At 38.0% G+C, this 238891-nt stretch overlaps 6 protein-coding genes across 6 annotated transcripts; 4 read left to right on the forward strand and 2 right to left on the reverse strand.

The window, feature by feature from the left end:
* Positions 1–27523: 27523 nt before the first annotated feature.
* LOC136246794 (protein mesh-like) lies at positions 27524–148700 on the forward strand. Its single transcript, XM_066038352.1, has 11 exons — positions 27524–27831; positions 28775–29065; positions 44457–44763; positions 56601–56900; positions 77495–78110; positions 104985–105223; positions 131814–132392; positions 132983–133234; positions 139124–139216; positions 141020–141121; positions 147644–148700. The coding sequence occupies exons 1-11, from the start codon at positions 27550–27552 to the stop codon at positions 148498–148500; spliced, it is 3918 nt and encodes a 1305-aa protein (XP_065894424.1). The 5' UTR covers positions 27524–27549; the 3' UTR covers positions 148501–148700.
* LOC136246314 (uncharacterized) lies at positions 115163–117490 on the reverse strand. The gene is made up of 5 exons (XM_066037711.1): positions 117189–117490; positions 116951–117137; positions 116676–116903; positions 116408–116619; positions 115163–115518 (listed from the first exon to the last, which is right to left on the reverse strand). The coding sequence occupies exons 1-4, from the start codon at positions 117488–117490 to the stop codon at positions 116611–116613; spliced, it is 726 nt and encodes a 241-aa protein (XP_065893783.1). The 3' UTR covers positions 115163–115518; positions 116408–116610.
* Positions 148701–158587: 9887 nt separating the features above from the next.
* Positions 158588–208260, forward strand: LOC136246795 (protein mesh-like). Its single transcript, XM_066038353.1, has 11 exons — positions 158588–158903; positions 178145–178435; positions 178962–179250; positions 191053–191337; positions 193952–194582; positions 196175–196413; positions 197331–197909; positions 198311–198562; positions 204172–204264; positions 204552–204653; positions 207223–208260. The coding sequence occupies exons 1-11, from the start codon at positions 158622–158624 to the stop codon at positions 208080–208082; spliced, it is 3903 nt and encodes a 1300-aa protein (XP_065894425.1). The 5' UTR covers positions 158588–158621; the 3' UTR covers positions 208083–208260.
* LOC136246800 (uncharacterized) lies at positions 163877–166783 on the forward strand. Its single transcript, XM_066038359.1, has 2 exons — positions 163877–165897; positions 165952–166783. The coding sequence occupies exons 1-2, from the start codon at positions 165655–165657 to the stop codon at positions 166684–166686; spliced, it is 978 nt and encodes a 325-aa protein (XP_065894431.1). The 5' UTR covers positions 163877–165654; the 3' UTR covers positions 166687–166783.
* A 5300-nt stretch (positions 208261–213560) lies between the features above and the next one.
* Positions 213561–234096, reverse strand: LOC136246802 (putative phosphatidylglycerol/phosphatidylinositol transfer protein DDB_G0278295). The gene is made up of 5 exons (XM_066038361.1): positions 233869–234096; positions 230833–230922; positions 224920–225033; positions 218030–218079; positions 213561–213808 (listed from the first exon to the last, which is right to left on the reverse strand). The coding sequence occupies exons 1-5, from the start codon at positions 233972–233974 to the stop codon at positions 213725–213727; spliced, it is 444 nt and encodes a 147-aa protein (XP_065894433.1). The 5' UTR covers positions 233975–234096; the 3' UTR covers positions 213561–213724.
* A 164-nt stretch (positions 234097–234260) lies between these two features.
* On the forward strand, positions 234261–235204 carry LOC136246803 (uncharacterized). Its single transcript, XM_066038362.1, has one exon. It carries the CDS (start codon positions 234482–234484, stop codon positions 235037–235039), a length of 558 nt encoding a protein of 185 aa, XP_065894434.1. The 5' UTR covers positions 234261–234481; the 3' UTR covers positions 235040–235204.
* The last annotated feature ends 3687 nt before the right edge of the window (positions 235205–238891 follow it).

A 238891-nucleotide genomic window follows, 5' to 3' on the forward strand; every position in this document is an offset into this window, starting at 1 on the left:
TGCAACAAGGTGGGACACTTTTCCAGAGTATGTCGGGCTAAGAAAGCCACACTACCCCAACCCCCACCACCAGTCTCTGCTAAATCTGTACAGACAACATGGACTGAGGACCATCAGCAGCATAGGCTAGATACCATCACACAGATTGCTGCCACTGAACCAGCACCCACCATTGAAGTTTGTATCTGCTCTGCCAATGGTTCATGTGATACACTAGCCCTACCAGACTCAGGTGCTGACATTTCAGCAGCCGGACCACAGCTTCTACAGTTGCTTAAGGAACACCCCCTTAACCTATTACCGTCAGAGATCATCCCCCGTACAGCAGATGGCCATAGCATGCAGCCAATGGGCAAAATACCTATAACATTTCACCTACAGGGAAGGCAGCACAAGGAAGACATGCACATTTATTCACAAGTATCAGGGGTCATCATGTCCTGGAAGGCAGCTAGAAGCCTCAGCATATTACCCTCACAGTACCCCCAACCAACACCAATCTTTGCACCCTCCATGACACCTAGTAATGACATCAAGACTGTCAACGCAACACCCAGTATAGCAGAAGTTGGTGCAATGATCAATAAATACCCCACAGTGTTTGATGGCCAGATCAGAACCATGCAGGGCGAAGAGTTCCATATCTGTCTATCAGCAAATGCCAAACCCTTTTGTGTACACACACCTCGCACAATACCGTTTGCTTATCGCGACAAATTAAAAGCTGAGCTAGACCTCCTGGAGTCACAGAACGTAATCGTTCCAATCACTGAGGCCACAACATGGTGTGCACCGATTGTGGTCACACCGAAGAAGCATTCGCAGAACATTCGCATGTGTGTGGACCTATCACATCTCAACCGCTTCGTTATCCGAGAAAGATACCAATCTCTCACCCCTACCCAAGCTGTGGCTGACATTGCCACCAGTGACGCAAAGGTATTCACTGTTCTTGACGCACTTAAGGGCTACCATCAATGCCCATTAGATGCAGACAGCCAAGAACTGACCACATTCATAACACCATTCGGTAGATATAAATACCTACGAGCCCCCTATGGCATCTCCTCAATTTCTGAGCATTACAACCGGAGAATGACTGAAGCCTTCAGTGGGTTGTCAGGGTTCAGACGCATTGTTGATGATTTTGTAATCTATGATAACAATGTCACAGACCATGTTAAGCATGTGGAGCAATTCTTGCAGCGGTGTGTGGAGAACAACATTGCACTGAACATGGAGAAGTGCCAGTTCTTTAAAGCTCAAGTCACCTTTGCAGGCTTTCAGCTATCATCACATGGATACAAAGTAGACCCATCTATCACAGAAACAATTACCAAGTACCCTACACCTACAACCAGGTCCGACTTGCGCTCCTTCATGGATCTAGTCAACCAACTGTCAATGAGCACCCACACTCTGGCATCACTGTTGACGCCTCTCAGACCACTGCTCAGTACAAAAAATGAATTCTTATGGTCTAGTCATCATCAGGAAGCCTTCACAAACATCAAGACATCCCTGACTACCTCACCACTGCTGTCTTTCTTTGACATGACCAAACCGACAAGGTTAAGTACGGATGCCAGTAGACAAGGCCTTGGATTTATTCTACAACAGAAGACTGGAGATGAATGGAACCTGGTCCAAGCAGGATCTCGATTCTTATCTGACGCAGAAACACGATACGCAGTGATTGAGTTGGAAATGCTTGCTGTCTGTTGGGCAGTCACCAAGTGTAGAGTATTCTTAGCAGGCCTACAGCATTTTCTTATAACAACAGATCATAACCCACTGATCCCAATCCTTAATACACGTCGCCTGGATGAGGTAGAGAACCCTAGGTTGCAACGCCTTAAGTCTCGCTTGATGGGATACCACTTTACCACACAATGGACTAAAGGTAGCAGTCACTGTGCTCCTGATGCGTTGTCCCGCAACCCTGTTAGCAACCCTCTTGTTGAAGACTCATTAGCAGAGTATGATATCCAACACAACCCTGAATTATCAACAGCCGAGATTAGAGCTCTGTCAAGCTCAGAGCCTCTCACCACCACATGCTTACAAGAACTACAAGACAATGCAGCCAATGACCCAGAATATCAACAGCTGAGAGAGATGATTCTCAAAGGATTTCCAGATCACCGACAACAGCTTCCAGAGTCCTGCAGACGATTCTGGAATGTACGAGAACATCTTAGCATAGATGGTGGCTTTATTGTCCACGGGTGCCGTTTGTTAATCCCCACCACTATGAGACAGCAAGTACTATCTGACCTTCATGAATCACACCAGGGGGCAGTTCGTACTAAACAGCGTGCACGGTTAACTGTCTACTGGCCAGGAATCGATAATGATATCGATAACATTATTTTATCTTGCCAGTTGTGCCAAGATCACCTACCCTCTCATCCCAAAGAGCCACTGATGCAGAAACCACAGCCACTTCGTCCTTTTCAGGAAATTGCAGTTGATTATTGTAGCTATGGTGGGCGCCAATTCTTGATCCTTGTAGACTGTCACACGGATTGGCCAGAGATTATTCCAATGGGTCATAACTCTACTACACACTACCTTATCACAGCATTAAGGCAAACATTTTGTCGCACATCAGTACCTGACATTCTATGGTCCGATGGGGGTCCACAATTTACAGCCCATGCATTCAGAAACTTTGCAACGCACTGGGGTTTCACACACAACACCTCGTCACCACGGTACCCACAGAGTAACGGCAAGATAGAAGCCACAGTAAAATCAATGAAGAAGATTCTGGCAGCCTCATGGGATCATCGTCACCTCAATGAAGACCGATTGTGTCGTGCCCTTCTCCAACACCGTAATACACCTTCACGTAAAGATGGAACCTCTCCAGCCCAGAAATTGTTTGGACATCCCATACAGGACAGTATACCAGCACACCGCCGATCGTTTGCACCAGAGGGCAGAAGAGCACTCAAGAAGCTGAACAACAAGCCACTGAGACGCTAGCCCAATCTAAGGAATTTTACAACACCCATGCTCATTCACTTCCTGACATTCAAGTTGGTTCTAAGGTAGCTTTACAAAACCAACAAACAAAGCTGTGGGACATATATGGAATAGTTGTCAGTGTTGGACCTAATCGCAGGTACTTTGTCAAGACGCAAAGTGGAAGAATCCTTGTCCGTAATCGCCGCTTCCTCAGACGCCGTACACCAGCTTCACTTCAACCACCCTCCCTGTCACATGATAGAAGAACAAATGCTCCACATTCCTCCCCACCAACATCTCCAAGACCACCATCACAACCTCCAGCTGAGATACGACGCTCTGTGCGTCCCCACAGACCACCTGCAAGGCTTATTGAAGACCCCAGCTGGCCTGATTGATATCAGCATTGGTGCTCGCCTGTGCCACCAATGCTTGGGGGGAGGTGTAGGAACAGTAAACTGTAACACTTACTTTACATGCATACATACTTGTAACATTAAGTAATTCTATTAATGTGTGTACGTTATTATGTGATGACGTGATAAAGAGAGTTGACCTCGTGTTTCCTACATCTATAAAGTTATTTTTAGAAGTCAGACTTAATTAAATGTGTAGTGTTTATCCACCCCAAAAACACCTTCGCTGTAAAAAAAGGCGCGCCCAAGAAACTACAAGTACCTGGAACCCAATGTAAAAAAACAAAAAGAAAACAGCTCAGCTGAAGTGAAAAGTAACTGGTAACTTAAAGAGCTGATATCTGAAGCGGCCAAGAATACAATTACTAAAGTTTAATCCATGCAAGAACACCTTGGCTATAAAACAGGTGTGCACATGAAAGTAACTGGCAACTGAAATGGCTGATATCTGAAGTGGCCAAGAATGAATGGTCATATACAACTAATTCAAAAATTTAACACTGAACCTTTATAATTCAGCTGTGTTCTATATTCACTCTTGCTGCATCGTAAAGTAATTTCTTTTAACTCTAATTGGCTGGTAATTTGGCCGCCTTTTTTAATAGTCAGTGTAATAGAGCAAATAAAGGCAGCCAAATTACCAGCCAATTAGAGTTAAAAGAAATTACTTTACGATGCAGCAAGAGTGAATATAGAACACAGCTGAATTATAAAGGTTCAGTGTTAAATTTTTGAATTAGTTGTATATGACCATTCATTCTTGGCCGCTTCAGATATCAGCCATTTCAGTTGCCAGTTTCTTTCATGTACACACCTGTTTAATAGCCAAGGTGTTCTTGCATGGATTAAACTTTAGTAATTGTATTCTTGGCTGCTTCAGATATCAGCTCTATAAGTTACCAGTTACTTTTCACTTCAGCTGAGCTGTTTTCTTTTTGTTTTTTTACATTGGGTTCCAGGTACTTGTAGTTTCTTGGGCACGCCTTTTTTACAGCGAAGGTGTTTTTGGGGTGGATATCACTCATTTTTGTCAGTGATAGACTCTACATTTGGTTTAAAAGGTAATTTTTTTTGGAAATGAGCAATTAACATTAATGCAGAATATTATCTTGGAGAATCAGTAAAATCCATATATAATAATGATTGTTTCATAACACCGTAAATTTGGAAGTATGAATTTACGGTGTAGTATGACTGTTCTATTAGAGTAAATCTATCTTTACTGCCTGCATGTGACGAATATATCTCATATCTGTGCATGTTAAATGCTTCAGACACCTAATTAAACTTGCAAGTGACCAATTAGTTCACAGTTGCTACACAGCTATAAATACATTTGTAATTGTTATCACCATAATCATTTATCATGTTATAACCATTTTTTAATATTTTGGTCACAACTTCAGGATTAGAGCAGCAGAGGAAGGAATAGAGGACTCAACCATCAAGACTTGTATATGGGAGATAGAACAGTATTGCGATGGACAATGCCGGTACTAACCCCTCAAGGGTGTTGCAGTGCAGTATAGATGCAAGACCAGAGCCTCAATCGTCACCTTTTGACTGTGATCACAACTTCAGGATTGGAGCAGCAGAGAAAGGAATGGAGGACTCAATCATCAAGACTCGGGGAGATGGAATAGTATTTCCAAGGATAATGCCAGCACTAACCCCTCAAGGTTGTCACAGTACAGTATCGATACAACCACTCCAACCAGTGCATAAGACCAGAGCCTCGATCATCACCTTTTGACTGAAATTTTTATACTTGAAGCAATTAAAACAAAAAAGTTGTAGTACGTATACTTTCCTGAGGGAGCATGCCCCCAGAGTCCCAGACTCCCTTGCCTGTTCAGCAGAATAATAGGATTGAGCCTTACTACCACTTCCACCTTTATTCTTGGTTCAGATCTACATATCGGCAACATAATACAGTAGCTGTAGATAATGCCCCTAGGCAGAGCTATAGGGGTGGGAATTTTTCCCTACTATCACACTATCATAGTAGTTCTTCTCGCAGTTCTTTGCCTGGCCATAATCAACTGCTGTCAAAACATAAGTGTCGTCCCCCAGACCCTTCCTCAAGCATGCTTATCACACAAAAATAACTTAGTTTAGCAGTGCACAAACAATTATTGACAGCTTATACTATATTAAAGTACACTTACCGCATTGTTGAACAATGTATACCACCAGAATCCACCGGATTGACAACTAACACGTGATCTATTTAGGGGAAATCTCGTGGAAAGTCCCTAATTACCTTAAGCGGACACTCGTGATACGTGGTTTTAAATTGAATGGTTTAAGAATGTAACTAGATGGTGAGGCGTACTTTAATCGGCTAGACTTTAATGAGAAACTCGAGCCCCTCGTGAGAAACTACATCGCTTGAGCAACGCTTGAAGAAGTAAGAGTCAAGAATACTGATCGAGGTACTCTATGATATATGCCGGTCTTGAATGCTAACGAAACCTCGGTCTTGATTTTCCATGTAAGAATCTTAGAAAGAATTCGCTGCAAGCATTTGCTACAGTCAAGCTGTGGCGCCATAGTGGATAGAATCATAATATTGTCAGCAGATGCCGGAATCGATCACTGACAAATCAGAAAAGGATCAATGATTTTGACTCTGCATAGCCGGTTAGAAATATTTATGGGTGCCCAAGCACCCATGCTTCCTACGCCCCTGTATAGTTCCCTAGCCTTAGCCAGCTATTCATAATTAAAATTTCATTACAAAGTGTATCACTGTATATACCACCCACATAGTTAAGTAGTAAGCTAATACATACTTCACCATCTGGTTGGTACAGAGCATTCGTGACCTCTTATCATTGTGATGGCTCCTGTTATCTAGTTTATGATAATGGTGATAGTGAGCAGTCTGTGGATCTTCACACTGTGGAATGGTGCTATGCAGGCAGATATCGCAAAGTTTATCGCTCTGATAAACCTAATACCCAACCATCAACCTCTACTAGTGCAGCTGCTGCTCTACCTAAGATTTGTTATTCATCAATGCATAGAGCAAAGGGTTTTGCTGATGACTTGACTGTCATCTCCAAAGATGTCAAGTCTCATCAACAAGCTTTATCATCACTTGTCCTAAAGGCAATAGACATATGTTTTGAATTTCAACCTCCAAAGTGTATTTCCCTTTACTTTAATGGTCATCGTATGCTTTCCTCTACTGTATTTTCAATGGCGGCTGGGAATACCATTAATATCTGTAATGTGGATTGTACTAAGTTTCTGGGTCGCACTATTGGTGTTTCTCCAACTATTGCTCGATCGGTAGCTTCTGCTAACATGAAGCAACAAATTTTACAATTTTTACAATCCATCGATAAGTGTTCTGTTCGGGGAGAATATAAGATATGGATTTTAAAAAACTTTGTGTCTTCTGTTCTACATTTTCATTTAGCTGTTGAGAGGCTTACCGTGTCTTCTATTATTTCAGCACAGTCATCAGTATTGAAATTTGTGAAAAATTGGTTGAACCTCCCCAGAAATTGTACTCCTGGAACTGTTTTCCACCCAGATGTGTTGGATCTCCCCTTTTTACCACACCTGAAGCAATCAGCCAAACTTTCATACATTCTGGCTATTGAACGGTCAGTTGATCCACTGATTATAGAGCTGCGACATTCTATTTTAGCTAACAGATCCGATATCTCTTCCACTGTCCTTGACTGTTTATCTGCTGCTAAGGCTTCAGTTGCCAACATTCACTCTACAACTTTCAAGAACCATGCTCGCCACAACTTACGTTCTGCTCACATTGAATATTGGAAATCAAAACTGGAACCATTAACTGTTCAAAATAAATTTTTAGATATTGTAACTCTGGAGCAAGCTTGCCCTCTGTGGAAGAGATTGATGTATGGCCTCCCTGAAAAACAGCTGTCCTTCCTGCTACGTGCTGGTTGTGACACTCTACCAACCCCTATGAACCTGGCCAGATGGAACATCATTACTGATCCTAGATGTGCTCTTTGTCAAGCTCCTCAACCCACAACAAACCATATTTTGACTGGCTGTCCTGCTGCTCTAGATCAAGGCAGGTATACCTGGAGACATGATTCAGTTTTACAGGTCCTTGTTCATGGGCTCCAACAGCATTTACCTGAAACATTCAAACTTTACGCTGACCTTCCAGGTTATCTAGCTAGTTCCAGCCCCCCTAGTACCATCCCAACCAATCTTTCCTCCACCCTCAGCAGGCCTGACTTGGTATTGGTTTCTAATGATTCCATTTGTTTGTTCGAATTGACAGTACCAACTAATACCCAGCAACATCTTCTTGCTGCTAGAGCTAGAAAGGAAGATCGATATAGCTCCTTGCAATATGACCTCCAGCTTTCTGGGTTAACTGTCAATCTTGTTCCCATTGAAATTGGTTGTTTAGGCCACTTTTTGTCAGAAACAATTGCTCAAATGGCTACTGCTTGTGAAGTGCCAAAGAAAACCATAAGATCCTTGTTTGAGCAGGCAGCTCGCATTGCTGTGTCCTGTTCTTACAGAATTTTTAATTCTAGAGCCTCCCCAGGCTGGGATCTTTTAGACCACCTTAGGTAAACTTTAAGTATTACATATATGTAGATATAGTTTTTTTTTTTTTTTTGTGTGTATTGTAATTTAATTTACCTTTAGTTAATGTAAGTCTTGCCGGGCTCCTGTACTGATCCATCAGCACATGGTACCCCTGTGTCTAGGCCCCTGTATGCTTGTAATGTATATTTTGTCTTAATCATTAAGACGTTTATTCCCATATCAAATCAACACAGAAAACAAATTCTTGATATTGCAAGTCACCAATCTAAATACTACCATGGTACTGTGACATGTGACTAATCAGGAAGCTGGCACGCCATCCCAGGGGCGTCAAAGTGAAAGTGGTAAGGCTCAGTCTGGGGACATGCTCCCAGGAAATTTTTAAAATTGCACATTTATAGATGCCATTTGGAGGCACTCTTTGGTTGTAGTACTGTGTGCAAGTGTTCAAAGGAAACTGACCAAAAAACATCTCCATAATACTGTTTAACTCCTAACCTTATCATTTGAGTCTATTAATAAACAGTAAGAAGTGTTTCCAAAGCAGCTACAAAGAGAAACAAAGCCAAAGCTAGTATACGGTAATTATTTTTAGAGGCGCTTAATACGGACAAAGTCAACATGAAGCTGTTCTGAGTTGCAAAGTATTACAAGTTAACTACTTTTAGTTAGGCTTCATCAAGTAAATTTTTTTATTTCACTAAGCCAAAAAGTGGTGAGGCTCTGGCCTCACTGGTCGCACCTACTCTGACGCCCTTGTGCCATCCTAGTGTGTTATTAACAGGATGAACAGTTATGTGATTTTAACTTATAATAGCTCTGTGCTACATACATCTACAAAATGAGACTACTTTTAATGCAAAAATATCCTCAACCTTCAAAGTTTACATAGTCCAATCACCCCAGGATATAAACCTTCAAAAATCAGGTACTTTGCTTCCTTGCCTATTCATAAATTAACAACAAAATTTAAGACAAATGTATGAGCTGATTGTGCTGAAATTTTGCACACATAAGAAAGATTCAAAGGTGAATCTCAATTAGTTTTATAAACACTTGCAGAGTTATTATAACTGTTCACATAAAAAACACAGATGTGTTGTCATGTACTGTTAATGTGAACAGATTGAAATTTGGTATGTGAATATGCTAAACATCGTAACTTAAACCTTTTGTTGTTTGAAAGAAATCACATAGTAACAGCCATAAAGCTATAACACAAAAACTAAGATTTGGTAATGTGCTTGTTTCTAAACTGCTCAAAAGGACAAACTTGAAAATACATATATATATACATATATATATATATATAATATGTGAATAGTCTACCTATCACACCTCAATTATTCTGTGGTTACACATCAATAAGAGTAATAGTTACAGAGTTATAATGCAAAAGTCAAACATGCCTTGTATAAAAATGTGTAATCAAAAATTCAAGATACTTTAATAGAGCAGTCACCCTATTAGTATGTTCATAAAAAAATCACAATAATCAAAATTAATGTATATATAACAAATAGTTATTTTCTTAATTACGACAGGTAAGAGCAAGCCACAAGTCTGGCTACTGACTATAACCTGGCTTTGGAGCTGGTAAATACAAAAGGAATTGATATTTACACTAAAATGACCAAGCTGAGACAAACCTCCAAAAGAAAGTCATCATGACTTGAGTGGCAGCCAAGATATAGCTGTGATAATGTTGAAAATCCAATCATTTTTAATACAAATGATTGCCAGTAACATCATTGCACCCATTTTTGGCCACCATCTTTGATTTTAAAACTCTTGTCATTCTGACTTTGTAGTGGGTTAAGCAACTTGGCTGGTGATAAAACAGCTAAAATACTCTAATAAAACATTCAGATGACAGTTTTATATTACTATTATCATGCATCAATCACTGTTTTCCCCAAAATCTATGTAGTACACTACAAAAACATTATAGCTTCTTCTACACTATCAAGACACACAGTAGTGTGTATGAATGTGTGTGTGTGTGCGTCCGTGTGTACATGTGTGTGTGTGCACATGTGCGGTCAAGGAAAGCTGGTACAGATGCATGACAGAAAAGATTCATTTTCACACATCACTATATACAACTCAATCATTCCATGCAGTTTTTCAGTGGAAATTGACTAAGGATGGGACAAATTAAAGTTGAGCATCAATCTAACATGATACATGGCTACAAATTTTCTTTCACGCCTATGCATGCTTTTCTTTCAAACTAGGATGACAGTAAGACCATACTTACATAGCATACCTGTCCATTATAATTGCATGCACAAACAGTTAGCAAGTTACAAACCAGTACTGAAATCTAAATAATATACTTTGTAATTAGCTATAAGGTACAAAATCAAAATGGAAATAAAAGATCATAGAGTTATAATCTTAATAAAACACTCTTATAAAACAGTCACTATAAATTATTGCTCAGATTATGGAGGGTTTGGTAAATTTTAACCCTTAAACTTGAAAAATACTTTGGGGAATGCAAGTTTACACAATAAGGGTATACATGGTGACATTAAGTAGCCTAAAACTACATATTGATTGAAAGTCTATTCACTGGGCTCCTTGGAGAAGGTTAAATGACACTGTAACTACAGTGGTTAACTTGGTATAAAAGAGTATGTCTCCATAATTCTTGCCATGACGTGTTAAATTTTTATTGTGGCTTTACTCACGTGACCTGATAGAAAAGTTAGTGGTGAAGCAAACAGAACTTGTTGTAAGGTGATAGGAGCAACCACCATCAAGTTATGGAACTTTTTATAAATGTATGCAAACAGTTTGCGTATTTCCTTACTGAAAAGTTATTTACACAACTAGTTTTGGCATCACCATTTACTATTAGGGTAAAACCTTAGGGATCCTTGTTAGATCTTTATTAGCAAGTTTTTAAATTATTCTTTGCGACATTGTATTTGGGCAGTATGGTATATAAAAAGATACAACAATTTTAACTCCAATAATACTTACACGTTTCATTTTTGTTGTCACTGTTCTTTCTGTACAAACAACTCACATGCTATCCCCTTTTTACTCTATAGGTAACTAAGTAGTATATTTTACTTAGGTAGTTAGTATTTGTAATTAGTTACTGGCAGTTCATGCCTTTAGCTATCAGCCACCCTATTCTAATCACTAATCATCATTGTCAGTCTTGTAATCAACTATATTTGTACATGTACAGTGTGGTTGTAAAACTAATTATACTAATGATAATACGAAATGCGGTTAAAATTACATCATTAATAATGAATGAATAAATAAATAATAAAAAACTCAGATATCAGTTGTAGGTGATAGACAGTTGAAATGCTCTGCTTTTATCCTAATCTTACTGTGGTCTGCTAATACTTCCCTTATATGTATGTGCCAGTCAATTCCTCTAGAATTGTATTACTGTGCATCTTTTCTACCTGTGTTGGCCATGCACTGTTTGTACATGCCCCATTAGTGGGTTGTCCCGTTGGTGATTGTACTTGGTTGTATTTGCCCCAGGTTTAGTAAATAAATAAATAATAATTGGATTATGCCAGGATGGTAATGAGAAAATCGAAAGCTGTATTATCACTGTAAGGTAGTTACATTTAGTGCCTGTATGAAATAGAGATGACACACCTCTGACACGTTGTGAATACACATTTACCAACCAAAAACTACAGAGCAAGCCTCAGGAGTATCTATTTAAGTTGAAAGGTGCTGTGTCTTTCTCTCATGCAAACAAAAATACTCAGGGCTTGGTAGAAAATGTTTGTGCAAGAAAATATATAATGTTGAATTTCAAGCCAGCATATACAGGCTGTAAGTAGAATAACATAAATAGCAGAGTCATAATGCAATATCAAAATTCATAGGTCTGCTTGTTAAAGAATGTAGAACCAAAAAACATTTGCCTCAGTATTTGCTTAGGATTCTGGACAAGACAAGCATATGCATTATTAGCATTGACACACTAATATCACAATGTGAGGGTGGATCAGTGAAACACAGTACTAGCCTCCATATGTTTTGCTTTCTTTCCTACTTAATTTTTTAGAATGAGTTGACAATGTTTCTATGCCATTTATAGCTCCTAAGACAATATGGGCTCAGCTACCATAATTAATTGCCTTGCTTTAAGCTTTCACTCGCATTGCAATTGTCCTTGCGCCTCTAAATAGTATAAAACATTGTCAACTCATTGTAACTATAACTTTATAATGATTACTAAGTGCTGTAGATACTTGAACATTCACAAAACACTAAAATACAACAGGTTAAAATTTTCTCTTGTGGATTTATCAAATACTCAAATTATCATCATAAGTGCCATCACACTAGAGAGATCAGTTCTGTTTTAACAGTTTATAAAGTTTATGAAAGCAAAGTCACCAATTTCCAACTAATTAAATGCAAGAATGGCTGTTCTATTAGAGTACAATCAGTAGGTGTTTGTTCTATTAAACTTATTTTGTTTTTCATACTATTTCAGAATTATAATTATGGACCTCAATCCAGGCATGTAAACTAAATGGCAGGAAACTTCATGTCCTAGGGAGGACCAAACTACCTACAGTATATGTTAAAATTGTATTCTTGCTTAATAACACACGCTATAGCTATAGTGATGTGTCAAATCACCTTAATTCCTTAGCCACATAACAACTCTATCAGGCAAAGTGAATACAAAATTTCTTGGTAGAGCGGTAACACATCTAATCCAAAACAGCCCAGCTGTGAAAAAATTGCAGCCTTCCAAAAAGAGAATGGCATGAAAAGATGTAATATCAATAGCTTAAGGTTGTATTATACTGTCACTTAATTTGTGACATTTAAGATTAATTGGCATAATCACTGCAGCCATTTCTTGGCCACCACCTTTGATATCACATCTTTTTCATGCTAGCCTATTTTTAGAAGGCCACACCCTTTTCACAGCTTGGCTGTTTTGGATTAGATATCATTAATTTTCTCTTCGTGTGTATAGGCTATGATGACTACTCTATAAAGGGATCTCAAAACACACTTGGTAAATATCATGTATGGTTGGATTTCATGTTGTAAATCATTGACATTTAGCTCCATTACATCACTGAAGGTATGGTTACGCATTCAAGAAAACTGATTCAACTAGTTTCCAAAAGCGATTTAACCAGTAGACATTTAAAACAAAATGCAGCAATGCCAACTGCTCTAATAGGCTGATTTAGTACTAGCTCTAATAGAGCACACACTTTTTATGAGCACTTTTAATACAACACACATAGAATGTTCTAGAATTTCCATAGATATACCCAGTCGCATTAGCCTTCCTTGGTCACATGACATACTATTATGTATCCTAGTGTCTTTGGATATACAGTTCACATACAGTATACTAACACATACAATAGCAATGCACATTAGAAACTCTGCATCATGAAACCAGAAAATTCCATACATACCATTCATAAATAATTAGAACACAACACTAATACTGTTGGACTACCAGCTGTTGAGTATCCTAATAACTAATACCAACAAGTTGCAGCTACGTAGAATGTTCACGGTCCCTTAGTACACAATTTTAATTATACACTAGTTCATACCATACCATTGCTATGATGTGGTGGATCCTTGATTTGGGAACCCTGAAATCCATCATAAATTCCTTAGCATTTCAAGTAGCTATAGCATGTATATTTCCTTTGACCTTTGGAAACATTTATTAATGTGAGCAATGATCATTTAGTATCATTACTCATTAGTGCATGCCACATGATTTTTTTCCGGGGCTAGATGGACTACCCTTGCCACCACCCCCAGCACTAGGTGTTAACGTGCCGGACAGCTGGAAATGCCAGCAATCAAACAAGGCCGCCGGACTCCAAGCGACCCTCGGAGTAGGCTAGATCAATATTAGTAGTTGATGGAAGGCCAAATGAAGAGCGATGACCCCTCAAACACATTACTGCAGATCTTAACAATGAAAAGTAAAGCCTACATTGCAGCCAGAATAAGCATTTGCTGTAATTAATGCTGCGCTTCTCAGCCAACATTGAAGCAAGCTTCCTAAAAACTGTTGTAGCAGTGGGCCCCATGCCACTAGTAGCAGCAAGCACCAATGGTGAAAAGCAAGCTCTCTCAACCTCTCTAACACGCTCATCATATGCCCGTCTTTTTTCACGTTCATGAAGCTGGTAACATCTGGGCAATTGGGAGCGAAAATAAGAGCGCCACATGCCACTTGATGGTCCCTGAAACAGAAATCAAACACTGTAAAAAAATGAAGTGTGTCTGACACACCAAAATGTTGCAATATACTGTACACACCAACTCGTCAAGTAGGTGTGTATGTTGCAATATTTTGGACCTAGGTGCGTCAGACACACTTCATTTTTTTTAGTGAATAACTACAATATTGGTCTACCATCTTAAAACTGGACCAACTAGGCATTTTTTTTTTGACCAACTAGGCATTATTTCTTCAGGGTTGCTCCTCCCTAAGGGGCTCAGGAAACCCTTTTGGGTTCTCACACATGTAGCTGAACATCAAGTCGATATGCAGAATCATGAAAGAGGGTACTCTAGCAGTTTCTCACCGGCAATAATTGATGCGGCTATCCGGCAAAATACTCTAATAAAACAGTCAGGCAACATAGTGATCACAGTATTAAAGAAAAGAGCTAAACTAGGAAGGAAGCATTCTTGCGCAGATCTCGGCGCAGATCTCGGCGCAGATCCACATAAAAACTAGTAGCTAAAGCTATTGTGTCTATGCATAAATAGAATTTTTTCCGGATAGGCGACAATTTATCAGCACAAACTACAACCCAATAGCACTTAAATTTCATGCAATAACAATGCGTGTGTACTAGCCCGTAGCTAGCTGCTTTTCAATCTCGCCCAGGTTTACACCCCGTATCAGTTAGGACATCCTGCCGTTTACGAGTTTATCACGTGATACTGTGATTAGTAACGAAGTCTGCAGAACGCGAGGGAGAAGTCAACCACGTATTTCAAAGAGCCTAGACGACATTCTCTTGAGAAAACTTCCTCAGTTGACGCGGATTCAGTCAGACCGTATACGTAATTGATGAGCAGTTGAACGGCTTAGCTTTAGCGTGAGTGAGTGATTTAAACTGTACATTTGAATCTCGATTTGAATTAAATATCAAGCACTCTTATAATCTGAATTGTTAACCAAAACTGTATGTCGATGTCGTACGGGTACTAGTGGTAAACCATGATAGCAAACTCTAAGTGCCTGGTCTATTAAGGCAAACTGTCTGCAAATTAAAACTCATGTCAGCTCATGTTATTTGTATTACTTGACTGAGTAGGGGGCTATGGCCTTCCATGTTCAGCTTAAATTTGTATCATGAACAGTAGCTATGTAGTACTACCGTGAATACTGCATATATGGACCTTATCCGCAATGACATCATAATTGACAAAATGGCGATGTTTAGTGTGGGAACTTCTTATGTAATCACTAAAATGAGCTTTGTTTGCGAATTTCACGACATGAAACTATTGGATAATAAAGGTAAAAGGCTAGTTAGCATGATGTGGCGATGCAAAATAGTCCCACCCGACGAAACCAGACTTAAGCTTGCTATTGACGCAAAACCACGTGCATTTGTCTTGTAATTAAGTATGTATGCCTCACCTTGCCCCTTTCTGCAGTATGTAAACGTTAACATAGCGAACCACCATCTTTCCCTATAGCTTCTGTGCAAAAGTGCTCACACTATCGGCCGCCATTTTGTAATTTGACGTCATTGCAGATAAGCTGATTCAAGGTTAGGGTAGGGAATATATAATCTATGGTTAGGGCCTCTCATATTTTTATCCCCTACCTTGAAGTTCAAGTTGGATATATGTCATGCGTAAAGTACCGTATTTCCTTGTTTAAAAGCCACATTCAATCAAACGCCCTCGATTATAAGCCAGACCTTAGGAAAATAAATGCCTGGTCTCAAATAGATGCCCGGGCTATTACTTCAGGCTACTGTATGGCTTTAATTGTTCCCTGGTTGCTGCTGTTGCTGCTTCTTCATACTTGAGTTTAGAACCTTCTGAGGGATGAAGGTACTATGAGTAATCATGTGAGTAGTCTGGGAAAGTCCACCTGCATGCAGATATACTATTTTACAATCATTTAAGCGTTGGTTACATTGTTTGTATAGTTAATATACCATATCTATGCTTACCATTACAGTAATCCTGTTCTACCACCACCATCCAAATTTGATTAAACACCAGGCATTGGTTGGGCCAATCCAAAACAAATGCCTGGTCTCAAATAAGGCCCTATTCATGTACAGGCTGGGTCAAAAATGCTGGAAAGGAAATAAAGGCCCAGGCTTTTACACGAGGAAATACGGTATGTAGTTAGTAATGCACTGTAATAGAGAGAATACATAGCATGAAGCATGTGATTGAGAATGGGGTGAAGCTGAAGGTAAACTTTAGCAGCTATTCAATTACTACTGGTCCTTAGCTATAATGTATGATACATGCTGGAATCTGGACTCACAAGCCTGTATTGCATTAGGACATTACAGTAAGTATCATTGCCTGCCAACACCCAGACCAGATTCCAATCCAGTGATTATTTTTCTTCCAGAGTGTGTGGTTCTATGTCCCTACTGAATATTCACCAAGAGTTGTTAATTGATACTTCAAGCAGAATAGCCCACCACCTATATAGCTGTAAATTATCCCTGTGGACAAGTGTGAATACCACAACATACTGTATATACTTCAAAGCTTTGTGTTTTGTATACCCTGTTGACATAGCCATACTAACAGGAATGATTTGTGGAAGAAAAGTTTTGCAGATTTCATGATTTTACATGCATTTGCAAATATTTTCTTGCAAGATTTTTCCTATAATTAATACTTAGCCTGAAAAAGTTGTACCTTTAGCAGGCTAATGAATCTTCTTCAACCTTCCTCGTACAATTCATGCCTTAGTTTATGCACCATTTTTATACCGAGTGTGCATAGCTACTCACCTCGCAACTAGCTACAGTGTAGGTGTAATATGTTATTGATGTATGCGTAGTCTTGTATCTGGTAATCGACACGTGACCTCCCTCTCTCGTCCGTGTGCTTGAGTTGTAAGAGTGATCTTTTGTTGTAGTTGTTCTTGAGTTATTACATTGGTGCCGAAACCCGGGACAATGGCTACAGGAACTACGATCTGTTTACCATAGCCTTTGGAAGATGGAAACGCTAAGTCATGGTTTGGGCAATTCGATGTGTGCACCGCAGCCAATGAGTGGGACGCGGCCAAGAAACTAGCGAGACTGCCTACGTTACTCAGGGGATGTGCTTGGGCCATTTATGAGTCTTTGGGAGAGACTGACAACGCGTCATATGATGCTCTCAAGAAGGCCATAATCAGCAGACTAAATCCTGACACTGATGAGGATCATCTTGCAGCCCGTGAGCAGCTAACACACAGATGTCTTCAAGAAGGAATCGGAAGCCTAGATGAACTCGCTCGAGATATAGAAACGCTGTTAGATCGATCATCCCCTGGACACTAGTGACTCAGAGCGGAGATTCCATTTAATGAGTGCCCTACCTGAGAAAGTCGCTCTTCAGTTGAAGTTGTTACCCAAGGGAACATATGCACGGACAATTGCTAAGGCTAGAGAAGTCATCCTGATATATCAGAAGGTAGACACAAACAAAACTCACCCTGTAAGCCATGTGAAAGAAGTTGAAGAGTCAAGCCGACTAGACAAAATGGAGGAAACCCTGAAAGTGATGACAGAGCAGTTGGCAGCATTAAGTGTCAACAAGGCAAGCCCCCGCACCAAACGTTGTTTCAAGTGTGGAAAAGTGGGCCACATAGCCAACAACTGTCGTTCAAGGAGTGAGCTGATCTGCTATAATTGTGGAAAAAGGGGACATACTGTAGCTATCAGAATTGTTGGAGTCAGGGAAATGGCAGGGGGGGTGTCCTGAACCATCAAGCAGGGGGCACTCCCTAGATTTAAATAATGCTCGACCCGTTGCACATGTTCCTACACTTGCACACAACAATTACACTGCTTTTACACATGGACACTTGAACAGCAACCCACTCACAATATTGTTAGATTCAGGAGCATCATGCTCAGTCCTCAGCAAAGATCACTTGCCACCACCAAACGTCAAGCCAATTTCCCGCACCAAATTAGTGAATGCTGATGGAAGGAACATCACACCCTGTGGCATAACTAATGTAACTGTGACTCTGGGACCATTTTCTACTGAACATTCCTTCATTGTTTTTGATCACATGTCTGTACCAGCCATACTGGGATGTGACTTTCTGAGAAAACATGGATTTGTGCTCAACTTCAAATCCAGTATATTCCACAGAGCAGATTCTCCACATCAAGCACTGCCATTAGGACTGACAGAGCTGAAATCATGTGGTGCAGTTACCATTGATGACGACTGCCCCCAGGCCATTCCTGTAAAGTGCGCTGATAAGAATTGTATTCAGTTTGAGATGCCCACAGATGTTCACCTGAACTGGAAACAGTCATACAAGAATTTGAGGAGCTATTCTCAAAACAGCTGGAACAAACAAATGTGACAAGGCATGTCATAGATACTGCAGAGGCAATGCCAATCAAAGTTCCACCTCGACAGAACCCCTTTCACTATGCGGAATGGGTACACGCCCAGCTAGAAGACATGGCCAAGGAAGGAATTATTCACCCAAGCACATGCCCATGGTGTGCCCCAGCAGTATATGTGCCTAAGAACTCTGGGGAGGTAAGAATATGTGTGGATTTTGTAAAACTCAACCAGGTGACTAAGAAGGACTCCTATCCAGTGCCACAACCAGCGGGCCCTCAATGACGACTGGCTGGGAAGAAAGCGTTCTCCAAATTGGACCTGTGGAGTCCCTACTGGCAATTCCCAATGGACAAACAATCAATTGAGAAGACAGTCTTTTGTCCTGGACCAGGCTATGGTCTCTGGGAGTTCACTGTTATGCCGTATGGGCTGACTGGGGCCACACAGACATGTCAGAGTGCCTTGGATCACACTCTAAAAACATGTAAGGATTGTGTTGACAATTATGTTGACAACCTCATAGTGTTTTCAGATGACATGACATCACACATCAGTGATCTTCGCCAAGTGTTGCAGAAATTGAAGGCAGCAGGTTTCACACTGCATGGATCAAAGTGTTTTTTTGGCAATGTAAAAGCTGTACATTTGGGTTTTGAGTACTCTTCTACAGGTGTGACACCCTCCCTAGAGAAGACAAAGGTTGTACGAGATTGGCCAACACCTTCCTGCAGCAAGGATGTGAGATATTTTCTTGGCCTGATGAATTTTTCAGGAGATTCATTCCCCACTTTGCTGATGTAGCTCACCCATTGACTTCCTTGACAAGCAAGACTACCCAGTTTGTTTGGGAATCTGAGCAACAGGCTGCATTTATAGCCTTGAAGCAAGCCTTACTGACACAGCCATTGCTAGACTACCCAAAAAGAGATGACCAGTTTGTGCTAGCCACAGATGCTTCTGAGATTGGCCTAGGAACAATCTTGTCCACTCAACAAGGCACTGTTGTTGAATATGCCAGCCGCACCCTCGATAAGGCTGAAGGGAACTACTCAACAACCAAGAAAGAATGCTTGGCCATTGTTTGGGCTGTCCACAAATTTCGTCATTATCTAATTGGAGCACATTTTTTACTGGAGACTGATCACAAATCTCTTTAATGGCTGGAAACCACTAAGAAGGCAAGCAAATCATGTTCTCAGCGGTTGGAATGATGGTCACTAGAGTTATGTGCCTTTCAATTTTCCATAGTACACCGACCATGCGACCTTTTAGATGCACTGTCAAGGCATCCCCTACAAGTTGTGAACGTAGAAAGCTCTTTAGACCATGTTGCCATTGCCCAGGTCCAGAGATCAGATCCGGTTTTGTCCCAATTAGTTAGCCAACTGGAGGCCAATCAACCACCACAAGTTGCTGGCAACTGGAGAAAGTTCCCTCTTCGTCGGTACCTTCAATTGTGGCAACAATTGTTTCTCCAAGATTCAGTCCTCTACCGCAAGATGAAACATCACTCAGCTGCAGAAGAAAAGTTGCTTATTGTGGCTCCTGCCACTCTCCACAAGAACGATGCTGCTGGCCATCAAGGAACTAACAAGATCCTAGCCAGACTATTGGACTTCACATATTGGGTTGGAATTGCCAAAAATGCAAGGCGCTATTGCACCAACTGTATAACTTGTCAGATGGTGAAGGCCCCAGCAAGACCACCAGCTCCCCTACAACCGATTGTGACTAACAGACCCTGGGAATTAGTAGCGGTGGACATCCTCAAAGTCCCCATGTCAAGTAGAGGAAATCAGTATTTGCTTGTGGCACAAGATACTCCAAGCGGCCCACTACCTGATCAAAAAGCAACTACCATTGTCACAACACTTCAAGATCAAATTTTCACCATGGTTGGACCTCCTCAAAGATTACACTCGGACCAGGGGAGAAACTTTGAGAGCCACATCCTGTCTGAGTTATGCAAGGCATTTGGGGTAGAGAAATCCCGTACAACACCCTACCATCCAATGGGAGATGGACTAGTTGAGAGGATGAATCGCTCCTTGCTTAACTTATTGAGAACACTGATGGAGAGGCAATTCAACTGGAAGACCATTTGCAGCTTCTTCTCTTTGCATACCGAACCTCTCAGCATTCAACAACAAGACTGTCACCTTATGAAGTGTTATTTGGACGAAATCTTCCCCTGCTCCAGTTACCCTTACCACCCACCTCAGTATTCCCTGATCCAGGGGATTACAGCTGTCAACTTCAGCGGAAGCTCATGGAGATGTGGGAAATGGTAGGGGCCCATACAACCAAATCTGCAGAAGCACAGCAGAGCAACTACACTGGACAGAAGAAAATGACATTCGCAGTAGGACAAAGAGTGTTCCTACAAGAGGAAAGCTGGATCCCCACTGGACTGGTCCATGGAACATCATCAGTATCAAAGGACCTCTCACATTAGAATTACAGATGGGATCCACAAAGCGCATAGTACATGTGAACCAAGTGAGACCAATGTTAACTGGTGAAGCTGACAATTCCTCCCCTTGTGAGAACTGGTCACCTCCTTTATTTACACTATGAGAATCCAGTCCCAACCCAAGACAATCAGACCACTCATAATAATGAGCCAGTTTCACATTCTCAATACAATGGAAATTCACTCCAAACCCATTGCACAGTGACTAGAAGTAGACAAGTTGTTAGACCTCCAGACTATTATAGAGTATCAGGAAACTTTTAACATTGTTGCACACATACCCAATTTGTAAGTACTGCTCATACTTTAGTTCGAAGGGGGAGGTGTGTAATTATGTTATTGATGTATGCGTAATCTTGTACCTAGTGATCGACACATGACCTCCCTCTCTCGTCCATGTGCTTGAGTTGTGTGATTTTTTGTTGTAGTTGTTCTTGAGTTATTACATAGGTAAACTATGTAATAAACTGAAGTTTTGCATCTTGAACAGAGATGCAAAACTTCATCGACAGTAGCTAGGTAAGTGACAGTGGGGGAAAAAACCATTGCTAGCTACTACAGCCAGGCGAATCAATGTGCATGGGCTAGTGTTACTAGCATAGGCGTGTCTTTAATTCCTCCCACAGTCTGCTCATACGTTAATAAAAACAAGTAAAAGGAAAAAACACATTAAACTTCTTCTCAATCACAAAATCAGTGATCTACGCAACATGTCAGAGTCAAGCATTTCCCACTCTATAACTAACTGGTTGTAGGTGCGCACCCATTTCCTAAATTACTTCATGCATATAATAATCTCACAAATGAGGAATTAGTAGATCATCTGCAAATAGTTTATTCTGCAAGTCATTCCTATTACACAGTATGTCCATAAATGGCTTACTGCATTGTGGAAATATGCTGAGTTTGCACAATTAGCAAAACATCAACCAGATGTAAAGTTTAATTGTCTCCAGTGTTTTCTTCTTTAGTATTCACATTGCTGATAATCCCCACTTTAACTTGATCATTTGTTTCATGGGCAAAGCATTAATAGATCTGTATGTTTAAAAATCCAGTAAAAGATCAGTTGAAATTAAGGGGTTGGTCATGTGTCATAGTTACAATAGTGTTTGATTGCACGTCCAGTGCTTGAGATTTGTGTGTGTGTTTTTTTTTTGTTTAGTTTTTTTTGTTTTTTTACGTAGTGGAAGCAATGGGTTGTGTTTGGGGTGACCTGACAAAAGGCTTGTAAGAATTTTAGGATGTAATGTAGACTTATTCAACACCTCAAAATATACTTCTATCAATCTGAGGTATCATTGTTTAGCTAAGACCAGCCTCAATCCTCTGGTACTGCATGAGTTTAATGGAAAATTTTCAATCAAATTACTGACATCAAGACTCTTCAACATGTTTCCTTCCATAACAGGGCTTGACCCACCCATCAACAATATGGTAAGGTTGTTCCCTAAAATGCTCTGGTACACTTGATTTTTGGTTGGTTGACCAAAAAATCGAAGTACACAATAATCACGTGCTTGAAAGTAGCCAATGAAAACTGGTCGCATTTAGTTTAAATAATTAATTCTTCTTGCTCTACCTGTGGCAATAATTTTTGTTGGCTATTTTCATGCATGTGACATTTTGTACAGTATGTTTGGACTTGTATCATGGACATGGAGGAAAGGGAAAAGGTGTCATGGTTAGTGGCATGTCCTTATGTGATAATCCATATCCAAACCTGTGCATTGGTTGGTAAAGAGAGTGTTCCACTTAATAAATATCCTCATGTACTGTACATATGAAGGTCTTGTTAACAACCTGTATAGTGAGCCCGTGAAGCACTTTATGTTTCTCAAGTCCAGTTGATCAGGTTTTTTTTTCTTTTGTTCCCAAGCTAGAAACATAAATTTTTGATCCATGAAAAATATTAGCTTCTTAAAGTTGTGTATTTTACAAGGATGCATGTATAGCAAAATTAGAGGCTGGTACTTCTTAGAGGTGGGGGGCATGGTCCCTGCACTTAGTTGTTCTTCATTGGATCAGTCATAAAATATATTGTATTATTGTATTAATGCTTTACAGTGACCAGCACTGAAGGTCTGCAGCAACATGTGCTGCAGCCTTAGGATTACCTAACCTAATTTCAAGGACTTAGACTTAGTGACTTATAGCTGAAAAGGTGTAACAGAAAAGGGGCCAAAGTAAGGAAAAAAGGATAGCTATAATGATCAACACCTTGGTATAATGGTATTGCCCAAAGCCACAGAAGCTGTTTTAGTTAGATGCAGCATGCTGACATGTCACATTTTCATTCAGTGGCTTGCATACACCCTGAAATTGGTTAGGCTAGGCGTATAAGTTTACATAAATCTTTTTAAAATCAACAAATGTACATATACATCTTGTACTATACATATTTCTACATAGTATCCAGATGGCTCACACAGTAAGTTATAAAAATATTTAGTTAAGTACACATTCTTGGTTACACACCTTGGTCCACCAAACAGATGTTATCAATTCTAGTCATAACATTCTTACCAAAATATTTTTTTATAGTTATAGTTAGACTCACAAGGTTTCTACACAAATCAGAAAGACCTTAGGGACAATGTGGACAATGTGGACAATGGAGACAACTGTTGTACCTGTATTTCCAGAAATTAAATACCATGCAGTCACATCGTCTAAATCACATAAACTTCTTCTCGTGTAAAGGTGATAATGCAGATCCTGCCAGGCCTAAAGCTTACAGTATTGACAGCGTTATAGTAGTGCTCCAAACAACCCACCTATCAACATTTATCTTATATCACAGAGAGTAGGCTCACATTAAGACTATTAATTTTTGATCACTACTATACTGGACAGGTTACCAATTAATATGTTCCTCAGGTTTCTCTTAGATAATAAAAATCTTTAAGCCTTAAGACATTAAAAAGTATTAAACAGGGAAGGAAACCTTAATAAAACAACCAAGTTCTGTACAGATGATAACACCCTAGGGTGGTGGTACTAAGGTACAATCAGTCAGCAGTAAGCTATTGTGGCCAAATATTGTATGCTTTTGTGAATGTACTATCATGATAACCATTTACTAGTACTTATTGCTATACAGTAGAATGGTTCTGTACCAGATAATGGTACCAGTGTCACTTATTGGGAAAAAGCACATCAATCTTAACATTATTGACTCTCTAGTAGTGAGTTGGGAATACGATTTGACTGTTCAATTAGGACACCTTCCTACATTGCAAAAGAGGTGTTCAAAATATATGGATTTTAAACATAATTTCTAAGTATTCTGCCTGCTGTGTTTATCGTGGCTCTACTGTTACATTATGCTTGCATGATCATGTGGGATTCTTGCAGATCTGACACACTTAAATATTTTTTCAGAGACTTTTAGATATAATGTATACATATTAGAGGTGTGCGATTATCTAGATATATCCGATTATCGAGATATCATAAAACTTATCGAGATAAAGGTGACAGGGGTGTAGATAATACTAAACTTCTGTAAATTACTTGTATACCAAAAATTACCTGATGGTGCAGACACTTCCTGGGGGTTCCAACTCTCCTACTACATGTACTTGGAAGCATTGTTAAAACTAACATTTTAAACTTTTTTATACTCTTCAGATTGCAATTTGCTCACTTAACTGGTTAAAATATTGACAGTCAACTACAACAAATAATTTTTTTCAATTATCAAGGTATGTTAGTTGATAGAGATAAGTTTAAATAAATAGTGAGATATGTCTAAATTTGTCATCACACACCTCTAATACATATAAACTGGCTTGGTAAATCAACTAAAATTTAGTACAACATTGTCCATCACTATTCATACGTTCACTGGAACAATCCTACAGTAGCAGAACACAGCAATAGTATGTCATTTGGTACATTTTTACCAGCCAGCAATGTGTTTTGTAACTTGATGAAACCTGAGAATGTATTGAGAATTAGCTAAGCAACTTTTTTGTGGTTGTTACATGCAAATATATTCCCATGAGATAGCCAATTTGTAGCAAGCCAATAAAATGCTACACCTGAGATGCAAGCAAACCTATCATACAGTAAGTGTTCACATAATTAAATTCTCACTGCTTCTTAAACTGGTAATAATTTTTATTATGTGTAGGTGGTTACCCTAGTCACCGTGTGATTTTATGGCTTTTAATACATATTAAACTTGCAGTATGAAGCTGCTAACTTATTAAAGCAGTGTCAAGAATTTAATAAAATCATGTTACTCATCATGAATTTTTGGTGCCAAGCATTGCTTTTTGTTTGTTTGTTTTTTGAAGAATATCACTGCTTGTAGGCCACCCAAAGGTACATGTAGTAGTCGTTCACTATACTCAGTAGCCGGATCAGTCATATCTCCATCATGCTTTGTCCCATAGCACTAACTAGCTGTTGTTAGACTCAGCACATTACTAATGATGATTTCGTAGGTATACGAAAGAAGAGAGGAGGTTGGTCACACGTCATAGGCACAAAAGGTAGTTTTATCACTACACTAATACCAAAATAGACTACACGAGAAAGTACTTACAGTACACAAACTAACATCGAAAAATTATTACTCCTGGTGCCTTTCTTTCAGCCATTCAACACTTTGCGTGACTGTTCTACCTAGCAAATGCTATAGGATGCATACATCTCATGAATGCGACAAAATACTTCATAATCAAGATACCGATTTTAGATGCCACGTTTGCTGTACAGTCACACATACTGTAGCAGTAATACTAACTTTGTTTGACAGAGTTTTCCTTTAATACACAGTCTAGTGGCACATTCCTCCATTCTTGAAAAATAATTTTGTGCTTACTTACAACATGAATATCATAATTTCACAAGCAAATTCACAGTGTGAACTCTGAATCCACAAAAGAGAACTTCATATTAGGAATCAGGTTTTTAAAATGCATACATGCTGCATATATGTTACTAATTTAATGTAATATGTATTATTTTGTATTATTCTGTAATTATTCATTCATTGTTAACCCTTGGTATGCCAAGGATTACTGTAGTTATCTTGTGCTGCTCTGTGCAAATTTGTCTGCTAATTAAAACTTTCACTGCAGCGTTCTTCATTCATAGATTTTTTTTTTTAAGCAAGGTGCCATTAGGCTTCTCTTGATGAGTTTAACAAATGAAACATGTGGATTGTTCTCTTGACCTTCCTCACTTCTTGCTCACTTCTTGATGAACTCTCAATGTACAAAAGTGATAACAATAAATTCTTTTCAACCATAGTAGTGCATTACATCCAGCTGATTCGGACAAGGAATCGACAGATTTGTCAAAACCAGGGATGAGATTTCAAAATGTTCAAAATTTCAAGTGAGATTTCAAGATTTGCATAAGATCTTAATTATCATTAACCTTGTCCAGATTTTACCAGCGATCTACAACTTTTCAGGTTTCTTGCAGATTCCTCAGATTTAGACCGAAGTTTCTTGGCTCTTTAAAAGTTAACAAGCCTTCACGTATCATGGGCACGTAATCGGTAATCCTATATGGTTAAAGTAGAGTGTACTATACAGTTACACTGTAAAGGCTAGTGCCTGATGGGACTAAGGTCCATGTGTTGTCACGCAAAGAGTATGCCTACTTGTTTTATGCAAATTGTGTTGTGGGTAGCTTAGCATTTTCCCCACCAACCTTAAACAGACACAGTCATGTTTAGTGGAGTATAACAATATACCACTGTATTTCTGTAAAATGCATGCAATTACACTTACTATATTAAACTTTTCACCTCCAACTTTAGTTGAGATACTCTAGTAAAACATTCAAACAACACTAAGGCATGCTGCGAAAAATTCTTGTTTCATATTTATGTGAATGCTATTATATTAAGCCATTTTGATGAATCAGCAGCTTTGTGCTAGAAGAGTATATTAATGTTAATCACTTGTCATTCATTTAACTTAGCAGTTAGGACATTTACTTTATTTGAATTTACAGTACATTCTGAGTCATGTAAGTGAAACCCATCCAGCCACATTGCTATTTGACAAGGAGAAACCACCCGGCAGACTCCTATAAGCATTCAAACATATATTGGATGGCTGCAGGATCGAGATTTCCCATGGAGTTTTCTTTTTCTGTACCTTTTCAGACACATTTAATATACAGTAACATCTTTAGATGTCCTACAGACCTTCAGCATTGTGCTGTAAACCTTGCTAAATAAAAAAATAAATGAATTTTGTGAATGGGAAACTAGTAGTTTGAAAAAACACTTGAATTCCATTCCATTTCCAGTGTTTATCATTCCTCAGTACCACTTGTTCATCATATGTTCAGTAACAAAGAGCTGTGTAACAAAGAGTTTAGTATTCATTAGCAGTGGGGGATATCTGTGGAGCCAAGAGTATTCCATTGAAATTGAATATGTCTGGTATGTGAATATTGTGAGCTATATATGGCTTATGGGTTACTGTATATAGGACAAAGAACATGAATTTAAACAAGTGTACTCAACTTCTGTATATAATAATAATTTTATGGCACACATTTTCAGTTGCAGTGTTACAGTACCTACCCAAGATGATTTGTGTTATAGTGGTACTGCTGCTGGTACATTCAGTCAGTAGTATTCCTATTGGTGACTTCCTTCCCTTCAATGGTCCTAATGTCTGCTTGTTCGATACTGTTACAATGTTGGTCCATAAGAGTAATACAATTGGATCAGATGGACTACCTATTGATGAAGTCAACAGAAGAGATTGTGAAGAGTTCAGACTCAGTCCTAATGATGATGGTAGCTCCCCTAACATCAGTATTGGATTTACATTTCCATTTTTTGCCAGGCGATTTAGAAATCTCTATGTAAGTACTGCATACAGGTAACTGTACTACATGTAATAATATCCATGCTTGTATTCATTGCTGTTTCGTGTGTTTAAAATTAACACATGCAGACTACAGTACCATTCTTAAGTACACGATCCTCTCAGCTAGAACTCGCATAGCACAAGTATACTTTTTAAAATAAATATACAGTATGTGAACTGATAAATGGCCATACAGCTCCCTTGTAGAAACATGGATTATAAAGTATGCAAGGAATAAAGTCAGCTTCGTACAAGCCCATTTATAGTAGATTTAAGCCAAACACGCCTGTAGCGGTTCCTGTTTCTGGGATAACCAGATCTAGCTGTTTTTGATTTTTAACTGGCATGCATGGGTTTACATGTACACACACACACAGAGACACCTGATTTTCTTTTAAAACCAATTTCAGGCACATCATGGTCATAACACAGTACAGTAATTGCTTATATAGCTGGTAGAAAGTTTGCAAGAGAAAAATTAATTGAGGATAAAATGTTATAAGATTTTGAACTGTCATGGAAAATTGTACTTTTGTCCCCTCTAACTTCTTAGAATGTACAAGCTAAAACTAACTTCTCAAATCCAATGGTTGACAGATGTAGTGTAATAGCAGGTACATACTCAGTTCTATAATATGTTACATGTATTTCATGTGCAACATTTTTGAATAATGTGCGCATGGATGTATAATAGTACATATAGAGGATTGTGGAATCTTTGCAATACAGTAAGTCACCAGAAACGTGACCTATCAAAGTTGTGGTGATACATTTCAAAGTTGATGGATCGTGTTTTTCGTTTGGCGCTTTACAGTTTTGTTGCAAACATTCCGCAAACCTCTGTACCTCTGATGGCTTTCCAATAGCATTTGTGGTTCATATATTACAATGTGGTATTTTTTTTCAAATCACATGCATATACATATTGCTACATTTAGGTCAACACAAATGGAGTGATATCATTCATTCAGCCAGTCCCTCAATTTAGCCCAGATCCATTTCCAATAGATAAGAAGTATTTGATTTCCCCATACTGGGCAGATGTCGACATTAGGGGCATTGGAGATGTGTACTTCAAGGAAACAACTAATTCATCATTGTTGGCCCAAGCTAATGATATAATACAAAGTGCTACTACTCCATCTAGAGGACTGTCAAGATTTAAGCCTCGATGGATGTTGATTGCCACCTGGTACAATGTTGGATATTTTAGTACTCACACTGATATGGTAAACAATCAATTCATGATTTGCTGTGATCATAATAATAAATATAGTACATGTCCGCTGTAATTAGTCTGCACAATATACATGATGTCATGCAATACCCATGGTGGATTAATTTGCTTGACTTTAGAGTGAATAGTTGTTCAGGGCTGAGCAAATTTAGGGGGTCAGAAACTCAGGGGAGGGCTCCTGACCTCCAAAGTTTTAGTAGGCATATCAATTATATATCATGAAAATCTCATCCAGTGTTTATTTATCTTTCTGTAGCTATACATATGTCACTAATCTCATGAAATCACCTTTATGGAATAGTACTAGTCCATATCATCATACAGTATGATAGTAACTGTATAGTAGGGACCACAAAGCAGTAGGTGTGGCCCACAAAATAAAATCACCCAAAAACCAGCCTCAGTTTTCTCTGACGATGATGAGGCAGTATTGGTGAGGTAAAACTAAGCCCAAACAAGCTTTCAGATCGACCCGAAACGCTTTCAACAAGTTGCTACGGAATTTAAATTTTTCTTTTATTCAATGGAATTTTCTACTGACTGAGTAAGTAAGTAAGTAACTGACGGATGCCTTCAGACAAGCATAACTCGATAACGGCTAAAGCTACGGGCTTGATTTTTTCACTGTTCGACGTCGCTTCGGCCCGACAGGTGCCTTTTGGCATACCACAGTACGTACAATGCATTCTCCATGGACTTACCAGTGTTCTCCTTTGTATCCCATTCATCTTTACTGACAAGGAAAGGTGTCGATTTGGCGTGAGCATGTGATGGCTTCCATTCGAAATGGAAATCGTCCGTATTCTTCTTAGTGGCTAGTCTGATTGCAAGGCGCTTTTCAAGCATTTCTTGATTCGTATTGCTATGTAATGGGTTGAACATAGCCGACAGCGAAGCGTAATGGATACTTCACTTTTCAGACGATAATTAATAAAATTGGGGCGCGGCACCATTTCTTTTGGTATGCGTAGATTATAGAGGTTCTTCCGGAAAAGTTCTTGATTTGTATTGCTGTGTAACGAGTTGAACATACGTACGTAGCTGACAACGAAGCGTAATAGATACTTCAGTTTTCAGACAATTATTGATATAGCTGGGGGGCGCGGTGCCATTTCAGATGTGGTATGCATGGGTTCACCAGTCCTAATAAAATTATTTACAAAAAAAAGTCAACAAACAAGTACACGAAAAAATTTGGAATTTTCAACTAGAGTAGGGACCATAGCACATCAATAAAAAGTACTGAAACAAGTTTGAGTAGTCCATGATATTAAATCACAGTAAAACAATAAGAAGTGTTGTATCCCTACTGTGCATTTCTGTTATCTTGAGCACAGTAGGGATATAACACTTCTTATTGTTTTACAGTGATTTAATATCATCAAGAGTTAATAATAAGAGAGGAGAGTGTCTAATGCTGTATAGGCCTGTAATAGATGATTGCGCAGAAGTTAAACGGCTTCCTTTCCGTGTAACGTACAGGCTTCTAGTATTTGTTCGTTTCCTTACCGCAATTAGTTTAGCCGCACCGTGATGAATCCTCGAGAATATTCGAAGACTGAACTAAAGACTGAGCTGTATGTACAGGGAACAGTGCTCCTTCAATTGAAGAATGCTCAAAGGTAGGGTAACATGGCGACGCAGTGAAAATTCGAAGCGATACTCCGCCTTTGGTTCAGTGTTTATTGGTTTCTCAGACGCTCTCCCCCAGAGTTATCTTCGAGGTTAACAGCCACACTTCTTTACGCAACAGAGCGATGCTCTTCGTGGTGAACTTGAACATCGAATTGAACGCACGCCCTTGTGTCTGGGATAGCCTTTGTGGTTAAATGCGAAAATATACTAGCCAGTCTGTCGTTACGCGGAAAAGAAGTCGTTTAACTTCTGCGCAATCATCTGTTACAGGACTATACGGCGTTAGACACTCTCCTCTCTATATTATTAACTCTTGATATCATGGACTACTCCAGCTTGTTTCAGTACTTTTTATCGATGTGCTATGGTCCCTACTCTACAGTAGGGGCCATTAAAAAGTTTACACTCTGTTTGATTTTAACAATAGTTAAAACAATAGTGAAACATTGTCGATTTTAACAAAACACTTATGTAATTTACCATAACAGTCTGTATTTGCTAATAATGATTTGAACTATTTAACTCTTACAACTGTTAAAACAATAGTTTTAACAATTTGTATTGTTAAAACAATAATTTTAACAAATCCTATTGTTAAAACAATTAGTTAAAACAATATTTTTAACAATCTGTATTGTTAAACCAATCATTTTAACAAATCATATTGTTAAAACAATAATTTTAACAATTCATGATGTGTTATTTACTGCATATCTGTGGCTTTGTTAAAAAGATAGTTCCATTAAACTAATTGTTCTTTTATAACCATTCAAATGGTTTAACTACTGTTAAAACCAAACAAAGCGTAAACTTTTTAATGGCCCCTACTGTAATTGAAAATTCCACGTTTTTTCGTGTACTTGTATATAATACAGCATTAAATATAACAAAACACAGGTGGCCGGATATAGGATTTTACAAAAATCGCCAAAACTCGAATTTTAGTCTCACTGCCTGACAGCCTGACCGCAGTCGCAAGGCAAGAGGACAAACAAAGCAGTACACGGCCACCATTTTATGCCACAATAACAATCTCACCAGTGGGATGTGCCTTTTGGGGTTCTGACGAGTATAGTCCCTCTGTGCCTTGTCTTTTCTTTTATCTTCAATCAGATTACTTGTTTTCTTGTTCAACCAACAAATCCATATCGATGTGTTAATTTTCCGTATCAACACTTTCTTTCAGCAGCATATTTAGAATTATTAGTGAACCAGAATTATTTCAGAGCTGCATTTCAGAAGTGTTTCAGTTTCCGACGCTACTATAAAAGAGGTACACTACAGTAGCTAGATATCTGCAACTTTGCGATTGGGATCCCGTTCGCGATTAGTTCATGACCACGTACGCCCATCAAATATATATATGTATATAGGTGGACTAATAGTGACAGAGTACGGAGACTACATGCACCTCTAAACAATCTAGCTATTTACTTATCAGTAAACAAGATGACCTCACCCCGGCAGCCCTCATTGGTCTAGCTAGCTGCATACCCCTTGGCTGATTCAAGATATATTCTAATACAACAGTCACTCTAATGTCTTTGAGTAGGCTGTAGGACCAGGTGTCCTACTGGCCTTCAGCACTTGTGCTGTAAAGTATTAATAAATAAACTAGTGTCTATTTGGTTCTACTTGGGGTACTTAGAGATAATGAGTTACTCTCTAGAATTCCTATGGATATAATTACATGAAAAATAACAAGGAGAAAACATCCTGACCACCTGTAAACGTTCGAGCATAAATCGGATGGCTGCAGGTTCGAGGCTACCTAGGTCCAGTCATGGATTTTTTCTCCAACTTTTCAAACACACCTTAAGTAGCTAATATCTTTGAGCAGGCTGTAGGACCAGGTGTCCTACTGGCCTTCAGCACTTGTGCTGTAAAGCATTAATAAATAAAATAAAATACAACAGTCATGTAAGATATTCTAATCTAATCCAAAACAGCCAAGCTGTAAAAAAAGAGTGCGGCCCTGAGAAAGGCGATGGTGAAAAAAGATGTGAAATCCAAGGTGGTGGCCAAGAAATGGCTGTGATGGTAGGTTAATGGTAAAAAATTTAATAACAATTCAGGTGAATTTGGTGCTGCTTGGTCTTGGCACAAAATTCACCTGAATTGTCGTTATTAAAATTTTTACCATTAATGTACCATCACAGCCATTTCTTGGCCACCACCTTGGTCTTGGCACAAAATTCACCTGAATTGTCGTTATTAAAATTTTTACCATTAATGTACCATCACAGCCATTTCTTGGCCACCACCTTGGATTTCACATCTTTTTTCACCATAGCCTTTTTGAGGGCCGCATTTTTCACTTCTTTTTGTATTTGTATACCCAAAGCTGGCCTATGGGGCTTTTTTAACATATCTTTTTTTTTTTCCACAGGAAGGAGAAAACATGAAGCAGATGAATATTTTAAATATTTTTGATTTTATCAATAAATGTACAAATTATATATATATATAATGCATATTTATTACAGAACTCTACATGGTGGTTTCTTTGTAACTGACCTTTCTACAGAGTAATTTGTTTGTAGCTGAACTCTCTACAGGTGATTTGTTTGCAGCTGAACTCTCTACATGATGGTTTCTGTGTAGCTGAACTCTGTACAGGGTAATTTCTTCTAGCTGATTCCTCTACAGGGCGATTTGCTTGTAGCTGAACTCTCTACATGGTGGTTTCTTTGTAGCTGAATTCTCTACAAGGTGAGTTCTTCTAGCTGAACTACATAGTTGAACTCCCTACAAGGTAGCTTCTTCTAGCTGATCTCTGTACAGGGTGAATTGTTTGTAGCTTATCTCTATACAGGTTACTAGTTTCTAGCTGATCTTTTGAATTCTTTTCAGGGTGACTGCTCTATTAGAGTATCTCGATCTCGCACTTGCTACACCAAGTTTGATTTCGTGTTATAACTCCGTGGCTTCAAGTCTGATTCTTCTACACCATTGAAGATCCTTTCTAAGATGATTACTCCATCTGTACAGCGAATTTCAAAGTATTATCCCAAGCGGTTTTTCTGGTGGGCGTGGAAAGTAGTTGTTTTTTATTAGTTAATCTCGATTGCATAATTGTTACACACTGTTGGTTTTTTCATTGTATCTTCCTGGTTTTTAGCTCGATTTCTTTCAAACCACAAAAGGTTTTAGGTTCAATAGTTAACCTATTCACCCACCGATATTCAGCTTCTTCCTCTAAGCGGTTTACCCTGTAGGCGTGACAACATATTGGTGTTATTTTTCGTGAATAATCGCTAATAACTCTTTGCCTGTTTGACATATTCCAGCCAAAGTTGATACAGAGATGTGCCTTTATACCCCCCTTCTGTGTGCCAACTTTCAAGGCAATCGGATATTGCGTTCGCGTTTTATAGTGGTTTTTGTAAGTGTGCGAAAAGAGGAAGAAAAATAAGAAGAAAAACAAAGAAAACAAAAAACAAAGAAACTAAGCCAATTTTTGAAGTTGCATATCTCGGGAACGCTTGATGCGATTTCGCTCAAGTTTGGAATGTGGAGTACTGAAGTTGGAGGGAGTGTCCACAGCAAAACTTGTCTTGTTTCATGAAGGCAGCACAGAGCTACGCAGGTGCAAAAATTGCGTTTTCGTTCTTCCTGTCAATATATTCACGGGTGTTGCACGCCGGCTTCTTGGGCCGCACAACGCACTACCGTGTGTCTTGATAGAACAGTCACAAGTTACACTGTAGCTAGCTGTGCTACAGCAAAAAATAAACTACAGTAGTATTTTAAAGAATTTTATGAATGATGCATGCTATTACAGCGTAGAAAATCCCTACTTTGGCATTGAATAAAATAGTTATCATTAATGTTTCAAAGTAGGGACTTCCCATCGAGCTACAGGTGTATGCTGTAATAGCATGCATCATTCATCTCTTGTTTCACTACTTTTATTGCATAATGATACAGTCCATTTACTGCTCATGAAGGTTGCTAAATCACTTAGTCACCTGACATGCACCTACACATGTTCACGTAGTCAGCAATTTTGTATATGATAAATATTATAACACGAAAGGCACACTAGAGTACTTGATAATACTGTAATAGTCCTCTTTTCCATATTCTGCAAATATTTCTGGACAAATAGTTGTAGCTCTAGCCGTTACTCTGGTTAGCGGTTGAATAATTATTTTTTGTGGGAGCTGTAAGGACTTCAGGAAGAAACCGCTCTGCTGTTCTGCATTGCTCTTTTACCCCACATTCATGCCCTGGCTATGAAGATACACACTTTAAACCATAGTCTAATTAAGTTAGACAATGCGACCAGTGGGAACTAAGTGATTTAGTAACCCCTCGGGCCCTTAGTAACACCTTCACTGCACTCGGGATGCTACAGCCTAGGGCCATTGGGGTTACTAAATTCCTTGGTTCCTTTGGTATTCGTATCTAACTATTGTTTATTCTAGCTGACTACCAGTCGTTCATTGAACAAAATCATTGTTATAACATGACAAAGTAGAGATTTTCCCACCAAGCTTTGCTGTAGTACCATCATTCATCTCTTGTTCTACTACTTTTTATTGCTTGGATGTCTACTTCATTTTAAAATTAATATGCTAGTGTATACTAACAATATTGCATCATTTGTTCACCACATTAGCCTTCTAAAATTTGCAGACAGTGCTAAGTGTTTTTAAACACATTATCACTGAACTAGATTAGTCTCCCTTACAAAAAGAGATTACTGCTTTGGTTACCTGGTCTGATTACACTATTATGAAAAGGGAACTGTATACCTATCTTTCAAATATAAGGACTGCCACTTCATACAGTGCGTTTGGCAGTGTTGTCTCTCGTCTTCTGGCTAAGAGTTCAAACATTGTCATGCAAAGTCTTGCAGCTTGTTTTTAAAGAAAAAATATCAGAACCTCTCCCTTAAAAACAATTAAGCCATCCATGTGTAGGTGCAAGGATGATTTTCAATATGCATTTGACTAATATGTTTTGCATCATACCATTACTGTATAGGCAGAAAGTTTGACAGAAAATTTAATTTTGCAGTTGGCAAATTTTCACTGAAATCATTAAATTTAATTCCGTAAAGAGATCAAAAGCACAGAGAAATCCAAGGGAAGACCTTTAAACCTATACAGCTTATTCTGACAAATATCTAACTTTAGAAGATACACTAGCTACTGAGCATGGTCCCACAGCTACAGCCAGACATTTTAGGATTTTTGCTGGCCAGGGGCACCTGCAAGGTGTTCTACAGTACTGTCCAAATGCAACGTTGCGAACCGCAAATGCACATGACAAATTTTTTTTTGCTTGCAAAAGGGGCATGGCAGCCATTTTGTTTGGGAGTCTTCATCTCTCAACTGGAAGGATAAAGACTTGCAAGCAATATGGCTGCCACACCTCTTTTTTGAGCAAGTTTTTAATCACGCACAATTAATGATCATGACGTTGCATTTGCGCAGTAACCATAAGTGAATCTCCTAGTGATGCATCCCAGATAGCTACTGAGCTACATTTGTACTCGTGGTAACCTCAACCTTGGATACAGCTACACCTGTATGATATTCGCTCGAAGCTATCACTCGAGTTGCTATGACTGTTGCTTGGGATTTCGTGACACCATGTGAATTTCTCAAATGATAGGTTCAGATAGTGTTACTTTTTCACTGCTAGAAGTTGCTTCAGCCCAACAGGTGCCTTTTGGCATACCACAGTATGTACAATGTACATACCATGGACTACTTTTTGCATCTCATTTCTTTTCTTTTGCTGACAAGTCAATTCGCAGTAGTGCATTATCACTTTTACTGTATCACTCACATTTATTATAAAGACATGTCCACTCTTTAATTTGCAGTGACTAAATTTCTTGCAGAGGTGCTTCTTTTACTGTTCTTCATTTGCAGTACTGGGTAACAGGCTGAACATAATAGAAAATGGAGGATAATGGCCACTTAACGTTTAGTAATTGGTATCTAAACCAAAACAGCCAAGCTGTAAAAAAAGAGTGCAGCCCCCAAAAAGGCCAGGGTGAAAAATGATGTGAAATCCAAGGTGGCGGCCAAGAAATGGCTGTGATGGTAGGTTAATGGCAAAAAATTTAATAACGACAATTCAGCTGAATTTGCATTGCCTCTTCCACGTTTCACTAGGATTCGGCACCAAATTCACCTGAAATGTTGTTATTAAATTTTTTGCCATTAACCTACCATCACAGCCATTTCTTTGCCGCCACCTTGGATTTCACATCTTTTTTCACCCTGGCCTTTTTGGGGGCCACACTCTTTTTTACAGCTTGGCTGTTTTGGTTTAGATATCATTTCTTTTTGTATTGCAAGCCACAAAGAGGGCCATCAACTGGCTTTGGGGCTTCTTTTTAACTTGTTTTTTTTTCTTCACTGCAGGAATTGTGGAACAAAAGCCAGAAGCAATTATGTGTATACCTTTTTGTCTGATTAAATATTTCTATATTTTACACTGAATAATATCACATATGTACTAAGGTGATTTCTTACATAACTGAACCGTAGCTGAAACTCTCATTGTTTGTATATTTGAACTCTTTTCAGGGCGACTTGTTTCAGGCTGAACTCTCTACATGGTGATTTGTTTCTAGCACATATTTCTACAAGGCGATTTGTTTGTAGCTGATCTCTCTATAGGGTAACTTGTTTCCAGCTGATCCTTCTACAGGGTGATTTGTTTGTAGCTGATCTCTCTACAGGGTGACTTGTTTCTAGCTGAACTCTCTACTGGGTGATTGAACTCTCTACAGGGTGCTTTCTTAGTAGCTGAACTCTCTACAAGTTAACTTCTTCCAGCTGATCTCTCTACAGGTCTAGCTGATCTCTCTACAGGATGACTTGTTTCTAGCTGATCTCTCTACAGGGTGATCTGTTCATAGCTTAACTCTCTACAGGGTGATTTGTTTGCAGCTGAACTCTCTACATGGTGTTTTGTTGTAGCTGAACTCTTTACAAGGTAACTTCTTCTAGCTGACCTCTCTACAGGGTGACTTGTTTCTAGCTGAACTTTCTGGGGTGATCTGTTTGTAGCTGAACTCTATACAGGGTAATTTGTTTGCAGCTGAATTCCCTACAGAGTGGTAGCTGAACCCTCTACAAGATGACGTCTTCTAGCTGACCTCTCTACATGGTGACTTGTTTCTAGCTGCATGATCTCTCTACTGGGTAACATGTTTGTACATGTAGCTGAACTCTCTACAAGATTATCCTTCTAGCTGATCTCTCTACAGGATGACTTGTTTCTAGCTGAACTCCCTACAGGGTGATTTGTTTGCAGCTAAACTCTCTACATGGTCGTTTCTTGGTGGCTGAACTCTCTACAAGGTAACTACTTCTAACTAATCTCTCTACAGGGTGACTTGTTTCTAGTTGAACTCTCTACAGGGTGATTTATTTGCACCTGATCTCTCTACATGGTGGTTTCTTTGTAGCTGAACTCTCTTCAAGGTGATTTGTTTGCAGCTGAACTCTTTGCATGATGGTTTCTTTGTAGCAGAACTCTCTACAAGGTAACTTCTTCTAGCTGATCTCTCTACAAGGTGACTTGTTTCTAACTGATCTCTCTATAGGGTGACTTTTTCTAGCTGAAATCTCTGCAGGGTGATTTAGCTGAACTCTCTACATGGTGGTTTCTTTGCAGCTGAACTCTCTACAAGGTGTTGTGTTTGCAGCTGAACTCTCTACATGACAGTTTCTTTGCAGCTGAACTCTCTACAAGGTAATTTCTTCTAGCTGATCTCTCTACAGGGTGACTTGCTTCTATCTGATCTCTCTACATGGTGATTTGTTTGTAGCTGGACTCTCTACATGGTGGTTTCTTGTAGCAGAACTCTCTACAAGGTAACCTCTTCTAGCTGATCTCTCTACAGGGTGACTTGCTTCTATCTGATCTCTCTACATGGTGATTTGTTTGTAGCTAGACTCTCTACATGGTGGTTTCTTTGTAGCTGAACTCTCTACAAGGTAACCTCTTATAGCTAATCTACAGGGTGACTTGTTTCCAGCTGAACTCTCTACAGGGTGATCTGTTCATAGCTGAACTCTCTACTTGTGATTTGTTTGCAGCTGAACTCTATACTTGGTGGCTTCTTTGTAGCTGAACTCACAACAAGGCACTTTCTTCTAGCTCATCTCTCTAAAGGGTGATTTTTTTTGTAGCTGAACTATCTGCAGGGTGATTTGTTTGTACCTGAACTCTCTACAAGGTGATGTCTTCTAGCTGATATCTCTACAGCATGACTTGTTTCTAGCTGATTTCTCTACAGGGTGACATGTTTCTAGCTGAACTCTCTACAGTGTAATCTGTTAAGTTTGTAGCTGAGCTCTCTGTTGTTTCTAGCTTATCTCTCTATGGAGTTATAACTTGTTTGTATAGCTGAACTCTTTACAGGGTGGTTTTTTGATTGGTTGCTGAACTCTCTACGTGGTGACTTGTTTGTACTGTAGAATGACTTGTTTGTAGCTGAACTCTCTACACAGTAACTTACTTGTAACTGAACATAGTATGAAGTAACTTGTTTGTAGCTGCAGAGCAACTTGTTGTAGCTGAACACTCTACAGGGTGACTTGTTTATAGCTGAACTCTGTTCTGAGTGATATATTTGTAGCTAACTCTCTACGGGGTGACTTGTTGTAGCTGAATTATTTCTAAGATTAACTGTTTGTATCTAAACTCCCTACAGAATAATATGCAATGTAGTATAATTCTATTACCGTACGCAAGGAAATTTTGACGTCAAAAAATTTGACGAATCGGCTTAATTCGTCAAATTTAAATTCTTCAAATGTTTATAAGCGCCCTTAAAAGTACAGGTTTTGCCTACAATTTCTTGATTTTCGTCAACATTTTATTCATCAAATCTGCTGAAGTCTGAATTCGTCAAAGTTTTTTGACGTCAAAATTTCCTTGCATACGGTATGGAGTAAATTATAAACGTAGCTGAATGCTATATTAGGGTGACTGTTCTATTAGAGTATCTCGATCTCGCATATGCTATACGTAGTTGGCTTTCGAATCATAACTCAATGGTTTGCAATCCAATTCTTCTGTACTACTGCAAGGACTTTCTATGATGATTATTCCAGCTACACACCGATTTTCAGCTCATTACTCTAAGCGGTTTGCCTGGTAGGCATGAAAACTAATAGTTTTTTATTCATAAAATCGATCGCGTAATTGTGACACAGGCTGGATTTTGTGTCATATCTCCATGGCCTTTAGCTGGATTCCTTGCAAACCACAAAAAGGCACTCCTACGATAGTTACTCCATCTACATAGCAATTTTCAGCTCATTCCTTCAAGCGGTTCACACTGTGGGCATGACAGACCTTCGACCTTATTTTACGCAAATAATCGGTCATAACTCCGTGAATGTTCTTCGGATTCCTACCAAATGTGGTACTGAAATCCGCTGTAATGAGCCCTTTTAAGTGTGCCAAATTTCAGCCCGATTGGAGCACACATTTGTGTTTTATGGCGAATTTTGCAAAGTGTGCAAAAAGAAGTAGAAGTAGAGATTTCCAACTAAATTAAATAATTAGCATTCCATGCATTCATTAGTATGACAAATATTGTGCTATTTTTCAGGGTCATTTTAGTGCAAACCCCACCTCAATTGGTGGTTCCTATCAAAAGATATAAGCAAAAGAAGTTGACAGTGTGATGATTTTTGTGTACAGTATTTTCAATGCTTTTTACATGTATTGCATGGCACCAAACACAATATTCAAAGTATCATAATCTAGATAGGAAACTAATAATGACATGAAATTTTCACCATATAACTATTTTATGGAGAACAGCATATGAGCTAGGTAAAAACCTCTCAAGTATGACCACTTCTTTGTAGACTGACCACTCAGAATATTACATGAATACAGCAAGTGACTCACAAATAAAATTGTGTGTATTGTGTAATACTAAGTATACACAAGTACCTAATGCATTTTCAAGGATAACTAACTAGAAAAATCAGTAATATTATATAACATGATAAGTAATGGCATCACAAGTCACAATTAACAAATACTTCAGAAACATGATGATCAGATAACAAAATGTAAGACAAATATTTTTATTAAAATAGGTTTGTTTGGACACTGTTCAGCTTTGTTTGTCACATTGTAAGCACTACGTATAATAATTATTATATGACACAATGACATCACTATACTACAAAGAGAAATTATAAACAGTTTCTGACCAAAATAGTTTATAAACAGTTTTTGATCCATTTTATAGTATCACTGAAGCTACTATAAAATGGATCAAAATAGCAGTAAGTACACCAAAATATACCATCAGGTACAGGGGTAAGTGTGAAGCCATGTAAGGTTGGTATCACATGCCAGTCTCCACTTTTGAAAAGATTATGGTCAACCTTGAACCTTATATTGTAATTCCGCGCAAGACAACAAAGTGCTCACCTTCAAACTATACTTGCATCGATGCAGAGGGATGCCTTGAAGCCCAGGGTGATTGTAATGCTGAATTCTGAGCAGTGTTAGATGGCGATTTACCTTTACAAGGGCTATATTTTCGTCGTAATCCAACGTCAATCATCCTCCAATAAAAAAAACACGATGAAATCGAAATCAGCATATACGGTTTGCCCAGGAACACTTTCTTCGTCCTCATCTGCCACAGATTCACGTGGAAACTTTGGCTATCACCGGTGCCGTATTCTTCCAATTAGAATTACATACGCAATTATTTGTATGGATTCCTATGGGGACTTTTATTTCTCAAACTTTGATTTGACATATTTCAATAAATACCGCATGGATTTTAATCCAGTAAAGTGTATTACGAAGTACGAAGCACTGACTACCATTAACTGGAACAGCAGCTTTTGAAACATTTATTGAAGGTGTGTAATTTAAGTAGCAAAAATATGTGTGAAAAATAGATTGGTTGGAAATCGCTAGAAGAAAAAAACGAAGAAAGAAAACAAAACGTTCATATCTCGGAGATGGCTTGGGTGATTTTCTTCAAATTTTGTATGTAGACTCCCCTACCGCACGGGCACTTCTGCAGGAAATTTAATTGCAATCAGATAAGGGATCACGGAGCTACAAAGGTGTGAAAATCACGTTTACTTTCTTCCTGTTAATATACTAACGGTGTGGCGCGCCAGCTTCTTGGGCCGCATGACACACTACTGTGTGTCTTGATATAGTTGAGGCAAATATTCAGACTCATAATTAATCTTATGAGAAGTCTAGTACCTTTCTTTCTTTTGATGCAGTATGTATGTGTTCACCAGTCATAATTATGTTACAAAGCAAGAGTAAACAAACAAAAGAAAAACAGTGGAATTTTATGGGGATCATAGAATAAAAAGTAGTGAAACAAGGGAGTTCACCTAAACCTACAAATATACTTGTGGCAATTTTACACAGCATAATTCATACAAGTTTAAGGAAAAATTAGAAATTTTAAGTTCGATTAGGGATCATAGAAAAAAAAGTAGGGAAACAAGGAGGTCGCCTACACCTGCAGATATGCTAGTGAACATTTAATCCCTAATTCAGTCTTGGTCTTGGGTATAGACTGGATTGGAGATTAAAAGTTCGCTAGTATATCTGCAGGTGTAGGTGACCTCCCTTGTTTCTCTACTTTTTTTTTTTTTATGATCCCTAGTTGAACTTAAAATTTCTAATTTTTCCTTAAACTTGTTTGTTTACTTTTTTTGAAACATTATTATGACTGGTGAACCCATGCACATCGAATCAAAAGAAAGGATGGTGCCAGAATTAATGTTGTCGTCTGAACACGCGTCCCAGCTATCAAAAGCTGCTTCGAAAGTGCAGTGGCCATTACACTTCGCTTTTACAGCACTACAGACAAAAAACAGTGGATGAAGTGCCTCTGCAATAATCCAGTCACCACAAAAATACGATTCGTGCACCCCCAACTATCAATTACTGCCTCTAAAGTGCAGTGGCCATAACGCTTTGCTTTCAGCTATGTTCAGCGCGTTACACAGCATTACAAATGAAGAACAGTGTTAGAATCATCTCTGCAATCAGTCCAGTCACCATGGAAAATATAGATGATTCCCATTTACAAAACATACTTTAGGGAAGCCATGCATCTCGCTACCTCAAATCGACACCTTGGGCTGTCAGCAAAAAGAAATGTGACACAAAGAAGGGCAAAAGTAAGTCCATGATGCATGCATTGTACATACTGCGGTATGCCAAAAGGCACGTCTTGCGACAAAGCAACATCGAACAGTGAAAAAATCAAGCCCATAACCTTAGCCATTATCAAGTTACACTTGCCTGAAGGCATCAGGCAGGCAGTCAGTCAGTAGAAAATCCCATTGAATAAATTTTTTTTAATTTTGTAACAATGTATTGGAAACCTTTAGGATTGTACTGAAGGCACTTTTGTACCTAACCAATACTACCAAGGTGCCAGGATGGAGTTGTGAAGCTGGTTTTTGGGTGAATTTTTTGGCTAGGAAAACCCTAATCTCTGTGATCTCTAATATATAGTACTACTGTACTGTATGATACAAATACTTCCTATATTTATTCTGTCACTGTTTTGGTGTTGAACTAATTTTACCTATGCTCAAACAAAATCAGACCACAAGCTCCAATACTGAATAGCATTGGAGTAATTTATAGGTTTGTGGTCCATTTTCTCTCAATAGAGGGACTTGTTTTAATTAGTTGTTTCAATACTGACTAAACATGGAGTTCGTATAGGTAGTATTGGAACACTATTCTTGTTGTGTTATTTGTACCACTATAAACTATGCTTTTTGAAAATTGCTTTGTTCTTTTAATAACGCAATGGTATGTTACACCAGCTTCTTTGGCCACACAACACTACCAAATATGTGTCTTGGCTCTGTTTAAACACTGATACCTGGCTGAATGAAAACCAGGTTGTTTACTCACATTTCTACATGTAAATTCCGCTTCTCTGTTATCTATGGTAACAAAAGAGTGGACAGCCAAAATTTCAGCCTTTAATGATGAATAATCTTGAGAGTTATTTTATTGATTATACTGTAACTCACAAGGTGAAGACAGGACTTTTGCTCAACATGAACTGGCAAACTTAATGAATCCATCAAGGTATAGTGCTTTCCTTGTACTCCTTCACGTGGACAAAGAAGGTCATTCCAACAAAGAAATGATGACTGTAAACTTTATTTCCACTGCATCATAAATAGGCACCCATAACTTGTATATCTTTTGCTGTACAAACATGGAATAAAGATTTTACTCTCCATGAACAGGAAAATCTGATGGTGTATAGGTTTTATATTGTCTTAGTGTATACTGAAATAACTGAATCAATTAAAATTTGCCCACATTTATGTGTAGCTTTTATATTTTACCCAGTGTATTTATTTTTTTATAGCAAATAGAATTTAACAAAAACAGCTAGTTTTCATTCAGCTGATCACATTTAGTGATTGGTATAGCATCAAGAGGCTTTTAGCAATGACTGAATACATCAAACTATCATAACCTCGAAGAATGAAATGTGAATCTTTCTTTGTGGACTCTTCATCCTTGTCTAAATTACCAGTTAATATTACAGTAGGATATTGAATATCTGAATCTCAATTCTTAATCACTAGAAGTGAACAACCATGTGTGTTATATTAGAGTAATTGAGCAAACACAGTAAAGACCCTCCTGTAATTATACTACATTGTTGTGTTTTCTGCAGGTTATTTCTCTGCCTGTAATAATATTTTGTTACTACTTTCCAGGCCAACACATTTCAAGCTCTACTTGTTACTGATGGAAGACACTCATTTGTTGTTTTCAATTACCTTGATGATGGTATCAGCTGGACTCGTGGAGATGCTAGTCAAGTAGATGCTCAAGTTGGATTTAATTTTGGGGGAGAGGACCCAGAATCATATGTGTTTCCTACCTCGAGGACTGCAGCTATTGCTGATATTGAAGAAGACCATAGATTTAACACTGGTAGTCCTGGTCAATATGTGTATCGAGTTGATAGTGCAACAATAAAGAATATCACTACAAATGGATCTGGATGTGATGAACTTCCTAGTAAGTGTACTATGTATACATATACTTCATCATACAGTAGTACTATACAATGGGCCATAAAGGTTTGCACCTTTCCACAATTAATATTGACAAGAAACCACTTACTTACTTACTTACTTTGCACCACAGGACTATTTTATAAACACAGTTTTACATATTTGTTGACATAAAGTCACATAGTATTTATTATGTCAGAAATTTTATTACTTCTCCAATTTAATCAAATTCTCAAGATATAATGGTTGGCACTTATCGAGATATAGGTTTTACTATTATCGGACAGCTATAATTTGAAATCTGTTGCATTAAGTTTAAACTTTAACCTACTAGATGATGCACAACGTACTTATATGTACAATGGAGTTAACAGGAAAGTGTTTGATTCATTGGCTATACCTGTGACAAAAGCCAAATAAAACATTTACTTCTGCAATCAAAAAAGTTACTGATGGTGTTGATGAGAATGTGACAAAGTTTTTCTCAGAGTGACTTGACATTTAGGTTTGTAGTAGATCAAAGTCCCATGTCACTCATACTACATCCTATGTTGGCTATGCACTTGAAACCCTTAATATGATGGCCCGAAACAAACTGGACCAAACATACCATCATATGTGACCCACTGAACTAAAACTGGCTGTTTTCCTTGAATTCCATTTTATTGCTTCTCTGTTATCTTCTAGATGAATAAAAATTTGAAAATTTTGGTAGGGTGAATAGGGATGGCTTAAAAAGCCATGAAACAAGAAGGGATCGTTGGGGTGGTAATGTAAACCACAAATCCCTATTTTGACTCTCTGCAATAAATCTTCAATTACACAAGTACACAGAAAAATTTGGAATTTTCTACTAGAGTAGGGACCATAGCACATCAAATAAAAAGTACTGAAACACACTGGAGTAGTGCACGATATTAAATCACAGTAAAACAATAAGAAGTGTTATGTACCAGCTTTCTCACAAGCCAATAAAATGTGGTGTGATGCAGAAATATCTGTTTAAGACTTTATTGGAGTATACATAAAAATGTTTGTGGGTGCCTAATTATCTGGATTGCACAATAGAAACTTAAGTTATGTACCACCACAGGCAGAACATATCAATGAACATAGGAGGTGGAAGGGTACTACAGTTGGGGGTGCCCAAGATTTATAGTGGTAGTAGTAGCACACCAAGCATTCTAATTCTAGGAGGATCTGGGGGTATGCCCCCCAGGAATATTTTGAAAATTAGGTGTCAGGAGATTAAATTTGGAGGCATTTTCGGTGGCTTTAGCTGTTAATCGAATACTAGTACTTTTTAATAATACATGCATGACTGTTGTATTAGGGTGACTGCTCTATTGGAATGACTGCTCTATTAGAGTATTTTGATCGTGATTGACAAGTTTGTGGAAGTTCACATAACGACTATTGCATAATACAGCTTTGAGTCCCCAGCACCCCCTCTTCCGCCACCTATGATGAATACATGCACATGTTGTTGTAGGGTAGGTAAATGTACACTTTTGTTTGCTTAAAACTATAATGCAAATATCGGACCAACTATCGGTTATCGGCTTCTTTTGGTGGTAGTTGGATATTGGCACACCTCTATATTAGAGTATCTCAAGTCAGCAGCCAGGGGTATGCCACTATTATATTTTTGTTGTGCTAGTATTATGAATACAGCTAGGTCAATAATAATGGGGTGTGTCATTGTGATAGATTGTTAAAGAGATGTGGGCTCAGCCAGTGCTTGATCGTTATTAATCAACCAAGATCGCACTGATTAATTAACAGGCATGGCATTGAATCTATTGTGAAATTACATGTATCTACCGAGCCAAGATTACATAATAAAAAAGGGAGGGAGAGTGTCTAACTAGGACACTTTCAGCCAAAATCACTGCGAAGTAGCTTTACCTTACTCAACACCTATCAGCAGCACTCAACACCTATCAACAGATCTCTATCATCAGTAAAAGTGTTAATTTGTTCAAAGATCATTGTCTATTCAATAATAAACAGTGATTTTGTACAGACTGCATTGGCAGTTAGACACTCTCCCTCCCTATTTTTATTATGTGCTCTTGACTAAGCATAAGTATATAAATAAGTTCGCAGTGTCTAACCATGCTGCTCAAGGAATTTTTTGATAGGGAAAATTAATGCCTCAATATGACTTCATTACAACAAAAAAGAAGACAATGATCCTGATTGAAGATAAAAGGAAAGACAAGGCGCAGAGGTCACAAACTCGTTGGAACCTCAAAAGGCACATCCTACTAGTGAGTTTGTTGTTGTAGCGTAAAATGGTGGAAGGACTGCCACTTCATACAGCATGTTCAGCACAGTTATCTCTCCCTTCTGACTAATTATATATACATTGTCATACAAAGTCTTGCAGCTTGTTTAAAAAAAAAAAAAAATCAGAACCTCTCCCCTAAAAACAATTAAATCATCCATGTATAGGCGCTAGAATGATTTTTTGATATTTCTTTGACTAATATGTTTTTCATACGGTACTGCCCAAGCACAACGTCGCACGTGCAATTTTGCTCAAGATTTAAGAAATCGCTAATTAATGTGCGTGGCAACTGTTTCGCTCATGATTCTTGTGAGCAAAACAGCTGCCACGCTGTCTCACAGCGAAACCGTTGCCATGCCCCTTAATTAGCGATTTTTAAAATCTCGAGCAAAATTGCACATGCAAGCAAGTGCAACATTGCGCTTGGGCAGTACCATATCATTACTGTACAAGTACACAAAAACATTTGGAATTTTCAACTAGAGTAGGGACCATACATAGCACATCAATAAAAAGTACTGAAACAAGCTGGATTAGTGCATGATATTAAATCACAGTACAACAACAAGAAGTGTTATATCCATACTGTGTTGTGCTATGGTCCCTACTCTAGTTGAAAATTCCAATTTTTTTGCTGTTAACTTTTTTGTGTGAATAATATTATTGTGACTGGTGAACCCACGCATACTGCAAAAGAAATGGCACCACATGTCCCAGCGCTAAACCAAAACAGCCAAGCTGTAAAAAAAAAGTGCAGCCCCCAAAAAGGCCCAAATTCACCTGAATTGTCGTAATTAAAATTTTTGCCGTTAACTCACCATCACAGCCATTTCTTGGCCACCACCTTGGATTTCACATCATTTTTCACCTTGGCCTTTTTGTGGGCCGCACTCTTTTTTTACAGTTTGGCTGTTTTGGTTTAAATATTGCTTCTTTTGTATTGCAAGCCACAAAGCTGGCCATATGGCTTTGATGCTTCCTTTCAACTTGTTTTTTTCTTTACTGCAGGAATTGTGGAACACAGGAAGTAATTGTGTGTATAGCTTTTGTCTGATGAAATGTTTGTATATTTAACATTGAATGATAATTATCACATACTGTAATTAATAAGGTGACTTCTTACATAACTGAACTGTGGCTGAAACTATCATTGTTTGTAGCTGAACCCTTTTCATGGTGATTTGTTTCTAGCTGAACTCTCTACAGGATGATTTGTTTGCAGCTGAACTCTCTACATGGTGGTTTCTTTGTAGCTGAACTCTCTACAAGGTGACTTGTTCTAGCTGAACTCTCTACAGGGTGATTTGTTTGCAACTGAACTCTCTACAATATGGTTTGTTTCTAGCTGATCTCTCTACAGGGTGACTTGTTTCTAGCTGATCTCTCTACAGGGTGACTTGTTTCTAGCTGATCTCTCTACACGATGATTTGTTTCTAGCTGAACTCTCTATAGGGTTATCTGTTTGTAATTGAACTCTCTACAGGATGGTTTCTTTGTAGCTGATCTCTCTACAGGATGGTTTCTTTGTAGCTGATCTCTCTACAGGGTGACTTGTTTCTAGCTGATCTCTGGATGACTTGTTTCTAGCTGATCTGTCTACACGGTGACTTGTTTCTAGCTGAACACTTTATAGGGTTATCTGTTTGTAATTGAACTCTCTACAGGATGGTTTCTTTGTAACTGATCTCTATGGGGTGACTTGTTTCTAGCTGATCTCTCTACAGGGTTAACTTATTTCTGGGTGAACTCTCTACGTGGTGGTTTCTTTGTAGCTGAACTCTCTACAAGGTGATTTCTTCTAGCTGATCTCTCTACAGCAGGGCCGTCCACAGGAGGGGGAGGGGACTGGGGCCTTTTTCCCTGGGCCCCAGCCTGAAAGGGGCCCCAGGAAGCCCCACGAAGGGCCCCTTGATACCTGTTTAAAAGATCAATATACTCTAATAGAGCAGTCAGATCTAGATACTCTAATAGAGCAGTGAAGTATTCTTCAGAGGAGCAGTGTAACAAGCTTATAAATAAGGAGATATGGTTCGTGAGGGGTAGCTATTGTCATTGTCAGCATGTAATGACCTTTTTTTTTGGTCTTCAACTTACAGCCTGGGTGAAGTTGTGATTCAGAATGGAAACCTCCTTACCCCTGGGGCCCCACTTTAACTCTTTGCCCTGGGACCCTGAATTTCTCTGGGCGGCCCTGCTCTACAGGGTGATCTGGTCGTCTCTACAGGGTGATTTGTTTGTAGCTGAACTCTTTATATGATGGTTTCTTTGTAGCTGAACTCTCTACAAGGTAACTTCTTTTAGCTGATCTCTCTACAGGGTGACTTGTATGTAGCTGAACTATCTGATAGCAGGGTGATTTGTTTGTAGTTGAACCTCTACGAGGTGATTCTTCTAGCTGATCTCTCTACAGGATGACTTTTTCTAGCTGAACTGTGATCTGTTCATAGCTAAACTCTCTACAGGGTGATTTGTTTGCAGCTGAACTCTCTACATGGTGGTTTCTTTGTAACTGAACTCTCTATAAGGTGATGTCTTGTAGCCGATCTCTCTACTGGATGACTTGTTTCTAGCTGATCTCTCTATAGAGTTATAACTTTCTCTGTAGAGTTATAACATGTTTGTATAGCTGAACTCTTTACAGAGTGGTTTTTTGATTGGTTGCTGAACTCTCCAGCTACACGGTGACTTATTTGTACTACAGAGTGACTTGTTTGTAGCTGAACTCTCTACAGAGTAACTTACTTGTAGCTGAACATTGTATAAAGTAACTTGTTTGTAGCTGATCTACAGTAGATGAACTCTCTACTGGGTAGCTTTTTTGTAGCTGAACCCTCTATGTAGTAACTTGTTTGTAGCTGAATTCTCTAGAGTGACTTGTTGTAGCTGAACTCTCTACAGGGTGACTTGTTTATAGCTGAATTCTCTTCAGTGTGACTTATAATGTACTGAATCTCTACAGCAACATATTTGTAGCTGAACTCCAGCTACAAGGAAACCATCCTGTAGAGAGTTCAGCTACAAACAAGTTACCCTACAGTGAGATCAGTTTGAAACAAGAGATTTCAGCTACAAACAAATCACCCTGTAGAGAGTTCAGCAATGAACAGATCACCCTGTAGAGAGTTCAGCTATACAAGTACAAGGAGAAAACATCCTGACCACCTGGTAGACTCTTGTAAGCGTTCGAACGTAAATCGGATGGCTGCAGGTTCGAGGCTACCTAGGTCCAGTCATGGATTTTTCTCCTTTCTCCAACTTTTCAAACACATCTTAAGTAGCTAAAGTCTTTGAGCAGGCTGTAGGACCAGGTGTCCTACAGACCTTCAGCACTTGTGCTGTAAAGCATTGATAAATAAAAAAAATAAATAAATAAAATAAAAGTCACCCTGTAGAGAGATCAACTAGAAGAAGTCACCGTCTAGAGAGATCAGCTTCTACAGGATGACTTGCTTGTAGCTGAATTGTCTATAAGATTAATTGTTTGTAGCTGAACTCCCTACAGAATAACTTGCAATGTAATATAATTCTATAATGGCATAAGTTACAGTATAAATGTAGCTGAGTGCTCTATTAGGGTGACTGTTCTATTAGAGTATCTCGATCTCGCATTTGCTACACGTAGTTGGCTTTGGAATCATAACTCAGTGGTTTGTAATCCAATTCTTCTGTACTGCTGCAAGGACTTTCTATTATAATTATTCCAGCTACACACCGATTTTCAGCTCATTGCTCTAAGCAGTTTTCCTGGTAGGCGTGAAAACTAAGTTATTTATTCATAAAAATCGATCACGTAATTGTGACATAGGTAGGGTTTTGTGTCATATCTCGATGACCTTTAACTGGATTCCTTTCAAACCACGGAAAGGCACTCCTACGATAGTTACTCCATCTACATAGAAATTTCAGCTCATTCCTTCAAGCGGTTTACCCTATGGACGTGACAGACCTTCGACCTTATTTTACGTAAATAATCGGTCATAACTCCGTGAATGTTCATCGGATTCCTACCAAACTTGGTACTGAGATTCGCCTTAACAAGCCCTTTAAGTGTGCCAAATTTCAGCCCGATTAGAGTACGCATTCATGTTTTATGGTGGATTTTGCGAAGTGTGCAAAAGGAAGAAGAAAAAATGAAGAAAAAAACTCCCAAACTTTGGCCGATCATATCTCGGAAATGGCTGGAGCGCTTTTTTTTTCAAATTTGGAATGTGGGCTCCCCTACCTAGCTGACACTTCTGTAGCAACTTTGGTTTCAATCAGACAAGGAATCACAGAGCTACAAAGGTGTGAAAATTGCGTTTACTTTCTTCCTGTTAATATACTCACAGTGTGGCGTGCCGGCTTCTTGGGCCGCACGACACACTACCGTATGTTTTGATTATTGTTTGAAAAGTGAAGTATCCATTACGCTTCGTTGTCAGCTATGTTCAACCCATTCGTTACACAGCAGTACGAATCAAGAAATGCACCTCTACAAATCAATCAAAGTAACCACTATGAAAAATACAGATGATTTCCATTGCAAAGGGAAGCCAACACATACTACCACCAAATCAACACCTTTCACTGTTAGCAAAGATAAGTGGGACACAAAGGAGAACACTGATAAGTCCATGAACAATGTGGTGTACGTACTGTGGTAAGCCAAAAGGCACCTCTTGGGCCAAAGCGACATCAAATAGTGAAAGAATCAAGCCCGTAACCTTAGTTGTTATTGAGTTATGCTTGTCTGAAGGCATCAGTCAGTCAGTCAGTCAGTAGAAAATTCTGTTTGAGGTCGATCTGAAGACTTGCTTGGGCTTAATTTTACCTAACCAATGCTGCCTCATCGCCAGGGAACGGTGAGGCTGGTATTTGGGTGATGTTTTTTCATGGACCACACCCACTCCTTTGTGGTCCCTACTATACAGTACTATCGTACTGTATGATAAGCAGAAAGTTTGCAGGCAATTAAACAAGTACATGAATTTGTGCACTGCCTAGCCTTGCAACTGTGGTCAGGCTGTTGGGCAGTCTAGAATCCAAATTTTAGCAATTTTTAAAAATTCTATATCCAACCACCTTTAAGGGGTCATCCATAATTTTCAGCATTTTCGCAAGCATACAGAGCGTACGCTGGGGGGGAGGGGGTAAATCCAATGCGTACGCTTTTTAATAATGTTGATATTAGTAGCGCTATATAAAAATAATTCTAAATAATTTAGCATGCGCATACAATTTCAGTATCAAGATGGCGAAATGTGAGTTGCAGCTCGAGGCAAGGCAGTTTCTTCTTGAACTCGCTAGGCATCCAGATAGTGTACACAAGTCACCAACTAATCATTACCAGCATTTCGTGAACGCCTTTGTTGTGACGAACAATATGAAAATGAAGAGGGCAGATGCTGTGAAGCGCGCAAGTAGAATGGAAGGAGCGAGTTGTTTACAGCAAAGAGCACTATGTGGCAGCACTGAAAAAAGCTGTGCAACACTTGAAGTGGAGCAGGACAAGGCGTATTGATTCATTTTTCAAGGTACAATATATAAACAGGCTATAAAACCACGTAGCTAGCTATGCATTAGGTATGCAGGTAGCCATGACTAGGCCATGTTAGGTAATAGCCAGAATCGCTTTCAGTAAAAAACTGTTTTCACTGTACTAAAAGCACGTAGCTGTATAGTACTAAATGGCTAGATTGATAGGTTTAACACTATTTCATACATGCAGGATTGTAGCTTGCCAGATAGCCGGTTTAATTTATAGAAGTAGTGTTTACAAATAGGTGACTTGCACAATGTATTGAACGACAGCTACCTATAACTTGTTTTCTTTGCAGACAAGCACAGTGAATGAAGAAACTGTAGCAGTAGAAGACGACGTCAGTAGTGGTGCTGAAGCTCATGATAATGTACAAAGTGTTGTAACTCAGCAAGTTAGTACAGGTGTTTCAAGCTGTAGTACTGATGATAATTTGATGCATTATATTGAAGACAGCCAACAGATAGCCATTTCTGTGATGTGCACATTTCCGTTATGCTTTTACCAGTGAAGCTGACAAGGAGCGCTACACATGCCTGATACACAGTGGAACTAGGTCACAAGAGGAATCAGAATCTACTTCACAGTCAAAGAAGTCCAAAGTTGAGATAAAATGTCTTGTTTATGGTGAAATTTATCCCACCAAATACCAGCTTCAGAAACACCAGACTGAGCAAAATTACAAAATGGGAAGGGGAAGACCTAAAAAGAAATAAGTATATGACTGTCACACAAATTCACACATGTAAATAACTTCTTGTGTGATTGATCTGTCTGCATTTCCTACAGCAACAATAACTCTTAAAAACAATTTCATATGTGACATACACACATACATACATACATACAACAATTCATGATCGATATCAACATTTTTAATAGTATGCTTTTAGGTGGGGGGGAGGGGGTTATGGAAAAGAGTACTCTCTGTACTCTTGTGAAAATGCTGAAAATTATGGATGACCCCTAAGTGTTTTCTTGTTTTTAATGCTGTATTTGATGTGAGATGGGCTAATATTAGTATATGTAATAGGATGGATGGCTGTGGTATTCGGGATTAATAGTGCGAGCATTGTAAACGGGAAGGAGTAAAATAGTGCGAGGCGAAGCCGAGCATTATTTCCTTCCACTTTACAATGCGAGAACTATTAATCCCGAATACCACAGCCATCCGTCCTATTGCAAATTAATCCGACAACCATAGCAACTGTTGCTAGGCAACAGAAATCCAAAAATAACCACTGTAATAGACCAATCACACTTAGCAACTGTTGCCTAGCAACCATTGTTTATGGTCTCAAGATGCCATTCACCTTAGCAACGGTTACCTAGCAATCATTACTAAGCAACCATATTGTTGCTATGCCATGGGGCATCTATTACTATGGTAACACTAGATGTCAAGTCGGACATTTACTTCTAATAGGAACACACCACAATATTTTATCCAATCAAATTAGTATTACAGATTTTTGTCAAGCAACCTTGACAAAAAAGTGTAATATTTCAATATAATACGTCAAGCTGCTATTGAGAGTATTATATTGTAACACATTCAGTTGTTGGATTATTCTATAAAGGTGATTTTCGTCCTGTAAGATGTCTCTAGGATGATTTTTGAAGGCAACATTTTAGGTGGCTCGCATCATTTTATGGGCGATCCCTACTTAAACTACCATACTGTTTGATAACATTTGTGCATGACTGCTGTATTAGTATGACTGCTTTATTACAGCATCATGTCATCAGTCTTAGTATTATCACCATTGTAATGATCCCTACTATGTAGCTTGTAACTATCATAATTTTTCTCACACTTGTCTGTTAACTTTTTTTGGTACATGACTCCTATAGCACCACATTAAGCAATACTAAGCTATATATTAAAAATTATAAATTTAAAAATGAAGTAGGAATCTAAGCGATAAAAAGTAGTGAAACACAAGATGAACAATGGTAGCTATTACAGTATAGCTCAGTGGGAAATCCCTACTTTGGCATTGAACACAAAATAATTCTTATACCTGCCAAAGTAGGAATTTCCCACTGAGCTATACTGTAATAGCTACCATTGTTCATCTCTTGTTTCACTACTTTTTATTGCTTAGATTCCTACTTCATTTTTAAATTTATATACTAGTTTGTTTAGTTTTTTGATTAAGCATACAGCTAGCTATAAACATGTGACTGTTCTATTAGGGTGACTGCTGTATTAGAGTATCTCGAGTCAGCCTGCAAAGATGTGTGCTTGCCCCAAAAAGGGGTGTGGTCATTGTGTTTTCGATCAATTCATAGTATTAGACTAGAGAATCTCGAATCCAAGCTCAAATCAGCCTACCAACTTGAAGGTGTGTGGTACAAATACAGCTAACATAAAAGGGACGTGGTCATCATGGTCTCAGTTGATAGATTGATAATACGTAGAATAAAGAATGGGGCATGAACTTTGTGACCCACATATCATGGAGTACCGGTACCTCCGTACAGTAGCGTAGTCTAAGCACCTTAAGTAATTTTGTGGCATCTATTGTGCTGCTTAAAGAAAGTGTTGATATGGAAAATTAACGCCATCATATGGTTTTGTTGGATGAAGAAGAAGACAAGTAACCTGACTGAAGATAAAAGAAAAGACAAGGCGCACTCGTCAGAATCCCAAAAGGCACATCCTACTGGTGAGTTTGTTGTTGTGGTGTAAAATGATGACCGTGTGCTGCTTCATTTGGGCTCTAGGCTTACGACTGTGGTCAGTGAGTGAGTGAGTGAGTGAGGCAGTGAGACGAAATTTCGAGTTTTGACGATTTTTTAAAATTCTATATCCGGCCGCCAGTAAGCATTTTCTTGTTTTTAATGCTACATTTGATGCTAGATGAACTAATATTATTCCGTAAAAGTGATTTTCATCGGTTTTTAAAAGGCGATATTTTTGGTGGTGCGCGTCATTTCGGGGGGATTCCTACTTAAAAATACCGTACTGTTTGATAATTGTAAAGAGTGACCTTTAACGTACAGTAGCTTAACTCTCTACAGAGTCACTTGTTTGTAGTGTAGCTAACTCTCTACAGGATGAGTTTTAATAGTAGCCAAATGCTCTAATAGAGTGACTGCAATTTTAGAGTATCTTGATCACCCAATAACCGGTTACATGTAGTTGGTTTTCTCAATGGTTTTTCATCTGATTTCTTCTAAGCCATTGAAAGGCTCTTCTACAATGATTTATCTAGTTATATTACTATTTCTAGCTCATTTCTTTTAGCACTTTCTGGTTGTTGTTTTTTTAAATTTATGAAACGAGATCACTTGCCTTTTACACGTGGTTGGCATTTTATAACTCTGTGGCCATCATTGCAATTTCATTTAAGACCACAAATGGTTTGCACTACAATAGTTACTTCATGTACAGACCAATTTTCAAATTACTTCAAGCAGTTTTACCTTGAAGGCATGACAGCAAATTGCTTTTACACTTTTAAAAAATTGTGCATAACTCCCTTGTTCTTTACCTGATCTGTACGAAAATTGAACTGTAAATGTGCTGCATTATACTCTTACTGACCTTCAAATTTGAAGTACATTGACCAACCAGACATGTGAGTGTATTGTCATTTTTTCTGAAGTTGAAAAGAAAGGGAAGAATAAGAAAAATATGGATAATATAAAATGAACTTTGAAAGTGCATAACTATATCAGTAATAGCTTGGCAGATTGGACTCAAATTTGGAATAGAAGGTGCCCTACCCCAAGGGAGTGTCACAGCAAAAGTGGTGCTTTCTTGGTTCTTGTGAAATACACACTTGTTGTATGCTTACTTGGCTGCACAACACACTGTCATGTGTCTTGATAAATTTGTAGATACCCCCGTATTTGTGTGCACAGCCAAAAGCCAGTATATGTAAACATTGGGTGATTTTTCTCAAATTATTATGTGCATTGCAGACTTTACAGCTGAAGTTGCCTTGTTAATCTTATGTGGTATAGAAGTTGCTATATATATTGTAAGTGTTGCATAATTGTAGTTTACCACCTACACAGTACTATTGGACCCTGATACCCCATCAATCATCAATGGTGGAGTAATGACATTGAGTGGACCAAGTTTTAACAAAAGTACTGAACATGATGATGTCGTGTGTGTGTTTTATGATGAAGATGGTGATGTGACTGAGTTTACTAAGATGATGAGTGGAGCAACACAACGCATAACTACATCTATTAAAGGCATCATAGTAAATTGTAAAGCTATTTGTCCAATGCCTTTGTTTAGGAAACTAGGTCAACACAGGTTAAACGTTACAGTAAAAAACAGAAGTTTTTTTGGTGAATTTGAAGTAGGTAAGTCAAGTGTAAAGGTTTTATTTTTGTTTCCCTGATGTGAAAGGTCTCAATTCTATCTAATCCAAAACAACCAAGCTGCAAAAAAAGAGTGCAGCCCTGAGAAAGGCTATGGTGAAAAAGATGTGAAATCCAAGGTGGCGGCCAAGAAATGGCTGTGATGGTAGGTTAATGGTAAAATTTTAATAACGACAAATCAGGTGAATTTGGTGCTGCTTGGTCTTGGCACAAAATTCACCATTATTACAATTTTACCATTAACCTACCATCACAGCCATTTCTTGGCTACCACCTTGGATTTCACATCTTTTTCACCATAGCCTTTCTCAGGGCCACACTCATTTTTTTGCAGCTTGGCTGTTTTGGGTTAGATTTCACTTCTTTTTGTATTTGTGTACTCCAAATCCGGCCTATGGCCGGCTTTGGGGCTTTTTTAACCTATCTTTTTTTCTTTACCACAGGAGGAAGAAAAAGATGAAGAACATTTTAACTATTTCTGAAAATGTACAAATTATATATAATACATATATTTTTGTTATATATCAATTATTCCCTACGGATAACTTGTTTGCAACTGATCTCTCTTCTGGGTGACTTGAAATGTATCCGATCTCTATACAGGGTAACTTGTTTACACAGTAACTGAACTCTCTACATGGTGGCTTCTTTGTAGCTGAACTCTCTACATGTTGGTTTCTTTGTAGCTGAATTCTCTTCTGGGTGATTTGTTTGCAGCTGAACTCTCTACATGGTGGTTTCTTTGTAGCTGAACTCTCTACAAGGTGACTTCTTCTAGCTGAACTCCCTATAGGGTGATCCTTTCGTAGCTGAATTCTCTACAGGGTAATTTGTTTGCAGTTGAACTCTCTACATGATGGTTTCTTTGTAGCTGAACTAACTTCTTCTAGTTGATCTCTCTACAGAGTAATTTGTTTGCAGCTGATCTCATTACATGATGGTTTCTTTGTAGCTGAACTCTCTACAAGGTAACTTCTTCTAGCTGATCTCTCTACAGGGTGACTTTTTGTAGCTGAACTATCTGCAAGGTGATTTGTTTGTAGTTAAACTCTCTACAAGGTGATCCTTCTAGCTGATTTCTCTACAGGATGAATTGTCTCTAGCTGATCTCTGGATGACTTGTTTCTAGCTGATCTCTCTACAGGGTTATCTGTTTGTAATTGAACTCTCTACAGGGTGATTTGTTTGTAGCTGAACTCTTTACAAGATGATTTGTTTCTAGCTGATCTCTCTATAGGGTAACTTGTTTGTAGCTGAACTCTCTACAGGATGGTTTCTATGTAGCTGATCTCTCTACAGGGTGACTTGTTTCTGGCTGATCTCTTTGCAGGGTGATTTGTTTGTAGCTGAACTCTCTACAGAGTGATTGTTTGCAGCTGAACTCTTTACATGATGGTTTCTTTGTAGCTGAATTCTCTACAAGGTGACCTCTTCTATCTGATCTCTCTACAGGGTGATTTGTTTGTAGCTGAACTCTCTACAGGTGATTTGTTTGCAGCTGAACTCTCAACATGGTGGTTTCTTTGTAGCTGAACTCTCTACAAGGTAACTTCTTCTAGCTGATCTCTCTACAGGGTGACTTGTTTGTAGTTGATCTCTCTACAGTACACTTAAGTACACTACGTAATGTTTATCAATTCACGTGGATTTGTCCTCCCCTCCAGGACAGATGGTCTGCATGCATCACTCTCTAGTTGAGTTTTGGATAATTATTGCAGCAAAGCTGTGTAGCTACATTCACCCAGCTTAGATTCTTTCTTTCATTATCATTTATTCTTTTTTCTATGTATCCATTTTTTTATAAGTCAGCCTTTGACAGGTTAGGGAATTAAGGGTAGGACGTTACTATACTAGCTGACAGGGCACAAGTGTTCTGTCACAAATCCTATAATTACGTATTGCACCTAAAACACTGATTATTACTATATATATTAATTGACAAGTTACCTTAGCATTTAATGTAGATAGCGCTTGTGGCTGAACATGTAAAGTCCTTTTAACAAGTTAAACATTATTTAATCATGTACATTTCTCATGTGCAATGGAAACTTGTGGGATTCAAGAGAACACTTGTGTCAATATTGTTAGCCATAGGAGGAATCCTCATCAGGCAGGACAGACCTGGTAACTGATACACCTATGTAGATTTTGAATGAATCAAACTCTTAAAATCACATGATTCATTTAACACCATCAAAATGTTGCTGCCATTTTTTCATAGTGGGTACTGAACTCTTCCATCTGATACTGCCCAAAGAAAGCCTCCAAAAACCCTCTCCATGTTTAATTTCTTTGTTATGACATTATCCCTTTAGTGTATTCACCATGAAAGATTTGTAGTGATAAAATCAGTTGACAAATATGAATAGTTTGTGGCTTAGAGTCCACAGATACACTTGTCCTTGAAATGGCATCACCAGTGAGTCACTTGAGAATTGATTTGAGGTGCTGGTTGATCCAAGACTCTGGAGTAACCTACCAGTTGGATGGTGATGTCTTAATGTAAGCTTGAACTATGCCGTTGACCAAGTAATTTGATAGTGACATCACTGATACCCTGCTGATCAGCAGTAGTTGCAGCCCTAGATCTAAAACTGTAGCTTTAAAACTTTTTCCATCCTCCCTGATGGTGTGAAGGACCTTTCCTAACTCGCTATCACAGATTGCTACTGGGTGTTGAACAACCCACACTTTTATCCCTATCCAAAGGGGTCTGTCTTGGATTGTTCCAAGTAGATATGGAGCTGTTAGGTTTTGCAAGACTGTCTAGTGAATATATCAGAAGACTCGCTTGCTCCCCTACAGCGAGGACATGGAATCACTGTTAAAGTACCAGATCCTGAGTAGGTACTAGGTGGGGTCATACTCGAAGGCAGTAGGTATCACTTGAGTGCAGAAAAGTTGTTAATACATTGCTAAACTGACTGACAGGATGCAAGCATTCACAGCCAAAATCAATACTTATAGTGCCTTTTATTGTGCCTAAAATATTACTCTACACATGACCTTATATTAGCGTTTACTCTAGACAGTGCCTGTAGTTTAATGCATGAACTACAGTTTAATGGAGAGCAAGGCAGTGTTAATGTAACACCACAAATCTATACTTTGAAATTTGAACATCAGCCTTGTCAGCTATGAAAGTGCAAAATGTATTATAGCTATGTTACCTTTGACTTGTGAAACACATGAAACTTTCAGTGCCAAAAGTAGTAGTGTAACAACATCATAATGTACACGCTGCTATTAGTCAAGTAAAGCAGGAAAACAGGCTACTGCATTGGCTCCATATATGTAACTGAATTTTGGAAAATCACTGTGGGTGCATTGTTGATTCACAGAAAAACATTTTAATATTTTAAAGCACTGTAACTCACCAGCCCTGGCAGCTACACTTACGGATTTTTCACCAAAGATGGAGCAATTCATAACCTGTAAGAGCGTCTGGTAGTCAAGGTAGTCCTAGTAGAGTTTCCCATCATTTAGATACATGGGACAGGCTGGGGCAGGCAAGAGATAGACTACAAAATGGACGAGGATGGTAATCAAAGGAACCGGACCACAAAACAGCCTGTCAGAAGCCAGCTGCAAACAAATTGCCCTGTAGAGAATTCAGCTACAAACAAATCACCCTGTAGAAAGATCAGCTAGAAGAAGTTACCTTGTAGAGAGTTCAGCTACAAACAAATCACCCTGTAGAGAGTTCAGCTACAAACAAATCACCCTGTAGAGAGTTCAGCTACAAACAAGTCACCCTGTAGAGAGTTCAGCTAGAAGAAGTTACACTGTAGAGAGTTCAGCTACAAAGAAACTACCATGTAGAGAGTTCAGCTGCAAACAAATTTCCCTGTAGAGAATTCAGCTACAAACAAATCACCCTGTAGAAAGATCAGCTAGAAGAAGTTACCTTGTAGAGAGTTCAGCTACAAAAAAATCACCCTGTAGAGAGTTCAGCTGGAAACAAGTCACCCTGTAGAGAGATCAGCTAGAAACAAGTCACCCTGTAGAGAGTTCAGCTAGAAGAAGTTACATTGTAGAGAGTTCAGCTACAAAGAAACTACCATGTAGAGAGTTCAGCTGCAAACAAATCACCCTGTAGAGAATTCAGCTACAAACAGATCACCCTGTAGAAAGATCAGCTAGAAGAAGTTACCTTGTAGAGAGTTCAGCTACAAACAAATCACCCTGTAGAGAGTTCAGCTAGAAACAAGTCACCCTGTAGAGAGATCAGCTAGAAACAAGCCACCCATAGAGAGTTCAGCTAGAATAAGTTTCATTGTAGAGAGTTCAGCAGTTTAGCTGCAAACAAATTGCCCTGTAGAGAATTCAGCTACAAACTAATCACCCTGTAGAAAGATCAGCTAGAAGAAGTTACCTTGTAGAGAGTTCAGCTAGAAACAAGTCACCCTGTAGAGAGATCAGCTAGAAACAAGTCACCCTGTAGAGAGTTCAGCTAGAAGAAGTTACATTGTAGAGAGTTCAGCTACAAAGAAACTACCATGTAGAGAGCTCAGCTGCAAACAAATCACCCTGTAGAGAATTCAGCTACAAACAAATCACCCTGTAGAAAGATCAGCTAGAAGACGTTACCTTGTAGAGAGTTCAGCTACAAACAAATCACCCTGTAGAGAGTTCAGCTACAAACAAATCACCCTGTAGAGAGTTCAGCTACAAACAAGTCACCCTGTAGAGAGTTCAGCTAGAAGAAGTTACACTGTAGAGAGTTCAGCTACAAAGAAACTACCATGTAGAGAGTTCAGCTACAAACAAATCACCCTGTAGAGAATTCAGCTACAAACAAATCACCCTGTAGAAAGATCAGCTAGAAGAAGTTACCTTGTAGAGAGTTCAGCTACAAACAAATCACCCTGTAGAGAGTTCAGCTAGAAACAAGTCACCCTGTAGAGAGATCAGCTAGAAACAAGCCACCCATAGAGAGTTCAGCTAGAATAAGTTACATTGTAGAGAGTTCAGCAGTTTAGCTGCAAACAAATTGCCCTGTAGAGAATTCAGCTACAAACTAATCACCCTGTAGAAAGATCAGCTAGAAGAAGTTACCTTGTAGAGAGTTCAGCTACAAACAAATCTCCCTGTAGAGAGTTCAGCTACAAACAAATCACCCTGTAGAGAGTTCAGCTACAAACAAGTCACCCTGTAGAGAGTTCAGCTAGAAGAAGTTACACTGTAGAGAGTTCAGCTACAAAGAAACTACCATGTAGAGAGTTCAGCTGCAAACAAATTTCCCTGTAGAGAATTCAGCTACAAACAAATCACCCTGTAGAAATATCAGCTAGAAGAAGTTACCTTGTAGAGAGTTCAGCTAGGAAATAGGCTGAAATTTCACAAAACAGTGATACATCACACATTCAGCTCCCTGCTATTCCATCCAGAATGTTTGAACCCCTCTACAGCATGTACCTGGTTTTCATAGACCTGTACAGATGTCTGGCGTGGTTATACAGTCCACCAGAAACCACTCTACCAAAAGCAGCCCCAACAAGTTGAAGGCAAGTTTGATGTGGAAATTTTTAGCATGATAGTGCAGCAACTTCATAATGGTGTTATCTCAAGTTTAAACCTTGCATCCATATGATGGATTTTGCAAAATCCAGTCACATATTACTGGTGTATGGGGCTGAGTATATGTAATTGTGAATCTTAGTGGCAGAGGAAGTAGTTGATGTGAGGGGAGCAGACTAGATTATAGAATCTTTGATGGGAGGGGTCTCGGGGGTGCATCCCCCCAGAAGCTGTATTTTTAGGTTTTACAATGTCTCAAAGTTCACCAGATTTAACTTATAGGTAATATAGGTATAATTTGATCAAATAAATCACCAACTTTCTACTCAAAAAGTACAGCATTTATATTTTTAGACTACATTTACATTTAGGAACATGTTTTATGAGCTCTATTAGGGTATTTGAGCATTCTCTTAACTTTAAACTACTTGAGTAGAAAGTTGGTGATTTAGTTGATCAAATTATGCCTATAAATAAATTTCACGGTTTTCAGCCTCACTCCAAAAAGAATAATTTTGTTGAGATATCATTCCAGGGGAGGGGAGAGGACTTCAGCTTCCTGGTTCCCACCCTCCCTTATTTTGGTGAAGCAAGCAGTATTACTGCACCCAATTTCCCCCAAATTAAAGATTCTGTAACCACTGGGTGTATCCACAATGCATGTGCAATTATATAAAGTAAAACAAGCGCACAATGTGTAGCAATTACATATTCCTCAGCAATAACTACTGTAGTATACTGTCACTATAACTATGGAGTTGCAACCAAAGTGCTCGACAGCATGCAGCAATGCATCTATAACACTGTCACCTTCGGTAGCAGCGACTGCACGGCATGCAGTGAGACGAAATACTGGCATACACAATGGCAGCAACTATACAACCTGAGCAACTGTATGGCACACAGCAAACACATACCTAACACTGTGGCATACACAATGGCAGCAACTGTACAACATGGGCAATGGCACGTGGCAACACAGAACCCTGGCATACAAAATGGCAGCAGCTGTACAACTACAGAATACGGCAACACATAACACTACATGGCATACACAGTGGTGGCGGCAACACATAACACTGTGGCATACACAGTGGCAGTAACTGTATGACATGTGACAACCCAGAACATTGGCATACACAATGGCAGAAACTGTACAACATGCAGCACTGTGGCTGGAACTGTACAACATGAAGCAACTGCATGGCATGCGGCAACACAATGGTGGTGACACATAACATTGTGGCATATGCAGTAGCAGCAGCTGTATGGCACACGACACTGGTATATAAAATGGCAGTGACTGTACAACGTGAAGAAAACTGTATGGCATGTCGCAATGCAGAAAACTGGAATATACTATTGCAGCAACTGTACGGCATGTGGCCACTCATGGCATACACAGTGGCAGCAACTGGGCAACATGGGCAACTGTACAGCACGTGGCAACACAGAACACTAGCACACAAAATGGCAACAACTGTACAACATGAAGCGACTGTACAGCATGCATTAGCACTTAACACTGTGGCATACACAGGAGCAGAGACTGTACACAACTGTATGGCACGTGGTAACACAGAACACTGGCATACAAAATGACATCAACTGTACAACATGAAGCAACTCCATGGCAAGCTGCAACATATAACACTGTGGCATACACAGTGGCAGCAACTGAACGGCACGTGGCAACACAGAATACAAAATGGCATCAACTGTACAACATGAAGCAGCTGCACAGCAACACATAACACTGTGGCATACACAGTGGCAGCAACTGTACGGCATGTGGCAACACAGAACACTGGCATACAAAATGGCATCAACTGCACAACATGAAGCAACTACACGGCATGCGACAACACATAACTCTGTGGCATACACAGTGGCAGCAACTGTACAACATGGGCAACTGTACGGCACGTGGCAACACAGAACATTGGTATACACAATGGCAGCAACTGTGCAGCATGATCAACTGTATGGCATGCGGCAACAATTAACACTGTGGCATACACAGTGGCAGCAGCAACACATAACACTGTGACATACACAGTGGCAGCAACTGTACAACATGGGCAACTGTACGGCACATGGCAACACAGAACATTGGCATACAAAATGGCATCAACTGTACAACATGAAGCAACTGCATGGCATGCGGCAACACATAACACTGTGGCATACACGGTGGCAGCAACTGTACAGCATGGGCAACTGTATGGTACGTGGCAACACAGAACACTGGCATACACAATGGCATCAACTGTGCAACAGGAGCAACTGTATGGCATGTGGCAACACTCAACACTGTGGCATACACAGTGGCAGCAACTGTACAGAATGTGGCAACACAGAACAACGGTATACACAATGGCATCAACTGTACAACATGAAGCAACTGCACGGCATGCGGCAACACATAATACTGTGGCATACACAGTGGCAGCAACTGTATGGCACGTGGCAATACAGAACACTGGCATACACGATGGTAGCAACTGTGCAACATGAGCAACTGTACAGCATGCAGCAACACACAACACTGTGGCATACATAGCAGGCTTGGAGTCAAGTACATTGGTACTTGTACTTAAGTATACTTAAGTACACATTCTTGGGTACTTGTACTTGTACTTCAGTACTTTTGTTTCTTAGCTATTGTACTTGTACTTGTACTTAAGTTCAAAGTGATGTACTTGTTAGTACTTGAAGTACTTATAAGTACATTAAAGTACTTTGAAGTACACACATGACTTGACACATGCAGGATTTCAACAAGTCACCATATAAAATGTAGCAGCAAGAGTTCATAATATTATAATATTACGAACTCTTGGTAGCAGCTTAATTAGCATAGAGAATGTGTATATTGCCATCATTGCATTTTGTGAAACTGACTCAGCAGTTTGCATCCCTATAAATGTTCAGCCTTAGTCTCTCAGCAGTCAGAGTGGTTTGGTTTTTAATGAACTATGGCAGGAATTGTAGCCAAAAAAGTAAAGAAACAGAAGACTCCTGCTGTACTTAAATTAAGATGATGAAGTTCCAGAAGTATTACCAGATGGCAATTTCAAGCCAAAATGGCGATTTTTATCCATTTTCAGCAATGCTAGCCAAATATGTTCTTGGAGTACCATCATCCTCAGCTCCTGTAGAGAGGTTATTTAGCATTGCTGGCAAGGTGTTTACTACAGAGAGATGTCAGCTCACTGATAAAAGATTTGAACAGTTAAGATGAAATCATGCACACACATCACAATGAAGGTTTTACTACATATATACAACATAGCTTCAACTGTCAAATGTACTTATACTTGTACTTAAGTACCTGTACTTTAAAAAGTACTTGTATTGTACTTAAGTACTTCTTGTAGATAAGATGCTGTACTTGTACTTGTGAAGGTTTCAAAGTACTTGTTCTTAAGTATTTTGAAATGTACTTGACCCCAAGCCTGTCATAGTGGCAGCAACTGTATAACATGGGCTACTGTACGGCACGTGGGAACACAGAACACTGGCATACAAAATGGCGTCAACTGTGTAACATGAAGCAACTTCATGGCATGCAGCAACGCATAACCACTGTGGCATCCACAGTGGTAGCAACTCACTGTACAACATGGGCAACTGTACAGCACGTGGCAACACAGAACACTGGCATACACAATGGTAGCAATTGTGCAACATGAGCAACTGTACAGCATGCGGCAACACATAACACTGTGGCATACATAGTGGCAGCAACTGTACACCATGGGCAACTGTATAGCATGTGACAACACAGAACACTGGCATACAAAATGGCAGCAACTGTTCAATATGAAGCAACTGTTCAATATGAAGCAACTGTTCAATATGAAGCAACTGTTCAATATGAAGCAACTGTACAGCATACGGCAACACGTAACACTGTGGCATACATAGTGACAACAACTGTACAACATGGGCAACTGTACAGCACATGGCAACACAGAACACTGGCATACAAAATGGCAGCAACTGTTCAATATGAAGCAACTGTACAGCATGAGCCACTGTACAGCATGTTAATGCTGGCATTTACAGTGGTGGCAACTGAACCACATGAAGCAACTCTATGGCATGTGGCAACACAACACTGTGAAGTATACAGTGGCAGGAATGAAACAACATGAAGTAACTGTGGCAACACAGATTACTGCAGAGTACGGGCGTATGCAGTGGCAGTGACTGCAATGCATACAACATGAAGTGACATGCAATAAACCAATACATACAAGCGGCAGTATAATGTAATAAGGAATGTAAAACAACATTGGGAGAGAATGTAGTTACAAAATAACTCAATGGAATTGCAAGCAGTTACATGCCTATAGTAACATGGCAGTAGTAAGACGATAGCGACATGGCAGTAGTAAGACTATAGCAGCAATAACAGCAAGGCAGCAGTAACACGTTAAAAGTAGCCTGACAGCTATGACAACATGGTATGGAGTACATCGAAGGACTATACTTACCTTGCGGTATCTCAGAATATTGGTGTCTTAATTCCAACAACATATTAAACAAGCAATGGCAGCAGCAACCTATAGAAACAGCACTGTGACATGCATAATGGTACTGAGGTACAAGAAGCATGCAAAAAACAGTACAAAATGTAATACAAACAATGGTGGCAATATGTTAAACAAGCAGTTAACATATCTGTGGCAGTGTTATGAATAGAACAGCGATGACGACAACACTATAAGATGCAACATAAACAGTGGCAGCAACATAAGTATTTGGCAGCACCAACATGCGTGTAAAGACAGCACTGTGATAATTATGCATAGTGGCACTGTACTTCAAAAAACAGTACAATGATAATATCACAGCATATTAAACAAAGCAACAGAACTATGGCATGCATATATAGTGGTACTGCAGTATAAGCAGTGGCACCATGCAATAACTGCAGTAAAACCATGATGGCAACATACAAACAAAGCAATTAGAGCACTAGCAACTGCAAAATACATGCAAACAAGCCATGACAAATGACAATGGTAACTATGTGCAACCAACAATAACAGCAGCACCAGCTATGTATGGCATACAGCACATGAAATGGTGGTCTGACCGCATGATGTTAGATGCTGGCAATCTAGTTCTAGTGATGCAGTTGCAGAGGAGCTTTGATGGAGGCAGAAACACGACTACCTCTGGAAGGCTTGGGTGATGGCTAATGATAGGGTGTAGTCAACAGCACTAGTCTGTTGTGGAGGACAATTAACAATTGGCTGAAAGGTGTGGTTGCTGGCAATAGACTGTAGGGGAGTGGCAATGGTCAACTGAAGGAGGGTGTTTAACACAATCGATGACTGCAGAGAAGTGATGATGATTGTTGTCACATGCTATAGCATGTTGACAGTGTCTAGACAAGGGCTAGTGGAGCAAGCAGTCTGCTGATTGGTATGGTGGTATACAAGAATTAGGCTACTAGCAGTGATAGCTGGCCTGAATCCAGAGTTGATGATAGCAACACAATCATTGAGTTGGCCGAGTTGGTGGGTGACGAAGTGGCTTGCAATACTATGATTCAACTCTGCATACGAGCTGGAGCAGGCAATGTATAGAGAGCTGACACATGTGTGATAGTGAGTCAGATGAAACTTGGCTCTGCCATACGGTATTGCAACATAGAGGCAGCGAACCTTTTTACAGTATTGACGAGGGTAGTGACAATCAGCCTACAGTTAAGTGAGATGCTGGGTCAAGTACTGGGCTGTGTTGATGGGTTCACCTGTAGACGGTCCACAGGCAGTTTTCAGCAATGTAACTGGCCAGGGTTGGAATCACTAGGAAGCATGAGATCAAATGCAGCAAGTGTAGTAGTGATGCAGAGAACTTGCTATAAGCAGAATTGCATCGAAATACTGTTGTGAGTCTCAACATGATACACAGGACTAGGTGATACACAAGGTACTAGCTGATATACAAGGCTTGCGGATGGCAAAGTGCTAGCTGATACATACATAGGACTTGCTGATACACAAAGCTTGCTGATACAAGTGCTAGCTGATACATAGGACTTGCTGCTACACAAAGCTTGCTAATGCAAAGTGCTAGATGATACAAAGTGCTAGCTGATACATAGGATCTAATCCAAGCTGTAAAAAAAGTGAGCGGCCCTCAGAAAGGCTATGGTGAAAAAAGATGTGAAATCCAAGGTGGCGGCCAAGAAATGGCTGTGATGGTAGGTTAATGGTAAAAATTTTAATAATGACAATTCAGGTAAATTTTGTGAAGCGGCACAAAAATTCACCTGAATTGCCGTTATTAAAATTTTTACCATTAACCTACCATCACAGCCATTTCTTGGCCGCCACCTTAGATTTCACATCTTTTTTCACCATAGCCTTTCTGAGGGCCGCACACTTTTTTTACAGCTTGGCTGTTTTGGATTAGATTTCATTTCTTTTTGTATTTGTATACACCAAAGCCGGCCTATGGCCAGCTTTGGGACTATTTTAACCTATGTTTTTTTTTCTTTACTACAGGAAGAAGAAAAGATGAAGTAGATGTACTTTAAATATTTTATCAGTAAATGTACATATTATATATATAATACATATGTGACCGGATTTGCGAAAAGGGGTCTTCCACACACATCCAATTTGCCAACTTTGACAATTGATAACTTCAGATTGGAAAGAGCTATTGCCTTGAAATTTGGGCAGTGGTGATTTCTTTGCAGCTGAACTCTCTACATGATGGTTTCTTTGTAGCTGAACTCTTTACAAGGTAATTTCTTCTAGCTGATCTCTCTACAGGGAGATTTTTTCGTAGCTGAACTATTTACAAGGTAACTTCTTCTAGCTGATCTCTCTACAGGGTGATTTGTTCGTAGCTGAATTCTGTACAGGTAATTTGTTTGCAGCTGAGCTCTTTACAAAATGATTTCTTTGTAGCTGAACTCTCTACAAAGTAACTTCTTCTAACTGATCTTTCTACAGGGTGATTTGTTTGTAGCTGAACTATCTACAAGGTAATTTCTTCTAGCTGATCTCTCTACAGGGTGATTTGTTTGTAGCTGAATTCTGTACAGGTGATTTGTTTGCAGCTGAGCTCTTTACAGAATGGTTTCTTTGTAGCTGAACTCTCTAAAAGGTAACTTCTTCTAACTGATCTTTCTACAGGGCAATTTGTTTCTGGCAGAATTTTCTACAGGGTGATTTCTTTGCAGCTGAACTCTCTACATGATGGTTTCTTTGTATCTGAACTCTCTACAAGGTAATTGCTTCCAGCTGATCTCTCTACAGGGAGATTTGTTTGTAGCTAAATTCTTTACAGGTGATTTGTTTGCAGCTGAGCTCTTTACAGAATGGTTTCTTTGTAGCTGAACTCTCTACAAGGTAATTTCTTCTAGCTGATCTCTCTACAGGGAGATTTGTTTGTAGCTGAACTATCTACAAGGTAACTTCTTCTAGCTGATCTCTCTACAGGATGATTTATTCGTAGCTGAATTCTGTACAGGTGATTTGTTTGCAGCTGAGCTCTTTACAGAATGGTTTCTTTGTAGCTGAACTCTCTACAAGGTAACTTTTCTAGCTGATGTCTCTACAAGGTGGCTAGTTTGTAGCTGAACTCTCTACATGGTGGTTTCTTTGTAACTGAACTTTCTACAGGGTGACTTCTTCTAGCTGATCTTTCAATAGGGTGATTTGTTTGTAGCTTCACTCTCTACAAGGTAACTTCTTCTAGATGATCTCTCTACAGGGAGATTTGTTTGTAGCTGAACTTTCTAAATGATGGTTTCTTTGTAGCTGAACTCTCTACAAGTTAACTTCTTCTAGCTGATCTCTCTCTGCAGGGTGATTTGTTTGTAGCTGAATTCTGTACAGGTGATTTGTTTGCAGCTGAGCTCTTTACAGAATGGTTTCTTTGTAGCTGAACTCTCTACAAGGTAACTTCTTCTAACTGATCTTTCTACGGGGCAATTTGTTTCTGGCAGAATTTTCTACAGGGTGATTTCTTTGCAGCTGAACTCTCTACATGGTGGTTTCTTTGTAGCTGAACTCTCTACAAGGTAATTTCTTCTAGCTGATCTCTCTACAGGGAGATTTGTTTGTAGCTGAACTATCTACAAGGTAACTTCTTCTAGCTGATCTCTCTACAGGGCGATTTGTTCATAGCTGAATTCTGTACAGGTGATTTGTTTGCAGCTGAGCTCTTTACAAAATGGTTTCTTTGTAGCTGAACTCTCTACAAGGTAACTTCTTCTAACTGATCTTTCTACAGGGCAATTTGTTCGTGGCAGAATTTTATACAGGGTGATTTCTTTGCAGCTGAACTCTCTACATCGTGGTTTCTTTGTAGCTGAACTCTCTACAAGGTAACTTCTTCTAGCTAATCTCTCTACAGGGAGATTTGTTTGTAGCTGAACTCTCTACATGATGGTTTCTTTGTAGCTGAACTCTCTGCAAGGTAACTTCTTCTATTGATCTCTCCACAGGGCGATTTGTTTGTAGCTGAACTCTCTACATGGTGGTTTCTTTGTAGCTGAACTCTACAAGGTGATTTTTTCTAGCTGAACTATCTCTTTCCATAGTTGCATGAACTCCCTACAAGGTAACTTATTCTAGCTGATCTCTCTACAGGGTGACTTGTGTGTAGCTGATCTCTATACAGGTTTCTTATTTCTAGCTGATCTCTTGAATTCTCTTCAGGGTGACTGCTCTATTAGGATGACTGCTCTATTAGAGTATCTCGATCTCGCACTTGCTGCACCAAGTTGGATTTCGTGTTATAACTCCGTGGCTTTAAGTCTGATTCTTCTACACCATTGATGAGCCTTTCTAAGATGATTACTCCATCTGTACAACGATTTTCAAAGCATTACCCCCAAGCGGTTTATCTGGTAGGCGTGGCAAGCATTCATTTTTTTATTAGCTGATCTCGATTGCATAATTGTTACACACTGTTGGTTTTTTCGTTGTATCTTCCTGGTTTTTAGCTCGATTTCTTTCAAACCACAAAAGGTTTGAGGTTCAATAGTTAACGGGAAGCAATAAAACCCGGAATACGGAATAACGGAACAGCGGAATAACGGAATAAGCGAAAATTACATTCTTAATATTTTACTACTATATATACAGTCTGTAGCATTTATACAATACTCACCTCGTAGCAATTCCACAGAGAATCAGTAAGGCGATCCTCAGGGCGATCTTTAAATAGAACTAGCACAAAACTAACCGCTCTAGAATAATCTAACTAAGCTAAAATACTTTCTAATACACTTTACTACAAAATCGCTACAACACTATAAGTTCTTTCTGCTATAGCTACTTATACCAGCCATCACACACGAGTAACTGCCCGAATTTATTAGAATCAAGCTGCACAAAGTGATGTCAGCTAAATACAGCACTTAACCTTTTGAATTTACATTAAGCTTGTTTGGCGATGGATAACTAACAGGTTAGAGTAGATTATTTCAGAGAAGATTTCTTTTTCTTCCCATCATGGACATCTCATCAATAATCACATATCTAACTTCCAAAAATGACTGCTGAATGGTTTGAAGGGCCTGTCCTTGTAATTCCTTAAAATCACCTTTGGTTGGCAAATTGAATAAAGAATGTAAAGTGTGTCCATCTATTGTATACGAAGCAACTCCTGTCGGCAAACCAATGCAGCCGAGGCAAGGTATGCACCAACAGAGCTGGAGGTTGCTGCACTTGTCTATGCCATTGAGCATTTTGAAGTGTATTTGTTGGGAAGTCATGCCACTGTATATACTGATCATCAAGCCTTGGTCACGGCATTTCTCTCACACATGAAGAATCAGACAAAAGATTTGCTGGCCAGACGGTATCTTAGAATCTCAATCAAGACACACGGTAGTGTGTCGTGCGGCCCAAGAAGCCGGCGCGTAACACCCATGAGTATATTGACAGGAAGAAAGAAAACGCAATTTTCGCACCTCCGTAGCTTTGTGCTTCCTTGATGAAACAAGACGATTTTTGCTGTGGACATGCCCTCCAACTGCAGCACTCCACATTCCAAATTTGAGCGAAATCGCTTCGCGCTTTCCCGAGATATGTGACTTCAAAAATTGGCTCAGTTTCTTCGTTTTTTTTTTTCTTCTTCTTATTTTTCTTTTTCTTGTCGCACACTTACAAAAACTGCTATAAAACTAGAATGCCATATCCAATTGCCTTGAAATTTGGCACACAGAAGGGGGATATAAAGGCGCATCTCGGTACCAAATTTGGCTGGAATACGATAAACAGGCAAAGAGTTATGAGCGATTATTCACAAAAAATAACACCAATATGTTGTTACGCCTACAGGGTAAACCGCGTACGGGAAGAAGCTGAATATCGGTGGGTGAATAGGTTAACTATGGGAAGCAATAAAACCCGGAATAACGGAACAGCGGAATAACGGAATAAGCGAAAATTACATTCTTAATATTTTACTACTATATATACAGTCTATAGCATTTATACAATACTCACCTCGTAGCAATTCCACAGAGAATCACTAAGGCGATCCTCAGGGCGATCTTTAAATAGAACTAGCACAAAACTAACCACTCTAGAATAATCTAACTAAGCTAAAATACTTTCTAATACACTTTACTACAAAATCGCTACAACACTATAAGTTCTTTCTGCTATAGCTACTTATACCAGCCATCACACACGAGTAACTGCCCGAATTTATTACTGATACAAGTGCTAGCTGATACACAGGACTTGCTGATATACAAGACATGGTGATACAGCACCCTGAAACATTCCAATTACTGCAACTAGCTACTGATCATGAGGCAGACTGATCATGAGGTAGACTGAACATTAGGTGCCAATACAAGTAGACTGACAGGTGCTACAAGTTGTGGCTTATGATAGTGTGAAAACTGCTATCCCATAGCATGCAAAGAGGTGATGCAATGCTTTGTTAGTACATTCCAGATGGGTTGGGCCTGTTTGCATGTGATTGCATCATGCACTCCCATAGTGCCTATTCTGTTAACTTCAATTTACAAGTAAATTTGTATTACAAACCTCTGTCAAACTACACCAGTACAATGTAGGCTAAGCCATTGATAATAACAGTCTTGTCTATACAATTTAGTTAATAGTTGAAGATTATTATGATTATTGGCCATAATCTTCCTAACAGCAAACGAACAGTGTTTACAAACAAAAACTACGCCTAGCTTGTACACTATCCAATGGCTACTATACTTTATGTAGCTGTTTCTAACCCATGTGTGCGGCTATTTCTTTTTACCCAGCCAGACAATCAATGCTTGTTTTGCCAGCAGCAGCCGGAAGGGAAGAGGAGTTACAGCCAACTGGCTAACCTACGAGCCAAAGACGAAATTCTTCATTCTTATGTAGCTAGAAATATTCATTTAATATTCTGTATTATACTAACATCAGTATGAGAAAGTTCCTTTTACATAGCTCAGTAGTGGCTCTGCCATAACACTTCACAAAACAAATAACTCTCACCGTTTAAATCCCCATGGTCACACCCATTAGATGATTTGGCAGCTTGGGCTTAGACTCACACTTTAACAGCCACAGGAGGCGCTCTCGATGAATCTAAATTATAGGAATGTACATACGTATACAAAAAAGATATAGCTATATGATTGCTAACCTGACCGTCACACTGTTGAATCCTGTTTTTCATCGATTTATTAGTTAGCTCCCAGCCTTCCTTCAATGCTCCGCAAATAGATAAGCCTATAAACTAGTGTTGTACGATATAAACTATTTGTATATTACCTATCATGATTATTGCATACATTTTTTATCATGATACGATAAATTATCATGATATATAAATCAGCATAAAGTCATAGTAATAAATTGCAAATGTAACACTTATGCATATATAAAAAGTACCAATATAGCACCACCTAACCTACTGGAAGTCTCTATTAAAGAAAAAAAAGTTTTACAATACAGTCTTAAACATCATTTTCTAGTAAACTTTGTGTAAAAGTACCACAGCATTATGTGTCACGATAACATCACGATATAAAATAGTCTATTTTTTAATCACAATATAGAAATTTATCACAATACATGATATTATTGATACATTGTACATCACTACTAAAAACTCACAAAAACCAGATCACAGATGCAATGCAAACGTACTACTAAGAGAACTCAACACAAATGCAGAGCAACTCAATGCAAACGCAATGAGAACTTTTTTGACCATTACTGCATCAACTGAAGGATTCATGAAGCTTGTCTTTTCTACCAAGATGAAGTATTATGTAGCAAACCCGCAATAAAGCACAAAGATTCCGGTTATCCCAGAAACACAATCTCTGTGAGTGTGCCTGTTTTAGTGTAAAGGCATATTACTATAAATGTGTGATAGAAATGGTAGCACATTGGAATTTTATAGTGTCATATCGGACAATCTGGTTGTAGCAGTGAAAGAGATAAGTCTTTTAAATTTCAAACAAATTTTTTGGACATCAAAATTGTCAAGCCACAATCCTTGCATCATATTACAGTGTCTTAGGTCACAGAAATAGCAATAGCAATATTCATGCAGCACCCTCAGTGCAATAGCAGCAGCAGCAATACTCATGCAACACATGCAGCACCCTCAGTGCAACAGCAGCAGCAGCAGCAATACTCATGCAGCACATGCAGCACCCTCAGTGCAATAGCAGCAGCAGCAGCAGCAGCAATACTGCACTTACTTGATTAAACGCCGCCCTTTAATAGTTGCAGCATTTGAGTGGTCCCACAATTGATTGTGAAAATAATGGCTTAAACATTGCTCACGAGAAGCGAGTGGTAGTCGAGTTTGAATAGTCACCGCATTGATTTTTTGGAACTAAGGTAATAAACGCCGTTGCATTTAATCAAGTAAATACAGTATTCATGCAGGAGCACCCTCAGTGCATTGGCAGCAGCAGTAGCAATATTCATGCAGTAGCAATATTCATGCAGCAGCACCCTCAGTGCAATCGTAGTAGCAATAACATTCATGCAGCAGTACTCTCTTAAGTGAATCATGCAACATACTTTGCATAGCGTAAAAGTACAATAGCCTCATATACTTGCAATAGCTCGCGAGCAACCAGCCATCAAACATACAAAGTTATAAGCCTTACGTATAGCATGCTACCGGAGAAAGCTTGTCCAGTAAATACTTGCCCATTGGTTGTGGTCCCATCCTCATCCCTCAGCTGCCACCAAACTATATGGAGGAGTGTACAAACACAGTGTAATTAGAGCACGTAAGGTTTTTTTGTGTTTTTTTTGCCGGCGCTACATTTATACGGCAGTATTCTCAGCCAATTATGCGACAGCAGCATATCATGCAGCGGCACTCTCATTATGCAACAGCACTCTCAGCCAAACATGTAACAGCAGCATATCATGCAATGTATCACTCTCAATCATGGAATGGCAGCATATCATGCAGCAGCACTCTCATTATGCAACAGGAGCAATGCAGCACTCTCAATCATGCAATGGCAGCATATCATGCAGCAGCATTCTCAATGCGATAGCATTAAGCTATTACAAGTTTTTTATTTTGCTTTTGCCAGCGATATATGCTTGATAACACCATCTGTGACCCTTAGCCGTAATCTAGCCAGTGCCTATATGTATCCAGCATAAGTAGTGCCTAGTGTCAGTGACCTAATAGAAGCTGAATAGTAGGAGCACTTACAGCTGGCAAATCATCGATGTAACACATTATTATTAAAGCACAATAACATTCATGTGGCATCATCATGCAGCAGTGCCTTATGTGATAGCAGCATGTAGCACTAGCACTTAACTAAGGCATGAGCAACAGTAGTGGCATACGTAGCATATAAAATAAACACAGCAATACTTCATGCAAATCAAGGCACATGTTAGCTGTGCATATATAAACATGCTAATGGTGAAAGCTTATTACACCCTGATAACAATTAAACAACTCAAACAAACAAGCGTAACAGCTGACAACACTTGGAACAGAGGTTTATGACAAACTTGTACAGACAAGCCCGGAAGCTAATGACACAATGTTAAAGGACAAGCTTGAAAGCTAACGACAAGACTAAGCCAGTACAGCAATTCATCGCAGCGTCACTTTAATTATGCTAAACTTCTTATAGAACGTGTGTGAGAACTCGGCTAGTATCCCTCGATAGCAGTTTGTCTTATTGTAATGGTGCGATCAGTTTCGTTCAATTTAGTGCGCCGCATGCAACACATGTCACACAAAGAGCAAGCTCACCGGTTATAATGAACCTCCAGCGATGACGACCTTGTTTCTTGTTTACCATCTCGCTCGTTTCCGTAGGCTGGAAGGACTGCTACGGAGTGAAAGAGATAAGTCTTTTAAATTTCAAACAAATTTTTTGGACATCAAAATTGTCAAGCCACAATCCTTGCATCATATTACAGTGTCTTGAGCTATATTAAAACTCAGTGTTATAGCTATTGCACTAGCCTGGTTTTCTACACCAAGGTGATCAATCACCTTCAAAGCATTCAATAGCTTGAACAAAGCTACAGTTTGTGATAATATTGCAAAATTGAGTTCATCCCAGTGTAATATGTCTCTAAAAATCAAATAGGTTGCTTCTTTGATGCTCTAGAAGGTCCTAAATAAGAGAAATACTTTGGTTGTATATACGTAGTTGTGAGTTCACTGAGTTACCACATGCTTATAAATCTCTTTAAATATATTGTGTCCAAAGGTCATCTTTATATAATAAGGTCAAATATGACACAGCAAAAATAGTGTTCCAATACTACATATTCTAACCCCGTATTTATTCAGTATTGGAACAACTAATTTAAAAAACTCCCTATAACGAGACAAAACGAACCTCAAATCTATAAATGACTCTAATGTTATTCAATATTTGGGGCTGTGGTCTATTTTTGCTTGAGGCTAGGTAGAATTTTTGGACTATTAGTTCCAACACTTAAACATAGACGGAATAAATACAGTCAGTATTTGTGCATGAATTATGCTGTGTGAAGACTTAACATGAAATACATTTATCTTAATTTATTTTGTTTCAGTTCCAGCTGTGTTTAAGACACCAGATGTACATATTTATGATGGTGATGGAGAACTAGAATTTGCTGTAATTGACAATGAAAAGACATATATGGCTAGATGGAACTCTGCACAAATAAAGAAGGATCAGTTCAAAGAAAATGGAACCATTACTTTTACACTTGAAAACTGGGTGTTTTTTTTGGGTAAGCGATGGCAAAAGCGTGGAGGTAAACAAACACTGTTTAGCATTGTACACACTGACTATGACAATGGAAATGTTACATTTCAGCAAAAAGCTAATAAACCAAGGAAATTTCAGTTTGACATTTCAGTCATAGTTCTGGTAAAACGTACAAAGAATCTCAACATTACGTATACTTCTTCAATTTTGTCATTTGCTCTAAAGCTGTTTGGTCAATTTACTAGAGAATCTGCATTATTGGAATACTGTAGTTTATGGTTTGCAGAAAGCAGTGAAATTATAGAGCGCAATGCTCTTCAGACTTGTCCATGTACCGTGGAGGCTGTTAGATTTGATCCTGATTTTATCTCTGATCCTACATGTTCATCAACTAGTAGTAAATGTCATGAGAATGTTAATGCTACTCACTGCTATTTGAAGAGTATCACTACAATGTAAGTGAGAGCCTGACATGATTTTTAAGCAATATATTTTTATTGTGTGCCTACAGATGTACTCCTGGTTTCCTAATATTGTCCAAAAATGTGTGCCCATTGCAAGTATGCATCACTACTGGACAAATTGTCCATGAAGAATATTCCATAAAATTTTTGTTTGACCCATGAAGGTGTAAGTTTCATAAGTACCTACTCTACTCAATGAAATTGCGTTAGAAAATTTAAGGTAAAATTCACATAAAACATTCATCATGCCCCATTACTTTTCTGTTTCAGTGACCATGAAATTACCATTAATGAAGTGGAAATCAAGACACACAGTAGTGTGTCGTGCAGCCCAAGAAGCCGGCGCGCCACACCGTGAGTATATTAACAGGAAGAAAGAAAACGTGATTTTCACACCTTACTAGCTCCGTGATCCCTTATCCAATTAAAACCAAAGACATTCCAGCTAGGTAGGGTAGTCCACATTCCCACATTTGAAGAAAATCGCTCCAGCCATTTCCAAGATACGAGTGGCCAAAGTTTAGGTTTTTTTCTGCTTCTTCCTTTCGCACACTTCGCAAAATCCACAAATGCATACTCCAATTGGGCTGAAATTTGGTATACTTAAAGGGCTCATTAAGGCAAATCTCAGTACCAACTGTGGTAGGAATCCGATGAACATTCACGGAGTTATGACTGATTATTTGCATAAAATAAGGTCGAAGTCTGTCACGCCCACAGGGTAAACCCCTTGAAAAAATGAGCTAAAAATTGCTATGTAGATGAAGTAACTATCGTAGGAGTGCCTTTTTGTGATTTGAAAAGAATCGAGATAAAGACCATCGAGATGTGACACAAAACCCAACCTGTATCACAATTATGTGGTCGATTTTTATGAATAACAAAAACTATTAGTTTTCACACCTACCAGGAAAACCACTTAGAGCAGTGAGCTGAAAATTGGTATATAGCTGGAGTAATTATCATAAAAAGTCCTTGCAGTAGTACAGAAGAATCGGAGTATGAACCACTGAGTTATGATTAAAAAGCCAACTATGTGTAGCAAATGCGAGATCGAGATACTCTAATAGAACAGTCACCCTAATAGAGCATTCAGCTACGTTATATATAACTTACTCCATTATAGAATTATATTGCATTGCAAGTTATTCTATAGGGAGTTCAGCTACAAACAGTTAATCTTATAGACAATTCAGTTACAAGCAAGTCACCCTGTAGAGAATTCAACTACAGATATGTCACTGTAGAGATTCAGAACATTATGTAACAATGAAGAGAATTCAGCTATACAGTTCACCTACAACAAGTCACTCTGTAGAGAATTCAGCTACAAACAAGTCACTGTGTATACAATGTTTAGCTACAAGTAAGTCACTCTGTAGAGAATTCAGCTACAAACAAGTCACTCTGTAGTACAAACAAGTCACCGTGTAGGGAGTTCAGCAGCCAATCAAAAAACCACCCTATAAAGAATTCAGCTATATAAACAAGTTATAACTCTATAGAGAGATCAGCTAGAAACAAAAGAGAGCTCAGCTACAAACTTAACAGATCACACTGTAGAGAGTTCAACTAGAAACAAGTCACCCTGTAGAGATCAGCCAGAAACAAGTCATCCAGTAGAGAGATCAGCTGGAAGACATCACCTTGTAGAGAGTTCAGGTATAAACAAATCACCCTGCAGATAGTTCAGCTACAAACAAATCACCCTGTAGAGAGATCAGCTAGAAACGAGTCAACCTGTAGAGAAATCAGCTACCTTGTAGAGAGTTCAGCTACAAACAAACCATCATGTAGAGTGTTCAGCTGCACAAATCACGCTGTAGAGAGTTCAGCTATGAAAAGTTCACCCTGTAGATAGTTCAGCTAGAAGAAGTCACCTTGTAGAGAATTTAGCTACAAAGGAACCACCATGTGGATAGTTCAGCTGCAAACAAATCACCTGTAGAGAGTTTGGCCAGACACAAGTCACCTTGTAGTGAGATTAGATAGAAACTAGTCACCCTGTAGAGACATCAGCTACAAAGAAACCATCCTGTAGAGAGTTCAATTACAAACAGATAACCCTATAGAGAGTTCAGCTAGTAACAAGTCACCCTGTAGAGAGATCAGCTAGAAGAAGTTGTCTTGTAGATAGTTCAGCTGCAAACAAATCACCCTGTAGAGAGATCAGCTAGAAGGATTACAATTCAGCTGCAAACAAATCACCCTGCAGATAGTTCAGCTACAAACAAGTCACCCTGTAGAGAGATCAGCTAGAAGAAGTTATCTTGTAGAAAGTTAAGCTACAAAGAAACCACCATGTAGATAGTTCAGCTGCAAACAAATCACCCTGTAGAGAGTTCAGTTACGAACAGATCACCCTGTAGAGTTCAGCTAGAACCAAGTCATCCTGTAGAGAAACCAGCTAGAAGAAATCGCTTGTATGTAGAGTTCAGCTACAAAAAATCACTCTGTAGAGAGCTCAGCTACAAAGAAACCACCATGTAGAGAGTTCAGCTACAAAGAAACCACCATTTCAAGAGTTCAGCTGCAAACAAATCATCTGTAGATAGTTCAGCAAGAAACAAGTTCATCCTGTAGAGAGATCAGCTAGAAACAAGTCACCTGTACTCAGATCAGCTACAAAGAAACCATCCTGTAGAGAGTTCAGCTGCAAACAAATCACCCTGTAGAGAGTTCAGCTAGAAACAAATCATCCTGTAGAGAGTTCAGCTAGAAACATATCACCCTGAAAAGAGTTCAGCTACAAACAATGAGAGTTTCAGCTACAGTTCAGTTATGTAAGAAGTCACCTTATTAAATAGAGTATGTGATAATCATTCAGTGTTAAATATACAAACGAGTACATGAAAAAATTTGGAATTTTCAACTAGAGTAGGGACCATAGCACATCGATAAAAAGTACTGAAACAAGTCATGATATTAGATCACCGTAAAACAATAAGAGGTGTTATATCCCTACTGTGCATTTCCATTATGGTATCTTGAGCACAGTAGGGATATAACACTTTTTATTGTTTTATGGTGATTTAATATCCTGGACTACTCCAACTTGTTTCAGTACTTTTTATCAATGTGCTATGGTCCCTGCTCTAGTTGAAAATACCAAATTTTTCATGTACTTGTTTGTGAACTTTTTTTTGTAAATAATTTTATTATGACTGGTGACCCCACGCATACCGCATCTGAAATGGCACCGCGCACCCCAGCTATATCAGTTATCGTCTGAAAAGTGAATTATCCATTATGCTTCATGTCAGCTATGTTCAACCCGTTACACAGCATTTCGAATCAAAAACTGTTCAAAAAGCACCTCTACCAAAAGAAAGAAATCGTGCCGCGCTCCCCAATTATATTAATTATCGTCTGAAAAGTGAAATATCCATTACTTTTCGCTGTAGGCTATCTTCAACCCGTTACACAGCAGTACGAATCAAGAACTGTTTGAAAAGCACCTCTGCAATCAAAATAGCCACTATGAAAAATACGGGCAATTTCCGTTACGAAGGGAAAGCATCACGTGCTACTGCCAAATCGACACCTATCACTGTCAGCAAAGATGATTGGGACACAATGGAGGACACTGGTAAGTCCTTGAAGAATGTATTGTACGTACTGCGGTATGCCAAAAGGCACCTATCAGGCCGAACCGACGTCGAGCAGTGAAAAAATCAAACCCATAGCCTTAGCCGTTATCGAGTTACGCTTGTCTGAAGGCATCAGTCAGTTACTTAGTCAGTAGAAAATTCCTTCGAATAAATTTTTTTTGTAAATTCCGTAGCAACTTGTTGAAAACGTTTCAGGTTGATCTGAAAGCTTTTTTGGGCTTAGTTTTACCCAACCAATACAGCCTCATCGTCGTCAGGGAAAATTGAGGCTGGTTTTTGGGTGATATTATTTCATTGGCCATGCCTACTCCTTTGTGGTCCCTACTATACAGTTACTATCATACTGTATGATACTTAATCAGACAAAAGCTATACACAAAATTACTTCCTTTGTTCCACAATTCCTGCAGTAAAGGGAAAAAAAACAAATAAAAGGAAGCACCAAAGCCAGTTTATGGCCGGCTTTGTGGCTTGCAATACAAAAAGAACTGATATCTAAACCAAAACAACCAAGCTGTAAAAAGAGTGCGGCCCCCAAAAAGTCAGGGTGAAAAAAGATGTGAAATCCAAAGTGGCGGCTAAGAAATGGCTGTGATGGTACGTAGGTTGATGGCAAAAGAATTTAATTATGACAATTCAGGTGAATTTGGTGCCAAATACTAGGGAGGAGGCAATGCTAATTCACCTGAATTGTCGTAATTATAATTTTTGCCATTAACCTACCATCACAGCCATTTCTTGGCCGCCACCTTGGATTTTACATCTTTTTTCACCCTGGCCTTTTTGGAAGCCGCACTCCTTTTTTTTTGCAGCTTGGCTGTTTTGATTTAGATAAAACTATAATATGTGTTTTCATCAGATTTTAGATTACCATTTTATCATGGAAATTGCTACTGCCATTTTTTTTTGGTTGTCTGTCCATAAAAACTTCCTGCATAGAATAGAATAGAGTTAAAAATTCATGAAATCTTCATGGGCAGTTTGTCCAATAGTACATGCATGCATGCATTTCTAAAAGTGTGCAATGCTAGAAATAATGGTCGGACATAATGTGTGACGATACGTTAAGTATGCAATAGAATATTTGCTGAAACATAATGTATATATCAGAAGTGTTTGGAGGTTTATAAACTTTGAAATGTTTCTAATCAGATCTGTGAAAACCTGGCAGAATAGTGCAAGCCTAAATTTTCACTATAAGCTATTGATTGCAATGCATAAAATATTTCTGTAATTTAAAAAATCCATAAAATTTATAAACACTTTGTTCTTTAAAGATCTAATGATAAAAAACTGGATATCATCTTATCCGCATACTCAAGAGGAGTTCGAACATCCTTGTTTCGTTTCAGTAGATCAAAGGATACATAAGTTTGAGAATTTGTTTACGTCATGTCAAAGTGATCGTATACAATCAATCTTTCGTAACTAGTTTTGTCTCTGTATGTAGTGAAGAAAGGTGATAGAAGGAAAAACTTGCCCAGTAATGGACTTCCCTATTCATGGCAAGCATGATGGTGCAAGTTGCAACTCAGTACTTTATTGTGTTCGTCAGTTACAGTCATTTTGTAAGTGCCTGTAATTTATTTTCCCAATACTTGTTGAGGCTGTAACTCCAAAAGTTGTTGGCATACAAGGCTGAAACTTGGCCAGAGTATGCACTTGGTTAAGGAGATTGTAAATATTCAATAATAAAGAATTTGAAAAATGCACTGTTATGCAATTTTTTGCAGATCTGGTCTATTATTGTTTTTGGTAAACATTTCAGGCAAACCAGTGAGCCTGTTATGCTTGTAGACTAATTTGGATGAAAATTTGGCAAGCCCAGGACTTCACTGGAGTGTGCAAATCACTCAGTTAGCAAAGGCAGTACTATCGATTACTGATCTGTTGCAACTGAGAAATTGTTATTCTTCTCAGCATTACAGTACACATTTTCAAGCAGTTATATTGCACCCAATTTCCACAAAGTTAAGCTGGGCTTAATTTCTTATAAAGTTTCTTGATACAAAGAGATGATTAGTGTGTATTTTTAATTATTGCTCTATGTTGTTGGGTTAAAATGATGCTGTTAGCATTTGCTGTGTGTATGGCACAACAACACACACAATAGCAGTATAAAAAAGACAGCACTGTATGACAGCAATACAAACAAGGTAGTATCATATAAATAGTTAAAGGCACAGCAGCAACATATATGAGTACGTATACGTAAAACCTCTGTGTGAAGTGGTAGTAACAGACAAACAGGCAGTGACACAGCAACAAACAGAGACAACACTTTGGCAATCATCACATCACTTGTGGCGATATGGCATACATAGTCATAGTGGCCCTGCAAAACAAGCTTCAGAAACAGCAACAGAACAAAATGCAACACAAAAATGACAACAACCTATATGCTAACATTAGTGGCAGCAATACACTGGCACTGCAGTACAAGCAGCAGCAATAGCAACAGTACACAAAAAGTGACATGTACGTGAAGTAAAGCAGCAATATACATATAGGTATGACGGCAGCAATAACTAGCACAAGTAATAGCAGCAGTAACAAAATATAAGCAATGGCAACAGTAGCAATATATACCACAAGCAGTATGTCATACAATACATGAAATAGTATACTGACCTTTTTATGTTGATGGGAGCATGCTTAATTGCTGTGGGGGTTCCACAGTGTTTGCTGGGTGGGCGAGCAGTGAATGAATTGACTGAAGCAAGTTGGTGGGTAGTGTATATAAATAGAGCTGAGCGATAGTGGAAATCGATCAATTATCATGATAGCTATTAACAATCATGATCTTGATAGTATATCATCATGCTATCGCAATTACTTATCCGTGTCTGCGCTTAGTCAAATGGATAACAAAAGCAAACACGATAGCGTTGAAATTCAGGAAACTATAAAAGACTAGTAACTTGAATGTGGACAACAAAGATAGCAACTGTAATACTGACACATAACAATAACAATTTTTAGTGGAGTGTTAGAAACGCAGATATGTGGTGTGACATAATTGGAGTATTTATTTGTTGTATACATGTAGGTGAGTGTTTTTAATAACTGCTAGTAACTATGGTGATGTTATTGTTATCATGATATAAAATTACTATCAAATCTAGGGCTGGGACAAATATTGAAATTTACCTTCGAATATTCACTAATGAAATGTTTGAACATTTGAAGCTTCAGTGTTACCTTTCAAGTTACAGGTTTTCTTGCATTTATGCACATCCTTAAGTTTTACCTTCTAAACCTATTTAATAAGTTTGTAAGCATTTTGGGAAGTGCATAGCAGCAGTACTGAATGACACGATTGGCCGATTGCAAATGGGCGTGTCTGCTATACTGCAATCATGCATAGGTAAACACCAAGTAATGGCTAAAGTATGCTTTCCATGCATTATCTATCACTTTATAAAGTGTTTAAAGGCTGCAACTATGGTAGCAAGCTGAACTGTGATGGTTTAAAAGTGGGCGTGGCACGCAAAGATCAATTGCAAAGAGACAAACATTGATCATGCAAGAGAAATAAGCAGCTGCAATAAAGATAACGACATGTATTTGTAATTCTTTTGTAGACTATGAGTGCATTATGGAGCTTCGAAGGATACTTTTATGATTCGAAGTTTACTTAACCTTCGAACACACGAAGCATTCGAAGCTTCGTCCCAGCCCTAATCTAATCGTACTAGTGATAGTTGTGTTATCGCTCAGCTCTATATATAAGGTTGGCATGCATCACTACTCCATCACCCCATTCCCTTAATCAGCCAAGCAGGAATACCTACTGCAGATGCAGTAGTGGCAGCACCAATTCTAAAACTGTGGCTGGCATACAAATGCAGTTCATAAGTCATAACCAACAGTTTGGAGGAGGCTGCGTAATGGACATGTCACATGCTCTTGAGATAAATGGTTGAAGCGACCACCAGAGTACAACAGGCCACTCCTGTTTGTGAACTTTCAGCAAACAAGTTCATTGCTCTCACTAGACATGTGTCTGACATGCAACTTACACCAGTGTCAATCACATTACTTCTAAGACAAATCAAGACTGATATCCATTTCAACATGGATACTGTAAATTGTTGGATGTTAATTTTCTTTCCCTGAGGAATCCATAGAATGCTAATGTAGAAGCAGACCAGAGGAACCTCTTCTCAACAATTGTGCAATCATTATTGTCATGTAGTTGAGTTTTTAGTATCTTTAATAAGTTGATTGTGATGGGAAGACGCATGTCTCCTTGATCCCTTTTGCACAGTAGTTGCAGGAGAGGGTTGCCGGTTAGATCACGGTGCCCACGTTCCAGATGTTCTAAGTGTATTCCACGAAGATAGACTTGATAGTTTTGTGTAGGACATGCTGTGCTGATGATGTACAAAAGTAATGCAGTCTGAGAGGAGAACTATGCAGAGAAGGGGAAAATATTGTATCTATTGCATAACAGGAGATATGATCAAATGCCTGCTTTGTATGTACGTCGACTAGATGGTGTGACACCTAAGGATTTGTATTGAAGGAACATTGTGCTCAGGACTGCGTCAGCCATGCAGGGACGAGGTCTGGTGGATTGGCTGCATGTGGTGCCATCTGCGTGAAATCTCACATCTTACAGTATTCTTTGGCATAGCTGTGCAGGTATTGGTGGTGTACCATCACTGACTAGTTGGTAGGCTTGTGGTGTGGTGGTCAAGTAGCTTATTGGGTAGGTAAGTGGCACTATAGCAGGTGTTAAGGTTGGTGGCAAAACAAATGGCAGCACTGGTACAGTAGCAGTTAGTGGTGTGGTTGTTTGCTTGTGAAAAGACAGCTGGGAGGTAGGTAGTTGCTGTAGCAGCATTCTCCAACAATAGGGTATGGTGGGAAATCATCATCAGTGGTTGCTGAAAGGTGTGGACGATCATCAGAATTGCATATACGTGGTGCTCAAGGAGTAATGACAGTCAGCTGAGGGGCATGGTTGACAGATTGCTGTAGAGTTGTACTGACAATCATTGTCACCAGTTGGCAGTATTGACAATTATTGTCACCAGCTGCAGGAGGTTGACGATGGTACTCAGCTTCTGTACACGAACATTGATGGCGGAGGCAGGTGATAGATTACCACTCAGTAGAGAAATGTTGGTTACTGAAGTGGTGTTGTGCAGGAATTGCACCATTATGGAGGATAGCTGGACCTGCAGTTTGGGAGTGATGATAGCAGAGTAGGTGCAGTTAGATTGGAGGATGATGGAGTAGCTTGCAATATCATTAGAATTATGCCCTGAGTAGATACTGGAACATACCACTGGGTAGCTGATGCAGGCATGTAGGTGGCAAACATGGGCATAACAGTAGCTGACATTGTGTAAAGTATTTGCTGGGTCATTATGAATGGTATCGTAAAGGTAATGAGCCAGGACGGTTTTGGTGCCAGTAGTGACAAGGTGACATGATGATCAGTGGAGTCAGAGAACTTTGGGTGAGTTGCTGGATCAAGTACCATATAGCAGAAAATTTTGGCGAATTTGGCAAGTATGCATGGAATCGCCAAAATTTTACTCACCATTTTTCTAAACACTGAAAGTGTAGTAAGCGCTGTTCTTCATCAGTGGGTGAATATTGTTACAGCGGTGAGTGGTTAGTCTTCCGCAAGTATCCCATTGAATACAATATGGTTTTAGACTAGGTAATAGCTCAGGCAGATGGGCAATTCAGCTCCCCATGCACATGCCTTACCATGCACGTTCTAGTCTTAATTACTGACTTAGTGAACTCAGTAGTGCATGTTGTTTTTGTTATAGCTAGCTATTTACATAAGAGCGCGTAGATTCGAAACTGCAGTACTTCGTCCATAGACATCACAAAGCTTCTTCTCCAACGCTGTCAGATTAAAATTGCATGGGCAAAGTAATGTGATGCATTCACCAAAATATTATTCGCCAATTTCTGTCAATGATCAATTCGCCAAAATTTTCCGCTATACGATACTGCGCTACATTTATAGCTCCAGGAGCAGACAACAAGCAGAAAGTCTTTGGCATTGTAAGTAGCATTAAAAACACAATACTAGAGCAGTAATAAATTGGAGCAGTAGACTTGGCTAACTAAGGATTCTCGGTGAGGGCTGCTATCCCATGGCGCACAGTAAATGGTGCAATACCCCATTTAGTACATTCCAGTTAGTGTTTGCTCTTGTATGTAGCCGTATAAACTCTCCAAGTACCCAATTCTGTTAACTTACATTTACTAGGTAAATTTGTATTTCAGACACTTATGTAATAGCATATGTAACCAGATCTGCGAAAACCCAACACAATCACACATGCTTAAATTTACAGTGTAAAGCATTGAATGCAATGGGTGAAACATTTGCGTATTATTGAAACACAATTTGTAATTTTTTTTAAAAGCTTTGTTATTTGTGAAGAAAGGGCCTAACAATAACAACCTGGATATCATCTTATTTGCCTATTCAAGAGGAGCTCAAAATTCTTTGTATCATTGTAATAGACACAAGAATACGCGGTGTTTGTTTACATCATGTCAAAACAATAGTATGTGATCAATATTTCTTTACTAATTTCGACTTTGTATGTAGTGAAGAAAGGTAATACAAGGAAAAACTTATCTAGTAATCGATTCTCCTACTCATAATGAACACAATGGTGCAAATTTCAACTCCATGTGCCATTCTGCTTGTAAGTTACAACCGTTTCAGTAAATGCCTGTAATTTATTGTCATATTAACCTACCATCACAGCCATTTCTTGACTGCCACCTTGGATTTCACATCTTTTTTCACCATAGCCTTTTTGGGGCCCGCACTCTTTTTTTACAGCTTGGCTGTTTTGGATTAGATACCTAATAATTACCGTAAAAGCAGAAAATTTGACAGGAAAAGTATTTGGCGAATTGAACAAGATGTATATTTGACGAATTTAAATTTGACGATTCGTCTTACTACAGGGGCCCACGCTAATTACTCTAACACAAGGGCCCGCGCTAATTATGTACACATGCACTAACTATCGTACTTTATTGCAAGAATTTTAGTGATTGCATCACATGAAAGCACTAGCGATAGTCACAGAAGCTCGAGCAATGCCTTTGAGTATTATAGCTGCATTCGAGGTTACCACGAGTACAAAACTATCTGGGATGCATCCATAGGTGAAGTAGTCAATTGTAGTCATGAAACGGATAATCTTCATGATGACAATGCTGTAAGTGTAGTGCGCAGAGGTGTAATTGTTGGTCATGTTCTGCGTCACTTATCATGAGGATTTTCATTGTTTCTTGAGCTGGGTGGTAGCATATCTGCTTCAGTGATATCAACCAGAAGATATTCAAGGGACCTTCCACAAGGAGGGTTGGAAATCCCATGCTTATACTTGCTGTAAGGACCTACTGGAGAAATCAAGAACATTAGAAAGTTTAAAACCACATGTGAAAATAACTACAAAATGATCAAGCTTGCTGTTTCGAAAGTGTTGAAGCTGAAGTCAGTGCAGCCGTTAAGCAGGAACCTGACACACCAGTTAGTTGCAACCCTTCAAGAAGAAATTTGTGATGCAAAAAACTCTCCTGCTGAAGGTGACGTTAACAGTGCAGCTGCTACTGGGAGTACTGTCAAACCTACCAATACATGTGTCACATATACGATAAAAATTGAGATGTTCACCTCAGTGATGAAGGTACACTAAATTCTACAACTGCACCAACTATTGTTGTTGGAGACTCAGATGTTTCCAATTCTGACAAACAGACTGAAAACTGGGTTTGTCTTGACAGAGTTATCCTGAATTTAAATGATAAAGCCATTTTACTTGGTGGCCATTGTTTAACAGACAAACATTTGCACAGGCACTTTTGAAGAAACAGTTCCCATCTATTAATGGGCTCAAATCAACTCTTGTTGCAGAGCGACATGGTAAGGTTTTACCTTCAAATGGGCTACAAATTTTACTGGTTTGGTAACTACTGGATATTGTTGTCAACTATGCAATGCTCCGATGACAGTGTGAAAGTCTATGATTCAGCTTTTCATAGCCATCCTAAGGAAGTTCTTTTGTCAATAGTAAAAGCTTTAGTTACAGATGAGAAGACACTAAAAGTATCAATCATGGACACAGAAATGCAGCCAACACCTAACAACTGTGGTATATTTGCTATTGCAATGATGGTTACCATTGCTTATGGTGATGAGCCATGCTATAGTAATTACCAACACTCAGTGATGCACAACCACCTGTCACAATGCTTTGAAGATAAACTTCTGGTTCCCTTCAGTTCCTCACCATCAATGAAGGACAAAGCAGAAAGGATGGTTAATTCACTGGTGAACGGCACCAGCTGCCATCGCATGATTACTGTTATATGGACCGCGCCCTGATTAGCCACACCGTCTCCTTTCTTGCTAAATAACTTCAAAATTATGCACCACAGACCATCAAAATTTGGTATAGGCATTGGGTAAGCAATATTCTACAATAGTAGGCTTTGGATTTTCACGATTTGGGTTTGATGGAGTTGTTAGCCAATGTTGTAGCCCACAGGTGTACGTATTCACTACTTTCCATGTTTTTATCAGTGAAAAGGAAAGAGTAGAATTGTTCTACAAGGTGAGAAATGGTTGGAACCAAAGTGATATAGCACTAGGTTATTCACTGGCCAAGTTATTTTAAAAATCGGGTTAAAGCTTGAGAGTTTTATAGATGAAAAATGAAGGCGTGTTATTTCACAAAACTTTGTATGCTAAACTAAAACATCACAGGCTATCACAACAGCTTTTTAGACGTAGATTAAGTTGTACACTAGCAAAGTTTTGGGCCACCCTAAAATAGCTCATTAAGCATGTGGGTTGAAACAAATTGTTTTGTGCAGCTGGACTTAATCGGTTCAGCGCCATCTTAAATCTAGTTGTTTGCTGTCTTTTAAATACATCAAATATTGCCAAGGCAGGCTGGATTGTGGTAGCTTCAGTGCATCTCATTTTGATTTAAGAAAAGGAATCACAATTTTATTCAAATATTGAATCATTGACACTTCATTTGACCAGTGGTTTGAAGTATGTGACACATCCCAACCCTCAGGAAACTCAACTGCCGGGTGACATCTATTGGTTTTGTCCTCATGCAAAATCTGTGGGTGCATAAAGCACCCTGTCAAAGTAGCAGCCAGAACAACAATTATTTGTTGTTTATTGTCTGATCCCTTGATAACTACATTCTTGCTACCCTGCTTTCCATCGTCCAGTCATCAACTGGCAGCAAATGGATGCCTTTGTGGTCCCAGTTGAAAATCAGATCATCTGGTATACCATTCATAATTATTTCTGCACAAATATCATTCAAGAAACCTTCTTTGAGGTAGATGAATTCACTTGGAACCACTTTACCTACGTTGCTGCTCTTTCGCCTCACAAAGTTCATTCTAAACAGAAGAGATTTAGCCCAGGATTTCTTCACCTTGAAGGGCCCCCCTTGTACTTTCAAATATCCAGGACATCACCTAGGTATAATGGCTTCAGCAGCAACCATGACCACCCACATATTGATTGAAGAACTAACAAACCTCAGGAACTTAATTGTATTCCTGTACTGCATGATCAACTTCTTCTTGGAATAAAAGTGTTCGACCCTGACGTTTCGTGGGTAGCTTTTTAATCGGTTTCGTATTTCCAGCCTTTATACACTCTTTTAGCTCACGCAAATACTTCTTTTTGAAACACCTTGCAGATGCCTCTGGCACGAAAAATCTGAAAATTTGGAGAAATGCTTGGATGCAGCTGTTGGACCATGCTCAATAGCATATCTTCCAATGTCTGCCCTATCTTCATCAGAGTAAGTTGCGTACGATACATGTCTTCCCCTACATTTCTCCGAGTTTTCAATCTCAAGCTTGATTTTTTTATTTGCGGATTCAATATCGTCAACGGTCAAGTGTTCATTGGCCTGTAATTTAGATGGCAACTCGTCATTATTCTCTGTCTTCTTGAAGTACTTCAAAAGAGCCATGAGTTCAGATGCACGCGCTTCAGAGCAAACATAATATCTGACGTCATTTAAAAGTTACATAACTGTCCGGATATTTGGCGGATTTAAATTTGATGATTCACCAACCGCCAAACTTAATTTCCAGTCAAATTTTCTGCTTTTACGGTATACTATTCCAATATTTGTATATTTGTATGCACAGTAAATGTAAATAGAATGTGACCGGATCTGCGAAAACCTGACACCATTGCACATTTTTCAAATTCCAGTTTATTAACTGTTTATAATCTACTTAACCAAATGCATGCTCTGGCAAAATGTCAGCCTCATATGCCAATTTACAGCCCTATACAAAGTAGCAACAACAGAAACATTGATTTGTACAGCAAGTAGAGGTAAAAATTTTAATAACGGCAATTCAGGTGAAATAGTGCCTAGACTAAGTGGAACCAATTTCACCTGAATTGTCATTATTAAAAATTTTTACCTACCATCACAGCCATTTCTTGGCCGCCACCTTGGATTTAACATCTTTTTTCACCCTGGCTTTTTTGGGGGCCGTACTCTTTTTTTTACAGCTTGGCTGTTTTGGATTAGATATCACTTCTTTTTGTATTTGTATACCCAAAGCTGGCCGCAGGATTTTATTACATGCAAATTCTTCCCTATAGGATAGCTTATTTCTAGTTGATCTCCCTACAGGGTAACTTGTTTGTAGCTGAACTCTGTAAAGGGTGACTTGTTTCTAGCTTATCTCTCTACAGGGTTACTTTGGCTGATCTCTCTACAGGGTGATTAGCTTTTGCAGCTGAACTCTCTACAGGTTACTGGTTTCTGGCTGATCTCTCTACAGAGTAACTTGTTTGCAGTTGAACTCTCTACAGGATGATTTCTTTGTAGCTGAACTCTCTACAAGAGTGACTTGTTTCTAGCTGAACTCTCTACAGGGTGACTTGTTCATGCTGAACTCTCTACAAGATGACTTGTTGTTTCTATCTGAACTCTCTACAGAGTGGTTTCTTTGTAGCTGAACTCTCTACAGGGTTACTTCTTCTAGCTGATCTCTCTACAGGGTGACTTTTCTAGCTGAACTCTCTACAGGGTGATCTGTTTGTAGCTAAAATGTCTACAGGGTGGTTTCTTTGTAGCTGAGCTCTCTACAAGGTGCTGATCTCTCTACAAGGTGACTTGTTTCTAGCTGAACTCTCTTCAGGGTGACTGCTCTATTAGAGTGACTGCTCTATTAGAGTATCTCCATCTCACACCTTGCTATGCGGAGTTGGATTTCGTGTTATAACTCTGTGGCTTTAACTCTGATTCTTCTCAACTATTGAAGGACCTTTCTGAGGTGATTAATCCATCTGTACACTTTCAAATCATTCCACTGAGCAGCTTGTCTGGTAGGCGTGGCAAGTATTCGTTTTTTATTAGCTTATCTCAATCGCATAATTGTTACACACTGTTGGTTTTTCGTTGTATCTTCGTGGTCTTTAACTCTATTTCTTTCAAATCACAAAAGATTTGAGGTTTAATAGTTAACCTATCCACGTACCGATTTTCAGCTTCTTCCCATAAGCGGTTTACCCTGTAGGCGTGACAACATATTAATGTTATTTTTTGTGAATAATCACTAATAACTCCTTGACTGCTTATCCAAACTTGGTACCAAGATGTGCCTTTATATCCCTTGTCTGTATGCCAAATTTCAAGGAATCAGATATTGTGTTCACGTTTTATGGCAGTTTTTGTAAGTGCACGAAAAGATAAAGAAAAAGAAGGAAAAATAACAAAGAAACTAAACCAATGTTTAAAGTCTCATATCTCAGGAATGCTTGAAGTGATTTTGCTGACATTTCATATATGGCGTACTGACGTTGGTGGGCGTGTCCACAGCAACAATGGTCTTGTTTCGTAAAGACAGCACAGAGCTACGAATGTGTGAAAATCACATTTTCTTCTGTCAATATACTCACGGTGTAGCACGCTGGCTTCGTGGCCGCACGACACACTACCATGTGTCTTGATTCGCTCTTTAACCCTTAAACTTGTACGCTGATATTTATCTTCGATATATCTTTGTTTATTACAAAACTTGAATGCATGCAATTATTATTACTAATGGATGAATGTGTAATAGCTATTAAACTGGCAGTGTATGAAGCTTGTCTAACTACATTAGTCCAAAAACCACCTATCACTGGAAAGTATGTTCATTGGACTACTTAGACAAAGATGTATAATCGGTGTAACAGCATTCATTCACTTGTTATGATGTACTGAAGATCAATGTATAGTTTCCCCTACCTCGTGAACACATGGTCTAGTAGCCATTTTTATAAGTGTCTGACTCATAATGAACTTCATATGCTGTGATTCTTCAATGAATGGCGAAGTTAGTAGTGTTTATTTCAGCTTAATACAGTGAACTGGGAGGGAGTTGTGATTGATTTTCTGAATGTATGTATTGGCATGCATGTTTTAATTGTGTACATGTTATTTCTTGGTGAGTTTTGGCTCCTATACTTTAATCAAAGGATAAATCCCTAGGTATCATTTTATTCCTTATTACATCACGAATATATGGCGCAAATTGCGTAGCTGTAAAGTTATTGGTCAGATAGTGACAGCATTTTGTTTGAGGCCTTGCATAAATCGTAAATGCCAGTGTTTGCATTTTCAATGCATTGTTATTTACGTGCAGGTTTAAGAGTTAACATACTGTATACAGCTAAAAAAATCCTTATCACTACATCTTTGTTTGTTCTATTAAAATTCAAGCCCAGAAGAGCCTATCACTATACTCACGGAACATAAAGTTGATTTCATCATAGTGGGTAGCTGAAAATGGCTGGTTAATTATACTAGTTAGTATTAGTGCTGGGCGATATAACCGATACACGGCATATCACTATATAAATATTTGTGTCGCAATACAATAGTTAGAGCACACATGATCCACCCACTACACGTGAGTTTTCTACAAGATGGCGTCGCCAGGCCTCGTGCCTCACCCGCGAGGAAAAAGCACCATATGGACCCATTTCAGTTTCAAATCAAAGGAAGATGGATCGATAGCAGGTTGGAAAAAGGTTATTTGTCATGAGTGTGGTAGTGCAATTGGGCATTCCGGGAACACTTCTAATTTAACGTATCATTTGAAAAGGCGCCATCCAGACTTATTTACAGCATTCAAGGAGAAGCAGCGGACTAGTGAGCAGAATGCTGAGGACAGTAGTTCAAATCCCTCCGAGTCAAGGCAAAAAAAGATTTGCAGTTAATGCAAACTTCTATTCCACTTCCTCAAAACAGTAAGCGCCAGAAGGAATTAGTGTGTGCTCTCACAGAATAGAGGACTTGCACGTGTGACAACACTGGCTAGCAACATTTGTCAGATGGCCATGTTTTGGGACAACTTTCCATGGCACATGTTGGGTCAGAGCAAAGGTAATAGCATTTATTCACTACGTCACCCTGCAAGTCCTCTATTTGTGTGTCTAGATATGCAGCCAGTAAGTGTTGTAGAGGGAATTGGGTTTTGCAAACTATTACATACTTTAGAGCCACGATTTCAAGTACCTAGTAGAAATCACCAATCAAGCACAGAAATCCCCCACTGGTATAACCAAGAAGTAAAATCTCTGAAGTCTGAGTTATTCAAGTGAACCAGTTTTAGCATCACAACAGATATTTTGTCAACGTCACATCAGGATCATTCCTACCTATCACTTACCTGTCATTTTGCTAGTAGGGACTTTAATTCAATTCAAAATGCTTAAAGGCTGTTGAAGTTCCAGTTGGCCATGATGCAGAATCATAGACAACAGTGATACAGGAAGGGTTTGATAGATGGCAGATTGGGGATAGGGTATTGTTTGCTACCACTGATAATGGAGGCAATATAAAGAATGCTTGTGTGGATCACTTGGAAATACTACACATTCTTTGTATTGGACACACATTAAAACTGGGAATTTTAAAATGTTTTGATGTTAGGAGAGTATCAACAGCATTGGCTCGTTGCCATGCTTTTTTCATTGGTCCTACAAAATAACATATGCATTAAGTGAAAAACAACAACAATTAAAAATTAAGCTGCACAAATTAATACAGGACTGTGTAACAGGGTGGGGTAGCACATTGTCCATGATTGAGAGGATGTTGGAACAAAGAGTAGCGGTTTGTGCAGTACTTATTGAAAATAGAAGTGATCGTACTCTGATACCTATAGCAGATGAATTCACCATTTTAGAAGAACTATCCAGTTTTTTAATCCTATTAAAAAGGCTACTGAGTTATTGAGTGGTAGTAAATATGCCACAGTTTCCTGCATGTTTCCAGTGCTACAGCAGCTGTTGCTCAATTCCCTCAAAACGAAGGAGGAGGATTTCCCTGCATTAAAAAGCATTAAAGAGAGTATAGCTCAGAATCTTTCAACTCAATACCGAGAACATGCACTTAAAAGTATGCTTAAGATGACAGCATTTTCCTACTTGACAGAAAGTGAGAAGACCGCAGTTATTTTAAATACTCGAGAAGAACTTGCTGATTTGATTGAAAAATGTATGACTATATCTGACCCTCCAACTGCAGATTTAGTTGTTAACCTAGATGAAGACCCTCCACCACCCAAGAAGAAAAGGCATGTTTCAGCCCTGCTTGGTGAGCTCTTCAATAGTTTTAGTGAGGCGTCTTCAACCAGGACTGCAGAAGTAACATCTCATATAGATGTTCAACAGTATACTGTAGAAGAACAGCTTGATTTGAACCTTTCACAGCTTGTCAGAAGGTTGTATTGCAATACAGCTACCAGTTGTCCATCAGAGAGATTTTTCAGTGCGGCTGGAAATTTGGTAACGGAAAAACGAAATTGCTTGCTACCGGAGAATGTTGACAGAATGGTTTTTCTCTGTGAAAATTTAAATGAAGAACCACTGCTATTAAATGAAGAAGATGAAGGTAGTGAAGATGAATTTATTGGTGAAGCTGAAAACTGATATGTGATGGTACAAACACCAGCTATTCATTGAATAAACTTGTAAGCAAATAATTATTGTTTACAATCCTTTAACTGTACAAGTACACGAAAAAATTTGGAATTTTCAACTAGAGTAGGGACGACAGTACATTGATAAAAAGTACTGAAACAAGTGCATAGGGGTAGTGAACAATACTAAAATACAGTTAAATAATAAGACGTGTTATATCCCTACTGTGCATTTCCATTATGACATCTTAAGCACAGTAGGGATATAACACGTCTTATTATTTAACTGTATTTTAGTATTGTTCACTACCCCTATGCACTTGTTTCAGTACTTTTTATCAATGTACTGTCGTCCCTACTCTAGTTGAAAATTCCAAATTTTTTCGTGTACTTGTTTGTTAACTTTTTTATAAATAATATTATTATAGCTGGTGACCCCACGCATACCGCATCTGAAAAGGCACCGCGTGCCCCAGCTATATCAATTATCGTGTGAAAAGTGAAGTTACCATTACACTTCGTTGTCAGCTATGTTCAACCCATCACACAGCATTTTAATCAAGAACTTGTTGAAAGCATTTCGGGTCGATCTGAAAGCTTGTTTGGGTTTAGTTTTACCTCACCAATACTGCCTCATCGTTGTAAGGGAAAATTGAGGCTAATGTTTGGGTGATATTATTTTGTGGGCCACGCCTACTCCTTTGTGGTCCCTACTATACAGTTTACTATCGTACTGTATGATAAGCCCTACTCTACCTTTTACACATTCGTTGGCTATAACTTTGTTAACAATGATGTTACCAAATAAGCTATACTTTCTTTGTACCTGTCATAGGTTAGCTATACAGTACACATTGATCATTGTAGTGGGAATATGGTGGAACACAATAAGTAATTGTTGCACATACACTGTAAGGACGATGCTGCTGGAGCGACTGACAACTGACAAGGAATTGTGACAAAACATAATATGCAGGGTTTCTATGAGATTATGCACTAAATACATTATTATTCATGCATTGAATTAGAAGTTTTGTATATGCATTTTACACTTAATAGTGTTAACAGCTTTAGATAGTTATTTGACTATTCCAATCATGTATGTATGTGGTTTTGCTGACTTGTGTAGACAATAGTAAGCACATGCAAGGATACATAAAGAAGTGTTAATACTGTAATAGCGAAGAATATGTTAGTCGCAAAGAAATGCATTTAGAAACGGAAGCAGTTAAACCTAGCTGCTAAACAACAAACACACTAATACTAAAGAAGATGTCTTACGCGTGTATCTTGTCGACGACATACGATAGGTCCTGTATAAACCAAACGTCAAATCACAAACGTATTCTAAAAGTTTGGTGCGATAACACGTGTATTCACAATGATTATGGAAGCCCTATTGATATGGAAGCCCTACTGATGAGCAATGGCCACGATAAAGAAGGATCAAAGGAAAATCAGTAAGGAATAGTGCATACATTGTAGGATATTTAAAATACTAAAAGTTTCATCTCCATGAAATTCGAAGCATTTCCACCAAAGAAGTAAGGCTGTAGCTGTAGCCAATTTTCCGCTACGCTTGACTGAACGCATCAGGCAGGCAGCGAGGCAGTGAGGCAGTAGAAAATTCGCGAAAATATATATTTTTTTAATTTCGTAGCACCTAATCGAAAATGCTTCTGGTCGTTCTGAAGGCATGTTTGGGCTTGGTTATACCTGACCGTGAAGGGTTTGCAAAGATGATTTTGGCTTGATTTATCTTCGTAAACCACGCCCACATCTTCGTCGTCCCTACCATACAGTACTATCGTACTGTATGATAAAGTTATACACTATTATTCAGATAATGTTTACAATGTAACCACGTGTCATTGTGTTGTGATGTTTGTACAATGTAGTTATTGATCAAATTTACAAATCTCATCTGAAAAAAAAACAAAAAAAACAAGAACATACATTTTAAGCATTAGGTTTTAATATCATGACATATATTCATATCATGAATAAATTTTGCCATGACATAACAAAAACCTATATTGCCCAGCACTAGTTAGTATTCCTTCATAACTAGTCATGACCGCTTCATTGTAGTATCATGATACAGTATCATAATACAGTATCATAACAAACGGTTTATTGATGGTGATATGTGATACAAAAAATGTACTATATTTTCCCAGGGAGAAATGATGTGCAAGACTTACAAGCAAGATTCTTGAATGAAAAATGTCCTTTTTCTTGCAAGTCTTACACATTCTTGCAAGCAATGCAAGTGTAGCTCGTAAGTAACATCTTGCACTGTAGTTCTTGTAGTATCTTGCACTGCAAGATTCATGCACGGAATTGCACAGAAAATGTATCTTCACTGTTGTGATAGTTACTTTTTAAAAGTAACTCATTACTTATTACTATTACTTGCTACTAAAACTATTTAGTTTCAGTTACATATACCCATAAAATAAAGTAACTAGTGACCACAGCCTTAAGGCTGCTCTGTACAGTTCGTAATAAATATTTAGTAATAAAATTACTAAATATTCAAGCTGTTACAGTAACTTCATTACTTAGGTAACGTGTTACATTTGTAAGTAAATTAACTTGGGTTATATTACTAGCTTTTATAGCATATTTCATTAGGTACTTAGTTACCACCAAAATAATATTACGTAACTTGTTACATAAGTAATGTGTTACCCCCAACACTGCTTGCAAGTCATTTCTCCCTTGGATACAGAACCCTATTGTGAACCACAGTAGTGGTTCATAATAGAGATCACCTATGTTTTTTTCCAAAATCCTAATAGAACACTCAACTAAACACCACTTTAGAAACCATTTCCAACCTCAAAAGAAGCCATAGAAGTTAATTTGGAAGAAGTTTAGGTCCACTAGCAAAGATGAAGTCGAAAGGGCTTACTTTTTTAAAGAACTGAAATCTGCCATTGCGAGCCATTTTGTTCATCTTATTAATAATTTAAAAAAATTAAAATATGGGCAGAGGAGGTCGGCAGCGATTAAGCGCCTTTAGAAATCAATTACACAATAGTCGGTATTCTGGGATGAAATAAAATGTGTGGAGTATGTAACAAAGTGTGGCATCATTGTTTTGTACACAAGAATATACATACCCGGTTAGTGCTAAAAGATACGTGTCAAAGAGACTTATATAATTTCCCTTGAAATCTAGGGGTTTTACAAAGCAAACTACATTACCTTGATGCTTACAAGAAGTGCAATCCGTATATCAAACAACCCCTTGTCACCCTTACCATTTGCTGGTTTTTGTATTGCGAATATTGAAGCTCACATGAAATTTCAAGCCAAAATATGCAATTAAGGTTATAATTTAAAGTAGCACTTAAATCGCTGCCGACCTCCTCTGAAATATGGGAATAGGGATCACTGAAAAAAGTAAAGAAACAAGACTCAAACAAGCCAGCATGTTAAACACGCGGAGATCTCTATTTGGACTCAATGGATATGGTAGTAACTAAGGAAAAAAACAGTAGTTTCTCCATAAATTAGGGGCAGATAAGTATTGAGAATGCTTCTGTATAAATGTTTATTTGAGTCCAAATAGAGATCTCTGTATGTTTAACATGCTGGCTTGTTTGACTCTTGTTTCTTTACTTTTTTCAGTGATCTCTATTCCCATGTTTTAATTTTTTTTACACTAGTTTGTTTATTTTTATGAATATGAATACCTAACATGATAATTAGAGGTGCAGGTGGTGCTTGATATCAAGTCAGTCGTCATGTACATTAGTAGTTAGCTAACACTATCAGTGTTATCAAACACCAAGATATTGTTTCCTTACTATTGAATGTATACTTTGTACCACACAGCTTTGATATATCCAACTACGTATAAGCAACATATAGGATGCTGAAGGTAGCAGTAGTATGGCTTCAGTTAGGTGATCACAAGAAGTTAAGTACACAGTGGTACACAACATTGCTGCTCATAACATACTGTGGTTAATAAAATGTAGATAATGATAAGGTTTCCAAATGAACATGTTAATGTGAATAAATTGGATACTTATCAACACATATTAACACATTGGTTACCCTTGCAGAGGCTAAGTCAGAAGATCAATGGCAAAGTGAACCTAAAAGAAACAAATTTGCTTGAAAGTGGATGTTAACATTGCAATTTGCATTTAAAAATAGGTCATGGACATGAAGAAAGACATAGGAAGGAAAGTTATGTAGTTTTTATCCCCTATACTCACATTTTGCTCTTGCCCAGTGAGAAAAAAAGTAATAGATGAACAAAATGGCAAATTTCAGTTCTATAAAAAAAGTACTTTTATCAAAGCCTTTTGACTTCATCTTTGCTAGTGGGCCTAAACTTCTTCCAAATCAACTTCTAAGGTTTCTTTTGATGTTGGAGAAGGTTTCTAAGGTGGTGTTTAGTTGAGTGTTCTATTAGGATTTTGGAAAATAACATAGGCGATTTCTATTATGAACCACTACCGTGGTTCATGATTTTTTTTTCCCACAATATGTGAGTACTTTTTGGGGATAAAACTACATAACTTAACTTCCTATGTCTTTCTTCATGTCAATGACCTATTTTTAAATGCATATTGCAATGTTAACATCCACTTTCAAGCAAATATGCTTCTTTTAAGTTCACTTTTCCATTGATCTTCTGACTTAGTCTCTGTAAGGGTAACCAACGTGTTAATATGTGTTGATAAGTATCCAATTTATTCACATTAACATGTTCATTAGGAAACCTTATCACTACCTACATTTTATTAACCATGGTATATTAAGAGCAGTAATCTTGCTGTGTACCACTGGGTACTTGGATTATTGTGATCACCTAACTTAAGCAATACTACTGCTACCCACAGCATGCTATATGTTGCCTATAGTTGGATATATCAAAGCTGTATAGTACAAAGTATACATTCAATAGTAAGGAAATAATACATTGGTGTTTGATAACACTGATAGTATTAGCTATACACATGATGACTGACTTGATATCAAGCACCGCCAGCACCTCTAATTATCATGTTAGGTATCCATATTTATAAAAAGTAAACAAACTACACTGTAGTGTAAAATAATTTAAAAAATTAAAACATGGGAATAGAGATCGTTGAAAAAAGTGAAGAAACAAGAGTCAAACAAGCCAGCATGTTAAGTACACACAGATCTCTATTTGGACTCAAATAAACATTTATACAGAAGCATTCTCAATACTTATCTGCCTCTAATTTATGAAGAAACTACTGTTTTCCTTAGTTTCTGCCATATCCATTGAGTCCAAATAGAGATCGCTGTGTGCTTAACATGCTGGCTTGTTTAACCCTTGTTTCTTTACTTTTTTCAGCAATCTCTATTCCCATGTTTTTAATTTTTTAAAATTATTTTTACACTAGTTATATATAGATGTGTATTAGTGTAAAAGGATAAATATTCTCAGTATTATACATGTTTATTCGCATGAAAATGTTGACTATTATTATGACTAGGATAAAGCACTTATGGACAAGCTAAAAATTGGTATGTAATAGTTGTAACACGGGTATGAGGGCTTTGCCTGATATGTATGCCCGACTGCCCAAGGACCGCAGGCCCAAGGGCAGAGGGCATACATATCAGGCAAAGCCTGAATGCCCCGTGTTACAGCTAATATGTAACACTTATTAGGCTGATAGCCTGTACAGGGCAATCAATCACCCAAACCAATACGAGTGCTACCACTGGATGTATTATATATGCATACCTAAAATTTTTGATTATGGGTCAGCAGCTAGTACATTCTGGTTACGTTCGGGTATGATAAACAGACTTATCCTAGAGATTTCACGGAAAATTTCTGTTACGCAAGTTTAATGTTTTAATCAGTGCTATTGAATTGTTTATGGAAAAACTGCACAGTTCACTAAAGGCCTAGACAGGTAAGCATGCTTGTAGAGTGGTTACTCTGTGCAGAGTGGTAGCTTTGTGATGGGGGCGTGTCCATATTCGAAAACATGTGGAAACAATCGATGAATAAGCTATAGCACTAGTTTTCACCTTAGCCCAATGTTTTTCAACTCGTAGGATGGCGAGGATAACAAAACACTCTCCATCTGAGTAGTTTTCATAGCGAAGTCCAAGTTGTGCATCCTAATCACATGAGTGTTAATCGATCCCCACAATCGATTTCAGCCTCAACATCTATATAATCACTGCCCAGTTATAGACTGGCTACATTTCATATGTAGCCTGGGCGGCTCCTTTGATCTGAGGTGCAAAAGATTACATGTACATACATTAACCATCATAGCAACAGTGCCGTTTGGGAAAAATTGGGATAACAGCTACGAGTGGCAAGGCAAAAACCAAAGAAGTATAAAATCATGGCAATGAGATACTCTAATAAAACAGTCACTACTGGGTAAAATAGTACACAAAAATGTTGGAAGCATTTGAACCCAGCAACCTTCATATCTAGTACCCATATCCAAATTAATCACAAGCCACTGCAGTTATAGCTGTTCACTTAATGTCTACCTTATAAATGAGAATTCTGATTTAAAGTTATGAAATTAAAGTAGCAACCATAAAATAGATGCAATGAAGTTAATGTAATAAATTGTATTAAATGCCAGTGCGTAGGAGTGTCAAAGCGCCATGCTGGGTTATAACTACCATGCAGCTAGACAGAGCGGCACTGCTACTGTGTGATATAGTAGTTATCACCCTGTTGCGGAGCCACTCTGTCTCTTTCGTGACTTCATAATAACCATGAATGGTATTATTTACCAATGGAACAAAGAGCCAAATAAGGAAATATTGATACAAAGCACACCAGTACAGCACTTAAACCAGGTGTATCCATTCACTGGACTGGACTACTGGACTGGACTACTGGACTGGACTGCTGGACTGGACTACTGGACTGGACTACTAGACTGGACTACTGGACTGGACTACTAGACTAGACTTTAAACAGACTGTAGGACCATCTTTAAACAGACTGTAGGACCAGATATCTTACAGACCTTCAGCATATGCGCAGTAACGCCTAATTTAAAAAAAATTTGACTACAGTTAGCTGTATGTGCCTCATTTTTATGCAAGACAAGATATGGAGAGGAGAGCCCTAGCTTCAAGTGTGGTGTACTACTGTATGAAGTCACTTTTAGCAATTGAAAAAGGTGTTTGTGGTTGAAAAAAATGTCTTTGAGCAAATTTTATGTGAGTCCAGTAGTCCAGTCCAGTAATCCAGTCCAGTAGTCCAGTCCAGTGAATGGATACACCCACTTAAATCTGCTAAATCTTACAAGAAAACTGTTAATCCTTTACACAGTAACACTACAATTACCAATACGATAGTTTAACAAATGTCAAGAACAGTCTGTGCCGATTTTCACTCCAGCAATCACTCCCTACAGTCACTATGGTGAAGAACTAACTTCTTTCAATAACCTCTAGCTTCATCATTCTATCTCAGACTACGGTAGCTACTTATGGTCTTTTCTCTTGCACGCCATACGACACCACCATACCAATTTCTGACAAAGTACCTGGAACTACTGCTCTGTAACATCGCCCTTCACTACAGTTTATAGGATCTCTGTTGTAGCTACGAAGTTGAATCTCCACACAATTCGGACGAAATCTTGAGCACAGTGACAGGAACTCAAACCGGAACTTAATTTACTATTCGTAAATTCTGCGCACTGGGATATAAAATAGTTATATCCCGTATACTCAGATGATATCATTGTTATTACACTCATCCTCGGCTCCGCCTCAGACTCGTGTAACTATAACATAATGCAAAGCTACTATAAAATTATAAATAAAGATACTAAAAAGACACTAAGACAATCTTAATAATTATCATCATGTTAACTTCTGCAGTATGGTGAATTCTTGGTTATCCAAGCCTCAGCGGTTGTAAATTATGTGAAATAAACTACTGATATCACAAGTAAACAATGTTATACATATCAGATTATATTTGTATAACCATATTGTGATGTGACATGCATACCATTGAGACTACAGAAATGAAACAAAAATTTTGGAACTCTCAAGCTGGCAAATAAAATGGTGTATAGGCTTAATTTATTTGAGACTGGCTTCCTTGAATCAAAACTTGCATTTTTTCTTGGTAGCATGCATGACTTTTCACCAATATTTTAAAATAAATATTTTGTATTTCCCAAAATGTACACATGCTTTTGTGTGAACTAAGCAGCTGTTCACTGAGATGGTCACATTATGTGTTAATTTTCTCAGCATGACTGGCATTTAATTTTGCTAACAGGAGTTTAGGACAACAATGTTGTTATGATGCTGAAGGAAAATATATCACCACCAACACACCAGCAGGATCAGCTGATTTTTATTTTCCCACACAGCTTTATTTACAACATCAATCATCAGATTATTTTCCATACAAGACGTGCTGTATTGATACTAATGATCCTGAATTCTGTGAAAAATATTATGGAAAAAGACCAAAAGACAATGGCACTGGCTGCACACCTGCACCACCTAACAGAGGTACAGTAAGCTTGCACTTGCTTAATATGTGCACACGCATGTATATCATGATGTATACTAATGTAGCATTTGCAAGACATTCTGTTGTATCCTACCATCCATACGTTGCATGCATATCATATGCTTCAGAATTGTCACCCAATTTTGGAAAACCATCCTTTTGGGCACATGTAAAATTTGTAGGAAAACTGAATTGAAAATTTCAACAATATTAATTTTTTTTAATTAATTTTTTTGCACATATGGATAAAGCAACTATTAAACCTTCTTGCTGTGAAATTTCACGACCAAATGCTTCTTTCTGCTAGGAGATATGGATGATTTTATCAGACCATGTAGCGATTTCACTATGTGTGAGATACCAATTAACTTACAAGTGGGATGATTTGTTCAGGTGCTAGAATGGTTAAAACTAAGTCTTAGACAATGATACATGGCATTTAATTGAAGAAAAGGACCAGGAACACTTGATTTAACTATCAGAAGTCTCTTTATAATATTTTTAGACAGTAGGAATGGAATTATTTGTGAATAAAGTGATTTGTCACATTTGTCACACTTAATCACTCACAGAATTCTGCTTTACTTTGTTTGAAACTAGTGGACTGGTACAACATTATTAGCTGTGTTTACTTTGGGCAGAGCTTGTGGCCAACACTAAATTATTTACCTTAATAAAAATGAAGTAGGACTCTGACAATAAAAGGTAATGAACAAACTATATGAATGATGCTAGCATTACACTAGGTACCTCTATAGGGAAAATCTCAACATCAGCATGTAACCATCATCTGTGCAATGCCAAAGTAGCACACATAGCTATGTAATGCAATGCTACCATCATTGTTTTTCACTGCTTTTTATTGCTTGAACTTTAGAAAGCCATGCAAGGCTATGTACATTATGGGAATAGTTAGCTATCCTCATGAATAAGATAGTCCCAAAGCACTGTTATGGTGTACTTCATGGTCTTGTAAATTGTAAATTGAGGCCTTGTGATGTTCACATCAATTTATTAAACTTAGGTACTTATTCTAATTCATTTTTAAATTAATGGTTAATAATTTTTTTGGTATAGCATATTTTTTGATATATGTGTGGCCAAGAAAACTGGTGCACCACACCGTGAGTATATTTGCAGGGAGAAACAAAACGTGATTTTCATGCCTACTTAGCTCCGTACTCCCTTCTTGAATTTTTCTACTGCAAATGTCCTACACCTTCAGGACCCCACTTACCAAATTTGAGCAAAATTGTTTAATGCAATCGTGAAATATAAGCCTTCAATTCGGCTTAATTTCTTTGTTTTTTTTTGTTTAGGGGCTCGGGGGCTTAGACACTTTACAAAAACTACTGTAAAATGCAAATGTGTAGCTCAATTGTCTTGAGCTTTGGTACACTTTAAGAATACATTGCAGCACAATCATATGCCACGTTTGGTGTGAATCTGATTAATATCCATAGAACTATGGATGGTTATTTGCATTAAAAAAGGCCAAATTGTTGTCACGCCTACAGGGTAAACCACGTATGGGAATAACTATAAAATCAGTATGCATATACCGTATGGAGGGAAACTTTGGCGCCATTAAAATTTGGCAAATGACCATGAATTCGCCAAATTTTCCCCATCCATATATTTTGCTGGTTAAGAAAATAGGAAACCAAGCCTTGGACTAGTCATATTGAATTTATTTGGTTAATAATCAATGCATTAACATTTAAAGGGACACGCCCCCAAAAGTACATAAAATGCTTAAAATGGCGTAAAAACACAGTGATTTTCGTGTATTTTCAAAGCACCCACAACGTTATGTAGTGGTACCCACAAAAAATGGTCTGCTAATTACTCACATATCTCTAAGGAATACTCCACCTTATTTTCATGGCTGTAGCTGTAACGGATACGTGGGCCCAGCACAATTTTTGAACCTGATTTGTCATTTTGCCCAATGCGTAATGTATTGTGGGATTCACCTGTTACCAAGACTATGGGAATTCACCTTAAACTAATTAGTTTAAACACAAAAAACGGTCTGGAACATTGTGTACATGAATAATACTTCTGTAATTTGAGGAAATTGTACAAAGAGTTGTTGCCCTAGTGTGGGCCATTCAGTCTAAAGACAAAAGTTAAAGAGAGCCACTTCAAGAATAGTGCCACATGAGTAACTTAGTTTATAATGGCTTTGTTCTAGTTTCTGTAGGCCTATATAAACAGACACCATGTTTCCCAAGCCAACTTTTAGTGAGTTTCTCATGCATTTTTGACCTTACCGTGTCTGTAGATATGCGGAATTCCACTAAATTCAGTAAATTTTATTAGGTTCGCAATCCCAATGGCTATTTTCAATATGTTAATTTTCTACTCGACCAAGGGCTACTGGGCCAGGCATCACGCAAGAGCCAAGCCTGCCTCAACTACCTCACTAGGTAGCTAGCTGCTGTACACGTGGTATCCTCAAACCTCACTTCGAAATGGGCGTAACAATTTGCAAATACGTAGCAAGTCCTACCATAATAAGTACGGTATTCACTATTCCAGAGGATGTAAATCTATTGCCTTTTAGTTGATAGCTGACTCCAGGCACCGAAGAGGCATGGCACTCCCAGTTCTCACTTCAGACACAGCACTGAGAGCGATTAGTAATGCACAGCAATTAGTAATCTAATTAATTAAATAGGGCGTGCACTTTGCTAACAGTTCGCCAAATTTTATTTCGCCAACAGTGATATTTTGCTTGATTCGCCAAATTTTTCCTCCTCCAAAGTTTCCCTCCGCATGGTAGATTAACCATCATAACTAACCTTTTGAAAAGAAATCGCATTGACAGCTACAGAGTTACAAGGCGAAAACCAAACAACTGTAAATCACAGGGTCGAAATTAATGTTGTGAATTGGTATGGAAAAACCGGTTATTAACCAGTATTGTCTAGGTCAAGCCAATTATTGGCTAAGAAGCCTTTAAACTGGTTTTGCCCACCCACTTGGTAAACCATAAATTACTCCTGCTGATAGGTGTTAACATCATAACATAACCTCAAAGCATGTGTGAATATGTGATTGTAATAACTGTTATTGTGAGGCAGGATGTTGATGGTCACTTTGGTACCACTGTAAGGCTTCCAACAAGCATGTTTAGTGCCAATATGTCTGCTAGTTTACAATCAGACAATAACCGGTCAATATCCGATCATTCACCTCCCGATGACGGTTTTAGTATACTCTGCAGGTTCACAGCAGTAGTCAAAATACTCTAATAGAACAGTCATCACAGGGTAAAAAAAGTGCATAAAAAATGAAAAAATTCCTGACCAGCGTTCAAACTAGGGACTTCCATACTGAACACCCAAATCCTTAACCACTGAGCCGCTGCTATCACGGCTGATCATCTCACTTTATTAATGAAATTACTAGCTAAAATCTACTCAATAGTCAAGTTCATAATAATCTACCAATGGAAAATCTAGATTGTTCTAGAACATTCTACAAAAATTATGAAAGTATATAGCCATGTCATGCGGCCAAGTACAGCCAGTGTGGGCAGGTGACATAATCATTTTACGGAACCAAAAAACATCGTTTTCATGCATCCGTTGCAGCCTCTTTACAGGTGAGACCCGGCCTTCAATATGCAACAGCTAATAATGAGGATCAAGCTCATGTAGACATTTATGCTTCAGGATTCTGGGGATATAAGCAAACATCTGAAGGCATTTTTATGTCAAAGTGTTGGCTTGTTGGGGCAATTACTTTTTAAAAGTAACTAGTTACATATTACATATTACTTGCAACTGACCTATTTAGTTACAGTTACATATACTTTATTATTACATATTACTTTGTGTCCACAGCCTTAAGCTGTCACGTGTGAAACTACCACCTTATCACGTGACATGATTGCGTTGTTGGACAATGTGCAAATCTTGGTTATAAGTAAGAAGCTGGTGGATAAGCTTCATTCAGTAGATTTTGTTTCTTTGTTGTTGCTAGGTGTTACTCAGTGAAATCAGTTCTAACGAGATTAGTAACGTCATTACTTGTGGTAATAATATTACATAACATTAGACTCATTACGGTACAGTTTGTATAAGCCCTTACTACTTCCTGGGGTTTTGGTGACACTACAAACTTACTAAGTAATAGAATGAGCAAACTTCATAAAACTTGCAGGTTTTCAGGGTAGGCACTGCATAAATTACTGTGGTCCTTAAAGGGTTAATTAATTAATGTTATAGTAACACATAGCTATACCTCTTGCCATACAAAACCCCATGCTGGTGTTTAAACATCATCATTAATTTTAAATGCATGTCTTATAATAATTATGACCTTTAAGGTAATGTATGATCCTTTAAGCAGATCTAAATCTAGGATTAGTCACTGCTCCTCAGTGTAAACTTCGGTATCTGCATGGTGCCAGTAATATCATTTTTCAGATGCACAGTAGTACCTGCCCAATCATGCAATTAGTTTATTTTGTACAGCAGTAATGTGATAAATGTGAACGAAGTGTCATACAGATTAAGTGTGAAAGAAGCTTTTACCTACTATGAAATTAAGCAACCTTTGTACCAGTGCTGAAAAACTGTGAGCATAAGAGTATGTGGATAAAAATCAGATAGAACAAAAAGGTCCCAAAAGTAAAAAAACAATAAAAGCAATGGCCTAAGCTGGGATTGAACCCAGGTTGATTATAATCACTTAGGTGTGCAAATCACCACAGTTGTTTATCTGGTTTTTGATAGGAATGTAGCTCAGCTTTTCAGTGATCCTTCCCTACACCAGTGCCTTCATCGCCCTATAAAGGACAAACAAAATCATGCATTGATTTGCTACAATGCTTGAGTTGCCAGATGATGGGCATTTAATTTTGCTAAAATCCTGCATCAATACGTGCTTTGCATGCCAAGGTACTATGAGTTAAAAGTTGAGTTTTTAAAAGGTGTGCACAGTGGTCCTGTTTAAAAAGAAAAAAAAGTTGCTAACGCATGGATTCAAACCCCATAACCTCCTACACGCTAGTCAGGGATTCTACCACTTGAACAGTTTGTGCTGTGGTTTACAAAGGAATGTTGCTGAAGTTTTCTCTACATCTTGAACTTCTATGCACTGTAGAGAACAAATGGAAGCACGCATGAGCCATCTTAAAATAGCCGGATGATGAGTGCTTGATTATCAGCACTGATTGTGTTAATTATTGCTGAGTTTGGTGAGCAAGCAGCATGACGGACGGACAGATGGTCAGACGACTTTTCAACCTTACATAGATTACTATAGCCATTTCTTGGCATGATTTCACAACCTTTTTCGCCCAAGCTTTTAAAAGCCACATCAATTTTTCACAGCTTAGCTGTTTTTGTGTGGATGATTATATTTAATCAAAAACAGCCAAACTGTAAAAAAAAGGTGCAGCCTCCAAAAAGCCAGAGTGAAAAAAGATGTGAAATCAAAGGTGGCAGCCAAGGAATGGCTGTGATGGTAGGTTAATGACAAAAATTTTAATAACGACAATTCAGGTGAAGTAACACCAAATTCACCTGGATTGTCATTATTAAATTTTTTACCATTAACCTACTGCCACCTTTGATTTCACATCTTTTTCACCCTGGCTTTTTGGAGGCTGCACCCTTTTTTACAGCTTGGCTGTTTTTGATTATATATCACTTCTCTTTGTAATTTCATACCTAAAGCCAGCCTATGGCCAGCTTTAGGTTTTTTTTAACTTGTCTTTTTCTATACCACAGATCTAGAGAGAAGATTATTATGAAGAAGATTTTAATGATTTGTTTAGCTACATGTACTTTAGGCAATAATTTTTAATTTTGTTGATTGATCATAAAAATAAGTCACACAGGTTAAACTACATGTATTTGCAGCTACAGGGAAATGTGTATGTAGTTCTTTTCTACAGGGAGCCTCATAATGTAACTGTACTCTTTGACTACATGGTGAATAGTTTGTAGTTGAACTTACCACATGGTGGGTTATTTCTAGCTGAAACACTCTACAAAATGTAGCTGAGATTGCTCCAGTTTCCAGCTGATCTATCTACAGAGTGACTTGTTTCTAACTGATCTCTCTACAGGGTGACTTGTTTCCAGCTGAACTCTGCACAGGGTGACTTGTTTCTAGTTGATCTTTCTACAGGGTGACTTGTTTCTAGCTACACTCTCTACAGTGTGACTTGAAATGTAGTTGAACACCCTACTGGGTGACTTGATCCAGCCAGGGTGATTTGTTTCTGGCTGATCTTTCTACAGGGTTATTTGTTTCTAGCTGATCTCTCTACAGGGCTGCTTGTTTCTACTGAGCTCTCTACAGGGTGATTTGAAAAATAGTTGAACTCTTTGCAGGTAACAGGGTAACTTGCCTAACTGATCTCTCTACAGGGGGATTTGTTTCTAACTGAATGAATACTGTGCAGGGTGATGTATTTCTAGTTGATCTTTCTACTGAAAGATTTGTTCATAGCTGGATTCTCCATTGGGTGACTTTGAAAGTAGTTGGACTCTTACGGGGGTGACTTGATCATGCTGACCTCCCACAGCCTCACTCTACAGGGTACCTTGTTTCCAGCAGATCTCTCTATAGAGTGATTTTTCTAGTAGATCTCTCTACAGCGTGATTTTTTCTAGCTGATCTGATTTATTTCTAGCTGAACACCCAGAGAAAAGCCTATGAAAATGAGATGGAAACCATGAAATTTCATGGACACTGCCTATGAAAATTTGACAATTCATAGCCGCTGCAATCATGAAATTTTCTTGTGTCATGAAGCATTTCATGGCATGGATATTACAATGAAATATCAATGAAATGACTTTCATGGCACTTAATGGGAATTATTTTACTGTTCATGGATAATCTATAGGTGTTTCATGGCACTGGTCTCTGGTAGTGCTGCATGGTACAAACTTCATTCTATGTCATCTTTCTACAAGGGGACTTGTTTCTGACTAATCTTTCAACAGTGTGGTTTGTTTCAAGCTGATCTTTCTACAGGGTGATTTGTTTCTAGCTGATCTCTCTACAGAGTGATTGAAATGTAGCTAATCTCACTGAAGGGTGACTTGTTTCTAGCTGATCTTTCTACAAGTGATTTATTTCTAGCTGGTTTCTCTACGAGTGACTTCTTACTGGTTGAACTCTCTATAGGCTGACTTGTTTCTACCAGATCTCTCTACAGGGTGATTTGTTTCGAGCTGATCTCTGTACAGGGTGATTTGAAATGTAGCTTATGTCTTTACAAGGCTATACTTGTTTCTAGCTGTCTCCTATACAGGGTGACTTCAAATGTAGCTGTTGAACCCTTTGTAGGATAACTTGTTTCTAGCTGATCTCTCTACTGAAAGAGTTTGTTTGTAGCTGAACTCTCTACAGGGGTTGCTTATTTCTAGCTGAATCACTCTACGAAATGTAGCTGAATTCTCTCTAGGTGGTTTGTTTTTAGCTGATCTCTCTACGGGTGACTTGTTTCCAGCTGAACTGTCTGCAGGGTAACTTATTTCTAGCTGATCTCTCTACAGAATGATTTGTTTCTAGCTGATCTCTACAAGGTGAATTGTTTCTAGCTAATTTCTCTACAAAGTGACTTGTTTCTACCAGATCTCTCTACAGGGTGATTTGTGTTGAGCTGATCTCTCTACAGGATGATTTGAAATGTAGCTTATCTCTTTACAAGGTTACTTGACTCTCTACAGAGTGACTTCAAATGGATTTGAACTCTTTGCAGGGTAATTTGCTTCTAGATGATCTTTCTACTGAAATAGTTTGTTTGTAGCTGAACTCTCCACATGGTTGCTTATTTCTAGCTGAAACACTCTATGAAATGTAGCTGAATTCTGTATAGGGTGACTTGTTTCTAGCTGATCTCTCTATGGGTGGCTTGTTTGCAGCTGAACTCTCTACAGGGTGACTTGTTTTTAGCTGATCTTTCTACAGGGTGATATGTTTTTAGCTGATCTCTACTGAGCTCTTTATGGGGTGACTTGAAGCGTAGCTGAACTCTCACCACTTAGAAATGATAAGCGCCTCTGAAAAAGTGTCTTAAGCTGACTGCATTTTATAGGCCACTGCCTGCTCCACAATAAGCATACTAGTCTATTATGCCGCCTAGCTACTAGAATAGTTTAAGAACATTGTGTAAATGCACCAAGACGTACAGTAGGGGACTTTAAAAAATTTACATATGGTTCAAAAAGAACTATTGTAATACTATTGGTACTACTATTAGCAAGAGTATATAATAAAGAGAAGAGTGTCTAACTTCCATATGTGCTATCAAAAATGAGCACATAAAGACCTTTGGCTTCCTTTGATGGTGTTGATAATCCATGGTTCACACATGCTGGCCCACGGGATTCACAAATTACAAAGTACACATGTGAACAATAAAAATTGCGTCAAGGTCCAGGAGTGTCAAAACTCGAAAGGAGGTGAAGTCTAACATGGACAATTCTGATGAAACTAGCAAGCTCTCTGTCAAACGGACTCATAAGCAAACGAAGTGTAATGACGGCACTAGCTATAGCAAGCTCCCTGCCAAATGGACTCCAAGTAAGCAGAGGAACTTTAGTGATGGTACTAAGCAAATCAGCAAGCTCCCTGCCAAACGTACTAGGAAGGAGACAAAGTGTGGCGACTCTGAACGATTGACCAGCAAGCGTAGCAAGCAGGCACATAAGAATGCAAGACTGCCAACGGATGCCGATGAGCAATCAACCAGCCAGCCTTCTACACATAAACAGACTCGGAAAGTGCTGAATAAGAAAGAGAGGCAAGGACTGTGCAACTTTTTGAACTCAGTTGATGTTTCTGTTTTGATTGATGCTGCACGTTGCAAGCTGGACGAGTTGTCTTTACCAGAGATCCTTCGAGAGTTTGTTCTTGGATTGTTTAAAAATAGACAGCTTCTTCAAGGTATTTTAGTACACCACAGAAAAAGATTTGTGGAATTATTTACTGAATGCCAAAAAGGAGTAGATTCATTTTTACGTTTCCAGCTACAGTGGCACCATCGTTGCAGTTCGTTTCTCTTAGGCAAAGAATATTCTTTGTCAGAAATTAATTTTTGCAAGTCCGCTGAAGCTTCAGTGGCCACTGTAAGAGAAGAATGGTTGAATTTTTGTGAAGATCATCACATACCAATCAATGACAGCAAGAAAGTGATGATACCTATATCTTCGGCTGTATATGAGCTTCTGTTGGAAAGGAGTGGTGATTTTCAGAATGACCTTAAGGGTAGCAGTTCTAGCAGGGAATTGATGCAACAGCCTGCCAATTCAGTTGATGGCGATGATGTCTACTTGCGTTTTGGAGGTACAGCACTCTGTGACATGCTGCATCAACATTACAAGCAAATCAATAGTTGTGCCGAAACACAGAGACATGTTCTGTCCCAAGATATAACCATACTCCAAGCTATAAATATGAAAGATAAATCTAAGTTACCTCAGTACCTTATGTACCGTGATAAAGGCTATATGTACTTCCCAGGTATGACTTTTATTCCATTTTTACAGAGCTTGGATGAAGTGGTTAAAAGTGTAATAAACAATGACACAGTACAAGATGACGACCAGATCATAAAGGTGATTTTGTATCTCAATTTGCAGTTATTGTGTATTGTATTGTCTCATTTCAGGTATATAGTACATGAAAAGGTAAAAGAAGAAGAATGCCTTAAAGAATCTTTTTTACAAACTTTAGCTGGGAGATTACCAATTGCAAATTTTCACACATTTGATGAAGAAGCAATGAACACTGTATATAACGTCCTGGTGTGCAAACTCTGTAACACTCGGATTCAAGAGGTGGTGTCAACAGTAAAACAACAAATGGCATCTAAGAAAGGCCTAGCCTCTACAACAGATGTTAATTTACGGCCACTTTTGTTTGTAAACCACACCAAACTTGAGACTAAGTTTACACTAAATAATAGACTTTCATTATCACATGTCATTACAATTATGAGACAATAAATCTTTTGTGTTGTGCTTATTGTAAGTTTTTATTTGCAGTGGGAGCTCAGTTATGTTGAGATTCTGATCTCGATACCCTTTCCCACTATGGTGTGTGGTGACAGTCTGCTTGACAAAATGAGCAGCTCTGGCTGTGCAATAATTGACCGAATCCAACTTTCCCCCAGTGTTATGCTTGTACTGGCTGAACAGGCTTTCCACAGCTGATCCAGATAGTCGCACAGGTGCAATGAAGTAAGTTGGATACGTCTCGAAAAACCACTTACTAAAAGCTCTAAAGCCGTAAACATCAACCCTTAAGAGATCCCATGCTGTAGAAAAAAAAACAAATATACAGGATAGTTAGTACACACAAACAGAATAACCAGAATTGTTGAACGTTCACATTTTGCCTTGTATTTCACAGCTTGACTGACAAATTATTTAATGCCCTATATAAGATATGCCTACATCCTTGCCTACATGCATAAAATTGATTTCTAAAGTCTGTCTACGTTACCAGGGACGGATCCAGGAGTTGGCAAGGGGAGAAGCACAAATATTTAATAGCTGGAATGGTTATTTTTTGAGGTACTTAGTATATAAAATTGGAGGAGGGTTGTATTTGTCAAATGTTTCATCCTGGGTCCGCCATTGATTTAAAAATGTATGCTTACTTTGCCAAGATAGAAACAACTTTTGTGTACTAGATGTGTGAAGAAACTTTGGATCTGTGTACATAAGAAAGGTTCTAAAAGATAATTTGATTACAAAAAAGGGCATACCTTTCTGGAGAATAGAATTGAGCCAGTTAGTAAAGTATAAAAATCTTCTATCTATGTTCTTGATTACATCAGAATCCATGTTTCTCATGCAATCATGGCTTAAGAATCAAATAGCCTATTGCAAGCCTCTAGATACTCGAGAGTCTCTGATGTTACTCCAGCAGAGCTTATGATAACGTTCGGACACCGGACAAAATCCGGTCAAATTGCATAGATGTCTGACCATAATGCAATTTGTCCAGACACTGTGTCCCATCAAAGCACAAGGAAGGAGCCTAAAGGCTGAGCTGGCATGCATCAACAATAACAGTCACTTGGTTGCCAGGAGATAGTATACATTCTTACAACCCAAAAGAGTGACCACAAATGTACCAATGCCAACCCTTTAGTTTACTGTAACCACATAACAGCTGCAGTAAGGCATGTGACATCTTACCACTTAATGTTCATTTGTTATGCTATAGTGGACATATTGGGCATTCATCTTCCACATGTCCAGTTAATTTTGGAAATTGTCCGGCAAATTCTGGTTTGCCAGGACATTGTGGCAGGACAACAGAGAAGTCTTATCATAAGCTCTGCTCCAGCATCTACTGGTGTAGGTTCCTGGTTAGCATACCGGTGGAGCTCTCCTAAAACTTACTCTTGCTGTTGAAAAAAATGATGTGTTAAAATTAAACTTATGTATTTAATGCTAAACATACTTGCATGATTTTTGCAGGGTGAACATTCAACTTGGTCCAGGCATCACGCAGAATGTGAGTCTCCCTTAGCCTTGGAACCATTCTAGCTAAACCTTGCTTTGCCCACTCCAGCTCTCTTTGATATAAATCATCAATAGCCTTCCACCAAAATGCACATTTATCTACTCGTTGAAATTGTTTTGAACCATCTGTCTTCAACAAGAACAGTGCATTGATCATGTTCTTTAACTGCAATTTAATAAGCATGTAAGCACACTCAAATGTAAACAGTATACCTGATGTGACGGACAAATGAGCCAATAAATTCGGTGAGGAGGGTTGAATGGATTGGTCATCCATGGCTGTACGGCAAACTTGTCTTCACCATCAGTACCAGAATAAGCACCACGATGACTATGGCAGGCTTTGATGGTAGGAATGTTGGATGAGCCCCAGTCGCACACCAAAATGCTGGTTTTCAATCTGTGGCATTAAAACAGTTTTACTGTTTCCAGCGCACAAGCCAACACAAACTTGCTATCAACAGAAGATGCACATGTGAAATATGGCCCTCTGATATCAGAACTGCTCATCAAATCTTGCCATAAAAATTGCAACACATATGATGTTTGTTTGCTGCCCTCAGAATTTTGCAATAGCAAATAAATATCATTTAGTGATGCAAGATCTGTTGGTGTCATGGCCAATCCCATTAGCTGGTTATTCCAAGAGTTCCACATAAGCTGACAAGCAACTTTAACTTCATCGAATATCAGTGCTCCATCTCCTCTCGGTTCCTGTTTCCCTGACAATCTGCACTGTTCCTTCAATACCATGTAGCGAGACACCTGATCAGCTATACAAGCTGAACTGACCCCAGGTGAATGAAAGAAAGTGCCTGAGTAAGACTGTAGTGTTCACTTGGCTGGCAAACTCAACATATTGAAATCTTTCGGTGCCTTGTAGGCAGCAGGACTACGACAGTATATTGCCAAGGCTACAGAAATTGATATACTGTAACAACATACACTTGACAATCAATACATACACTTACCCATTCTGATTGTAATCATGCTCCATCGATTACCTCGTCCACCATTGCCTATAAAAAGAAGATGACACCATGTTATAACACTTTAAAGCTATCTTACAGTTGGTTGCCTGATCACAAGAAAACTCCTTCTGCTGCCAATTTAAATCTGTAGCCCCGATATCCTTCAGTATGCATCCAACGTTATGCTTATCTCCTTCTTCATATAGCTTTTGCAACTCCTCCTCTCCCATCTTCTTCACCAAAGCACACATCTCATAATTCTGCTCATCATCTAAAACAATCTCATGTTCTTCATATCGTGCCAGCTTTCTGATGTTATTAGTTCTCTCATACTGAGCTAACTTTCTTCACTTTACTTGGCTAGCTGGGCTCATGTATGACATCCTGGCTCGGGACGATGGACACTGTCTTTTTACGTTCCTTGTTGGCGTTTCTGCTTCTGTATTCCTCTTCTGATACTTCAAATCTGTCACAAACCACTTGCATGGGTAGCACTTCACTTCTTTTGACGATTTCTCTGCTGCTGTAGCATTGTGGGCAGGCTGAAATAGAAGCTTGAAATTCACCGAATCAATCCGTTTAAACAGAAATTCTGTAAGCCACACACTCTTAATATGGAAGTGGATCACATCAAAGAACTCTGTCATGTATTGCTCTTACTGAATTCCTGGGCAAAACTTGTACTGAGACTTTTCACTAATCACCTTGCACAAATTTGTGATATCCTTAGTAGACTCAAAATTTTCACGCTTCCATAGCCTCATCAGTACATGTACAGTGTAGAACTTGTAATGTACTATGACTTGAATTCGTGGCGTGATTCCCAGAGGGGGGTGATCAAATACTTCATGTGGAGTAATCATCAAAACTGGCAGTTGCACACCATCAATCGAAACATGTGACATCACAAAAGAAAATTCCACTAACAATGACTTGCGTTGTCCTGGATGACTTTCAGAAACTCTGCTTGGCACTCTGTCGATACAGTCGATAAGTCGTAGTTTCCAGAGCTGGTGTCGTTCGAATCTGAACCAGACATTTCCACGAAGTGGCTTACATCGCTAGTTTCATCAGTAAGTTTACATGCTGAAACTTCCTCCTGTTCTATACAACCGGCCATAGACCACACAGTTGAAGGATGACTGCTCACTCGTGTCGGCGTTTCCATCCATAGACTGCAGGTTCAGTTGTCTCTCAACATGCTAAATGTCTAAATTAACACAGTGGCTTTTTACATAAATATACTAGTAAAACCGGAAAGTCCTTACGTGCTCATTTTTGATAGCGCATATGGAAGTTAGACACTCTCCTCTTTATTATATACTCTTGCTATTAGTAATTACCATTAGTTTTTACAATTGCCTTAGTAATTACAATAGTAATTATGATTGCTTGTGTTGTGTTGTATGTTTTGTTAATTGACTGCTACATGACAGCTGCAAAGTTACAAATTTCACTGCCCATGCTGTTATCAAGCTTGGTGCCAGCTGGTAGTTACACATTTAATTTGTTCTTGCCCCTCTGTGTGTGGTTGTGCATGCAACTGGCAACTAGACTTGTTTTGTTTTAAACATGTAAACATATTGTAAACATAATAGTAATTACGATGTGTTTGGTTTTTACCATTAAAATGGTCGTAAAACTATTACATTACAATGGTCTTTACAAAACCAAATGTAAACTTTTTAAAGTCACCTACTGTATGAAGAACTGCTGGAACTTGCTTAGCTCGGCTTAGCTAGTAATTGCTTGCCTGCTGCACAATGAGCATGCTGGTCTATAATGTCACCTAGCTACTAAAGTTTAGAAACATTATGCAAACAAATATTCTGGGGAAATAGAGAGTGACCTATAATTAATGCAGTCAGCTTCAGACACTTTTTCAGCGGCACTTATAATTTCAAAGTGGTGATAACATCATGTGAGACACCGTGACGGAAGAAAAAGTGGATTGGCCATGCAAGACTAGTTGCAGAGGTACCTAGTACAAGTATAGCGTGTTGTGAAGTGTATAAAATTCCAAAAATAGTTGGATTCCTGCGGGTCCCAGGTCCACCTATCCTTTCTAAACTACTCTTGTAGCTAGGTGACATAATAGACTAGTATGCTCATTGTGCAGCAGGCAAGTGGCCTATAAATGCAGTCACTTTTTCAGAGCAGCTTACAATTTCTAATTGGCGTGTAAACATTGTGCAAGATGCCATGACGGGGAAAAAGTGGATTGGTCACTTGCAGAGGTATCTAGTACAAGTATAGAATATTGTGACGTGTATAAAATTCCAAGAAGAGTTGGATCCCCAAGTCCCCTGGTCCTGGGTCCACTGTTTTTACCTTCCCGTTTAGATGTATTGTGCAAATGCACCATGATGTATGAAGTCTGATTATTGAGCTATTGGAACTTGCCTAGCTTGGACTGCTCAAATGTAACGTCATACTCGCTCGCACTGCTCGAATGCAAGTGATTAAAAACTCACTAATTAAAGAGTGTGGCACCTGTTTCCTTCGCAAGTATTCATCCTGTTTCGTATGGGATGAATACTCACGAAGGAAACGGGTGCCACGCCTTTTAATTAGCGAGTTTTTTTAATCACTCCCAATCGAGCAGCTTGAGCGAGTGCGATGTTACATTTGAGCAGTACTGTAGTAATTGCTATTTCCCCAGAATATTATTTGTTTGCACAATGTTTCTAAGTATATAGCTAGGTGACATAATAGAATAGTTTGCTCATTGTGCAGCAGGCTAGTGGTATATAAATACAGTCAGCTCATAGATAGACTGCAGTATATCTATGGTCAGCTTCAGACACTTTTCAGAGGTGTTTATAATTTCTAACTGGTGTAGATAAACATCGTGTGAGACACCATGACGGGGAAAAAGTGGATTGGCCATGCAAGACTACTTGCAGAGGTAACTAGTACAAGTATAAAATATTGTGAAGTGTATAAAATTCCAAGAAGAGTTGGATCCCCGTGGGTCCCTGGTCCCCGGGTCCACTGTTTTTACCTACCCGGTTACAGTGATTTAGGTGTTCAGCGATTCATGCTGTGATTGCCCACTTACCCCACCCAGCCATTTTAAACTCCAACCTTCTGTGTTTAACAACCAACTTGGCATTCCAGGATGGAGGGGCACAGTAAGACTGTTTGAAGAATAGCCATAATTTTTTTTTTAATTTTAAGGCTTTACAGCACAAGTGCTGAAGGTCTGTAGGACACCTAGTCCTACAGCCTGTTTAAAGTTGTTACAAAAAGTGTGTTTGAAAAGGTGGAGAAAGGCGAAAAAAATACATGACTGGACCTGGGCAGCCTCAAACTTGCAGCCATCTGATTAACACTCGAACGCTTACATAATGCTGACTGGCATAGCCATCTCTCAAGTGCAGTCAATCAAATGCAGAGACCACAGAAACACCCTAACCTTTTTACTTGAGAGATTTTGTATGCTCCTAGGCTTGCCCAATTTTCCAAATTAGCCTATAAAGTGTTGTTGTTCACTGGCTTGCCTGAGATGTTAAGTGGTACTTAAAACTTGCATACCTAATTTTGAGGTAGTTTTGGCCAAACATCACAAAGCAAACAAAAATGTTTCAATCTCAAATCAGGACTTTATTTATAAACAGTAATATACCTATTAGTCTCCTAAAATGCGGTTTGCCAAAACTAAACTCTTAATAAAGACAACCAAGAGTATGTCGTATTTAGGTTTTAACGTATGCCTCTGTATGAACTATTAACGATAGAGAGATTCCCCAACCACACCACAACGTTACTCACCATAAAATTCCTGATAAAATAGTACCTAGCATTGATGCAGTTGGGAAAAGTGCCTTTCATCACACTACTTGGAAAATAGCCTTCTCGCCATGGCTATACACTGCTTCAATAATCAAGGCATATCTTCACCTTATGTACTGTAACTGGATCTGTGAAAACCTGACATAATCATGCATTTTTCAAATTCTTGATTAATAAATATTTATAATCTACTTAGCCAAGTGGCTCTTGCAAAGTTTCTGCCTCATATGCCAATAAACAAAGTGACAATAACAGAAGAATCAATTTGTATAGCAAGTATAGGGAAATTAAATTATATGCATTAACTAAAACAGTTGTAACTTACAAAGTCAATGACACGAAGCTAACTAAACTTGTACCATCCTGTTCACCATGTGTAGGGGATTTGATTGCTGGGTAAGTTTTTCCTTGTATCACCTTTCTTCACAGGAAAATTTAGTGAAGAAAGATCAATTGTGTACTATCGTTTTGACCATGCATAAACACCCATAACTTATATACTCTTTTATGTATTCTTTTACCAAAACAAAGATGTTTTAATCCTCTTGAGTAGACGAATAAGAAGATATCTAGGTTTTATCATTAGACTAAGAATAAAGGATTCAAATCATTTATGGAATTATTGTAATCAATTCTTTATACTACTCTAAGTGTTGGGCTTGCACAGTGGTGTTGGGTTTTTGCAGATCCAGTAACATATTTAGTCCTAGTGCCTTAAGCTAAGCGACATCATGTTCTACTGAATCTAGTTGTATACATCTGATTGGATACTCGTATCAAGTCCCAACAAATTCTGGTAACAAAGACGTCCACCATTGTGTTGTGTGAAACTTTAACATATTATTATACAGTACGGTAGCACTGTGTATTAGGGATCATGGAGATTTGGGTTTTCCTAGCCAAAAACAACTAGCTTCACAACTCCATCCTAGCACCTTGGCAGTATTGGTTAGGTATAACTAAGCCCAAAAGTGCCTTCAGTACATTCCTAAAGGCTTCCAATAAATTGTTACAAAACTTTTTAAAAAATTATCCAATGGAATTTTCTACTGACTGCCTGCCCTGCCTGCCCTGCCTGCCCTGCCTGCCCTGCCTGCCCTGCCTGCCCTGCCTGCCCTGCCTGCCCTGCCTGCCTGATACCTTCAAGCAAGTGTAATTCGATAATGGCTAAGGCTATGGGCTTGATTTTTTCAATGTTTGACATTGCTTCATCCCGAGACATGCCTTATGGCATACCGTAGTACGTACAATGCACACATCATGGACTTACTTTTGTCCTCCATTGTTTCCCATTTCTTTTTGCTGACAGCCCAAGGTGTCAATTCGCAGTAGCATGATGCATAGTTTCCCTACAGTACGTTTGTAAACAGCAATCATCCATATTTTCCGTGGTGACTGGACTGTTGCAGTGACGATTCTAACACTGTTCTTCGTTTGTAATGGTGTGTAACGGACTGAACATAGCTGAAAGTGAAGTGTAATGGCCGCTGCACTTTTGAGGCAGTAATTGATAGTTTGTTGTTTTTTTTATAGTTGCGGTGCGTGAATCATATTTTTATGGTGACTGGATTGTTGCAGAGGCACTTCTTCTACTGTTTTTCGTCTGTACCACTGTGTAACGGACTGAACATAGCTGAAAGCAAAGCACAATGGCCACTGCACTTTCAAAGCAGTATTTGATAGCTGGGGTGCATGTTTAGATGAAAACATCAATTCTGGCGCCATCCTTTCTTTTGATACAGTATACATGGGTTTACCAGTCATAAGGGTGTTGCAAAAAAGTAAGCAAACAGGTTTAAGGAAAATTAGGAATTTTAAGTTTCATTGGGGATCATAGAAAAAAAGTAGGGAAACAAGGGAGGCTGCAGATAAACTAGTAAACATTTAATCCCTAATTCACTCTTGGATATAGACTGAATTAGGGATTAAATGTTCACTAGTATATCTGCAGGTGTAGGCGACCTCCCTTGTTTCCCTACTTCATTTTCTATGATCCCTAATCAAACTTAAAATTCCTAATTTTTGTTAAAGTACATGAAATAAGGTTTGTTTCATGTATAAGAATAATCTATTCTACCGTGACAGAAGGCTGAAGCTCTGCCTATAATGGGCACTTATACATTATTCCATATTCAAATTAATATTTATGTAACACTTTCATTATGTATCCCAGCTAGCTGGGCTACATATGAAATGTAGACCAGGCTACAACTGGGCAGTGATTATATAGATGTTGAGGCCGAAATCGATTGTGAGGATCGATTAATACTCACATGATTAGGATGAACGACTCAGATTTTGCCATGAAAACTACTCAGATGGAGAGCGTTTTGTTATCCTCACCAGCCTATGAGTTGAATAACATTGAGCTAAGGTGAGAAATAGTGCTATAGCTTATTCACCAATCATCTCAGTATGTTTTCTATTGTGGACACACCCCCATCACAAAGCTACCACTGTGCACAGAGTAACCACTCTACAAGTAAGCTTACCTATCTAGGCCTTTAGTAAACCCCATACTTTTTCCATAAACGATTCAATAGCACTGATTAAAACATTAAACTCACGTAACTGAATTCTCCATTATATCTCTAGGATATGTCCGTTCATCATAACCGAAAGTAACCAGAATGTACTAGCTGCTGACCCATAATCGAAAATTTTAGGTATGCACATGGGTCATTCCATGTCAAATCAACCAGGAATTTAGGGACACCTCTCAGATTTTGACGAAACTTGGTGTGTTTGTAGTACATGTGGTGCTTATCACTCGTGCAAATTTTTAGCTCCATACACTGCATAGTTTCTGATTTACAACCTCAAATATTTTGAATATTTCATGAAAAATTGGTTCATCTGTAGATACAAAATCAATCGTAACTTCACACTGTGTAAATATTTTTAAACACAATTTCAATTATGGAAGACTGTTGATTGACCTTTCCAGTGATTCCTAAGTTAGGAGATATCTACTTAATTATGGTTTGAAAGTACTTTACTGAAAACTTTAATCCTTTATATTTCAAAAAATGCTTCTTGAAATTCTTCGAATTTTTTATGAATAATGATTCAGTCATTATCTACGCTTAACGAAATTTTTGTGGTGGGACCACAATGGGCTCAACAGATATTGTTGTATGCAGTGGAATTTTGTAGTCTACTATTGCTGTATGGGAGTATATACCTCCAATAGCCACTCACAACAAGGCCATAACAAATTTGTCTTACAGAGTGGAGGTGTTTAGGTACAGTGCAACCTGTATTAGTGACCACCTGTATTGAAAAACCACCTATCTGCAGTTTATCTAATTGGATATTAATGTGCAGCACCAAAGCATTAACCCTTTCTAGCAAATCCAAAAATGGTCCTTATTAGATAGGTGGACTTTAAATGAGATCACCATGCTTCCATAAACACATGAATGTTGTACCATCCCTTTGAAAATACTTTATTAAGTCAAATCCCACCATAGTGCACTTACATACTTAGCCCCACTCCACACTATTCAAATTACAGTACGTACATGGCTGCATAGGTACAACAGACCTCCTCGAAAAGGATACACGGACACTTTATATGTTCATGATCTCATTTTATAATTCTACATACAATTGGACCCAAGACAAGTCTGTGGTTTCTCAAAAAAAAACACTTTATCTTGGTCCAAGGAATATACACTGTATACAGTAGATGCATTACTTGTACCAAGAGGTTTTTATATTATGAAGCACCTCAATGTGTGATTTATAGTACTGTTATTACTAAATGGTTTTTCAAAGTATTTTGCATTCACGCTTTGAAGACCAGTACAGGCAGATGTTAAATACAGATGAAAAAGTGGTCACCTCCTGCATGAGTATGTACATGAATTTATGACTTGATCTTCAAAGTGGTTATGAATGTAAAGTAACTTAGTAATTGAAGGGGTCAGTGGGAAAAGGGGACATGTGCCATTTTAAAATTTCCACCTTCTAAGAATTAGAACTGCCTGATTTAGCCATGTGAACAATCTTGTCACTAAGTAAACAACAGAATTTAAAAGTTCATGGCAGTATCAAATTAGTTTTTAGCAAATATCACAATAATTCAATTATGTCCCTAAAGTCTATTTAATGCCCACTATGTGATCACCTAAATTTTCAAATGGCACTTGTCCCCTTTTGCTGCTGACCCCTTCAATTAGTTTCACACATTGAGGTGCAAATAATGCATGTACAGTATATGGTAAAACCCCTCCATTCCTAGAACCATAATAATAAAGTGCTCATATCACAGAAGCCACAGAAGTATCTTGGTCTATATATATTATTGTAACACTAGAGTGGGATTATAAACAGGCGTCCTGGTTATCAAGGTGTCCCAGTATTCTTTTTGAGGAGTTCTGTTGTACACGTACCTATGCAGCCACATACGCAACTTAAATAGGGCTAAGTCCGCCACAGTGGGATTCAACTTAATAAAGAAGGTATTTCTAAAGAGATGATGTAACATTCACATGTGGACACATATATGGTGGTTATATCTGTAATTTAAAGTCCACCTGTCTAATATAAGGACCATTTTGGATTTGCTAGAAAAAGTTGATGCTTTGGTGCTATACATTACTATCCAATTAAAGAACTACAGCACATAGATGCTCTTTCAATACAGGTGGTCACTAATACAGGTTGCACTGTACCTAGACACCTTCACTCTATAAGACAAACTTGGCATAGCCTTGTTGTGAGTGGTTGTTGGAGGTGTACACTTCCATACAGCAATAATAGACTCCAAAATTCCACTGCATAATTCATTATATCTCTTGAGCCCATTGTGGTCCCACCACAAAAATTTCATCAAACATAGATAATGACCCAAATCATTATTCATAAAAAAAAATTCAAGAATTTCAAGAAGCATTTTTTGAAATATAAAGGATTAAAGTTTTCAATAAAGTACTTTCAAAGCATAATTACAGTAGGGGACAAAATAAAGTTTACATTCCGTTTTTAAAAAAACGATGGTAATGTTGTAAAGTTTTCATCGTTATAATGACTGTGCAATCATAAAACGATTGTACAAAAATGATTACATAAGCGTCTATACGATTACATAACCGTTTATATGATTACATAACCGTTTATACGATTACATAACCGTTTAGACGATTACATAATCGTTTAGACGATTACATAATCTTTTAGACAATGACGCGATCGTTTAAACGATTACGCAACGAAGTTGAAGGGCGGCAACATGCACTGTATACTTGTGCACAAAGCAGGTGGTTACGATAGTGCAGGCTGTCATGGAAAGCGAAAGGCCAGTGGGTGTTCGACGGGCACTGGCACTCATTAACGAACAAACCGGTAAGCTATTACTCGTTAGTGGTTTGTGGGATATAGTGGTTTGTGGGATATACCCGTAACCATAAAGCAATTAATCAAATAATTTTTTACCGCCCAGACACAAACCTCAAACCACTAGCCCATTTACCAGTAATTTGTTTATTATGCAACCCTTTTTACAGAACACTACAGTCATTATGTTGTGTATTGGCCAGAAGGCAGCGTTTCTTCAATTAACGCTTCCAAAGTGCAGCCTGACGAAGTGGCCATAGGCCAGGAGTGCCAATTAACAATGGGGAAAACAAGAAGCACAATGGCATTGTGATGGCCAGAGGTAAAGAAATCATACAAATGTTATACAATTTTATAGTTTCAATGTATATTTTAGGCACACAAGCTGAAATGGACAAGTTAGAAGACCAGTTTGTCACTGGTGACTGGGTTTTGTCACTGGTGACTGGGTTCCACCAACTGTAGTAGAAGAAACTTCAACACCAACAGCACCTAAAAGAAAGACAAAGAAACGTAAACAGAAGACGGACAGCAATGAAGCAGAAAAAGAGAAAACAACATGTAAACGGAAGGCAAACAACAATGAAGAAAAGGCTAAAACAAAGAAAAAGAAAAATAGTGGTGAGTTACAATAATCCTACATATACATCAATAATGAATAAATTACAGGTACAATTTTATTTGTCACACCAACATCTGAAGTGGGTTCTGTTGAGACAACAGCTACTACCTGTAGTATCTCTCTGGTGACATCTTCCAGTTCATCCATTGTGCAGACAGAAGTCCTACCTCCCAGTTTGGCAGCTACCACACCTGAACCTTTGCCAGTAGTGATACCTCCCAGCTTGGCAGTGACCACAGCTGTTACTTTACCATTGCCCCACAGTTCTACAGTGACAACACCTCATTGTTTGGCAGTGAATATGCCTCCTAACTTGACAGTGACAATGCCTCCTAACACAGCAGTGACAACAGTTCCTAGTTCGGCAATGATGACAGCTGCCAGATTGGCAATGACAGCACCTGTTACTTTACCGTTAGTCATGCCTCACAGTTCTACATTGATGACATCCATCAGTTCTAGTTGGGCAGCGATGACACCTGTCACTTTGACACCTCCCACTTTGCCAATTGTGACATCTACAGTGGTGACACCATCAGCAAGTTTAAGGAGCTTCCCTTACACCTGTATGTACCACCTTCAACATCAACAACAACAACTAACCCAGATCTCTTTAGCTCGTTGCAATCAGAAGTTGAAGAAATGACATCACCGCAGGCTGACAGGATCCTGGATCAATTACACTGCATGTATGGTGGTACCTGGGACCTATATGATCAGCTGGCATTCTGTGATTCAGGTATTTATCTTTTACATCGAAGAGTTGTGATCACTGTTATATATCACAGGTTCTGAGAATGATATGCCCTGTAGAACAAACAGCAACAGTAACGATAGCAACAATCAAAATAGTTACATCAGCAGCAACAGCATTGATGGTAACAACATTATTGAAACTATGGAATTTCTAGTTTATTCTATAAAAACACTAATGGAGAATCAAACAACAATCATTCACCTACTCAAAGCCATGGAAAACACTCAAAATGGTAACTAGTGTTGTGATCTTATAGTTGTTATTATTTTTAAACAGAAATCCAATCTGAATCAACATCAAGCAGATACATCAATGAATCAACAAGCAGTGTTACACATCAACGAAGAAGACCAACACATCAACATACACTGACATATCAACGAACACCATCAACACGCCAACTAACAGTATCACTCATTGACCAACAAACATCATCACTCACCGACCAACAAACATCAACAAATCAGCAGGCTTCATCATCGAATCAACAATTAGCAGCAAACCTACAGGCATCATCAGCAACTTCATTATTGGCTTCTTGCATTGAAATACCAATATCCGGTAATGCCCACAAATATGGTATGGTTTCATTGAGTGAAATAAATCGCAATTCATTAGTGGGTCCAGACATCATTGTAGCCAAGTACAAGCGATATCACAAAGAAAGCAAGGTGTCAACGTTAGCTCAACGACTGGCTCAGAAGTCATACTTCGGGGGTGATGTGCTGGTTAGATGTACTCCACTTGGTAGTACGCTATACCCTGCTCTTCCAATTGTAGAGCTGAATGAATTAAAGAGAAAAATATTTCAGCTCTTTCCAGAATACTGGCTGAATCCATTAAAATTTGAAAGCACCTGGACTGAATGTGCTAAGTCTATCGGCCAACGCTGAAAGCGGCTAAGAAATCAGAATCCATAGTCAATAAATTATTTATACAAGCTAACTATTCTTTACATACTCTCATATTACTGTATTACATACATAGTGACTATAGTGAAAATTATATGCAACTTACTATTTGATGATGTGAAAATGTACCGAGTCATTATCATTCACCAGTTCCTTTATCTCGAGCTTTGATGTTGAACCAGGCAAGTACTTTTTAAAAGCCATGCGGTAGTGAAAAATATTTCTTCATATTAATTGGATTGCTTCACGTGAGCTCTTCTAGAATATTCGATCCTTTAGCGTGTGTGCTCATCTCAGTGTAGCAAAGACGCTTGTTTTGACTGACAACACAAGTAAATGTGGCTTCAGGAATGGGTGTTATAAGGGAGTTCCTTAGTGATTATCAAAATAAAACCGGGGTAAGTTTCCATGATTACAATCATTGTCCGCTAAGCTGCTGTGATTGCGATCGCTTGTGTTCCTGTAGTGTGATAGAGCGACATTATGGGCTGGATAGAGGTTAATATAATAGGACTTTCAGTATAATAGCAAAATCGAATTAGAGATAAACCATAGTTAGCTTTCCTCTGTAAATTAGATTCAGTTTTACAAGTATGATAAAATTAAACATGTACGTAGTAACAATAAAATATTATACAGATTGTATTTTCAGTTAGTATCCAGTAGCAGCTCCATTTAATTGTACATGTATAACTTTTGGTAATACTTTTTTAAATGATTGATGTATTTTAAAGACTTGTCGACAGTCACGCTGTCCCAGAATTCTTTAATCCCATCTATTAGTTCTTGCTTTGTTCTAGGTTTTTTGACAGAACGGATGTAATTTTTCAACTCGTGCCAGAGATTTTCGATGGGATTGCAGTCGGTCGACTCAGCAGGCGTTCGCTACCAGGTTACTTTTGATCTTTCAGAAATCGCTGCGCCTCATTAGATGTGTGCTTCGGATCATTGTCAGCCATTAAACGATGTCCATCAGGGTAAACTTTCTGAAGAAAAGGGATCAAAGTCACTTCCAGGATTTTGACTTAGAAAGAGCCATCCATTGTACCTTCAAAAATACATATCCCAGTCTTCCCACGTTTGCTGATCCCTGCCCAGATGTGAACTTTCACAGGATGTTTAGCTCTGAAATGACAATTACATACATTTACATTTTAAACAATTTATTGCATTTATTATTATTAAATAATGAATTAGTGAATATTTATCTAGGTGAATAATTACCTAGGTTTTAACCGTGGTGCTTCCCCTTTTCTTCGGCAGCAAAAACGCTTGTGTGTCTCCAGTTGTACGGAGCACTCGTCAGTCCACACAACGTTGTCAAAGTTATCATTTCGATGTTGCTGTGCCCACTCCAGACGTTTCAACTTGTTTGGTTCGCATATTAATTGGCAGTAGGCACTACCCCTGAAGGTCCACCCAAGTGCCGTACGACAATGAAAAATAGTTCTTCTGGAAAGTTGGTGGCCCATTCCTGTTAACAGAGCGTGTAACTGGATGGCTGTCGTCTCGTCGTCCTCCATCATCTGTTCATCGACTATCCTCTGTATTTCGCGTGTTATCTTCGAAGGTCTTCCAGAACCAGAGTTTCTTGCAATGGATCCTGTTGTTATAAACTTCTTGATAAATTTTGCTATCCCAATTCGTGAGGTTGTGACAGTTCCTTCGTCTTTCAGCAGCTTCGGTATTGTTGGAGGTAGATACCCTTGCTGGTAATAGTATAAAATTCGCCGTCTCTCGTACCAAGAATAAACCATATTTCAGTAGCGCAGACAATCGAACAAACAACAACTGTTACAGTCTTTTACATATCTACTGCATTATACTTATATAGCTACTGTAGCAAACGTAAAAACACTTAATAAGTTTTATACGTGAATTAGCTATGCACCCCAATTGTTATTACTATGCAACCATTTTTTAAAAGAGAAAAAACGTTTGTTTTGTAAAAACGGGACAAGTATAAAATGACACCTTGACAAACGTTTTTACTAGAGCAAATGTAAACTTTATTTTGTCCCCTACTGTAAGTAGATATCCCATAATTTAGGGATCACTGGAAAGGTCAATCAACAGTCTTCCATCAGTAAAAATTGTGTTTAAAAATATTTACACAGTGCGAAGTTACGATTGATTTTGTATCTACAGATTAACCAAGTTTTCATGAAATATTCAAAATATTTGAGGTCATAAATCAGAAACTATGCGGTGTATGGGGCTAAAAATTTGCACGAGTGATAAGCACCACAGGTACTACAAACACACTAAGCTTCGCCAAAATCTGAGAGGTGACCCTAAATTCCTGGTTGATTTGACATGGAATGACCGATATATAATACATCCAATGGCTGCACTCGTATTGGCTTGGGTGATTGATCACCCTGTACAGTCCATCAGCCTAGCAAGTGTTACATATTAGCTGTAAGATAGGGCATTCAGGCTTTGCCTGATATGTATGCCCTCTGCCCTCGGCCTTGCACCCCTTGGGCAGTCGGGCATACGTATCAGGCAAAGCCCTTATACCCGTGTTACAACTATTACATGTACAATAATTATTTAGAGTAAGGAAAATTTGGCTATGTGTGTGCATGCATCATAAACGTTGCTTCATTTGTCTGTTTGTCTGTCTCACTAGAGTTATGCACTATTGTTTTATTGATGAAACAACTTTTTTCTGCAGGTAATGGTGGTGGTAGAGGGGATCCACACTTTATTACACTGGATGGAGTACAGTATACTTTTAATGGATTGGGAGAATACACTTTACTTGATGCACATAATGGAGATTTTGTGATCAATATTCTAACTAAACAAGCTGAAGAAACAGGTGGTAGCCTTATTCCAGCCACCTCTATTTCAGTAATCGCGATGAAGATGAGAAATAGACCAGTAATACAAGCCCAATTAGATGAAATATTTGGAATAAAATTACTGGTTGAGTCAAACATGACTGAAACTGGTTATAGAGAACTAGAATTTGAATTTGTTCCAGTCAGGAACTTTGATGGTGGACATGTAGAAGTTGAGGAAGAATTCTCTAGAAATTTTATGCTTGAAAATGGTGTAGTAATAGTTATAAAAGCATCCAATGATATTTTATCATTTCAACTGTCTATTCCTCATTCATTTCGTGATAACACTAAAGGATTGTTAGGTGTATGGAATGGTAATCAAAGTGATGATTTCCTTAGACCAGATGGAACTACCTTTTCTATTGATTCATCAGAAGAAGAAATTTTTGATAATTTTGGAGAAAAATGTGTGTTAATTTATTCATGTTTACATTGCATACTCACAATACTATTACATTTCCAAAAAGTATTTCCTGAATTGGTGTTGATTTTTCCTCATATATTAATTATACAACTAACATAGAGAAGCACGATTTTGGTAACTATATATGTTATTTATGACATAATCTCAACCACACTATTATTCATAGTACTCAGTGTAGGTTGTTTTGTAACTTCAATTCTTTTTGGATGTTAACTGATTGGTTATAAAAATAATTAATCCAGGCGTCAGGAAGTGTACACCTGTGTGTTAAGTTAGTCTTTGCTCGCAATATAGCTATTGACTGTGCCATTTTGTCAAGACTACGGTGATATTTATTTTTTAAGCAACCTGCTGTTCCTATACAGCACATACTTAACACTTTCACCCATGAACCAAGATGAAGTGGCCTAATTAGATAATTAACAACTATGCTTTCCAAAGAGCAGATTGAATGTTACCAAAAGATCAAGTCATTGCTGATCTGGCATTTTTGTGCTTAGTTTTATGTTCCAGTGAAGGTTTGATTCCTAATTGATTCATATGTAATTATTTAACAATTTTCCCACTTAATAGGGGGTGTTGATGAGAGCAACTCACTAATAATTATTGAAGAAGGCTATACAAGACCAGTTAAAGATGAAAGCTTCAAGCCACTCTTTATGACCCCAGTAGTTGATGAAACTACACAAATGATGATAGATGCAACATGTGGAAATAACTCTAGGTGTGCTTTTGACATAGCAGTGACAGGCATTGTGGAAGTAGGCAGAACGACTTTAATAGAGATAGAAGAACAAATGACTATCATCAACCAATCACTACCAAGTATGCAATGAGTATTATTATTTTGTGTTATCGAAAAAAAAATGAATTGATTTATATAGCTTTGTTGCAAACTTCTTACCTAGTGATTATTACCATCCAGGTATATATATATATATATATATATATATATCTAATCCAAAACAGCCAAGCTGTAAAAAAAGTGTGCGGCCCTCAGAAAGGTTATGGTGAAAAAAGATGTGAAATCCAAGGTGGCGGCCAAGAAATGGCTGTGATGGTAGGTTAATGGTAAAAATTTTAATAACGACAATTCAGGTGAATTTTTGTGCCGCTTCACAAAATTTACCTAAATTGTCATTATTAAAATTTTTACCATTAACCTACCATCACAGCCATTTCTTGGCCGCCACCTTGGATTTCACATCTTTTTTCACCATAACCTTTCTGAGGGCCGCACACTTTTTTTACAGCTTGGCTGTTTTGGATTAGATTTCATTTCTTTTTGTATTTGTATACCCCAAAGCCGGCCTATGGCCAGCTTTGGGACTTTTTTAACCTATGTTTTTTTCTTTACTACAGGAAGAAGAAAAGATGAAGTAGATGTACTTTAAATATTTTATCAGTAAATGTACAAATTATATATACTGTATAATACATATGTGACCGGATTTGCGAAAAGGGGTCTTCCACACACATCCAAATTGCCAACTTTGACAATTGATAACGTCAGATTGGAAAGAGCTATTGCCTTGAATTTTGGACAGTGGTCAGCACCACTATAGCTGAATACGTGGTGAAATTTTCAGGTTAATATGTTACTTGAACACCGAGTTATGGTCTCCAACGGTTACGGAATTGGATGTGTGTGGAAGACCCCTTTTCGCAAATCCGGTCACATAATATTATATTGATTACAGAAATCTCCATGGTGGTTTCTTTGTAACTGAACACTCTACAAGGTGACTTCTTCTAATTGCTCTCTCTACAGGGTGAATTGTTTGTAGCTGAACGATCTACAACGTAACTTCTTCTAGCTGATCTCTCTACAGGGTGATGTGTTTGTAGCTGAATTCTGTATAGGTGATTTGTTTGCAGCTGAGCTCTTTACAGAATGGTTTCTTTGTAGCTGAACTCTCTAAAAGGTAACTTCTTCTAACTGATCTTTCTACAGGGCAATTTGTTTCTGGCAGAATTTTCTACAGGGTGATTTCTTTGCAGCTGAACTCTCTACATGGTGGTTTCTTTGTAGCTGAACTCTCTACGAGGTAATTTCTTCTAGCTGATCTCTCTACAGGGAGATTTGTTTGTAGCTGAACTATCTACAAGGTAACTTCTTATAGCTGATCTCTCTACAGGGTGATTTGTTCGTAGTTGAATTCTGTACAGGTGATTTGTTTGCAGCTGAGCTCTTTACAAAATGGTTTCTTTGTAGCTGAACTTTCTCCAAGGTAACTTCTTCTAACTGATCTTTCTACAGGGTGATTTGTTTGTAGCTGAACTATCTACAAGGTAATTTCTTTTAGCTGATCTCTCTACAGGGTGATTTGTTTTTAGCTGAATTCTGTACAAGTGATTTGTTTGCAGCTGAGCTCTTTACAGAATGGTTTCTTTGCAGCTGAACTCTCTACAGGGTGATTTGTTTGTAGCTGAAATCCCTACAAGGTAACTTCTTCTAGCTGATCTTTCTACAGGGCGATTTGTTTGTAGCTGAGTTCTCTACAGGGTGTTTGTTTGCAGCTGAATTCTCTACATGGTGGTTTCTTTATAGCTGAACTCTCTACAAGGTGACTTCTTCTAGCTGATCTCTCTACAGGGTGATTTGTTTGTAGCTGAACTCTCTACAGGTGATTTGTTTGTAGCTGAACTCTCTACAAGGCGATACTTCTAGGTGATCTCTCTACAGGATTCCTTGTTTCTAACTGAACTCTCAACAGGGTGATCTGTTCATAGCTGAACTTTCTACTGGGTGATTTGTTTGCAGCTGAACTCTCTACAAGGCGATACTTCTAGGTGATCTCTCTACAGGATTCCTTGTTTCTAACTGAACTCTCAACAGGGTGATCTGTTCATAGCTGAACTTTCTACTGGGTGATTTGTTTGCAGCTGAACTCTCTAAATGGTGGTTTCTTTGTAGCTGAACTCTCTACAACGTGACTTCTTCTAGCTGAACTCTCTACAAGGTGACTTGTTTCTAGCTGATCTCTCTACAGGGTGACTTGTTTCTAGCTGAACTCTCTACAGGTGATTTGTTTGCAGCTGAACTCTCTACATGGGAGTTTCATTGTAGCTGAACTCTCTACAGGGTGACTTGTTTCTAGCTGAACTCTCTATAGGTGATTTGTTTGCTGCTGAACTCTCTACATGGTGGTTTCTTTGTAGCTGAACTCTCTACAAGGTAACTTCTTCTAGCCGATCTTTCTACAGGGTGATTGAGTTTTTTGCAGCTGAACTCTTTACATGGTGGTTGATTGTAGCTGAACTCTCTAAAAGGTGACTTCTTCTAGCTGAACTCTCTACAGGATGATTTGTTTGCAGCTGAACTCTCTACGTGGTAGTTTCTTTGTAGCTGAACTCTCTACAATGTGACTTCTTCTAGCTGAACTCTCTACAGGGTGACTTGTTTTTAGCTGATCTCTCTACAGGGTGACTTGTTTCTAGCTGAACTCTCTACAGGTGATTTGTTTGCAGCTGAACTCTCTACATGGTGGTTTCTTTGTAGCTGAACTCTCTACAAGGTTAGCTGATCTTTCTACAGGGTGATTTGTTTGTAGCTGAATTCTCTACAGGGTGATTTATTTGCAGCTTAACTCTCTACAAGGTGACTTCTTCTAGCTGAACTCTCAACAGAGTGATTGATTTTTTTTGCAGCTGAACTCTCTACATGGTGGTTTCTTTGTAACTGAACTCTCTACCGGGTGATTTGTTTGTAGCTGAACTCTCTACAGGGTGATTTGTTTGTAGCTGAACTCTCTACAGGGTGATCTGTTCATAGCTGAACTCCCTATAAGGTAACTTCTTCTAGCTAATCTTTCTACTGGGCGATTTGTTTGTAGCTGAGTTCTCTACAGGGTGATTTGTTTGCAGCTGAACTCTACATGGTAGTTTCTTTGTAGCTCTACAATGTGACTTCTTCTAGCTGAACTCTCTACAAGGTGACTTGTTTCTAGCTGATCTCTCTACAGGGTGACTTGTTTCTAGCTGAACTCTCTACAGGTGATTTGTTTGCAGCTGAACTCTCTACATGGTTTATTTCTTTGTAACTGAACTCCCTGCAAGGTGACTTCTTCTAGCTGATCTCTCTACAGGGAGATTTGTTTGTAGCTTAACTCTCTACAGGTGATTTGTTTGCAGCTGAACTCTCTACATGATGGTTTCTTTGTAGCTGAACTCTCTACAAGGTAATTTCTTCTAGCTGATCTCTCTACAGGCCGATTTGTTTGTAGCTGAACTCTCTACGTGATGGTTTCTTTGTAGCTGAACTCTCTACAAGGTGATTTCTTCTATAGCTGATCTTTCTACAGGCTGATTTGTTTGTAGTTGAACTCTCTACATGATAGTTTCTTTGTAGCTGAACTCTCTACAAGGTGATTTCTTCTATAGCTGATCTTTCTACAGGGTGATTTGTTTGTACCTGAACTATCTACATGATGGTTTCTTTGTAGCTGAACTCTCTACAAGGTAACTTCTTCTAGCTGATCTCTCTACAGGACAATTTGTTTGTACCTGAACTCTCACATGATTGCTTCTTTGAAGCTGAACTCTCTACAAGGTGATTTCTTCTAGCTGATCTTTCTACAGGGTGATTTGTTTGTAGCAGAACTCTCTACAAGGAAACTTCTTCTAGCTGATCTCTCTACAGGGAGATTTGTTTGTAGCTGAACTCTCTATACATGATTTGTTTGCGGCTGAATTCTCTACATGATGGTTTCTTTGTAGCTGAACTCTCTACAAGGTAACTTCTTCTAGCTGATCTCTTTACAGGGTGAATTGTTTGTAGCTGAACGATCTACAAGGTACCTTCTTCTAACTGATCTCTCTACAGGGTGATTTGTCTGTAGCTGAACTCTCTACAAGGAAACCTCTTTAACTGAGCTCTGTACAGGGTGAATTGTTTGTAGCTGAACTATCTACAAGGTAACTTCTTCTAGCTGATCTCTCTACAGGATGATTTGTTTGTAGCTGAACTATCTACAAGGTAACTTCTTCTAGCTGATCTCTCTACAGGGTGATTTGTTTGTAGCTGAGCTCTTTACAGAATGGTTTCTTTGTAGCTGAACTCTCTACAAGGTAACTTCTTCTAGCTGATGTATCTACAGGGTCACTATTTTGTAGCTGAATTCTCTACATGGTGGTTTCTTTGTAACTGAACTATCTATAAGGTGACATCTTCTAGCTGATCTTTCAACAGGGTGATTTGTTTGTAACTGAACTCTCTACAAGAAAACTTCTTCTAAATGATGTCTGAACAGGGTGAATTGTTTGTAGCTGAACTCTCTACAGGGTGATTTGTTTGTAACTGATCTCTATACAGGTTACTTATTTCTAACTGATCTCTTGAATTCTGTTCAGCGTGACTGCTCTATTAGGATGACTGCTCTATTAGAGTATCTCGATCTCGCATTTTCTACACCAAGTTGGATTTCGTGTTATAACTCCGTGGCTTTAAGTCTGATTTTTCTACACCATTGAAGAGCCTTTCTAAGATGATAACTCCATCTGTACAGCGATTTTCAAAGCATTACCCCAAGTGGTTTATCTGGTAGGCGTGGCAAGCATAATAATAATAATAATAATAATAAAAATTAGCTAATCTCGATTGCGTAATTGTTACACACTGTTGATTTTTTCGCTGTATCTTCCTGGTTTTTAGCTCGATTTCTTTCAAACCACAAAAGGTTTGAGGTTCAATAGTAAACCTATTCACCCACCGATTTTCAGCTTCTTCCCATACGCGGTTTACCCTGTAGGCGTGACAACATATTGGTGTTATTTTTCGTGCATAATCGCTCATAACTCTTTGCCTGTTTATGGTATTCCAGCCAAAGTTGGTACAGAGATGCGCCTTTATACCCCCCTTCTGTGTGCCAAATTTCAAGGCAATCGGATAACGCGTTCGCGTTTTATAGCAGTTTTTGTAAGTGTGCGAAAAGAGGAAGAAAAATAAGAAGAAGAAGAAAAAAAAACCGAAGAAACTAAGCCAATTCTTGAAGTCGCATATCTCAGGAATGCCTGAAGCGATTTCGCTCAAATTTGGAATGTGGAGTACTGAAGTTGGAGGGAATGTACACAGCAAAATTTGTCTTGTTTCATCAAGGCAGCACAGAGCTACGGAGGTGCGAAAATTGCGTTTTCTTTCTTCCTGTCAATATACTCACGGGGTTGTGCGCCGGCTTCTTGGGCCGCACGACACACTACCGTGTGTCTTGATGGCCACAGTAAACACAATGTTTTCTCCACTGAAATGAACTACAGCTGTAGTTGTTAACAATGTTAAAAATAACAGTTTACTGTACAATGGAATCTCTCTTATAAACCAGTAGCTGGGTTGGATCGATTAATTAGCTTGACAGTGTGGATTGTAATAGCACATTGTAATCTAGTCCTACTTTTTGTGAGCAATTTCAACTGATGGGATTATGTGTTACTGTCTATAGGCATATGTGGAATCTTGCCTATTTATCAGTAGGTATATTGTAGTTTGGAAAGCATGCACGAATCAATGTCCTTTGCTGTCTGCAGGCTTACGTGCAAAGCCACGCCCACACATGCTGCATTTTATTATTGTACTAATCTAGTCTTGTAGTTATTTTTTTATACAGCAATTGTAAAGACAGCTTAATTACAAAAACTTTATAGCACGTGTCTAACTACTTTGCACCCCTACTGTGTTTATGCTGTGAAGTGCGTGTAATGTGGTTTGGTAATATTTAGTTGTCTGTGATCCACCCTGCCAAAATAATGCACCCTGTGTTGCCAATGATACCTGCAATTGCAATACTGGATTTACTGGCAATTTGTGTGAAAGTGAGTTACTGATATGTATAATGAAATAGTGTGGTATTACTACATACCGTAGAGTTGGGTTGTTAAGCACATGTGCCTATTAACCGCATATTACTTGAAGTGCATACACATTTCTTGTCATTTACCATGGCTGATAAGCGCACATGCAAGGCTCAACACACGACAAAGCTATACACAGGAAGAAAAGCTGGAAGTAATGAAAATTTAATCTCTTCTCAAGTGCTTACATCTCCCTTGAGATCTCCCTTCACTATGTATACAGCAAATCAGCCTTCTAGATTATGATATTCTTGTTCATTATGAAGGATTTCACCTAGAGATGAAGTCAAATATTCTTATAAATTGGCATTGTGACCACAAACTACACTATTACACTGTAGTGATTCCATATTAAACATTAATTAGGCGCATGCACCTAACAGCTATATAGTATGATTTTTACCAACATTTTCTCTGAAAATTAAAAGCGCATGAACATAACAACACAACTCTACAGTATGTATAAATTTCATGCATTAATGTAATAGGAAATGGTACATATTTAATTAATATGTGTATTAGCATTTTAGAAGCACATGTACATACAAATGATAAAATGTGACCCAGTCTGGGAAAACAGGGCTTATCGCCTATTTAAAAGTATCGAGAAATGCCAGTTTTAAGTATTTAGTGTGTTGTAGCTCACCAATGGTTGAAGCTATGTGTACCACATTTCACACATTTTACACCAATTCCTTACCTTCCACAGCATCCACTGTGCAAGTAGCCAACAACTAAGTTTTCTGCCATTTTAGATAGTTTTTAAACCGAGTTTGACTGTATAAGGCAAGCTGCAAAATGGGTGGGAGGCAGGGGGCCTGGAAGGCAGGCAAGATGGTATTCAAAAATTGAAAAGGAAGGTATAGGGATAAATTAGGCCAAGTTTTGGGCCACTGAGGTCTCAAAATTGGCTAAAATAAAAGGAAATTCACAGCAGAGATAGTTATTCATCACCACAGAGCTGTACAGCCACATAAAGATATCCCCAGGCTGATCAGAGCTCCATTAGGGCCCCACACCGCATGTACGGATTGCCACTGGGCTTGGGAAAAGCAGCCAGCAAAACCAAACCACTCAAGTCTAGCTGATATTGATTGTGGAATTAGATAGTTTATTCATGTAGCTCTGTGTCCTGAGTGAAAAATCAAATCTACTGACATGGGCGATAAGACCGGTTTTCTCAGACTGGGTCACAAATATTAATTAGTCCCCCTAGCTATGTAGCTACTAACTCATATTTAGTTTTACCCAATAAACTATGAAAGAAATTTCAGTGACATTTTATCAAGGATTTGGTTTGTAGAACCATTTTTTGACTATTACTATGTAACTAATGGCAAATTTCTATGCACACTTGGGCACTGCTTCTGCATTAAAGGTTCAGACTATGTGTTTGGTTTAACGTTGTAACAGTAAATTAATTTGAAAATATTTGGTGAATTGAGCAATATATTTAGTAGATTTACATTTGACAATATCAGTGAAATTTTCCAACTGCCAAGTTTAATCCCCTATCAAAATATTCTGTTTTTATGGTAGGACCATTTTTGGTCATGCAGTGCTCAGAATGTAAAATTACACAGCATACATTATGTCACAAAGAAACTTCTGTCCTCAAAAGTAACAGGCTAAATGTTTCTACACATCATTTATCCTCAAAAAAATGATTTATGTAGTTAAGCACTTTTCTTTTTCTGTTTACCACTTGTACTCATAACAGTACTGTATCTGTACCAGAGTGTGTAACTAATTTTTCCGTAACAGGTGAGATAATACAATGTGATACACCATGTGAGAATGGTGGTACTTGCACTAGATTGGAACGGTGTTCTTGCCTTACAGGATACTTTGGCCAGTATTGCACTAGTAAGTTAAGTGGTTAAACTTATGAGCATGATTACATATGTACACGTACAAATGTACATATCTGGATTGTTTTAAAATCAATATTGGCACTGTTGTTATAAATTTCCATAATGGGTCTTAAGAGTGTGATTGGTTAGTAATACCTGCTTGCCATATACACCCTGTATGTTACGTATGTTTGAGTTGCAGTGTATAGTGATAGATTGCTGGGTATTGGTTAAGGTAAGCCTTATATACTGCATAGCAGGTTATTTTTTGAAGCAGAAAATTCTGCAGAAGAAATGAGATCAGAATTTCTAGATTTCGAGAGAGAAAATACAGAAATTCATGTCATGAAGATATGCATGTTATGTGTGCTTGTTAGATGATGGAATAATCCCCATCTCTATGCACTGGAGGGAAGACTGTGGGTCTCTGCTAGAATTGCATCAGATGGTATCAAAACCCTACAATGGAAGTTCTGGATTAGCTGTTTAATTTCAAAATCCAAGCAATAAAAAATAATGAAACAAGATATGTTACACACTGAACAAAAACCTAACAAGTTTGCATAATTCTGTTTTTTGAGAAATATACAGTGGGTAAAAATGCATACTACAAAAAAATTTACACGTGTTTTAAGTACTTCAGTAAATAGTAAAACAAGGCTCAACTCAAGATAACTAAGTGACCAATGGATCTGTTAAGAATATCTTTGTTTCATTTCAGTGCCGTGAAGAAACTGTGAGTTATGAGTGTTTGTTTGCATTGCGGTAAAATATTACATAAACATCGCCATTTCTAAGTTTAAACAGCCTTTTTTTCTGAAATGCATGGGAGTATGTAGGGAAAAACCCATACCTTGCCGAATACCCCAATTCATTTTGAAGACAGTGAGCCAAGTCCCATCTCCATAGCTTCTTTCCCTCATGAGTTATGATTGATTAAACAAGCACCTGTAATTTTTTTAGTATCTGTACAAATCGATTGTTTTGTACTTCCTGCTGTCTATCACTATAACTCCACCACTATTCACCAGATAAGGCTGAAACTTTGACAGCCCATTGGTTTTTTCCCTCTGGATAACAAAGAAGTTATAAAAAGAAGTTTGATAAAAATGCTAACTAGTCGGGTTTTTGCTCAGCGGGTTGCTTATATTAACGATAGTATTACAACATAGCTCTGTGGGAGAATCCCTACTTTGGTGACTATGTTGTAACACCATCTCTTGTTTCTCTAGTTTTTATTGCTTGGATCCCAACCTTATTTATAAATTGATTATTCTATTTTTGTTATAACACAAAGCTATGATATATATCACTCTAGCATGGGCATTCAAAGGTACCACTTTAACCAAGATAACAACGTGTGTGCTCATGACTTTGAAACCCAACTAGTTCAACAGTATGATACATTTTGACTCCTTATATTGAGGGACACAGAGTCTTTAATTATGGGTTTGGGTTTGCGGGCTAGGCTAGGCTCAGTGTAGTTGCTAAGTTTTGATTGGTTATCAGTTGTTAAATGATGAATGATCAGTAAAATAATCAGTTGGGCAATGCATGGATGCCTATTTCTACTACCACTTGTCAGCCTATTTCTGGCCTTTGCAAAAGTAAGGGTCTGGTGAAATACACTTCTACCGCTCAAATTCTGCAGTAGCCAATAATCAAATTCCTTTTGAAATGATAAGGTATCTGTATTTCACTAAACCCTTACTTTTTGCAAAGGGACAGGCAGCACCAAACTAATGTTAGCCATTGAGTAGACCACGGAGCAACACAAAGAGGACAAATAGATTTATATAGGTGAGTAGCCTTCTATAGTCCTAGCTATTTAATTTATATACTGTCCCAATAGCAAAGCTTAGTAGGTTCAATGTAGTACAAAATGCTAAACCAAAACAATCGGATCCCACAATCACTTTTTTTCTGGTGCTGTGTTTAAAGCGTAATGACATGTGAGTAACATTCTAATGGATATTAGCCCACACTATTAACACCACTATTGATCATCAGATACTAATGAATTATTAAAGGAAAGGAACAAGGTGAGTGCTCTGTAGTTCTTTCACCTATCAGGTGAGTATGCCTAGAGCAATATTTTTTTACTTATACCTCTGGTTTTACTGATATATACACTTATCCCTAGGGCCTGCAGCCCTTGTACTTTGAGTGTACATATCGACAAAATCCCTCACAGCCATTAAATACACATGTGACTGTTACATTAAAATATTGATTAGTTGATTGCTTTATTAGTGAGCCTCAGATTACTGATTTATGTAATATTTTTTAGGGGCATGGTCTTTCTATTCCTTCTTTTCGCTGTGCTACATACCAGTAGGAAGTATGGTCATTATGATCGATCAAATAAGTATGGCTAGATCATCATACAGTACGATAGTTACTGTGTAGTAGGGACGGTGAATGTGTGGATGTGGTCTACGAAGAAAAATCTACCAAAAATCATCTTCAGAAATCCTTCACGGCTTGTTCACAGTATTGGTCAGGTATAAACAAGCCCAAATGTGTCTTCAGAATGGCCCAAAACATTTCCGACAAGGTGCTACGAAAAAAAAATTTTTTTTAAGCGAATTTTCTACTGCCTCTCTGCCTGCCTGATGCATTCAGTAAGCATAGCGGAAACTGGCTACAGCCACAGCCTTGCTTCTTTGACGGAAACACTTCAAATTTTGTGACAAAAAAACCTTTCACAATATTAAATACCTACAATGTATGCACTACTGTCTTACTGTTTTATCTTTGATCGTGGCCATCGCTCATGGGTATGGCTTCCATCAAAGCACACACACCACAGCGCACCAACATATTGAAATAAACTTGTAGCATAATTGTAGCGAGCACGTGATTTTAATGTTGGGGATACACCACAGGATATGTTGCTGCCTGTTCAACATCGTTGTGAAACTACACGCGTAAGGATTAGAGTGTTTGCTTTGGCTCGAAGGTGGTTTCTTTTCCAAGTTTAAAAACTGGGTGTATATAGCGCCTCTCTACAGACTTTATGGGTAGATTTCCCAGAGCACTTTTCAGGCTTACTACAACTGAAAAACACTATAGTAGGCCTCATAGGCTCATGTATCTCGTCGTCTAGAAAGTGGGCATGACCCGTACTTATGCGAACTAAAAGTAAGAGCAGCCCTGAGACTTTGTTGAGAGAATTAGTGGAAAATGATATTGTAGACACACTATAAAACAGTTGAAAAGATACTTCTGTGGGTAATGTGTTGTTTAAAGCAGTTTGTTAAAAATACACATCCTTAGGAACGTTTAGCTGCGTATTTCAGAAATTGCAGGTTATTCATGAGTTACTAAATACAGTTATTCAATAAACTTTACAAAAAAAGTACACCAACCCAACAGGGGTGGATCCAGACTTAAAAAGGGGGGTTCCACTTTGGAATTGCAACTTCAGCCTAGCTGTAAGTTGAAGACAAAAAAAAAAGTTATCACCTGCTAACAATAGCTACCCCTCACCATAGGTGCCCTCACCAACTATATTTCCTGATTTATAACCAGATACATAGCTTGCTACACTGCTCTTCAAGACTACTGTGACTGCTCTATTAGAGTATCTTGATTTGACCGCTCTATTAGAGTATCTCGAGTAAGAAAAACTTTCAAAAGGGGGTTTCATGGAACCCTTTGAGCCCCCACTGGATCCACCGCTGAACAAGTGTACGAAAAATTAGGAATTTTCCATATGAGTAGGAACTGCAGCAATAAAAAGCACTGAAACAAGCTGCTGAGACAAAACACAACTGAATGATTGCATTTTAATCCCTACTTTAGCCTGCTATGGTGTATGGCTAAAATAGAGATTAAAATGCAATCATTCAGTTGTGTTTTGTCTCAGCGGCTTGTTTCAGTGCTTTTTATTGCTGCAGTCCCACTCATATGGAAAATTCCTAAATTTTTCTTACACTTGTTAATAGACATGTTGCAGTGTTCAAACATTATTGCCACTGCTAGATCATAGGGACATGGCCAGTTCTAATATGCAACTACAAGTACTGCATCTACTAGCTAGTAAATAGGGGTGTGGTCACTGTGATCAACTGCTACAAATACAGTACCACTATATTACTAATGCTCAATGGTTATTTCGTTATTAATCCAGCTAGATTATTAAGGGTATGGTTAAGCCTATCTAGCAGCTACAGAGGGTTTAGAAAACCTGGACTGGACCAGACCGGAAGGGACCAGACCAAAAGTCAAGTAAGCCAATTCACACAATAGCTATAACATACAATTCATGCTATAGCTATAATATACACTCCTCACCTTGTCCCCACTCTACCAAGAACACAATTCAATAGCTACAATGGCTCAGACTGCAACAGCGATCTCGCACGAAACTTCAGCCATGCTAAATTAGCTATTTTCTAATACATTTCACTACATAATCGCTACTATAACAAAGCTACAAGCTTACAACCTCTTTCTGTTGTACTCAACTGTTACACATACGAGTAACCACCCGAATTTATTAGAATTGTGATATATTAAGTGAAAGGAACTAAGATAACAGCAAACCTTCGAACTTATTTTGGTGGTGATGAATGAGTAATGGAGTATTTGTAGCTAGCTACATGTCAAGGTAAGCTTTAAATAGAACAAAAGCTTACTATATATTCCAGAAATATCTAGCTAGCTACCCTGGGCATATAGCTATGTGTCAAACTAGCTTACCTTACTTAGTTTAGCCAGTCATCCATGACCACTCCTTTAAATAAGTTCGAATGTATACCTTTCACTTTGTATATCACGATTCTAATAAATTTGGGCTGTTACTCATGTCTGAAACATTTGAGTACAACAGAAAGAGCTTGTAGCTTTGTAGCGATTGTGTAGTGAAATGTAGTAGAAAGTAGTTTAGCTTAGTTAGGTTGTTTTATCGTGGATAAAGTTTTGTGCAAGATCACTGTTGTAGACTAAGCCATCGTAGCTATTGAATTGTGTTCTTGGTAGAGTGGGCACAAGGTGAGGAGTGCATGTTAAGCCACTATTGTGTGAATTGTATGTTATAGCTATTGCGTGAATTGGCTTACTTGAAGAATTGACTTTTGGTCCAGTCAGGTCTGACTCCAGTCTGATCCAGATTTTCTCATGTGAAGAAATTTACTACATGGCATGGACATAATTTGGCTTAATCACGGAACACTGTAATTTTTGCAAACCAACCTGCAGAACTAATTCACAGTGCTTTTGTTCATTGTAACACTAATGTAGTGAAGGTTAATGGCTGTCAAGACATCAAAACAGCTCAGAGCGTTCCCTTCCAAATATCCTCCATTCAATTCGTCATAGAAAAAGTAAGTGATTTTCAACCTTAAATGATGCACTTAAAGTTCCTCTGATTTCCTTCTGTTATAGCTCATCTTAATCGCTATTCACTACTCTTTCCAACTCTGGTTCAGAATCTGAGGTATCTATCACGTGTCGCGGGTTATTGTGCCTTTTATTGCATGCCCCGAAACGCCCAATACAAAATGTATGGGGAAATTTGCTGCACCCAGTCGGTTTAGGCCATTTTGACGCACCTAAATTTCCATGAATTGGACTTCTTTTAGCATTATTGTATTCACAGAGAGTTGCTCTACACGTATCAAATTCAGAAGGTTACTAAACAGACTCAAGGTAAGTGGTACACGATAATTAATCTAAATTTTTAGTGGTTTTTAATCGAAATGTATTGGACATGCCTGTTCCAGCTGGCATTTTTGCCGTGGATAAAAGTATAGCAAATGTCCGCAAACCTCTTGATATGTAAACCCCCGCAGCTATGCTAGGTATCTGCTGAGTGTCCAATGGCTATGTCTCTTACAGTAGAATAATCACTTCAAACAATTTTGTGGTTTTAAAATACCCTCCTCAAAGAGAGTATATGATAAAATGAAAAGCAAAGTGCAAAGAGCAAAATTCATTGGTACCCCAAATCACATGCCACATATCAGTTAATATTGTGAAATATAATGGTGGTGGTACATTGCATCATTTTGCTTGTGACTATGGTCACACAGGTAAGACCAAACAAAACAGGGTTTTGTTAATCTCTTAAAATTCAATATTTGGCCTTGTGTTATAGTGTTTAATAACAGATTTCACATTAGAAATGCCTCCAAAAGGCACTTTTTCTTGAGCATGATGCTTTTTAGTCGCAACATTTAGTTGTTTAATAGTGCTATTCAGCTTTACACAGGTTTTAATTTATTACCACTTATTCCCTAGAATCAACTGTTTTCTTCAAATGCTTTGAAAAAATTGTATGTCCCCAGTAAAAAAATATCTTGCAAGAATCTTGCAATGCAATTTTAACTTGCACAATTTTGCAAGATCTTTGAAACCTTGTAAGATATTTTCCTGGGCCAGTCTGTTGTGTATGGTTCTGTCACCAGCCAAAATGTTTTCCAAGTTTCAAAATATTCATGTAGTTCTTGAACCTGTTTGTTAATATTGCGTGGAAGTATTTGGCATTGCATTTTGATATGTTTTTATTGTTTTTGTATTTATTAATTAGTCTACAATCCTTGTGTGGGAAGTCCATGTGAGCAGGAGTGTATAATTGGCCGTGATGGTTACACCTGTCAGTGTAGTGATGGGTACTTCTTAGCAGCTGATAACATCAGCTGTGTTAAGTGTGCTGAAGCAAAGACAAGAGGAGGAGTTGATCCTACCTGGCATGTTGCCCTGTGTGATGCTAACACTAATGAAATGATGTGTAGTGGAACTGCAATCAATGACCAATGGATATTGACATCTGCTGGGTGTGTTTGCAATGGCCTTGATAGGCAAAGCCTTTCTATCAGATTTGGTAAAAACAGAACTTGTTTCCATAGAGAACGTCGTGAAGTGCGATTGTCTGCCTCAGAAATTTACTGTTACTCAAATTACAAAGCTGCTAAACTTTCCTTGGACTTTGCTCTAATCAAACTTCAGTCAGCAATTCCTGTTAGGAATGTTAAGCGATCACCTCCACTTTGTTTAAGTAGGCAGGTAAGGAGCACTGTTCTGCCTGGTCAAAAAGTGCTGATTTATGGATGGGGAAGAGTAGGTGAAGAAGTACCAGAAGATGCAGTACTTCAGTCATCAGGGATGGTCACTATTGCTAATCTAAGTGAATGTATGACTGAATTTAATTCGGATGGAATTAAAGGTACTCCAGAAAGAATGATTTGTACTATGGCTAACACAACTTCAGCTTGTAGTGGAAATTATGGGTCAGCTGTTATTACCAATACAAAGAATAAACTGTTCCTGACTGCAGTTGTTAGTAAGAGTACCAAATCATGTGGTACTGACCGGTCATTCCTCATCCATTCAAAAACCCGAAATCTTAATTTCATTAAATGGATCAATAACATTACTGTATTTTGAATTTTACTGCTTTGCACTAACTGTCATATACTTCTTACACTTTTAATATGTGATTTTTTGCTATGACTGCTACACAACCCTTTATTAATGTGGACTAACTATGATATGCAATGTTGATTTACATTTTGTGTGAATAGTTTTGTAATTCAGCATTACTACTTCATTTGAAAGTTTAAAGACTTGTGTGCTATTCAATTAAATTGTTAATAAACCAAACTGGTTTAATAATCATTTGAATACAAGAAGAAATGTACTGAAATTGTGTATAACGTATACATAAACTATATTGTCACATCAAGTACAGTTCACCTATCAAAATTTAAAAAATGCGTGGGTATAAAATTTGCATAGCTATATATATATATATATATATATATGTGTGTGTGTGTGAGGTAAAAATAGTGCATGAAACAGACGAAAAACAATATTTAGTACTAATGCGTTGCTAAATGTACAAATTACAATTCTTGCAGTTCTTACTATCAATATTAAACCTGTTGGGCTGCAACTTTGTCTACATAACACACTTTAGTTTATTACTCTACATAATATAGTTCTTTAAAATAATGTTTCACCAGTTAGTAAATCAGTCAGTCAGTCAATAGAAACTTAAGACTTTTAGAACTAGTTCAGAATACTTTTGAGAGCATGCTACTCAACAAACATCATGATTTTTTTTTGATGAGTAGTAAAAATTTTTGATAATCCTTACTAGTGTACAAGTTTAATGAAAAATTAAGAATTTAGGTTCAATTAGGGTTCATAGGGAGAAAAAAAAGTAGGGAAACAAGGAAGGTCGCCTACACCTGCAGATACACACTAGTAGTAGAGATTAAGTGTCCGCTAGTATACTCTGTGGGTGTAGGTGACCCCCCCCTTGTTTCCCTATCATCCCTAATCAAGCTTAAAATTCTTATTTTTTTTCCTTACAATTGTTTGTTTACTTTTTGTAACGTAATTAATCCATGCATACCATATCAAAAGAACGGATGGTGATGTCTTCAACTGAATGCGCACCCCAAATATCAATATTATTACTGACTTGAAAGTGAAGTTGACATTACCCTTTTGCTTTCAGCTATGTTCAGCCTGTTTCACAGCATTACAAAGATCAGTAGAAGTGTTTTTGTGATCAATTCAGTCACCACAGAAAATACGGATAATTCCCATTTACACATGTACTTAGGGAAGCCATCGAATTGACACTTTGGGAAGCCATCGAATTGACACTTTGGGCTGTCAGCAGAATGAAATTGGAACCAAAGGAGGACAAAAATGAGTCCATGATGCATGCATTGTGCATACTGTGGTATGCCAAAATGCATCCGTCAGGCTAAAGTGATGTCAAACAGTGAAAAAATCAAGCCCATAGCCTTAGCCATTATCAAGTTGTTTGAAAGCATCAGGCTAGTCAGTCAGTAGAAAATTCCATAGAATAAAAGTATTGCTTTTAAAAATTTTATAGCAACTTATTGGAAGCATTTTAGGGTTGAAGGTACTTTTGGGCTTGGTTATACCTAACCAATACTGCCACGACACCGGGATGGCTGGTTTTATGGTGATTTTTTTGGCCAGAAAAATCCAAACCTATATGATCCCTAATATACAGCACTACCATAATTATTGTATGATGACTTGTCTTATTCTGGCCCAGCCTTTGCTTGACCATGTAATACAATATTAGTGATTAAATAAGAGGAATTGCTAAAATTACAGTGTTGATATCATACGCAACAAACTAATTGTCACATATGATTAAAAATGGGTACTATATAACAGTTTTCTGCCCAAATATAACACTCAACCAGCATTGTTTACTTCACGACAGCTTGAAAGTACAGGTGTACTGATTAATCATAATCAAAACCAAAAATGTGACCCCAAATACTTCCAACAAGTTTCTATTGTATTTTAAAATTTTCAACTTAAATGAACCAAACAGTATGGTAGCAACTGTATTATTAGGGTTGCACTTCTTGCAAAAAAATATTGGCCAGAATTCAGCCTCACAATACCTTCATGGTGTCTTGGCAGTATTGGTTGGGCATACCTAAGCCCAAAAGCACTTTCAATACAACCTGAAATGCTCCCAATAGGTTGCTACGAAATTTTGTTTGGAAAAATTTTCTACTGACTGACAGTTATTTTCTCTCTCCCTTACTTGCTTACTTATTTACTTAGGCCATACCTACTTGAAAATTTGTGAAATCAACCCAGATTATTTTAATTAAAAAATAATAGAGATCATGTGAAATTTAATTTCTAATACCATTACTTGTGCCACTACCCATTCAAAAGTCCTTATACCAGCAGTGAAGTGAAATTAATCCCTAATTTCAGTGAAAAGTTTCAATTGCAATTTCATTGGCTTGAGTATCATGCAGTACGATGGTAACTGTACAGTTGGGACAACAAAGGAGTAGGCGTGGCCCACAAAATAATATCACCCAAAAACCAGCCTCAGTTTTCCCTGATGATAATGAGGCAGTATTTGTTAGGTAAAACTAAGCCCACACAAGCTTTCAGATCGACCCGAAACGCTTTCAATAAGTTCTACAGAATTTTAAAAAATGTTATTTGACAGAATTTTCTACTGACTGAGTAAGTGACTGACTGACTGATACCTTCAGACAAGCATAACTCGATAATGGCTAAGGCTACAGGCTTGATTTTTTCACTGTTCAACGTTGCTTCGGCCCAACAGGTGCCTTTTGGCATACCACAGTACGTACAATACATTCTTCATGGACTTATCAGTGTCCTCAATTGTGTCCCATTCATCTTTGCTGACAGTGAAAGGTGTCGATTTGGCGGTAGCACATGACATGATGGCTTCCCTTCATAAGGGAAATTGTCCGTATTTTTCATAGTGACTATTTTGATTGCAGAGGTGGTTTCAAACAGTTCTTGATTCGTACTGCTGTGTAATGGGTTGAACATAGCCAACAGCAAAGCGTAATGGATACTTCACTTTTCAGACAATAATTAATATAATTAGGGCGCACGGCACTATTTCTTTCTTTTGGTATGCGTGGATTGTAGAGGTGCTTTTCAAACAGTACTTAATTTGAAATGCTGTGTAATGGGTTGAACATAGCTGACAATGAAGCATAATGGATACTTTTCAGATGATAATTGATATAGCTGAGGCACACGGTGCCATTTCAGATGTGGTATGCATGGTTCACCAGTCATATAAAAAATATTTACAAAAATGTTAACAAACAAGTACACAAAAAAATTTGAAATTTTCAACTAGAGTAGGGACCATAGCACATCAATAAAAAGTACTGAAACAAGTTGGAGTAGTCCATGATATTAAATCACCGTAAAACCATAAGAATTGTTATATCCCTACTGTGCATTTCCATTATGGTATCTTGAGCACAGTAGGGATATAGCACTTCTTATTGTTTTACGGTGATTTTAATATCATGGACTACTCCAACTTGTTCAGTACTTTTTATTGATGTGCTATGGTCCCTACTCTAGCCGAAAATTTCAATTTTTTATGTACCTGCGTCTTATGATGTAATGCTGTTGCTTGGCAATAGTTGCTATGGCCCAAAATGCTTATTACCTTAGAAACGGTCTCCATGGCAATGTGATCATGTTGATGGTTGTCTAGAAATGGTTGCTATGGGCTATTGATTTTCCATTTGACCCATAGCAACTGCACCCTTACAACTGTTGCTTGGCAACCAAGGAACAAGTATGGTATTGACTTAGATTAGCATGGGTATCAACAAAATTTGAGATAAATACAACTCTTGTTGCATTGGAAATGGAAATTTCTCTCAGTTATCCATTGTAAAATTCTAGCATGGTATTTATTCCAAATTTCACTGCTACCCTTGCTATTACTAGTACTAATTGTTACAAAATGATACTCTAATAATAGATCAGTCAGTTGCTGTAATTTTAATCCTATAAAGTTAAAATTCTAGCAAATATAATTATTTTTAACATCCATCTAGGCCAGTGCCCCACCCCCTTGACAAAGGTAATCTGTGCTATGCCAACTTTAGTCTTTAGCATGCTATGAATGTAGCTACTAGTTACTTTTATATCCCTTCAATGTGACTTGCAATTTGACATGCCTACAGACAGTGCAGTATGTGACCGGATCTGCAAAAACCCGTCACAATCATGCATTTTTCAAATTCCTGTTTATCAAATATTTATAATCTACTTAGCCAAGTGTACCCTCTGGCAAAGTTTCAGTCTCATATGCCAATAACTTTAGGAGTTACAGCCCTACAAAGTAGCAACAACAGAAAAATCGATTTGTACAGCAAGTATAAGGAAAATAAATTACAGGCGCCTTAAAAAACGATTGTAACTTACCAATGAAGTGGGTCATGGATCTACAATTTTCACCAACTTGTTCGCCATGAACAGGGGAATCAATTACTGGGTAATTTTTTCCTTTACTCACCCTTCTTCACTGCATACAAAGGCGGAATTTGTGAAGAAAAATTGGTCACGTACAATTGCTTTGATGTGACATCATCATCAAACGCTCTTATAACTTTCATACCCTTGGGTCTACTGCAATGCAACAAAGAGTTTCCAACTCCTCTTGAGCAGGCGAATAAGATGATATCCAGGGTTTTATTGTTAGTCCCTTCCTTCACTACGAAAGAGGTGTTCAAAACATTTGCAGAATTTTTTCAATAATATCCAAATATCTCACCCAACGTATTCAATGCTTTATACTGTAAATTTAGGCTTGCACGATTGTGTCGGGTTTTCACAGATCTGGTCACATATGTTGTTAGTTTTTTTTTATCTCAACCATTTATCTTGTAACAAGATCCAAGCAACAATTTTTCAAATAGGTATGGACTTACCCAGCCGTAATCAAGTTGTTCTTGTCTAAAGGCATCAGTACTATGTACATGCTTGATTTTTTCACTGTTTCACGTTGCTTCAGCCTAACAGATGCTTTGTGGCATACCGCAGTACATACAATGCATGCATCATGGACTTACCTTTGTCCCCCTTGTGTCCCATTTCTCTTCACTGACAGCTCAAGGTGTCAGTATATCATGTGATGGCTTTCCTATACATTTGGAATGGGAATTGTCCATACTAGTAACTGGATTTATTGTGGAGGTGCTTCTTGAAATGGTAATGTTGTGTAACAGTAGGGGCCGTTACTGTGTACGATTAGTATTGTTAAAACAATAATTTTATCAAGTCCCATTGTTAAAACAATTACTTAAAGAAATAGTATTAAAGATTAGTGTTGTTTAATCATTCATGATGTGCTACTTACTGCATATCTTTGGCTTTGTTAAAAGGATAACTAATTGTACTTTTATTACAATTTGAATGGTCTAACTCAAACAGAGTGTAAACTTTTTAATGTCCCCTACTGTGGCTGAATACAAAATCCCTTACTATGAATTCTTGGTAATGGCCACTTAGCGCCTTTCAGTAATTGCTTGTATTGAGATGAAAATGATAAGTCGCCTGGCACCATTCTTACTTTTTATGTGGTATGCTCATATTCACCAGCCATGAACAAGAGTATGGTAAATTAGGAATTTTAAGTTCATTAATGATCATAGAAAAATAATTTGGAGGTTACCTACACCTGAAGATCATACTAGTAGACATTTAATCCCTAATTCAGTCTATAAACTATGGGGTTAAATGTTCACTAGTATATCTTCAGGTGTAGGCGGGTACCCTTGTTTCACTACTTTTTATTCTATGACCCCTAATCGACTTTCCTACTGCACTTGTATTTTCTACTGACTAACTAACTGATGCCTTCAGCCAAGCAAAACTCGATTATGGGAAATGCTAAGAGTTTGATTTCTTCATTGTTCACCATCACTTAGACCCTAGATGTCTACAACACAGCAGCTACAATGGATTTATCACGATAGTAACCTTTGCGTCCCATTTCTTTCTTTGCTACCACATGGGTGTTGTTCTCAGGTACAGGGAATTTCACATTTCTTGCAATTTTGTGCAAAATGCGTAGTGTGGTTGCACATGTATGTTGGTTACATTTCACTATTCTCAAAGTGAAATAACCTATGCAAAGATTTTTTTCAGCAGTCTGAAGTACAATTTTGGGTATCCACCACCATTCTGGTACCAGATAAATTGCTTATAAAAAACATGCATGCATATGCATTCACACTATGCATTTCATACAAAATTTCCACTGAATGCAGAGGCTGTTCAGATATTATTCACTGTGTAACTGGCAGAACATAGCCGAAAATGTATAGTAGAATAGGCACTTCACTTTTGTAATTAATAGTCAACATGCATCCATATGTGAAATTTGGTTTATAATGTGACTGGTGCCATTCTGTTCTTTGATGTGGTATTCATAGGTTCACCAGTCACAATTATGTTGTATGAAAGTAAAAAAGTACAAGAACTTTAAATTTTAGTAGGAGAAATGAAGAAAGGGAAATTGCTTGTACCTACAACTATGCTACGAGACTTTAATCCCTACTTTAGTCATTGACTAACATGTTGATTGATGGGTAGCACATCAATGTGTAGAATTATCAAAATAATATGTGTGATCACATAATTTATACTAATTGTTAGCTGGATAGAGTACTATAGTCATCTCATGCTAGTGTTATGAAATAAATGAATTGTTTTCCAAAATCAGGTCACAAATTATGAACAACTAATTAAGTATAACTCCTGGTAGTCTTAGAACCATTACTTACTTTTTTAAAATTATTTAGTGCTAATAATAGAGTTAATCTTGTAGTAATTCAGTAAAGTATGTATCCATAGACTGAATTATGTATATTGGATACATACACTAATTTTGTGTTCTTTTCTAAGCTGACTGCTTTGTATGTTTTGTAGTCATATTGGATAGGGGAAGTACAAAGAAGTGGGAGGAATTTAAGGTTGCAAAGCTCAATGCTAAACCCTTACTACTGGGTATTCCCATGGCAGGTACTGAGCCATGTAGTCTACAAGCCATTTATATGCACAGCAACACTACAAGGTGCATAGGACTTGATACAAGCCAACATAAGGCTTTTCAAATACTTTTTTGTACCTGCTATAATTATGTTAAATTAGATAATCTAGAGCCTCCCTTAATTTGCATACATGCATTACTAGTTTGATCTGTTTTATTATATTCAGCAAACATGAATGTGTGTGTTTCTATAGCTTTAGCCCATCCAGATAAGTAATTCTGCCTGGAGATAACCATCACTGGCTTGTTCATTTTGAACTCCCACCTTTCCACCCCAATGGAGTATGTACATCCTTTGTAATTTATACCTCAACTCTTTATTTCCTCATATACACCTACAGTCATGAAAAATACAAGTATAGTGAATCCTCTGTTGCCTCCCATGTTAACCCAGGGTTACTAGTTATTGTGTTGGAACTAAGTCATTGGTATACCAGGATGCCAATTTAGACCTAAAGTAAATTATTGTGAAGTTCTAAACATGCATGTACACTGAAGACAGAATTATGCACTTGGTAGATTTGCAGCAGTACATATCAGTTCCCTTACTATTCCAGTTGCCAACACACTCTTTGTCACCAATGAGCGTCAGTTTCAATCCATGGATAATATTAAGTGTTATTTTCATGCTGAAAATTTTATAGTAAACTAAGCTATCTTTTGTTATGTTTTACTGACCAATATGGTGTTTTATAAGGGGTGTTGATTATCACATAGTGAGTCTTATTGGCACAGCACAGACAGCATCACATTATACAAAATTTTGTTATTTTGCTATTTTGTATAACGTGATGCCATTCGTTTGCTGTGCCAATAAGACTCACTATGTAGTGAGGTAGTACATCACTCATTACCAAACCCTATGTTGATCATAGTACTTAGCTTGTAACATGGGGGGGGCTTGCTGATAGTTCCAATTTTAGGGGATGATTTTGAGAGAAGTTGTTTATCACAAAACCTGGGTAATCCCATGCAGATACTCACAGAGTTGCACTGTACATACAAGCCAATAAAGTGTTCCCACAATATAATTGATGCATATGGTTTCTCAAATTTATTGCCATAAATGGTGAAGTGTGATGAAAAGTTCAGCCAATTATCCAGTAGCTGTTGTATGCTTTCTGCGCGATTTTCTAATCTGCTTTCAGTGTTAGCTAATTCACCAAACTTAATGTGTGTATGTACTTACAGTAGCTACCATATATATCATACATGTATGATGATAATGAAATACCATTATAATCTATCTCATACAATAACCTACACATGGTTACATGTTGTGTACAGTTGTGTAAATATGGTTATTTTAGGGTATGAGAGTATTGTAGAGTATTTTTAGGAAAACAATCCTTGCCATGGGTATTCCTGTGCAGTTGTAGCTCCAAACCGTTAACAACACTACAAAGTATACAGAAGCAATAATTTTTTTTTTCATTTTATAACCATTGTCTAGTTTGTTTCTTATAAAACCTCTGGTTCGAGCAACGATCACTTGTGACTTTGTACGTAGGTCCCACAGTATCTCATACAACTACAAACACTGCAGTGAAACCTGTTATTCTAGTTGTTTCTAGGCCAAAATTTCCTGACCTGTTAAGGAAGTTTGGAGATTTTTATTGTATTAAACCTGAATAGACGGGTTTCACAAACAAGAAGTTGGTAAAACCATAGAGGACACTATAATTTTACAAAAATGATACCGGCATAGAATCATCATCAAATATCTACAGTTTTATATGTATATCTTAAACTGTACAGTTAATCTTGTATTGTCAACACACCTCAATGGCGGATCCAAGATGGGGCATTTGGGGCAAATTCCCCTCCCCCCCCCCCCCCACTGACCTAGTGGAGGAGCCAGCCATAGCTACTTCTAAATACTAAGGCCAAGATCAGTTTATAATACTCATGAAAATATAATACTATTTTGCTAGCACTTATTACAAATTCACCTGAAACCAAAGTCAAACTAGCTGTGAAATTGTCAGCCAGCTCCTTCATGCATATTAAGCGCCTCTAAAAATAATTATTGTGTTGCTGCCATTCAGAGCCTTTGACTTCACAAGCATCTGGCAAAAATCAACAGTGAGACACTACTAAGATGTGATTTACTTGCTGCTTCAAAAATGCAGCAACAAGAGAAACTGTTCTCCCCAACCACCTACCAACTAAGCCCTTCCCCTTGCCAACTCCTGGATCCACCCCTGCACCTATAACTCAAGAGTCAAACTTACATTTTGCAACTGCAGCTGATGTTCCTAGATGATGCATGCATGTTCACCCAACATTTAGGTGAATATAACTCATTGATTACATATAATTTATTATTCTGTGAGTCAACAAACATTTTTTTGACCATTAAGTAAAGAGTAGATCTCCCCTATAGATAATACGAGTACAAAGAGCAGATCCAAGGGTGTGACAGAGAGATGAATAGTCGAAAACATGGTAATGTAATCTACGTTGTTAGCTACTTGCAACACAGAACATTTCACACAATTGTGCAGAAAGGGGAGCCTTTTGCAAATCTGTTCTTAAATTTTTTTTGCTTAGCATTTAATCTTGTATTTTTTCATGCAATCAAGCATGCAGTTGTAGAATCAAGATTCTGACTCCTGTGTTTACTGGGTTTTAGCCTTCTTATGAGTCCCAAGTTAGATAACAAATTTCCGGTGTGCTAAGTTTTAGTATGTAGTGTTTAGACCATCATTAATGGTAGTTGAATCATCCATGCATACATGTACTTAGCAATTTCAAGCCAGCTATCTCTCAGTCTGTCAAGTTCTGCTAGTAGATTATTATTCATACCTCTACCAGTAGTAAAGCAACACAAATTGATAATTCACCAGAGTAGCTGACTTGTGAATGTAAGTTGATAGTGGTCCATAAAGGTCGGTACTACAGTAACATTTTCATTAGTTTTTAGAAGATCTAGAAGTTTGTGGGGATAATTTTAAAAATTAATGGTTTGTGGTGTGTTTAGTGTACTTACCCTAGCTGCTCTTATATGGTTTTAAGTTTATTAGGACAAGCTATATTAATTTGAACAAGTACACACCAAACTGGCTCCCACTGCTATGCAAGCTTCTATTTAAAGAATAATTTTATAGCACACACTATCAGTTGCTGAGGTGCAGTACCAAAGATGAAGTACCAGCTAGTAGTATTCTTGCTGGCACATTCAGTCTGTGCCATTCCACTCCAGGATTTCTTTCCTTTCAATGGACCTAATGTTTGTTTGTATGACACTACTACAGAAATGGTTCATACTAGTAATGTGTTGGATTCTAATGGAGTATCTATTGAGGAGCTTGATAGATCACAATGTGATGAGTTTAGACTCAGTCCTAATGATGATGGCAGTTCTCCAAATATCAGTATTGGATTTACCTTTCCATTTTTTGCCAAACGTTTCAAAAATGTCTTTGTAAGTAGAGTTCCTAATGTAATTATAGTAAAATGTAATTGGTATCACAATGTTTGTTTAATGATATCACTCCAGCAAGAATGACTACTTTCTAGGAGTGCAATTAAATACAAGGTGCATGTATGTTCCTGTAGATGAACACTGTGGCTTGTTAATATGTTTGTATATCATCATAAAGTCATATTACTGAAAATCCTTGATGTGTATATGGAGACTGCAAATCATAGCTATATTCATTCAATGAAAATTTCCTTTTATGCTTTGCTAAAATTTAAAGATTCAATTGTAAGGTGTAATGCTATTTTCTTACCATGAAATCTAGACTGTACATATGCTGCAGTGCTAACTACATGATTTGCTGCTCAACCTGGCACACTAGTACTGATGCACATCACCTATATATATGCTTATTAAAGAACTATTTGGCATAATCCATTTCTTTGCTAGCAGTACTATGTAGTCTGGCACTACCTGTTGCTTGCTATTAAAGGTGAAGATGTGTTAGATGTTTCAAGACAGAATTAAAGGAGACAACAATTCCAGACAGTTGGTCTGGCTTTGTGCTGTAAACTGGCTTCCCTGTTTGCATAGTAGGTGATTAGTGGTTCTATTGATAATATTTTATTATTTTGGATGTGCTATAATAACTATGTATGTACTGTTACTTGCATATGTACAGTACTAAGACTGAAATGGATAGCAACTTTACTGTCCTGATATTCTGAACACAATTGTTTTGGATAAAATGGATTGCCATTGTAGGCAAGGAATAATCAGGGGTGTTTCAGTAGTGCCATTCTCCCTGCCGACATGCATTACAAGTATGAGGAATTTTAAGTTTGAATAGGGATCATAGACTTATATAAACAGTAACACGTACACCTCAACCTCCCTTATTTTTAAGTCTATGATCTCTAATCAAATATAGTTCCTAATTTTTTATTCTACTTGTTTACTATTATTTTTTTATAAAATAATTATGACTGGCGAACCGCATCAAACAAAAGAATGGCACCAGAATTTTCCTCTGAATGTTCACCCCAACTGAAAATGTCTAACACTGGACAATCAAGCTTGTGCCCTTAGTGGTTACTGACTTACACCTGTTTGAAGGCATCAGGCAAGCAGGCAGTTAGTCAATCAATAGAAAATAGTTTTTAAATCCCATAGCAACCTATCAGAAGCATTTTTGGCCATTCTGAAGACACTTGGGCTGAGTCTACCTAACCAATACAGTAGAACCTCGATAATCCAAACTAATTGGGGGAGAAGGGTGCTTGGATAATCGAAAGTACGTAAGATCGAATATCCATACATTTATATACTGAGCTTTGCTCAACTACTCTAATAAAGCATACACTTTTTGACAAAATACCCTAATTGAGCAGTCGATTTGTTGTTCGGATAATCGAGAGTTCGGTTAATCGGTGTTCGGATAATCGAGGTTCCACTGTACTACCAAGGCACCATGAAGGTGTTGTGAGGTTGATTTCTGGCCATTTTTTGTGACAAAGTGCAAACCTCAGATACAGTACCACTGTATTGTCAGCAAATAAAAATTCAACTACGTAGCACATCAAGCCACACAATCAATATTGTATTATGTAGCCAAGTACAGCCAGTTTGGGCACATGACAGACAAGTGTATATATTATAGGAACCCATTTTCACACATGTACATCCAAATATGCCTGAACAGAAATTAACCATTTTCGTTGTGGAAACTCCCCAAGGATAGGGAAATTCCTGTTTCAAATTAGAGCTGAATCTGTCTATAGCAATCACTCAGATATGCACTTTTACAGTTCTATGTATTTTTCATGTTCTTTTTGCAACACTTAGAAAAAACGCTATAACTTGTGCATGTGTAGTCTCTACATTTGGAGAGTCTAAATGTAGCATATTTACGGTCAAATTTTCGTACACATCAAACAAAGACAAAGATTTTTTTTTTAATATTTGAAAATGCAAAAGCAATTTTTGTCACAACCACAGGGTAAACTGCTTGAAGGAGTAACTTGAAAATTGGTCTGTACATGGAGTAACCATCGTAGTGCAAACTTTTGTGGTTTAAAAGAAATCACAATAACAATCATGGAATAATATCAAAAATGTCAACGATGTATGACAAACATGCATAGTTAATAATGAAAAGCATTAGTTTTCCATGCCTAACAGACAAATGGAATTAGCTGAAAAAAGTATACAGGTAGACTAATTGTTTAGAAAGGCCTTTCAATAAGAGTGCATAATATTGTTATTGTTATTAGAGCTTTACAGTGACCAGCACTGAAGGTCTGACAGCAACATGTGCTGTCAGACCTTCATGTGCAGACCTTCATGTGCTGTCAGACCTTCAATATATATTATGAACTAGGAATCAGGTCAGAGTTATACTATAAAAGCCAACTAAGTGTAGCAAGTGTACAATAGAGAAAGCTATCATACACTACGATAGTAGTGTATAGTAGGGACTACAAAGGAGTAGGCGTGGCCCACAAAATAAATACAGCCTCAATTTTCCCTGACGATAATGAGGCAGTATTGACTAAGCCCAAACTGGCAAGCTTTCAGATCGACCCGAAACGCTTTTGACAAGTTGCTATGGGTTTTATTATTATTATTATTACTAGGACCGCGTCACATACAACCAAGTACATACACCAATGTTGCAACCTACCCATTGGGCAAGTATAAACAGTGCCATAGGCAGCACTCAGAGTAGTGTGCATGTACCGGTGGAAATGATACATATGCATACGTACACAGGCAAGGGAGTTTAACTGGCATCAGAAAACTACAATACTAAAATACAACCTACACAAAAACCAAGTTAAGTTAGATATATTGAAAGTAACTATATATTGTAGGTGTGACGTGTCTCTGAAGATGACTCAGCAGTGAAGTGAGGCTATGCAGAATAAGGGATATGGTGAAGGCACAATTAGCAATTGATCCCAATCAAGCCAATATGGCACAACAGACTCTGTTGTAACTAGAGGCCACTGGTGATGTACCAGTATATCAGCGGTGTGGCATTGGCACAGTGATTACAGTCTATAATATTATGCACACAGCCATGCACAACATACAGGAGATAATTACACATTGTTGTATATGCAGCACTGCATCGGCTTCTTGTTTAGCTATTACAGACTCACAGTAGAGTAGTAGTTAAGCCGAGTGGACAATAATTCCAGCCGCTCGCAAGCCGGATGAAGATGTATAATACAACTACTGGTACAAGTATTACATTACTCATTACCTTGTTGTTCCAGCTGGTTGTTTATGAACGTATCAGCTAGTATCCCAACTGGTCATCAGCTGGTTGCTCACTGCATGATACCTGGAGCGCATATCCTGCACACAAAATACAGTTACAAAAATTTAAACATACTTGTAATGTTGTTGTTTACCAGTAAAGTGGTGCCTGGCCTCTCCGCGGACGTTTACTAATCTTCTCCTTCGAGCAATCTGTAATTAAACAAGGGCGTGGTGCCGGGCGTTATATAGAATTACACGTATGGTAAAGTCATCAGCACAAACAGGCGTAACTATTATACGGTTGTGCCTTCATTCACAGGCGAATCTATCCCCGCTTAGTTCATGTCTCTAGGCCTCGTAATTTTCTCAAACATTTATTTATTTGTTCATTCATTATTAATGACGTAATTTTACCGCATTTCTATTATTCTTAGTACTTGGTTGTATAATTATTCTAGGACCGCGTCACATACAACCAAGTACATACACCAACGTGATAGCCCCCTGGTGAGGCTATTAGGTGGTGAAGGCACGATCCCCAAATCAACTCAATATGTCACAGTAGTGACAGATACAACACAATAGTGGCATCATAACTAAAGGCCACCAGTAGCTAAAGTGCTAGTACATCATTGGTATGGTAATGGCACAGTGATGTGTACACAGTATATGCATACAAAACCTACAGGAGATGCACAATACTGTAGGAGTATACAAGCCAGGTGAACCAGATAAAGGAAGACAGCCAAGCCAGCCAGAGCCTAGTAAGCTAGGTAAAGGCAAAATGTACAATAATACAAGAAAACATTTAAAACATACCACGCTCTTACAAAACATTAGTACAAACAGACAACCAAACCAACCATAGCCTAGCAAGCCAGAAAAAATATAGTAAAATACAAGACATATGTACATTACAATACAAACAAACATACCTGTCCTTGTGCAGCTGGCATGTCACAGTCAAACCTATAGAGGATATGTGCTAACTTTATGACCGAAAACATTCTAATGAAAACGTGATGTTTTCTTACGTCACGACGGTGAACGAATGTATTGTAGGTATGCATAGAAAGTGCAAATCACCAAAACTAGACCAGTTATGTGAGTTTCTCCAGAGCGATAGATTCCTTTATGTGTATAACAGAGTAACTGGCAGGAGAAGCCCCATCCGTAGTTTATGTGGCAAGTTAGAGTCCGAGCCGCATTTGCTACCTGTACTTTTGTATGGGATTCACGATAGTCGTTCACCGTCAAAAATTCTTGGGCACGCCGCAAATCTTGTTATATTGATCATTTTTCGTTCAAATTAGTAATAGCGCATATCCTCTATTCATCAGGTGTCCTGCAGCCATAGATACACGGAGCACATCCACTGGCAGCTGGCATGGCGACTTGAGACTTAGTGTGCCAACTGGCAACACTTTCAAGCACAATTGAACAGTAGTTCGCTTGTCTAAATAGCCATTTGAATCTGCTCGATTAGTAGTGGGTATATCACGTGCTGTTTTGATCGGCATTAAATAGAATTGTCGTACGTTTCTATCACATCCACGGAAACATTCACCCATTATACGATTATCTCATCATACAACATGGATTCTATTCCCGGTGAGTGCGAAGCCTTAGGCCTTGTAGTTTTCTCAAACATTTATTATTTATTTATTTCATTCATTATTAATGACGTAATTTTAACCACGTTTCGTATTATTCTTGGTACTTGGTTGTATAACTAGGACCTTTTATTATTATTATTCTAGGACCGTGTCACATACAACCAAGTACATACACCAACATTGCAACCTACCCATTGGGCAAGTATAAACAGTGCCATAGACAGCACTCAGAGCAGTGTGCGTGTACCGGTGGAAATGATACATATGCATACGTACACAGGCAAGGGAGTTTAACTGGCATCAGAAAACTACAATACTAAAACACAACGTACACAAAAACCAAGCTATATTGAAAGTAGCTATATATTGTAGGTGTGATGTGTCTCTGAAGATGACTCAGCAGTGAAGTGAGGCTATGCAGAACAAGGGACATGGTGAAGGCACAATTAACAATTGATCCCAATCAAGCCAATTATGGCACAACAGACTCTGTTGAAACCAGAGGTCACAGGTGATGTGCCAGTATATCAGCGGTGTGGCATTGGCACAGTGATCACAGTCTATAATATTATGCATACAGCCATGCACAACATACAGGAGATAGTTACACATTGTTGTATATACTGCATCGGCTTCTTGTTTAGCTATTATACAGACTCACAGTAGAGTAGTAGATAAGTCCAGTGGAAAATAATTCCAGCTTCTAGCAAGCCAGATGAAGGATGAAGATGTATAATACAACTACCACCGGTACAAGTATTACATTACTCATTACCTTGTTGTTCCAGCTGGTTGTTTATGAGCAGTGCATCAGCTGGTATCCCAACTGGTCATCAGCTGGTTGTTCACTGCATGACACCTGGAGCGCATATCCTGCACACAAAATACACAATCACAAACATTTAAACATACTTGTCATGTTGTTGTTTACCAGTAAAGTGGCACCTGGCCTCTCCATGGCTTCGAGCAATCTGTAATTAAACAAGGGTGTGGTGCTGGGCGTTATATAGAATTACACGTACGGTAAAGTCGTCAGCACGAACAGGCGTACTTATTATACGGTTGTGCCTTCATTCACAGGCGAATCTATCCCCGCTTAGTTCATGTCTCTAGGCCTCGTAGTTTTCTCAAACATTTATTTATTACTAGCATTGTTACCTGCCCTACGTGCAGGTATTATAATAAAAAAATTAATGTAATAGTATAAAATAATTACAAAGACAGCATATTATGATTGCCTTTCTGGGTCATTGAAATTTACGGAGCAAATCACCATCTATTATAATGTAGAACTAAACACAATGCAGCTATATATTCAGTCATAATGTATTGCAACATTTTGGAGCATCAATCATAAAATTGTGCATCGGTAGTGCAAAATAAAGTTGCTGGGAATGATATTTGTACTATGCATAAACTATTTTTGGAGAACCCAGACAAATAAACACTTGCACAATGGAGAGTACTTAAATATCCATAGCACGTGTACCCCTTTTGTTGAAGCAGATAAATTAAATAGTGTGATCTGTGTATCTCCAAAACATGTTTACAAAGAGGATTATTCCAGTAAATTCCAATAGGTCTCCAGCATAGCTAGTTGGATAGTATATATTTGTACTATGCATAAACTATTTTTGGAGAACCCAGACAAATAAACACTTGCACAATGGAGAACAGTGAAAATATTCATAGCATGTGTACCCCTTTTGTCCAAGCAGATTAATTAAATAGTGTGAGCTGCGTATCTCCAAAACATGTTTACAAAGAGGATTATTCCAGTAAATTTCAATAGGTCTCCAGCATAGCTAGTTGGATAGTATAAATAAGCTGCAAATAAATACTTTTCACTCACTTGAGTTTTGTAACTTGAAATGAATCTGAACACGGAAGAAATGGATGTTAGTGGTATCGGTGGCGTGTTGGGAGATATTTCATCTATGAAGAGAGGCAAGAGTGCATCATATTTTGATGGCGAGATAAGCGATGAGCAAAAGAAAATAAGATTGTATGGGTTTGACAGCTCAGTCCGAAAACGGTTATTTGAAGAAACTGGAAAAGCGGTTGTCTTGGGAAATTGTGAAGTCAAGAAAGCTCGCCATGGCAATGAATATGAGGTAAATGTTTAGTAGGATTTAATACAGTTTAGTTAAATTTTTTGCATGTTATAGGTGTTAGTGAGCAAGAAAACTACAATAGAGAAATCTCCTCGAAAGTATGATGTACAGAAAATTGATGATGATTGTAACACTGCATTAAGCGATCTATCTGATATTCCAGAATACACAAAGGTTACTTGTGAAGGCAAGGTGATTGAAGTAGATAATGTTGTTGAAACAGCAAATGGAATAAAGCTACAGAGTGTTACGATTGCAGATAGATCTGGTACAGCTAGAATTGTCTTGTGGGGAGATGATGTAAATATGCTGTCTTCATCCAAATGCTACAAATTTGAAAAGGTCATTGTCAAGGAATTCCGTGGTGAGACGCAGTTGTCTGTGTCTAAGAGCAAAATAGATGAAATAGATGACATTGCAGTAAATATAAGAGAGCAAGAGAAGGTGCATACCATTGATGAAGCAAAAGTACTTGGTGTACAATTATTTGAAGTGTACAAAGCTGGTCTGAACTGCCGCAGCAAACTGCCACATGGAATTGAAGGAGAATTTGATACTTGTAGCAGATGTGGTATGCTGCAATGCACGGATGAATGCAAAACAGAAGCGACTGCACAAATGATGATTAGATCTGAAAGTTCCAGCAGTGTTGTTACCCTAAAAGCATTTGGAAGAAGCTTACAGGAAATAGCTGGAGAAGAAGTTTCCAGTCCACTTGCACTTTTAAAAGCTACACCTTTCAGTGCAACTCACCAGCATGGAGTGATCCAATCAGTCACCAGAGTGTAGCTTTTGTAGCATGCAACTGCATATGTGATTAAATACTTTATTGACTTGTTAACGCTGTACTAATGATGTGCTTTAAAAATCACTATTAATAATTCAATAAGTTTGAGGTTAAATGTACTATTTCATGACATCGAATAGCATGCTGTCACTGAGGCCTGCAGCTGAGTTGGATAACCACATTTGTTTGTAGCATTGGTACCTGCCCTATGTGCAGGACCATCTCCACATTAAACATTTTAATGCCACAAAGAGGGACTAAGCATTAAACACCAGCACTGCTAATGTAGCTATGTAGGGTACGTGGTGATGTCACATTTTTTAAAGAGCATGAGGTTTTCTTATGTCATTAATGATGCAAAACACTAAAGTTTATTGTTTGTGGTTTTGACAGGAATGTAGTTTAATTATTCAGTGCATCTTCCCTACCAGTGACTTCAACGTGCTGTATAGAACAAACGAAACCTTTGCTGCTTTACATGAGAACTAATGCAACAATAATTAATATATTGGGAACCAAGCATAAATATTAGTGTCCTATATTTGCTGTGTAGCATGTATGTCGATAGTGCTTTAAAGTACATGATTCTTATGCAGTACATAATAATTTATAGTGAAGCATGCATGCAAGGCTAGCTAATTAGTTAAACTGCATGTGAGCTAAGGCAATTGTATACAGTATACCCTACATTACATACAGGTTGTGTACACACGGTACGGTTTCAGTTTCTACATTTTGATGTTTACCTTACCGACTGTCACAAAGAGAAATGAACTTGAGCATAATTTAAAGTCAACACAATTTGCAGTTATAGTTACTGCATGGCAAGCAAAAGTTCAGAACTTGTCCTATGCACTTTCAGTTCTGATGTTGCAGTGACACATATACCTCTTGCTATACAAAAACCCAGTTTTGAAACACCTGCAGTGTAATTGACCAATAAGGTAATGTATGAATCTTTAGAGTGAAAGCATGTAAGCAGGATAGTGAAACAGTTGTGCCAGGTCAGATGCAGTTCCTCGGTGTAAACTATGGATCTGCATGGTTCCAGTATTATCATTTTTCAGATGCACAGTAGTATTTGTTCAATCATGCAAGCTGCCTATTACTACAGCAGTATTGAGGTAAGTCTGAACAAACAGTTTTTCATGTCAGTGCACACCTATGTGCTTAAAACAAAGATGTAGATATTCTGGATACTGGTGAAAGAAGCTTTTACGTACTCTAATACAACACACTGGACCAACACACAGATGGACAAATATGTTGGCAATTAGTCTGCCCTGTCCCAAAAGTGCTATAAGAGTCCCTATTATGTGAGGTAATTCAGTGCCAGTGCTGAAAAATTGATCATAAGAGTTTGTAGATGAAGACTTGCATGGAACAGATAGAGCAAAAAGGTGCATCAAAAAGGTCCCAAAAGTGAAAAAAAAAGTTATGACCTAGGCGGGGATTGAACCCTGGCTGGTTATAATAACTTGGGGTTAAGGGAGGTGCACAAATAGCCACAGTTGTTTATCAGTGGTTTTGACAGGAATGTAACTCAACTTTTCAGTGATCCTTCCCTACACCAGTGCCTTCATCGCCCTATAAAGAGCGAACAAAAGCACGTATTGATTTGCTACAACAACACTCGAGTTGCCAGATGATGGGCGTTTAATTTCGCTGAAGTCCCGCCTCGATACGTGCTTTGCATGCCAAGATATGATGAGCTAAAAGCCGTGTTTTAAAAGGTGTTCACAAAAAGGTACTAAGTAGAAAGAAAAAAATCTGTCAACACGTGGATTTGAACCCACGACCTCTTGCACGCTAGTCAGGCGTTCTACCACCTGAACAGTATGTGCTGTGGTTTTCAAAGGAATGTTGCTCAAGTTTTCTCTACACCTTGGCCTTCTACGCGCTGTAGAGACCGAACGGAAGCACGCGTGAACTCGTGATAACAATCTTAGAGTAGGCGGATGATGAGCGCTTCATTATCAGCACAGACTATGTCGATTCGCGCCAAGTCTGGTGAGTAAGCAGCGTGACCGTCAGACAGACAGACAGACAGACAGACATTTTCAGCTTTATATATATAGATAGATATAGATAGATTTATTCATTCATTATCAATAACATAATTTTAACCGCATTTCTCTTAGTACTTGGTTATATAACTAGGACCGTGTCACATACAACCAAGTACATACACTAACACGACAACCCCCTAGTGATGTGTACAAAACATAAAGGAGAGAGAGCTATACATTATTACAGTATTGCATGCAGCAATACATTATTAGCAACATCACCGAAGATAAAAGTTACTCAGCTATGCAGCCACTATGCAACACAGTATCAACATCAACTAGAGGTCACCGGTAGCTAAATACGATTCATCAATGGTGTGACAATGGCACAGTAATGGGTACACACTATATGCATAAACAACCTACAGGAGATGCATAATACTGTAGGAATATGCAAGCCAGGTGAACTAGATAAAGGAAGACAGCCAAGCCAGCCAGAGCCTAGTAAGCTAGGTAAAGGCAAAATGTACAAGAATACAAGAAAACATTTAAAACATACCACGCTCTTTACAATACATTACTACAAACAGACAACCAAACCAACCAGAGCCTAGCAAGCCAGAAAAAATATAAAATACAAGACATATGTACATTACAATACAAACAAACATACCTGTCCTTGTGCAGCTGGCATGTCAAACCTATTCAGGTGTCCTGCAGCCATCGATACACGGAGCGCATCCACTGGCAGCTGGCATGGCGACTTGAGACTTAGTGTGCCAGCTGGCAACACTTTCAAACACAATTGAACAGTAGTTCGCTCGCCATTTGAATCTGCTTGATTGGTAGTGGGTATATCACGTGCTGTTTTGATCGGCATTAAGTAGAATTGTCGTACGTTTCTATCACCTCCACGGAAACATTCACTCATTATATGATTTTCTGTTTATACAACATGGATTCTATTCTCGTTGAGTGCGAAGCCCTAGGCCTTGTAGTTTTCTCAAACATTATTTATTTATTCATTCATTATATTAATGACATAATTTTAACGGCATTTCATATTATTCTTAGTACTTGCACTACTGGAGATTTTGTCCATGAAAATCATAATGAAAAAAAAATGTTCACCCTGTCAAAAGTGAAGTTTTCATTGGGTGGCACCAATGAAATTTTATTTTCATAGCATTTTCATAGGGAAATTTAATGAAAAACCAATGAAAAATTACCACTGAAACTTCCATGAAAATCAGTTTCACAGAGTTTTCAGTGGTAATTTTTCATTGGATTTTCATTAAATTTTCCGATGAAAATGCTATGAAACTAAAATTTCATTGGTTCCACCCAATGAAAACTTCACTTTTCACAGGGTGAACATTATTTTTCATTGGATTTTCATGGACAAAATCTCCAGTAGTGTTGGTTGTATAATAATTATCTAATCAAAAACAGCCAAGCTGTAAAAAAAGGTGTGGCCCCCAAAAAGGCCATGGTGAAAAAAGATGTGAAATCCAAGGTGGCGGCCAAGAACTGCAAAGCCGGCCAATGGCTGGCTTTGGAGGGTTTTTTAACCCATGTGTTTTTTCTTTACCACAGGAAGAAGAAAAGAACTTAAAGAAGATTTTTAATACTTCAATTATTTTTGATTTTATTAGTAATTATACAAATTATATACATATATTTATTACATGCCCATTATTCCCCACAGGATATTATTTTGCAGCTGATCTCTCTACTGGGTGACTTGAAATGTAGCTGAACTATCTATAAGGTGACCTCTTCTAGCTGATCTCTCTACAGGGTGATTTGTTTCTAGATGAACTCTCTACAGGTGATTTGTTTGCAGCTAAACTCTCTACATGGTGGTTTCTTTGTAGCTGAACTCTCTACACGATGGTTTCTTTGTAGCTGAACTCTCTACAAGGTGACTTCTTCTAGCTGAACTCTCTACAGAGTGATTTGTTTGCAGCTTAACTCTCAGAGTCTACATGATGGTTTCTTTGTAGCTGAACTCTCTACAAGGTGACTTCTTCTAGCTGAACTCTCTACAGGGTGATCTTTTTGTAGCTGAACACTCTACAGGGTGATTTGTTTGCAGCTGAACTCTCTACATGATGGTTTCGTTGTAGCTGAACTCTCTACAAGGCTACTTCTTCTAGCTGATCTCTCTACAGGGTGATTTGTTTCTAGCTGAACTCTCTATAGGTGATTTGTTTGCAGCTAATCTCTCTACATGGTGGTTTCTTTGTAGCTGAACTCTCTACATGATGGTTTCTTTGTAGCTGAACTCTCTACAAGGTGATTTGTTTGCAGCTGAACTCTCTACATGATGGTTTCTTTGTAGCTGGATTCTCTACAAGGTAACCTCTTCTAGCTGATCTCTCTACAGGGTGATCTTTTTGTAGCTGAACGCTCTACAGGGTGATTTGTTTGCAGCTGAACTCTCTACATGATGGTTTCTTTGTAGCTGAACTCTCTACAAGGTGACCTCTTTTAGCTGATCTCTCTACAGGGTGATCTTTTTGTAGCTGAACTCTCTACAGGGTGATTTGTTTGCATCTGAACTCTCTACAGGATGGTTTCTTTGTAGCTGAACTCTCTACAAGGTGACCTCTTCTAGCTGATCTCTCTACAGGGTGATTTGTTTCTAGCTGAACTCTCTACAGGTTATTTGTTTGCAGCTAAACTCTCTACATGCTGGTTTCGTTGTAGCTGAACTCTCTACAAGGTGACTTCTTCTAGCTGATCTCTCTACAGGGTGATTTGTTTCTAGATGAACTCTTTATAGGTGATTTGTTTGCAGCTAATCTCTCTACATGGTGGTTTCTTTGTACCTGAACTCTTTATATGATGGTTTCTTTGTAGCTGAACTCTCTACAAGGTGACCTCTTTTAGCTGATCTCTCTACAGGGTGATCTTTTTGTAGCTGAACTCTCTACAGGGTGATTTGTTTGCAGTTGAACTCTTTCATGATGGTTTCTTTGTAGCTGAATTCTCTACAAGGTGACCTCTTCTAGCTGATCTCTCTACAGGGTGATTTGTTTCTAGCTGAACTCTCTACAGGTTATTTGTTTGCAGCTAAACTCTCTACATGGTGGTTTCATTGTAGCTGAACTCTCTACAAGGTGACTTCTTCTAGCTGATCTCTCTACAGGGTTATTTGTTTCTAGCTGAACTCTTTATAGGTGATTTGTTTGCAGCTAATCTCTCTACATGATGGTTTCTTTGTAGCTGAACTCTCTACAAGGTGATTTGTTTGCAGCTGAACTCTCTACATGATGGTTCCTTTGTAGCTGAACTCTCTACAAGGTGACCTCTTCTAGCTGATCCCTCTACAGGGTGATTTGTTTCTAGCTGTATGAACTCTCTACAGGCGATACGTTTGCAGCTGAACTGTCTACATGGTGGTTTCTTTGTACCTGAACTCTCTACAAGGTGACTTGTTTCTAGCTGATCCCTCTACAAGGTGACTTCCTTGAGCTGATCTCTCTACAGGTTGATTTGTTTGTAGCTGAACTCTCTACAGGGTGAGTTGTTTGCAGCTGAACTCTCTACAGGGTGATTCGTTTGTAGCTGAACTCTCTACAGGATGGTTTCTTTGTTACTGAACTTTCTACAAGGCAACTTTTTCTAGCCGATCTCTCTACAAGGTGACTTCCTCTAGCTGATCTCTCTATAGGGTGACTTGTATCTAGCTGAACTATCTACAGGATGATCTGTTCATAGTTGAACTCTCTACAGGTTAATTTGTTTGTAGCTGAAACCTCTTGTTTCTCACTGTAGCATAACTTCTTTGTAGCTGAACTCTCTACAGAGTGATTTTTTTTGTAGCTGAACTGTATATAGGATGATTTGTTTGTACCTGAACTTTCTACAGGGTGATTTGTTTATAGCTGAATGCTCTGCAGGGTGATTTGTTTGTAGTTGATCTCTCTACAGGGTTTCTTTGCAGCTGAGTTCTCTACAGGGTGACTTCTTCTAGCTGAACTCTCTCTTGTTTCTAGCTGATCTCTCTACAGATTAACTTGTTTGTATAGCTGAACTCTTTACAGAGTAGTATTTTGGTTGCTGAACTCTCTACACGGTGACTTGTTTGTAGCAAAATTCTTTACAGAGTGACTTGGTAGCTGAATTCTCTACAAAGTGACTTATTTGTAGCTGAATTCTCTACAGAGTGACTTACTTGTAGCTGAACACTGTATAAACTATAAAGTGACTTGTCTGTAGCTGAACTCTCTTCAGGGTTACTTGTTTGCAGGTGATCTCTATAGGGTAACTTGTTTGTATAGATGAACTCCTTACAGGATAGTTTCTTTGTAGCTGACCTCTCTCCACAGTGACTTGTTTGTAGCTGAATTCTCTAGAGAGTGTAGCCGAACTCTCTACAGGGTGCATGACTTGTTTATAGCTGAACTCTCTTCAGTGTGACTTGCAATGTTATGAATCACTACAGCGATATATTTGTAGCTGAACTCTCTATAGGGTCACTTGCTTCTTGCTGAACTGTCTATAAGATTAACTGTTTGCAGCTGAACTCCTTACAGAATATGGTAATAGAATTCTATAATAGAGTAAATAATTAGCTGAATGCTCTATTAGGGTGACTGTTCTATTAGAGTACCTCGATCTCGCATTTGCTACACGGAGTTGGCTTTCGAATCATAACTCAGTGCTTTGTAATCCAATTCTTCTATACTACTGCAAGGACTTTCTATGAAGTTTATTCCAGCTATACACCGATTTTCAGATCATTGCTCTAAGCGGTTTGCCTAGTAGGCGTGAAAACTAATACTTTTTTATTCCTAAAAATTGATCGCGTAATTGTGACACAGGTTGGGTTTTGTGTCATATCTCCATGGTCTTTATCTCGATTCCTTTCAAACCACCAAAAGGTACTCCTACGATGGTTACTCCATCTACATAGCAATTTTCAACTCATTCCATGAAGCGGTTTACCCTGTAGGCGTGACAACAAATCGATCTTGTTTTATGCGAATAATCGGTCATATCTCCTGAATCATTCACCGGATTTGCACCAAATTTGATGCTAGGATTCGCCTTTGTACTCCCCTTCTGTGTGCCAAATTTCAAGGCGATCGGAGTACGCGTTTGCGTTTTATAGCAATTTTTGCAAGTGTGCGAAAAGACGAAGAAGAAGGAAAAAAAACGAAACTTTGGCCACTCGTATCTCGGAAATGGCTTTTTTTTTTTTTTTTTTTTTTTTTTTTAATGTTATTTAGACAGGGAGACAGCATCAGAATGATTTCCTTCAAATTTGGAATGGAGACTCCCCTAGCTGGCGGGCAACTCTGCAGCAAATTTGGTTCCAATCGGATGAGGTATCACCGAGATACAAATGTGTGAAAATGACGTTTTCTTTCTTCCTGTCAATATACTCACGGTGTGGCGCGCCGGCTTCTTGGGCCGCACGACGACACACTATCGTGTGTTTTGATTTAACAGAATTTTTTTTCCCCGGGCTTGATGGACTGTCCTTGCCAACCACCCCCAGTATGTGCTGGTCAACTGAATAAAGGGCCAACAAGGAGACAAGGCCCAAGCATTATTAAGTTAAGTGGGACTCCACTCTTACAAGATCCATTGGCGGTGGAGTCCTACTAAGGACGCCAATGGATGAATGTGCTCCGCAAATGCACTGAATCGCAGAGCGTAGCAGTGAGAAGCAGAGGCAACAACAAGGCCAATCCAGAACAATAGAATATTCATCTCCCCACTTGGTGGATAAATGATGAGCCAGACGTTTATAGAAAACACTAGCTTCATGAGCAAACCCTCCGGTGGCAGAGAGAGAACCATCAATGATGATGAAAATAATGCATACATATAATAGAGTAACTGAAAGTGTAGTGTGTTCTCGGACAAACACAACCGAGGGGTCCGACACTTCTGAAAGAGCGTACGAAATTTCCAGATTTCTACCTTGATTTCTGATTTCCAGGTAAGACCATAAGGTGGGCGTAAGCGTGGCAATTAGGAGGGAAATTACAACAAAACATACAAGACAACAACAAACAAAATAACAGCGAATAAACAAATAGTCCTATATGTTTCTACCGACCACTCAGCTAGTCTCATCCTCGCAGACCCATTCTCCGGGGTGGTGCTTATCGATTGAAGATTATAAGCGCCCCCTCCGAAAGGGGCGCTGATAATCTCTAATCGATAAGTGCCACCCCGGAGAACGGGTCTGCGAGGACGAGACTACCACTCAGCACAGTTCCTTGCTAGGAAAACAATTTAACGGGATTTTCTTCTGACTGACTGACTGACTGATGCCTTCAGACAAGCGTAGCTCAATACTGATGGCTAAGGATATGGGCTTGATTTTTTCACTGTTCCACATCGCTTCGGCCCGAGAGGTGCCTTTTAGCATACCGCAGTATGTACAATGTATTCTTCATGGACTTACCAGTGTCCTCCTTTGTGTCCCATTCATCATTGCTGACAGCAAGAATTTTTTTATTTTTTAAATAATTTTTTTTCCTTTTTTTTTTTATTCCGGCCCTAATGGCACTCCCATCCAGGCCATCCTCCCCAATCTCTAGCTAGAAGTTAAACCTAATTTAATTTATAAAAGACGAAAAGCAGCTAAACCTACAGAGCCTACACAAACCTACAAAAACACCGCATGGACCGCCAGCATCACAGACCTACAAAAACACCGCAAGAAGTGTCGATTTGGTTTTTTTTATTAATAAAAAATTGGTAGTAGCACGTGATGGCTTCTCTTCATAACGGAAATCGTTCATATTTTTGATACTGGTTACTTCAATTGCAGAGGTGCTTTTCGAACAGTTTTTGATTCATACTGCTGTGTAACGGGTTGAACATAGCCGACAACAAAGCGTAATGGATACTTCAATTTTCAGACGATATAGCTGGGGCGCACAGAGCCATTTCAGATGTGGCCGGGTATGGCGTCAGTTCACCAGTCGTAATAATGTACAAAAAAAAATTAATAAACAAGTACACAGAAAATTTTGGAATTTTCAACTAGAGTAGGGACCATAGCACATCGATAAAACAAGCTGGAATAGTGCACGATATTAAATCACAGTAAAAAACAATAAGAAGTGTTATATCCCTGCTGTGGCCATCTGTGTACTTGATTGATTTGATCGATTTATTATTTTATACTCACAAAAATCGGCACAATGCCGTTCCTCCTTGTTGGAGTGATACAAAAACAACAACTAACTAAGCATACAAGAATATACAAGATAAACACAAAGCAAGACAATAGCATACATTACACCACCCACACATACAAGTACACAAATAACACTGAATTACATAGTTGACAAAAAATGGCTTTTTGCGCAGCCATGAAAATCTCTAAATGGATGAAGTTCTTTAATATCAGATGGCAAGGAATTCCACAAATGAGTGGCTTTGTATCAAAAAAATCTTTGCATAAATGTTAAATTACACCTGATCATGTTGGCAAAATAAGGAGCAGTCCTGGCGTTGTAATTAGTCATATTACCAAACTGAATTGGAGGGAGAAGTGGAATCCCCTTGTGGAGTGGTACTGATGAAACATAGCTAGTACAGAGTTAAAGTTGATAAGGTAAGGAAACTTTAACCAATGTAAACAATTGTAATATTCCATACTATGGTCGTATTTGTGTAGACAATAAATTAAACGAACAGCACGATTTTGTAACCACTGTATTCTAGTCACATGGCATTGAAGCAAGAGGGGGCCCCACACAGGCAAAGCATAATACAAATAAGATGGTACCAGTGAGTTCATTAAAAGCTTGATGAAGTTCTTTCTTGTAGCAATTTACTAGGTGGATATAATACTTGTATTTAGCACTATCATTATCCATCACCTTTATACTGTATATGTTAAAAATTATAAATTTAAATATGAAGTAGGGATCTAAGCAATAAAAAGCAGTGAAACAAACGATGAACAATGGTAGCTATTACAGCATAGCCAGGGGCGGATCTAGGGGGTTTCTGAGGTTTCCAGAAACTGGTCAAGTGTATTCAGGTAATCAAAATTATATTTTACAGTGATTTGCAATAGTACAAAAGTTTAGATCGAAATACTCTAATAGAACAGTCAACCACTCTAATAGAACAGCCACATTTTGTGTTTCTCTTAAGAACTGTAAGCTAGCTAGCTACTGTATTTTGTAGTTATAATGTTTTGATCGTAAGTCATCCCAATTGTATCAGTGGATTCATGGTCCCTATACCAGTAAGATAACCATCACTTATAGATGTCTGTATGTGTCTCTATGTGTTATGCTGTCTGTTAAAGCTTCATCCCAGGGAAACTTATGCAGCTATGCATTATAATTAATGTGCTATTTTTTGCACAAAATATGGAGTTATGATTCATTAAAATATTGAAAGTCTCTGAGCGGCTAGGGGCTGCGCCCCAAGACCCCTGCTTCTGGTAACTCAATACTTCTGTTGGAGCTGATCTTCCTTCAAAAAATCCTGGCTACACCATTGAAATTTTATTTCAAATTGCACAATTTTCTGGAAAATCTTGCCCCCACATCCCCCTAGATTTAAATTTGTGTATAGTAAAAGTTTGAAAACCAGTCACCAAAATTCCTGGGGCCGCCCTTGATAGCTCAGTGGGAAATCCCTACTTTGGCATTGAACGAAATAATTGTTATGCCATGCCGTGCAAAGTAGGGATTTCACACTGAGCTATGCTGTAATAGCTACCATTGTTCATCACTTGTTTCACTGCTTTTTATTGCTTAGATCCCTACTTCATTTTTAAATTTATAATTTTAATATATACAGTGTAAAGGTGATGGATAATGATAGTGCTAAATACAAGTACACAGATGGACAGTAGGGATATAACACTTCTTATTGTGTTACTGTGATTTAATATCATGCACTACTCCAACTTGTTTCAGTACTTTTTGTCGATGTGCTGTGGTCCCTACTCTAGTTGAAAATTCCAAATTTTTCTGTGTACTTATAGACTATAAGCATTCAGCTATATAGTAAGTCACTCTATTAAGAGAATTATGTAATGTAACATGTCACCATGTAAAGAGTTTGACTATGTTGAAGTCACCCAGTGACTTGCTTGTAGCTGAATTCTCTACATGGTGACTTGTTAGCTGAGTAAGACCATGCAAAACATTTTACATGAAGCATTTATTTGTTCACGATATGATCAAAAACAGAATATATGTTTGACCTGGTGTGGCATAAACAGACTTATAGCTTTGCATGACTTATAACTTGCTTGTGAATAAGGTATATGTAGCAACTTAAAACTTTGTCAGCTTAAAGCAAGTGCATAGCACAAAATATACTTTCAAGTAGATTTATTAAGAAATAGGGCTACAACGTGGATATCTGAAAAGTTACTGGTTTCAGACTGGGTTACATATAGTTTTCTGACCATGTGCTAAATTAAATGCCTTTAATTGTGTTATTACAGATCAACACTAATGGTGTAATTTCATTTACTGCTCCAGTTCCTACTTTTACTCCAGAACCATTTCCAATAAAAGACAGGTTTTTGATTTCCCCATATTGGGCAGATGTTGACATAAGAGGCATTGGAGATGTGTATTTTAAAGAAACAATCAACTCTACCTTGTTGCTGAGAGCAAATGATATAATACAAAGTTTTGCACATGTGTCTAGAGGATTGTCAAGGTTTAACCCACAATGGATGCTAGTTGCCACATGGTACAATGTTGGATATTTTAGCACCCATACTGATAAGGTAATGGAATATATACTAACCTGTGAAATTTTCACACATGCGTTATAATCTGCCGTGGTGGACATTAACACTAGTAGTAGTGCTATTCCTTGCTTGCAGTGCTTTTAAACATCATTACATCAATGATATTTTGTACATATTTAGCCTACTTGTTTACAATGCACATTATATCCTCAAAGTGTCTGATTAGAAAGCATATCTATCATTAATGTTTTAGTTTTCTTGTTAGATTTGACTAACCTGTAACAGGTGTTCACACCGTATCATGTACAATTGCGTGACACTGATATTGCAAAGAAGTTAAATATCAAGCACAACATCACTTGAAGACACCAATATGAATGTTAGTGTTAAGTATGTACCAAAAATAAGTTGTTTGTAACTGTAACGACATTGAACATAGTAATATAAAGAATGGCTTTTTGTAATAATGCCTTAAATTATATAATGAGTGATGTAGAAATTAAGGTAGTTAGTTTGCATGATAAGTATACTAGCTAGTCAGTGTTTTACAATTACATTTCAGACCAACACATTTCAAGCCCTCCTTGTTACTGATAGCAGGCACTCATTTACTGTGTTCAACTATCTGGACAATGGAATCAACTGGACTAAAGGAGATGCTACTGCTAATGTACATGCTCAGGTTGGATTCAATTTTGGTGGGAAGATAGGAAGAAACTATACATTTCCTGATTCAAGGATTGAAAATATTGTTAATATAGAAGAGCCTAATAATTATACAACTGTTAACGGTCAGTATGTATACCGAGTTGATGGTGCAGTGATAGAAATTCCCAAATGTGATGATAATGGTATGTTATGTATATATAAATAGTCTCATTTTGCGATAGCATTCTTTTGAAATGACTGTGTTGTAAGTCTGTGAAATTAATGTACTCCAGATGGGATGGTTTTGCTATACTGTTGCATGCCATTTCCCTATATTAATAGTTAGCAGCCAGTGACTGCACTACAGAGGTGGAGAAATAGGAAGGGAGGGGAACAGAAGGGACAGTCATCCCCTCGCTTTGAAAAGTGGAAGGGCAGGGCCAGTACCCCTCACTTTTGCCAATGCCAAGAAGCTAAGTACAGAAACTATTGTGCCTCGTTGTACTCATACTTTATTTGTACTAAAGAATGGAATATTACGCATTACGTAGAGCAAATTAGGGTTATAGGGAATGTGTGTTGATGACTCTAGCTCTCAGGTTTGCTCAAGCTGTTACATATAGTTTTTGTTGATTAATTTTAAGTGCATACCATGAAATCCACATAGTTTTATACTCAACAAATTTTTCTATGCACATGGTATAACAGGAAGAAAGAAAACATAATGCAAAACTCCACAATCCTCTCTCCAAGTTGGACCTTTTGGTATTGTAAAACTGTTTTAGCCATTCCCGAGATATTATTGTCTAAGCCACATATGATATTTGGAAATTAGTGTACATACATTAACCATCGTAGCAATGCTTTTGGTGGTTTGAAAGACATCACCTACAAGGTTAGTACAAAAAACCAAATAATTGTGGGATAGCAGCCATTAGCTGGGCTGATATGTGTATGTGGGTGTGTACTCCAATAATAGAATGGTCAAAAATTGCATAAAACATAAGATTCTGCTAATGGAAATTCTAGGTGGTTTTAGAAATTCTATACATGTTGTAGCTTTAAGTGGTCCTCAACGTAATGTTTATATTGAGTATCACAAAACAATTTGTGGTAGTGAGTAATGGCTTCCCTACATTTGTAAATGAGAATTGTCTGTATTTTCTATGGTGACTGGGATTGATTTCAGTGGCACTTCTCCTACTATTCTTCATTTGTAATGTGTAATTGGCTGAATATCGCTGAAAGCAAAGTGTAATGGACACTATTTTCAAGTCAGTAATTGATATATAGCTGGAGCATGCGTTCAGATGAAAACATAAACTCCAATGCTATTCTTTCTTTTGATGCAGTGTGTGTGGGTTCACCAAAAGAAAGTAAACAAACAAGTACAATGAAAAATTAGGAATTTTAAGTTTGAGGGAAACAAGGGAGGTTGCCTACACCTGCAGACAAACTAGTGAGTATTTATTATTGTTATTGTTATTAGCGCTGTACAGTGACCAGCACTGAAGGTCTGACAGCAACATGTGCTGCAGCCTTAGGATTACCTAACCTAATTGCAAGGACTTAGACTTAGTGACTTATAGCTGAACAGGTGACAGGTGTAACAGAAAAGGGGCCAAAGTAAGGAAATTTAATCCCTAGAACTTAAAATTCCTAATGTTTTATCTTTATACTTGTAATAATCAATCTTTTGTGTTCAATAATTATCACTGCCTCCAAAGATCTGGCAGCCAAGAAATGGCAGCAATAATGTTAATGCAAATAATGGCTGAAAGTGTTCAACTGGGTAACAGCACTAAATGTCTCCTACAATAGGTATTGTCTTATTATTAGTAGTTTGCTAATTCCAAGATGCTAGTCATTTGGCAATATAGCATGCTTGATTTTTGTTACATCTGTACTGCAAATTACAACCATGTTAGCTATTGCATCGCTAACACCTTGGCTGTGATCCAAAATATGTATTCTAATAAAACTAACTTGAACAGATGGTACTGCAGAAAATGAAGAAACCTTTACAAAATTCTTAATGCAGGTTTTTTGTATGGTAAAGTTGAAGCGCTTAATTTTATTCAAGATAAGTATACAAATAAAGTTAATTTGAAATGCCAAATTCCAACAAGTTAATAATCCTCTGGATAATTCTTAGTGCTTTTCCGATACAGTACATGACTGTAGATTATTAATGAGCAATGACAAGTATTGATAGTGTAAACAATCCAATTTTGTATTTTAATTAGTAACTCACTGAAGGAATTTATATATAGAAATCTCTAATTTTCATTTAACTATTCCATGGCTGTTGCCCAATTTAGGCACCAGCCTATTATGCTGGCATTATTTTGAGCATAATAGGTACCTGAAAGCATCAAGCATAATGCTAGCATAATAGGCAGAATAACTGTCATACTGTAAGCAAAAATGCATGCCACAGAATGAGGTTGACTTACAATAATAAAACATTCGATGCCACTTATATGGCATTAAGTAATTATCTGACACGGCTGTTATTATAGTTTACAATGCAGCCAAATTCTTAATGCACAACAAGCACTCTTTACATTTAACCAGTTGTTCATAAGCCAAAGTTTATTACTATCCGTAGAAAGTAACAAAACATTGGAACCGTGACAAAGATTTTGAGCATAATTATGAGCATAATAGGCAAAAATTTTGAGCACTGCAGCATAGCATAATAGGCTAAATTAAAAGCATAATAGGCTGGTGCCTAGCCCAATTTCATAAATTTTATATGCAGACTGAGACCATGAAAGCATGGATTATCAACCACACTTACCCTTTCCATATAATCAACCTCTTAATCAATTACAGATCCAGCATGATGTATTTGGGAAAAAACCCTAAAAGTACAGCTATCCAGCATGCTATGCTTCTGTTACTTAGCTACATTATGCATTCAGAGAGGACAGAGACTACAGGAGCATCCTCTCAACAGCCATTTATTAATCAGCTAGAGATAAGAAAATTTATAATCGATACTCTAATAGAGCAGTCAAATACACTAATAGTACAGTCATTGTTGTGGCACACATCTGAGTTAGTACTCAGACAAGACCAATGATATTGCCCCATTTTCTTAGATGCATTGACAACATTTTCACACCTCATGTACACTGCACCCACATGTTGGTCTAGGTGTCCCCTTCCCCTTGCCAGCTGCCTGCCACTTGCCAATATCCTTGCACGTGAAATCTCTGTCCTATCATGCCTATAATTTAAATGCAGCCACCCACAAATGATTTCTCCTCCTTATTTACATAATATATTTCAATCTTCAAAGGACATAACAGGTCATGTTAGCGTAACATCAATCGACTCTTTGTCCCCAGAGTGTTTACCAACTATGGTAAAAAGAATTTCTTTTATCGAGGGGCTGTCTTATGGAAGAATTTTTCAGGAAGTGTTTCTGAGGCTGCCACATTGCCATCATTTAAATTTTACCTCATTTCTTAATAATTTTTTGTTGTTGTTTTGCCAGTTTTATTTTGTTTGCCTTTGCGTTGTATGTAATTATAGTTGAATTTTGTGTAATTTTGTAATACCGGTATAAGTACAGTAGTTGATATCTAATCCAAAGCAGCCAAGCTGTAAAAAGAGGATGCGGCCCTCAAAAAGGCTATGGTGAAAAAAGATGTGAAATCCAAGGTGGCAGCCAAGAAATGGCTGTGATGGTAGGTTAATGGTAAAAATTTTAAATAACGACAATTCAGGTGAATTTGGTGCCACTTGGTCTTGGCACAAAATTCACCTTAATTGTCGTTATTAAAATTTTTACCATTAACCTACCATCACAGCCATTTCTTGGCCGCCACCTTGGATTTCACATCTTTTTTCACCATAGCCTTTTTGAGGGCCGCACACGTTTTTTACAGCTTGGCTGTTTTGGATTAGATTTCACTTCTTTTTGTATTTGTATACCCCAAAACTGGCCTATGGCCGGCTTTGGGGCTTTTTTAACCTATCTTTTTTATTTACCACAGGAAGAAGAAAAGATGAAGCAGATGTTAAATACTTTAAATATTTCTGAATTTATCAGTAAATGTACAAATCAAGACACACGGTAGTGTGTCGTGCGGCCCAAGAAGCCGGCGCGTAACACCCGTGAGTATATTGACAGGAAGAAAGAAAACGCAATTTTCGCACCTCCGTAACTCTGTGCTTCCTTGATGAAACAAGACGATTTTTGCTGTGGACATTCCCTCCAACTGCAGCACTCCACATTCCAAATTTGAGCAAAATCGCTTCGCGCGTTCCCGAGATATGCGACTTCAAAAATTGGCTCAGTTTCTTCGTTTTTTTTTTCTTCTTATTTTTCTTTTTCTTGTCGCACACTTACAAAAACTGCTATAAAACGCGAACGCGTTATCCGATTGCCTTGAAATTTGGCACACAGAAGGGGGATATAAAGGCGCATCTCGGTACCAACTTTGGCTGGAATACGATAAACAGGCAAAGAGTTATGAGCGATTATTCACGAAAAATAACACCAATATGTTGTCACGCCTACAGGGTAAACCGCGTATGGGAAGAAGCTGAAAATCGGTGGGTGAATAGGTTAACTATTGAACCTCAAACCTTTTGTGGTTTGAAAGAAATCGAGCTAAAAACCAGGAAGATACAACGAAAAAACCAACAGTGTGTAACAATTACGCAATCGAGATCAGCTAATAAAAAAACGACTGCTTGCCACGCCTACCAGATAAACCGCCTAGGGTAATGCTTTGAAAATCGTTGTACAGATGGAGTAATCATCTTAGAAAGGCTCATCAATGGTGTAGAAGAATCAGACTTAAAGCCACGGAGTTATAACACGAAATCCAACTTGGTGTAGCAAGTGCGAGATCGAGATACTCTAATAGAGCAGTCATCCTAATAGAGCAGTCACCCTGAAGAGAATTCAAGAGATCAGCTAGAAATAAGAAACCTGTATAGAGATCAGCTACACACAAGTCACCCTGTAGAGAGATCAGCTAGAAGAAGTTACCTTGTAGGGAGTTCATGCAACTATGAAAAGAGATAGTTCAGCTAGAAAAAATCACCTTGTAGAGTTCAGCTACAAAGAAACCACCATGTAGAGAGTTGAGCTACAGACAAATCGCCCTGTGGAGAGATCAATAGAAGAAGTTACCTTGCAAAGCGTTCAGCTACAAAGAAACCATCATGTAGAGAGTTCAGCTACAAACAAATCTCCCTGTAGAGAGATTAGCTAGAAGAAGTTACCTTGTAGAGAGTTCAGCTACAAAGAAACCATCATGTAGAGAGTTCAGCTACAAACAAATCTCCCTGTAGAGAGATCAGCTAGAAGAAGTTACCTTGTAGAGAGTTCGGTTTCAAACAAATCACACTGTAGAAAGATCAGCTAGAAGAGGTCACCTTGTAGAGAGTTCAGTTACAAAAAAAAACACCATGTAGAGAGCTCAGCTACAAACTAGTGACCTTGTAGAGACATCAGCTAGAAGAAGGTACCTTGTAGAGAGTTCAGCTACAAAGAAACCATTCTTTAAAGAGCTCAGCTGCAAACAAATCACCTGTAAAGAATTCAGCTACAAATAAATCACCCTGTAGAAAGATGAGCTAGAAAAAGTTACCTTGTAGAGAGTTCAGTTACAAAGAAACCACCATGTAGAGAATTCAGCTACAAACTAGTGACCCTGTAAAGACATCAGCTAGAAGAAGTTACCTTGAGAGAGTTCAGCTACAAAGAAACCATTATTTAAAGAGCTCAGCTGCAAACAAATCACCTATACAGAATTCAGCTACAAACAAATCACCATGTAGAGAGATCAGCTAGAAGAAGTTAACTTGTAGAGAGTTCAGCTACAAAGAAACCATCATTTAGAGAGTTCAGCTTCAAACAAATCACCTGTAGAGAGTTCAGCTACAAACAAATCTCCCTGTAGAGAGATCAGCTAGAAGAAGTTACCTTGTAGATCGTTCAGCTACAAACAAATCACCCTGTAGAGAGATCAGTTAGAAGAAGTTACCTTGTAGAGAGTTCAGCTACAAAGAAACCACCATGTAGAGAGTTCAGCTGCAAAGAAATCACCCTGTATAAAATTCTGCCACGAACAAATTGCCCTGTAGAAAGATCAGTTAGAAGAAGTTACCTTGTAGAGAGTTCAGCTACAAAGAAACCATTCTGTAAAGAGCTCAGCTGCAAACAAATCACCTGTACAGAATTCATCTACAAACAAATCACCCTGTAGAGAGATCAGCTAGAAGAAGTTAACTTGTAGAGAGTTCAGCTACAAAGAAACCATCATTTAGAAATTTCAGCTTCAAACAAATCACCTGTAGAGAGTTCAGTTACAAACAAATCTCCCTGTAGAGAGATCAGCTAGAAGAAGTTACCTTGTAGAGAGTGAAGCTACAAACAAATCACCCTATTGAAAGATCAGCTAGAAGAAGTCAACTTGTAGAAAGTTCAGTTACAAAGAAACCACCATGTAGAGAGTTCAGCTACAAACTAGCCACCTTGAAAAGACATCAGCTAGAAAAGTTACCTTGTAGAGAGTTCAGCTACAAAGAAACCATTCTGTAAAGAGCTCAGCTGCAAACAAATCACCTGTACAGAATTCAGCTACAAACAAATCACCCTGTAGAGAGATCAGCTAGAAGAAATTACCTTGCAGATAGTTCAGCTACAAACAAATCTCCCTGTAGAGAGATCAGCTAGAAGAAATTACCTTGTAGAGAGTTCAGCTACAAAGAAACCATTCTGTAAAGAGCTCAGCTGCAAACAAATCACCTGTACAGAATTCAGCTACAAACAAATCGCCCTGTAGAGAGATCAGCTAGAAGATATTACCTTGTAGATAGTTCAGCTACAAACAAATCACCCTGTAGAAAGATCAGTTAGAAGAAGTTACCTTTTAGAGAGTTCAGCTACAAAGAAACCATTTTGTAAAGAGCTCAGCTGCAAACAAATCACCTGTACAGAATTCAGCTACAAATAAATCACCCTGTACAGAGATCAGCTAGAAGAAATTACCTTGTAGATAGTTCAGCTACAAACAAATCACGCTGTAGAAAGATCAGTTAGAAGAAGTTACTTTGTAGAGAGTTCAGCTACAAAGAAACCATTTTGTAAAGAGCTCAGCTGCAAACACATCGCCTGTACAGAATTCGGCTACGAACAAATCACCCTGTAGAGAGATCAGCTAGAAGAAGTTACCTTGTAGATAGTTCAGCTACAAACAAATCTCCCTGTAGAGAGATCAGCTAGAAGAAATTGCCTTTATAGAGAGTTCAGCTACAAAGAAACCATCATGTGGAGAGTTCAGCTGCAAAGAAATCACCACTGCCCAAATTTCAAGGCAATAGCTCTTTCCAATCTGAAGTTATCAATTGTCAAAGTTGGCAAATTGGATGTGTATGGAAGGCCCCTTTTTGCAAATCCGGTCACATATGTATTATATATATAATTTGTACATTTACTGATAAAATATTTAAAGTATATCTACTTCATCTTTACTTCTTCCTGTAGTAAAGAAAAAAAACATAGGTTAAAAAAGTCCCAAAGCTGGCCATAGGCCGGCTTTGGGGTATACAAATACAAAAAGAAATGAAATCTAATCCAAAACAGCCAAGCTGTAAAAAAAGTGTGCGGCCCTCAGAAAGGCTATGGTGAAAAAAGATGTGAAATCCAAGGTGGCGGCCAAGAAATGGCTGTGATGGTAGGTTAATGGTAAAAATTTTAATAATGACAATTCAGGTAAATTTTGTGAAGCGGCACAAAAATTCACCTGAATTGTCGTTATTAAAATTTTTACCATTAACCTACCATCACAGCCATTTCTTGGCCGCCACCTTGGATTTCACATCTTTTTTCACCATAGCCTTTCTGAGGGCCGCACACTTTTTTTACAGCTTGGCTGTTTTGGATTAGATTATATATATAATACACATATTTATTACAGAACTCTCTGTATGGTGGTTTCTTTGTAACGTAACACTCTACAAGGTGACTTCTTCTAGCTGATCTCTCTACAGGATGAATTGTTTGCAGCAGAACTATCTACAAGGTAACTCTTCTTCTAGCTGATCTCTCTACAGGGTGGCTGTTTTAATGAGATGTACAGTTGTGTTTGGCACCAACATGATATGTAATGGTATGGTAGTCTTGTTAATGAGGCAGCCACTAAGTAATGGTGTTACAGTTACAGTTCAGTACACTTGGGATTGAGTGTGATTTTCTTTTGAGAATACAATGAAGACATAGTGCGTAAAGTTAGATGTCACTTTCAACACTGTAAAAACTTTAGTAATTTTCTATGAACAAATTTTTGTTCCTTGAAGAAGTTTATGGTGGATATAATATAAATAAATAAATATTGTGCACTCTCACCAGCTTTCTTGCTAGTGTGGGGCTTGCTCAGGTTCAGCCAAATAAGCACTAGCAAGAAAGCTTGTACACTCTACTATTTATGAAAGTCAATGGAATTAACTGGTGTTATCAAGCAACGATTACAATAAATACAAAGTTAACTGGTCTATCAAGCATCACACATTAAAATACACTATAGAAACCTGATACTTCTGGTGCTATCAAACTATCAAAAATTATGATACAGTTTGCAAATACTTTGCCAATTACACACAACTGCGTGGTAAACTACCCGCTACATTTTAGAAACTCCATAAACTTAGATTGATTGATCAATTGATTGTTTTATTGATTGATTGATTGTTTACATTCCATGCAATTCTTCTTTGCAGAGACCAAGTACCTGCAGGGGTCCAACTCTTTTTGGAATTTTATACACTTTACAATATTTTTCTCTGCAAGTAGTCTTACATGGCTTATCCACTTTTTCCCAATCATGGTGTCCCACATGATATTTGAAATTATAAGCGCTTTGAAAAAGTGCTGGGCAACATATTAGACCAGTATGCTCATTGTGCAGCCTATAAATCAGACAGTTTAGAAACATTGTGCAACCAAATATTCCAGGGAAATAGTGATTACTAGTTACGCTAAGCTAAACGAGTTCCAGCAGTTCGACAACCAGACTTCTTACATCACGATGCATTTGCACAATGCTTCTAAACTACTCTAGTAGCTGGAGCGGCATATTAATAGACTAGTTTTCTTGTTGTGCAGCAGGCAAGTGGCTTATTAATGCAGTCAGCTACAGACACTTTCAGCGGTGCTTATAATTTCTAATTGGTGTAAACATCATGCAAGACACCGTGACAGGGAAAAAAATGGATTGGTCAGGTGCACAACTACTTTCAGAGGTACCTAGTACAGGTACAGAATATTGTGAAGCGTATAAAATTCCAAGAAGAGATGGATCCCCATGGGTTCCCTGGTCCCAAGTCCTTGGTCCCTGGATCCACTGTTTCCTACCCACTGCATCATTGTCTGTATGCCATGGGATAGCGGCCTCCACTGTGAATCCCACTGATGGAAAGTCAGCTACTCCAGTTTGTCACTGCTCTAGTGTGCTGAGCACTGTCACCACCACAAATAAATATTGAATTATAGATGATCTCAATAATTATTAATATCATCATCAATTCCAGAATTCTTTCATGTCTGTAGAATAAAAAAAACATATCTATACAATACTGCACATGCAATGCATATGTAACACTAATTTTTTTTCTATACCTACGTATTCACACCATGCTGTTACATAACATCTGTCTAGTAATCTTTGATTACCAACCAGGTTGCTTTATTTTAAGAATGCACTTGCTAGTGTTGTGTATCAATGGGTACATTTTGTTTAGTCAGAAGTGTAAAGACCTCTAATGGTGGTTTCCATGGTACTCAGCACTAGTAGTCTCGGTATTGGCCTTGATTTTGAGTGATTCCCACCATCTTCTTCAATCAATTGTTACAACATGTCTTCACATTATGACACAAACCTACATCAGGAAGCATTTAGCCAAGTATATTGTGTATTTTAAAATCTTTATTTGGTAGTATAAGAAACTATCAGATATCAACAAGCACACGTAATAGGTCAATAATTGGTCACTTATGCTGACATCCTTTAGACAAGAATTGGATATGCATGGGTGAGGTCTGGCTCAATTATCTTACTTATTTCCTCTGGCAAGTGACAAATTCTGCCTTTTGATAATGCTACGTAGTCCATTAAGTCATCACATCCTTTGATGTTGCATCACCCTTCACAATGAGAATTATTGGATACTGCTCCTTAGATATTTTTTACAAGTGCTACTGAAAATCCCTTAACATTCCTTTTCAACCATGCTATATAAGTATAAATAACTAAAAGTCAGGGTCTTCAATACTGACATGAGTATCTATAATATGTCTATCATTTTAAATTATTTTGCGACAATCTAATATATTGAAATCTTTTTGTGGTGGGGTTGGTATTTCCACTAATACAAGCATTAAATGTTACAAATCATTAAGTAAATGTGCATGATAGTTGTGGTAGAATTGCTTATAGTGGAGGTCTTTGATAGTAGTGTGGAAATAGGATGGTATTGCATTCCACCAGTGAGAAGCGGTTACTGTAAATTCTGAGTAAACAAGATATACAAACTTGAGATACATGGTGGGTCCATGATAGCTTACAGTCAAAAACAACACCCAAGTACTTTTGCTTATGCAATGATTTCAGGGTAGAATTATTTATTGAAATGCTAGGAAGCTCTGAAGACTACCAGTTCCAGCCAACTAACCTTGCGCAAATGACAGTACACTGATGCTCCAAATATGGGTTACTACTATCAAATATCCTTTTGGTACTTCTGGTACAATCATCAGTGCTTACCAAAAGGAAGGATGTGTTTATAATCTCTTATCGATAAGTGCCGAGGCAAAGAAATGGAAGATACAACTGCTGAACGTGGCTCCTTTGAAACAGATGCAGACAAAAGCATAGGGAACTGCACAGACAAAGACGCAACAAAGAAACTTTAGAACAGAAACAAGCAAGAGTAGCCAAACAGAGAGAATACCATGAACAGACAGATAAGAGCTAAGATGACACTTGAAAAACATGATAATACAAGGATATCTCTTCACAATGAAATTCCCCCTTAAATCATCATACTGTAGTAACCAACACAACTGAATCACAATCAACACATCATGGTTTGTCACCACCATCACTGAATGCTCTTTCACTAAATAGACCATCACCACCACCTTTCACTGATTTATATAATACAACTCCATCACCACCATCTTTCTCAGTTGATTAGCATATTATGACTTCATCACTGCCACTTTTTTCCATTGATATGACTCCATCACCACTACCTTCTCCATTGACTTAGATAACATGATCTCCATCTTTCTCAGATATCACTCAATCGCCACCAGATAACATGACCCCATGACCACCACCATCATCAATTAACGTTGACATAATATACTAGTCCATTCCCAAATGAAATATTGATGTTGTCACCCACCAGCATACAGTGGAACCTCAGTTATCCAAACCCCTTGGGACCAGGGGTGGTCCATAAGTCTGAAAAATCTGTGTCTCTGAAACTGTATAAATAACCTATAATAGCATGAAGAAAAAAATTTAAAGTATCTGTATTTTCAACTACTCTAATAGAACAGTCACTACTCTAATAGAGCAGTCATTTCCATGGTTCGGTTAACTGAGAATCTGATAAGTGGGGTCCGGATAACTGAGATTCCACTGTATAACACATAATCTTTGTATTGCAGCTTGTTTTAATTTTAAATTGTTATATAAGTTACCTAAAAATGTAAGTTGATACATCTGGTACTTGGGGGTGCATTGGGCTACATATGAGAAGAAACAAGCCCAGCATAACTGGAATGAACTAATGGGAGGGGGGCAGGTATAAACAAACTACATACATGATTGATCATTGCACTGCGCTCTAGTAAAACAAAATAGCATTGTTGTAAGAGACTTTCCCCTGTCACCAATGGTAGTGGATGTTAAAATGTAATTATATGGACCATTTCTCAAATAATATTAAAATTACATTTGTTATTGTTACAGATGTACTATTGGACCCTGACACACCAACAATCCTAAATGGTGGAGTGATGTCTTTAACTGGACCATGTTTTACAAAGAGTTACCAGAACATCACATGTCTATTTACTGATAAAAATGGCGATGTAACTATGTATAGTATCAGGAGGTTAAAACGACATACAATTATAAAGGGAATTATTGTAAATGATCAGGCCGTCTGTCCAATGCCTTTATTCAGAAGACTGGGTGAACACAGGCTGACCATAATAGTGGATGATGTGACATATGTTGGAGAATTCGTTGTTGGTAAGTACTTTGTTTATCAATTAATGCAAGCTGAGATGATAAAATTGTGTTTAGATGATTTAGCATGATAGCATTATTTTAATGACTTGAACAACCCCTAAATCACTATTTTCACTGTATATCAAACCCATTTTTGTCTAGGTTTGCTGTCAAAAAGGTAGAATAATAATACATAAGAGCCATAAAGAGAACTAGTATATTAAAAATTATAAATTTAGAAATAAAGTAGGAATCCAAGCGATAAAAAGTAGTGAAACAAGAGAAGAATGATGGTAGCTATTACAGCATAGCTCAGTGGGAAATCCCTACTTTGGCATGATATAGCCATTATTTTATGTTCAGTGCCAAAGTAGGAATTTCCCACTGAGCTATGCTGCAATAGCTACCATCGTTCTTCTCTGGTTTCACTACTTTTTATCACTTGGATTCCTACTTTATTTTTAAATTTATAATATACTAGTTTGTTTAGTTTTTTTTTTGTTTTTTTGTTAAGGCATACAGCTAGCTATAAACATGTGACTGTTCTATTAGGGTGATGATGTGTTAGAGTATCTCGAGGCAGCCTGCAAGATGTGTGCTTGCCCAAAAAAATGGGCGTAGTTTCGATTGATTATAGAGTATGTCAAGTCAGCCTTCCAAATTGAAGGTGTGTGGTCACTGAAATACAGCTAGTGCAAAAGGGGCGTGTCATCGTGGTTTCAATCGATAGATCGATAATACGTAGAATGAAGAATGGGTGTGATCTTGTGACCTATCGTGAAGCTATCTAGCTAGTACCAGTACCTCCATACAGTACCCTCTGTCATAGATTATATCAGTAAGGAATATAATCTATTCCTCTAAGCGCCTTAAATAATCTTGTAGTGTCTATTATGCTGCTTAAAGAAAGTGTTGATACAGAAAATTAACACCTCGATATGGTTTCGTTGGATGAAGAAGAAGACAAGCAGCGTGATTGAAGATAAAAGAAAAGACAAGGCGCAGAGGGCACACACTCATCGGAACCCCAAAAGGTACATCCCACTGGTGAGTTTGCTATTGTTGCGTAAATGGTGGCCGTGCACTGCTTCATTTGGCCTCTAGGCTTGTGACTGTGGTCAGGCAGTCAGTCTAAAATTCAAAGTTTTGGCAATTTTTAAAATTCTTTATCCGGCCACCTGTAAGCGTTTTGTTGTATTTAATGCTGTTTTATGTATTATATGGACTAGTACTATTCTGTAAAGGGGATTTTCGTCTCATAAGATATCTCTAGGATGATTTTTAACGGCACGATTTTGGGTGGCTCGCGAAAATTTCACATGGATACCTACTTAAACGGTACAACCGTACCGTTTGATAGGAATTTCAAGGGCTTCAGGTAACTCCCTTTTAATTTCAGTAGATTTCTAAGTTTATCGCAGGAACCAATACACTATATTTAATATGGCAGCACAAAAGTAACAAGTACCAAATAGAACCATGAAAACTAACTGGATTATGGCTCACTGAGTCACTAATGGTATTATATACAATGTACATAGCTGTGTAGAAAAACTCCTAAATTTGCAATAAACAATCAGTACTCAGAAAGTAGTTTTCTTGTAAATAGTCTCATATTAAATGGAGATGGTTAATTTTTTTCAGTGATAGGGTTCACAGCACAAAAACTGATATCCTCCAATAAACTACCTAGCTATTGTCATGTGTTAGGCTAATTCAATGTAGTGATGGTTTGATTTTGTTGGTAAGTTCCTCCCATGATCTATGTGGCGTTTTGATGGCAGCAAAATGTTTCTTCCACTGGAGCTCAGGACAATTACAGCAGCAGGTCAACAAGCATCAGCACTAGACAAAGTAGCTGCATAAGGAATATAGTTAAAATTGTTAGCCATCTGGTTGAGCCATCAATGAACTAAAAATTAAATTTTGCAAACAAATACCACAATGGGTGATGAATCAGTGAAGCAATCTCCAATGACAAGGATACAAGGCTTAAATACACCTAACAATGCAACAACCTCATGCAGTAAATGATTAGAGCAATCCAATGCATGAAATATGCACTCAAAATTCTAATTGTGAGAAATACATCCAAAATCTATTTCAATGATCTGAGGGCCCTTAAAAATTACTTGAAAAAATGGCAATAAGGCATGCATGCAATAAATTCAGTGCCTCAGTTAGTTCAGTTCCACATTATCTGGCTCACCTGTGCCATGCTTGCTATGGCCCATACAACGTCTGTGTGAACCGCTGACACCGACATTTACAAAAGGAGTGTAATACTAGGTTCCGTTTCATAATTGAAAGTGATTTAATGAGTATATTTTTGCTGAATTTTCACTCATTGATGGCTCAGCCAGATGGCTAAATAACAAGCTTCAATTTTAACCATATTCCTCACGCAGGTACTGTAACTAGTGCTGGTGCTTGCTGACTTATTATGTAATTGCGGGAGTAGGTAGTTGATTGGAGGGCAATGATTTTTCACGTTTTGTGATGATAATGACTCAAGGGTTAGTCAATAAAAACCATCCTTATCAATCCTGACAACATCCTGTCAAATATTTGTGCTGTGCTTTGATATTGGTCTGTTGGTGGTGCTAGTTTAATTATGTTTGTGTACTATAACTAGTGTCAGCTGTAAACAAGGTACCAGATATACATGTTTATGATGAGAATGATGATGAAAATGATGATGGAATAAAGTTTGGAATGATTAGAAATAATGTAGAGTATACTGCAAAATGGAACCTTGAGCAGTTTGACAGAGATCAGTTTAAAGAAAATGGAAGCATTTCCTTTAGTGTAGAAAACTTCTTTTTGTTCCAAGATCAAAGTTGGATTGATCGTAAAACATTTCAGGGAAGTCAATCAGCATTTTTTGAAGTTGTAAGTGATAACATTGCCAATGGAAAAGTTACATTTAAGCAATCTATTAACAAGCCAACAAGGTTTCAGTTTGATCTCTCAGTTGTAGTTCTTATTAAGAAAACAAGACACCTAACTATCATGTATACCTCCTCACTATTGTCTTTTGTTCCTAAGCAGTTTAGTGCAAATGGTGCACTTGGGTATTGTGATTTATGGTTTGAAGAAAGCAATGAAGCTATAAAAACCACTGATTTACAAAATTGCCCATGCACTATGACTTCTGTGAGATTAGATCCTGATTTTGTACCTGATCCTACATGCTCAATGCCTGGAAGCAGTTGCCATGAAAATCTTATGGCAGATCGATGTTACATAAAAAGTTTTGAAAAAATGTAAGTAATTATTTACTGTAATGTACATGTGCAACAAGTGGCAAAATATACACAAAATATTTAGCTGTATATGCAAATGCTATAAAACCCACAAAGCTTAGACTATGGGCATCAATAATATATAAGGATTGTTTTCACATAAAATCAATATATGAACTGGTTTCAGAAAACTATAATCATATCAGTGCATAAACAAATTTTAAATTAACACCAGCGTGAGATGGCTGCATTGTCTGGCTACCAGTTCTCATGTGTAGTCAGGTATGCTTTCTAGAGCTGGATTTCTGAAGGCCTGTAATGTGCTTTAGTGGCCTTGGGAAGGCACCAGAGTGACTGGTGATTGGCCGAATGACTGGTGATTGGCCAGACAGGCAAAGTTAAATCTGTGTATGTTGTGCCATTACAACACTCCTAGAGCTCCCAGATGTATGTAATTTGGCCTGGAGTTTGTCATAATGGCACTCCACCCTACCCCCCATCCTTATGTGAGTGCTCATGGTACAGGAATACATGTACATAGGGAAACCTTTTGTAAAGGCTGCCCCTTGTACTCCCAATGCTATGAAAGTCCACAAATGACCACAATTTCTGTGATTTATTTGATTTGGTTAAATATTTATCCACTTGGTAATAGTTGTTACTGAGATATGCTTGTCTGAGGCCAGTCAGTCAGTCAGCAGAAAATTCCACTGAATAAAAAAAATATTGTTGCAATCTATTGAAAACATTTCAGATCGCACAATCGTACTGAAGGCACTTTGGGGCTTTATTATACCTACAGTACTGCTCAAATGCAATGTCATCTTGTGTGTATGCAAGTGATTAAAAACCTCACTAATTAAAGAGCGTGGTACCCATTTCGCTCGCAAGTATTCATCCCATTTCATTTGGGATTAATACTCGCAAGCGAAATGAGTACCACAGCCTTTAAATAGCAAGTTTTTTTTATCACTCATACTCTTGTGAGACGACATTGTGTTTGAGTGGTACCGTAATGAGTTGTACTAAGGTGCCATGAAGGTCTAGTTTCTAGTCAACATGTTTTTGTGAGAAAGTGCAAGCCTCCAATATACAGTACTATCATAATGTATGATATATCAATCATACTTTGTATGAGAGGATCAAGTGTTGAAGAGTGCTTTATTAGTCATGATAATTATGCAGTACAACTATCATGCTGTGACTGAATTTGACAAAACCAGGCTTCCATGCACATTCAGTTTTATGACTTTGAGAGATCTTAACTCAATGAAGAAATACACCATCAGCTTCAAATTTTGGCCTGTAATTTTGCAATGTTATGGAAGCATTGTGAGAAAATTTCAAGTCAATAGTATGCTGGCAAATTTGGTCATGTATTTACATGGTTGACAGGAAAAGGTGAGGATGGGTACAAACTCATGCACCAGTAAAGAGTGCACGGAGTCCTGGTATTAGATAAATCCATATTGGTACATCTCTATGATATTGTGAGACTAATACAGCATTGGCTTTTCCTTGTACTGTATTACACATTGTGCTGTATTTTCTTATACATACACAGCGATGCTTTATGCATTACCACATAAAACATTTTATTACTTTTACAACAGGCTATTAGGGCAACAATGTTGTTATGATGACAATGGAAATTACATCACTAGAAATGTAGCAGCAGGATCAGCTGATTATTATTTTCAAACAGATTCATATTTACAGCATCAGTCATCAGATTATTTTCCATACAAGGTGTGCTGTGTTGACAATGATGATAATAGATTTTGTACAAAATATTATGAAATGAGACCAAAAGATAATGGCACAAGTTGTGGAAGTGCACAACCGAATAGAGGTATATGACACACCACAGTTTGAATGCACATAATATACAGTGTACATATACATGTAGTGAGTATAAATTGTTTTAAACTGGTGACCAGAGCTACTAAAAGGCACCATTCATGAAGCAAAGATGGGACCAAGTACTTAAGTAAAATACAAGTATATGCTTTTGAGTTATCCACTCCAGCTGATATCCTTTAGAAAGTACAAATACATTCTGACCATGTTCTTAAGTCCATGTGAGCTTGCATGTAAGTAAAACATTTAATGCTAAATAGCCAGTACAAGAGAAATTAAATTTTGCATTTTTCTTAGTAAATTTTGTTATAAAATGGCTCATCAACATGGTAAACAACAGTCAAAAGTCTTCTGAGCATTACTTACTATAAAGTAAATGGTTTAAGCTAGCAGTCCTTAGACTCTATTTTTTACAGGTTGTTTTGGGCAGGTAATTAATTTTATATAGTCCACCTTGTTTTGTAACATACTCCATGCCTTTAGGCACAACTATATAAATATGCACAAAATCTAGTTTTATCTAATAAATATGCATTTCTAACATGTTGTGATATAATGATGACACATGAGAGCATTCATGGTTTCCATGGCACTAGTAACATTGTGAAAGATTCATCACTTTTGTAGATGCTATTTCAGAATCATCCATGAAAGAGGTAACTAGTCCAAGCATAGTATCAAAATAGTAAAGCATTTATATTATAAACCATCATTCCCTTATTATGTGCTACGGCTTTGAGCTTCACAATGCCAAAATTCTGCTTGATTGTAAGTACCTCAAATGTGCACACCACAAACTTAATATTCATAAACGCATACTGATTCACGCCTACTGATTCAAAAACTTCTTGAAAGCCATATATATATATATATATATATATATATATATATAATTTTAATTACTTGCAGGAAATGCCGGTGGTAGAGGGGATCCACATTTTATTACACTGGATGGAAAAGAATATACTTTTAATGGGCTAGGAGAGTATACTTTACTTAATGCCCGAAATGGAGAATTTGTGATTAACATTCAAACTAAGCAAGCCATCGATGAAAGTGATAGACTAATTAAGGCCACTTCTATTTCAGTTATCGCTATGAAATTAAGAAATAAACCAGTAATACAAGCCCAGTTGGATGATGTGTTTGGAATAAAAGTACTGATTGAATCAAACAGAACCAGAAATGGTTATAGGGAATTTGATTTTGAATTTGCTCCAAGCAGAAAGTTCAATGGTGGACAAGTAGATGTTGAAACCGATTTCTCAAGGGCTTTCACTTTTGAAAATGGTGTAGTGATTATCATAAAAGCATCCAATGATATTTTGTCTTTCCAATTGTCTGTTCCTCAAACGTTTCGTGATAACACTAAAGGATTGTTAGGTGTATGGAATGGTAATCAAAGTGATGACTTCCTTAGACCAGATGGAACTATGATTTCTATCAATTCACATAATTCAGAAATTTTTAAACAGTTTGGAGAAATGTGTATGTTAATCATGTACCTACAGCACTGTAGTTAAGGTGGTCAAATACTTTCTATTTAGTGCAAGCTGTAAATAAATTGTATATTTGTGTATATGAGCGAGTTGTGCTATAATAGTACATAAAATATATAGCACACAAAAAAGTAAGTGAAAGACAAGTATAGCACAAGACAAAGCCAAGTGTTATAATCATATTGTCTTTAGCACTTTGAGTGCTATACATCTTGTATAGCAAGAGCAAAGTGGTACTTTAACTATTATGGAGAGCCACTGAGTAGCAATGTGCTTGAAACCAATGAAACATAGATTTGCCATTGTGCCTACCCAACACCTTCTTATAGCCGTTTTGTATGGGCAGGTCAACTGGATGCATGTTCACGTGTCTGTGTGTTTGTCCCATAGGGAATGTTGATGATGATATGTCTCTTATAATTATTGAAGCAGGATTTTCAAAGCCAGTCAAAGATGCAACTTTTAAGCCACTGTTTATGACCCCAGTAGTTGATGAAGCTACACAAAAAATGATCACTGAAACATGTGGTGGAAATTCTGAGTGTGAATATGACATAGCAGTGACAGGCATTGTGGATGTTGGCAAAACTACCTTGACTGATATAGAGGAACATGTGGCTATTGTTAGGCAGTCCTTGCCAAGTATGTTAACACTGTGTTACTCTAAAACACTTCCTGTTAGAAACAATCAAAATGAAAACACAAGTACATGAAAAAAAATGAATTTTTCAGAACTGTTAAAGAACTTCACTGTACTGCCTAAAAATTTATGAAGCTGGGTATTATTTCTACCATAGAGCCCAATAAAAGGCACAACACAACAGAGATACAGCACAAGCACCTTAAGTTTCTTCATGAAGGAAAAAAAAAACATGTATATTTTAAATTTAATTGTGAAAGTATTTAATGCAGTGTGTTTATGGCTTTTATCCTTCACATGAAGTCGTCTTAAAGCTTAAAGCTTTGGGTGCAAACAGACAGTGCACACATTCAAACAAATTTTAGAAAATGTGCCATAGTGAAGACAGCTATGAGTACAAACTTTACTATACAGTACAGTAGTACTGTATATTAGGGATCATGCATTTTTGGGCTTTCTTGCCCAAAAATATCACCCTAAAACCAGCCTCAAATTTCCTTCATAACAGCTTGGCAGTATTGGATATGTGAGCAAAGCCCAAAATGCCTTTACAGTGACCTCCAAACCCTTCCAACTAGTTTCTATGGAATTTTTTAAATTTTTCTATTTACCAGAATTTTATTCTGACTAACTAAGTAAGTAACTGATGCCTTCAGCCAAGCATAACTCGACAATGGGTAAGGCTACGTGCTTGGTTTTTTCACTGTTCGACATCACTTCGTCCCAAGATGTGCCTTTTTACCAACTGCAGTACGTACAATGCACAATGCACGTATCATGGACTTATCTTTGTCCTCCTTTGTGTTCCAGTTCTTTTCGCTGACAACGCAAGGTGTCAATTTGCAATAGTGCAATATGGCTTCCCTTTGGCTGTGTCATGCTTTTCACCCGCATTTTCCATAACAACTGGATTCATTGCAAAGAATTAAGTTTATTGTACTGTTCTTTATTTGTAATGCTGTGTAACGAGTGGAGCATAGCTACAAACAAAGCGTAATGGCAACCTCACTTTTCAATGCGTATACTGATTACTGGGGTACGCGTTTAGACACAAAATTATTTTATGGAATGTCTGGCACCATTCTTTCTTTTAATGTGGTACATATGGATTCAGTAGTCATAATTGTGTTATTAAAAAGTAAACAAAGAAGTGGAAGGAAAAATTAGGAATTTTAAGCTGGATTTGGGATCAAAGAACAAAAAAACCGAGAAACAAGGGAACAGCTGAAAGTTGTGAAACAAGGGAGGTTGCCTATACCTGTAGATATACTAGTGGACATGTAATCCCTAATTCAATCATGGTTATAGACTGAAGAGTAGGGATTAGATGTCCACTAGTATATCTGCAGGTATAGGCAACCTCCCTTGTTTCACAACTTTCAGCTGTTCCCTTGTTTCTCGGTTTTTTTGTCCTTTGATCCCTAACCCAGCTTAAAATTCCTAATTTTTCCTTCTACTTGTTAATATAAATTTGCTTGGTAATAAAAGGTACTTAACCCGATAGCAAAGGTCACATTGAAAAAAATTTTTTTTCTAATATAATTAGTTTTACTGATAAGTTAACTATCTACACAAAAACAGCCAAGATGTTAAAAAAGGTGCGTCCTTCAAAATGCCTGGGTGAAAAAGTTGTGAAATCAAAGGTGGTGGCCATGAAATGGCTGCAATGATGTGGATGATGATAAATTTAATAATGACCTTTGTGCATAAATAAACTGATTATCATCAATATCATTGCAGCCTTTTCATGGCTGCCACCTTTGATTTCACAACTTTTCTTTTTGAAGGCTGCACCCTTTTTATACAGCTTGGCTGTTTTTATGTGGATTTCACTTCTTTTTGTATCATACAGTATCATACTGTATAGTAGGGACAGCGAAAGAATAGGCGTGGCCCATGAAAACATCACCCAAAACCAGCCTCAAGTTTCCCTGACAACGATGAGGCAGTATTGGCTACATAAAACTAAGTCCGAACAAGCTTTCAGATTGACCCAAAACACTTTCAACAAGTTGCTACAGAATTTAAAAAAAAATTATTTAACATAAGTTTCTGGTGACTGACTGACTGACTGAGTAACTGACTGTGTAACTGACTGATGCCTTCAGACAAGTGTAATTCGATAATGGCTAAGGCTATAGGCTTGATTTTTTCACTGTTCGATGTCACTTTGTCCTGAGAGGTGCCTTTTGGTATACTGCAGTACATACAATACATTCTTCATGAACTTACCAGTGTCCTCTTTCGTGTCCCATTCATCTTTGCTGACAGTGAAAAGTGTCAATTTGGCAGTAGCGTGTGATGGATTCCCTTCGTAATGGAAATCGTCTGTGTTTTTCATAGTGGCTACTTTGATTGCAGAGATTCTTTCAAATGGTTCTTGATTCATACTGCCATGTAACAGGTTGAACATAGCTGACAATGAAGCATAATGGATATTTCACTTTTCAGACAATATTGCTGAGGCGTGCAGTGCCAATTCTTCCTTTTGATGTGGTATGTGACTGATACTGTGCAGCTTAAGTTAACAGCAATTTTGAGATTTATAGTTCACATGTGTAAGGAATAATTAGGACTTTTGGAAACTAATATATATCATTACAAGTGAATCATCATCTGGAGTACTCATTTAACCTCTCTATTAGCCATGATGATTTATTGCTAAGTAACACTGGTACCTGTCCTATGGTGCAGAAGCTTCCCTAGTGAATGGGTAAGGTACACACTGAGTGAATTATAATTTATGGCGTGAAAAGTTATGCATGTCATCAGTAAAAGATAGCATGAAAAGGTGCACATATGTAACAGAGAAATGTGTGGATGAAAAAATCATAGCTAAAAGGTTGCCAAAGTGAAGTTGTGCCATCAAGAAGTTGAACCCACTGTCTTAAGCTTTAAGCTTAGAAAGCACTCACTTTAACCACTAAACATGTATTACACAAAGTTTTAACATCAGTAAAACCTGCTTATACAGATGTGCATAAGTAGATCTTTACGTTCACCATGTGCATGGTTTACGCAAAAGAATTCTTGTTGTACAATGTATATACACTCTTGCATTCAATCTCCAGTGAACACAAAATTGCTACAATATGAGCAGTGATCAGTGAAACAGCTAAATGGCCCTAAAGTAATGTAAACAGACAGGTGACTTTTTCAACTATATTTATACATGTAGCTATATAGATGAAGTAGGTATTCAAGTTTACACTTTAGGTGATAATCCCCCTTGTTTAAACACTCTTTATTGTAATGATTCTAATATTTCCTTGCATCTGCTTGCTAACTGTTTTGTAAAATAGTGTATCATTAGTGAACTTCTATTACACCACATCAAAGGAACAAATGGCACCCTGACGTATGAGGCCATAATTGCATGCAAACTTCTATGCTAATTGCTAGTAAACAGAGTAGCTGTTTAGCATAGTTTTAACTATGTTCTGCCTTTATACATGGAGAGCAATACTGTAGGTAGAGCCATAGTCCACGTACTTCAATTGCTAGAGGTGTGTTGCAATGATTTCCATTTCTTTTTACATGATAGAAACACAAGAAGCCATTGATCCATTACCATGAATTAACATCCTCTTGCATAAATAAAACAATATTGGACACAAACATTAGTCCATACATGCATTGAATGTACAGTGGCATGCCAAAAACACCAGTCAAGCTGAAGCTACATCTATTAGTAAAAAATATCTTGTCTGTATTGAGTTATGTCTGTGTGGAGAAATAGTCGGCTGGTTATTCAGGCAGCCAATCAGAAGAAAATTCCATTGATTATGTTTTTAAATAATCAACTTTTAGAAACATTTTGTATCTCAAAGACAGTCTCACTTCAGGCGCATATGTGGGTTGATCATACTTAATCAATACTCTCAAGGTGATGTGAAGGTATTATGAGGCTGGTTACTGGGTGATATTTTATTGTGGAAAACTGTAAATCTTTAGGATTCCTACTACACAGTACTGCCACACTGTATGGTACAATATAACAAAAAATTAGAAATATTAGGGATCATAGAAAAAAAAGTAGGGAAACAAGGGAGGTTGCCTACACCTGCAGATATACTAGTAGACATTGTTAATCCCTGATTCAGCCTATACCCATGACTGAATTAGGGATTAAATGTCCACTAGTATAATATCTGCAGGTGTAGGTGACCTTCCTTGTTTTCCTACTTCTTATTTCTATGATTTGTAAAATTGCTGATTTTTCCTTATACTTGTTTGTTTACTTTTTGTAACATTATTGTGACTGGTGAACCCATGCATACCGCATTAGAAGAAAGGATTAATGTTTTCATCTGAACGTATGTCCCAGGTATCAATTACTGAATTGAACCATTATGCTTCACTATCAGCTATGTTCACTCCATTATAAACAAAGAACAGTAGGAAAGCACATCTGCATACAATCCAGTCACCAAGAAAAATATGGACGATTTGCAAACCGCAATTACTGAAGATTGAACAGTGACTATTACGCTTCACTTTCACTTATTTCAGTCTGTTACACAGTGTTACAAACAAGAACAGTATAAGAAGCATCTCTGGTCACTACAGAAAACACGGGCGAGATACCAACACAGCCACAGGGAATCCACATTGCTCTGTATATCGTGAATCGAAAACACCTTGCTAGTGTTATCAATGAAAAGAACTGGAACACAAAGGAGGGCGAAGGCAAGTCCATGATGCATGTATTGCACATACTGCGGTTGGCAAAAAGGCCCATCTTGGGATAAAGTGATGTCAAACAGCGAAGAAATCGAGCCTGTAGCTATATCCATTGTCAAGTTATGCTTGGCTGAAAGCATCAGTTAGTCAGAATAAATTTTGTTAAATGGAAAATTAAATTTTAAATTCCATATAACTTTTTGGAAGTATTTGGGGTTGGTCTGAAGACATTTTAAGTCTTGGCTGTGCCTAATGGAAATTGAGGCTGGTTTTAGGGAAATATTTTTTTGTCTGGAAAAGCCCAGTTCTGCATGATCCCTAATATAGAGTACTACCATACTACAAGAAAAAAATTACATTTGAATAAGGATTAAAAAAGCCATGAAACAAGGGAGGTTGTCTACACCTGCAGCTATACTAGCTGACCTAATTCTCACTTCAGCCTGTGAATAATATAGCTATGACTGAAGCAGGTGTAGATGACCTCCTTTGTTTCATTGCTTTTTATATCTGTGATCCCTACATAAATGTAAAATTTACTATTTTCTTTACTTACTTTTCATAATTCATTAAGTTAGGAGAGTTCAATATCAAAAGTAGTTCCATGATGCACATATTGTAGCTGCTGCAGTTGATGGAAAGGAATGTCTCGGGCTGCAATAACGTCAAAGAGTGAAAAAATCAAGCCTGTAGCCTTATCCATAGTTAAGCTATGCTTGGCTGGAGTATCAGACAGGCAGTCAGGCAGTACAAGCATTTGTAAACCAGCTATGTAAGCTACTTTACTGGTGATTTATAGCACCAAAACTACTATTTATTTTGCTCAGTATTATAATTTATCAGCTAGTAGCCCATGTTTTAAATTGCACATACACAGCTAGAATCACATTCACTAGTAAGTCATACAATGTGTATTCTATAATTCTAGTTGTATGTGATCCACCCTGTCAAAATGAAGCACCTTGTGTTGCCAATGATACCTGCAATTGCATCACTGGATTTACTGGCAGTGTGTGTGAAAGTGAGTTAATTGAAACATTAGTACTACATATTGCAGTACAGTTAGTAAATCACTACATTGCCACTAATAATACAATTCTTGATGCTATACTCTTGATGTCACATATTAACATCACACATATATATATATATATATACGTACATATCTTTTCAATCAAAAGTATGTCTAACTTTATGACTCACATATTGTATGTTTTAAATGCATCATTTTGTCACTAATGTGAGAGAACATACACATATATTACATACTGTATTGGAAAATACTACATAATTATTTTACTTTCATAGGAAAAATAATACGTTGCAATACATCATGTGAAAATGGTGGTACTTGCGATGGATTAGAACAATGTGCTTGTCCTAAAGATTACTATGGCCGATACTGCTCTAGTAAGTTAAAAAGAACTTTGCATGTGCACAAAACAGACCCCTCAAACATGATGCAGTGTATTTGGATATTTTTTAGTTTTTTGTTTTCCAGATAATTTCCAAAAGATTACACCACTTTAGCTACTTCTGTGGAGGGCAGCCATACAACACACTTATTTAGTACTATTAATAGTTTAGTGGCAACCACAAGCCCTACCAAAAGGTTGTAGCACATCTTGGTTATGCATGTAACTTTACTAGATATATGTTGCTAAGATAACACTGCAATGTACACTATGTAAGAAGAGGAGTCATACTTTATAAATAACCACATACTAAAGTTAAATGTAGGTTAATGTTGGGTGATAATTGCATGTGTATGGAATAATATCACTTACCAACAGCTAATAGTTGATCACCAGGTGGATGCAATATGGTAAACGGGTTCCACAATGCAAAGCAAACAAAAGAAGGGCAGTGCTTGAAATAGTGGTCGGACATCTGACATTTTTTGACCAAAATTGGTGTATGTCTGAACATGTTCTATTTTGGTCAGACATCATGTCCAACCAAAATTGGTATAAAATTTACTCAAACAAATGCATATCCGACTTAATATAATAATTTTTCATGGCAAAAGTATTCAATGTCTGAACAAGTTTTATAAATGTCTGATCAAAAATAGTTTAGTTTAGGTGATACGTCCTAGCATTTTTGTCTGCTTATTTCAAGCACTGGAAGGGTGAGCATTAATCAGGGTGACTCGCAAATGCATGTGTCAGAAAGAGCACGCAGATAGGGTATGTATCAAGGCCACATTTGTAAAAAAGTTTGTCCCTTCCCAAAGCCCACCCCTGGATTTAGGAGACTACATTCAAATTTGTGTATATACTGTGTATTTATAAGCAATGTAAATAAAAGAATAACAGAAGCACTTTTTTTAATGATGCATATAGTTATATTTGGGGGAGGATGTGCACCACATGCTGAGTAGACTTGTGCTCCAATATTACCCTATTCCATGAGTAGCTTCCAACTCAAGGTTTGCTTGAGGTGTGATAGTGCAGGGTTTCAGTAGGATTGGTAGGATTGCCTTAGAAATCCCTGTGGCTTCAAAGTCGGGAACCCCCAAGTATTTGTCCTCCAAGACTCATGTAGTCAGGGGTGGCTATACATATAAGTGGTCCTGTTTTAAATGTATAGGTGAACTGTGGAATCCTGCACAACTTACCCAAACAACCACCATCATTAGATGGGTGTTGACAAGAGAACGAGTTGTGTCAAATGGCAAACTGGTTGTGTTATTGTTTTGACCAACATTGAATGGTTGTTGTGACCTCACAATGGTGTTTCTGAAATCACCTATTAGTATATGTAATAGGATGGATGGCTGTGGTATTCGATATTAATAGTGCGAGCATTGTAAACAGGAAGGAGTAAAATAGTGTGAGGCAAAGCTGAGCACTATTTCCTTCCTGTTTACAATGTGAGAACTATTAATCCTGAATACCACAGCCATCCATCCTATTGCAAATAAGTCCGACAACCATAGCAACTGTTACTAGGCACTGCAAAAGACCAATCACACTTAGCAACAATTGCCTAGCAACTATTGCTATGGTCTACCTTAGCAATGGTTACCTAGCAATCATATTGTTGCTATGCCATAGGGCATCTATCACTATGGTAACAATATTCGTCAGGTTGGACATTTACTTCTAATATAAGCACACCACATTATTTTAGCCAATCAAATTAGTATTATAAATTTTTGTCAAGGGACCTTGACAAACAAGCGTAATGCTAATTCTATTGGCTAATTGCTTGATGTATATGTCAATGTAAGCTGCTATTGAGAGTAGTATATGTGACTGGATTTTGGAAAAACGATCCAAATCGCACATTAGAAGTTTAGAGATAAACGGTTTTAAAGAATTGAAGCCAGCATAACTCTCCAAGGATAGCAAGCACGTGTATGCAATTTACACAAAAGATGCATCAATCTGTTACCTTTCAAGCCACTTCCAGTACTTGTAGCTGCTTGTACAGTTTCCCGCCAAATAAGATAGAAAATCTGAGCAGTTGGACGAGCGAAGTAGTATCACAAGTGCTCACAAAGGGGTGGAGGTTGGGGGGTGGCGGGGAGGGCAAAAGATAGGCCTCAAAATGGAGGCAGACCACGATTGGAGTCCAGACACGAGGTTACAGGGCTGTGCTGGCTCCTTAGTGGCTGATATGTAGCAAAATCTGCAGAGAACACGTCTGGCCAACATTATAAGGCTGTCCACCAGTAAACCACTGATTCTTGCCAAGCCAGGTCCTTCACAAGGCATGAAACCGCCATTTGGGCACTCCACACCACCCAGAAAAGACGTCTATTAAAACCAGCCTCGTGTAGTTTGAGTAGTGCTGAGGGTCAAAACTTGTAGTAAGATAGTGTAGCTATCCACTGGTGGTGTTAGTTTGATTTTGCCTGATGTGCGATTTGGTTCGGTTCTGTAAAATCTGGTCACATATTGTAACACATTCCGTTGTTGGATTAAACATTAAAATTCAGCTAAACAGCATGATGTATATTTACATTATTTAGTATACAATCCATGTGTGGAAAGCCCATGTGAACAAACTTGTATAATTGGCAATGATAGTTACACCTGTCTATGTGACGATGGATACATCTTAGCAGCTGATAATTTTTCCTGTATTAAGTGTGCTGAACCCCAATTAGGAAGTGTCAATCCTACCTGGCATGTTGCCCTGTGCAATGCTAACACTAAGGAAATGATATGTAGTGGAACTGCAATCAATGACCAATGGATAGTAACATCTGCTAGATGTGTTTGCAATGGCACTGACAAGCAAAGTCTTTCCATTAGGTTTGGAAAAAGTAGGACTTGCTTCCGTACTGAACGTCAAGAGGTAAAGCGCTCTGCATCAGAAATTCATTGCTTTCCAGATTATCATCGTGATGAGCTGACTATTGACTTTGCACTGATCAAGCTGCAATCTCCAATTCATTTGAAGGCTGCTAGACGGTTGCCACCCCTCTGCTTAGATAGAAAACAAAGACCAAAAGTGCCACCTGGTCAAAAAGTATTAATCTATGGATGGGGAAGAGTGGGCGAAAATGTCGCACGAGGCTCAACACTTCGGCCAAATGGCATGGTCACTGTTGTAGATAATGACTTATGTATAGCTGAATTCAAAAAAGAGGGACTAAACCCAGGTGGAATAGTAGATAGAATGATCTGTACTAGAGCAAACACAACTTCTGCTTGTAGGGGAAACTATGGATCAGCTGTAATTACACAGAACGAGGATGAGTTGCTGTTCAGTGCAGTTGTTAGTAAGAGTACCAAATCATGTGGTACTGACCAGTCATTCCTCATCCATTCAAAAACACGTAACAGGAGTTTCTTACAATGGAGTGATGAAATTATCAATTCCTAAATCTTTTGTTTCTGGACTCATGACTGCTGCAAATATTTTAGTTTTCATTTTATATACCTTTTTGAGCATCATATGCAAGTAGATTCCTTATAGCTAGATATTATTTAGCACATATGCTGTATTGTATGCATAACATACTACTGCATTATTTCAGTTATCTGTTAGAGTTTATAGTTCATATTTCGCTATGTGCATATAGCAGTGCATCATATTTGTACTTACATGCACAATACTGTGTCCTTAATAGAATTTCTGTTTATAGCTACTTCGATTGTTACACCACCAGACATTATAGTACAAAAGGACTTAAATATACATTGATCCAAGCCAGTTACACTTACATTTTTTTTTGCACAAAAAACATTTTTTTTGCATAGATAAAGGGGACAGTCTGGTGGTACACACTACTATCCATCTCAGACTAAGAAGTGCATACTGATGATATGTTAAAATAAAGTGACAGTTAGAGCTATGCAATATAGTGAGCAAATGTTAAAGTTACTACAGAACATTCATGGTTACTCCTTGAAATGTATTACCACCTAGCATCCAAGTGGCAGTTGTTATTGCTAGAATACACAAGCAACTTCACAGTTAATCATAAACAGCAATCTCTAAGCTCAGATGACCTTCATTTCTGGTCAAAAACAATTAACTATAACAGATCATCTAACATAATTATACTGTTAACAGAAATGAAGACCTTGGTGTAACCTTTTCAACTGATTTCAATTGGACTGCACATTATACATTTCCATTACTGCAAAAGCTTAGGACTAATCAGACTTACCTATAAAATAAAGAAACAACTATATAATGCATCACCTACTGTAAAGTTCATAGCTAAGGAGACACCAGCTGATAAAATTTATGAAGACATGCAATGTAGAGCTACATGTCATTGTATAAATCTATTCAGCATCGTTTTTACTTTAACAGAATTGAAGACTTACAACTATTTAGATTTTTCACTCCTTCAATTAAATATCAGATAGTTGATCACTTATGGACACATTTCTCCAACAGTAATTAAATCTAGCAGTAAGTAATTAACTACAGTAGTAAGTAAACTATATGTATGTTTCTCTGGCTGTTGGTTCATGTTAACTGTACAGCCCTTTAATGCAGACTGTGTCTAAATTAAATGGCAGATATGTATGCCATTTTTCCTTACCATATTATTGCAATTAAGATCTAATTTTATACAAAATGTGTTTCTGTGTTAAAGATCAAGATAGTCTAGTTATATAACATTCAGTTATTCTACTACAACAAATAAAGTTATACTGAGAGGTACAGTCAAATTCAAACTCGCTCTAAAAAGATTTACTTTAATTTTTTGGATGAAAAGTGCTTTGTTGTAATGTTACACACATGAAAAGCTTACATTCCTGTGTCCATTGTAGCTAGCTAAATCTTCATGAAGTTTGAGTGGTGTAATTTTTAAAGGCTTACCAAATACAGTGGAACTTTCGCGAACCAAACTCTGAAAATTACTGGTCTATTAGGTAGTTCTATTAGAGCAGTCATAAATGTTCAATACATTGTTAGCTAGAAGGTCTATGATTTTGCACAGTAAAGGAACAACAGACCACTGTACTCTAAACAAAAACTTGGCAAAAAAGATACCAATTCACTGTATTTTGTCTACATAACTTTAGTTAGCTTCTACTGCCAGCTGTTCTTGCTGCTGATTCAAGTGTGTGACTTATCACTTTACAATGAGCCAGATTATCACTTTGCAATGGTCTACTTCCTAAAGTTCTTTTTTCTTCTTCAATAACCTGGAACACTTATGCTTGTTTGTCACTACATTTGTAATAATTTACATGACTACATATAATGTAACATGCCTGTGTTAATCTGCATTGCATGATTGCTGCACAGTAATATACACCAATAATTTAGGTTTAATAGTTATTTTGCACAAACAAAATATGAAAGGGGAGTGGTGGTACTGAATAGGCATCTGAGTCAAATATGCTCAAAATTTTGCCCACTGACTTCAGGAATTCCAAAATGTTTACCTAGTATATGCTATTCAAAGTTTCCATTATGCCAGCATTATGTCCTTAGTTAGCAACATTTCTTACAAATAACTGTTCTATTGCAATTTCAACTGACTGCTCTATTAGGGAGTATCAATCAATTTTCATGAAACCATAGTTTGAAATATACACCTAAAATACTAGCATTATGCCAGCATGTTTGACACAGGCCTAGTGCTGGAGCTCTTAATAATGTTAGTAGCTATAGTAATAAAATTCAGGAAACAACAGGCTGTGGGTGATACAATCAAAGGTCACATATGCATCAGCGATGTAAAAAAATAATACAATCAATACATGATGATGGTAAACAAGATAATAGAATACAAGTACATTTCAAAGTTATATTTGTATACATAGCTCTAGAACCCTTCACAATTAGGCTTTACCCCACTTGAGTCTACTGATATTATATATATTATATATAGTTAGGACTGGACTTGTGGGAACTATGCTCTAATTTTCCTTCTCTAAATAAATTATCATTATTCCACAACTTGTAATTTAAATTACCTGTTAACTGCATGTCTAGGCTGGTTTTGGTCCAAAACAAAAAGCAATAAGTGTGCACAACTGCACATATATTCTGTCATACTCTGTCTGCATGTCATTGTAAATGGATGGCAATTCTATCTATCAGTGAATGGAGACTAATCAGTTTGGCATTGTCTAGCAGACTTTTCTGACTCTATTAACCTAAAGTCGTGTTTATTGTGGACACAAAGTCTTAGGCATACCAGATGAATCCTTGATACACTTAGGTGTAGACAGAATGTTTTGATCGTTGATTTAAATATAAATATATATATATTATGCATTATATAAACAATTGTTCCTTTTTATCATAGGTTTATGTCTGTAGCTATTTGTAGCTACACATACTAGCTAGCTGTTATATTACAAATACATCTGATTCACTATCATGTTCATATACTAATTCACATGAAATCCAGTAGGACCTCCATTATCCGAACACCTGTGTGTCAGTTCAATCATAAAAGTGTTCAGATAAGTGAATTTGTTCACAGATTCTATTCAACTACTCTAATAGAACATATACTTACTCTAATAGAACGTTCATCTAATGGCGAAATACTCTAATAGAGCAGTCACTTATACTGTTCGGATAATCAAGATTAGGATAATTGAGGTCCTACTGTATAACAATCTGTTGTATTTTTGAACTATTTGGTTCTTAAGTTGACCCTCACCTCTTCTGGTAGCTCAGGTACTGTTGTCAAAACCCTTTGAAAATTTCTTGGCTATGTCCTTGGTGTACATAGTAGAATTTAAACTTTGACAAACTTATCAGTGATAATTTGGGCTGTGAGATACAATGATACTAGTAAAACGCTATAAATTTCACCATAATTATTTATAATCTGTATACTTATGACAGTTGCATGAATCAGCTACAAGCATTGTAATGGGCTCCTAACTATGCATGTACAGTGGAGGATCTAAAAGGAGGTTTCTGAAAATTGTTAGCATAGCCATGTCTCCAGTATGTCTGATGGGATTTTAGTCAGTGTTCACAGTAAATCCAATTAATGCTTTAAACCATAGCCAGACTTTTGGCAATGCCTAGCTACTTAACACAGTGTAGCTAAATACGGAACATACCCTCTTGCACACTAGCATGCTAAAACATACCTTCCAGGAGATCTGGGGACATGCCCCCAGGAGACTTAAAACCTATTGAGAGTGTAATGTCAGTAGTTAATCACAATAGTTGCTACATCTTTGACCATTGTGTTAGGATGACTGACCTATCAGGGTACCTCAAGTTTGGTACAAGTGCATGCACACAGAAATTTTTGAACATTATACCTAATTCCACCAGTTTATTAGAATGTTTATTTATCAGCAGGACCGTTCAGGGCTATAGTGCTGATGTACAATTACAATTACAATTACAATGTGTTCACATTAACTATAGTGAGTACTAGTTTTTGTTTAAATGCTTCTACACAGTCGGTGTCAATAATCTCATCATCCAGTCTATTCCATTCAGATACAGTTCTTGACTTCTATTACTGAATATTTGCCTGACTGTTGTAGTACAAAGACCATTCTATTACATTGTTTTTAATGTAGTGGAAGGTGAAAACTGAGATAATTAAAAACAATTACATGCATGCTACTGCAATGTAGTGGTATGTAGACATGATATAAATTATTGTCAATGTAATAATAAAGTACCACTGCACCATAGATAATATAGAACATATGGATTGGAAACACCTGTATTATTTACATATTGACGTCATGGGCCATCCTCGCTCTGGTGCGCAAAAACTTTATGATGGAACATTTCACTGTTCTTGTAACCTGAAAATTAGTGTTTGTTGTTTACAGTTGGGTTATTACCACCTATACTAATTGAAGGTTGGATTGGGAAGTGGCATAAACAACAGCATAAGAAATTCAGGTTTGATGGTGAAATATGGTGTTTCAAAATGATTGTGCAATTCCCTGAAGAAACAGAAAGTGCAGCATTGTTTCTTTGCTGCTGTATACACCACTTGTAGCAAGTATAATAGGCCAGCTAGATATTAACCGCTTTGTTATGTATTTCCACTGTTTTGATAAAACGTCAGAAAACAGGCACTACTTTGTGCAATTGTTTAGAGCAGCACTGTGGCATAAAATTTATTACACATTTCTTTGGTTGTGTAAATTAGGTGACAAGAAGTAGGCTAATAGTACTGCTACTGAAATATTAGCTGATGCATACCTGCCATACGTATTGTTACCTGTCACAAACAATATTTCTCCCAATGTCCACAGACATGCTGTGTTCACAATGCAACAATGAAAAAGGAATGTGCACAATTTCAAACTGGCCTTCAAACAAGTGAGAGAAAGTCAAACAACCAGTCAGTACATTTCAACAAATATGTAGATGCATTGGTGCACCGTAACTAGGATAGGTAAATAATTAAATGAACATTTCCAATTCATAGGAACGCGCATAATGAAACCGCTGGGCTAAAGTGGGGGTTTCTGTCAAAACCTCAGAAACCAATCTAGATCTGTCACTGATGCATATATAATCACAAAATGGTTGATCAATTCTGCTCTATATAGTATGTGTAACTGTCTCCACCAAGTGTGCACAATTTCTACTTATTTTGAGATTATTTAGTGTCTAAAGAATGGGTTATTCATTTATGGTTTGTAGTTTTGGAATTATATCGCTAGAGCAAACTTTACTGAAAGTAAACTACAGGTATGTATATTTGTAGCCATAATTTTGTCTACAAAGACTTGTCTACTTGAATAATGGCTCAATGAATACTTACATGTTGTTTCTTTAAAGCATGCATAAATTCATCTATATTATTCTATTAAAAATCATTCTTGTGAAAACTAGGCAGGTTTTGCCTAAGTTTGTATGTTCCACCTAGTAATTATACTGATAGAGGTATTACAACATAGTACTAATATGATATTCAGTCATTTTACAGTACTATTCACACACTAAAATGTACAATAAGAGTAGCACATGTTAAGTAAAAAGCTACAATAAACATGTGTACACACATGCATATATTTGTAAATTGGTCAGTCCAAAAGTGGTACGTTTTGTAATCATTCAAAGGTACACTTAGCCTCAACACACAATAGCTCACCACCAGACTGATCAGTACCCTTGATGTCTATGACATACTCGCGCTAAAAAGTAAAAAATCAAACTGTTTAGAGACAATCACATCATAAAAGTTAGTAGCTACACACAAAGCTGGTTTAAAATTTCTTTCTAGTGTATATGTACATTTGTGTGCGTGCGTGTGCGTGCGTGTGCGTGCATGCTTATACATGAGTGCATGTGTATGTGCCTATATCCACTCACTCCAATTATAGCACTGTAGGAGCTGGAAGACAGCAGATATTGAATTTTAACAGGCACAATTGCTTTTTAAAACATTAATGTGTATTTCTAAGTGTTATAAATTCCCCACAATTTTTCTTGTTTTACATTAAACATTGCTAGACCTCCTGAACAAATAGTAGTAGTTTTAGTTTGGTACCACATACATAGAATGGGTATGTATGTTTCAATGGGTGCCTGTTGAGTTCGTTTCTGTAAGCATTTGGCTTTTGGGTACTGTATACGTGTATTACATACTAGAAACATATTTTAGGAGAAGTAAACGGAACTTTCAATTCCCAAACACTTAGAAATAAACCTGCATGGCTAAAATAGGGATTAAATTTGTAATTAATATGATCTTACTTGTTTATGTACTATATCTTCACTACTTTAAACGAGACTGTAATTGTACAATAAAACGCACACTAATAAAATGCACACTACTAAAATAACTATTAACAACATGAAAGTTGCTGTTACACTTAATTTTCAACTACGTTCTGCCTTTGACATGAAAAACAATGCATGAAGCTATAGCAAAGAATAAATGGCTTGGTGCAAGAAATTATAGATGATTTCTGTTTCACAATAAGCCATGAACATGGTACTGTGAATAAATACCTACTGTGCCATACTATGCTATGTACCTTATAGAAGTCAGTGAAAAGAAATGGGGTAAAGTGATGTATGTATGTATTGCAGACCATGACAAGCTGAAACCACCTTTCAGATGGAAGTAATTTCTAACAGTGAAAAAAAAACCCAACCCATAACCTAAGCCATTATTGAGTTTTGCTTCTGAGAAGGCATTATCAGTAAGACAGTCAGTCAGGCAATCATCAGAAAACTTCACCGAAAATTTTTATTCAGGTCATCCTGAGGTTATTTGGGGGCTTAATTATACAATAGGTATACAGACTAGTAGGAATCATCACACATGAGCCGATTAACTCCAGTAGAAATGTATTTGCTGGATTATTAATACGCCACTAACAATACATTTCTGCATGTGAGTGTTTATTTTAAGTCATTTCTACTTCCGGTAACAATGATCTGGCATGAAAAGCCAGATGATTCCAATCCCGAGTACTATTCTGTATATCTATGATCATAGCTAACCAATACTTATATGTAATCTTCACTATACTATTACTGTATGACAGAAATATTCTGAAAGAAATATTTCCATTGATCACATGGATATACTGATGATACACAACAAGAGTTTGATTTAGCTGGCATCTATATAAAACTGAAAAGCCGTCTCTATCCGTCCATCACACCGCTTACTCACCAAACTCATGATCAGTGCAAATTGACACAATCAGTGCTGATAATCAAACACTCATCATCCAACGAGTTCACACGTGATTCGTTCTCTACAGCGCATAGTAGGTCAAGGTACAGAGAAAACTTGAGCAACATTCCTTTGTAAACCACAGCACAAGCTGTTGAAGTGGTAGAATGTCTGACTAGTGTGTAGGAGGTGGTGGGTTTGAATTCACGTGTTGGCAAATGTTTTTTTTTTCTTTCTAAACAGTACCTTTTTGTGCACACCTCGACTTTTAGCTGATAGTATCTTGGCATGAAAAGCACGCATTGACAGGCATTTTAACAAAATTAAATGCCCATCATCTGGTAACTCGAGCATTGTTGTAGCAAATCAATATGTGCTGTTGTTTGTTCTTTATAGGCAGTGGCGTAGCTACACTGGGGCTCACTGGGGCCTGTGCCCCACCATCAGCTTTCCAGGCCTCATCGTCAGTACGTATTGTAACTCACATGATTCGACACGTGACGATTTCTCACAATGCTATCACATAGCTTTTTGGTATGAAAATCACTACTGCATGTACACTTCCCTTATCATCCCACTATAAATAACACCAGTAGACAAAGAATAGTTAGAATTCCATTTAATATCCACTATCACATGATAGGGAGTTCAAATTAATGTGGGCGAGTTGAAGGAAAGCTATCAGTAAATGAGACTGTACGCATTGTGATTATATCAAGTCAAGGTGATAACACACTGCTTTATAACTGAGACATTTTGATAGAAGATTTGCAAGAGGTTTAAAATAAGTAAAGCATTCCTTTTAATGCCCACTGTGAATAATATTGTGAATAGTGAGCTGATAGTGATGCTAATAGTATGAATAAAAGATCGGAGATTGGATCTATGTGATACTTAGGAGATTGTCGAGATGATGAGGCACGTGCACAGCACTACACATTCCTTTTAATGCCCACTATGATTTAGCAGATCTTCAATAATGCAGAGCTGATAATACAAGTTGTTAGCTGATTAAAAATGTTGGATCAAGACTTAATCCATGAGAGCTGTGGAAGAAGAAAAATTGGGTGTAATTGCATGCTGATTGTGCAATAGCATAGAATTAGCTACAGAAACAGCAGTGTATTTACCTAGCCAGACACAACCATGCACTGTAATAAGCTTTCTATATAAATGTATAAAGAGTCCACAGTGAGATGGACTCGTATGTCGTGTATTTATAATTGCATGGGAGGATTTGATGCGAAGATGTGCCCCACCTAGGCCCCATCATCACTAAAAGTCAAGCTACGCCACTGTAATTATAGGGCGATGAAGGCACTGGTATAGGGAAGGATCACTGAAAAATTGAGCTGCATTACTGTGAAAAACCACAGACAAAACAGTGGTGATTTGTGCACCTCCCTTAACTTCAAGTGATAATAATCAACCTGGGTTCAATCCCAGCCTAGGTCATAGCTTTTTCCCCAGTTTTGGGACCTTTTTGATGCACCTTTTTGTTCTATCTGTTCAATGTTTTTTTTTAATCTACAAACTCTAATGTCAGCACTGGCACATAGATTACTTTACATCATAGGGACTCTTATAGCACTTTTGTGGTAGGGCAGGCAAACTGCCAACGTATTTGTCCATCTGTGTGCTTGTCCAGTCTGTAGGTAAAAGCTACTTTCACACTTAATATGTATGACACTTCATAGCTAGCTAATCATTAATACAGGCAAGTTCACTGTTGTAAATCACTGCTATGTCTAGTAAAGTAGATCGAAGCACAGTCGTACACTTCACACAGGTACTCTAGATTGCAAACAATGGTACAAATTTGTTTTACAAAGTATTATAAGCGAAGTTTACTTACAACTATTACTGATACTCATTACATTTCCGTAAACTCCCAATTTACTGTACCACTTAGGCTATCTTCTCTAGATTGGTTAGCTAATCAACATGACGTTACCACAAAATCTAAGTTATGGGCCATTCAGGTCTCAAAACTGGCTAAAATGAAAGGAAACTCACAACAGATGTATCTATTCAACACCACGGAGCTGTACAGCCACACACAGCCATCCCCAGGCTGACCATAGCTCCATTAAGACCGCACACCACACATATGGATCGCCTCTGGGATTGGAAAAAGCAGCCAGCAAAACCAGACCACTCAAGTCAAGCTGATATTGATTGTGAAATTAGATAGTTTAATTTATTCATGTAGCTTTGTGTTGTAGGTGAAAAATCGAATCTGCTGACATGGGTGATAAGACCAGTTTTCCCAGACTGGGTCACAATCGAACTACATTCCTGTCAAAATCATAGACAAACAACTTTGGTGTTTGCATTATTAATTTCAGTATACTTGCAGGATGGCATAAGAAAGCCTCACATTTTTCCACCATGCATGCTCAGCTACATAGCTACAAGGTATTTAATGCTTGGTCTCTGTTTCCAGCATTAAAACATTTAATGTGGAGACAGTCCTGCACGCAGGGCAGGTACCAATGCTAGTTGAGGATAACTGGTAGTTCAAGGATCACTATTAGGTTTCTTTCTATTTTGTCTATCAATTTGTGATGGTGCAAACAAGTGCCACTTTGATTGAATGCATCCAACTCTAAGCTATGAACCTTGTTTTTTTTTTCAGTAAGTTAATTAGCAATGAAACTAGCCTGATTACAGCCACATTCACAAGACACGCACACACCGACACACACGTACACACAAAACTAACCTTTGGAGCACTACTGGTTATATCTTGGGTTGCTGATCCAGTGAAGGCTCCTGTGTATAGTAAAATTAATACAATACATCTACAGAAAGCCAGACAGAAAGCAACAAAACTAAATGCATGATGTACGTATGCACATTTGAATTTGTTATGAAACTCTTTTACACACATACATATAGCAGGTTGCTATATAGTGACCGAAAAAACAACATCTAAAGACTGCTTAGCAACAAAACTGTTACAGATTAAAGTAAAGCAGACATAATACTGTTTCCACAACCAATATTGAGTTATATTACTCAATGAGGTTTTTGAACTTCCACATGGTGAGGAGACCAACTTTTCCATGCGATTATAGTTCACAAAGCTCAAGTACGCTCTTTTTTCCTTTAACCCTTTATTATCGAATGGCTAATATATTGCCATAACAAGTGCCCTTTATAAACGGAGCCATAACTCCTTTTACCTAGGGGCTACGAAGCTGAAATTGCTACCAAACTGCTCAGAAGGACCGGGCGCGTCTAATGAAGTTTACCGTTCGGCGATAGGAAGAAGCATGGGCAAGATATGGCACTTGGCAATATAAAATAGCGTATACAAAACAATAATACCTGTTTAAAACTCCATGTTCGCCTTCTCCCTGCTACTAGGAGGCTTTAGTTAGAATTACTCCAATCCCCACGTGATAAGAATTCTAAAAATAAATAGTGTGATGTCATTGCGTTGATTAGTAAGATGGCGGCGTCCATCTTTCAATGCCATGGCGATACGGAGAAGATATGCTTTCTTCGCTTCATAGCGCGTGAGTTGTGTGTGTGATCTGTAAGTATTCTAGCTGTGTTGGTAGAAGAGAGAGATGGCTATCAAACGGTATATAGCTTGATGGGTTAATTAATGGGTGGGGTCCACTCGTATCGCCCACAGTTCACACAAGCCATAAAAGTTTTCACACTTGCGGTTTTGTAAAAAAAACTTCGGTAATAAAGGGTTAATTACACCCATGTATTTGAGCCACTATAAGTTGGAGAAAGAACATACTGCAGGGCTTATAATAAGAATTTTTAAGGGTCAAGACAAATTTATTTCCTGACAAACTTGCATTAGGATGGGCAAACATGGACACACCAATATACTACATAGACAAAAATACACTACACTGTGCTGGTTGTGTTGCCAAGTAGCCTGAGTGTTGTTCACAGCCACAAAAAATTACTTTTATGGGGTTTCAGTACAGCAGAGGGGTTGGCATTGGTATATTTTGCGGTCCCTCCCTTGGTTTACAAGAACGTCACATCTCCCAGCAACCAAGAAGGTAGTTAGAATAAACAGTCATCCACAACTCAGACAGTAAGCTTCCCTTTACACTTTGAAAGTACATGATGTCCTGCCAAATCCATTTAGTTGTCTGACCATTATCATAAGCCCTATATAACATAGCGAGAGTTTAAATCCATCGATTTAAACCAAGTTAATGAAGCAAGCACGTGAGCACTCCTAGAGGGCAGTGAGCCACAATAAGAATAACCATGCATGTGCAGTAGTTAACACGAGGCACGCCAAAGGTTAACAGCGGACAATTAAGTCTCCCGTCAGTACTATCAAAAGATGCCAAAGACGAAGGCAAAGAAGATCACTACACGTGAGAAGGACACTCGTCAAAAGTCTCAGAGCCTCTGCAGCGAAGGAACACGCAGTGATAAGGCAACAACCCGCCAAACACAGACCCCTCCCGTCAACAGCCGTAAGAGTAGAGGGGAAAGTCCGACCAACCAGCAGAGCAGTGCCACGAGCAACGCCAGCCACGCAACCAGCAGCCGATCGCAAGCTACCAAACAAGATGACAAACAACAGCAAGGAAGTACTGGCAGCCAACTCACGTACCACCAAACAACAAGAAACGCCTCGTGCACTTTCACCTAAGCGAAAACGCCAGGGACAGGGACGCAACTTAACGGAAGCAGATATACCTCGTCTTGTTGACGCCTTTGTTAGGGCTCAACGCCGTCAGACCACCCCCAAATCCGACGAAGAAGGCTATACGGATGAAGAATATGCTAGTGATAGCTCGGAGGCCCCTTTAACTGATGAACTATCCAGTAAGGAAATTATATATATATATATATATATATATAGGCATAGAGGTATGCATGGTGATTTGTCGTACGTGACTGTTGTGTATGTCAACGTAGTAATGTACTGTAGTTCAAGGTATGTATCACTCGATGGCCTCTCTTCCACTTGTGAAAAATGGGTAACCCCCTCCCCCTCCCCCTCCCAACCCCTTATAACAAAATAAAAATGCGTCAGGCCGTCTATTTGTATAGGTCCTATTGTTACTGTAGATTACTCAGAATACGTTATTGTTAGAAACAAAATTTACCACACCTTCCACCATGTTTCATTTCAGCAGAAGAGGAGGAGGACCTTGCAGACCAGCTTAGCCATGTTGGAGTTATGGCAAGCAGTCACACCTCACAGAAGCAAAAAAGAATAGATGCTTTGTCCAATATCAGTATTGGTGCAGGACACCTGCCAGTTCCGATGCGGTTAGCAAAGAAGATCGAGTCAGGAGCCTTCATGGAATTGTCAGATCTGCTACCGGAACTTATGGGGATTCACAGAAGACGAGATGACCACAGGAGTAAGTGCTCAAAACGCTTCCTCGCAATACTGGAATGGCTTCAGCGTTTTTCTACATATGTATCCGTAGTATCAAGGAATCACCCTGACCATATCCCAGATATCATGGGCTATCAGTCCTTGATTATAGAAGCATCAATGGATGATTGCTGGGCAGGATATGACCGGAGATATCGTCAACAGGTAGCATCACACCCCTCCACTACTTGGTCAATAAATCATCCTACACTGTGGTCACTAGCCTTTACAGGCCGGGCAAAAGTGTCCAGGTGTAGCTATTGCTTTAGTCTTTCCCACCGTTCTGCTGACTGTGAGCTTTCCCCTGACTAACCACAGATCCACACCCAAACAACCTGCAAGTTCTGCTTTCGCTGGAATGAATCTACTTGTACCTTTCCAAACTGCAAGTATGAACATGTCTGCTACATATGTGCCCCAGATTCAACAAATTCCAATGTTGCTCATAAAGCCATCAACTGTCCACAGCGCCCCACACTACCTTGAGGGACGATACAGCCACTCTTCCCAGGAAACAATCACAACAGCATTAGTTAATGTCAATACAAAAGAAAGAAAAAAAAGAAAAACTCTGAACACTTGTTGATTCTTAGCTTAGGTACTGAACTCTTGTTTTTCTACTGTATATCATTAACACAGTATGTTTGTAGCATTTAGTAGATTATGTATGCAAATGCTGTACTGTCTACTGTATGCTACATACAATTATTATTATTATACATATAAATACAAGAACTGTGTTGGCTATTTGGCTTTATACAATCCCCTACACTTCCTGTAGATCTCTTGCAAAGGAATCATCTCCCTTATCGTCATAAGAGGAATGGCTCACGTTTTGGAAGGAGCATGTGGTCAATACACCAAATCCCAGTATACTCCCCTCCTCTGCTCAACTCATTACTACACCACTCAATGTGTGGAACTGGCATCATTACCTGCAAACACATCCCAATCAAGAACTTGTTCAGTACTTCATCACTGGGCTAATGGTTGGCTTTCAAATAGGCCTTACTTCCCAAGCACCCCTGTGCCCAGCAAGAAAGAACATGTCCTCAGCTTTGGCACACCCATCAGTAGTGGACAATTACCTACAAGCTGAACTCGGCCATTTCCACTATCCCAATGTCAAGAAGTTCACATTAGTAGATTTGGAGTCATCCCCAAGGGTCATCATTCAAACAAATGGGGTCTCATTGTAGACCTATCACACTCATCCGGATGCAGTGTCAACGATCATATCCCAAAGTCACTTTGCAGTCTTTTGTATATTACTGTAGACGATGCAGTCCAGAATATTCTGAAGTATGGGCAACATACCTTTTTGGCCAAGGTTGACATCAAAAGTTCCTTCAGGCTAATTCCAGTGCATCCAGCTGACAGATACCTGCTGGGCATGTGGTGGCGCAAGCAGGTATACATTGACTGTTGTTTGCCATTTGGTTTACGCTCAGCCCCTAAATTATTTAACATCTTAGCAGATTTAGTCTCCTGGATTGCAGCTCAGCAGGGAATTTCATGCATCTTTCACTACCTTGACGATTTCTTACATCTGGGCCCACCACAATCATCTATCTGCCAGCATAACCTGGAAACCTTCATCCAGTTATGCTCCGACCTTGGTATCCCACTAGCTTCTGAAAAAATTGAAGGTCCTACCACTTTCCTCACCTTCTTGGGAATCATTGACACACGCCGTATGGAAATTAGGCTTCCAGAGGAAAAAAAACTTGCTAGAATGCAGGAAAGTTTAAAGTAGTGGCTTACGAAGAAGAATGCTACTAAACACATGATCCTCTCACTAGTTGGTCAACTTCAGCATGCCACAAAAGTGGTAAGATGTGGCCGTACCTTCACAGCTAGAATGTACGCTACTGCAGCAAAACTCAAGAAACTACACTACTACACTAGGTTAAACAGGCAGTTTCATTCAGATTTAGCCTGGTGGTACACTTCTTTGCGCCTTTAAGTATCCTACGGGACCCCAGCACTGCACCACCCACACAAATTACTATCCAGACAGACGCTTCAGGATCATGGGGTTGCGGTGCTGTCCACGGTCGCCTTTGGCTTCAACTAAGGTGGTCAGGCAAATGGGCAAGCCAAGACATCATGGCAAAAGAGCTTGTTCCTGCTGTTCTAAGGATGGCTGTGTGGGGTCCATTGCTAGCTAGACAGAATGTTCTGCTACAATGCGATAACCTTAGCCTTGTGACCTCCATTAACAAAGGTACAGCCAAACCACTTCTTGTAATATACACCTACTCTGCAGTCTTTGGTTTTTTACTACCCACTATGACACTGCCTTGACAGCTACACATATTCTGGGAGTCACAAATACCGCAGCCGATCAACTCTCATGGAATAAACTACCTCTATTTCACCTAACAAACCCCAGAGCATCCATGCTACCGGCACCCATCCCAACATCACTACAAAAAATCATTTCTCCAAGTGGACCAGACTGGACTTCACCAAAGTTCAAAAAGCTTTTTAAGGACACCTTGCTAAATATTGTTTGAACAGTCTTGAGTCATCTGTACATATTTGTACCTATTGTATTTTGGACATGTACAAATGTTTAATTCTGTAATTCCAATAAAGCTAATTAATAACCTTTATTGCATTCATCATGTTAACACATAGGTATATACGTAGATGGTGCATGTGAGCTCTGTTCCCCATACTATATATATCACCACTTCAGGACTCCCTAGATTATACACAGCAATGAGGAGGTACTACACTCAAGGGACATCCCCAGCCACCCAAAGATCCTACAAAGCTGGTATCAGACAATACCTCAAATTCTGTCAGCAATCCTCCCTCCGCAGTATTCCTACTTCCGAAAAGACTCTACTATTGTTCTCTACCCACTTGGCAACACATGGTTTAAGTTATGCTACAATTAAAGTATACCTGTCAGCTGTTAGACATACACATGTTACAGAAGGATACTACAATATCTTTGATTCTCAATTTACTCCTAGAGTCCAGCAACTCCTAAAAGGCATTCGCAAGTAGTCTTCCATAACCAAATCAACCAGAAAATGTCACCCAATCACAATGGGAATAATGCAAAAAATCAAGCACCTCCTCACCAAGCAGCCTGCAACTTATCAGTTCAAGATGCTGTTGCGTAGCCTTCTTTGGCTTCCTTCGAGTAAGTGAGTTCACTGTTCCATCCCAACACAGCTATGATCAAGCCTATCATCTCTCACTTGCTGACCTAACTTTGGACAACCAATGTTCACCAAATACAGTGCAGCTACGCATCAAACAATCCAAAACTGATCCTTATAGAGAAGGTGCCTCCATCTTTCTCCACAAAACCAACAAGAGCATATGCCCAGTGGACGCTATTGTGAAATACCTCATCGTACGAGGGAAACAAAATGGGCCTCTGTTCCTCTGGCCAAATGGTATGAAACTTACCAGACCTCTCTTTGCATCAGCCTTAGCCAACATTTTACGCAAACTCAACATAAGCCCACAACTGTATAATACACATAGTTTTCGCATTGGAGCTGCTACTTCAGCCAATCAAGCCGGTTTGTCACCCCTTCAAATCAAGACCTTAGGGAGATGGCGAAGTGAAGCCTACCAGAGATATATCAGACCGTCTCCAAAGCAATTGACCAGCATAACCGAGCAACTCATTTCACATGCTCATTAAGAAACATGTAGTGATACATGTACAAGCACTGAATGACTGTGTGTAGTTGTGTACTTATACCTAGTCACATTGAGTATGTCTAACAATGTTATAGTTTATTGTCACATTCCTTACTGTCTGTTTTTGTGCTTGGGTGAAAAGACAGCCTGCGCTCTTGTGTGCTGTCTTTCTGTGGCCCCTTCACCCAAGCTAATTTTGTGGTCAATATTGAAGCTCAGGTTAGATGACAGACTTCACTGGTAACCTACTAACTAATCACTGGGCTTAGTCCTAGTAACAAGACATCACCAACCCCCCTCCTAGCAGGCGAATTCCAGCACATCTACCAAACCCACCACAATCAATTGATGGTGTTGTTACACTACTACCAGCACACCATGAAGATCAGGTAAGTATATGTGATGTTTGTGTGCTGCATTAATTTATCATGTCAGCATGCTGAAAATCATACTGTATCTGTGTGACCATTGATAAATACAATGAACACATTTTATAACATTATGTGCAGCTTCAACAATTTAACATAGCAAATACAAAATCAACATAGGAATGTATAACTCACCTTGGAAAGGACATCCACCAGACACAACATCACACACATTATACTTTGTATTGAGCACTGGTATACCAAAAAGTTTTGCAGTCACGTCGATTTCCCCACCAGTGATTTCTTTGTCTATTGGTATGCATATAATAATATCACACATGAAATTCACAATTTTTGTGTGCATACACTAAAAAAATATGGCAGATTTTTTTTTTGTATAATAGACAGGTAGGTATTTGTGACTGAATTCTAGAAAACCATTGATGTTCGCTCATACCTCAAAATTCATTTTACTGATTTTATGTTATCTATAGGGACAAAGGACAATTTACCCATAGTCAATAGGTCTTCCTTCTTGAACAGTGTTAGATATTGCACAAAAACTACGTATACTTGGGTGGATATAGCAAACAATATGAACCAAGTTTCAATTCTGTCCATTGTTGCATCAATATCCATGTATGGAGATAAAACAAACTCTTCATGGACAGGATGACACCTAGGATCTCTCACTAGCAAGGCAATGAAATTTGCACAAGTTTAAAAGGAACTTGTATTTTTTACCCATTACATAAGTACTAACGTGGGTACATTGAAGGTTTTCTAAGATTCGGTCACATTTTGCATTTTCATACATTATAATGTTTTTAGATACAGTGTTGGGGGAAAAGAAATATTATTACCTTTTGTGGTACGTAGTAATTAATATAACAAAACTCTATAAAAACTAGTAATATAACATACTTACAATTGTAACACATTTACCTAAGTACTGAAGTTACTGTAACACAACTGGTATTAAGTAATTTTATTACTACAAGTAACAAAGTTACTAATCTTGTTACTAATCCACAATGAAGTTAAGAAGCTAACAAACAAAGCCCACCTCAAAGTAATGAATGAAGCTTACTGACCACTCTTGAATACAATTATAACCAAGATTGAACAACACAATCATGTCACATGATAAGATAAGGTTACCAGAGATTTGGGTACTAAAGTACATTGGTTCCTTGTTTGTTTGAATCTCAGTTACCCAAACACTTTCAATTAGAGCATTTCATCATTGTGTGCATTCCACTAGAGTAGATGTAGTTCTATTAGAATAACTGGACAGTGTGTAAGGTGCCAACCTATCATGCTCAAATTTTTACCTACTATGCTTTTGAATAATCAGAATTAAAAATTAAGATCAAGCTTTAGAATTAACTATCTTATTAAGAGTATACCAGCATTTCCTGACTGCTCTATTAGAGTATCTAGATCATATCTCTGCAAAGTGTAAATAACCAGCCAAGAAACAGCTCATTTAGTTATAGTGTGCTTTTCAGCAGTTAATTCATTAATTGCTTTCTTTCTGGCACATGCATTGCACATGGCACATTTTAATTAAATTTCTGATATTATGCAGAATGCTTTTGGCTACCTATTATGCTTCAAATTATGTGGGCGTAATTGGCTGATGCCTAAACAGGATTAATAAAATCTTTGCTTCACTTGCATACACTAAGGACACATGATTTATGCGTATTTATGATGCAGTACAAAAAATGTTTATGTATACTGTCATCATTCAATATTGCTTTCTTGTTTATACACACAGGTGTTTCTAGTATATACCACCTTGATAGAACTTTGGCTGTCCACTCCTTTGTTACAAAATGGAATTCAAGGAACGTGCCAGGTTTTGCTCAGCCAATTACATTTATTTCTTTATTTCTACTGTAATATAATTGCTGTCAAAGCAAGTTTTTCCACTTCTATTAGCTAGTAACTCAAACACAAGTGTTCAAGATGCTTCCACATGCCTCTAGAGGTGCACCGAAATGGGATTTTATCAATATACCAAATAATATTAGCTTCAAAATGACTGATTCTGATACTGACACTCTTTTAGTGTTGGGTTGCATCTGAACATCAAAGGTTTTCAGTATGGCCACTACGATAACAATAAGGCTAAAAAGGCAATTGCCAAAAAATTAGCCTGACATGGTAATATAACCTTGGCCACTGTAAAACAGTTCACAAATGCTCTACCCAGTGCTACAGGTTCAAGCATACAGAAGGTTGGGTACTTAAGTAAAATATCTACTTAAAAAGTTAATTTTTTACCAATATTGTGATTTTAATACAGATACATTGGTGCACCTCTGACTGGCTCCACTGCATTACTATAAACTAGGACTGAAACTGTGTTAGTACTAAGCCTGAGCGATAGTATCGATAGTATTTACAATTGCGATAGTGCTGTTCTGATGTCGAATACGATGATAGCTTATTTCAGTATTCGAATAGCACACGTGATTCATGCGCATGTGCAAACGTCTAGAAATGGCGGATACCACGAGTGTGATTGGCGACCGTGTTATTTCTGACAACGGCACTCATCGCAATGAAGGCCAGTCTGGGGAAACAGAATTAATCCCACTGGAAGGCTGTAGCAGCAAAATATGGAAATACTTTGGGTTCCCTGGCAAAGATGGCCAGTACATTGAGAGACAAGCGGAAACGAAACGAAGTAACTTGTGGTTGCTGTTGGAAACGTTTCAAGTACAACAGGAATACTTCGAACATGCGCTCGCATTTAAGCTCACTCCACCCCAGTGATTTTACCGCGATGGAGAAAGGAGAAAAAGAAGCCGACTCTGGAAAACATCCAAGGGCAGTGACTACTATTAAATCAAAAAGTATGCTGGTGGAAAATCAGCTCCCAGCTCTTTTCAAAGCTCGACAGCCACTTTCCAATGGTCATCCAAGATGGAAGAAGCTAACTGATTCTGTATGCTACTTCATAGCAAAGGATATGTTACCTTTCAATACAGTAAACAGTCCTGGATTCCAACATACATTTGAGCCACGATACCAATCACCTGATAGGAAAACTATTTCAAACCACTACATGCAAAATTTGTATGAGCGAGAGAAGACAAGAGTCCAGCAGCAGCTGAATGATATGGAGTAGTATGCAATCACCACTGATATGTGGACATCTCGTACTAAACATGCCTATTGTGCTGTGACTGTTCATTTCATTGTGGACTTTAAGCTGCAAAGCTTTCTGTTATGTGTGCACGAGTTTCCTGACAGTCACACTGCAGAAAACATTGTTTAAGAAATCAACGATTCACTATCTGAATGGAATTTGTCAGTTAGAAAATTGTGGTGGCTACCACAGATAATGGGGCCAACATCACTGCTGGTATCAGTTTGCTTGGTGTTCTTCAACTGCCATGTTTCAGCCATACTCTGCAGCTTGCAGTGGAGCAAGCATTGAAGTTGCCAGATATATCCCAACTTACTGGTTGATATAAGAGGCTAGTGGCTTACTTCAATCAATCTGCAAAATCCTATGGTTTGTTATGACAGAAACAAATTGCATTGGGCCATGAGCAGCATGCACTAATCAACGATGTGGTAATTCAATGGAACAGTAGCTACTATATGGTAGCAAGAGTTTTGGAGCAACAACAGCCACTCTGTGCTACACTGCTTGAGCCCAAGAAGGGTGATTTGATGCCAACTGATACAGAATTTTCTAACATGGAGTTGTTTGTGAAAACAATGAAGCCCATTGTTGAAATTACCGAGGCCCTTGGGGCACGGAAGTATGTCACTATTTCGATGTTATGGCCCTTGTTATACAAACTGCTCAATAAGATTCTTGTAAACTGTGACAGTGATTGCAGGCTTGTAAACATGATGAAACTAAAAAATGAAGGAAAATCTACATGATCATTAAGCTAATTCTGTCCTTGATTTATTGAATAAAGCTGCGTTTTTGGACCCACGTTTCAAGTCCCTTACCTTTGTCACAGATTCCGAGAAGGAGCGTAATGAAGACCAGATTACTGTGGAGGCTGCTAATTGTTGTGTGCTACAGACTGAGACTACTACATCTAGTAGGCCAACGTTTCGTGGAGAGAGGAAGTTATTACATATCTTAGAGGATATAGTTCAACCACAAGCTAGCAGTACAGATGCCACAGAGGGTGATGATGACAATGAGAAGGCCAGAAAAGTGGCACAGTACACTGCAGATGTTATTACTCTTGAAGGTGATTCATGGGATAATCTCAATCCTTTACAGTGGTGGGCTGGTTCAATGATGCATTATTCCCAACTGTCACAATTAGCCACCAAGTACCTTGCCATTTCAGCCACTTCAGTGCCTTCAGAGCAGGCCTTCAGTGCTGCAGGTAACATTGTAAACATCAGTCTTTTACCAGATAATGTAAACATGCTGGTTTTTATGGCAGCCAACTTAAAGTAACTGCCTGACAGTATTGACACAGTAGATTTTATCCATATGTAAAATTGATTATTGTAAAATTTACTTTCATTTTGATCATTACTTAAACAATAAACATGTGTATTGGTGTGTGCATTTACATTATACAACAGTCTTGAAGTATATTTCATCAGCTTCATATTCCTCAGCTAGTATCGTGATGGTATTCATAATCGTGAATACTCTACCACACACTATCGTGAACACTAAAAATGTCACTATCGCTCAGGCTTAGTTAGTACTGCTGACTCAGATGACCCACTCACCTGGATTCGACCAAAAGCCAAGACGTGCAGCAAGAGTATAAAATCCACTACTTTATAAAATAAAGGTAGCGGTAAACTTTACAGTTAATGACCAGTAAATGGGCACGATTCCATGTAAATCTACAGTCAGCAAAACAAGTTTCCTACAAGTGAATGTGTATATAATATCTCTATTTTTTTTCAAACACACAGTGACATTTCTATTCAGATTGACAATAGCTGCACTCGAAGACGGTCTTAACTAAAAAGAGGAGTAATAAGTAATAATAGCAAAAGTCCATTGTGAGTATTAAAATGGCTGTCATAAGCAAATTACACTTTGCGGACTCTCTACAAATTGTCATTAAAGTTGTTGCATACTGTATATTGTATATACCCATGACATATGCATACTTTCCTTGAATTCCATATTAATACTTCTCTGTTACAGTATTATCTATAGTGACAAAGGCGTGGACTGTCAAAGTTTCCATCTTTTACAATGAATAGTCCATTCTACGAGTTGGAAAATGCTAGTTAAGGTGAGAACTACTCTTATAGCACATTCACAAATGTTTTGGCAAGTTTTTGAATATGGACCACTCCCAAATTACATATAACTCAGTTAACCACTCTAACAAAACTGACCTCTTTAGGTGCCTTTACATAACTAGTCTTTATAGTATTAAAACACTTCACAAATTCACCAAGATTTGCCCAACTCGATATTTTCCGTGATATCCTTAGTACTTGTCCGTTCATTATAACAAACATAGCTACAATGTTACATGCTGCCTAGCCATAATCAAATCTTTTAGGTACACCTGTAATTTATTTGCCATATTGTTACTGTACAAATTAAATTTGTTGCTGTTCCACTGTTAAGTGCTATACAAGGATACTAAAACCCCTTCATCTGAATGATTCTACTCCAATCTGTGATAATAGTCACATGAACATGTCTAAGCCTTTATAAAACAAACAGGGCAATACCACAACACCTCATCCATATCAAGGCTATGCTTGCTTTGATGCAAGTGGCTTGATATTTTTGAAGTGCAACCACTTTTTCAGGATACATCTCAATGTACACTGGTGCACATGTTGTATCCCTATGAAGAAGTATACATGGCAAATGTATCCTTTGAAATTCCTTTGATCTAAGGTGTGAAAGTGTTACATCACAATTTATGCAACAAGACTGCACACCACAACACAAAAAATTTTGCCAATTTAAATCATGCACTTTCTTGTTGCAAAAATGTCAATTCCTTTGTTCAGCATGACATAGTTAGGTGTTCTGGTTTAGTCACATGTTCCTGGTAGGAGTTGTGACCTTACCACCATATAAGCATACACAAAGTCACTATGAATAACAACTGTCATTTAGCTTACCAAGGTGTCCTGTTATTGTGATCTTTAGTGTCTGGCCTGTCTTAGGTGGATCAGGATCAAAGTTGACCACCAAATCTTTAACCTCCCCACCTACAAACAAAAAGAAGGTTGTATACAATTAATCACTGGACTGGATTAGTGGTGGACTGGACTCCTCCTTTTTACCAAATATTTGGGCAACTGGTTGTAAGGGCCTAATGTATTTCACAGACTGGACTCACACACTGCGCTGGAAACAGCTTTTAAACAATAAGCCAGGCATTATCCATCGCTTGCAACACTGGAGACAGAGTTACAACTGCTAGTACTGCTCTTCATTACAAGTCAACATACTAGCACATGCACTAATTAATTAGAATACACATATGATACACAAGTACTAGCAGCGATAAAGCGCTACAGAGGCTATTGTTGTAGTGCAGATTTTTTCTTTGTTGATTCAGTACTTAGTACTAGTGTTAGGGCTGAGTGATGAGCCAGTTTATTTGCATAGCCCCATCACCTCGCCCGGCGGTGCCACCTATAAGAATAATTACTGGCTCATCTCTACAACCCTAGCACTAGTGCTAAAGCAACGAAGGAAAACATCTACACTACAACAATAGCTTCTATCATGCTTTATCACTGCTGGTATACTAGTGTATTGTAAGTGTATTCTAGTTAATTAGTGCATGCGCTAGTTTATCGACTTAGCAGTACCAGCAGTTGTAGCTCCACAGTGGTGTCTCCAGTGTGGCAAGAGATGGATAACGCCTGGATTATTGTTTAAAAGCTGTTTCCAGCTCAGTGCGTGAGTACAGTCCACGAAATACATTAGGCCAGTTGTAAGTACGCTAGTGTCATGGGTGCATCCATTCACTGGACTGGAACTTGTGCTTAAATGAATATAAAACAATAGATTACAGTTAATTAGCTGTATGTATGTGCCTGTAATATTCAAGACAAGGGCAAGAGCCGTCTCCATGTGTGGTATACTACTCTATGTAATCACTTTTAGTGGTTGAAAAAGTTGTTTGTGGTCGAAAAAATGTGTTTGAGCAAATTTTATGTGAGTCCAGTAGTTAATGGATTCACCACTACTCTCATGTAGTTAAGACTACTCCCCTGCACATAAAGAAATCCACACACATAGAAAAGAAAGGTGTGGTTCTCAACATTGTCATGCTGCAGCTATGCATCAGCTATGGAATAGCAAGACAGTTAATTATGACCAGATCTGCAAAAACCAGACACAATCACACATTTTTCAAATTCTTGTTTATTAAATATTTATAATCTACTTAGCCAAGTGTACCTTCTGGCAAAGTTTCAGCCTAATACGCCTATAGCTTTAGGAGTTACAGCCCTACAAAGTAGCAACAGCAGAAAAATCGATTTGTACAGCAAGTATAGGGAAAATAAATTACAGGCATCTACAAAAACAGTTGTAACTTACCAACGAATCGGGGTATGGAGCTACAATTTTCATCATCGTGTTCGTCATGAACAGGGAAATCAATTACTGGGTAGGTGTTTCCTATACTCACCCTTCTTCACTATATAAAAAGGCAGAATTTGTGAAGAAAATCGATCACGTACAATCATTTCGACGTGACGTAAACAAATGCTCATAACTTCCGTATCCTTGGGTCTACTGCAATGAAACAAAGATTTTCCAACTCCTCTTGAGCAGGCAAATAAGAGGATATCCAGGGTATTATTGTTAGTCCCTTCCTTCACTAAGAAAGAGGTGTACACAAAATTTACACAATTTTTTCAATAATACGCAAGTATTTCACCCATTGTATTCAATGCTTTATACTATAAATTTAGGCTTGTGCGACTATGTCGGGTGTTCACAGATCCGGTTACAATTAACTGTTACCACTTAATTTAGTTGAATGAATAACTATAGCTTGTATTTATGATGCATGGTTACTACAACACTACAGGTTTGTACATGATAAGACGTACAATGGAGATTATGGCAAGAGACAGAGTTGCTATTCAAACTGCACACAATTCTAAAATGAACAGGCAATACCAAGTAGCAAGTTCATCTGCATAATTTTACATTTAATGTAGCAATAGCTACAACCAGTTGCCCAAATGTGCTAAAAAGAAATAAAACCCGAGTCCAGTGATTGCATACCACCTAACAAGAACAAATTGTGGATTCCTCTGATCTAGTGTTGTACACTCTGCAAAAGCATGCTGAGCTATAAACCAACTACACCAGGTGAGAACATGCATGCAATTTCACCCAATAACAAGATAGTGTCATGGCGACTGATCATGACCCCCACCCAAGCAATGGCCTGATAAAACAAGTTTAGCTCTACCAGAATTTTGGCACCTCCAGCCAGATTGTTCCATTTGTGTAATGTGGATTTCAAAGGGTTCGTGGTCGATGGTTAAGGAGACACTAAAGCAATTAAGTAAAACCTTACAATTCTAATCACAATTCTAATGAAGTTTGTGGTCATACAGTAAACTAGAAAACAAACCACTTGTGAGCAGTGATATTATTCACAAACTAACTTCACCACTTGAGCAAAGTGATATACTAACTTCACCACACTTGTCAAAATCAAGCGCCAACACCAGCTGTTGTGTGATCACTGCTTTACAGAGCATGCCCTGGTCAGCCATACAGTTACAACTTAATAATAACTCCATAGCCCCATAAAATTTGGTAGAGGCATCGAGGAACCAAGTTTATGCAATGATCTAATGACATTTGCCCTTAGCAGGCTTGTGGTCACAGTTTCGTGTTTTTCTTTTGCAGCTATGTACCTAACAAAAACCATAAATTTTACATGTGAAGAATAATGGCTGCTGATAAGACTTTTAAACTGATTGGTGGAACAAGCTGAAAGGACATCTTAAAACTTTGCTGTGTAAAAGTTGACAATTTCCAATGCTTTTTGATATGACGTCATCCAATAAGCATTACATTACAGAGTTCAAACCTTGGTCAGCGACGGGAGACTACAGAGTACCAGCGAACTTGTTAGCTTACACACAATTACCAAACGTCCACAGTGCTGTACTTACCACAAGCTTGTTGGCTGCACGGTGCCATTGGCCTTGTTAACTTCAACAGTGGATGACCACAAACTACTCCAAACAGCAAGACAAGCAATAAGATAACTTTCTCCATGGTTAGTAGAGACAACTTCTGTTCTCTGCTATGTGAAGCACCAAGCGAGCCACTAACACTTGTCACGAGCGAGGTCACGAATGATTAACTAGGTAATAACGTGACTGGATCTCGTGACCATAACTAAGTTATACATCAGGGCGCGCGTCAATCTCCTGGTTTCAACGCTATAATACTACAGATAAAAAAAGGTTCTATAAACCTGTAAAGCCTGATCTGTACCAACAACTTTGCACCATTATTAAAGTAAACCATAGAAAGCATGGGCACGTGACTATATTCAACCAACTAATAAATTCGCGCAGGAAAAAGGGTGTGTCGTTATAAGAGAGGGGTGGAGCAGACTTAGCATTGTTGCTTAAAAACTGTTGAACAGAAAAAGATAAAGATTAGATATTGTAACCAATATATTTCAAGCGCAGCGCTTGGCTGGCTGAAGTGCACCGACACTGATTTTTTTTCAACCCGGCAAGCCGAATGTAATCAAGATCTTCAGAGAGCAGCAAGATGTTCAAAGGTTCACCTAAACTAATAGTGACTTTGATTGGCATTGTTAATGCCGGTTACTTAATTTGTGCGATGGTTCTCTATTCATCCATCATTGCTTGGCTCTCATTGGAGTTTTCGCCAAGCCTTCCTGCTGCAATGGCGTTCATCGTCGGTACACTGTGCTTGGCTACAGCCATCCTAGGGACAATCATGTTTGGAGGGAAAGAAACAAAAGATTTATTCACCGCATTATTCGTTTTGTTCTCGGTGTTTGTTTTGCTGGCCTCGATTGGTCTACTTCCACCATTTGCAGCAGAGTTTTATTCCAGTTCAGAAGATCACTCGTTAGGAGATACTTGCGATGACTGTGATGTGTTGTACGGAAATGATGCTCCACTGGATTGCGTCCGCAACTGCAACGATGAATGCTGTTTCACTGATTTAAGTTCTCCACTTGTAAGGCTTCTACTAGGATTTGTGATCATTGCCCTAATAGTGAGTTTCATTGGAATTATAGTCGGGGGAGTGCACTGGTACCTTGTACGAAGAGACAATCATGAAAAGAGCACTCAATAAAAAACATTACTGTGTAGTGCTAGCTATAACTTTGTATACGTAAGTATCCGTAACTACATTACACACCTTATATACACAGTCTATAGTTTGTTATTTTGCATCGAATGTTATATTAACTGTGCAGTGTACATGTGATTATCACAGTTCATTTCATAGCTCTACATACATTTTATGCATAGATGTCTAATATAAACTGATATACGGTCCTTGTGATGCTTATGAGCTCTGGACACTTTGGTACTTAAATTGACTGGGAACTGATTTTCTGCATTAGTGCTCAATAAGTTTTCCTCTCAGTCACGTGTGTGTGTGTGTGTCTAAAATAACAAGCACCATGTAGTTTGTCCCACTACATTTACTCAATATTGTCAAAGCTTGATTTGAGTGATGTTTGCAATATATACATACACTGTATGTGTTACTAATGTCAAGCTTTTCAGCAAACATTTGTTGGTCTTCTCGCAGATCCCAAATAGTATAACAATTATCCTATACTATAAGAAGTTAAAAGTCGGTTTGGTTTAAGATTCCAGTTCCCAGCTGCTGTAACTCCTTTGGTGCATGCCTATAGACTACTACATTTTACTGAAAGTACTACTGGCAGCTGGGATTGTTTCAATCAGCAGAGCTTCATGCAGGCTTTCCTTCTCACAGGTCCCAGCCAAGTGGAATAGCAATTACAATAAATATGCATATACTTATGTTTCATGCATAATTATGTATTCCTTCAGTTTGAGATGTACATGTGTGCACATTCTATATGGATAGTACATAGCTATACATACGTGCCATAGCATAATATTATTTTTACTGTGCATTTATTGGTCACGTGCATGGATCTCGGTATAACAGTGAAGTGTATACAAAGGTTTATTCATTTCATGTTATCCATTTGAAATATACTTACATTTCTTGGTGAACAAATAACATTTTTATCATCATAAATTTATATGTTTGTGTTATATAACATGTAATTACAGCATTTGCCACTGATTTTTGCATAGCAACTAAGAGATACTGTTGCGCTGCATAGTATAGCTTTAGGCGTTTAAGGAGCTGATAGTATAATAATTTTACTATTTGTGACTCTGAAATCTAAACCATATTCATCATTTAGCAGGAAGTATATAGTAACAACATGTTTTATGAATCTGCTTTGAAAAAAAAGGCAATATTTGCCCATAACAAAAGAATTGGATGAAAACGTTGAAATGAGTAGCTTTCCTGTCACTAAAGTTAAGTTATGGGGGTACTGCCTGTGGAATACTTTTTCATAAAGTATACTCTGAGTAATACTGCTATTATTATCACAATTGTAAATGGATGATCTTGCAAGGACATTACTAACACCTATCGAACTGTCTAAATGTACATGGTGAACATGATGGACTCCACTACATACATGGATGCATGCTTTGCACAGTCATTTCCCAACACAACCTATCAAGCTCCATTTATTAAATCTATAAATACTTATCCTTCCTAGAGGGAAGTGAGTAGCCTTGACAGGTGTGGCTATTTACAGTGGCTATGTTTATACAATATGGTGAAGTTATGCAAACAAGGAGGTGTTGTGGTTGACTAAGTATGAGAAAGTATGTCGTAACTATAACAACACTGTTAAATAGTAAACACAGTGGAATCTGATACAGTATGACTATAGTACTGGGTTATATAATTATGTCACTGGAGCTGGAGTTGGGATCTTGATATGTTAGACATTGAGGCATGCATATAGGATATCATTGTCACGTGAATCAATAAACCAACTATATAATACATTATTAAGTGTAGCATCTGTTATAATAGGAATTATATTAGCCTACATACAATGTTTGGATGGCACAATGGAACATATATGGCAACAACATGAAATTTCACAAGTAAAAGCCACTGGTGACCTTCCAAATTTGTATTATATGTAGCTATATGTAGCTATAACTACATGCATACTAATACACTAGTTGAAAAATCATTGGACACACATCTTATCAAAATTTTGTAGCACACTACAGATTAACTTTTTTGATGTGAGGATTCTTAAAGTGAGGAGTACGTATATGTTTTGCATGCTTGTATGATTAAGTATAATACTATATACAGTGTCATTTTAATACAGATTGTATTATTAAATAAATATCCTACTTTATGGTTGTACACATGCACGTAGTTGTCACCTACTGCACACATATTATAGCTATAGCAATCCTGATTATGAAGTTTTAATCATTGTATTAATACCTGTATAGACCTTCAGGCAGCTGCAGATTGTTGTGATACACTGCTTTATTGGCCAGATCTATAATCTGCATATGCTGACAACACTATTCATTTTACATACTTGTCAATAGAACATGCAACATACATGATACTGCTATAACCATTATTACAAATTTTTAGCTTGTTGATATTATACAATCGACTGCTTTTTTTATTCATTTATTTTTTTATTAATGCTTTACAGCACAAGTGCTGAAGGTCTGTAGGACACCTGGTCCTACAGCCTGCTCAAAGACTTTAGCTACTTAAGATGTGTTTGAAAAGTTGGAGAAAGGAGAAAAAATCCATGACTGGACCTAGGTGGCCTCGAACCTGCAGCCATCCGATTTACGCTCGAACGCTTACAGGAGTCTACCAGGTGTTCAGGATGTTTTCTCCTTGTTATTTTCATGTAATTATATCCATAGGAATTCTTTTGTGGTACCTGTGTTCATCAAATCAATTTTGTGGTACTTGTTCATTTAGTTGTTAGACAAACAGGTCAAAAGCACCCAACATTGAACATTTAATGCAGAAACAAAACCATTTTTAATACAGTAGTTCATTTTAATGGAAATACATTTTAACAACCATCATAATTAACTTGTGCCAACGTGGCTATTTCTTGGCTGCCACATTTGAAAAATAACAGTGTTTTAGTTTTGGAGACTATGTCCTTTTTTGCAATTTAGTGGTTTTGACAAAACCAGCTGTAAATTTTTTAATCAATACACAAATCATGTAGCTATAGCTATATATGGCTTCAGAATGATTATTATGCTGTAATATCAATCATGCATACCAATGGCAGTGGTGGGTACATGCACATTTTCTACTCACATACTTATGAAAGGATTAAATGTCCACTAGGTCTAGACTAGCTAGCTATTATCTGCTGGTGTAGGTGACCTCCCTTGCTTCACGATACTTTATATTCTTAAAGTTCAATTCCTATTTTTTTTCCTTGTAATTGTTTTTTTTTGTAACATAATGAACTAGTGCATACTGCATTAAATGAAAACTGATGTCCAATGTCTGAATGTGCGCCTCAACTATCAGTTTTGTTGGTATTTATCTGCTTTATCAGTTTAGCACTGGAGGCCAAACACTGGAGGCAGAGCCTGTATATTTCCGTTACACAAACGTACAGTAGGCCGATGCGCTAGCTACTACAAATCTTGAGCTAGGAAATCTCCTTATGTTCAATGATTTTACTTCACTATGCCAAAAGTGTAAGATGATGATGATGGTGATGATGTAATAACATGTAATCGATGTGCACGCATGTGTGTATTGCCATGTAGTGGTTCTATTATAGTATCCGCTATTGGGCTGTTGTACATGTAGAGTGGTTGTCGGTGGTAGCTAAGAGTCACTTAATTTGCTATCACCTAATACTGTAACTCTGATATTTCACACTACGTGTATGGAAAGGTGTAACCATAAACTACACTGTCCTAAACATGTCAAAAATATTCTACTATGTGGTAGGCTGTATGATCTTTTCTCTAGAGAACTGTCATCATGGGGTATTATGAGTCACTGTGTTCATAAGGTCATTATTTCATATCCAATTATGGTGAATGTTTACAG

This window comes from Dysidea avara, chromosome 2 (assembly GCF_963678975.1).
Source record: "Dysidea avara chromosome 2, odDysAvar1.4, whole genome shotgun sequence".
NCBI classification, from domain to species: Eukaryota; Metazoa; Porifera; class Demospongiae; order Dictyoceratida; family Dysideidae; genus Dysidea; species Dysidea avara.

Coding starts and splice junctions, on each gene's coding strand:
- LOC136246794 (XM_066038352.1), top strand. CDS start 27,550: ATGATTTGTGTTATAGTGGTACTGCTGCTGGTACATTCAGTCAGTAGT. Junction 29,066..44,456: donor TTAGTACTCACACTGATATG/GTAAACAATCAA, acceptor ACTACTTTCCAG/GCCAACACATTTCAAGCTCT. Junction 44,764..56,600: donor TGGATGTGATGAACTTCCTA/GTAAGTGTACTA, acceptor CCACCTACACAG/TACTATTGGACCCTGATACC.
- LOC136246803 (XM_066038362.1), top strand. CDS start 234,482: ATGTTCAAAGGTTCACCTAAACTAATAGTGACTTTGATTGGCATTGTT.
- LOC136246314 (XM_066037711.1), bottom strand. CDS start 117,490: ATGGTATTGAAGGAACAGTGCAGATTGTCAGGGAAACAGGAACCGAGA. Junction 117,138..117,188: donor GCATCTTCTGTTGATAGCAA/GTTTGTGTTGGC, acceptor TTAATGCCACAG/ATTGAAAACCAGCATTTTGG. Junction 116,904..116,950: donor TCATTTGTCCGTCACATCAG/GTATACTGTTTA, acceptor ATTAAATTGCAG/TTAAAGAACATGATCAATGC.
- LOC136246802 (XM_066038361.1), bottom strand. CDS start 233,974: ATGGAGAAAGTTATCTTATTGCTTGTCTTGCTGTTTGGAGTAGTTTGT. Junction 230,923..233,868: donor GTGCAGCCAACAAGCTTGTG/GTAAGTACAGCA, acceptor TTTTGTTTGTAG/GTGGGGAGGTTAAAGATTTG. Junction 213,809..218,029: donor TAACCAGTAGTGCTCCAAAG/GTTAGTTTTGTG, acceptor TTTACTTTTTAG/CGCGAGTATGTCATAGACAT.
- LOC136246795 (XM_066038353.1), top strand. CDS start 158,622: ATGAAGTACCAGCTAGTAGTATTCTTGCTGGCACATTCAGTCTGTGCC. Junction 198,563..204,171: donor TGTTAGGCAGTCCTTGCCAA/GTATGTTAACAC, acceptor CTATAATTCTAG/TTGTATGTGATCCACCCTGT. Junction 204,265..204,551: donor TACTGGCAGTGTGTGTGAAA/GTGAGTTAATTG, acceptor TTACTTTCATAG/GAAAAATAATACGTTGCAAT.
- LOC136246800 (XM_066038359.1), top strand. CDS start 165,655: ATGAATCTGAACACGGAAGAAATGGATGTTAGTGGTATCGGTGGCGTG. Junction 165,898..165,951: donor GCCATGGCAATGAATATGAG/GTAAATGTTTAG, acceptor TGCATGTTATAG/GTGTTAGTGAGCAAGAAAAC.